The sequence below is a fragment of the Macaca fascicularis genome, chromosome 6 (assembly GCF_037993035.2).
Source record: "Macaca fascicularis isolate 582-1 chromosome 6, T2T-MFA8v1.1".
Lineage (NCBI taxonomy): Eukaryota > Metazoa > Chordata > Mammalia > Primates > Cercopithecidae > Macaca > Macaca fascicularis.
Genome location: NC_088380.1, coordinates 101,848,639 through 102,133,172, shown reverse-complemented (window position 1 = coordinate 102,133,172; position 284,534 = coordinate 101,848,639). Strand labels below are relative to the sequence as shown.

The 284,534-nt window shown below is 49.7% G+C and overlaps 3 protein-coding genes, 3 long non-coding RNA genes and 1 pseudogene across 20 annotated transcripts; 4 read left to right on the top strand and 3 right to left on the bottom strand.

The window, feature by feature from the left end:
• Positions 1–18,765: 18,765 nt before the first annotated feature.
• Positions 18,766–20,204, bottom strand: LOC135971351 (uncharacterized; annotated as a pseudogene).
• Positions 19,425–71,656, top strand: LOC135971352 (SH3 domain and tetratricopeptide repeat-containing protein 1-like). 14 transcript variants are annotated; one of them, XM_073993927.1, is made up of 8 exons: positions 19,425–19,573; positions 22,590–22,706; positions 60,671–60,851; positions 62,028–62,178; positions 66,301–66,423; positions 67,129–67,285; positions 68,247–68,443; positions 71,257–71,656. In XM_073993927.1, the coding sequence occupies exons 6-7, from the start codon at positions 67,150–67,152 to the stop codon at positions 68,348–68,350; spliced, it is 240 nt and encodes a 79-aa protein (XP_073850028.1). In that variant the 5' UTR covers positions 19,425–19,573; positions 22,590–22,706; positions 60,671–60,851; positions 62,028–62,178; positions 66,301–66,423; positions 67,129–67,149; the 3' UTR covers positions 68,351–68,443; positions 71,257–71,656. The 14 variants fall into 14 exon arrangements, with proteins under 14 accessions (XP_073850028.1, XP_073850029.1, XP_073850027.1 ...); XM_073993928.1 differs by having other exon boundaries at positions 19,425–20,143; XM_073993926.1 differs by lacking the exon at positions 22,590–22,706.
• A 31,725-nt stretch (positions 71,657–103,381) lies between these two features.
• LOC135971519 (uncharacterized) lies at positions 103,382–209,654 on the top strand. The gene is made up of 9 exons (XM_073993193.1): positions 103,382–103,592; positions 103,695–103,822; positions 104,024–104,218; positions 104,291–104,585; positions 203,713–203,873; positions 205,583–205,644; positions 207,353–207,452; positions 208,553–208,694; positions 209,282–209,654. Exons 1-8 carry the CDS (start codon positions 103,382–103,384, stop codon positions 208,562–208,564), a joined length of 1,164 nt encoding a protein of 387 aa, XP_073849294.1. The 3' UTR covers positions 208,565–208,694; positions 209,282–209,654.
• On the top strand, positions 104,951–121,392 carry LOC141407032 (uncharacterized). 2 transcript variants are annotated; one of them, XR_012413960.1, is made up of 4 exons: positions 104,951–105,015; positions 118,781–118,967; positions 119,703–119,896; positions 120,310–121,392. It is a non-coding gene; the product is annotated as an uncharacterized lncRNA (long non-coding RNA). The 2 variants fall into 2 exon arrangements; XR_012413961.1 differs by lacking the exon at positions 104,951–105,015 and adding an exon at positions 106,580–106,702.
• Positions 124,279–125,930, bottom strand: LOC141407033 (uncharacterized). The gene is made up of 2 exons (XR_012413962.1): positions 125,664–125,930; positions 124,279–125,311 (listed from the first exon to the last, which is right to left on the bottom strand). It is a non-coding gene; the product is annotated as an uncharacterized lncRNA (long non-coding RNA).
• Positions 134,974–138,830, top strand: LOC135971126 (uncharacterized). Its single transcript, XR_010587205.2, has 3 exons — positions 134,974–135,162; positions 135,268–135,366; positions 138,246–138,830. It is a non-coding gene; the product is annotated as an uncharacterized lncRNA (long non-coding RNA).
• A 40,452-nt stretch (positions 209,655–250,106) lies between the features above and the next one.
• On the bottom strand, positions 250,107–268,121 carry LOC141406968 (uncharacterized). Its single transcript, XM_073993192.1, has 7 exons — positions 267,911–268,121; positions 267,628–267,808; positions 267,353–267,479; positions 266,918–267,212; positions 264,806–265,886; positions 252,509–252,696; positions 250,107–251,141 (listed from the first exon to the last, which is right to left on the bottom strand). The coding sequence occupies exons 1-5, from the start codon at positions 268,119–268,121 to the stop codon at positions 265,690–265,692; spliced, it is 1,011 nt and encodes a 336-aa protein (XP_073849293.1). The 3' UTR covers positions 250,107–251,141; positions 252,509–252,696; positions 264,806–265,689.
• Positions 268,122–284,534: the final 16,413 nt, after the last annotated feature.

Here is a 284,534-nt window from a genome sequence, read left to right as displayed (position 1 = left end):
GCTCCAGCTCTGAACAGCTCACTGGGTGACTCTGACAGCTTCCTTCCCAAAGCTTGGGTCCTCATCTGTGGGAATGGGGTGTCCAAGGCCCCCTGCAGGCAGGAACCCACCCCCAGCTCCTCTGGTGGGCCCTCCTGGGCTTTCTTACCTACTGGCTTGTGAGACCCGGTTGGCCAAACTTTGTGTCCTATTTTTATTTTGGCATTTTTCTTAGTGTGTGTTTTCTGTAACTACTGCTGTGTAGATCTTCTATTTGAGTTTTTGGTAGAGAATCTTGCCCACCGAGAGGCCCCCCACCCCAGAGAGCCTCCACTTCGTGCCCCCACCCCCCGGGCTGGTCCTGCCTGTGCTCCGCTTGGTGTGAATGTTAAGTGTGATGGATCCACACGGCTGCTTGACCCTGCATCTCCTTCCTTCTTGTTGCTGAGGCCGGTTCTGCTCTCTCTTTCTCCACCTGAACTGCGCTTGAAGCCAAGATGAAGAATGAGAAGTGGTTGCTACGAAGGACCCTCCTGCAGCGAATCTGCTGTGAGGAGGCTGCGCTGGCCCAGCCTGTCATTTCCTTCTCTAAGCTCATTCCAGAGGTTTTCAAGGGGCGGCCTGTCCCCGCCTACTCTTGTGGCTCATGAATCAAGAATGGATTTTACATTTCCAAATGGTTGAACAAATAAAAAAATAACACTTCATGACACTGAGAAGTTTCCATCCATAAGTAGAGTTTTATGGGGGTGCAGTCATGCCCATCTCTTCACAGGCCACCTGCAGAAGGTTGCGCTGGTGTAGCCATTGGCAGAGTTGCATCCTTGAGACAAAGATCAGTTGGCAAAGCTGAGAATACTGACTCCTGGCTCTTTAGGGAAACGGTTTCCAGTCCCTGGTTTAAGGGCTGCATGGCAGAACCCCAGGATCTTGGTCAGCTTGTTCCTCACTCAGGGCCTGCTGTGGCCTTCGCTAGTATGTCTGCAAAGTCTGCGTGCTATGGTGTCTCTCATGGGGACGTTGAGCTCTGTCGTGCTAGATTTCAGGGTATCTGCCTCATGGTCATCTGTCTCACCAACAGAGACCCTGTGGCCAGATTCAATCTAGCAGGAACAGTTGGTCTTTGGCAGCAGGGATATCTTCAAGCTGAGCTGCCACCCACCCTGAGGTGGTCCCAGGACACCCACTGTCTCGGTCAAGGTTGGGGCAGGGCTGGTGTCCTGAACCGCCCTGCGATGTGGATCGTAATAGCCAGGGGGGAGAGGGGGTTGCTATTACTCCCCATATCATGGGGAGTGCCTCACCCCCTGCGATGTGGATCGTAATAGCCAATTACTCCCCCCTGCAATATGTGTCCATTATTAGCAGTCTCTTTTGTTCAGGATATTAGGAACAATTTCACAGGTTGTGTGTAAACAGCCTGCGACAGGAGAACGAATACCATCCTCTGCACCTCCGGATATTAGCAACCATATCACACAATGGGTGTACACTTTTTGGGAGATTTGGGATAATGTCATCCTGTGTTTCCCTGAATATTCGAAGGAATATCACAGGGTGGCTGTACACCCACTACTCTCTTGGCAGGAACATCATACTTTACCTACTGGAAATTAGGAGCAATATCACAGACTGGGTGTCAAGCCACTGTCATACTGGAAGTAATATCATGCTCTCCCCCACAAGTTATGAGGAACAATATCACAGGGGTGTGTGTACCTTCTCCGGTACTGGGAGTAGTATCATCATCTCTTCCTTTAGATGACAGGAACAATATCACAGGGTGGGTGTACAACCCGTGTGTTTTTGGAAGCAATTTCATTCTCTTCTTCTAGGTTTTATGATTCATATCACAGGTGGGGTGTACATCCCTTGTTATATTGGATGGAATCTCATCCTCTTTCAACCTGTATCTTTAGAACAATATCACATGGGGGCTGTCCATCCCTTCAATATTGGTACTAATACCATCTTCTCCTTTCATGGATATGAGAAACCATATCACAGGAGGATGTACGCTCCTTGCAATATTGGTAGTAATATCACCTCTCCCCTGTGGTTATTAAGGACAAAATCCCAGGGTGGCTGTACGGTTCCTACTTTATTGGGAGTAATATCATCCACTCACCCTCTGGATATCAGGAACCATATCAGAGAAGAGGTGTCCACCACCTTCGAAATTGTCAGCCATATCATCTTCTTCCCGCCTGGGTATTAGGAATGATACCCCGGGGTTGCGGGCGGTGTACACCCACTGTGATATCGAAAGTAAAATCAGCCTCTTTCCCGCTAGATATTAGGAACTATATCACAGGTGTGTGTGCACCTTCTGGGATATTGGTAGTACTCTCAGCCTCCACCTCGCTGCATATTAGGAACAATATACGGGAGGCAGGGTGGTTACACCCCCTGCAATATTGAGAGCAATATTCTTCTCTTTCCCCTGTACATTAGGAACCACATCACAGGTCTGTATGCCTTGTGCAATATTGGGATTAATGTTATCCTGTCCCTCACTGAATGTCAAAAACAATATCACAAAAGGGTGTACACCCCCTGCGATATGGCCAGTAACATCATCGTATCTACCTTTGGATACTAGGAACAACATCACAGAGGGTGTGTACACTCCCCTGTGATATTGGGCATAATGTTATCGTCTCTTCCCCTGGATATTAGGAACGATATCCCTGGTGGTGGGAGGTGGAGCATATTAAGAACAACATCACTGGGTGGGTGTACACCCCCTGCGATATTGGGTGTAGCATCATCCTCTCTTCCCTAGGATATTAAGAACAATAACACAGGAGGGGTGTACAGCCCCAGCGCCTGCATTATTGGGAGTAATAGCATCTTCTCCCCCTCTCGATATAAGGAACAAAATCCCAAGGTGGGTGTACATCCCCTGGGATATTGGGCGTAATGTCATTGTCTCCCAACGTGGATATTGGGCATAGTGTCACAGGGGGGTGTACGCATTCTTCGATATTGGGAGTAATATCATCCTCTCCCCTCAGGATCATAGGCAAAATATTGAAGGGGTTTTACAACTCGTGTGATATGGGCAGCAATATCATCCTCTCCCCACCTAGATGTTAGGAACTATATTACAGGCGGTTGTACACTTCTTGCGATATTGGGAGTCATATCATCCTCTCCCACTCAGGATATAAGGAACAAGATGACCGAAGGGATGGACACCCACTGTGATAGTTTCAATAATGTCATCCTCTACCCCTTGGCTATTAGGAATAACATCATAGAGGGGTGTTCACTTTCTTCGATATTGGGAGTAATATCATTCTCTCTCAGCTGGATATCAGGAATAAGTCTATTAATTATTAATATTAATACATATAGTAAAAATTAATAGCAATCATTGATATTAATAATCACAATAAAGATAGTATAAATTAATACTGGTAAAAAATGTTAACGATTAGTATAACAATTAATCATAATATCATTATTAACAATAAAATAATGATATTAGCAATTAATGTTACTTAAATCAATACTAAGCAATGTTGGTAATAAAATAATTAATATTAAGAACTAATAATATTGTTAAATGACATTAATATTACTAATTATTTTCAAGTGTGCATAATCATATATTTAAAATGAGTATCCATAATTAATAATGGTATCCTATTAATTAATAGTACCATTGATAATTATTGAAATCGACATAGATGTTTAGTAATTAATCATATTATTACTCCTAATACCGCAGGGGCTGTACACCTACCTGGGATGTTGTTCCTAATATCCAGGGACGGAGAGCATGATTTTAGTTTTAATATCACAGTAGGTGTGCACTCACCCTGTGCCACTGATGCTAATATCTAGGTGGTAGAGTATGACATGACTCACAACATAGCAATGAATGGAAAGCCACCCGGTGATATTGCTCTTAATATTCACAGAAGAAGCATATGATATTACTCCCAATATCGCAGGGAGGGTACAGCTCTTCTGTGATATGTTTCCTAGTATCCAGAGGGGGAGAGGATGATAATAATTCCAGTATCACAGGCTGTGTTCACCCGCCCTGTGATATTGTTATTAATATCCTGGAAGGGAGAGGATGATATGACTCCCCATAGAGCAGGAGGCGTACACACAGCCTGGGATATTGTTTCTAATATCCATGGAGAGGAGAGGCTGATATTACTTCCAATATGGCAGGGGGTGTACATCCACCCTGTGATATTCTTCTTAATATTCCAAGGCCGAGAGATTGATATTACTCCCAGTATCGCAGACACTGTACACCCCCATGTGATACTCTTCCTGATATCTGGAAGGGGAGAAGATGGCATTCATCACCATATCGCAGGAGGTGAACACCCACTCTGTGATATCTTTCCTAATATGCAGGGGGAGAGAGGATAATATTATTCCCAATATTGTAGAAGATGTACACATGTCCCTCCATGATATTGTCCTTAATAATCCAAGGCACAGAAGATGATGTTACTTCCAATATCACAGAAAGTGTACACCCCCCAGTGATGTTGTTCCCGTGATCCAGGAGGGAAGAGGATGATATTACATTCAATATCACAGGGGGTGTACACGCCCCCGGAGATACTGTTCCTAATTTCCACCCGGGAGAAGATGATACTACTCCCAATATCACAGGGATTAAAAACATGGGGGTGTACAGTGTCTGTGATACTAGGAGTAATATCAACCTCTCGGCCTTGGAATATAAAGAAGAATATCCCAGGGTGGATGTACACCCCCTGCCATGTTGGGAGTAATATCCTCTCCCTTCCAAGACATTAATAACAATGTCACAGGGCCGGTGAACACAGCCTGTGACACTGGAATTATTATCATCCTCTCCCCCTCTGGATATTAGGAATCATAACACAGAAGAGCTCTACCCTCCCTGTGATATTGGGATTAATATCATATGCACCTTCCGTGAATTTTAGAAACTATATCACTGGGTAGCTACCTATTAATTGCTATATTGGGAGACATGTCATACTCTACTACACTGGATATTAGGATCTGTGTCACAGGATGAGTGTACACTTATTGTGATATTAAAACTAAAACCATCCTCTCCCTCCCTGGATATTAGGAACGACATCACAGGTAGCTGTACACACACTGCAGAATTAGGAATAATAATATGATTAATTATTACACATCAATGACTGATTTTAACAATTATCGATGACACTAATATTTAATAGGATACCATTATTAATTATGGATAATTATTTTAAATATATTTTTATGCATGCTTAAAATTAATTATTAATATTCATGTCATTTAGCAATGCTAGTCATAATATTAATCATTATTTTATTACCAACATCACTTAGTATTGACTTAAGTAACATTAATTGCTGATATGATTATTTAATTACTAATAGTGATATTGCTATTATTAATACTAATCGTTAACATTTTTAACCAGTATTAATTTTTATTATCTTTATTGTGACTATTATTATCGATGATTACTATTAATTTATATTATATTTAATAATAATAATAAACAACAGACTTGTTCCTGATATTAAGCTGGGGGAGGACGATGTCAGGTGGTGAAGCTTCGTGCAGGTTCCCCATGACAGGGGGAATAGCGACGGAATCCAAATGCTGGTCCTTACTTGGGAAGCCTAGAAGGCCACTGGGAGGATGGGAAGATTGGCACATGAGGGAAGGTGCAGAGGTGGAAAGGGCACAAGAGTTCCGTTTATTTACCACAAAACAGAGAACAGGACTGGGCCAGAGACTGGATTCTTCCTGTCTCCTGGGGAAAACTGGGTGCATGGCCTGAACTTTTTCTCTTCTGTAGGCAACAAGACCCGCAGAGGAAGGCTCTCTTCCAGACCTTTTCTGGGAAACCTCAGAAAAAAAATGGAGTTTTAGAGAGATAACAGATAAACCTCCGGAGATAACAGTGACAACTACTGTGCTGTGACTTCACACATAACTCCTAATGTCTTGAACATACTTATTTTTCGGAGAAGCCGTTGCCAAATCGAAAAGAATCCATGGAATCTTGGATTTATCTGAGTCTAACCACTAGAGAAATGCAAATAAAAACTACAATGAGATACTTCTCACATCCGTCAGAATGGTGATTATTAGAACAACTCTTTCTTCCCATTTTCTTTACTCATCCGTGACTGAACCATGAGGCACCATAGATGTACACCTCATCAGGAGGGTGTAGGGGACAGTGGCAAGGGGAGCAGCAGCACAAGAAACAGACAAGGCCACTACTTCTGCCTACATAATAACTATTGTCTTGGAGTGTACAATAATTAATAATGTTCACATGGCTGCCCTGAGCATACAGAGATGGTGACCAGAGTAGATGCAGGGACTACAGAGATACAGCCTGATCCTTGCTAATTAGGACTTAAGTGTCGGCTTATGTGCTGCCCTTTTGTGCATTAATAAGCCAGGGCCTCAAAACTGCCTGCTAAGCACAGGCCAAATGTCATGCGGGGGTGCAAGTAAATATTCATGTGTAGGAGATGAGAGCAGTTTAGTGTGGGAGAAGATGACAACACCTGAAGACCACAAAACGTTGTGTAGACCAAAGGGAAGGCCCATCGTCAGCTCACGGTTCTGACTCAGGCGGCTGCTAATGTGTTACGGAACCGTCAGCCGACAGCAGGTAGGTCAAGTTGAGCAGGTGTCCTTCATGAGGGTTGGTCCATTCCACTTGTGTTGCCAATTGTTTCAATAGCGTCTCATGCAGCCCACTGGTAAGGAAGGAATGAGCACCCTACGTTTACTGGCACCGTGAAACACATAACATCTATTACTAAACAGATAAGCCAGACATCAGTTATTAATTACATATAGGAGGATGGTGTAAGCTCCCACAGGCCCAAACAGGGATTAATTTAGGAGCAGAGAGTGGTATAGCATTAAAAAGGTGAGGATGTTCCTTTTTTTTTTTTTTTTTTTTTTTTGAGACAGAATCTCGCTCTGTCACCCTTCCTGGAGTGCAGTGGTGTGATTTTGGCTCACTGCAGGCTCCATCTCCCGGGTTCACACCATTCTCCTGCCTCAGCCTCTCTAGAAGCTGGGACTACTGGCACCCACCACCACGCGTGGCTAATTTTTTGTATTTTTAGTAGAGATGGGGTTTCACGGTGTTAGCCAGGATGGTCTCGATCTCCCGACCTCATGATTCACCGGCCTCGGCCACCCTAAGTGCTGGGATTACAGGCGTGATCCACTGCACCCGGCCCAGGATGTTCCTTTATTCCTACAGGAGTATGTGATTGGTTTGTCTATTGGCTGGTAGGGAACTGAATCATGTGACACTGAGTGGTAAGACTGTAATACTCTAAAATACAATATATAAGCTATCATATCATAATGGTGCAATACTATCTACTACAATAAGAAAGGCATCGATGAAAAGCCCAACGCTATCATACGTGACTGAGAGATTGAATGCTTCCTCCCTCAGATTAGTTACAACATATTGTCCTATCACAGTCCTCTCTCTTTCATTCAAAGTGAATGATCCAAATAATAGACAGAAATAATAAAGAATAAAGGCAACAAATGCAAAGAACTCACGAGATGATACTCTATGGTAAAATTTATGTACTTAGGAATTAATACCAACTCATTATTAGCAAAAAGTAAACATCTTTATATCAAGAGTAGTTTTTCCTTTAATAAAGAAAGGTGGAATGTGTATAATGAACAAGGGATAATCAAAATTTGCCAAATGAGGCTAGTAAGACAATCCCAACAATTCACAATCATTATTCACTGGTCAGTTAATCACAGGACAATACATACAAATGAAACTTACTGACCGCGTGCAGTGGCTCATGTCTGTAATCCCAGCACGTTGGGAGGCTGAGGTGGGCAAATCATGAGGCCAGGAGTTCAAGACCAGCCTAGCCAACATGGCGAAACCTGTCTCTACTAAAAATACAAAGAATTAGCTGGACGTAGTGGTGGGCACCTGTAGTCCCAGCTACACGGGAGGCTCAGGCAGGAGGATCACTTAAACCCAGGAGGCGGAGGTTGCAGTGAGCCGAGATTGCACCACTGCACTCCAGCCTGGGCAACAGAGTGAGATTCCATCTCAAAAAAAAAAATAATAATAATGAAATAAAAAAAATTAAACTTACCTACATTTTAGAAAAACATTAAAATTCAACCATGAATCCAGCACATTATCAAATGAATAGACAAAAATTCTACCAACAAACTTAGTATCATTATCTATGAAACTCAAGTACTACTGCTTAAAGAGCATTTACAGAACTCTCACCTCAAGGTTTCCCTGCAAAACAAGGTGAAATGCATACTCAAGACTCTTTAAGAATGAGCCACTGATAAAAACAATATACTTGTAACTTGTGTAACATTTCATACATTTTTTTCAAGCACTGCACCATAATTAATTTGCATCAGGCTTTTCAAATTAGAAAAGCTTCACTTACAGAACTTCTTTCCTGTGGGAATTTTAACATGACTTTTCAAATAAATGTTAAAACTGAAAATATTCTTGCAGTTTCTAAACTATTAGAGTTTTAATCCTGTGTACGTTCTTGTATTTACAAGGTCCAGGGAGCTACAGTGTGCATTTTCATATGTCCTTGAGTGGGTATGAGAGCAATGAAACATTCCCACATTCTGGACATTCATAGGGTTTTTCTCAGGAATGAGCTGATGTCTTCAAATGGAACTAACACAACTGAAGGCCTTACTACAAATTTAGATTCAAAAGGCTTTTCTCCACTCTGAGTCCTCCCAAATCTTCAAAAACAGGAAAATCTGAAGGCTTGACCACATTTCCTAACATTCTTATGGTTTCTATGCAGTGTGAGCCTTTTCATGTTTATGAGGGAATGGGAAAGAGTAAATGTTTTACCACATTTCTTACATTCAAGGGGCTTTATTTATTTGTTTGTTTATTTTCTTTAATTTTGAGAGGGAGTCTCACTCTGTCACCAGGCTGGAGTGTAGTGGCACAATCTCGGCTCACTGCAACTTCCACGTCCTGGGTTCAAGCGATTCTCCTGCCTCAGTCTCCTGAGTAGCTAGGATTACAACCATATGCTACCACACCCAGCTAATTTTTGTATTTTTAGTAGAGACGAAGTTTCACCATGTTGGCCAGGATGGTCTCGATCTCCTGACTTTGTGATCCGCATGCACAGGGCTTTCCCCCAATCCCCCGTGGCTTTTTATGTCCTTGAAAAAGAACTAAGACAACTGAAATGTGCCACCATGCCCAGTTAATTATTTTCTTTTTTTTTTTTTTTTTTTTTTTTGAGATGGAGTCTCGCTCTGTCGCCCAGGCTGGCATGCAGTGGGGCTATCTCAGCTCACTGCAAGCTCCGCCTCCCAGGTTCACACCCTTCTCCTGCCTCAGCCTCCCGAGTAGCTGGCGTAAGCCAACGTGCCCGGCATTATTTTATTTTTCTAGAGACAGGGTTTCACCATGTTGCCCAGGTTGTTTCACATTGTTTTAATCCGGGCTAGTTATGAACTCCTGGGCTCAAGCAATACACACACTTTTGCCTCCCAAAGTGCTGGGATTATAGGCTGAGTCACTACACCCAGCCTCTATATCATGACTTCTTTCATGGTGAGTAAGGTGACTGGAACGAGTGTAGCCTTTACCGCATCTCTTACATTCATAGGGTTTTTCTCCAGTATGAATTCTTTCGTGGAGGTGAAGGGAACTGAGACGACTGAAGGCTTGGTCACATTGTTTACATTCATAGGGTTTCTCTCCAGTATGGTTACAAAGGGAACTCAAAGGACTAAAGACTTTGCCACAATGTTTACATTCATAGGGTTTCTCTCCAGTATGAATGCTTCCATGACAACGAAGGGAAGTGGAACAGCCAAAGGCTTTATCACATTTGGTACCTTTATAGGGTCTTTCTCCAGTGTGAGTCCTTTCACGCGTCTTAAAATAACAAGAAAATCTGAATGTTTTCCCACATTCCTTACATTCCTAGGATTTCTCTCCAGTGTGAGTTCGTTCATGTATTACACAACAACTGGAAACAGTGAACGCTTCACCACATTCTTTACATTTACAGGGTTTGTCTCCTGTGTGAGTTCTCTGATGTCTTTCAAATGAATTGAGAAAATAAAACGCTTTCTCACATATCGTACATTTATAACTGGATTTCCACTGTGCATTATCATGTGTCTTCTAACACCTGGAACAGAAACGAAGAATTTCCCACATTGTTCACATTTATATTGCTTCTCTCCATATGGTTTGTATCCTGAGTGAGCTAGGATGTGCCTATTAAGGAGGGAATGATATATAAAGACTTTTCCACAAACACTGCATTCACGTTGTTTTAATCCAGTAGAAACGTTCTCATTCAGATCAAGATTTGGAATTTGGCTGACAACTTGTCCATACTGTCTACCTTTTTTGCTTTCACACAGTCTCTGTAACACATGATTTCTGTAAAAAAAAAATGACAAGCACATTATTATTGGTTGGTTTAATAACTTTATACTTATTAATAGGTCTTGGACTTACGCTGCTACCAATACCAAGGAAAATGCATTATTATTATTTTTTTTTGGCCATGATTGAATTATTTGAAAGTAAATGGGTTACCACTGAAAACACAGCTACCACCTACGTGACTATGACGAAATTAGTAACATTCATATACACAATTTTGTAGTGCTATTTTCAAGTAAACTGTTTTCCAAACACTGACTGCTACACTGAAGTACGTTACATTTGGGTGAAATTTTTCTAAAACAAAATAAATTTCAAGTGACTCTTATTTGTTTTGATTACTTGTTTTTAAGTTCATATGACTTGCTAAGATTCCTTCAAAGGACTTTATTTCCTCTTCTCAGTGCAAGTTATCTTATATCTTTCCCAGGTTTTTCAAAGTGATCTTCAATATTCTGGTCTTTCCATTAGTTTCCTAAAATGCAGACCCACAAAATTATCACGAATTATTAAAAACTATAGAAACGTTACTAGATTTATGTTCATTGTACACAGTGCCCATGCCTGATTTCTTCACCAAATCATTCCCTTGCCACATTCCAAATCACAAATAGCACTGATGATAGGGAAATACTTCTGTAATTAAGTGAAATGTGTTGTCATTCTTACCTACAGAAGCCAGGTTCCTGCAGGTTTCCTGCATCACTTCTCTCTAGAGATTCTTCTGAGAAGAATTTAAGAAAGCCCATTCCTCCTGGGTAAAGTTTACAGCCACATCCTCAAAAGCCATGGAGTCCTAGAACATTCCACACATGTGGATAGAAGGACGGGTGAGACTGACAGCACTGGGAATTTATACTCAATCCATAAGCTCTTTACATGATTCTAAAATTTTCAAGCATTTCTTCTATGACGTGATTGTCACAACTCTTACTCTGTTCACACATACTCCCTCCCACACAGCAGTATTAATGCTGGAATTGAACTATTCAAAAAGGTAACAGCAAAGTAGAAACACCCATCTCATTAGAGAATCCAGGGAGTAAGATGTGCTGCTAGGAGTTACCTTTTAACTTCACTTTGTACATTTCTAGTATCTGTCATAATAAAGTCCTACCTGATGTGCATAAGGGAGTTAATATTATCAGTCCTGAGACTACTGATTCTTAAAAACACCTGCTGGCAAAGTTCCATCTTTGTATTAGTAACTTACATTTTGAAAGGGATTCCACCAACCCAAGTAATAAGAATGACCCACTGCATCTAAATGGCTTATGCAATATATTTGCCAAAACTTTTTCTGCTGAAGGTCTATTATTTTGTGTCACTGCAGTGGTGCTTAGGGAACCAGACACCAAAACACAGTCTGAACACTAAGTGTTCAATGAGTTTCCCTGGTAGACAATATTTTACATGTGCTGTCACTTGTTAACTGGGGAGTTGAGCCCATTCCATGTGATTACACCAAGACAGAGTATGCTTATTAAATTTAATTGAGTAATAAATAAAACCAATAATTGGTATTTAACAACATTAATACAACAATTTTTAAAATTTCTATTGCACAATGTCAAGGCAGAAAGGAATAAGAGGAAATATGACACATGGTTTTTAAAATGACATTAATGTCACCACTTCCAGATGCTATTCCTATGAAATCACATAAATTCCCAAATCAGGTTGTTTTAGGCAAGAAAAACTACTTTTTCATACGTAGTAAAAATGACAAATATCTAATGCTTTTTTGTCACTTAAAAAAAGAGTGATAGCTTGTCTAACATACTTCTAAGATTTTCAAATGAAAATACTCAGGACAGCACAGTATTAGCAGAGAGATGAGCAAGCAGACCAAGGGGAAGAAAAGTCTTAATGACCCAGCATTTATATGGAAAGTTGATGAATGATAGACTAGGCACTGTAGAATAGAAAAAGAAATCACATGCACTTTAAAATATGAGGCAAACCAGGCTGGCATCTACTTGGGAAAATGCATTGCATTCTTCTCTATTCCATGAACCATAATCAACTTATTATATATTCAAATATGAAAGACAAAACCAGAACACTTTCAGAAGTCACAGGAAGATTTTTTTTTTTTACGAAGGATTAGGCAGAATTTCTTTTGTGTAAGAAAACAGTGATAAAGGAACAGACAAACTCAAACATGTTAAAATTTAGGGACTAAAAAGAAAATAGAGTGGGCCAGGCGTGGTGGCTCAGGCCTGTAATCCCAGCACCTTGGGAGGCTGAGACGGGTGATCACCTGAGGTCCGGAGGTTGAGACCAGCCTGGCCAACATGGCAAAACCCCGCCTTTTTGCTGTTGTTTGTTTTTTGAGATGAAGTCTTCCATTGTCGTTTGGGCTGGGGTGCAGTGGCAAGATCTTGGCTCACTGCAAACTTCACCTCCCTGGTTCAAGCAATTCTCTTGCCTCAGCCTCCCGAGTAGCTGGGATTACAGGTGCCTGCCACCAGGCTCAGCTAATTTTTTTGTATTTGTGGTAGAGACAGTTTTTCACCGTGTTGGCCAGGCAGCTCTGGAACTCCTGACCTTGTGATCCACCCACCTTGGCCTCCCAAAGTGCTGGGATTACAGGAATGAGCCACCGTGCCAGGCCTAAAACCCCGTGTTTACTAAAAATACAAAAATTAGCTGGGTGTGGTGGTGGGCCTATAATCCCAGTAACTCTGAGGCTGACACAGGAGAATCACTTGAACCCGGGAGGCAGAGGTTGCAGTAAGCAGAGATGGCGCCACTGCACTCCAGCCGGGCTACAGAGCAAGACAGTGTCTCCAAAAAAACAAACAAACAAACGAAAACCCCAGATATCCAGATAAAGGATGCAGATGTGTCCACTTTCATAAATTCTTCACCATGCTACAAGAGGGGAACTGACATTTTGGTGAATCTTTGTAAATCATCAATTTGTCTATCACACTTTTATTTCACCAGTAGCATTGACAAAGCTAAGTCCTACAATTCCGTTTGAAATTACCCTTAAAAAGAACAGACCTTTAAAACCTACTACACTCACTCTGAGGAAGAAATAAATATGAATTTTTAGCAAATAAAATGCTAAATCATTTTAGCTTGCCTCTTTGGAAATAGTATTTTTATCTTTCAAGCTGTACTGACAAAATGTATCTTACAGTCAATGAAAAACTGAAACTCAAATAAGCGGACAAGCCTTTTCAAGATAACAAACTCAGGGAGAGGCAGTGCTGACCCCAACACAGACCTTTCTAAGTGTCACGGCATTCCATTCTATCCCTCGGGACACCCATCCTGTTCAGTAAAGCACTCAGTCACCACCTAGGAGGCACTGGCACTGCTCTTTGTCCTCCTGTGTGCCTTAAAAGCATCTTCATGTTCAGGTTCTTGCACATCCTCTCTGGGGTGGGTTTTCCTTGTTCTTTGGGACAGTTTTTCTCTCTTCACAAGTCTGAGACAATCTAGAGAGCTGAAATCATTTCTGCCTTTTCCTCTCAATATCAGTATTCCATTGGCAGACCGTCAATGTGTCTCCGAGGAATAAAAGCTCCGGCTGGAGGAACAGTTTTAATGACCTAGCTTTAATGACATTACGTTGTATTGTCCATTCATTTTAATGTCCTAAAATTTTAATAACCCTAAGGGGTCACCATTTTAGATGAAACTATACCAGGAGATTCCTCTAAGGCCAAGAGCATCCAGCTGCTCTCCTGAGAGACACTACCCCCTACCTCAGGCTGTCCTTGGGGATGAGATGATCCCGGGGCTGATACTCACTAGACCCTCCAATAGACATGGCCACAATGCGTATCCTGGGTCATCCCCAGACAGTTCTAAAATGCCAGGACTAGGAAAAGACAGGAGGGTGGCTGAGGACACAACACCCTGTAGAGTTTTCACGGGGGGACCTCAACCTAAAGACATTTTGGTAATATGTACACTTAGGAAAGATGAAAAGAAGAGAGGCACAAAGATTTTTTTTACAGTAGAGTGTTAGATGATTTATTCTCTGCTTTCCTCTCATGTAAAATGTTTGGAAACAGAAAAATAGTTTGGCCACGGTGGCTCACGCCTGTATTCCCAGAGCTTTAGGTGGCTGAGGTGGGCGATCAGTTAAGATCAGGAGTTCGAAACCAACCTAACCAACATGGCAAAACCGTGTCTCTACTAAAAATACAAAAATTAGCTGGACGTGGTGGTGGGCGCTTATAAGCCCAGCTACTTGGGAGGCTGAAGCAGGAGAATCGCTTGAACTTGGGAGTCAGAGGTTGTAGTGAACTGAGACTGTGCCATTGCACTCCAGCCTGGCGACAGGGCGAGACTCCGTCTCAACAACAACAACAACAACAACAAAATTATAAATATATATAAAATATACATTTAAAATTATTACATGTAGATAGTATTTGAAGTCATGGGACTGACTGTAGATAGAAACAAGAGAAGGCAAGGAAAGTTTTCATATTTATATTTGTATATATTATATAAAATTAATATACATAATTATAATATATAAATATATCATATAGGCTGTGCACAGTGGCTTACACCTGTAATCCCAGCAATTTGGGAGGCTGAGGTGGCAGATCACCTGAGGTCAGGAGTTCGAGACTAGACTGACCAACTTGGAGAAATCCCATCTCTACTATAGATACAAAAATTAGCCAGGCGTGGTGGTGCGTGCCTGTAATCCCAGCTACTCAGGAGATTGAAGCAGGAAAATCACTTGAACCCAGGAGGTGGAGGTTGCGGTGAGCCCAGATTGTGTCATTGCACTCCAGCCTGGGTGACAAGGGTTAAACTCCATCTCAAAATAAATAAATAAATAAATAAAACAAGAAATAGATATTTATGTCAAAATATATAATTATAATACATAAATGTGTATATATATACATTTATTATAAATTTATTAATATATGAAATATATTTATTTCTGAGACAGGGTCTGGCTCTGTCACCCAGGCTGGAGTGCAGTGACACTATCATAGCTCATTGGAGCCTTGAACAGATGGCTCAAGCGATCCTCCCACCTCAGCCTCCTGAGTGGCTAGGATTGCATGCACACACCACCATGCCTAGCTAATTTTAAAATTTTTTGTAGAGACAGGGTCTTCCTTTTTTGCCTAAGCTGGTCTTGAACTCCTGGGCTCAAGTGATCTCCCTGCTTCAGGCTTCCCATGTGTTAGACGTGGGCCACTGCATCTGGTCTAATGCATTTTTTAATTTGCAAGTTTATATTATTTAATATTTTGAAGTACCGAATGTGTTGAACAACCAACTTGCAGAATTCCCGAACAATGGACGGTCAGCTGTCATGTCCTGGTTCAAATTGTCCCAGCACACCAAGGCTAGAAACCTTTCGGCCAACTTCCACTTATGTCTCCCGGGGCAGGACAATGTCACTTGGCCAATCCCCACTAAGAGGGACTCTGGAAAGGCAAGAAACTATTCTGTTCTCTATAATGGAATGTGACCAGAGAGAAGGCAGTTGGGAGGGCCAGCAGGGCCCTCCAACCAGCAGCGTCCACCATCGACTAACTGCCCTAGAGCTACACCGTGCTGGGCATTTGGGGCACTGTTATGAGCAAGAGTTTCCATTTTTCTTCTCATGGGACCTTCATGCTAGTGGCAAGAGACAATTCTTTTTTTTTTTTTTTTGAGACAGTTTTGTTCTTGTCACTCAGGCTGTAGTGCAATGGTGTAATCTCGGCTCACTGCAACCTCTGCCTCCTGGATTCAAGCAATTCTCCTGCCTCAGCCTTCTGAGTAGCTGGGATTACAGGATTGCACCACCACATCTAGCTAATTTTTGTATTTTTAGTAGAGATGGGGATTCACCATGTTGGCCAGGCTGGTCTGGAAATCCTGAGCCACTGCACCCAGTCAAAAGGGAGATTTTAAATCAATAAGTATAATTGTGATGAATGCCAGAAAGAAGAATGTGTGTGATGGGGAGGGGACCTAAGTTATTGTCTCATATTTTACCACTTTCATAGGCAATAACTAAACACTTAGAAGCTTAAAACAACACACACCTTTAAGCCAATTTTGGCAAGCTAGGAGTTGAGCTCATTTTAGCGGGTCCTGTGCTTGGGATCTCACGCTAAGCAGCTGGGCTGCATCCTCATCTGAGGCTCCACCAGGGCAGAATCCATTTCCAGGTCCGCCGAGGTTACTGGCATAATTCATTTCCTCGGACCCGCTTGGCAAGGACCCAGTTTTTTGCTTCCTTGCCTACAGGGCCCCTCCGAAGGTCCTTTCTCAGCACAGCATCTCCCTCCTGTAGCGCCTGCAGGCGGAACCTTTCTCTCTAGTGTGCGAAGGTGATGCACTGTGACAATGACATCCCATTGCTTTTGCCAGGCTCTATGGGTTAGAAGCCAGTCACCGGTTTTGCTCGTACCCAAGGTCAGGAAGACTATGCAACGGCATAGGTCATTGGGGGGTCAGTCACTTTAGGGTGTGGCTGCCACCACTGAACTTGGTGAGACTTTAAGGGTTGGTAGGAGCTGGCCAGGTACAGGGGTGAGGGTGTGTCAGGCAGGGGTGAGGGCATGGAGGGGGATGCAGAGGCCTGCACCCTGGCATGTCCTTTCACTCCCTGAGGTTTTGTTCTCCTGATCCCTGAGTACATCCCAGAACACGGTGGGGCCCTAGCAGGGGAGAGGTAGGGAAGCATGTGTTGTTCATCCAGGGACCTTGTTAGGCAAATCAGATTAGGGGCCAGGCTTTCAGTGGTGGGTGTGAGCGTGGGAGTGATGAGTGTGCAGGTGTGTGTGCGAAGAGCGATGGGGATGGGGTCAGCCCCAGCCACCATGAAGACCTGAACTGTGCATCCACCCATCCCAGCAGCCTTCCTGAGTGAGTGCCTTCAGGGCGCAGGTCCTGTTTTACACATGGAAGTGAATCAGAGTGGGACACTGCCTTGCCTTAGAGAGGTCACACTTCTTCTCCTTCTTCTTCTTCTCCTCCTTCTTCTTTTTTAAAATTTGTGACAGAGTCCCGCTCTGTTGCCCAGGCTGGAGTGCTGTGGTGTGACCTTGGCTCACTGCAACCTCTGCCTCCCAGGTTCAAGCAATTTTCCTGCCTCAGCCTCCTGGGTAGGGTAGCTGGGATGATAGGCATACATTACCATGCCTGGCTAATTGTTGTATTTTAGTTTCACCATATTGGCCCGGCTGGTCCCAGTCTCCTGGCCTCAAGCGATCTGCCCACATCAGCCTCCCAAAGTGCTGTGACTACAGGCATAAGCCACCACACCGGGCGAGAGGTCACACTTCATGCCAAGTGGGTGGCAGCCACTCAGACAGCACCCCAGCTGGCACTGGGAGTGAGGCGTGCTCAGTGTCCTAGGAAGGCAGAGGGCTGCATGAGAGGTTCCAGGAGGAAGGACTGGAGGAGGATTTGAGATTTTCACCTGAGCAGCTGGGTGGATGGAGGGGCTGTTCACTGAGAATCACAAGAATGTGGATGAGCAGGTTAGGGCACTAATAAAGCACTCTGTTTGGCCCGCGGAAAATTTGAGATGTTTCCCTGTGTCCAGCTGGGCCTTTGGGAAAGGTCAGGGCTGGGCATCTGACTGGGATGGATGTCTCTGGCAGGCAGCAGAGCATGTGGATGGTTTGTGAAGCCTGGAAAGGCATGAGATTTCTTGTGGCAGTGCCCACTGCAAATGGAAGGGCATTTGGCCTGAGTCCAGACATATACAAGTTGGGCAGAGAAGGGGGTGGGTCCCCAGGACCCACCGAGGAGCAGCTATGGAAGTACAGGGAAACCAAGGGTGTGGGGTCACATGGAGCAGGAAACTCAAATAAGATGAGGAAAGACGTTTTAAAGACGATCAGGGCTGGGACAGTGGTTCATGCCTGCAATCCCAATACTTTGGGAGGCTGAGACGAGAGGATAGCTTGAGGCCAGGAGTTTGAGACCAGCCTGGGCAACATAGGGAGACCTCATTTCTATAAATAAATAAATAAATAAATACCATTGGTACTTGGCATTTCAGGCTGGGAACAGCAAACACATGAAAGTTCTGAGGTAGGAAAGGGAAGTGATTAGCGCTTGCTCCTGGTTCCTTTATCAGACCTTAAAGAGATGCAGAGACATTTCAGGTACTCCTTGGCCGAGCTCCTTCAGGGAAGGCCTAAGTTCGTTTTTACTTCCCCTCTATTAATTTTTTTTTTTTTTTTTTTTTGGAGACAGAGTCTCATTCTGTCGCCCAGGCTGGAGCGCATGCAGTGGCACCATCTCAGCTCACTGCAACCTCCACCTCCCGGGCTCAAACGATTCTCCTGCCTCAGTCTTCCCAGTAACTGGGACCATAGGGACGCGTCACCACGATCGGCTAAGTTTTTTTATTTTTAGCAGAGATGGGGTTTCATCTTGTTGGCCAGGCTGGTTTCGAACTCCTGGCCTCAAGTGATCCACCTGCCTCCGTCCCACAAACTGCTGGGATTACAGGAGCGAGCCACCGCGCCTGGCCCTACTTCACTCCTAACGCCCACCATACGTGCTTCCAAATGTTTGCTGAATGACAAGGTGAACGAGTGAATGGGACTACGTGACTTCGGGCAGCAGGCAATCCTATTCCTTGAACCTCAGTTTCCTTTTTTGTAAAGCAAGCCTGTCTCTCGCTCTCTGCCCTAAAAGCCTGAGTTCTGGGCTTGAGATGAGCGCGTCCTGTAGGGCAGACTGCAGGTGGACGTTGAGCTGGGTCTTCTAGGAGGCCAGGATCCGGCCAGCTCTTGGGTCCGGTCCTCCCGCGGGACACCGCACGCCCAGTCCCAGCGCCGCCCCGCCCAACCTGCCTTTGTTCCCCCAGGCCCCGCCCTCTCCGCGCAGCTCGCTCCCCATTGCCCGGGGGGCGGGCCCTGGGCGCCCGGCTCCGCTGGGGGCGGGGCTGCGGGCGGCGGGCTGGGCCGTGTGCACCTGCGCGGTGTGTTTCCCGGCCGCAACCCCGCGCCAGCTGCAGCTCGTTGATCCGAGCCGGATCCTGAGCGGGGAACACGGGCTGAAGCGGCGGCGGCGGCCCCGCCCCGGGGCTCCATTGTTGAGGCTGCCGCGGCTCTGTCGGCTGCTCAGCTGCGCTCCAGTCGGCCCAGGCGCCGCGGCGAGGAGCGAGCGCTGCGAGGCGGCAGCCTGAGGTGAGAGGGCGCGACGGGCGACGGGGTCTCCGGACCGGGCGGGGGTCTCTGCCCCGCGCCTGGCGGCTCCGAGCTGGGCTCCGCAGGGTCTGAGGTTGGGATCCGGGGTCCTTGCTCCAGGGCTTTGTCTCGGCCTTGGGCGGCACCGGGGGCTTAGCGCCTGCTGCGGTACCTCGTGGGCCCGCGGGGTGTCCTGGTCGCCCTGCGGGTGAGGGCCGGTCCCTACTGCTCCCCGGCTCCCCGCGTCTGCCGCGGAGGGGACTGCATGGACCCAGGCGCTGGCTTCTGCCCGGTTCCCCGCAGCGTGGCTGGTCCCCGCGTGCAGCAGAGGGGGCCCTGCGAGGGCCCACTCGTGGGGCGGGGTCCGGGCCACCGCGAGAGGGAGACTCCGCCGCCCTCCTCGCCCTCCCTCGCAGCGAGACTGCTTCCCTAGACTCACCGAGGGGACTGCGCGGACCTTCGGACGAGGGAGTCCGTGACTCTGCGTGGGGGCTCTTTCCCGGCCCCGCATGAGGGCTTCCTGAGTGTTTTGTCACCTATATAGGTGGCTGCGTGGACCCGCGCGCGTGGGTAAATGCGAGGTCCTTTTTCAATACCGTGAATCCAAGTATTCGTGCTATTTTAAATCTGCAATTCCTTGACTCTCCAGAGGGTTTTTAGATTAATTTTTTTTCTATTACTTCCTAGCGTTTGTTGCATAGTTCAGAGTACTTGATTAAAACTTAACAGGTCTGCCTGGTACGGTGGCTCACGCCTGTAATCCGAGGACTTTGGGAGGTCTAGGCAGGCGGATCACTTGAGGTCAGGAGTTGGAGACCAACCTGGCCAACATGGTGAAACCCTGTCTCTACTAAAAATACAAAAATTAGTTGGGTGTGGTGGTGGGCGCCTGTAATCGCAGCTCCTCAGGAGGCTGAGGCAGGAGAATAGCTTGAACCCAGGAGGCGGAGGTGGCAGTGAGTGAAATGGCTGCACTGCACTCCAGCCTGGGCCATAGAGTGAGACTTCCTCTCAAAACAAAAACAAAAACAATGTACTGGGTCTACCTCTGGCTCTGGAATTTTCCTGGAAGGCCTTCTCTTCTGGGCTTCATTTTTCTCACTTTTGAGGATCGTAAACTACATAATTTCCAAGAATTTTTGCCCTACACCTTTAATTCTTTCAAGCAAATATAGCAGAGAAAAATTCTCTTCCCCGCAATGGTGTAAGGAAGTCTCTCACAGAAGGGGACACATGGGTATGGAGAAGACAGAGGGTATATATATATATATATATATGTTTTTTTTTTTTTTTTTTTTTTTTTTTTGGTGACGGAGTTTTGCTCTGTTGCCCATGCTGGAGTGCAGTGGCAGGATCTTGGCCCACTGCAAGCTCCGCCTCCTGGCTTCACTCCATTCTCCTACCTCAGCCTCCCAAGCAGCTGGGACTATAGGCGCCTGCCACCATGCCCGGCTAATTTTTTGTATTTTTAGTAGAAACAGGATTTCACTGTGCTAGGCAGGATGGTCTCCATCTCCTGACTTCGTGATCTGCCCGCCTCGGCCTTCCAGAGTGCTGGGGATTACAGGTGTGAGCCACTGCGCCTGGCCGACAGAGGATGTATTTTTGAGCTCTACATTTCAGAGTTCTTTTCTCTAGCCCTGGCCTGGGTCCCAAACAGGGAACTTAATTCACTCTATCCCGAAGTATACTCTTGCTTTGATGCCATTGGTATGTTGTCCTAGAGATTTGCTGTGGCTGCTAGGAGTGTTTCAGAGTTAAGAACTGATGCAACCTCTCTTTTGTCAGTTTATGAGTCTATAAACCATCTTGTTTCCTTAGCGTTATCTCCCTGGAACTGGAAGGTCAGAGATGAAGTTTTCTTAGATTATAAGTCTCAGTCTTTGCTATCTACCTTCGTCTGTCTCCCATGTCACCTGCTGTTTTTTTTTCCCCCTGTTTTTCGTTTTAATGTTTTTATTGGATAGGTGTCTATTATTGCAGGCTACCTCAAAACATTTTTGGATATTGACAGGATATAAGTATGAATAATATGTAAAAGATAACTTATTCTAGTTCTTTTGAGCAGAGGATTTGGTTTTGATATGTGGCCCTATTAAAGCTTTTGTTAAGCCCAAGTACTTGCTGAACTTCAGTTCCCTTACCTGTAAAATGGAGTTAGTTGTTAATAATACCTGTTCTGCCTAACTCAGGAGATTGTTTTGAGGATCAAATGAAATAATGAATGTAATGGAATTTTGTAAATTTTAAATGAAATATTGTATTACCTAAGATTTTTTTTTTTAACGCCATATTAAGAATGGAATGAATCTGGGTTTTCCTTTGAAATCCGAAATATTTAATGTATAGAGAAGTTTTAATGTGTCTGTTGGGGAGCTGCATTAGGATTGTTTTCTATCTTTAATTGGCCAGTATTTTTTTATATTTTAGCATTTTTGGGGAACATCAAAATTTGTGTTTCAGTTATCATTAATATTTTACAAAGTTATTGAATGTGCATGATTTAATCTTTAACAATCTCTTCAATTATTTACATTCCCATGTAAAAAATTCAGTAATGAACGTCCATGTAAATAACATTCCCATGCTTTAATGAAGCATAATTTCTTGACATTGCAGTTTCTAAGTGCCCTGTGTTGAGGTTGGGAAAGCTAAAGGGCAGTCAGAGGTCAAGGTCAGCAAAGCGTCACCTTTGACATTTGAAATCCAGCAGCAGATATCACAGTGAACCCCATTCCAGCATCCAGGAAGTTTCTCTGCCCTGCCTCTCCTCCGGCCACCTCAGAATCTGTGTCTGCGGTGTTGGTCCTGCTTTCCTGTCTCTCCTCTGCCTTTTCTTTCTCTTCACCAACTTCTACCGAGTGCCTCTGATGTCTCAGACAGTGGCAGTGGGATTACAAAGGCTAATAAACCCAGCCCTGGTCCTCAAAGAATTTATGTTTTCTGTGCAGATATTAAGTGACACTGTCATATATAGTGTTGACAAACATTGATACAGATTTCCTGTGAAGTGCAGAAGCACCATCCTAGAAGCAGAGATGCAGAGGCAGCACTGGTGACTCACACGTGGAGAGCTGGAGTTCTTGGTCTAGTGGGATAAACTGACCTGGACATCATTTCAGTGCAGCGGAGAGTGAGTGCTGGGATGGGCTCCCTTGGGGCATCTGGGGCTGGGTTTGTCTGGTGTTTAGTCTCCTGCCTGGTACTTAGAGTTTATCAGTAAGATGAGCATTGGGAGGCTTCTAAGTGAAAAGAAAGGCAATCACTTACCTGAAACCTAAAATTTGTAGGTGTTCTGGGCCATTTATAATTCACTGAATCTGTTTTGTCAGAACAAGTCTATCATTTATTGTTTTGGATGGAGTGTGGCCAGCCCTGCCTTGCGATGTAAGGAAATCAGGAAACGCTTGTCAGGTGTCAACACTGTGCCAGGAACTCTTCTAGGGGTTTCCACGTGAATCACTGTATTCATTTCTGTTGCTGCTTTACCACATTTCCACAAATTTAGTGGCTTAAAACAATTGAAATTGTATCATCTCACAGTTCTATGGGGCAGAAGACTGACGTGGATGTGACTGGGCAAAAATCACCATGTGGGCTGGGCTGCATTCCTCACTGGAGAATTGTTTCCAAGTGCTTTTGGCCAAATATAGTTCCTTGTGGTTGCAGGACTGAGGTGTCTGTTCCCTTGCTCTCCATCTGTTGGGAGCTGCCCTCAGCTCCTGAGGCCTCTATCTGGTCTTTGTACGTGGTCCCATCAGCTCAGGACTAGGTAGGCCAGGGACCTGGTCAGGCTCTCCCGTTCCCCTTTGTGCATTTCTCTTCTTGCACTCGGAGAAAGTTCTATTCCCTATTTTAAAATATTTTTTTGAGATGGAATCTCGCACTGTTGCCCAGGCTGGAGTGCAGTAGCATGATCTCAGCTCACTGCAACCTCTACCTCCTGGGTTCAAGTGATTCCCCTGCTTCAGCCTCCTGAGTAGCTGGGACTACAGTTGCCCGCGATGACACCCAACTAATTTTTGTATTTTTAGTAGAGATGGGTTTCACCATTTTAGCCAGGATGGTCTCCATCTCTTGATCTCGTGATCTGCCTGCCTTAGCCTTCCAAAGTGTGGAGATTACGGGTGTGAGCCACCGCGCCTGGCCAGTTCTATGCTCTTAGAGGCTCATGGGATTAGATTGGACCTCCCTGGATAGCCCAGGATACTCTTCCTAAGGCCTGTGGCCAAGCCCTTTTGCTGCACGACATAGTCACAGGTCTCGGGGGTTGGAATCTCCCACCACAGTTACGGATCCACTTACTACAGCAGCCTGGGAGGTGCTTTTTGTCACCTCTGGTTAACAGATATCAATTATTTATTTATTTATTTATTTAATTTTTTTGCAAGTTGGCAGGAACATGAAGGTCCCTTTTTTTTTTTTTTTTTTTTTTCTTTTGAGACGGAGTCTCATTCTCTTGCCCGGGCTGAAGTGCAGTGGTGCAGTCTTGGCTCACCACAACTTCCACCTCCCAGGTTCAAGCAGTTCTCCTGCCTCAGCCTCCTAAGTAGCTGGGACCACAGGCACGTGCCACCAAGCCTGGCTAATTTTTGTATTTTTAGTACAGACGGGGTTTCAGTATGTTGGCCAGGCTGGTCACAAAATCCTGACCTCGTGATCCACCCAACTTGGCCTCCCAAAGTGCTGGGATTACAGGCGTGAGCGACCACACCCAGCCATGAAGATCCTTCTTAAATGAAAAAACCGTTCCTCTGACTTGATGTGAGGCTGTTGGTGAGACTGATAGCAGTGGAGACAGGTCCATCAGAAATGGAGCTAAACTTTGTTTTCTGGAGTATTTTGATGGCCTGCCCTGATCATGTAAGTTTTGCTAAGAAGTCATTAGAGTAATTCCTCTACTGGAAGAAATACCATATGGGGAATTTGGGACCTTCCCTTTTCAAGTTTTGCACAAAGGACTCTTCATGGGCGAAAAGTACATGATTCCAGGTCCATTTCTAGAATGGAAACAGCTGCATCAACCCAACAGCGATTCACATTCCTGAGTTTGAGAGAATCTGATTGTTTCAAGGCTGAAGCCAAAAGCCCAATAAACAATGTTTGTACCTTTATTCATAGTTAGGAATTAGGTGCATCCTGTGGTCAAGCAAACAACTGATGGTGGTCACCAAGTAGTTTAAAACCAAGTAGGACCTCATTTTATCATGTGGGTGTTTTTGATTTTCTTAACTAAGTTTTTATTTTCCTGTGCAATAAATGACAAACTCTGACTTGAAATGCATTTCCTTTAATAAACCAGAATCTAGGGCCGGGCGCGGTGGTTCACGCCTGTAATCCCAGACTTTGGGAGACCGAGGAGGGTGGATCACGAGGTCAGGAGATTGAGACCATCCTGGCTATGGTGAAACCCTGCCTCTACTAAAAATACAAAAAATTAGCCGGGCATGGTGGCGGGCGCCTGTAGTCCCAGGTACTCGGGAGGCTGAGGCAGGAGAATGGCGTGAACCTGGGAGGCAGACCTTGCAGTGAGCGGAGATCACGCCACTGCACTCCAGCCTGAATGACAAAGCAAGACTGTCTCAAAAAAAAAAAAAAAAGAAAAAAAAAGAAACCAGAATGTATAGTCCTAAGGTTTTTAACCTGGCTTTCAGGACTTTATGAAGTCCCCAAAATCCTGTGCAACAATTTTGTGTATCTGCATCCATGTGTGTTTATGGGGAGATGATTTATAGCTCTCCATACTTTTTCAAAGTGGTTGGATTCCAAAAAATTTTATTATACACCACTTTGGCCTGGTGTGGTGGCTCACACCTGTAATCCCAGAACTTAGGGAGGCTGAGGCAGTAGGATCCACTGAGGTCAGCAATTTAAGACCAGCAACATAGCAAGACCTCCACCTCTACCAAAAAAAAAAAAAAAAGAGAGAAAGAATGCTGGGCATGGTGGTGCACACCTGTGGTTCTAGCTGCTCGAGAGGTTGATCACCTGATCCCAATAATTTGAGGCTGTAGTAAGTTAGAATTATACCACCGCACTCCAGCCCAGGCAACAGAGCAAGACCCTCTCTCAAACAAAAACAAAAAACCATATCACTTAATATACTATTGTTGTTGGTCAAATATCAGATTTTGTTTAAAAACTAAATACTCTTTTTTTTTTTTTTTTGAGATGGAGTCTCGCTCTGTCGCCCAGGCTGGAGTGCAGTGGCATAGTCTCAGCTCACTGCAAGCTCCGCCTCCTGGGTTCACACCATTCTCCTGCCTCAACCTCCTGAGTAGCTGGGACTACAGGCGCCTGCCAGCACGCCTGGCTAGTATTTTGTATTTTTAGTAGAGACGGGGTTTCACCGTGTTAGCCAGGATGGTCTCGATCTCCTGACCTCGTGATCCGCCCACGTTGGCTTCCCAAAGTGCTGGGATTACAGGTAAATACTCATTTTTAGCAAAGTTGTACAGGCCTACAGTTCTAAGAGTCAGAAATTAACAAGGCTTAGGACAAAACCCAGCAATCCCCCACCTTACCCTTCTCCACTCTGATCCCTGCTCCTTGGAGGTTACTGTGTTTATGTTTTAGCTCGTTCTTCTAGATTGTGTGAAAGACAGGGAGGTGTCCTACTATGGAAGACAAGGATTCAGGCTGCTTACCTTCCCCGCTCCTCCTGTTGCCCACGTTTTTCTCCCCCATCCTCTCAGTATAATTATTGTGCTAGTGAGGCCAGGCACGGTGGCTCGTGACTTATCCCAGATTTTTGGGAGGCCGAGGTGGGCAGATCACTTGAGGCCAGGAGTTGAAGGCCAGCCTGGCCAACACAGTGAAACCCCGTCTCTACTAAAAAATACAAAAATTAGTCAGTTGTAGTGTTGCACACCTGTAGTTCCAGCTACTCAGGAGGATAAGGCACAAGAATTGCTTGAACCTGAGAGGTGGAGGTTGCAGTGAGCTGAGATCGCACCATAAGCTGAGATTGCACCACTGCACTCCAACCTGGGCAACAGAGGTAGACTCTGTCTCAAAAAAAATTATTGTGATAGTGGGATACATAGTATAATAGTGTATATATTTAGTATTCTTCCTGGTTTTTGGCCCACAGCTTCTAAAACCCTTGTAATTTCCTGAGTGATAGGAACATCATTGGTTATAATATTTGGTCTTAGGTTTCAATACCTGACACAAGAGCTTCTAAGACTTTGGGAATCTCTGGGGCGATAGGAGTGTCTTTTGTATGATAATGAGATGACAGGGGGCTTCGGCCCCTAGACAGGTTCAGGATCAGGGCTGGTTGCCAGAAAGATGAGTCATGATTATAGAGTTGGACATGTCAGCCCCACACCTACCTCTGGGAGGGGAGATGAGACAGGCTGGAGATTGAGCTAGTCACGGGTAGCCAGTGACTTAATCATGTTGATGTTATTAAAACTCCATAAAACCCTCTAAATACTGGGTTTGGGGAGCTTCTGGTTTGGTGAACTCATTTGGTGCTGGGGAGGTGGCACTTCCAGGCATGGGAGCCTCGACCTCTCTGCCCCGTGGTGTGCCCTGTGCCTCTCTTGCATTTGGCTGTTCCCGTGTTCTCTTCTTTGTAATAAACCAATAAGAGTAAGTAAGTGCCAAGCACTTTGCGTCTGTCACCTCTCTTACTTTTTCAGCAACACTGTGTGGCAGATAATGTCCTCATTTTGCCGGTGACAAAATGAGACTGATGCATTGAGTAACTTGCTCAAGGTCACATAATAAGCGGAATTCAAGCTCTGACTCCGAAGCCTGTGCTTTTAACGAGCATGCTGCATACGCGGCCTCTTTATTTGTTAGGAGTTTCGGTGTCTCTAGGGCCTGACACCAAGTTGACCGTCGTGTCCTAGAGCTGTTATAAGGGAGCTTTTAGCGGCCCTGCTGAGAACAGAGCCAGCACCTCCGGATTGGCAGGGCAGGGGCTGTTCCTGCTGGGAGCTGCAGGTCACTCCCTGTAGCCCTTGGCTGATCTTGCTCATCCACTCCCTCCCTCATTCAGTAGTTCCTGAGTGCCGCCTCTGTGCGGAGGAGAAGGAGGCAGCCTTCCAGCCCAGGTGGGGCCTGCAGGTACACAAAGGGAGAGGCAGCTGTGCGCTGAGCTGGCTGTAGGCTGGGACAGTGTGGCTCCAGAGGTGGCGATAGAATGCTCTGGGACTGCAGAGAGAACACATGCTTGTGAAAGGGAGGAAGGGGCAGTCACCGCAGAGGAGGTGTACTTGAGTTGGACTTTGAGGGAGGAGTTGGATTTCCACAGTGGAACCGAGCAGCTGAGGCTTTCTCAGCAGCTGAAGATTACAGCCAGCCAGCCTCAAATGTTCAGTTTTTCCTGAATTCCCTTTTTTAAGAGAGTGCAGTAAGTTTTCAACAGAGATAAAGCAGTCACCTCCATGTCATTCATGTTCTGCAAATCCTATGTGTAGTTGTTGATGCTTAGCAGATGGGGGCAGCCTGGGCCATAAGAGAAGAGCCTGTGTGTCCACTTGTTTGGACATCAGTCAGGTGTGGCACAGGGCAGTGATCACTGCCTTCCCCTGAGGACCTCAGTTGTACTTTTATGTGGAGAGGACAAAGAAAGCTGTTGTACAGGGGGCAGGAGACATTTCAACTGCAAAGCAAGGCACAAAATACACATAGTCTGTGCCCTGCATGAGAAACCTAGCAGAACTGTGTGCTGATTCCACCCCTGCCTCCCCTTCTGAGAGCGAACCGTCCATTGTACCATGGTGGAAGGCATTTCTGAAGCCTCTGCAATCGGAGTGATCTGTTACTTGCCCATTGAGCCTTGGGGCAGCAACCAGATGGTGTGGCTGAAACACAGGCCTTGGCCAGACGTGGTTGGTCATGTTGGTTCTGCCACTGATTGTGAATTACAAAACCTTGGAGAAGTCATTGTCTTTGTGTGTGCCTCTCATGTAAGATGGGGAACACTGTGGCCATTGCAGAAAAGCAGATAGGTGGAGCGAGTATGGAGTGCTTTGTGTGTGTGTGTCATACGGTGAATGAAATGGCACTGATTGACGTTATTGATAGTAATAACAGGTTTAATTCAGGAATAAAACTGGTAAAGTAGGCCAGGTGCGGTGACTTACGCCTGTATTCCCAGCACTTTGGGAGGCCAAGGCGGACGGATCATGAGGTCAGGAGTTTGAGACCAGCCTGGCCAATATGGTGAAACCCCATCTTTGCTAAAAATACAAAAATTAGCTGGGTGTGGTGGTAGTCCTGGGTGTGCCTGTAGTCCCAGCTACTTGAGAGGCTGAAGCAGGAGAATCGTTTGAACCCGGGAGGTGGAGGTTACAGTGAGCCGAGATGGTGTCACTGCACTCCAGCCTGGGCTAGAGAGTGAAACTCCATCTCAAAAAAAAAAAAACCTGGTAAAGTATTTTACCCAGCCTAGGTACATGTGGTAGAGCCGAATGAAAGCTTAGAAAAAGATGACTTGAGAACTAGCCCAGCAGAGGAATCAGGTGGGATGTGTTGTTACTGAGTAAGTGAAATTTGCACCTGCTTTCTCCCAGGCCTCGCTGAGTTGTGTACAACAGAGAGCTCAGGTGTTGGGGGCAGTTGACCGGTTGAAGAATGCATTGCTATTATGTGAGGAACATTGGGCTTTGAAAAAGCAGAACTGGATCCACGTTCTTGCCTGGTAACTCTAACTATCATCTAGTTTGTAAAGGGGAATACAGTTCACTGAAAAATTCTTATGACCGTGGGGAAAGGATTGGGGCGTCTGCATTGGTGTGTGTAATATAGGTCATATGAAAGAGCATTTAGGCTGGAGGGAGACTTTTCATCTCTATAACTTTACTTTCACAGGACAATTCCATCATGATTTGAAGATTTTTGAGTCAAAACTACATTGTTCTGCTATGTGTTTTGGGGCAAATTTATACATACAATTTGCTTAAATATTTCAGATGATACAAGAATATATGTGTAGCATAAAAAGCTGAAATTTGCATTTCCCCTTCTCTAGAAGTAACCATTGTGAATAGTTAAGTCTGTATTCCGCTATTTTGTGTATTATAAATACACTGTGAATATATGAGTCTATATAGACATATATGTTACAGAAACACATTTTTAGAGATGGAATATTGCTGTGTTGCCCATGCTAGTCTCAAACTCCTGGGCTCAAGTGATCCTCTCGCCTCAGCCTCCCAAAGTTTTGGAATTACAGGCGTGAGCCACCGCGCCTGTCCTGGATGAGTATATTTACTAATTGCTAAGTTACTCTGTTCATTACGTGTCTATTGAACTCCCCCATGTGCCAAGCATTGTTCTGAATACCTTATATGCACCAATTCACTTAATTTTTAGAGAAGCTCTATTGTTGCGTCCCTTTTACAGTGAGGAAACTGAACCACAGAGAGGCTGGGGACGTTGTCTAACATCACACAGCCAGTGCTGTTGGAATTGAGGTTGGAACCCAGACAGCTGGCTTCAGATCTCTTAGCTGTGATCATAGATGGCACACCCAAACCTTAGGGCCACCTCCCAAGCCTTGCCTGAGCTCTGCCTGAGCTCTGCGAGAGCCGTGTATGTGAGGTTTCTTTCCTCTTTAAGAACACAAGTCTTGGAATTGTCCCAGACCCTGGTAGGAGCTCTTGAGGACCAAAAAACAGGGGTTCTTCAAGCCTGCCCCAAGGCCAGATCTCTGATTTAGCTACTTGGAAGGCAGACGTGGAAGAGAGTAATTTTGCCAGAACAAAAAGTCAAGATTTCTGGGCTGACTCGGCCAGATGCGGTGGCTCATGCCTGTAATCCCAGCACTTTGGGAGGCCGAGGCAGGTGGATCACCTGAGGTCGGGAGTTCGAGAGCAGCCTGGCCAACAAGTTGAAACTCCATCTGTACTAAAAATATAAAAATTAACTGGGCGTGGTGCTGGGCGCCTGTAACTCCAGCTACCAGGGAGGCTGAGGCAGAATTGTTTGAACCCGGGAGGCAGAGGTGGCAGTGAGCTAAGATTGCACCACTGCAGTGCAGATTGGGTGACAGAGTGAGACTCCATCTCAAAAAAAAAAAAAAAAAAAAAAAAAGAGGGAAGGGGAATGGCTGGGCTGTCTCATCCTGGGGAAGAGGCCCTACAGCAGCCGTAGGACCTTGGCCACTTGGTTGGAAAAGAAGGAAGGAAAAGCTTCACCCATGGCGGTGACCTGGACTGCAGAAACCACACTAAACAGTCCACGTCCTGGAGCCTGGCCACCCCATTTGCTTCTCTTCTCCTTGGGTAGAGGGTGTGGGGAGCTTTCTACCCTGGAGGCTGAGCAGTGCAGCTTCTAACCAGGGTAGGCGTTTGTCTGTTCCTGGGAATACAGACAGCATTCTCATAAGCAGCCCAAATACTCCTGAACAGCTTTTTGTAGGGTGGGGTGGAGCGGGGCAGAGGGTCATTTTGACTCATAGGTACCTTTTCCACTTTCACGGCTGATAACTGTGTTACAGATTAAAGTTTTGTTTTTGATACTGAAGAGGGCTTAAGAGAGTGAGCTATTATGGCACATCTAAGTCTGCTAAAATAGAACCGCGGGGTAGTGTAGGAAAATCTCTTCTAAATTATGGATCATATATGGTGAACATTAGAAGCCATGTGTACCTAAGTTGACAAATCAAAACATGGCTTGTCTTTGGGTGACCCAGGTAAGTCTGGATGCCACTGCGCCTTGTGTGAACACAGGATGCTGAGGTGTAGGGATCAACAGGCTTTTTCTGGACATCTTGCACTTCTCCCTTGGGGTAAAGTGGGGCAGCAGTAGGAGCACACAGCTGTTGGGTCCCTAATATTTGTCAGCTGTTTTACATGTGGGATTCCATTTAATGCAATCTTAGAGGTAAAATTATTTTATTGAAGATGAAGATAGAAGCTTAGAGAAGTTAAGAAAATTGTTCAAGGTCACGTCATTTGTTTTTTTTTTTTTTTTTTTTTTTTTTGAGACAGAGTTTTGCTCTTCTTGTCTAGGCTGGAGTGCAATGGCGTGATCTTGGCTCACCACAACCTCTGCTTCCCAAGTTCAAGTGATTCTCCTGCCTCAGCCTCCCGAGTAGCTGGGATGACAGGCATGAGCCACCACACCAGGCTGATTTCATATTTTTAGTAGGGACGGGGTTTTTCCATGTTGGTTAGGCTGGTCTTGAACTCCCAACCTTGGGTGATCCGCCCAACTCGGCCTCCCAAAGTGCTGGGATTACAGGTGTGAGCCACCACGCCTGGGCAGGGCCATGTAATTTAAGTGGAAAGATGAAGTACTTGATGAACTCAGAAGTTTGACTTCAAAGCCCTTGATCTTTCCATAACACATGGTTCCTTCCCCGGTTAGTGGGGAGTGACTGAAGAACTCAAGGAAGTTGTGTTTTGTGGAAAGAAGACCTGAGGGGTGTATGGTCTTTCCAGGCTTGGAATTGCCATGCTGGGCTTCTGAATTGTGTAGCTGGGCCATAGAGAGAGAAGCCCCTCATTTAAGACTTATTCTTTGGGGGAAATAAAGGAAGGCCGCCCACATGAGACAGGCAGAGATGACTTTCTCAGAGCTGCTGTGGCAAGGGAGTCGGCACCATCACTTGCGTGTGGCAGAGACTGACATGCAAGTGAGTGGCAGATGAGGAGTGGGGAAGCTTCAGGATGGAAAAGAATGGCTCTCAGTGGAGGCTGTTGTGGGGGCTGGAGGCGGCTGTGCAGAAGTGGGGTGTCCTATGTGATTCGTTAGGGGTGTATTTGGCTTTCTTTGAATTATCCTAAATGGAAATAGGGGCCAAAATTAGGGTGGCTGTCAGTTTTGAGTCAAGTCCTGGCCACGGACAGAATCGTGGTTTAGTTTCTGGGTTGTGGAGAGAGAGCAGTCTGGCTTCCTGTCTCATGTGCTAGCCTGGCTGGCCTCCTAGCTGTTTACTGTAGATAGGGGATTGGTTTCCTGGGTGGGCAGCTACAGGTTGTGGTCTGAGTTCTGTCTTTATACATATGATCAGGCATGTTCTGTTTGTATATTCAGTCCCTCATTTTTCTTGTCAGTAAAAATATCAAATGACAAATTGGATACATTGGGAACTTTTTAGATGTCTGTGTCCCCTGGAGGAAGTTTTCACGTTCACATTTAATCAGAATGAATATAAACAATTGGGCCATTTATCTTGAAGTTGTAAAATAGGAAATCTTCAACAATACTACCTCAGCGCCATTTCCTGTCTGTCCATCGTTAGGGAATGTGTTTTTATCCCCCGCCGGCTCATCGTCCACCAGTTTGTGGTTGATCCACTTCTCTATACGTCTTGTCTTGTGTGCATCTCATTGTTTGCTAGTGTTAGCTTTCCCCTTCGTCAGTGTAGTTTATTTGTGTAGCCTCTGTTGGTAGGAAGTTATTTGTGGAATTTGTGAATGGAAGGGACCTTGGAGGTCTGCTAGGTCAGCCCAGTGATTTTCAAGATAAACAGAAATACAGGGAAATGTTCCAGCTTCTTTGGTGGCAAAACCAGGAATAGAAAGCAGTGTTCTTTGTGCCACAATGTCATTGGAAGACAACTCAAGGTGGGCCTAAAATGCAGAGTAACTAACTTTCATTTATCTCTGCTTCTGACTCTTGTTATCAGACATTTTAAATTGACCTTAATGTGTTCGCAGAAATATGAAAAGTTCTGACTTGTTTACATATAAGGTACTTCTTTGCCTACTCATTTGGTTGTTTTTTTCAACAGGATTGAAAAGACATTGTTATAAACTGAATGTTAATGTCCCCTCCAGATTCTTGTACTGGAACCCTAACTGCCAGTGTGATGGTATTAGGGGATAGGACCTTTGAGAGGTGATTAGGGTTAGATGAGGTCATGAGCGTGGGCCCTGGTCTGACAGGATTAGTGCCCTTAGAAGTAGAGAAACCAGGCCGGGTGTGGTGGCTCACACCTGTAATCCCAGCACTGCCTAGCTAATTTTTAAATTTTTTGTAAGGTCAGAGTCTTGCTGTGTTGTCCAGAGTGGTTTCAAACTCCTGGCCTCAAGCAGTCCTCTCACCTCAGCCTCTCAAAGCACTGGATTACAGGCGTGAGCCACACGCCCAGCCCAGTGATTTTTTGTTGTTAAGATCAAGGACGGGTTCCCTGGCTTGGCATTCAAGGCTCATGATCTGGGCGTGATATGCAAGTTGGGTTGCAGTGTTTCCATTCCCGCCATCAGCCTTGCATTCCAACTTGTTGCCTAAGCGCTGTTCTGAAGCCCAGCCTGAGAGCTGCATTTAGAATTTATACCTTCTCATCTCTTCATCTTCTTTGCCTATGTTCTTATCTCCATCTGGGACATCGTCTTCACCTGTGTTCTTATTTCCGTCTGGGACATCGTCTTTGCCTATGTACTTATCTCCATCTGGGACATCGTCTTCACCTGTGTTCTTATTTCCGTCTGGGACATCGTCTTTGCCTATGTACTTATCTCCATCTGGGACATCGTCTTCACCTGTGTTCTTATTTCCGTCTGGGACATCGTCTTCGCCTATGTTCTTATCTCCATCTGGGACATCATCTCCACACTTCTGCCTCTTTAAATCTTCTCCATCCTTCAAGACTTGAAATACTCACTTCCTTTACATGATCCCCGCTCTGACATCCAAGCTAGAATTAATCTTTCTTCCTTTGAACTCTGATAGTGATTAATGTTTTTCATCCTTTAATTATGCAGCAGTCCTGTGTGTTAGATATTATTATTTCCCCAGTTTTTCATAGTTACTCTGAAAATATTTACTGTAGTCATATATTTTGAGTATGTAATATGAGCGACATTCAAAAGGTCCTGGAGAGTGAAAGGCAGTCCTACTCCCATCACTGCTCTGTGACCACTGTTGCCAGTTTTGTTTGTTTGTTTGCTTGTTTGTTTTTCCAAGATGGAGTCTTGCTCTGTCACCAGGCTGGCGTGATCTCAGCTCACTGCAACCTCCATCTCCTGGGTTCAAGCGATTCTCCTGCCTCAACCTCCTGAGTGGCTGGGACTACAGGCGCGCGCCACTATGCCCAGATTATTTTTGTATTTTTAGTAGAGACGGGGTTTCACCGTGTTGGCCAGGATGGTCTGGATATCTTGGCTTCTTGATCCACCTGCCTCAGCCTCTCAAGGTGCTGGGATTACATGTGTGAGCGACTGCACCCAGCCTATGTATCTTCTTTTTAAAACACAGATGTTGGCATAAGATAAACAGTGTTCTCCATCAGTTCCCCACTGGTAAATATTTAGGTTATTCCCAACCGTTTGGATTAATCAATGCTGAGTTGTACGTAATTCTTCCATATTTGCATCAATATGTTCATAGGATGCATTGCTAGAAATGGAATTGTGGGATTCAGGGTTCTGCACATTTTAAATGTTGATGGGTGTTGCTCGATTCCCTTCTGTTAGGGCCATACTGTTATCTCACTGTCAATGTGTAAGGGCGCCTATTTCTATTTCCTTGCCAACAGTTTGTTCTGACATCACACACACACATAAAAATAGCCCTTTGTTCCAAAAACATGGACATTTTACCTTTCTACTTAAAGTGTGAGCACACTGACTGAAGCTCTGTGTTGCAGTGATATGTGCTGCTAGGATTGTGGCTCTGTTTTGAATTTGCTAGCCAGGCTATGGCTTTCCAGTCAGTTATTTTTTGTTTTCTTCATGTTGTTCCTGCCGTTGGGCTGGGGTAACCTGTGTGAATTTCCTTCTACTGCCCAGCCAGATTTCCTTTCCAGTGGATGGGCTTAGTGTCTCATATGGCAGTCCTGTTTCCTGGTGATCTGGGCTTAGTGTGTCATCCGGCAGCCCTGTTTCCTGGTGATCTGGGCTGAGTGGCTCCATGAGAAGTTGCACCCATCTTCTCCAGTAGTGCGTCTTTTCACAGCAAGCAAAACATTTTCACCACTTTTCTAGCGGTACAGGCACTAGCTCTTTTCTGGGCATCAGGAGACCTGGCTTTGTTCTGGTTCAAGCAACAGCTGGTGAGTTACCAAAGACAAGTCGCATCTGGCCCCTGGTCCTTTGCTTTATAAGTGAATCGCAGTCCGAGTGGGCATCACTGCCCTGGTCTCTATGCGGTGCTGAGTGTTGTGGGGATGATGGCTAAGTGTCAGGATGCATTTCCACTGCTAGGGGATTACAGGCCAGCCAAAGACACAGGAGGAAAGCTAACAGCCCTGGGCAGGTACACACAACGAGAGGAGTTTGAAAGGGTGGTTCCAAGTTCCTTGGTGTGATTGATGTGATCACAATAAACATTTTATCTCTAAGTCTTGGGCCATTGGACCAAGAGAAGAGAGAGCTGGTGTTGAGTTGTAGTGAGAGGTGTGTGGTTCGTGTGCCTGCTGAGCCTGGCTGGGACTCAATTCCATTGAGTCCCATTCCATTTTACCTTCTGTTTCCACCTTTTTCGTGCTCCTGCTTGTTTCTCCAGAAAAAAATGCAATAAATTGCTTTCAAAAACTTTACAAAAGCCATAGATGCTTATTGAAAATAGTTCAAATGATATGGAAGACAGAAAGATAGTGAGTGTTTTTCTGTTGTGTGTTTGGATGAATGTGTCTTTGGGGTAGTCACTATTAACACTGGGTGTATTTCCTTCCAGATCTTTTCCAGTGTACCTACAAATACATATGTACACTTTGTAAAAAACAAAATAGTACCTGATAAACATTGAGTTCCCCTACTCCCACTGCACAGTCTACATGGACATCCTTTCATGGTGATACGATGAGACCTGATCGACTCCTTTTGTTCGCTGGAGGGGCAGGTAATAATAGCTACAGATAACTCACCTTCAGTGGGCATTTACCATGTGACAGGGTCTGTGCTCCGGGCAGGCTACATGAAGTGGGTCTTAAGGCTTTTTACAACAATGCTATGGGTGAACACAGTAATTGTTAACATTTTGCAAATGATAGAATTGCAGTAGAGAGAAGCAAAGCTGCTTGCTCAAACTCATGGCATGATTCCTGAGAGAGAGAGAACACTTTTAAAACAATTGTTGCTATAATCAGGTGATTTATGATCATTTCAAGAAATAGTGCATTCAGCGAATACATTTCAGGGTCTGGTACAGTCTGGGAGCTGGTCCTGAAAATGCACTGGGCTAGAGGTAAGGGAGCGGTCCATTGGCCCTGGACCGCTAGTGCAAGGAGGGAGGTCCCGGGGAGAGGGGGTATGGAGAGGAGGTCTCTGAACAAACCTTGCAACATCCATTTCTGCTGAGTCTGGTCCGAGGTCTGGGTCTTGACATGCACACTTTTCAGAGATACTTGGTTTTGATTTTTATCATGGCTCACCTGAGCAGCCATGGTTTCAAACTGCCTGGAGATGTGGTCTGGAAGGCCAGTGCTATGCCCATCCTTCCCGCTCCTGCAGGAGGGGAGTCATCCTGGACTAGAGGGCTTTGCCTGTAATCAGCTATCTCATAATAAGTGGATTTGATGCTGGTTTCGCTAGGTCAGGAAATTTCCCATTTGGAAGGAAAACTGATACTTGTTTTTGGGTTTTGCTGAGGAGTCACAGGGTTTAGAGCAGGGACTGGAGGTTTGTTGAGACACACGTGAGTGCACTCAAACATCTTCCATGAAACGTGGAAATAAAGACAGTGTTCCAGAGAGGTCCCTGGCTTTGGGATATACATATTTCAGTAACAGAATGGCACTGGATGTCTGCTGAATTTTTTTCATGCTATTTTGGCAAATTTTATTTGGGTGTGTGTCTCCTTTACAGACGGTATGACATCAGTTTTTGCCACCAAGTATTTACAGCCATTGGTCCCTCCTATGTGGGTCACTTTTGTGCCGTGGTTTCTTTGGGTAAATTGTAGGTCTCCTACCCAAAGCACATTGCCCATTTCAAGGTGCTCCTGGTTTCTGAACACCTGTGGCAGTGCCTTCCCTGTAGGTGAATCCAGCGGAGAAAGTACCCCTCCCCAGGAGGTGGGGACTGGTGATTGCCTGAGTGAGGAGGCCGGGGATGAGCCCTGGACTAGAATTTGGGACTGGCTGCTTTTTCCTTCCCCTCCTCTCCCTCCTATTTTGCCACCACCCCCACTTTTTAAAAATTTCTTATTAAAAATTAAGCAATTATTTTGGTTTCCTTTATTCGCTATTCCTTTCTAATCGCATGCAGAGTGAGCCTAGGACAGTGGAAAGGAAAGTTGTACTTAGCTTCAGATGATCCTACCAGTCCCGCATTGAGGGGCTTCCGCCAGGCAGCATCGTCAAGTGGCGTTGAGGTTCTCCTTTCAGTCCTCAGCGTTAACCAGCAGAGGCAGGTGGTACTTATTCCTGGTTAATGTTGAGGAAGTTGAGCTCAAAGTGGCTAAGGGAACTTCCCAAAGTCACATAGGAAGTAGCAGAGTAGAACCAAACACAGATTGTCTCTGAATCAGGCAGGTCGTCCGATTCCAAAATGGGCTCTTAATTTTTGGAGGTCAAAAAGCTGAACAGACACAGATATTTCTTTTTTTTTTTTTTTTTTTTTTTCTTTTTGAGCTAGGGTTTTGCTCTGCTGCCTAGGCTGGTCTAGGCTCAAGCTGTCCTCCTGCCTTAGCGTTCTGAGTGCTGGGCTTACAGGTTTGTGTCACCACACCCAACCGAACAGACATTTCTTGAAAGAAGACATACAAATGGCCAAAAAATATGTGAAAAAAATGTTCAGTATCACTTACAATCAGAGAAATGCAAATCAAAACCGCAGTGAGGTATCATCTCACCGATTAGGATGGGTATTATCAAAAAGACAAAAAATAACAAGTGCTGGCAAGGATATGGAGACAAGGGAGCTCTTACAGGGTGTAGGGGGGTGTAAACTAGAGCAGCTGGCTGGGCGCGGGGTGCACGCGGACATCCCAGCACTTTGGGAGGCCGAGATGGGCAGATCACCTGATGTCAGGAGTTTGAAACCAGCTTGGCCAACATGGTGAAACCCCGTCTCTACTAAAAACACAAAAATTATCTGGGCATGGTGGATCACACCTGTAATCCCAGCACTGTTGGGCGACTGAGGTGGGCGGATCACTTGAGGCCAGGAGTTCAAGACCAGCCTGGCCAACGTGGTGAAACCGCATCTCTACTAAAAAATACAAAAATTTGCCAGGTGCAGTGGCAGGCGCCTGTAATCCCCGCTACTCAGGAGGCCGAGGCATGAGAACCACTGGAACCCGGGAGGCGGATGCTACAGTGAGCGAGCCGAGATTGCACCACTATACTCCAGCTTGGGCAACAGTGAGACTCTGTCTCAAAGAGAAAAATGAAAAAGAGTAAGAGTAAGCTAGGGCACCCACTATGGCAAACAGTATGGAAGTCCCTCAGAAAACTGCAAATGAAATTACAGTGTGATCCAGCAGTCCCACTACAGTGTAGATACCCAAAGAAAAGGAAATCAGTGTTGGAGGGGCATCCACACCTCTGTGTTTCCTGCAGCACTGTTCACCATAGCCAAGGTATGGAATCAGCCTCGGTGTCCAACAGCAGATGATGGATAGAGAAAATGTGGTCTTTATACACAGTGGAGTACTAGTCAGCCATAACACAGGATGAAGTCCTGTTATTCTCAACAATGTGGATGGAACTGGAAGATATTATGTGAAATAAGCCAGGGACAGAAAGTTACACAGCATATATTCTCTTATGTGGAAGGCAAAAGGAGTGGATCTCATGGAAGTTGAAAGTAGACAGAGGATCCTAGAGCGTTGGAAGGGTGGGGGAAGAGGGAGATAGGGAGAAATTTGTTAAAGGATGCAAAATTAGAGCTGGATAGGAGTAAGTTCTAGTGTTTTATAACATAGGACGACTATAGTTAACAAGAATATATAGTTTCAGGCTGGGCACCATGGCTCATGTATGTAATCCTAGCACTTTGGGAGGCTGAGATGGGTGGATCACCTGAAGTCAGGAGTTTGAGAGCAGCCTGGCCAATGTGGTGAAACCCCATCTCTACTAAAAATACAAAAATTAGCCGGGCATAGTGGTGGGTGCCTGTAACCCCAGCTACCAGGGAGGCCGAGGCAGGAGAATAGCTTGAACCTGGGAAGCAGATGTTGCAGTAAGCTGAGATCACACCACTGCACTCCAGCCTGGGCAACAGAGCAAGACTTTGTCTCACAAAAAAAAAAAAAAAAAAAAAAAGAATATATAGTTCCAGATAATTGGAGGAAGGGTATTGAACGTTACCAACACAAAGAAATGATAAATGTTTGAGATGGTGGATATGCTAATTACGCTGATCACATAAATTACATGTAATATAACATCACTATGTGTACTCCATACATATGTAGAGTGCACAATTATGTGTCAATTTAAAAAGAAAAAGCTGAACTTAGATTGCAATGGCTAAGTAGTTAGCTTTTTCATATTTTTGATATAGACCCGGGGCATTTATTTTAAGTAAACTACCCTTGGCTTCAGGAAATGTTTAGTATTTGAATTTTAGCCTTGCATTTTATTATACAGAGAAGTAAAACTGTAGGCTTGCTTTAGATACAGTCACAGGGGTTTGCCGTGATGACTTTTTGTGTAATGAGGGGGAAATATACCTTAATTAATAGGCATACATGCTCATTTTTCTCCCTCGTACACATTTTTAGTTGTTGTCCAGGCATTGTGATACTTATGTAAACAGTATGTGATATCTTAGGTAGGAATCAGAATTTTAAGGTAAGAATACTTAGAGTTATATATTTTTCAAGCTTTCAAAGTGGACATTTTACATGTCTATTATATAACTGTAATTAAATTTTCAGAAAGACAATACCTGTCTCATATGGGTGATGCTCTAGCATGTTTTGTTTGTTTGTTTCTTTCTTTTCTTTTGTTTTGTTTTGTTTTTTTTTTTTTTTGGAGACAGTGTCTCACTTTCTCCCAGACTGGAATGTAGTGGTGCAATCATGGCTCACTACAGCCTCAGCCTCATAGGCTCGAGAGATCCTCCCACCTCAGCCTCTCAAGTAGCTGGGACCACAGGTGTACAACACCATGCCCAGCTAATGTTTAAAATTTTTTGCAGAGACAGGGCCTCCCTCTGTTGCTCAGGCTGGTCTGGAATTCCTGGGTTCAAGTGATTCTCCTGCTTCATTCTCCCAAAGTGTTGTGATTACAGTCATGTGCCACTGCCTGGCCGCATATAAGTGGGATGATGACTTTAGCCTAGGAGTTCCACACCAGCCTGGGAACATGGCTCAAGACCCTGTCTCTACAAGAACTAAAAAAATTAACTGGTCGTGGTGGTACCTGCCTGTGGTCCCAGCTACTCCAGGAGGCTGAGGCAGGAGGATAACTTGAGCCCAGGAGTCAAAGCTGCAGTGAGCTCTGTTCTTGTCATTGCATTCCAGCCTGGGTGACAGAGTGAGACCTTGTCTCTTAAAAAAAGTTAATGGCTACCTGATTATTCATAGGAAAAAAACCTGAACTCTGATCTAAACCTTATACCTCGTACAAAAATTAACTCAAAATGGATCATGGACTAAAATGTACAGTGCAAAATAAAGATGAAAAGAGGAGCTAGAGACTGGGAGAAACTATTTGCAAACCAGATGTCTGATAAAGGACTCATATCTATAATATATAAAGAACTATCAAAATTCAGCAGTGAAACCAAATCATCTACTTTGAAAATGAATAAAAGACCTGAAGAGGCATTTCAGATAACATATAAGCACAGGAAAAGATGTTCAACATCATGAGCCATCAGAAAAATGCACACTAAAGCCACATCACTATACACCTATCAGAATGCCTAAAATAAAAGGTAGTAACAAGACCAATGCTGGTGAGGATGCAAGGAAATGGGATCACTCACACTTGGCTGGTGGGAATGGAAGATGGTACAGCCATTCTGGAAAACAGCTGACAGTTTCTGAAAAAACTAAATGTGCAATTGCCATAGGATGCAGCAGTCACATTCATGGGCAGTTATCCCAGAGAAATGAAGACTTATGTTCACACAAAAGCCTTTATGTATCTGTTCATAGCAGCATTATTTATAAAGGCTAGAAACTGGAAACAGCCTGGAAACTGCTCAGCAGGTGAATGGTTAAACAAACTGGTGCACCCAGGCCCCAGATACCACTCTGCAGTAGTTAATGACATCGTTGTTCATCAGTCTTTCAAACTAGAAACCACTATCATGCTTAATCCCCTTTTTTCCATCCTGGGTCTGAGTGGACTTCATTTTGCATTTCTTTCCAATGCATTTTCCCTCTGTCCTTTCTGGTTGCGCCTCATGCCTCATTTGAACTATTGTAAGAGCCACTGAATTGTTTCTCTGCCTCATCATGGAATCCTTTCTACACTTGATGCCCCGCATTGTCATTGGAACAATCTTTCCAAAACATGAACAAACTAACTTAAAGGAATATCCCACGTAGCCTTCCAAATAAGTATAAGCTTTCTGTTAGAAGTTTTACTTCTTGTCTATAGGGAACCCCAGAACTCTAGAGAGACGGATTTGCTGTCTGCATTTTAAGATCAGGCAGAAATCCCTGGAGGGGCCCATGTGGAATATTGGCACAAATACTGGTTGTAGAATCAGAAGCCCTCATATCCTGGTTCTAACACCAGCTGGATGTTCTTGGGAAAGTTTTGGTTTCATAACCTCAGAAACTCCATTTCTTAAGAAATGGAGATGAGGAAGCTTACTGAAGGGATCACACAAGGCTGCTGGGAGGAGCGGATGAGGGGCTTGGTGAAAATGCTGTGTAATCCATGAAGCCCGTTATATGTGTGAGAAGTGGAGCTGTGTGAATAGCGGTTCTGGAATCACTGTATGAAAACGATGGAAAGCACATTCATATTTCTGCCTGATGATACCACTGGGCACCTGTGTTGTACATGCCTGCAACATGAGTGAGGCCCGGGTCAGTACGGCTCACAGTTTGGTTTTCATGCAGTTAGAAAGGCCCGAGAGGACCCTTCCCCCCTCCAGCTGTAGGAAGGAGGTGGCTGTCTCCTGCCTATATTTGGTGGAATTGTCTGTGGTTCCTTAGGGACAGGAATGCAGGGAGTGGGGGGGGAGAAAGCCGGCCTGACTGCTCGCTAGTCAGCCTTCCCCCACGGAGGAGTGGAGGGGTCATTTCGTGGTAACCTGCCACGTCTTTCTTAACCCATCTGCTCTTAGAAATGACCAGCATGACAAGTAAAAGACCCGTTAGAGACAGATGGGCTGTGTGTCCCCTGCGTTTATGGCTTTGTGGCCTCAGAGCTGTCAGGACTCGATAGCTTTCTGGGGAATGCTGGGTCAGCCAAGGGGCTGAAAATAGTGAGAGGAAGAAAATTCCCCCTCGCTGCTCTGCTCTGGGAGTGGTTACTGAGGAGAGCAGCATGGAGAGCCCAGCCGTGGGGTCCCTCTCAAGCACGCCCTCACCGCAGTGGGAATGCAGGTCTCAACCTCCCTAGGCCTCCGTGATTTTCGTCTGTCACATACTCACCTCCAGCAGGGATGTCTATGGTGATGAGATGAGGGAGCATCATAGCAGATGTGGCACTTAGTAGGCTTGCGATGAGTGGACGCTGGCGTCAGTGGAACAGGAGACTGGGCGCTGCGTGTGGACGCACTCACGTGCTGGTGGCATGGGTGGACAGAGGAGAGAGGGACGCTCTGCCATTCTCCTTTTGGCCTGTCACCCCCGCTGTTTTGAACAGAATCCCTGAGTGTATTCTGTTGCCCCAGTCAACTTGGTAGGCTGATTGCTCAGTTTTCTGCTTCCACATTTGATTTCTTATGAATGGGAAAAGGAATACTTCAGTTACTTTTCTGGTTGATGGCATATATTCCTTGATATCACCTTAATGCTTTTTAATTTCTATGTATTTTGGATTCTGGAGCTTGCCTGACATCTGTGGTTTTATGCCTCACCCTCTCGCGTAACTGTTGGCCACACCAGGACCAGAGAGAAGTGACCAGACCGATTGGTAGCAGGGCTAGGACTGGAATTCCCCAGCCTTTTGGCACCCAGCAGGCTCTGTTTTCTGTATTGCACTGCTCTTCCCTATTTCGACCCCTGTTAGGACAGTGGATGTGAAATGTAGCTGGGCGCTTTTGGGGGTGTGTTAGGAGTGTGGCAGATGCCTCAGACTGGCATTTCCCCCTGATTCTGAATTCTCATGGCTCAGAGTCAGTCTCTAGGCTACGGACCGGGAAGATACAGGAAGTTGTTTTGTGTGGCAAACTTTGCCTGGGCATTTTTTTCACCCGGCAATTTATTTGGTTTGGACTGGAATAAATCTCTGATATTGGTTTCTTTGCCAATATTATTAGGGAGTCGAGCCTGACTTGTTAACTTAGCCCGATTCGTAGTGCTTAGAATCTCAGTGAGTGTGTGTTGAACTGAGCGGAAGTGTGAGAACATCTTGGATAGTGGTTTGCAAACCTAGCTGCATCTGGGGGGCTGTGAAAAAAGCATGCGTGCTTACTCCAGACCAGTTGAAATAGAATCTGCAGGAATGGAGCCTGGGCAGCTATAGTGCTGTTAAAAACCGATATACCATAAAGGTTGAGATCCACTGATCCACAGTGAATTGGAGTCCTGGATCATAGACATGCCTTATGCTTTCACCAGCTTAGAATGGTTCTTGTGCTTTAGAACTGTGAAAAAAAGTGTTATGCAAACAAATGTGGAAATAGCCTAAATGCCACCTCCTGTTACTACCTGCCATGAAGTATATTTACCAGTTATTCACTCTATTCTGATCTCTACCCGTTCCACCTTTTCTTCATGGAACAATGATTTGACAGTTGGTTATGCAGAACCAGAGTAAGTGTAGTTTGATTGGCGGGAAACAATTTTGGGTATGAAGTACTCTTTAGGCATTTATTGAACTCTTGTTTGTACCACTGCTGTGCTGGACAGTTTATAAATATTCCTTCTTTAAACAAGGCCTATGGAGTCAGGCTGCCTGCGTCTTGCTAACTAGCTGTGTCATCTGGGGCAAGTTTTTAAGCTTATATAAACCTGACTTTCAGCTATGAAATGGGATGACAAGGAGTCATTATCATCTCACAGGATTGTGCAAATGTGTGTGTAAAGTGCTTAGTTTGGTGCCTAACACATAGTAACTACTCAGTAAAGTTATTATTACACCATCATCATCATATTTAAATGTAAATATTAAGAGCTAATAAATTTGTAAAGGTAGTATATACCCTTACGCCTTGAACCAAAGACTAGTTTAGTTTTAAGTGGTTGGGTTAATTTATCACTTAAATATTAGCCTCTTGAATACCTTGAATTTCAATTGAACGTAGCCAGAGGATTTCATAATTGGACTGTTGCCTCTGGAAGTTGGAGCTTTGTTTGGTTGGTTGGTTTCACTTCCTACACTAAGCATGTGGCTGTGTGCATCTTTATGGTGACTTCCGGTACTGGGGAATCAAAGCTTCATTCGCTTCTTTGGAGGAGATGATCTTATGCCATATGAAGCACTCAGACTTCGTTAACTATGTACCATCCAGACAAGACCAGGTGCTTCCCATGGCAGCCTGTCCTTTTCTTAGCTCTCTCATCAATCTAGCCTGTTCCTTCTATTCCTCTTTCTATTAGAACTCCTCTTCGAACAAGGAATGTTGTTTTGTCACTGCTAGGTCCCCAGCAATTAGTAATGCCTAGCACATACTAGGTGCCTCCTGAATGTTAATAGGTGATAATCTAGCAGAACACAAGATAAATCCGCAGGTTGAGATTTAAGCTGTGTGGTATGAACGCTGCATTGGCAAACTTATTGAATTAATTTTGTTAATACAAGTTTAACATGTCTTAGTAACTGACTTAGTTCAGTAATCATTTACTGAGTGTCTTCTAGGCCAGACATTTTTGTTAATACAAGTTTAACATGTCTCAGTAACTGACTCAGTTCAGTAATCATTTACTGAGTGTCTTCTAGGCCAGACATTTTTGTTAATACAAGTTTAACATGTCTTAGTAACTGACTTAGTTCAGTAATCATTTACTGAGTGTCTTCTAGGCCAGACATTGGGGACAGAAAGGTAATAATATATGATCCCTGCCTCATGCACAGGAAGTCTAGTGTGATGGACAGACATGTGCCAATGGCTGCCATGGAATATGGTGAGTATTAAGATAAAGGGGCACCCTGTGTGCCCTTGGAGCACAGAGCAGGGCTTGTGTTATGGGAACATGGGCTGCATGTGAAAACACAATTTAAATTAATTTTCTTTTTTCTTTTTTTTTTTTTTTGAGACAGAGTCTTGCTTTGTCATCCAGGCTGGAGTACAGTGGTGTGATCTTGGCTCACTGCAACGTGCTCCCCCCAGGTTCAAGCGATTCTCGTGCTTCAGCCCCCCGAGTAGCTGGGATAACAGGTGTGCACCACCATGCCTGGTTAATTTTTGCATTTTTAGTAGAGATGGAGTTTCACCATGCTAGCCGTGCTGGTCTTGAACTCCTGACATCAGGTGATCCTCCCATCTCGGCCTTCCAAAGTTCTGGGATTATAGGCATGTATGTGTTCATCCTTTTAAATATCTGCGGGTAGCACTTAACTTTAAATGGGTACTAATTAAACTATTGAATGACTTTAGTATGGATTGAATGACTTTGCTCGGTCCTCATTTTTAATTTCCTTCATTAGAGGAAAAAAAAAAATGCAGGTTGAATATCCCTCATCCAAACTGCTTGGAATCAGAAGTGTCTCAGATTTTTTTGCATTTTTGGATTTTTGAATATTTGTATTGCACTTGCTGGTTGAGCATCCTGAATTCAAAAATCCAGAATCTGAGCTGCTCCAATCAACATTTCTTTGAGCGTCACGTCGGCACTCAAAAAGTTGTGGATTTCGGAGTTTCTGGTTAGGGAGACTCATCCTATATGGGTGCTGGATTGTCACAGGATTTCTGGACCAGAGGTTAAGTGACTAGGCTTTGGTTTCCGCTTTGTTCCTAAGCAGGCTGTTTTCTTCCATAATCTCAGCTTTAGATCCCCTGGTTGTCAAAGAAGGGGATGGGCCATTGATGTTTACGGCCTCTGTTAGTTCTGACTTGGAGACACCTGGCTTCAGTTCACCTTCCTTAGGAGTGGACAAAGAATATGGGAATTTTGAAATTGTTAGTCAACATCTACAGGGTCATTGCAGCCTGGTTTTAGGTAAAGGCAATCTTTAGTGAGCCCAGGGAGAAGCACTGGTTTAGCTGTCAGCTGAGAGGGGTAAGCGGTCCTATTAAATTTTCTCTGTGTTAGTGAAAGCATTGTTAAGGGTCACAGCATTAGTGGAGCTCGCTGGAAAGAGGAGGGGAACTCACTGTTACAGGTTATATTGAATGTCTTTTCAGTCACTAAATGCTTTTTATGATATGTTTTTCAGGATTTCAGTGTTGTATGATTTCTCTGTATTAAGCACAGGAAATTAAACATCAGCAAAAAAGAATGCTCTTTCTTTATTTTTTTTTTCTTAGAGATGGAGTTTCGCTCTTGTCCCTCAGGCTGGAGTGCAGTGGCGTGATCTCAGCTCACTGCAACCTCGGCCTCCTGAGTTCAAGCGATTTTCCTGCCTCAGCCTCCCGAGTAGCTGGGATTACAGGTGCCCGCCAGCATGCCCGGCTAATTTTTGTATTTTTAGTACAGACGGGGCTTCGCCATATTGGCCAGGCTGTTCTTGATCTTCTGACCTCAGGTGATCCTCTTGCCTCGGCTTCCCAAATTGCTGGGATTACAGGCATGAGCCACCACGCCTGGCCTTGAATGTTCTTTCTATGGGAATCTACAAAAGCCAGCTTTTGAGCCTAGTAGCAGAAAACCTCTTCTTCATTGTTTAGCTGTGCTGTGAGCTTGGAGGAGGGCTTCAAGCCCAGCTGAAAAAGCTGTAGTATTTTATGTCAGTGGCTGTCTTGGAGAACTTAATGAGCACTGGGCTGGAGTGATACTGTCAGAGTTCCTGAGCTGTTTGAGGCTCTCAAAGCCTAGATACTGGGGTTGCCCAAATACATCAGCTGGACTCACTATTTCTCTCGGGAGTCGGGGGGTGGAAAATGCTGTTGTCTTAACTCTGCTCTTAATTTTACAGTGCTGTTATTAATGGTAAGAATGATTTCATACGTTTGTATTTTGCTTCGTAATTCACAGAGAATTTAAAAATCCATTATCTGATTTTATTCCCTCAGCAGTTCTGTGAAAAAGGCAGAGCAGTTTTCATATCTTCTGTTTTCCCGTGATTCTCTTGTGGCTCACAGAAGCTAAGAGCCTTCACCAAGGTCATAGGGTGAATGAGTTGCAGAGCTGGGAGTAGAGGCTCAGGCTTCTAGTGACCCTGTTTCTTCCTTGATAGCTCGCTCTGGTGGCGCTATGCTCAGGTAACTGCGCATGCTCGGTTTGGTCTTTCGTAAATCCCTGCCCCATTTTGGGGGAGGTTCTTGGGATGCTTCTATTCATTTTGGAGCATTTAAGTATCTTGTCCTCTCTCCCTCCTCCCAGATGCATGGGCATTTCTGCAGGCCCCCAGGCTGGCCCTTGTGAGTGGGAGTGTCTCCTGCCTGCACGTTGCTTGCATGCCCCCTTCTGAAGGTGCTCTTCCCCGCATGGAGCCCCCTCGTGCCTGCCTTCACACTGCAGGCTGTTCGGTAAATGTTACTGACTCAGCATCGTTGTTTTCTAGAAATGAGACGGGGTATGGAGGCCAAGTTCTTTTCTGTTTGAAGGCTGCCATGGTATCATCTTGCCTTCCCCGTGTGTGCTCCTTGAGGGTGTCGCTGTGCTGCCGTCATCTGTGTTCCCTAGGGTGCCTCCCTTGGAGTCCCAGCCGTAGCAGACATGCAGTCAGTGCTCATGGCCTAAATAAGAGGAAGGCCAACGGAGCCATTAAATCTGGAAAATGACAAGTGAGGGAAAGGAATTTTTATTGAAGGCTTGTGAAAAAGAATCTTTTTAGAAAAGTTGACCTGTTTCTTAGCTGGAGCTGAATTTCAGCTCAGAAAAGCAGCTGTGTGCCCAGAGGGCTTTGGGATTTCAGTTTGGACAGATGAATTTAATTTGTTGTTGAATTATCCTTTTGTAGTTTTATTAGACCTTTCTCCCAAATGGAATCGATTTTTCTATAAAAGTCTCACTTCCTTTTTGAGAAGTGTAACACTAATTGTATGGGATGGTCTCCCAAAAGATTACCTGCCAGGAACCAAACACACTGCCTCAGACTCAGGCCCCTGGTTTCTGCCTGTGCAGCTGCAGGGGAGAGACGCACGCTCGAACTGAAATCAAGACGCATGTCTGCATCTTCTCTTTCTTTACTGCTGTTTCGGCTCTGAGCTGGCCTGCCTTCAACATCTAGGAGCTTGGTGGGTGTAGACACATTACGGTATGGAGGAGGGATATGGTGTTGCAACAGCCAGGAGACTCACTGAAGTCTCTGTTCTCTTCCTGCTCACTGCTCTGACTTTGTACAAGTCGCATTTGTAGGGCTGTGCACAGTGGTTTACACCTGTAATCCCAGCACTTTGGGAGGCCGACCTGGGAGGATCTCTTGAGCCCAGAGTTCGGAACCAGTCTGGGCAACATGGTGAAACCCCATCCCTACAAAAAATAAAAATTAAAAAATTAGCCAGGTGTGGTGGCTCATGCCTGTAATCCCAGCTACTGGAGAGGCTGAGGTGCGAGAATCACTTGAGCCCGGGAAGTCGAGGCTGCAGTGAAACATCATTACGCCACTGCACTCCAGTCTGGTCAGAGCAAGACCCTGTCTCAAAAAAAAAAAAAAGAAAAACAAACAAACAGAAACCCATTAGTAATAGTGGCAGTAGTTAACTTTTGAAAGTTTGGAGAAAAGTTCCTAAATAACCTGTGACCATGGACAACTTACTTAGCCTTTCTATGACTCAGTTTCCTCATCTATGAAAAATGAGAGAATATGGTACTGATCTTACCGGATTTCAATGAGAACTAAACGAGATCAAACTCAGAGCCTGGCACCTCGTGAGTGCACACTCAATGTTATTATTTCAACATTTTAGAGGAAAAAGAATGCTAATGGGTCATTATGGCTAAACATAGTCTATCACTGGTGTTACTCATGGTATTGGAAGGAACTTGAATTCCATATAGATAGTGTGATGGAGAAAGTATTTTGGGCATTGGCAGCATTTATTCAAAGAACAAAGGACGTGTCTGTCCTGTGTGGAGAGCTGTTTCCGCTTGTTTCTTTAAATGCTATGGGAAAAGCAGTCGGCCCTGTGCTCTCTGCCGGACAGCTTCAGTCTCCATGTATTGATTTGGCCAATTGTCGCTCGCTGTCATCATGGCAGCAGCAGTTGAAGGGACAGCTTGTCTTGATTTGCATTTTTGTGTGTTCGTGCTATTTATAGACAATTAAGACATGGAAGCCTGTTTATGGCAAGCTGGCAAATTCAGCAAAACATGGAAAAACCTGTTAGCACAGTTTGCACGTGTGCGGGCACAGAGCAGCCAAATAAACACACACGTTTTCCTGTACTTTAAAAATCCTCTGGGGAAAAAAAAAAAAAAAAGACATTAAACCATTGCCCAGATGGCTTACAGAGCTAGAGCTTTCTCCTTGAAGTACATGAGTATGGCTGTCAGATATCTGAAACCCAAAGCCATCTTAAAACATCACCATAATTTTGATGCTACCCCTACCCACCGTTTTTTTCCATTTGTAAGGTAAAAGGATCCAGGAAGGAAAGTATCAGCTTACAAAGGCTTTTGTTACAATTAATCGTTCACGTTCTTTCTTTTGGTATCTTATTCTCTGTTTACATTTTATTTTTATTTTTACTTTTTTTGAGACAGAGTCTTGCTCTGTCACCCAGGCTGGAGTGCAGTGGCACGACCTCGGCTCACTCCAACCTCTGCCTCCCAGGTTCAAGTGATTCTTGTGCCTCATCTTCCTGAGTAACTGGGATTACAGGTGTGTGCCACCACGTCCAGCTAATTTTTATGTTTTTAGTAGAGACAGAGTTTCGCCGTATTGGTCAGGCTGATCTTGAACTCCTGAACTCAGATGATCTGCCTGCCTCAGTCTCCCAAAGAGCTGAGATTACAGGTGTGAGCCACCGTGCCCGGCCGCTGTTTCCATTTTGTAACGCTAGCATCACCCCAGTGTAGGGTGGCTAGGGGTATTCTTCTTTCCTGTTTCCTGGTGTATTTTCCTCTACAGCATTGATCACTCTTTAACATACTTTTTGGTTGTCTGTCTCTACCTACAAAAATATGTATGTTCCTTGTTATATCACCAGTGCCTGGCACGTAGTTAGTCAGTCAATATTTGTTGAATGAATGAATGAATGAATGAATGGGCTAAAAGAACCTTCTTCTTCTTTCTTCTGGCACTTCACACCAAATGCTTTTGGAAAATGCTATGTGAACAGGGATCATAAGCAGGAGAGGTTACACACATTGCTGGGGGATCGCCCATCATCCTCAGATACTTGTCTGGAAGGAGGTGGAGTACTTGAGTAGAAATGATACAAGATAACTTCTTCAGGAAATCAGCCAAGTGTCACAGCTTTTCACATAGGCGTGTGATATTTGCGTATGTGTGTATGAAGAGCTGTCGTGGCCTAGAATCACGGGCCTTTAGATCCCTTGTACAGATAGAAAAGTAAAGGCCGAGGCCCAGGAATGCTGCAGGCCACCGAGGTAGAGTCCCTGTCTGCCCTTCTCAGTGCCCGGTCACTTCTCACTGCACTCCCCTCTTTACTGCTAAAGCCACTTTCCCTGACTCTGAATGTGTAACCACGAGGGAGAAAAATGTACTCCAGGCTCACAGTTTGTGGAGAAAAAGCCCAGCAGCTGAAAATCATGTTGACGAAGTTTGTACCTAGAAAAAGTGGCCATTTCTATAGTGTCTTTAAATTTCCCTGTTTCTCATACATTTTATAAACAAGACAGTAGAAGGAGATTTGGGGACAGCAACTTTAGAACAAGGGGGAAAAAAATCAAACCTAGAACATTCCAGTTTCTGTTTTCTTCTCAGTTTAGGGCTGAGGCACTTTAGCTTCCTGTCTAAGGGACCACTCAAATCTGATTAGAAGCCATTGTGGGCTGGTAATTATCCGTAATTTTAGGAAGACAGATGCAGCACCAACTCTGTTCTCTAATAGCAGGCTTATTAATTTTATATTTGCATGGCAGGAGAAGCAGATGGCAAGGTGGGATAAGCGTCCAGATGCTTGGTCATTGATAGCTTTTTACTTCCACGTATCACATGGGGATTTGGGACCCAGGAGGCCTGCTGAGAACTGATGATTATCTGTCCCTTAACCAGCTAGGTTCTTTTTAATCCTGAGCTCAGAAAGATTGCTCCTACTGCAGCCAGGGAAGACAGGTGGTTGACTGGTTAGAAATCATGGCAGGTTATTTTCTCCAGTTGGCAAGCAGAGCTATCAAAAAGTTGTCTTCTCTATTGTATTTCAAATCTGGGTGTTTAAAAAATTGTGTAAGCAAATTAAGCATTTATTTAATGGTAGTTGTGTGTGTTCTTGATGCGAATGAGAGGTGCATTCCCTTGTAAAATCCCTGGGACACTGTAGGAGGACGTGAGCCTTAGAACCGAAGTTGGTTTTCTAGATAATCATGTAGACATGATGATGCTGAGCACCAGACAAAGATGTTGATTGAAGTGATTTAAAAAAATTTTCTGAGTTCAGAGTTTACACCAATATTTAGAAAATCAGCAAAGGAACTTGGAGGAATGTTCTCAGGCATCCAGTTCAGCCCCCTACCCACATTGTCATAAACTCCGAGTGTGTGTACAGGGAGGCGCATTCCTTTCTGTTCTCATCACAGATCCTTCCCTGGCTCTGCACCTGCCTGTCATGTACGTCCGTGTGAAGAGACCACCAAACAGGCTTTGTGTGAGCAATAAAGCTTTTTAATCACCTGGGTGCAGGCGGGCTGAGTCCTAAAAGAGAGTCAGTGGAGGGAGATAAGGGTGGGGCCATTTTATAGGATTTGGGTAGGTAAAGGAAAATTACAGTCAAAGGGGGGTTGTTCTCTGGTGGGCAGGAGTGGGGGTCACAAGGTGCTCAGTGTGGGAGCTTTTTGAGCCAGGATGAGCCAGGAAAAGGAATTTCACAAGATAATATCATCACTTAAGGCAAGAACCGGCCATTTTCACTTCTTTTGTGGTGGAATGTCATCAGTTAAGGCCGGACAGGGCATTTGCACTTCTTTTGTGATTCTTCAGTTACTTCAGGCCATCTGGGCATATATGTGCAAGTCACAGGGGATGCGATGGCTTGGCTTGGGCTCAGAAGCCTGACATTGCCCTCTTCCCTACCTTCCCTACCTTTTCCCTCCTGTGCGGTTCTCTCACAAAGTGAATGGCCTCAGCCACAGCTTCTCTGCAGCTGCATCAGACTGTGGCAACTGGAGTGGTGGCTGCTGCAGGGCCTGCTGTCCCCACGGAGCCCAGTCTTGCTTGCCACTACAACCTGGTCACCATTTTGCCCTGAAAGTATGTAATTCTACAGAATGTGAGCCCACATGCTGGGGATGGAGGCGTCTTTATCACGGTGTGCTCTGCATATTTTAATCTTGGGTGGAAAGTATGGAAAAGTATGTGATACCTGTGGTTTGATGTCAGAAGGACGTTGTGAACTTGATGTGGACTGAGGATGTTAAGGTGCAACAGGCACCCCGGCTTCATTAAATGAGACTTCCCCGTCTCCCTGCCAGGCACACACAGGTGTATGGCCATGCCTTATGTGTTATCCTTATCTAGAGTGTGCCTTGTTGTCATGCTTAAAATTACATGATGATATTCTGCCTCATAGAGTAGGTCCCAAACCGCATTCAACACAGAAATGTACTCTTGCTATTGTACATAGAAAGTGCTTTCATATACCAAGTGGGAGAGCAGTCCTAAAATCTGGGCTGGAATCGCAGAAGGAAGGCATTGGAAAGCAACAGATTCCCTAATCCGAAGCTGATTTTTGATGAACCTAGAAACAGGACCAAGAGAAGTGAATTTGCCTAAGGCCCTGACAGTGTCTCACGGTAGCATCTGAACCTAGCAGTTTCTTGACCTATTTCTTTAAATGATTAGTCATGCTTCCTCTGATTCCTATATAAACATTCATTTATATAATGTTCATTCTTCATTCATTCTTTTATATTCATTTATATAATGTTCCTCATTCATTCTTTTGTTTCAGTGAATTATTGCAGTGCTACCACGAAACAGTATTTGAGTCAAAATGTGGCAGTGTTGATCCCTTTCCAAGGATTTTAGTTGCACAGTTTTTCAAAGCTGTGCTAGCAGTTTCTTGTTGGTTGCAAGGTGTCCTTTCAGAAGCCAATTGTGTGGTGTATTTATGTTGATTGTTGGAGGTAGTTTGGTTAGAACCTACTTCGAGTGGCTGGCGTGGGCCTGGGGGACAGTGACAGCTGCCTGCTTCATGGGCAGAGATGAAGTAATTGCTTCCTGGGAAGTACCATCCTCCTGGCCACACTCTCCAGCCCATTTCGTTTGTGTTGGTTTCCTTGGCATCTGCACGTTTCTGGCTTCATGTGAGTCTCATTTATTTTAGCGTATGACTTCAGGCTGTGGGGAAGAATGGCCATTTTAGCAAAGAGATGCACACAAAGGAACAACTGGCTAAATGTGAGTGAAGACATTCTTAGGGGGGGTTTCATTTCTTTTATTCTGTGACAGGCAGTCTGGCAAGCCGTCTGGACACGTGGCCTGCGCTGTCACAGTTCCTCCTTGCAGGATTGCAGATGTTTGGAGATTGTAGTGATAACTGTTATTGAGAATGTCATTCTCGCAGGCTCTAGTAAGTCAGGATTTATTCAGTGTTAATTTGTTAAAGACAACTGTATTTCTAGCCAAATCCATGTTAGACGTTTCTCCTGGCATTGTTGCTGGGGGTATTCCCGTGGCTTAGTCTTAGGGAAGCACACGCCTTTGAATACTGCTGAAGCTGTGAGTACCCAAAGCGCACCGGAGTACTTTTGCCATATGAGGTGTTAGTCACTGATACACATCTCAGTCAGACCTGATGGATTCTTGACCCCTTCCTTTTTTAATTTTTTAATTTTTAATTTTTATTTTTGTTTTTTAAGAGCACAACCCCTCAGGTGGCCACCATGAATCTCTGGTGTTTTCAGTTGGCTGCAGCCTATTTGCCATCTCTGGTTCAAACATATTCAAAGCCTGATGATGCTTCCCTCTGTTGTTCTTCTGCTGTGTGACCTCCGCACCCGCAGGGTTCAAGACTGTCAGAGCTGGGAGCCACCTTCACAACTACCAGGGTTTCCAGAACCTCCTTCTTCTAGCCCTGGGGATGGAAGAGATGTCATCAGAGGTGAAGGCTTATTAGGTTTCCATGCCATTGATAACGAATGAGGAGGTTTTCTTTTATATAAGGGGAGCGTCTTATAACGTGCTTTAGTAGGGTAAAGAAGCTTTTGAGGTTTGCTTTCTCTGGAAAGATAATTTGTGATCCTGCCCTTGCTTTCAACAAAAATATAGTTTGCATACCAGTGCATTTTGTATTACTGAGCACTGGCTGACAAATGGTTCTTAACTCGTCATTCACTCAGCCACTGTTTCTTGAATGGCATATGTGTGCCAGCTGTAGTAGGAACTTGCTAGGCTCTAGGACTAACCCTTATGAAACGGGGGTCCTGGGGGAAGCAAATGCATATAAATATAAACGTTTGAGGGGATATCAGAGGGGGTGCCTATAGGTGCAAAACTTCGTTCATTCTTTGCCCCATCTAGGAGGTTTTGTGTCTTAGCAGCATGTTCCATAGCAACACATCCCTCTATCAAAATATTCATCTTATTATTTTGAAATTCTCTGCTTAGGTATGTGTTTTTCCGACTAAGTTTAGAACTGGTTAAGGACAGCCTATGGGGTATGTATTATATATATCTAAACACACACATATATTTATATATATACACATTACCAGTATAAATTTACAATATATTTATATATATACACACATATATATTTCTCCCTTTCTGTATATACACACACACACCACACACATATATGTACACACACACATATATGAAATTCTACTGCCAAGCACAGAAAGTCAAAACTAGGCAAGGATTCTTTTAGTGTTCATGAAAAAATAGATGTGCTTAGTTGAGAGCATCCTTCAGTTGCCAGGGGAAAGACAGGATGGATTCACAAATGGAGATAGTGTTTTGTTTTTGTTTTGGTTTTTGTTTTTTCTTTGTTTAACTCTTGAATTCAAAATAATCCAGACTTATGGAAAAGTTGCAAAAATAGTACAGAGAATTCCCATATACTCTTCCCTCAGATTCCCCAAACATTTCACCCCATTTGTACTTTCTCTTTCTCTCTCTGTGGATATAATTTTTTTTTTTTCTGAAATGTTTGAGAGTGGAAGGTAGAATGCAGGGTAGGGTGAAAGGTGGAAGGAGAGAGGTAGGTTGGGAGGCTTTTTTTTTTTTTTTTTAAACCTTCTGAGATGGAGTTTCGCTCTTGTCACCCAGGCTGGAGTGCAATGGCACGATCTCGGCTCACTGTAACCTCTGCCTTCTGTGTTCAAGTGATTCTCCTGCTTCAGCCTCCCGAATAGCTGGGATTACAGGCACCCACCACCATGCTTGGCTAATTTTTTGTATTTTTAGTAGAGGGGTTTCACCATGTTGGCCAGGCTGGTCTTGAACTCCTGACCTCTGATGATCCACCTGCCTTGGCCTACCAAAGTACTGGGATTACAAGCATGAGCCACTGTGCCTGGCGATTGGGAGGCTTTTGCAGTAACCCAGAGCGCTGTGATGAGGGCTGGACCTGGTTGGAAATGATGAGAAAGGTGAGAAGTGGTTAGGTCTGGCATATAGTTTGAAAGGAGAGTTTAAATGGGTTAGATGACAAGAGAGAGACGTGGCTCTGAAGGCATAGTAGCCCTTGCCCTGCTGGGCCGGATGAGACAGGCAGCCTAGGGCTACTACCGCACCCTGCGGGCGGCTCAGGACCTGGGCCAGCGGAGGAACCAGGCAGTGGTGCTGGCCAACTTCGGGACCCTGTGCCTGCACGCGGGTGCCAGCAGGCTGGCCCAGCACCACCTCCTGGAGGCCGTGCGGCTGTTCTCAAGGCTGCCCTGCAGGGAGTGTGGCCGGGACTTCACCCACGTGCTCCTGCAGCTGGGCCACCTCTGCACCCACCAGGGTCCGGCCCAGCAGGGCAAGGGCTACTATGAGTGGGCCCTTCCAGTCGCTGTGGAGATGGGCCATGTGGAGAGTGAGTGCCCCGGTTCCTCCTGTTCACCTTCCGGGGCCACTCGCATCAGGGCACACCTGGGGTTTGTGATTCAGAAACAAGTGGTGGTTTTTCCACCATCGAAAGTGCTGAGTCATGGCCAGCAGCAGATGTTGGCAAGCGCCCTGGAGACAGGCGGTTCCCATGCAAGGCCAGGCCCTCTGCCCTACTGGGGCAGCCAGCTCTTCCCAGTTTGCCCAGGGACCATGCTGCCTTGAGCACGGAAAGTCCTGCGTGCTGGGAATCCCTAGCCATAACCCTGGGATCAAGACAGGCTCTGCTGAGCTGGGACTTGGGGCCCCTCCATGAGCCAGGCCCTGAACGCCGGTTCTTGTGCCCGTCTTATCTGCTTGGTGTGTTGGCAGGCTGCGCACCTGTCATCCCACTTCACAAAGGACACGGGGCGGGTGATTGCCCGAAGCCGCAGAGCAGTTCATGCAAAAGCAGCTCGTTGTGCAGTGTGTGCCAGCCCCACGCATAAATAGGGCTTGTGGGGTCCTCGGGTGGCAGGGACTGAGCATGGGAATGTGAGTTTTAGGCCAGAGAAGCCACAAAAGGGTGAGTGGCGTGATGGCGGGGCAGCACTTGGCCCCGGGTTAGGGAAGCCTCTTAGTCTGGGACCAGAGGGTTGAGAGGATTTAATCAAGTAATAGGTGGTGGTGGAGGGGCTGGTGGTGTAGCCTGTGTGAAGGACCAGGGATAAGCTAGTGGGGGTGAGTGGTGGTGAGTGAGTGGGGGTGAGTGAGCGGGGATGAGTGAGTGGGGGTGAGTGAGTGGAGGTGTGATGGGGGTGAGTGGGAGTGTGAGCGGGGATGAGTGGGGTGTGAGCAGGGGTGAGCGAGTGGGGGTGAGTGAGCGGGGACGAAGGGGGTGTGAGGGGCAGTGAGTGAGTGGGGGTGATTGAGTGGGGGTGAGTGAGCGGGGATGAGTGAGTGGTGGTGAGTGAGCGGAGGTGTGATGGTCAGTGAGCGGGGATGAGTGGGGGTGAGTGAGCAGAGGTGTGATGGGAGTGAGTGATCAGGAGTGTGAGCCGGGATGAGTGGGGTGCGGTGGTGAGTGAGTGGGGATGAGTGAGCGGGAGTGTGAGTGGAGATGAGTGAGTGGGGGTGAGTGAGCGGAGGTGTGATGGGGTGAGTGAGTGGGAGTGTGAGCGGGGATGACTGAGTGGGGGTGAGTGAGCGGAGGTGTGATTGGGGTGAGTGAGCGGAAGTGTGAGCGGGGATAAGTGGGGTGTGAGCGGGGGTGAGTGAGCAGGGCTTATGCAGGGAGGTGCAGAGTTAGGAGTGCGTGGGTTGGGTGCTGGATGGTGAGAAGCTCTTCTGGAGAGCTAAGCAGGGCCTGGGGCCTCAGGCTGTGGCTTGGCCTTTTCCCCAAGAGCACTGGGGAGCCATGGAGTGCTATCCAACAGTCACTGCAGACTGAGCAGTGAATGGACAGTAGGTGGGCAGGGCTGTCCGAAATCTAGGCCGCAGAGGATAGATGAGGAAGTTGAGTCCAGGGAAATGGCCGAGACAAGGGATACTGTTGTGGGTCCCCTCTGCCTTGCAGTGCTTTGTCATGGCATAGTGAGAGCACTCAGAGCTGCCTCCTGTGGCCTGGACCAGAGCCCCAGGGGCTGTGGCCAAATCTGCCCATTTCCCAGCACAGGCCTGGCACCCACTCCTGGCCCTAGGAGGGATGAGATTTTGGGAAGGACCATGTGAAGGGGCCCCGGTCCCACATATCTGCCCAAGGAGGGGTGGGGGGTTCAGACCCAGGCTTCTTCCCCAGGGGCATTCTCTGACTGGAAGGAGACCCTCCAGGAATCCAGCGCCCCAACCCCCACTGCAGCCTCCCGTGGCTCCTGGCACAATAGCCTGTGGCACCTCCTCCTACGAGGCCGTCCCCAGGGTGCTGGGGGATTCAGACTTGGAAATGCAGGCCAGGGAACGGGGATCATGCCTCCCTATCTCCCCACCCTGCCCTGAATGGTCAAGGAGACCGAGGGCGGCGCTGATACCCCACATGCTTACTTGGGGTCATTTTTGAGTCACTTTTGGTAGTTTGTGTCATTTTAGGAGTTTGGCTGTTGTGTCTAGATGGTCTGATTTGTTGGTGTAGAGTTGTTCGTAGTGTTTTCATGGAATCCTTTTATTTCTGTCAGGTTGGCAATAATGTTTCCTCTTTCATTTCTCATTTTAGAAACTTGGGTTTTTAATTTTTTATTTATTTCTTTTTATTAGAGATGGGGTCTCATCATGTTCCCCCAGGCTAGTCTTGAATGCTGGCCTCAGCGATCCTTCCACCTCGGCCTCACAAAGCGCTGGGATGACAGGCGTGAGCCATGGTGCTCAGTCTCTGATTTCCGTCATTTGTGTCCCTCTTTCTTTTCTTGGTCAGTCTGGTGAAAGATTTGTCAATTTTGTTATTATTTTCAAAAAACCCACTTTTGGTTCTGTTGATTATCTCTGTTTTTCCATTCTCTGTATTTTTACTTCCCATTTCCACTCTCATATTTATTATTTTCTTCCTTTTATTTGCTTTGGGTTTAGTTCATTCTTTTTCTAGTTTCTCAAGGTGGAAGGTTAGGTTTTTGAGATTTTTCTTCTGTCTTTGAATGTAGACATTTACAGTTATAAATTTCCCTTTCAGCACTGCCTTAGCTGCATGTTGGAATTTTTGATACACTGTGCTATTTTTTTTTTTTTTTAAAGACAGAGTTTTGCTCTATTGCCCAGGGTGGGGTGCAGTGGTGTAATCTTGGCTCACTGCAACTTCTACCCAGGTTCAAGCCATTCTCATGCCTCAGCCTCCCGAGTAGCTGGGATTACAGACATGCACCACCCTACCCGGCTAATTTTTATATTTTACTTTTTTATAGAGACGGGATTTCACCATGTTTCCCAGGCTGTTCTCAAACTCCTGTACTCAAGCGATCCTCCCGCCTCGGCCTCCCACAGTGCTGGGATGACAGGCGTGAGCCACCGCGCTGGCCCGGGCTGTGCATTTGTTTGCATTCTTCTCAAATTAGTTTTCAGTTTCCCTGATGGTCTCTTTGACTCACTGGTTGTTTAGGAGTGTGTAATTTCCACATATTTTTGAATTTCTCACATTTCCTTCACTGTTGATTTCCAGTTTCGTGCCAGTACAGCTGAAGAACACCTCTGCTTTGGTCTCAGACCTTCTCCATTCCCTGAGGCTCATTTTGTGGCCTGGCACATGGTCTGTCATGGGGAATGTCCCATGGGTGCTCGAGAGGACTGTGTATTCAGCTGTTGTTGGGTGGTGTGTGTAACAGCTGTCCATTTGGCGTACCTGGTTTCCTGTGTTAATCTCCGGAATGTTTCTGGCACTAGAAAATCAGAAGCTTTCCACCGTTCCCAGCGCCCTGGCTTTGGGAGAGGTCAGTGAGCCTGTGGCTTGGGAGCCTGGTTGCATGAGAGAAGCATGTGTGGGAACGCCAGGGCCCAGCTTTGAACCCCGTTCCCCCAACATGATGCCGTATGTGGCAGACATGACGCTTGGCTTTGCTCTCTCAGGGTTCCATCTGCGACAGGGGCTACTTGTGCCCCTGGCCTCATCAGCTCAGGCTGAAGGCGGCCCTGGTCCTGGCCAGAGAGGCTTTGTGAAGCAGAAATAGATGGCCTGGTGCAGGGGCCGAGCCTGGCCAGGACCTCAGCCCTGGGAGTTGTAAAGAAGGCCGGCCTCTACCATGAGCATCTGCACCAAAGTGTGCCCATGTGACTGTGTGTTCGGAATCTGTCCTGAAATGGGTGCATGGCCTGTCTGTGCTCAGTCTCCCCACCTATGGGGCCCAGGCTCACAGAGGTGTGAAAGAGGCAAGCATGGCTCAGGGGCCTCCGAGCCCAGCCAGCCTCGCTTCGATGCTGGGAGACTAATGTCTTCCATTTTGTCTTCTGCCCAGGCCAGCTGCGGTCCGTCCAGCGGCTGTGCTACTTCTACGGCACCGTCATGCCCAGTGAGGCCCAGCGTGTCATCTACCATGAGCTCCAGCTCTCCCTGGCCCGCAAGGTGGCCGACAAGGTGCTGGAGGGGCAGCTCCTGGAGACCATCAGTCAGCTCTACCTGTCCCTGGGTACCGAGCGGTAAGGGCTGGCTTTGCAGTGGTGGAGGTGGGGATGGGCAGGGCAAGGAGCGGGGCACAAGAAAGCTGGCCCAGGACCCCAGCAGCCCCTCTCCTTTTGATCATTTGGTTCCTTGGCATCAGATGCTTTGAGCTGGTGGGCCTGGGGTCGTTCCAGGGCTGCTGCTGGCCCGTGAGTCCCAGCTTGAGCCTCCCTTGTTGGGTCAAAGGTCATCTCCACCCCAGCAGAGGCAGTACGTGCTCTCTGGGCTGTTCTTCCTACTATGGTGGCTTTTGTCATCTGACCTCTGACTGCCCCGAATCTTCACTCCTGGCCTTCATCTGTCCCCTTAAATGTGACCACAGCAGCCACCTGTGGCTTCTCTCCCACAGAAGACAGAGCCAGTTGTGTCACCTGCTTCCCTGGGGCAGGGTTTCAAGGTCTCACATCCCATATGTGGCCTACTCGGCTTCCCCCAAGCATCCTGACCTGGTGGGGTAACCATGGCCCTGGCCACCCCACCCACAGGGCCCAGTGACATTGCTGCAGTCACACCCCCTGGAGTGTCAGACTTACTGAGAGAGCAGGGAAGGAGCCAGATTCCATGGGGACCTGGGAGACTGGCTCCAGTCTTGGCCTCAGGTTCACAAAAGGAAAATGGGCCAGTGTGCTAGAGCCATGCTTCTCAAAGTGTAGTCCCTGGACCAGCAGAGCAGCATCCATGTCACCTAGGAGCCTGTGGCAAGTGGGAGTTCTAGGGCCTGCCCCAGGCCTGTGGAGCCGGAAGCTCTGTGGGCAGGGCCAGCAAGCTATAGGGACAGGCCTCCGGGTGACTGTGATACCTGCACACCTTGAGAACCATCGGCCCAGATAGCCTCTGAACACTAACGGCTCCTGGTGCGTCTGGAGAAGACACAGGCCATGTCTGGGAGGCAGGGGAGATGGACTAGCACATTCCTCCTGCCACAGGGCAGCATGATGCCCAATTCCCTCAGAAGGATGTCCTTCATCTTTTCCATGCTGTGTGTGTTCACCCTGGCCCTCCCAGCACCCTGGGAAGGGCAGAACACTGCACACACAAGGGGGCCGTTCCCAGTCCGCACATTCCAGATTCATCTGTCACCAGACCCACAGGAGGAGGCAGACTGGTTCCAGGAGGATGAAAGCCCTTGTTCTGACACCTGTGTCTGATTCCAGGGCCTACAAATCCACTCTGGACTACACTAAATGAAGTCTGGGGATTTTCATTGATCTTCAGAAGAAAGAGAAGGAGGCGCGTGCCTGGCTGCAAGCAGGGAAGATCTATTACAGCCTGCAGCAGAGCGAGCTGGTGGACTTGTACATCCAGGTGAGTGGCAAGGGATGCAGGAGGACCCCTGTGCTGTTCACTTTCTGTCCATCCACCCATCCATTCATTCTTCCATCATCTATTTACCTGTTCATCCATCCATCCATCCATCCATCCATCCATCCATCCATCCATCCATCCATCCATCTGTGCATCCATCCATCCATCATTCATCCATCCTTTTCTCATCCATCTATTCACCCATCTATCCATCCATTCACCTGTCCATCCACCCATCCATTCATCCTTCCATCATCTATCTGTTTACCTGCTCATCCTTCCATCCATCCATCCATCATCCATCCATTCTTCCATCATCTTCCCATATACCTGTGGGTCCTTCCATCTATCCATCTATCATCCATCCTTCCATCCTTCCATCATCCATCCATTCACCTGTTTGTCTTTCCACGCATCCATCCATCCATCCATCCATCATCCATCCCTCTGTCCATCCATCCATCCCTCCGTCCATCCATCCATCTATCATCCATCCATCCTTTTATCATCCATCCATTCTCCTGTCCATCCATCCATTCACCTGTTCGTCCATCCATCCATCCTTCCATCTATCTTTCCATCATCCATCCAACTGTTCATCCTTCTATCCATCCATCCATCCATCATGTTTCTGTTCACCTCTTCGTCCATCCATTCACCTGTTCGTCCATCCTTCCATCCATCCTTCCATCCATCCTTCCATCCATCTTTCCATTATCCATCCAACCATCTTCCATCCATCCATGATGCTTTCATTCAGCTGTCCATCCATCCATCCATTCATTCATCATCCATCCTTTTATCATCCATCCATCCATTGACCTGTTCATCCATCTCTCTGTCCATTCTTCCATCCTTCCATCATCCATTCACCTGTTCATTCTTCCATCCATCCATCATCCATCCATCCTTCCATCATTCATCCACTCGCCTGCTCATCCTTCCTTCCATCCATCCATCCATCCATCCATCCATCCATCCATCCATCTATCATACATCTATTCACCTGTTCATCCTTCCATTCATCCATCTATCGTCCATCCATCCATCCATTCATCCATCCATCATTCATCCATTCTTTTATCATCCATTCTTTCAGCCACCATCCATCCACCTGTTCGTCCATTCATCCATCCATCCTTCCATCATCCATCCATTCACCTGTTCATCCTTCCATCCATCCATCATTCATCCATCCATCCATCCATTTTATCCATTCATCCATTTATCCATCCATCCATCTATCATCCATCTATCCTTCCATCATCCATCCACTCACCTCCTGTTCATCCTTCCATCCATCCATTTATCCATTCATCCATCCATCCATCCTTCCATCATCCACCCATCTTTCCATCATCTATCCTTCCATCATCCATCCATTCATCTGTTCATCCTTCCATCTATCCATCATCCATCCATCCATCCATTTATCCATCCAGCCATCATCCATCCATCTGTCCATTCATCCATCCATCCTTTTATCATCCATCCTTTTATCATACATCCATTTATCATCCATGCATTCACCCGTCTATCCATCCATTCACCTGTTCATCCATCCATCCGTCCATTCATCCTTCCATCAACCATCCATTCACCTGTTCATCCTTCCATCCTTCCATCCATCCACCTGTTCATCCTTCCATCCATCTACCATTCATCCATCCACCATTCATCCATCCATCATTCATCCATTCATCCATTCATCCATTCATCCATTTATCCATTCATCCATATATCCATCTGTCATCCATCCATCCTTCCATCAACCATCCACTCACCTCCTGTTCATCCATCTATCCATCATTCATCCATCTATCCATTTATCCATTCATCCATCCATCCTTCCATCATCCATCCATTCATCTGTTCATCCATCCATCCATCATCCATCCATCCATCCATCCATGCATCCATCCATCCATCCATCATCCATCTGTCCATTCATCCATCCATCTGTCCATTCATCCATCCATCCTTTTATCATCCATCCTTTTATCATACATCCATTTATCATCCATCCATTCACCCGTCTATCCATCCATTCACCTGTTCATCCATCCATCCGTCCATTCATCCTTCCATCAACCATCCATTCACCTGTTCATCCTTCCATCCTTCCATCCATCCACCTGTTCATCCTTCCATCCATCTACCATTCATCCATCCACCATTCATCCATCCATCATTCATCCATTCATCCATTTATCCATTCATCCATTTATCCATTCATCCATATATCCATCTGTCATCCATCCATCCTTCCATCAACCATCCACTCACCTCCTGTTCATCCATCCATCCATCATTCATCCATCTATCCATTTATCCATTCATCCATCCTTCCATTATCCATCCATTCATCTCTTCATCCATCCATCCATCATCCATCCATTATCCATCCATCCATCCATCCATCCATCCATCCATCATCCATATGTCCATTCATCCATCCATCTGTCCATTCATCCATCTGTCCATTCATCCATCCATCTGTCCATTCATCCATCTGTCCATTCACCCATCCATCATTCACCCATCCATCATTCACCCACCCTTTTATCCATCCATTCACCCGTCTATCCATCCATTCACCTGTTGTTCCATCCATCTGTCCGTTCATCCTTCCATCATCCATCCAATCACCAGTTTATCCTTCCATCCGTCCATCATCCATCCACATATCCTTTTATCCATTCATCCATCCATCCATCATCCATCCATGCTTCCATCATCCATCCATGCTTCCATCATCCATCCATCCACCTGTTCATCCTTCCATCCATCCATCATCCATTCACCCATCCATTCATCCATCCATCCATCCTTCCATCCATCCTTTCTCCCATCCATCCATTCACTGTTCGTCCATCCATCCATCATTCATCCATCCACCCACCAATCTACCTATTAATCCATCCCTCCATTCATCTATCTGTCAATTTGTTTATCCATACATTCATCCACCATCTATCCATCCATATGCACATACATCATCTACCCTCCACCCATCCATACATTATCTACCCACCCATACATACATACAGACATACACACATCATTCCACCCATCCATCCATCCATCCATCCATCCATCCATCCATCCATCCACCCACCCACCCACCCATCCACCCATCCACCCATCCACCCATCCACCCATCCACCCACCCATCCACCCATCCACCCATCCATCCACCCATCCACCCACCCGTCCGTCCGTCCGTCCGTCCGTCCATCCATCCATCCATCCATCCATCCATCCATCCATCCGTCCATCCATCCATCCCAGCATTAATCTATCCACACACTCATCCATCCATCCATGTGTCTACATCTCCTCATCCATTCATCCATCCATCCACTCATTCCTAAGCTACTGCTGAGCACCTGTTGTGTGCCTTTTTCCTCCCTCCAACTGGTTCCCTCATATCCTCCCCCAGTGGCCAGCATCTTCTCCCTGAGGGCAGAGGCGCAGCCCCTCACAGTGCCCAGCACCTGCTCAAATACAGCACATGCTCAAATAATGTGACCACTCAGTTAACACACAGAAGAACTTGCTCCAAGCAACACGTGGCACATCTCCTTACAAAATGAATCTATCATAGTGGCTGTTTTCAGAGGCTTTCCCAAACACAGTGTGGTCCGGAACAAATTGTGAAGCCCACGAGCCTGGTGAAGCTTTCATTACTGAGCACCTGCTGTATACCTCCTTGAGCTGAGGAGAGGGATCAAGAGCTCATGGCCAAGAGGGGACCAGGCCCACCCACAAACACTGTTGATGTGGCAGGGATGTGGCAACGCAGAAAGGAGCCAGGGGATGGGCTCCCAGCAATCTGGGGGCCACGGAGACTGGTGTGAGTGCAGGGGGAGTGGGCTAGGGCTAGCCCTGGTGGTAGGATTCACAGGTGTCGGGCTCCTGGGCTGCAGCTGCTCAGTTATCTCCTGGCACTCAGGTGCATCAGTTCATTGTCCTCATGCCAGTGGTGGGGGCAGCCCTAATGCACAGGGTCTGAAAAATGCTCAGGTGTACCTGTAGTGTGTGAGAGGAAGGAGGCTGGAAAAGGTGGGCATGGCCACCTCACCAGGTGTGGGTCTTGAGGGAACTTCTGTCTCCTTTCAGGTGGCACAGAATGTGGTCCTGTACACAGGCGACCCCAACCTGGGGCCGGAGCTGTTTGAGGCAGCTGGAGACATCTTCTTCAGTGGGGCCTGGGAGCGGGAGAAAGCTGTGTCCTTCTACCGGGTGAGCTGGCCTGTGGGCTGATGTGGGTGGGCCTCAGGGGGGCACCTGGAGGGCTGAGGCACAGGTGTGGCAGGGCAGAGGCCTCCCACCTGGAGGCAGGGCCACCCATGCACATGCTAGTTTCCAAGTGGTCTCACCGGGCATGATATTGACCGTGCCCCTGCCTGGGACAAACACTCGGGGCCTGGATGTGACAATGGCTCTACCCTTGTACCTGATGATCTCAAGCAACCATGAGCGGGAAGTTCTGTCCCCATCTTTCAGATGAGGAAACTGAGGCTCAGAGAGGCACAGGGACATGTCAGAGGACACACAGCATGTCACTGGGAGGCCCGGGTCTGCATGCACCCCGAAGTGGGACGGCTTCTCCCTTCCTCTGAGCTCACGGTGTGGCTCAGTCCTGGGCACAGATAAATGTGGTGTTTTTAGAGCAGAGAGGAGTGCTGGCTCCCCCGAGTCAGACCCCCGGTGGCCAGGTGGGAGAGACGGGTCTGAGGCTGCCGGGTGTAGCTGGATGGGCCTCAGGTGACTCTTCAGCCCCCAACTTGGGTGTCTGAACTGTGTGTTATCCCAGAGCACAGAGCTGTGTGGAGGTGCAGGTGTAGCTGGGGTGTGGGAAGCTCCAAGCACATGTTTGAGCTCTGAGGAGGGCGCTGGGCAAGGTGGGTGCTACGGGAAACCTGACCCCACCTGCCTGTGTGGTAGGACCGGGTCCTGGCCCTGGCAATGACTACAGGCAACCGCAAGGCGGAGCTGCAGCTACAGCTGTGCAACAAGCTGGTGGCACTGCTGGCCACACTGGAAAATCCCCAGGAGTGCTTGGAGTTTGCCTACGTGGCCCTAGCACTCAGCATCACTCTGGGTAAGTCCCCTGAGCCCCACCCTGCCAGGACCCACACTGTGCCAGAGCCCAGCCTCCAGGACTGCAGGGCAGGAGCTGAAACAGCTGCTGGATTTTCCTGGTCTCCTGTCCAGGCAGGCAGATCTGCCCAACTGGCTTCCCCGTCCGGCTGTGCGGCACAGCCCAAGGTCTCTCACGCAGTGCAGAGCTCCCTGCCTGACTGAGCTCTGTTTCCTCTGCCTGTTCCCGCTGCTGACCACAAGGGCCGCCCAGTGTGCCCTCTGCCTTCCAGACATGCCAGGCATCTCGTTGGTCCCTGTATGTGCCAGGCTGAGTGGCATATTCCCTTTCTCTTGTACCCTTCCCACCCTCATCAACCACCCAGCTCTCTGGCTGATAAAATCCCAATTCCCCTTCCAACAGTCTGCCCCTTAAGGCCGGGCATCCCCTGGTGCTGTGCCAGGGTCGTCTGTCCCCCTCCAGAGACAGGGAACCCTAGGCAGGCCGCATGCCCCAGCGCCTTGTGCCCTGTGGCCCAGTACACAGTAGGTGTGCAGCTGACTCCCCAAAGTAGGGGGCTCCGATTGTGACACACCCAGGAGGAGTCGGATGTTATGTCTGTGGGTTGCCTGGAGCCGGGGTGCCTGGGAGCACCTGGACTGCATGGCTTTTGGGCTCCCCTGGTTAAAACCAGTGAGCATAGGCAGGTGGCTATGTGTAGGCACAGAGCTGGGCCATCCAAGTCCGACTTTGCCAAAGCCTCACAGTAGACGGGGCAGGCCTTATTAATTCTGCTTTGCAGATGGGAAAGTGAGTCTGGGAACCCAGAAGGGACTGGCCAGAGCTGCCCAGGTGACCGCAGGTGCCTGGAGGCAAGCCAGGTGTGCTGCCTGGGGTCTGCATGCCTGCTCCAGAGGGGCCTGTGCCCTCCCTGCCCCAGGGAGCCACATCCTCACACCTGCCCCTTTGGCCTCCACCCCAGGGGACCAGCTGAATGAGCGCATGGCCTACCACCGGCTGGCCGCCCTGCACCATCAGCTGGGTCATGGCAAGCTGGCGGAGCACTTCTACCTCAAGGCCCTGTAGCTCTGCAACTCGCCGCTGGAGTTCGACGAGGAGACCCTCCACTACGTGAATGTGTACCTGGTGCTCGGTGACATCATCTTCTACGACCTGAAGGTGGGTGGGGAGGGGCAGGGCTTGGGGTGTTCCCGGCCCCCTTGGAGTGGGATCTCCACCCAGACCCCAGAGGCCTGGGTTCCAGCCTTCCTTAGGAATGGCCCAGTGGCCTCCCTGGAGCTCTGCACGTGGCTGGAGGAGCCGGCAAGGTCAGCAGATACAACCCAGCTCCCAAGCTGGCCAGGCCCCACCCTCAAGAACTCAGTCTCAGCCAGGGAGGCTGACACATGAGTGGGCAATGGTGTCCTCTGGATAAAGAAGGAGGATTGCAGTCGGGGGGCCCTCCTGGAGGAGATGACACCAAAGCTGATTCTTGACAGTCAAGTGTCAAGTTGCATTTAACAAAGAAAACAGGGTCGGGAGAAGGACATTTCGGAGGACGGCATCATCCTCGCATTGAATCAACGTTGCAAGATCCAACCCAAATCCTGGCGCCTCGTCTAGGAAGCCTGCCCAGGGTGCCAGCCTGCACTGAGCAACTCCTTCCTGGAGTTCCGAGACACCTTGAATTTTCACATCACCCAGGAAGGGTGGGGTGGGACCAGTGTCTTACCATTGGGTTCACAGACAGGGAAACCCCAGCTCAGGGCAGGTGCGGTGGGGCGGGGCCCCAGCCAGCCAGGCTGAGGCCTTGCTGGGTCGGGTCTGTCTCGAGGGGAGGTGCTGTGCTCCCTCTGCCCCCAGCCCTGCAGGGGTGGAGAGCTGGGACTGTCAGACTCAGACCTGGGGTGTCTCCACCCCTCTGCCCAGCAGGCACCGCCCCTCCTCAGCATCGCACCGGCACCGCGTCAGTGCTCCTTATGGGCTGAGGGGCCAGGGCACTCCAGTCCTGCGGCCGAGATCTTGGGGGCCTTAGAACAACATGAGGAGCTGGGGCAGCCCTAAGACCCCGCCCCGTATCCCCCACCGCAGGCCTGGGGCTGCCGGGAAGGCCCCCGCCCAGTGCTGACGACACCTGGTGGTCAGAAGTGGTCCCTGTGGCCTCCCAAGTCCCAGCCAGACAGGGAGGTGCCAAGTGTCAGACCTAGAGGGACGCTGCTCACCGCTCAGGGGCTCACCTGGGACCCAGGGGGACGGGCCTCCCAGAAGAGGCCTTTCTCTGTTTTGGTCAAGCCTGCCGCCCACTCCGCCTGCCCAGGAGGAAGGAAAGGGCCAAGTAGTACCTGAGAGGCCAAAGTCCATGGTTGGGGTTGAGGGGCAGAGGCCTCCTTCACCTCCTTCCCATGCACAGCCCTCCTTCCCATGCACAGTCTTCCTTCCCATGCACAGCCCTCTGGGCCTCATTGTGACTATGCTGTCAGCGCAGGCCAGCTTCCCACAGGGAGACCCCCTTGGAATTCCCCAAGGGCGGCTGTCTTTCCAAGGCTACACCCTCCTCCTTGTGTAGTAGGCTCTGGACCCAGGGCCCAGAGGAGTAGGAGAAAAAGCCGGGCTGCATGGGGCCTGGAAGGCTGGCAGAGAGGCAGGGGTAAATGGGCATCTTTGCCGATTGCCTCTAAAAAGGGGTCCCCTTTAGTCTACACGTGAGAGCGAGCCCTGGAATAGGTAGGATTAGGTGTGTCCTGGCTCAGCCTGCCACTCACTAGCTGCTGCACACACTACAGGCACATGGAAATGCACACGCAAATGCACACGGGCACAGGCACACGCACACACAGACACGCACACACACACAGGCATGCACACAGGCACACAAACACGCACAGACACACAGGCACCCAAATATGCACAGACACATGCACAGGCACACGCAGAGACATATGCATTGGCTGGCTCCTTCCTGTTTAGTTGGGATGCCCCCACCCCTTCAGGAAGCCTTTGCCTTCCACCCCCGGCTGAGTCTGGGGCCTCCTGGGCCCCCCACAGGCTCCTGGGCTTCCCTCTGCCACAGCCCGGGCCACCCTGTGTGGTCAGTGTTCACTCCCAGGTCCCTCAGACTGGGAGCAAGGACATTAGGCTCAGCCACGTACCCAGCACAGAGTCCAGTGTTCGGCTGGGCCGAGGGGCATTGGATGAGCAGTGGCGGTGACTCGGGGCCTTCTCACGCCCCTGCGCCGTGTGTGGGGCGGGGCAGTGGGGGAATGGACTGCTGCATCTTGGACTTTGTCCTTGGCCCTGGGAGTCATCTTGAGATGGTAAAGAGGGACAGGCTAGGCATGGGTCTTAGAGAGGTCCCTTGGGTGACCCCATGTGGAGGAGGCGCCTGGGGAGAAGCCGGGTGGGGGATGGGAGGGTCAAGGAGGAGGTCTGGGAGATGGCATCCCAACCCAGGGATGGTGAATTTGAGCCAAAGATGCATTGAAAATGGGAGTGGATGTCTGGGGAGTCACACTCCGTCAATATTTCAGGGAACATTGCCAGAGAGAACACCTGTGAGATGGTTTTGTACCTGGCCTGTCCCGTGGAGGGCCTGGAAATGGTCAGCATGGACAGGGGCCAGAGGGGAGCCTGGGTCACTCAACGCTGTGCCCCTGCTGTGGCTTGGAGCCACGGGCCCTGCATGGAACTCTCAGAGCAGGCAGGATCTGCCCTGACCTCAGCCCATGGGGAAAGCAGCCACTGCCTGCAGAGAGGGTGGCACTGGGGCAGGAGACTTGGGGTGAGTGGGGCGTAGGGGCAGTCAGGAAGGCTTCCAGGGGTGTCAGGGTCATCCCCACCTCCTGCAGCTGAGACCACAGCAGTGTCACAGGCTTCAGGGTTCATGGGGTGAGCCAGCATTGGCTGGACATGTGGAATGACCTGGAGACAGGAACGGCCTCTGGGAAGACGGGCTCCGAGTCCCCCTTTTGCTGAGCATGACCTGTCCCCTTCAGGACCCGTTTGATGCAGCCAGGTACTACCAGCTGGCACTGGCAGCCGCCGTGGACCTGGGCAACAAGAAGGCACAGCTGAAGATCTACACGCGGCCGGCCACCATCTCCCACAACTTCCTCCTGGACCGTGAGAAGTCGCTCTTCTTCTACCAGAAGGCCAGGACCTTCGCCACAGAGCTCAACGTCCACAGGGTCAACCTGCCTCCTCTGCCACTCTGCGGGTGGGCCCCCTGGTTGGCCCCCAGCCACCCTCGCTGAGGACAGCATCCGAGGGAGTGGGTTTTGTGCAAGGAGGATGGTCTCCTCCCTCTCCTGGTGTCTCCCGTGGCTCATTTTCTGGGAAATGGAGGCATGAAAGCAGGGTTCAAATAGCAATAAATGGTTTTTTTTTACAATAACATACCGAAGTCCCCAGGGCATCCTTCCCTGTGTGCTTCCTGGGCTGTGTCTGGGGGCCATCTCCTTCCCTGGTGGCAGCCCGCTGATCTTGGGGATGAGAACAACTGTGAGTCCAACAGACCTGGGCCAGGTCATCATGAGCCTCGGTTTCCTCGGCGGCCAGAGGGGAGATGGTGGTGGAACTCTGGGCAGCTCCTTGCTCTCCCTGCTCAGAGCTCTTGCTGTAGGTCTCGTGCCGCCCTTGCCTTTAACCTTCAGGCCACTGTGCCTGGATGTGGGGGCTGCTAGTGTCCCTGTTCGCCATTGAAGAAATAGAGGCACAGAGAGGTTAGGTGTCTGGCCCACCGTCACACAGCAGGTAGGGGCGGAGATGCAGAGCCCAGTACACTGACCACCACACCACCCTGCCAGCCTGCAGCCAGGAAGATGTCCCCCATTAGGACCCAAGGTCAGCTCCTGGACCTCTCTTGTGGTGTCAGGAGAGCCACAAGCCAGTGAGGGTGGCCCCAGGGATCCCTCACTCAGTGTCCTCTGCTCCTAGGCTTGGTTGGGCCGGGCCTGGCCAGTCCCACCTCTGACCACCGGTCAGCCCTGCGGGAAGTGAGATGCGGGGATCTCTGCCTGTGTAGATGCTGCTACCCAGTATTGAAAGCCTTATCTGGGCTGCCCCCCAGCCGTCCCCACATACCCCTCCCCTTCCAGCCTCCGGCCCTCATCCCAGTCCCTGGAAACCCAGGTTTTCCTTCTTGGAATCTCTGGGCCCAAGGAACACAGCTCACACGGTCTCTGCCAGTTTACGGCAAGGAAACCGAGGTTAGAGACTGTGGGTGTCCCACGTGATTCTCACATACACTGCACTCTCCCAGGCCGCTCTTTTAAACACTTTAAATGAGGTAACTTTCACATCGCATGCAATGAACTATTTCAACGCAAATAATGTGGCATTTGTGCATTCACAGTCCTGTGCAACCACTCACGCCATCAAGTTTCATAAATGTATTCATCTCCCCAGAAGAAACCTCCCATCCTCACTAAGCTGTTACCTCTCCTTTGTATCCCCCAAGCCCCTTGTTTAATGGAAGGGGAAACTGAGGCCCAGAGAGGGACTTGCCAGTGGGCGGAGCTCTGATAATAAGGAATCAGGCACCCATCTGCTGCTTCAGTCCTGGGTTGGTGTTCCACCGAGCAGAGGTGACAGAGCCAGGAGGTTCTGGGAGCGCCACAGGTGTCACTGGTTCAGTCCTGGGTTGGTTTGCCACCCAGCAGAGGTGACAGAGCCAGGAGGTTCTGGGACCCCATGCTTGCAACCAGAGCCCTGCCCCGAGCCTCCCCACCAGGGGACAGCAGAGAGCTTTCCAGAACGGGCCGCGGGGCTGGCGGGAAGCAGCAGCTCAGAGCTGCTGACAAACCTCACGTTGACCCCAGATCGCTGTCTCTGTGGGTTGGGCTTGGGAATTGGAGAGGAGGCCGCATGACTGGAAACGTGAAGACGGCACGGCCTGGCTGGAGGAGCGGGAAGCGCCGTCACGTTGACTGAGGACACAGACCTCCTGCCCGCTGGGCCGGGCCTGCAGCCATTCTTCTCGGGGTGGGGTCGCAGGTCCGGGTTGCTCTCGGCCCCCGAACTGCCTCAGAATCCGGGGGGCTTTGGAACTGTGCCTTCCCATCTCCACCCACCCTGGCTGGTGCCATGAGGGGCCTGGATCCTGGGATCCTGTTTCTCCTGGACAGCAGAGACTGGGGGACCAGAGGAGATGATGGGTCTTCAAGCCCCACATTCAAACCCCAGCCCACCACGCACAGTCTGGGGGTTCGGGGTGAGGGAGTTGATGTCTCTGAGCCCCAGTTTTGTCACCACTAAAATGAGACCGACATACTGGGGCAGAGTGCCAGCCCCAGGGCTAACCGAGGCCTGTTTCCTACTGACAATCCCGCTTACTCCTAGGAACAGCTCCAACAACCACACACTAGGGGACACTCAACCCAGGCCAGCTTGTCAGAGGCACGTGAACCAGAGCGACTCCATCTTGAATGGGGGCTGGGTAAAGGGAGGCTGAGACCTGCTGGGCCGCATTCCCAGTAGGCTAGGCATTCTTCGTCACAGGATGAGATAGGAGGTCCCCACAAGATACAGGTCATAAAGACCTTGCTGATAAAGCAGGTTGCAATAAAGAAGTTGGCCAAAGCCCCAAACCCAAGATGGCCACGAGAGTGACCTCTGATTGCCCTCACAGCTCATTATGTGCTAATTATAATGCCTTAACTGCTACAAGACACTCCCACCAGCGCCACGACAGTTTACAGATGCCATGGCAACATCTGGAGGTTACCCTACACGGTCTCAGAAGGGAAGGCAGAAACTCTCAGTTCTGGGAATTGCCCACCCCTTTCCTGGAACACTCATGAATCGTCCAACCCTTGTTTAGCGTATGATCAAGAAATAACCATGAAAATGGGCAACCAGCAGCTTTTGAGGCCACTCTGCCTGTGGAGCAGCCATTCTTTTTTTTTCTTTTTTTTTTTTTGAGATGGAGTCTTGCTCTGTTGGCCGAACTAGAATGCAATGGCATGATCTTGGCTCACTACAACCTCCGCCTCCTGGGTTAAGCGATTCTCCTGCCTCAGCCTTCCTAGTAGCTGGGATTACAGGCACCTGCCACCACACCGTTAATGTTTTGTATTTTAGTGGAGACAGGGTTTTGCCATGTTGGACCAGGCTGGTCTCGAACTTCTCACCTCAGGTGATCCACCTGCCTCGGCATCCCAAAGTTCTAGGATTACAGGAGTGAGCCGCTGCGCCCGGCCAGAGTAGCCATTCTTTTATTCCTTTTCTTTCCTCATAAAGTTGCTTTCACTTGATGGACTCGCCCCGAATTCTTTCTTCTGTGAGATCCAAGAAACCTCTCTTGGAGTCTGGATCGGGACCCCTTTCCAGTAACAAACTTGCTTAACCTCTCAGACCCCTCGTCTCTTCATCTGTAACCAGAGATAAAGCCTCCCCCGAGGTTCCAACAGTGAGGAGAGAACGCATGGAAAAGAGGGGCACAGAGTTGGTGTGCAGAACCAATATCACAGACTGGGTGTCAAGCCACTGTCATATTGGAAGTAATATCACGCTCTCCCCTAGAAGTTATGAGGAACAATATCACACCGGGGTGTGTACACCCCGTGTGTTTTTGGAAGCAATGTCATTCTCTCTTCTTCTAGGTTTTAGGATTCATATCACAGGCGGGGTGTACACATCATCCACTCACCCCCTGGATATCAGGAACCATATCACAGAAGAGTTGTCCACCCCCTTCGATATTGTCAGCAATGTCATCTTCTTCCCGCCTGGATATTAGGAACGATACCCCGGGGTTGGGGGCGGTGTACACCCACTGTGATATCGAAAGTAAAATCAGCCTCTTTCCCGCTGGATATTAGAAACTATATCACAGGTGTGTGTGCACCTTCTGGGATATTGGGAGTACTGTCAGCCTCCACCCCTCTGCATATTAGGGACAATATACAGGGGACAGGGTGGTTACACACCCTGCGATATTGAGAATAATATTCTTCTCTTTCCCCTGTACATTAGGAACCACATCACAGGGGTCTGTACACCTTCTGCGATATTGGGATTAATGTGATCGTCTCCCCCAACTGAATGTCAAAAACGATATCACAGAAGGGTGTACACCCCCTGCAATATGGCCAGTAATATCATCGTCTCTACCTTTGGATCCTAGGAACAACATCACAGAGGTTGTGTATACTCCCCAGCAATATTGGGCATAATGTTATCCTCTCTTCCCCTGGATATTAGGAACGATATCCCTGGTGGTGGGAGGTGGAGTACATTAAGAACAACATCACTGAGTGGGTGTACACCCCCTGCGGTATTGGGTGTAATATCATCCTCTTTTCCCTAGGATATAAAGAACAATATCACAGGAGGGGTGTACAGCCACAGCCCCTCCGTTATTGGGAGTAATAGCGTCTTCTCCCACACTCGATATAGGAACAATATCCTAGGGTGGGTGTACATCCCCTGCGATATTGGGCATATTGTCATCGTCTCCCAACGTGAATATTGGGTGCAGTGTCCCAGGGGGGTGTACACCTTCTTCGATTTTGGGAGTAATATCATCCTCTCCCCTCAGGATTGTAGGCAAAATATCGAAGGGGTTTTACACTTTGTACGATATGGGCAGTAACAACATCCTCTCCCTACCTGGATGTAAGGAACTATATCACGGCCGGCTGTACACTTCTTGCCATACTGGGAGTCTTATCATCCTCTCCTATCATGGATATGAAGAAAAATATTACAAAGGAGGTGTACACCCCCTGAGATATTGAGAGTAATATTATGCTCTCCCCTTCGGGATATTAGGAACAATATTGCAGGAGGTGTGTACAACCCCTGTGATATTGGGAGTCATATCATCCTCTCCCCCTGAATATAAGAAACAATATCACAGGAGGAGGTACCTCCCCCCTGTGATATTGGGAGTCATATCGTGTTATTCGGAACAATAGCACAGTGGGTGTGTACAACCCCTGCGACATTGCCACTAGTATCATCGTCTCTCTCCCAGGATATAAGGAACAATATCATAAGGGGGTGTACACCCCTGCGATATTGGCGGTAATATCTTCCTCTCCCTGGCTGGCTATTAGGAACAATGTCACAGAAGAGGTGTACACCCCCTGCTTTAATGGGAGTGATATCATCCTCTCCGTCCCTGGATATTAGGAACAATATCACCAAGGAGTGTACACCTCCTGCAATATTGAGACTGATATCATCCTCTCGCCAGCTGGATAGTAGGAATCATATAACAGGGGTGGTGTACAACCCAAGCGAAATCGGAAGAAACATCACCCTCTCCACATTTGGATGTCAGGGAAAATAACACGGTGGCGGTCCACGCCCACGGTGATATTGGGAGTCATATAAACCTCTCCCACCCTGGATAGAAGGAAAAAGCTGACCGACGGCATGTACACACACTGCGGTAGTTTCAATAATGTCATGCTTTACCCCCTGGCTACTAGGAATAACATCATAGAGGGGTTTACAATTTCTGCGACACTGGGAGTAATATAATCCTCTCCTGGCAGGATATCAGAAACAAGATTATTAATTATTAATATTAATAAATATAAAAATTAATATTAATCACAGATATTTAAAATCACAATTAAGATACTATAAACACTGGTGAAAAATGTTAACGATTAGTATTAATAATTAATAATATTAACACAATTAATAATAAAATAATGATATCAACAACTAATGTGACTTAAATCAATACTAAGGGATGTAGGCAAAAAATTAATAATTAATATTAAGAAATAATAATATTGATAAATGACATTAATATTAAACAATAATTCTTGGAGTAGATCATAATCTATTTCAAACAATTATCAGTAATTAATAGAAAATTATTAATTGATAGTATTACTGATAATTATTAAAATCGATCATTGATGCATAATAATTAATTATATTATTGCTCCTAGAGCAATACACTGAGGGTGTACACCCGTCTGTGAAACAGTACATTATTTCCAGAGAGGCAGATGATACTACTCAAAATATAGAAACCAGGCTGTGAGTCCACCATGGCTCCCAATAGCCAAAGGGGGGGAGAGGGGGTGGCTATTGGTCCCCACCTCGCGGGGGGTGGCTCACCCCCCTGCGAGGTGGCTCCCAATAGCCAAAGGGGGGGAGAGGGGGTGGCTATTGGTCCCCACCTCGCGGGGGGTGGCTCACCCCCCTGCGAGGTGGCTCCCAATAGCCAAAGGGGGGGAGAGGGGGTGGCTATTGGTCCCCACCTCGCGGGGGGTGGCTCACCCCCCTGCGAGGTGGCTCCCAATAGCCAAAGGGGGGGAGAGGGGGTGGCTATTGGTCCCCACCTCGCGGGGGGTGGCTCACCCCCCTGCGAGGTGGCTCCCAATAGCCAAAGGGGGGGAGAGGGGGTGGCTATTGGTCCCCACCTCGCGGGGGGTGGCTCACCCCCCTGCGAGGTGGCTCCCAATAGCCAAAGGGGGGGAGAGGGGGTGGCTATTGGTCCCCACCTCGCGGGGGGTGGCTCACCCCCCTGCGAGGTGGCTCCCAATAGCCAAAGGGGGGGAGAGGGGGTGGCTATTGGTCCCCACCTCGCGGGGGGTGGCTCACCCCCCTGCGAGGTGGCTCCCAATAGCCAAAGGGGGGGAGAGGGGGTGGCTATTGGTCCCCACCTCGCGGGGGGTGGCTCACCCCCCTGCGAGGTGGCTCCCAATAGCCAAAGGGGGGGAGAGGGGGTGGCTATTGGTCCCCACCTCGCGGGGGGTGGCTCACCCCCCTGCGAGGTGGCTCCCAATAGCCAAAGGGGGGGAGAGGGGGTGGCTATTGGTCCCCACCTCGCGGGGGGTGGCTCACCCCCCTGCGAGGTGGCTCCCAATAGCCAAAGGGGGGGAGAGGGGGTGGCTATTGGTCCCCACCTCGCGGGGGGTGGCTCACCCCCCTGCGAGGTGGCTCCCAATAGCCAAAGGGGGGGAGAGGGGGTGGCTATTGGTCCCCACCTCGCGGGGGGTGGCTCACCCCCCTGCGAGGTGGCTCCCAATAGCCAAAGGGGGGGAGAGGGGGTGGCTATTGGTCCCCACCTCGCGGGGGGTGGCTCACCCCCCTGCGAGGTGGCTCCCAATAGCCAAAGGGGGGGAGAGGGGGTGGCTATTGGTCCCCACCTCGCGGGGGGTGGCTCACCCCCCTGCGAGGTGGCTCCCAATAGCCAAAGGGGGGGAGAGGGGGTGGCTATTGGTCCCCACCTCGCGGGGGGTGGCTCACCCCCCTGCGAGGTGGCTCCCAATAGCCAAAGGGGGGGAGAGGGGGTGGCTATTGGTCCCCACCTCGCGGGGGGTGGCTCACCCCCCTGCGAGGTGGCTCCCAATAGCCAAAGGGGGGGAGAGGGGGTGGCTATTGGTCCCCACCTCGCGGGGGGTGGCTCACCCCCCTGCGAGGTGGCTCCCAATAGCCAAAGGGGGGGAGAGGGGGTGGCTATTGGTCCCCACCTCGCGGGGGGTGGCTCACCCCCCTGCGAGGTGGCTCCCAATAGCCAAAGGGGGGGAGAGGGGGTGGCTATTGGTCCCCACCTCGCGGGGGGTGGCTCACCCCCCTGCGAGGTGGCTCCCAATAGCCAAAGGGGGGGAGAGGGGGTGGCTATTGGTCCCCACCTCGCGGGGGGTGGCTCACCCCCCTGCGAGGTGGCTCCCAATAGCCAAAGGGGGGGAGAGGGGGTGGCTATTGGTCCCCACCTCGCGGGGGGTGGCTCACCCCCCTGCGAGGTGGCTCCCAATAGCCAAAGGGGGGGAGAGGGGGTGGCTATTGGTCCCCACCTCGCGGGGGGTGGCTCACCCCCCTGCGAGGTGGCTCCCAATAGCCAAAGGGGGGGAGAGGGGGTGGCTATTGGTCCCCACCTCGCGGGGGGTGGCTCACCCCCCTGCGAGGTGGCTCCCAATAGCCAAAGGGGGGGAGAGGGGGTGGCTATTGGTCCCCACCTCGCGGGGGGTGGCTCACCCCCCTGCGAGGTGGCTCCCAATAGCCAAAGGGGGGGAGAGGGGGTGGCTATTGGTCCCCACCTCGCGGGGGGTGGCTCACCCCCCTGCGAGGTGGCTCCCAATAGCCAAAGGGGGGGAGAGGGGGTGGCTATTGGTCCCCACCTCGCGGGGGGTGGCTCACCCCCCTGCGAGGTGGCTCCCAATAGCCAAAGGGGGGGAGAGGGGGTGGCTATTGGTCCCCACCTCGCGGGGGGTGGCTCACCCCCCTGCGAGGTGGCTCCCAATAGCCAAAGGGGGGGAGAGGGGGTGGCTATTGGTCCCCACCTCGCGGGGGGTGGCTCACCCCCCTGCGAGGTGGCTCCCAATAGCCAAAGGGGGGGAGAGGGGGTGGCTATTGGTCCCCACCTCGCGGGGGGTGGCTCACCCCCCTGCGAGGTGGCTCCCAATAGCCAAAGGGGGGGAGAGGGGGTGGCTATTGGTCCCCACCTCGCGGGGGGTGGCTCACCCCCCTGCGAGGTGGCTCCCAATAGCCAAAGGGGGGGAGAGGGGGTGGCTATTGGTCCCCACCTCGCGGGGGGTGGCTCACCCCCCTGCGAGGTGGCTCCCAATAGCCAAAGGGGGGGAGAGGGGGTGGCTATTGGTCCCCACCTCGCGGGGGGTGGCTCACCCCCCTGCGAGGTGGCTCCCAATAGCCAAAGGGGGGGAGAGGGGGTGGCTATTGGTCCCCACCTCGCGGGGGGTGGCTCACCCCCCTGCGAGGTGGCTCCCAATAGCCAAAGGGGGGGAGAGGGGGTGGCTATTGGTCCCCACCTCGCGGGGGGTGGCTCACCCCCCTGCGAGGTGGCTCCCAATAGCCAAAGGGGGGGAGAGGGGGTGGCTATTGGTCCCCACCTCGCGGGGGGTGGCTCACCCCCCTGCGAGGTGGCTCCCAATAGCCAAAGGGGGGGAGAGGGGGTGGCTATTGGTCCCCACCTCGCGGGGGGTGGCTCACCCCCCTGCGAGGTGGCTCCCAATAGCCAAAGGGGGGGAGAGGGGGTGGCTATTGGTCCCCACCTCGCGGGGGGTGGCTCACCCCCCTGCGAGGTGGCTCCCAATAGCCAAAGGGGGGGAGAGGGGGTGGCTATTGGTCCCCACCTCGCGGGGGGTGGCTCACCCCCCTGCGAGGTGGCTCCCAATAGCCAAAGGGGGGGAGAGGGGGTGGCTATTGGTCCCCACCTCGCGGGGGGTGGCTCACCCCCCTGCGAGGTGGCTCCCAATAGCCAAAGGGGGGGAGAGGGGGTGGCTATTGGTCCCCACCTCGCGGGGGGTGGCTCACCCCCCTGCGAGGTGGCTCCCAATAGCCAAAGGGGGGGAGAGGGGGTGGCTATTGGTCCCCACCTCGCGGGGGGTGGCTCACCCCCCTGCGAGGTGGCTCCCAATAGCCAAAGGGGGGGAGAGGGGGTGGCTATTGGTCCCCACCTCGCGGGGGGTGGCTCACCCCCCTGCGAGGTGGCTCCCAATAGCCAAAGGGGGGGAGAGGGGGTGGCTATTGGTCCCCACCTCGCGGGGGGTGGCTCACCCCCCTGCGAGGTGGCTCCCAATAGCCAAAGGGGGGGAGAGGGGGTGGCTATTGGTCCCCACCTCGCGGGGGGTGGCTCACCCCCCTGCGAGGTGGCTCCCAATAGCCAAAGGGGGGGAGAGGGGGTGGCTATTGGTCCCCACCTCGCGGGGGGTGGCTCACCCCCCTGCGAGGTGGCTCCCAATAGCCAAAGGGGGGGAGAGGGGGTGGCTATTGGTCCCCACCTCGCGGGGGGTGGCTCACCCCCCTGCGAGGTGGCTCCCAATAGCCAAAGGGGGGGAGAGGGGGTGGCTATTGGTCCCCACCTCGCGGGGGGTGGCTCACCCCCCTGCGAGGTGGCTCCCAATAGCCAAAGGGGGGGAGAGGGGGTGGCTATTGGTCCCCACCTCGCGGGGGGTGGCTCACCCCCCTGCGAGGTGGCTCCCAATAGCCAAAGGGGGGGAGAGGGGGTGGCTATTGGTCCCCACCTCGCGGGGGGTGGCTCACCCCCCTGCGAGGTGGCTCCCAATAGCCAAAGGGGGGGAGAGGGGGTGGCTATTGGTCCCCACCTCGCGGGGGGTGGCTCACCCCCCTGCGAGGTGGCTCCCAATAGCCAAAGGGGGGGAGAGGGGGTGGCTATTGGTCCCCACCTCGCGGGGGGTGGCTCACCCCCCTGCGAGGTGGCTCCCAATAGCCAAAGGGGGGGAGAGGGGGTGGCTATTGGTCCCCACCTCGCGGGGGGTGGCTCACCCCCCTGCGAGGTGGCTCCCAATAGCCAAAGGGGGGGAGAGGGGGTGGCTATTGGTCCCCACCTCGCGGGGGGTGGCTCACCCCCCTGCGAGGTGGCTCCCAATAGCCAAAGGGGGGGAGAGGGGGTGGCTATTGGTCCCCACCTCGCGGGGGGTGGCTCACCCCCCTGCGAGGTGGCTCCCAATAGCCAAAGGGGGGGAGAGGGGGTGGCTATTGGTCCCCACCTCGCGGGGGGTGGCTCACCCCCCTGCGAGGTGGCTCCCAATAGCCAAAGGGGGGGAGAGGGGGTGGCTATTGGTCCCCACCTCGCGGGGGGTGGCTCACCCCCCTGCGAGGTGGCTCCCAATAGCCAAAGGGGGGGAGAGGGGGTGGCTATTGGTCCCCACCTCGCGGGGGGTGGCTCACCCCCCTGCGAGGTGGCTCCCAATAGCCAAAGGGGGGGAGAGGGGGTGGCTATTGGTCCCCACCTCGCGGGGGGTGGCTCACCCCCCTGCGAGGTGGCTCCCAATAGCCAAAGGGGGGGAGAGGGGGTGGCTATTGGTCCCCACCTCGCGGGGGGTGGCTCACCCCCCTGCGAGGTGGCTCCCAATAGCCAAAGGGGGGGAGAGGGGGTGGCTATTGGTCCCCACCTCGCGGGGGGTGGCTCACCCCCCTGCGAGGTGGCTCCCAATAGCCAAAGGGGGGGAGAGGGGGTGGCTATTGGTCCCCACCTCGCGGGGGGTGGCTCACCCCCCTGCGAGGTGGCTCCCAATAGCCAAAGGGGGGGAGAGGGGGTGGCTATTGGTCCCCACCTCGCGGGGGGTGGCTCACCCCCCTGCGAGGTGGCTCCCAATAGCCAAAGGGGGGGAGAGGGGGTGGCTATTGGTCCCCACCTCGCGGGGGGTGGCTCACCCCCCTGCGAGGTGGCTCCCAATAGCCAAAGGGGGGGAGAGGGGGTGGCTATTGGTCCCCACCTCGCGGGGGGTGGCTCACCCCCCTGCGAGGTGGCTCCCAATAGCCAAAGGGGGGGAGAGGGGGTGGCTATTGGTCCCCACCTCGCGGGGGGTGGCTCACCCCCCTGCGAGGTGGCTCCCAATAGCCAAAGGGGGGGAGAGGGGGTGGCTATTGGTCCCCACCTCGCGGGGGGTGGCTCACCCCCCTGCGAGGTGGCTCCCAATAGCCAAAGGGGGGGAGAGGGGGTGGCTATTGGTCCCCACCTCGCGGGGGGTGGCTCACCCCCCTGCGAGGTGGCTCCCAATAGCCAAAGGGGGGGAGAGGGGGTGGCTATTGGTCCCCACCTCGCGGGGGGTGGCTCACCCCCCTGCGAGGTGGCTCCCAATAGCCAAAGGGGGGGAGAGGGGGTGGCTATTGGTCCCCACCTCGCGGGGGGTGGCTCACCCCCCTGCGAGGTGGCTCCCAATAGCCAAAGGGGGGGAGAGGGGGTGGCTATTGGTCCCCACCTCGCGGGGGGTGGCTCACCCCCCTGCGAGGTGGCTCCCAATAGCCAAAGGGGGGGAGAGGGGGTGGCTATTGGTCCCCACCTCGCGGGGGGTGGCTCACCCCCCTGCGAGGTGGCTCCCAATAGCCAAAGGGGGGGAGAGGGGGTGGCTATTGGTCCCCACCTCGCGGGGGGTGGCTCACCCCCCTGCGAGGTGGCTCCCAATAGCCAAAGGGGGGGAGAGGGGGTGGCTATTGGTCCCCACCTCGCGGGGGGTGGCTCACCCCCCTGCGAGGTGGCTCCCAATAGCCAAAGGGGGGGAGAGGGGGTGGCTATTGGTCCCCACCTCGCGGGGGGTGGCTCACCCCCCTGCGAGGTGGCTCCCAATAGCCAAAGGGGGGGAGAGGGGGTGGCTATTGGTCCCCACCTCGCGGGGGGTGGCTCACCCCCCTGCGAGGTGGCTCCCAATAGCCAAAGGGGGGGAGAGGGGGTGGCTATTGGTCCCCACCTCGCGGGGGGTGGCTCACCCCCCTGCGAGGTGGCTCCCAATAGCCAAAGGGGGGGAGAGGGGGTGGCTATTGGTCCCCACCTCGCGGGGGGTGGCTCACCCCCCTGCGAGGTGGCTCCCAATAGCCAAAGGGGGGGAGAGGGGGTGGCTATTGGTCCCCACCTCGCGGGGGGTGGCTCACCCCCCTGCGAGGTGGCTCCCAATAGCCAAAGGGGGGGAGAGGGGGTGGCTATTGGTCCCCACCTCGCGGGGGGTGGCTCACCCCCCTGCGAGGTGGCTCCCAATAGCCAAAGGGGGGGAGAGGGGGTGGCTATTGGTCCCCACCTCGCGGGGGGTGGCTCACCCCCCTGCGAGGTGGCTCCCAATAGCCAAAGGGGGGGAGAGGGGGTGGCTATTGGTCCCCACCTCGCGGGGGGTGGCTCACCCCCCTGCGAGGTGGCTCCCAATAGCCAAAGGGGGGGAGAGGGGGTGGCTATTGGTCCCCACCTCGCGGGGGGTGGCTCACCCCCCTGCGAGGTGGCTCCCAATAGCCAAAGGGGGGGAGAGGGGGTGGCTATTGGTCCCCACCTCGCGGGGGGTGGCTCACCCCCCTGCGAGGTGGCTCCCAATAGCCAAAGGGGGGGAGAGGGGGTGGCTATTGGTCCCCACCTCGCGGGGGGTGGCTCACCCCCCTGCGAGGTGGCTCCCAATAGCCAAAGGGGGGGAGAGGGGGTGGCTATTGGTCCCCACCTCGCGGGGGGTGGCTCACCCCCCTGCGAGGTGGCTCCCAATAGCCAAAGGGGGGGAGAGGGGGTGGCTATTGGTCCCCACCTCGCGGGGGGTGGCTCACCCCCCTGCGAGGTGGCTCCCAATAGCCAAAGGGGGGGAGAGGGGGTGGCTATTGGTCCCCACCTCGCGGGGGGTGGCTCACCCCCCTGCGAGGTGGCTCCCAATAGCCAAAGGGGGGGAGAGGGGGTGGCTATTGGTCCCCACCTCGCGGGGGGTGGCTCACCCCCCTGCGAGGTGGCTCCCAATAGCCAAAGGGGGGGAGAGGGGGTGGCTATTGGTCCCCACCTCGCGGGGGGTGGCTCACCCCCCTGCGAGGTGGCTCCCAATAGCCAAAGGGGGGGAGAGGGGGTGGCTATTGGTCCCCACCTCGCGGGGGGTGGCTCACCCCCCTGCGAGGTGGCTCCCAATAGCCAAAGGGGGGGAGAGGGGGTGGCTATTGGTCCCCACCTCGCGGGGGGTGGCTCACCCCCCTGCGAGGTGGCTCCCAATAGCCAAAGGGGGGGAGAGGGGGTGGCTATTGGTCCCCACCTCGCGGGGGGTGGCTCACCCCCCTGCGAGGTGGCTCCCAATAGCCAAAGGGGGGGAGAGGGGGTGGCTATTGGTCCCCACCTCGCGGGGGGTGGCTCACCCCCCTGCGAGGTGGCTCCCAATAGCCAAAGGGGGGGAGAGGGGGTGGCTATTGGTCCCCACCTCGCGGGGGGTGGCTCACCCCCCTGCGAGGTGGCTCCCAATAGCCAAAGGGGGGGAGAGGGGGTGGCTATTGGTCCCCACCTCGCGGGGGGTGGCTCACCCCCCTGCGAGGTGGCTCCCAATAGCCAAAGGGGGGGAGAGGGGGTGGCTATTGGTCCCCACCTCGCGGGGGGTGGCTCACCCCCCTGCGAGGTGGCTCCCAATAGCCAAAGGGGGGGAGAGGGGGTGGCTATTGGTCCCCACCTCGCGGGGGGTGGCTCACCCCCCTGCGAGGTGGCTCCCAATAGCCAAAGGGGGGGAGAGGGGGTGGCTATTGGTCCCCACCTCGCGGGGGGTGGCTCACCCCCCTGCGAGGTGGCTCCCAATAGCCAAAGGGGGGGAGAGGGGGTGGCTATTGGTCCCCACCTCGCGGGGGGTGGCTCACCCCCCTGCGAGGTGGCTCCCAATAGCCAAAGGGGGGGAGAGGGGGTGGCTATTGGTCCCCACCTCGCGGGGGGTGGCTCACCCCCCTGCGAGGTGGCTCCCAATAGCCAAAGGGGGGGAGAGGGGGTGGCTATTGGTCCCCACCTCGCGGGGGGTGGCTCACCCCCCTGCGAGGTGGCTCCCAATAGCCAAAGGGGGGGAGAGGGGGTGGCTATTGGTCCCCACCTCGCGGGGGGTGGCTCACCCCCCTGCGAGGTGGCTCCCAATAGCCAAAGGGGGGGAGAGGGGGTGGCTATTGGTCCCCACCTCGCGGGGGGTGGCTCACCCCCCTGCGAGGTGGCTCCCAATAGCCAAAGGGGGGGAGAGGGGGTGGCTATTGGTCCCCACCTCGCGGGGGGTGGCTCACCCCCCTGCGAGGTGGCTCCCAATAGCCAAAGGGGGGGAGAGGGGGTGGCTATTGGTCCCCACCTCGCGGGGGGTGGCTCACCCCCCTGCGAGGTGGCTCCCAATAGCCAAAGGGGGGGAGAGGGGGTGGCTATTGGTCCCCACCTCGCGGGGGGTGGCTCACCCCCCTGCGAGGTGGCTCCCAATAGCCAAAGGGGGGGGAGAGGGGGTGGCTATTGGTCCCCACCTCGCGGGGGGTGGCTCACCCCCCTGCGAGGTGGCTCCCAATAGCCAAAGGGGGGGAGAGGGGGTGGCTATTGGTCCCCACCTCGCGGGGGGTGGCTCACCCCCCTGCGAGGTGGCTCCCAATAGCCAAAGGGGGGGAGAGGGGGTGGCTATTGGTCCCCACCTCGCGGGGGGTGGCTCACCCCCCTGCGAGGTGGCTCCCAATAGCCAAAGGGGGGGAGAGGGGGTGGCTATTGGTCCCCACCTCGCGGGGGGTGGCTCACCCCCCTGCGAGGTGGCTCCCAATAGCCAAAGGGGGGGAGAGGGGGTGGCTATTGGTCCCCACCTCGCGGGGGGTGGCTCACCCCCCTGCGAGGTGGCTCCCAATAGCCAAAGGGGGGGAGAGGGGGTGGCTATTGGTCCCCACCTCGCGGGGGGTGGCTCACCCCCCTGCGAGGTGGCTCCCAATAGCCAAAGGGGGGGAGAGGGGGTGGCTATTGGTCCCCACCTCGCGGGGGGTGGCTCACCCCCCTGCGAGGTGGCTCCCAATAGCCAAAGGGGGGGAGAGGGGGTGGCTATTGGTCCCCACCTCGCGGGGGGTGGCTCACCCCCCTGCGAGGTGGCTCCCAATAGCCAAAGGGGGGGAGAGGGGGTGGCTATTGGTCCCCACCTCGCGGGGGGTGGCTCACCCCCCTGCGAGGTGGCTCCCAATAGCCAAAGGGGGGGAGAGGGGGTGGCTATTGGTCCCCACCTCGCGGGGGGTGGCTCACCCCCCTGCGAGGTGGCTCCCAATAGCCAAAGGGGGGGAGAGGGGGTGGCTATTGGTCCCCACCTCGCGGGGGGTGGCTCACCCCCCTGCGAGGTGGCTCCCAATAGCCAAAGGGGGGGAGAGGGGGTGGCTATTGGTCCCCACCTCGCGGGGGGTGGCTCACCCCCCTGCGAGGTGGCTCCCAATAGCCAAAGGGGGGGAGAGGGGGTGGCTATTGGTCCCCACCTCGCGGGGGGTGGCTCACCCCCCTGCGAGGTGGCTCCCAATAGCCAAAGGGGGGGAGAGGGGGTGGCTATTGGTCCCCACCTCGCGGGGGGTGGCTCACCCCCCTGCGAGGTGGCTCCCAATAGCCAAAGGGGGGGAGAGGGGGTGGCTATTGGTCCCCACCTCGCGGGGGGTGGCTCACCCCCCTGCGAGGTGGCTCCCAATAGCCAAAGGGGGGGAGAGGGGGTGGCTATTGGTCCCCACCTCGCGGGGGTGGCTCACCCCCCTGCGAGGTGGCTCCCAATAGCCAAAGGGGGGGAGAGGGGGTGGCTATTGGTCCCCACCTCGCGGGGGGTGGCTCACCCCCCTGCGAGGTGGCTCCCAATAGCCAAAGGGGGGGAGAGGGGGTGGCTATTGGTCCCCACCTCGCGGGGGGTGGCTCACCCCCCTGCGAGGTGGCTCCCAATAGCCAAAGGGGGGGAGAGGGGGTGGCTATTGGTCCCCACCTCGCGGGGGGTGGCTCACCCCCCTGCGAGGTGGCTCCCAATAGCCAAAGGGGGGGAGAGGGGGTGGCTATTGGTCCCCACCTCGCGGGGGTGGCTCACCCCCCTGCGAGGTGGCTCCCAATAGCCAAAGGGGGGGAGAGGGGGTGGCTATTGGTCCCCACCTCGCGGGGGGTGGCTCACCCCCCTGCGAGGTGGCTCCCAATAGCCAAAGGGGGGGAGAGGGGGTGGCTATTGGTCCCCACCTCGCGGGGGGTGGCTCACCCCCCTGCGAGGTGGCTCCCAATAGCCAAAGGGGGGGAGAGGGGGTGGCTATTGGTCCCCACCTCGCGGGGGGTGGCTCACCCCCCTGCGAGGTGGCTCCCAATAGCCAAAGGGGGGGAGAGGGGGTGGCTATTGGTCCCCACCTCGCGGGGGGTGGCTCACCCCCCTGCGAGGTGGCTCCCAATAGCCAAAGGGGGGGAGAGGGGGTGGCTATTGGTCCCCACCTCGCGGGGGGTGGCTCACCCCCCTGCGAGGTGGCTCCCAATAGCCAAAGGGGGGGAGAGGGGGTGGCTATTGGTCCCCACCTCGCGGGGGGTGGCTCACCCCCCTGCGAGGTGGCTCCCAATAGCCAAAGGGGGGGAGAGGGGGTGGCTATTGGTCCCCACCTCGCGGGGGGTGGCTCACCCCCCTGCGAGGTGGCTCCCAATAGCCAAAGGGGGGGAGAGGGGGTGGCTATTGGTCCCCACCTCGCGGGGGGTGGCTCACCCCCCTGCGAGGTGGCTCCCAATAGCCAAAGGGGGGGAGAGGGGGTGGCTATTGGTCCCCACCTCGCGGGGGGTGGCTCACCCCCCTGCGAGGTGGCTCCCAATAGCCAAAGGGGGGGGAGAGGGGGTGGCTATTGGTCCCCACCTCGCGGGGGGTGGCTCACCCCCCTGCGAGGTGGCTCCCAATAGCCAAAGGGGGGGAGAGGGGGTGGCTATTGGTCCCCACCTCGCGGGGGGTGGCTCACCCCCCTGCGAGGTGGCTCCCAATAGCCAAAGGGGGGGAGAGGGGGTGGCTATTGGTCCCCACCTCGCGGGGGGTGGCTCACCCCCCTGCGAGGTGGCTCCCAATAGCCAAAGGGGGGAGAGGGGGTGGCTATTGGTCCCCACCTCGCGGGGGGTGGCTCACCCCCCTGCGAGGTGGCTCCCAATAGCCAAAGGGGGGGAGAGGGGGTGGCTATTGGTCCCCACCTCGCGGGGGGTGGCTCACCCCCCTGCGAGGTGGCTCCCAATAGCCAAAGGGGGGGAGAGGGGGTGGCTATTGGTCCCCACCTCGCGGGGGGTGGCTCACCCCCCTGCGAGGTGGCTCCCAATAGCCAAAGGGGGGGAGAGGGGGTGGCTATTGGTCCCCACCTCGCGGGGGGTGGCTCACCCCCCTGCGAGGTGGCTCCCAATAGCCAAAGGGGGGGAGAGGGGGTGGCTATTGGTCCCCACCTCGCGGGGGGTGGCTCACCCCCCTGCGAGGTGGCTCCCAATAGCCAAAGGGGGGGAGAGGGGGTGGCTATTGGTCCCCACCTCGCGGGGGGTGGCTCACCCCCCTGCGAGGTGGCTCCCAATAGCCAAAGGGGGGGAGAGGGGGTGGCTATTGGTCCCCACCTCGCGGGGGGTGGCTCACCCCCCTGCGAGGTGGCTCCCAATAGCCAAAGGGGGGGAGAGGGGGTGGCTATTGGTCCCCACCTCGCGGGGGGTGGCTCACCCCCTGCGAGGTGGCTCCCAATAGCCAAAGGGGGGGAGAGGGGGTGGCTATTGGTCCCCACCTCGCGGGGGGTGGCTCACCCCCCTGCGAGGTGGCTCCCAATAGCCAAAGGGGGGGAGAGGGGGTGGCTATTGGTCCCCACCTCGCGGGGGGTGGCTCACCCCCCTGCGAGGTGGCTCCCAATAGCCAAAGGGGGGGAGAGGGGGTGGCTATTGGTCCCCACCTCGCGGGGGGTGGCTCACCCCCCTGCGAGGTGGCTCCCAATAGCCAAAGGGGGGGAGAGGGGGTGGCTATTGGTCCCCACCTCGCGGGGGGTGGCTCACCCCCCTGCGAGGTGGCTCCCAATAGCCAAAGGGGGGGAGAGGGGGTGGCTATTGGTCCCCACCTCGCGGGGGGTGGCTCACCCCCCTGCGAGGTGGCTCCCAATAGCCAAAGGGGGGGAGAGGGGGTGGCTATTGGTCCCCACCTCGCGGGGGGTGGCTCACCCCCCTGCGAGGTGGCTCCCAATAGCCAAAGGGGGGGAGAGGGGGTGGCTATTGGTCCCCACCTCGCGGGGGGTGGCTCACCCCCCTGCGAGGTGGCTCCCAATAGCCAAAGGGGGGGAGAGGGGGTGGCTATTGGTCCCCACCTCGCGGGGGGTGGCTCACCCCCCTGCGAGGTGGCTCCCAATAGCCAAAGGGGGGAGAGGGGGTGGCTATTGGTCCCCACCTCGCGGGGGGTGGCTCACCCCCCTGCGAGGTGGCTCCCAATAGCCAAAGGGGGGGAGAGGGGGTGGCTATTGGTCCCCACCTCGCGGGGGGTGGCTCACCCCCCTGCGAGGTGGCTCCCAATAGCCAAAGGGGGGGAGAGGGGGTGGCTATTGGTCCCCACCTCGCGGGGGGTGGCTCACCCCCCTGCGAGGTGGCTCCCAATAGCCAAAGGGGGGGAGAGGGGGTGGCTATTGGTCCCCACCTCGCGGGGGGTGGCTCACCCCCCTGCGAGGTGGCTCCCAATAGCCAAAGGGGGGGAGAGGGGGTGGCTATTGGTCCCCACCTCGCGGGGGGTGGCTCACCCCCCTGCGAGGTGGCTCCCAATAGCCAAAGGGGGGGAGAGGGGGTGGCTATTGGTCCCCACCTCGCGGGGGGTGGCTCACCCCCCTGCGAGGTGGCTCCCAATAGCCAAAGGGGGGGAGAGGGGGTGGCTATTGGTCCCCACCTCGCGGGGGGTGGCTCACCCCCCTGCGAGGTGGCTCCCAATAGCCAAAGGGGGGGAGAGGGGGTGGCTATTGGTCCCCACCTCGCGGGGGGTGGCTCACCCCCCTGCGAGGTGGCTCCCAATAGCCAAAGGGGGGGAGAGGGGGTGGCTATTGGTCCCCACCTCGCGGGGGGTGGCTCACCCCCCTGCGAGGTGGCTCCCAATAGCCAAAGGGGGGGAGAGGGGGTGGCTATTGGTCCCCACCTCGCGGGGGGTGGCTCACCCCCCTGCGAGGTGGCTCCCAATAGCCAAAGGGGGGGAGAGGGGGTGGCTATTGGTCCCCACCTCGCGGGGGGTGGCTCACCCCCCTGACAATGTCACTGTTTTTTTACACCCCCTGCAGTACAATGCATGTTATTATCTTCTCTCACTTTAGCTGTTGAGAACAATGTCACATGGCGGAAGATACACCCAGCACTATTGGGAGTATTATCATTCTCTCTTCTTCTGGATAGTAGAGAAAATATCTCAGGCGAGTTGGACAACCCCTTTCATATTGACAGTATTGTCATCCTCTGCCAACGTGGATATTAGGAACCATATCACAGGGGGCGTGTTAACTTCCTGGATATTGGTCGCCAAATCATCCTCTCCTCACTAGGTATAGGATACAATGTGACAGTCAGGGTAGACACTCCCCGCGACTTGAGGTGTTATATCTATTCCTGTGTATTAGGATCCACGATGGACACACAGCGTGTTTAAGATTTTGCGAGTAATGTCATCTCCCCCTGTAGACATTACGAGCAGTATCGTAGACGGGTGTTCACCCTCTCCAATGTAGGGAGGAATATCATCCACTTCCCGCCTGGATATTAGGAACCATATCAAAGGAGTGTTTATAACCCCTGAGATATCTGAGTAATATCATCCTCCCCCAGGTGGAAATTAGGAACAGTATCACCGGTGGCATTTACACCCTCGCGACATTGAAAGTAATATCATCCTCTTCCCTCCCGGATCATGGGAACAACATCACTGGGGGGTGTACACTTTCTGCGATATTTGGAGTAACATAATCTTCTGTGCCTTGGTATATTAATGACAATATCACGCGGTGAGCGTGTACATCTTTTGCAATATTGGGAATGAAATGATCCTCTCTCCCCCTGCAAATTAGGAAAGATATCACAAGTGGGTGTTCACCTCCTGCGATATGGGGATTAATACCATCTTCCCCTCTTCCTGATATCAGGAAGGGTATCACGCGGGAGTGTACAGTGTCTGCCATACTGGGAGTAATATGAACCTCTCGGCTTTGAGATATTAAGAAGAATGTCACAGGGTGGATGTACACCCCCTGCCACATTGGGAGTAATATCAGCCTCTCCCCTCCATGCATATTGGGAACAATATCCCAGGTTGGGTGTACGCTTCCTGCTCTATGGGGAGTCATATCATCCTCTCCCTTCCAGGATATTAATAACACTATCACAGGGCGGGTGAACACAGCCTGCGATACTGGAATTATTATCATCCTCTCCCCCTCCGGATACTAGGATCCATATCACAGAAGAGCTGTACCCTCCCTGCGATATGGGGAGTGATATCATACGCTTCTTCCGTGAATATTAGGAGCAATATCACCAGGTGGCTGTCCATTCGTTGCTATGTTGGGAGTCATGTCATATTCTATCCCCCTAGCAGTGCAATTATTAATCTATCGGATTATACATTCAATTTTGTTTGTTTGTTTGTTTTTGAGGCAGAGTTTTGCTCATGTAGCCCAGGCTAGAGTGTAATGGCATGATCTCGGCTCACTGCAACTTCTGTCTCCTGGGTTCAAACAACTCTCTCACCTCAGCCTCCCGAGTAGCTGGGATCACAGGTGCCTGCCATGATGCTCAGACAACTTTTTGTATTTTTTTAGTAGAGACGGTTTTCACCATGTTGGCCAGGCTGGTCTTGAACACCTGACCTCAAATGATCCACCTGCCTCAGCCTCCGAAAGTGCTGGGATTACAGGCATGAACCACCGTGCCCACCCAAATTTTGTAGACTCTTACGTGTCATATATTTCATAATTAAACATAAGAAATAAAATATTTACTGTAGTTTGTAAATGAAAGAGCAACAAAAAATGTTACAAACTTTTAAACATCAAACCTGTTGTATAGCTCATAGTGACCCTCGCATTAAGCTGTGGAAGTTCCAAGTTGTATTTCACTGTAATTTTCTAAAAGCTAGGTGAACAGATGAAAACCTGAATTCAGTTTTGAAACAAGATATTAAGATAATGTTACTGGTTAAAGGTGTCCAGCTTCTTGGTGCCTTGAACCAAGACTTGGACACAATGCAAAAATGGAGCAAGGAAAGAATGAAGCAGCAAAGCAGAGATTGACGGAAAATGAAAGCACACTCTACAGGGTGGGAACGCCTGAGCAGAGGGAGCCCGTTACTGAAGTTTCTGGGGTTTAAATCCCCTCTAGAGGTTTCCATTGGTTACTTGGTGTGCACCCTATGTAAATGAAGAGGAGGAAGTACAATTACAAAGTCATGTACTCAGTGTACGCCCTGTGTAAATGGAGAGGATATTTCCTGTCATAGCCCAAGAGTTTCCATTTGATTAGTTCTCCGAAGTCAGGGTGAATCGGCCTTATGTTCCTGCCTCCAGACCCCTTTCTCCTGCCTCCGTGGAATGGATGGCAGGACATGGAAAAGTGTTCTGTCCAAATGACATATCCCAGGGCACTGGCAGCTGAGGACAAGAGGGAAACAGTTGGTGCCACTGAGGAACGCTCACCCGTGTCTCCACACCGCACAGAACAAAGTGAGTGTCCTTGTCCTGAACCTTCTGAAGTGAGTATCTCGCCTCAGGGCTTTCATGAAACCCCTTTTTGGAGAAGTTCCTTCTCTCTCCTTCTGCAGCCACAAGGCAGCAGGGATAGCCCCTCTCACGCTGAAGTTCCTCTAAAAAAAACAAAGAGAATAAAATAATAGAATTAATGTAATGAATAATAGAATAATGAAAATGAAACTTTTTTACTGAAGCAGCTCTGGAATTTCATGTATTGGTGGCATTAAAAGCAGAAAATGAGCCTATAGGCCTGGTGGGGAGGCTCACGTCAGTAATCTCATCACTTTGGGAGGCCGAGGTGGGCAGATCACGGGGTCAGGAGATCGAGACCATCCTGGCTAACACGGTGAAACCCCGTCTCTACTAAAAATACAAAAAATTAGCCAGGCATAGTGAAGGGCGCCTGCAGTCCCAGGTATTCAGGAGGCTGAGGCAGGAGAATGGCGTGAACCTGGGATGCGGAGCTTGCAGTGAGCCGAGATTGTGTCACTGCACTCCAGCCTGGCAGCAGAGCAAGACTCTGTCTAAAAAAAGAAAAAAGAAAAAAAAGAAAAAAAAAAAAAAGAAAAAAGGAAATGGGCCTATAGTGCTCAATTTCATGACAAAAAATTAAGGAAAGAATAAAAAGACTCTACTAATAATGGTGACATGAGCTGCTCATATTGTCATTTTCTCTGGTACCTAATATTGGGGAGGAGGTGGGACCACCTGCCACCAGGCTCCAGGTGATTTTCAGGCTGTTCCCCCAAATCACTGCAGCTTCTTCCCTGCTGGTCCCTTGATCCTGCTGCTGTGCCGGGCGTCCTGTGTGGCAGGAGGCACCTCGGCAGCTTCCAGTGGGATAGGCCTGCGGCATTCTGAGGCTGAATGCCGTGATCACTAGGAAGTGAGGAGACACAAGCAGGAAGGGTTCAGGGATGGAGCGGTCGCTTCTCAGGGATCAGTCGCAGGCCGAAGCTGGGAAGAATCCCCTTTCAGGACAATGGCTCCAGGCTGAGGTCCATGCTGTTTCTGCGCATTATGATGACTGACCTGCATCCATAGGGAAGCATATCCGGGCTCCTTTTTCCTAGGTGATGTTGGGAACACCTTGAAATGGGCACTGGTGGATTTCAATTCCAGCCTTCCAGAAGCCACTCTAAATGGAAATTGAGCTAAGGGACGTAGCTGGAGTAAGTAAACAACTTTAGGTCCTGAACAACAATTTTCACATACAATATAGTGTGCAGGGAAAAATAAAGCCTCAGGACCCCAATTTACAGCCAAAAAGGAAAAAACATTAAACTGAAGCTGAATCATGCAAGAAACTGCCTTTCCTTTTGTTCCTAAGCAGATAGCTCAGATAAAGGGTTACATACCTCCACAGGAAGCTGGTCTATGTTCACCTTATCTTATGTAAAGGACTGATTTACCGCATGCGAGATGAAGACATAACTGATCATTCCCCATCTGCTCTCTTTCTCTTGCAACCTGAGGACCACCACAGATTCCCTCTTTCCCCTCCAGCCCACCCTTCCTCTCCAGCCCACCCTTCCCCTCCAGCCCACCCTTCCCTCCAGCCCACCCTTCCTCTTCAGCCCACCCTTCCCCTTTAACTACTGAAGCCCTCAAAATCATCTTGGGAGGAAGGCATAGACCACAGAGTGTTTCACGATCCTGTGTTTTTTCCTTCCAAGCACGTCCTTAACCTTGGCAGAATTAACTTTTAAATGGATTGAGATCGGTCTCAGGTACCTTTTGGTTTACAATCGCATGCCTCAGCCATCACACAGCTCTCTGGCCTTTGTCTTCTTTTACCAAAGGAGGAGGGTGAATTCCATGATCCTAAAACCCCTTCAGCTCTCCATAGGTTTCTGGGGGGACACAATTACCTAAGAGATTAGAGAGAGCATCATAAAATAGAAGTAGACGGTGTATGGCAGTTAGGGTTAAGTTTGGCTGCATAAAACAGAAGATTCAAGCTAACAGAGGCTCACACATATAAAGGTCTGTCTTTTCACATGAAAGGAATCTGAAGGCAGGCAATCCTCCCCTGTGCACTGGATCTGTGATCTTATCAGAGAGCCCAGCTTCTCTTATCATTGCCTCAGGCACTTTGACTGAAGGTGGTTGTATCTTCTAGATCACCTCATGCCCCAAGATAGCAGCTTTGTTCCTGCAATCACCGCTGCATTCAAAGCAGCAGGAAAAAGAAAAAATAAAACAACCCCATACTCAGTAGTTTGGCTCCTTTTAAGGAGTCCTTTTGGACGTCCTGCTCAACAATTCTACTTATATCACATAGGCCAGAATGGACCCACATGGCCACGTGGGTGCACAAAGACAGCTGGGGAATGAAGCATTTAGTGCAGAGCCTTGGTCAGAAGCGGAGGAGGAAATGGATGTTGAAGCAACTGTTTCTCTCACATGGCGTGTTAGTTGAGCTTGGAAGGATGAGTGGGTTATTTACAGACAGGCTTGGAGAGAGACACAAGCAAGGATCGTGTGTGGAAGAAGCATGCTGGGAATTCGCAGCATAAAGAGAGTCTCCCCCTCACTGCAGATTCTTCTGGCTAAAAACTCAAGGGCTTCTGAATTATTTCCATACTTTTTCTTTCTGAATTTAGAAGATTTACAATTCAATTATATGTAATGGTAAGACATCGTCTCCTTGGGGATTGTTTAAAAACAAGTCTGTTTGGGTTTGGAAAGAGAAACCTAAGACCCGCGTGCAGGGGTGGGAGTTTCAAGGTTCCTGGAACACAATGCTGGAAGGAATTCAGGCAAAATATTCCATGGTCTTCTGACTGCTCTCTGGTGCCTGTTGTGAAGTCTAAAAGCTGTGATGCTCCCCAGGAATGGCTGTGTTCTGAAAACTTTTCCAGGAGAGTGTCTTGAGCTGGACTACATTGTTACTCACTTTTGTAACAGACCAACTCTTGTGATAAGGAACCCACTCCCCCAATAACAACATTAGTCCACTCACCAGGGCGAAACCCTCATGACCTGATCACTCCTTAAAGATCCCTCCCCTCAGCACTACTGCATGGGGGATTCAGTTTCCAACACTTGAAATTTGGGGGACAATTTCAAACCATAGTAAGAAAACAATGGCAAAAATAAATTACTTATACAGTGTTTATCACTGATAATAAGGTATGCACAAAACATCATTTATAGTCTATATTCACTATAATATGTTGTGCTCTATTTTCATGTTAATTCATGCAAAGAAATAAAAAACAAAGAGAAAGATTTTCGAGAGAGGTATTAAGAAAGAGCACCATAACTTTTAGTGAAACTGAGAAACTGGTGGAAGTAATTGTTTTAAAAATCTTTTTTATTTGCTGGTTGTTTGGAAGTCAGTGGTGACATTTCAAGGAGGAGTTGTCATTGGGAAGGCAGATTTCAGGAGGCTTCAGTAAGAGTGCATGAGGAAGATGGGGAAGGAAGGAGGACAGGTGACTTAGAAAGATTCTTGGTGGCAACTGGAAGTGCAGAAATAGAATGGTGACTTCAGGGAGAAGCAATTCAAGGAATGTTGTGTTTTGCTTCTCTCTTTCTGTCCCTCTCCCCATCTCTCTTTCCATCTCTCTCTGCCTCTGACTTTGTCTGTCTCTGTTTCTCCCTCTCTGTGTCTCTCTCCTGGTTGCTCTGTCTCTCTCTGTCTCTTTTTAAGACTCTGTGTGTGTCTCTGTCTCTCTCTTCCCCTCATCTCTTTCTCCATCTTTCTATGTCTCTCTGTGTCTCTGCTTCTCTGACTTTTTCTGTCTCTCTCTCTGTCTCTCTCACTCTCCCTCTTTCTTTCTTTCTTTCTTTCTTTCTTTCTTTCTTTCTTTCTTTCTTTCTTTCTTTCTTTTTCTTTTTTTCTTTGTGTGTGTGTGTGTGTGTGTGTGTGTGTGTGTGTCCCACTTTCTTGGCATCTCACTCTCACTCTCCATCTCGCAGCTCTCTTTGGTTTCACTATGCAAGCTGACTCTCCCCACCTGATGATCCAGTGGGATTAGCAGGAACCGGGTGGACTACCCCCCCCACCCGCATCCTGTGCCCATCCATGAACTGGGGCAGAGGAGAGGACTGATCTCGCTACTTGGCCTGGCTGGACGTGCTGACCCTCAGGATCACAGGCAGTGGAAGGAGCAGCTCCTGGAAGGTCAGAGTGAGGCCTGTGATGGATGGAAGCCACAAGTATGTTGAGCACCAAAAATGATCAGCACTTGGTCTATGGCAGCAGGAGCTCAGAAGTGAGGAATCCTAGGGCCTTAAATGAGTCGCCCATTGTGGCAAAAAATTTTTAACAAAAAAATAGCCCCTTGGGCCGGGCGTGGTGGCTCAAGCCTCTAATCCCAGCACTTTGGGAGGACGAGACGGCCAGATCACGAGGTCAAAAGATCGAGACCATGCTGCCTAACACGGTCAAACCCCGTCTCTACTAAAAAAATTCAAAAAACTAGCTGGGTGAGGTGGCGGGCGACTGTAGTCGCAGCTACTCGGGAGGCTGAGCCAGGAGAATGGCGTAAACCCGGGAGGCGGAGCTTGCAGTGAGCTGAGATCCGGCCACTGCACTCCAACCTGGGCGACAGAGCGAGACTCCATCTCAAAAGAAAAAAAAAAAAAAAAAAGCCCCTAAGGAGTGTTCCAATGGCCACCTCTTAAGCAATACAATTGACCCATGAACAATGCAGATATTAGGGGCACCAACTCGCCACACAGTTGAAATTCGTACAATAACTTTTGACTACGCTAAAAAGAATTTACTAATAGCCTATTCTTGGGTGGAAGCCTCAGTGATCACGCAGAGAGTCGGTTAACGCACATTTTTTGTGTTATATGTGTTGTATAGTGTATATAGAGACTACAGGTGTGCCACCATGTCCTGCAAGTGTTTTATTTTTATTTTCTTATTTTTTGTAGAGACAGGATCTCGCTATGTGGCCAAAGCCGGTCTCAAACTCCTGGTCTCAAGCTGTCCTTGTGTCAGCCTCCTAAAGCACTGAGATTATACACATGAGCATGGCACACAGCTGATTTATTATTTTATTTTCTCAGAACTCTATGCAACCTGATTCTTAATACATAAGGAAAGAGAAGCCAGACAAAGGTGGAAGGAGTTACACACGATGTGAGTGTCATTTGGCACTTAGACAAGAGAGGCGGATGATAAAAATAAAAGATCCGCATGTCGCAATTGGCGGTGGGCTTGGATATGGACTCCAGCCCTTTTTATTTTTATTTTTTTAAGAGATAGTGTCTCACTCTCTTGCTCGAAATGGAGTGCAGTGATATAATCGTATCTCGCTGTAATCTCAAACTCCTGAGTTCAAGTGATCCTCCTGCCTCAGCCTCCCAAGTAGCTGGGACTACAGATGTGCCATCGCTCCAGGCTAATTTTTTTTTTGGAATTTTGTAGAGACGAGGTCTCCCCGTGTTGCTCAGGCTAGTCTCAAACATGTAACCTCAAGCAATCCTTCCGCCTTGGCCTCCAAAGCGCTGGGATTATAGGTGTGAGCCACTGTACCCGGCCAAGAAACCAACCCCACCTGTTTTCTATATAAAGTTTAGCATCTAGATACAAAGCAAAATAATTTTGAAAGATCAAGGAGTCTGAAGGGAAGCTGGTGGGAGGGGAATGGGCTGAAGGCAGCGTTTTCTGGTCTACGGTTTTGCTTATTCTTGGACTTTCCAAAGTCCCGAAAGAAGCAGAAGGAAAGTGAGAAGGGAGGAAGAGGCAGGAGGAAAGGGGGAGGGCTGCGCCTCTGAGGTTGCAGATTAGCCCAAGGCGGCTCAGTGGCTGGGAAGGAAGGAAGGAAACCCCCAAGGACGAAGGTGGAGTCAGAGTACTGGGTCCAGCAGAGACTGGAGGGGAGGAGGGTGCTGGGAGCCAAAGACCTTCCTGCTAGCACTGCAACCTCTTAAACTGCTTAGGTTTTTATCCAAATTTGATGCGTCCACATTTTGTAGACCTCTAAACAAAGTCACTCAGGGTAACCCAAGCAGGAAGGGGAGGATGATAGGAGAAGCTTCCCCACCTGATGATGCCCTTCTGGCTTTTATCCATTCCTGGGAATGACTCTTTCTCCAACTCGGGGGATGCCCCTATGGGATAATACAGTGGCGTGGACCAGCAGTGGAGAATTCCAAGTCAAAAAACGATTGGCGTTTTAAAGGAAAGTAAGAAATCATCCTGCATATGTGAAATATTGGAAAAAAAGGTTGTTACTAATAATTCTCAAGAGACCACTCTGGTGAGATTAGGTTTCTTTGGGGATGTGTCGAGCAGGGTATATGTACCGAGTGGGCACATCCCACCCTTCAGACTCCTCCCTCAGCTCCTGTCTACTGTAGCAGTCAGAGGGCAGCTCCGGTCCTCATCTCCTCTGAGAGACCCACTCAGTCATTCACTCACTCATTCACTCACTCGTTAACTCATTCACTCACTTACTCATTCACTCCGTCACTCGCTCACTCACTCATTCACTCAGTCGTTTACTCATTCACTCACCCTTTTACTCACTCACTCATTCATTTACTCATTCACTCACTCATTCACTAACACATTCACTCACTCACACACTCACTCATTCACTCACCCATTCACTCACTCACTCACTTACTCATTCACTCATTCACTAAGCCATTCACTCACTCATTCACTCACCCATTCACTCACTCATTCACTCCCTTATTCACTCACTCAGCCATTCACTCATTCACTCACTCATTCACTCACTCATTCACTCACTCATTCACTCACCCATTCACTCACTCACTCATTCATTCATTCACTCATTCCCTCACTCAGCAATTCACTCACTCACTAACCTTCTCTCATTCATTCATTTACCCACTCACTAACTCATTTACTCCTTCACTTATCCACTCACTCATTCACTGACTCACTCACTCACCCATTCAGTCTATTACTCACTCATTTACTCCTTTACTCACTCACTCACTCCTTCATTCATTCATTCAGCAGCACCCATGACAGGTTCACTCTGTCCTGGGCTCTGCTGTTGCCCTGGGCCTGCAGCAGGGAATAGTCAAAGAGCTCTGAATCCACGGCATTCAGAGTTCAGCAGGGGGACCTGTCGAGAAGCTCAGCAGATAGGTGAAATGCCCCATGTGTGACACTGAGGAGGATGTTTTAAGAGAAGCAGGGAGGGAACAGGAGTGTGCATGGAGCCCAAAATTTCTGCGAGGGTGATCGGGGGAGGCCTCACCATGCAGGAGACCTTTCAGGACAGACCTGAGGAAGGTGGGCAGAATGGGTAGGGAGAGGAGGGCGTGGCCTCAAGAAAGAGCAGGCTGGGCCTGAGGTTGTTGGGTACCCGCATGGGCCTCTGGGCAGCACCAGGATCTGATGGGACCAAAGGACAGGCCAGTGGGCCATGTGTGGGGCCTGTGACTCCGAGTCAGCAGAGAATATGCCTGAATTACATCCTGATAGGTGCACCCTGACTTTGAAGCTGAGGACACCCGAGGCATGGAAGTGGGGTGGATGTGGGGGCAGAGCAGGGCATGGGGAGGGAGCCTGTGCCAGTCCAGGTCAGAGGTGGTGGCTTGGCCCCTGTGGCTCCAGATGCAATGAAGAGCCAAGAGGGACTTTCCTGAGGGACTTAGATGCCGGGGTGGAGGAGCACTGCAAGGTTTCAGCCTGAGTCCCTGGGAGGATGGAGTCACCAGGAGCTGAGGTGAGGAAGACTGAGTGGTGGGGGGTTGTGCGGCGGTGCAGAGGCCTGAGCTCAGTTCGGTCCCTGCAGATTTGAGACGCCCACTCCATGCACAGGCAGAGACGGCAGGGAAGGGGAAGAGGTTGCAGCTCAGGTAGCCCTGGAATGTGCAGCCCCACATGCTGGGGCACTGGGTCATGGCGCCCTCATGGCTGGGAGGATGCTTCCCTCCTGGGATGCCACAACTCCTTTAGGGCACATCGGCAGCTCCTGCGCTCACCACAGAGGGGAAGTGGGAAGGGCATCTGTCCCTATGCATGTTCTCTTTCACTTTGTCCTAGGCAGGTCCCAGGCAGCACCTCCCCTCCCAAGTGGCTCCCCTTGGCCCCTGCCCCTAGTGTTCACAGCCAGACCCTCGAAGAGGGCTGGACTCAGTGGCTCACTTCTAATGAATAGAACCAGGCAAAAGAGGTGGCGGTCTCTCCTGAGATTGGATTGGGAGGGGCTGCAGGTTCCGTCCACTGGAACTCTCCCTCTGGCTCTTGATAGGTGCTAGTTCTGGCAAAGCCAGTCACCCGCCCAGGGCAGAGGGCGGCCTGAAGCTGATGCCACGGAGAGACTGGGGCCTTCAGTCCAAGTTTGTAAGCAACAGAATCCTGCCAGCAACACAGAAGCGAGCATGGAAGCATCTCCTCCGCTGATGAGCCTGAGCCTTCAGAAGACACGGCAGCCCTGGGCAGACACCTGCTGCAGCCGCGGAGAGCCCCTGGGGCAGAGGGCCCAGTGAAGCCTGCACTCCTGGCCCAAGGAGTAATCATACCTGTGGTTTAACTGTGTGCTGGTGTGGGCCAGAGTTTAGACTAACCTGTTAAGGGACAATAAAGAACAAACACACACCTCAGGTCCTACTGGGTGGAAGCTGTACGGTCAGCACGGCATGTAATATCTTCCTCTTGAATTAGAAGATTCATTGCTAAGGCTAACGATTAAAAAAAAAATACCTCTAGTTGTAGCACCATTAAAATACATGACGTGCAAAAAAAAAAAAAAAAAAAAAAAAAAAAAAAAAAAAAAAGAGCTATAGCTATTCTCTTCCATCTTAGCTACAGGCATATATTAATATATGCTAATTCCTTGACTGACTGAGCAATGGGCCAAACTCATGAGAACAGATGTGTGAGGACTGTCAGTGACCACCCTGACCCCAGCCCTTACATACAGACAAACTTTTCAACATAATCCGTAACCTTGGGGGTGTTGACACTCTAAATTTTATTGTTTTTAATTAACTATTTCTTTTCCCTAAACAATACCTGTTCATTGGAGAGAAAAATAGCATTACCTGTACTAAGCAAAAGAAAGGAAATAAAATGCTCAGAAACATTTACATATGTATGCAGACTCACACACACACACACACACACACACACGCACAGGCTCGCACTGTGTCTAGGACTGCCTTTTCACTTATTGGTATGTCCTGAACATATTTCCATGTCAGTAGACACTTATCCTCGTAGCGGTAACAGCAATTAAATATTATTGCAGCATCTATTTTTATCATCATTTATTTAACTCATCATGGTTGAACTGTTCGGTTGTATCTCTCGTTTTCTGTATTACAGGCAATTTGACGACAAATGACCCATCCCCTAATGTTCAATATACAAATATCTAGTGTATAAGGAGATAAGGGGTATTTGGCTAAAATACAATTCAGCGTGCCCCACCTTCTCCACATGTAATATGCTCTAAAAAGGCATGAATAATTAAATTAGCCCTTCTATTCTCCAGCACAGATCCTGAGCCCAGCGGTGGGTGCGGGTGCTTAGAGCCCCGGTCTGCTCTCCTACCCGCCAAAAGGCAAAGGCCACTCAACTGCCACCTTAAGACACCCAGGATTCTCCTCTTCTTTTTTATTAATAGAATAAAGCTCAGGCTCAGTGCATGAGAGCAGCGCTCTTCGACTTTGCATTCATCAGAGTAACCTAGATGGCTTGTTTAAAAATACACATTCCCTGGCTGCGCTCGAAGAAACTGGACTTCAGTGGTTTAGTGGGGGTGTGCATAGGCCAGGTGATTCTGAGGACCACGAGGGGTTAGGGACTGCCCCGTTAATTCCGGCCAATGGAGAGATCAGACCATCCAGCATTGTCTGCAGCATATTTCTTTTTCCTCTTTTGCAATGAATATTTGATGCTCAGCGGGATGAGCCCCAGGATGAGGCACACATGAAAGAAAAATCCATGCCTCTCCATCTTTTCCCCAGGATTGCCCTTTGGTGAGACTCTCTTTTGCGACTGCTTCACTTTCCCCGGTTCACAGAACAAACCTCTTCTTAGTCTCTTTAGTTGTCTCTTATCTGTTCAACAAACACCCACTGCGCAGGACCATCCTCCAGTAAGCCGTCCAGTGGGGCCGTTTGGGAGCCCTTCTTCGTGGGGTGAGCACTGAAGGAACCGGGGCCCCATAAGCCCGTGCTTTTGTCGGGGCTGCCCCCTCTCCCATCTCAGGGTACCTGGCACCAGGCTGTTAAGCTGTGGATAGGCAACCGCACATCCCATTGGGTGTGCGTATTTCAGCACGTGGAGTTGGCCAGTGAAGCCGGCCGATGTCGGCACAGCGTACAGCAGCGCGCCTGTCCGTGGGGAGGAAGGGTCGTCCCGCCTCCCCTCCAGGCCAGTCCTGTTGCGCCTCCTCCTGCCCCACTCTGACTTTCGCGCGCCCAGGGGTCTCTGAGGGTCGCGCCCGATACCCTCCTCTACCCCAAGGCTTCTTCTCCCCAAGGGCCGGGCTGGGGGCCCAGGAGCGTCACAGCCTCCGTAGGCCCCGGAAATCGCAACTTGGTCAAAGCTAAGCCTGCCGCGATCAGCTTTTCTCACCACCTTGGGGATCCACTCTCCGTCCGTCCTTCCCGACCTCAGGCTGCAGAGAAAACTTGGGGGCGGCGGTCGAGGAAGCCGCGCCCCGAGGCTCCCAGCACAGCCCCAAGAGGAATCCTGCCGGCAACAAAAAGCTGTGCGCGCGGCCGGGCGCGAGCCTCCGCGTCCAGGTGGGGTCTCCGCGCCCCAATTCCACCCCGCCCCGCATCGGCGCTCCCCGCAAGTGAGGGGTTTCCACACGCCCCGGCGTTCCCGCACACTCAGGGTCTCCCTCGACCCCCCGGGAGATGCTCCCCGCTTTCTATCCCGCCCCGCTCTGGCGCGCCCGGTAAACGATGTGACCCCGCCCCGCTGCGGTCTCCCCTCCCCAGGACACTGCCCCCGTCCCCACTTGTGGTGCTCGGGGCATCTCTAAAGCCCCCAACCAGAGTCCTCCAACCCACCCGCGAGGCTCGCGCACCAGCAACGCGGCCCCGCCCGCAGGGACCCCGCCCACCTGTGGCTCTACCCCCGCCTCTGCGGCCTCCCCCACCGCTAGCGCGGCCCCCACCTGGGACGACCCCCGCGTAGGTCCTCCTGCCCACACCCGCCCCCTCGCCAGCCCCTGCCCCAGCCCCTAGCCGTGACCCCGCCCCTAGCCGCCCCCCCGCCCCCGCCCCGCAGCCCCTCCCGTGCGCTCGGGCCCATCCCGTCACCGCCCATTGGCCCTGGGTCCGCTCAGGGGCGCCGGCCTGGCGGCGGTTCCGAGTCGGGCGCGCGCCGGCAGGGTTCCCATTGCCAGCGGCGCAGCCAGACTAGGGGCTGCCCTCCGCCTTCTCGCCATGGACGCGGACGACTCCCGGGCCCCCAAGGGCTCCTTGCGGAAGTTCCTGGAGCACCTCTTCGGGGCCCGCAAGGCCATCGGCGTGCTGACCAGCGGCGGGGATGCTCAAGGTGCGCGCCCCCCTCCCGGCGGCGAGGGAGTGACGGACGGAGGAGGGAGAACAGGGCGAAGTGGATGGGGCGACGGGGCAGAAGAGGGGGAAGCGATGGGAGGACCCGGGGAAAGGTGGGGAAGCGATGGGAAGAACAGGGGAGACGAGCGGGGAAGCGATGGGGAGAACTGGAGAGAAGCCCGTGACCCGGAGCGGCAGGGGTACCTGCGGGGCGGCGTGAGCCGGCAAGGCAGCCCCGGGGTCCTTGCCGGGTGGGGCGGAGGAGGAAGGGACACGGCGGTAGGAACCTCCGTCCGGAAGAGAGTGAGGTTTCCACCCCCTCCGGTTTATGTTTTAAATTGAGCCTGGCAGAGGGGGTCGCCTGGAGCGCCCTTGGGGGACGTTCTCCCTCAGAGCTGTAGGACAGGGCCGGGCTTCCCCTCCGAAGCGTGAGTACAGCGCGATCACTTGCTAAGTGGCCCCCCGCCCCCTAACTCCGCCCCACGTCACCCCCCAGCATGTCGCTTTTCCGTTGGAAGAGTTTAAAAAAGGGTTTCCTAAAAGGATTTAAAAAAAAAAAAAAAAAAAAAAAAAAAAAGGGTTTCCTGCACTAGTTGCTTTTCGGCTAGTGACGATACCGAAAACTAAAATGGGTCCCAGGCCCTCCCCGCCAGCCTCTGCGGACGGGAAGGACCAGGAAGCGGGGACTCGGGGACGTCAGCGGAGCCGGGGCGCGGGCTCTGGGCTTCCCCTTCCCTGCAATGTAGAAGCGGCTCTCCAGGAGGGGCCCGAGTCTGGGCCCACGACGCGGGCGCGCCGGGAGGACATTTAACAATGACGAGCCGGAGGTGGTGGAGACTGTGCGCCTCAGGCCCCGGGTGCACGTGGGGGCGCCAGTGCCCCGACGGTGGAGCGCCCCGATCCTTGCAGCCGCTGGATGGTAGATCCGCGCTTCCCAGGCGAACGCTACCTGGGAGCCTTAGCGATCGCGCGGGCTGGAGACGCGACGCGCCCGGAGCTGGGTTTTGATTTTTATTTTCCCGGTTCCTCCTGCAGCAGATGCGTGGAAAGGCCCGGATGGCGGATTTCCTCCCGTTTCGGGACCGCGCACTGAACAAGGATGGAGCCGGGATGGGCCCCCAGCCCACGGCCCCGGTGACCTTCCCTTCGCCCTTGAGCGCGCGGGGCGGGCGCGGGTGCTGCAGGTTGGGGCGCTGTGGGCCCCGCCCGGCCCGCCGCGGGCGCCTACGTGATGCCGGGCCCGTAGTCTCCTTGCGCCCAGGCCGGGACATCCGTCTGCCACGCACTCCCCGAGCCCGCAGCGTAGCCTCCCCAGGCCCAGCACCCCCCGCGGGAGACCCCAGTGGCAGCGCCAGACTCAGCCCTGCAGCCCGACCCCCAGCGCCCCTGGGAAGTGCTCTGGCGTTAGCGTTCTAGTAAAAGGACCCCCCAGCCTCAGCATTCCTCCTGTAGGGTTGGATTCTCAGAGAAAGAAAAGGTGATGCAGCAGACGCTGGGATTGGAGAAATTACCAGAGTGAAGTGGAAATAGTCTGGCCAGCGTGACTTAAACCGGCCCGGAGATGTGCAAGTACCAGTGGAACCGCCTGGGGTCGGGATAGGACCCAGAGTGGCTTCTCAGTCAAAGGCCTTCAGAAGCAGAGGGAACATCTTGAGTGACTTTACCCGGGCCGCGAAAGACAAGAAACCTTTGGCACGGGAAGAGGAACCGATCTCTGGAAGTCACCAGGGCGGGTGGAAGGTCAGGGGTTCAAGGTTATTTTGGAATTTAGGTGCTGTGGTTCCTGCACGGTGGCTCATGCTTGTCATTCCAGTGCATTGGGAGGCCAAGGCAGGAGGATCGCTTGAGCCCAGGAGTTCCAGAGCAGCCTGGACAACATAGTGAGACTCTGTGTCTACAAAAAAAAAAAAAAAAACACACGAAAGAAAAACACATTAAGATGCTCTATGTATTGGAAAATATTGATGGGTCATTCTTTTGAGCTTCATGTCCAAAAGCTTGCTAAAATGCTTGGGAGTTTGTGTACAGGCATGTGAGATTAGGATACATTGGCAGAATCGCGGTGTTCTCTGTCATCCTGGTTTTGCCACCCGGGAGGAGTTACACATATTGAAGGTTAGTAAGTCCACGCCTCTTCTCTTCTGGGGAAAAAGGTACTTTGGAAACCAATATTATGTGGGAACGTGGCTTGGTTGGTACAGCCTTGGCTTAATGGGAGACAGCTGCCCTCAGCTCTGCAGGTGGCATCAAATACGGTGGCCTCGAGCCCACATGGGTCACACCTGGGCTGTCCCTGGGGAAGCCCGCCACGGCGGGTCACCTGGGCATTCTTTCCCTGGCAGAGCCGAAGTCACAATTTTTTTGTAGACTCTAAAGAGCTTTACCCTTCCGAGATATGATCTTGAATCTTTTGGAGCATTTGGACGCATTTCTTTTAAGGAAGTTCACCTCCAGATGTGCTCAGACGGCCTGGTCTTAGCTGCCACAGATTTACAAATTCTTACAGTAAGTAGGTTATTCCTCGAGAATTTATCTGTTGTGCCCCCATTCTTTTTGCCATTTTATTCTGATTCTATATTAGTACTTGATTTTCCCTGACATAGAAGACTTGCCTGTAGCTAGAGATCAGAGAACATATTCACATTCAAGTATTAATTTCAGGGGAATTATCTGTCAGATGTGAAATTATGGTAAAATTCCATATATTAAAATGACCATAGCTACCATTTGTTGAAAATATTTTGTATACTAGGAGCTTTACAATTCTTATCTCCAAGCCTAGATACATGATCCCAAGAGAGGCATGCCCTCATTTTGGAAGTGGGGAGAAAGACTCACAAAGAAAAATAACTTAGGTAAGGGCATGAGGGGCATACGTGATTGTGGTAGGAGCAAAACAGATCCTAATTCCAAATATTGTAGTCTCCCTTAGACCATGAAGAGTGCTTATGTCTGGCTCTGTCACCCAGGCTGGAGTGTAGTGGTGCCATCATAGCTCACTGCAGCCTCAAACTCCTGGGCTCAAGTGATCCTCCTGCCTCAGCCTTCTGAGTAGCAAGGAAGACAGGAATGCACCATCATGACCAGCTAATTGTTATGATGATGATGATGATGATGATGATTTCTGTAGAGACAGGATCTCACTATGCTGCTGAGACTGGCCTTGAACTCCTGGCCTCCTCTAGTGAGCCTCCTGCCTTGGCCTCCCAAAGAGCTGGAATTACAGACATGAGCCATCATGTCAGGCCTCCACCATACTTTTCATGGGACTTTCTTGGCGAAGCTCCTTAATCTAGTTAATGCTCAAAAGTGAACAAAACCCAACTTGCTCAAAATTACACAGATATTCTTTGGGTGGTTTTGTGAGGGGAATGGAAAATAACTTTTTATAGCGATAGGAGTCAAGGTGGCAAAAAATCATATTAAGGCTTAATACCAACGCGATGGGCTGCTTTTCTTCCCCCAGTAGAGTTCATATTATTTAATTATAAGATAAAATTGAAAATCTCTTTCCTGTATTCCTGACTCCCCAGGCCTTGAATGAAGAAAGTATTTCTCAGGCTTGGTTTTTTTTTTTGTTGTTTTGTTTTGTTTTGTTTTTCCTACTTCTTTGGGTATCTTCTGTCTCAGGCTGTGGGATTTTTTGTTTTTTGTTTCCCCCTGCTTCTTTGGGTATCTTCTGTTGTCCCAAGACATGTCTGGAAACTTAAATTGATTTTCACTCAATCTAAAATAAGCTCCCCAGCTCTTGATCACGGACTGATCATGACTAAGTGCCCACGGCCACGTCACGCTGTGCCACACACCAAGAGTGACTCATTGTCTTAGTCACAGGTTGTGGCTTCTGCAGGGCCTGATGCCTGGTGGAGCTGAGTGTACTGGGAAGTCCAGGTGCATCCTTAGGGTGGGCTGGATGCGAAAGCAGCGTCCTTTTTGCCTGTGGTGACAGGAACATCAATACAGTATTTATAGAAAGTTCATATAAATTGAGTATCAACCTTTCCAATCCTAGTGAGAATAGCTAGCGTTTAGTGACTCTCTGTTATGTGGCAGGCCCTCAGTGATGCTGGGCACTGACTTATCCCCACTTTACACATGAGCAAGGGATGCCCGAGGTGTTCCAGCTTCCCTGAGTTCACAGAGCTCCGTGGTGTGGCCAGGCCCTGTGGCTGCAGCAGGGATGTTCAGTGCTGCGTGTAGCTGTGTCTTCGCTGTGACTTTCCCGTGCCCAGCACCACGCCTGGCGCTTGACAGGAACACAAATGTTTGCTGCCTGCCTCCCGCCTGGAATCTCCAGTGAGGAGCAGGAAACCAGGGCTTCTAGCTGTCTTCTTCATTCATGAAGTCCTTTAGAGGAATTCAACCCTCTCTAATCAAAAGTACCCAACATCCTCAGGTCAATATGTATACACTGTTAAGACTTCAAGATTAGTACCTTAAAACCGAAGTCAGAAGTGTGAGGTTTCAATTGACTGGACATGCATTAGGTCAATGACATACATATTTATTGGACACCAGGCTTGATCCCCACATGGGCACCTTTGGTGTCTGAAGCAATATTCCTTGGGTGGTTTTGTGAGGGCAACGGAAAATGACTTTTTATAGCGATAGGAGTCAAGATGGCAAAAATGATATCAAGGCTTAGTACCAATGTGATGGGCTGCTTTTCTTCCCCCAGTAGAGTTCATATTATTTAATTATAAGATAAAATGGAAATCTCTGAAGCAACGCTTCGGAGCGCAGTCGGATGGAAGGGGAAACTGAGAACAGTGCCGTTTCGCCTCACACAGCTCCGGCGCCCCTCACCATCCTGTACACACACATTCTTTGATGGGATCTTTTCAGTGTAAAGTGCAGTAATTGATTTTGCAGAAATTACTGGGTCTGGGAGGCAGACGATGAGTGATGGTGTCACCCCGTGGCACAGTGGAAGATTTATGTGATGGCATCATTTTCTATGAATGCAGACCGCTTTGTGTGCCATACTCGGAGGACCCTTCGAAGCTAGACATTTTGTCATCTTTCAAAAGAAGCATGTTTTCCTTCTTGGTTACAGAAAACTAAAAGCTTTTGATACAGGACTCCAACCTTTTATCAGGGAGAATCAGGGCTCTTTAAATAAGCTCTACCAATCGGATGGGCCATCAGAAACAATTAAAATTAGAAAGATGAAGATACGGTAACAACGTGGTCAGGGCAAACGTCACGATACCAGATTGCACGTTCACAGTTGCCTTTCTGCTAAGAACGTGCGGGTGAATAAGGAACAGAGGGCCATGTGTCAGTAGTTGGGTTGCGTTTTGTGTTTCTTTTCTACAAGCCCTTTCTGGTGTGTTTGTGTATATTACAGAGTAGCTGCCCAGAGGTTGCCATTTCCCTCCCCACTCCTCGGTTCTCTCCATCTTCACCCCCAATTCCCAGTCCTTTGTTTGGAATTACAGTCATTGTGCTTGTCAGGATGGAAGAGGGAGCCAGACACATGGCAGACCAGAGCACTGAGAGGCAGAGACTTACTTATAAGTCCCGCCCTGGCCCTGCAGTCTGGAGTGCTGAGATAGGGTCTCGGTGTTTTCCTCTCCATTCTGCAGTGCAGTGGCCTGATCTGGGCTCACTGCAACCTCTACCTCCCGGGTTCAAGCGATTTTCCTGTCCCAGCCTCCCAAGTAGTTGGGATTACAGACTTGCGCCGCCATGCCCACCTGGGTTTTTTCTTTGTGTGTGTGTGTGTGTGTGTGTGTGTGTGTATCTTCAGTAGAGATGGGGTTTCACCGTATTGGTCAGGCTGGTCTCGAACTCCTGACCTCAAGTGATCCACCCGCCTTGGCCTCCCAAAATGCTGGGATTACAGGCTTGAGGCGCCACACCTAACCTTATTTCTGTGTTTCTGTAATCATTTCGCACATTAACCGACCGACTTCGGTGAGTCAGGGCAGGCTTTAGGCAAAAGAACCAAGTCCTTTATGCCCCTGGAGCTCTCACTCCTGCGGTGAGGCGTGGGTACAATGTGCCTGTAGCTGGACCTGAGAAGAAAAGCTCCAGTCTTATGAAAGGGCCCAGGGGAGCCTCTGGTTGGGGCCCTTTGACCTGACCCTACGGTGAGGGAGGAGTCGGTAGAGGAGGGTGGCCCAGAGGAGGACTTTGGATTTGTCTTAGGGGAACTGGGAAGCAGGTGGAGGGAAGCCGACTGACTGGGAAGCAGACTGACTGTCTCCAATTAAAGGTGGCTCTGTGGAGAGGAGAGGACAGGAGGAGAAGTAGTGAGTTTAGGGTCGCACAAGAAGTGGCCATAGATGGAAGCTTATGGGGTGGGGCATGTGGCAGGGCAGCCCTGTGCCCACAGACACACCCTGCCGAGGAGACCCAGGGACTTGAGTGTGTCAGGGCATGGGGTAAATGGCCACTCAGCTATTACAGCCGAAAGGCAGAGCGTGTGAGCTGCGGCAGACACAGGCTGGTGGGGTAAAAGGAGAGTCTTCATAGCAGTGCTTAGAATAATAGAAAGTGGGAAAACCAGCAAAAAACTATCAACAGGAGATTAATGAATCCATTATGGCACCTGGAATGGAAGGAATTATTGTCAGCGTTTAATAAGGAGCTTTGTGCTGGTCGAAAGTCAAGAGGTGCACAGTACACTCAAGGGCAGTATTGAAGAGCCGAATCCAGAGCAGCTCTGCACAGTAGATCCCCCTGGGGCCAGAGGGGCCATTTGCAAATCCAAGCAGATCCCCTTCTTGGAGGTTTCTCCAACGGGAGCATCTCCCAGGATTGGGGCCTGCGTGGGTGGCTTGTGTTATATATGCAATTTTAAATGAACTAGTTGCCACATTAAAGAAAGGCGGGCCGGGACGGGGGGACACTGGGTGCCATGACTCACGCCTGTAATCCCAGCACTTCGGGAGCCCAAGGCAAGTGGATCACTTGAGCCCAGGAGTTTGAGGCCAGCCTGGGGAACATGGAGAGATCCAGTCTCTACAAAAAATACAAAACAATTAGTCAGATATGGCGTTGCACACCTACAGTCCCAGCCCCATGGGAGATTGAGGTGGGAGGATTGCCTGAGCCCAGGAGTTGGAGGCTGCAGTGAGCTGTGACTGCACAGGTTCACTCCAGCCTGGGCAATAGAGTGAAACCCTATCTAAAAAAAAAAAAAAGTAAAACAAAAAGAAAAACTTTTATATTCAGCCCATTATTTGATAACAATCAATTATTATGTTGATTATTAATATTTTACACTGTTTTCCATACTAAGTCTTTGAAATCCATTGTGTAAAGAATCTTAAAGTACATCTCCATGTGGACGGGATGCACGTGGCCAGCGGCTCCTCTGAGGGACAGTGTGGTCACGGCGATGGGTGGCGTGTCCTGCCTGTATGTAGAAGGTCCCCGTGTGGGTGTTTCTGCGAAGGCCCTGAGGGATGTGCAGGGGAGGGCCGACACCGTCCCAGCCACGCAGAGGACCCTGGAATGCAGCACGCTGCCACCGCGCCCACGCCCCAGACCCTCTGCTGCCTGAGCTCTTTCCCAGATGTCCATTTAGCTAACCTCCCTCCCCTTCTTCCCTTTCCTTCTTTCCCCAAACGTCACTCTCAGGCAAGTCTGCAGGCTCTCCGCTTGTCAATGGCAGCCCTTCCCCTCCCCACCCTCTTAACACCCCCACCCCACTTGTTATTTTTCTCCTTAGTGCTCATGGCCATCCACCCCTGGGCATCATGCTTTTGTTCACTGTGTTTCTTGCTTTCGGGTCTCTCCTGATCAGAACAAGCTCTGCCCAGACCAGAGACTTTCCATTTTGTCACCGACGCATCCACATAGCGCCCGGCAGCGATGGCGCTTGGAGCACCTGAGGTCGACAGTGGGCCGGTGGTTGAGTGAAGAGCCCTACAGATTTATCTCAAGCCCTCCCCTGACCCTACCAGAAGACACGGTGGTCTGCACAGTCCCGATAGTCAGATAGGCCCCCGGCTCGGTGACTTTGAACTGGTGGGGCTGGGGAGGGGGCAACAGCACGTTGACAGAATCCCCCCTTGGTATCCCACCTCCCCATGCCTACATAATCCCTATATTGTCAAAGGAGAGACCCCTAGAAGGAGCTTTGGCAGCAGGAGTGAGATCAGCGCAGTATAAGCTCATTTTCTGACAAACCAGTGGCAGCAGTCGGCAAACTGACTTTATTTCTCAAAAAGAATGTATGCATCGAAATTAACAAGTGAGTGATCAGCAGTGTGGGAAAATTCAGGAAAAGCAGTTCAGTGCTGTGAGAGAGGGCGAGGCAGGGAGCTTTATTACTCCAGACAACGGAGGAGGTAAAAGGATAGAACTGGATTATTTCATTAGATTTCATCTATTCGAACTTTTTTTTTTTTTTTTTTTTTTTTGAGACGGAATCTCGCTGTTACCCAGGCTGGAGTGCAGTGGTGGAATCTCGGCTCACTGTAACCTCCGCCTCCTGGGTTCAAGAGATTCTCTTGCCTAAGCCTCCCAAGTAGCTGGGACTACAGGTGCATGCCACCACGCCCGGCTCAATTTTCTTTGTATTTTTAGTAGAGATGAGTTTCACCCTGTTATCCAGGATGGTCTCAATCTCCTGACCTCGTGATCTGCCTGCCTTGGTCTCCCAAAGCCCTGGGATTACAGGCATGAGCCATCACGGCCAGCCTATTCCTTCCTTTTTTTTTTTTTTTTTTTAAATACAGTTTAGATTTTATCAGAGCAGAATCCCAGGAAACTGAAATTTGTAAACTGGGATATCCAGCTTCTCCAAGTAGCCGGGAAATAAGGGTGACCTCAGTCATTCTTGCTAGATCCTGGTGTGGGCCGTGAATGACTCTGACTCAAGGAAGAAGCGGTCTTGTGACTCTCTTACCTGCACTGTGGTTTAGTAAGAAGCTGTTAAAAAGTGTGTCATATGAAGAAAGTGATTTAATAATTGGTCAGAGTAATGACCACTTATTTCCTATGTAACCACTCCCTCGTTATCTCCAACTTTATCTTTGGTTCTTATGACAAGATTATCACTTCCCTGAAAACTGGGGTTTTTGCAAATGACGAAGAGATGTTTTTCCAAATGGTAAGGTTCTTCTTTGGTGGGAAGATGTTTTCTCCTGGAAATCCTTAGGAAATTTTTTGGTTCTTGGGTTGGTCTCCCAAAACCAAAATGAAAGGAGATGGATTATCCCCAGGATACCTGAGCTATAAGGACAATCTGTAGCTTGAGTGTGGAGTGAAAGACACTGAAACTGCCCTTTGTCCCAAATAGCTGTGTGCTGGGGCCCTAGGACAGCCCTAAGAAGATGGTGAAACAGGTGACGTTTACCTGTGAGGGTGAAAGCCCTCATTGCCAGGCTGTGAAAGCCCGCACTGCAGGTGTGCATGTCTTCCTCCCTGTCCTGCGGGTGACAGAGCCTGCCAGTAAATGCTGGTGCATTTCCTTCTTATTTTTCATCCAACCATGTTCTCCTCCCTCCTAACCCCTTACTGAATGTTCCTGGGGCTTCCTCAGGTTTCGCCCTGCAGGGCCCAGCAGGAGGCAGCTGATATGCACTCCTCACCATTCAGAAGTTCAGAGGGAGGGCTTAGAACCACACAGGCTCCACCCCCAGGCAATTAAGTGAGCATCTGGCCTCAGCAGGCATTATTTTCCTTCAAGTTCCCATTGGTGACTCTAAGGCACAGGCATTGTAATAGAGGAAATCAGGAAGTCTTGAAAGTTAAAATGAAATAAGACTAGGGTTTACACTGCAGCTTCACCACTTCACTAATGTCGTTACCTTCCAGTAATCAGTTTATCCCCCTCAGAGCCTCAGCTTTCTCATCCCTTCAGGGAGGTGTCAGGAGCTCTGCGGGCTTCCTGTGAGAATCATCCCCGTGAGGGCTCTGGCTGTGGGTGTGCAGTCAGCAAGGGATGCCCTACTAGGTCCCACCAAGTGCTGCCAGCCCCTGAGCTCAAGGATGACACGTGAAGAAAAGCCCTTCGCAATGTAGGGCTCCATCCCAACAATGTGCAAGTGAATAGAAGTCCTTTCAGGACCTAGTGTTGTGTATTTTTAAGTGTGGTGCCCTGTCACCTGGAAATTGTTAGAAATGCACGTTCCCAGGCTCCCTCTCCACCTGTGAAACCCTGGGGGTGGCCCAGCTACCCGGGGTGCGGCGGCCGCCGCTGGTGATCTCCTGCTGTGGGGTGATGTCACTGTTCTTTCTGGGCGGGTGCAGGTGGACACAGGGTTGGGTGGTGGGGAGAATGCTGCAGGGACTTCAGGGACTAGTTTAGTGCTGGGATTCATTTTTACTCTGCACAGGAGTCTCCTGGGGTCACCTTGTGTATCATGTCCAGCTTTTTTTTTTTTTTTTTTTGAGACAGTGTCTCGCTCTGTCACCCAGGCTGGAGTGCAGGTGGCGCAATCTCCGCTCACTGCAAGCTCCTCCTCCCGGGTTCACGCCATTCTCCTGCCTCAGCCTCCTGAGTAGCTGGGACTGCAGGTGCCTGCCACCATGCCCAGCTAATTTTGTATTTTTAGTAGAGATAGAGTTTCACCATGTTGATTAGGCTGGTCTTGAACTCCTGACCTCAGGTGATCTCCCCGCCTCAGCCTCCCAAAGTGCTGGAATTACAGGCATGAGCTACCACACCCACTGGGCTAATTTTTAAGTTTTAGAGATGGATTCTCACTGTTACCCATGCTGGTCTCAAACTCCTGGCCTCAAGCAATCCTCCCATCTTGGCCTCCCAAAGTACTTGGATTTGCAGGCATGTGCCACCACACCTAGCCAAACATTGATCTTTCATTTTAAACTTCATCTAGAGATGTGGCAAAAACCAAAAGAGGTATTTGTTAAAATACTTTATAACCCTAGTACAGTAATAGAGTAATCCAACTGACAATTTCACAAAACTCAATTTTTGGCAACAAGTTCAAGGTTATACATATTAATACAGATAACACATTTATTCAACCAGAGGAAAAAGGTCACAATGACAGAATTTATCTTTTTCTTTACTATGTTGCCTGAGCTACGGTTAAGATTTGGGGAACTAGTACCTTAAAGAACCTTCAGAAATGTCTTATTCTAGAATTTAGAAACAAAATTTATACTCTCAGGGTTGAGAGAATCCAGGAGCAATCACCACCCCTAGTGTCCACATGCTACTCTCCAAAGGCCCTTCCCCACTAGCCACAGAAATCAGAGCTCCCTGGGAAACAGACAGTTGAATCTCTGGAGCAGGGAGGGCCTGGCTGTGCATGCTTTAGGGAGGTGGGAGTAGGGGTGTAGAAACCAAAGAAGTGAGACCAAAATGGGCCAACAGCTGGAGAAAATGTGGGCATAAAAATAAATTCTACCTGATCACATAGTCTCAAATATGTACATATACAGAAATATTTCTGTGAGGTCACAGGGGTGCTAAAAAACAAAACAAATAAGACTGGGGGGAAAAAAGAAGAAAAGAAAGAACTCTCTTCTCCATGTTGGGCGCAATGACTCACGCCTGTAATCTCAGCACTTTGGGAGGTCAAGGTGGGCAGATTGTTTGAACTCAGAAGATCGACACCAGCCTGGGCACCACGGCAAGACTCTGTCTCTACAAAAAAAATATAAGCACTAGCTGGGCATGGTGGTGCACACCTGTAGTCCCAGCTACTCAGGAGGCTGAGGTGGCCCAGGAGGCTGAGGCTGCAGTAAGCTAAGACCATGCCACTGTACTCCAGCCTGGGGGACAGAACCAGACCCTGTCTTAAAAAAAAAAAAAAAAAAAAAAAAAAAAGACAGCCTCTTCTGTCATCATTAGAGGTAGTTCCTGCACCGCCCCTCCTCTTCAAACTGGAATTCCCAGGGAGAGCAGCCGCCCCTGCCTTTTCCACTGAACCATATTTCAAGATAACCCGAGAGCCCCAGCTGATGTGGAGCTCTTCTTTGAAGAAGTCCAGCAAACGAATGAAGAATTACAGAATTTGAAAACTTCACAAACTCTAATAAATGATTCAGACAATAATCCTCAATGAATATGAAAACCATTAATAGGTTGATGAGAAACTCATTATCACAGGACACCAGAAACTCAAGTGCACCAGCTGCTCCGTGGCTGAAGGGAGAAAGCAGATCTTCACAAGACAGTGGCCGACTCTCAGCATGCACCCCGCTGGCGTGAGACCCCCCAGTGGAGGCAAGCAGGCCTCACAGGATGGTAGAATGTGGCCATCTATGCAGAACTCCCCACGAGGGACTCTGCTTCAAAAGGCACAGCCTGACTCAAACTAAGTCTTCGGATCTAAGTTCCAGTTCTCAGGAAACACAGGAACATGGCACCCAACACCACACAGAAGCAGCCAGGTCACCTGGAAAGTGAGAGCGCCCGGAGGAAACCCGGCCTGCACACTCCGCTGCCGTCCGAGAGGGTGCCCAGGAGAGACCCGGGCTGACCAGCTGCGATCTGTGGGACCCTGTGCCACAAACACTTTGAGGCCAACTAGAAAATTTGAATATGGAATAAGAAATAGGCAGTTTTAAGAAAGTATGTTTTATTCTATCAAAACTGAAAATTGCATTAGCTCATGTAAGAAATAATCCTCATGTTTTAGAGTCATAAATTCAAATATTTAGGGGTAAATGATAACATTTATAATTTACTTCCGAAAACTTCACAAGGAAAAGGATATCTATTATGTGATAAGTGTTTAGGGGCTCATTATCCTAGTCTACTTTTCTGTATGCTTGAAAGTTTTCATAATTCTTTTTATGTAAAATAATCTTTCAAATATGTTTTTACGTTAGCATTTCTATGTAAATTATTAGTGTTTTATATAATATATAAAACTATATTATTATGATAATAACCTTATATTAGTGACATAAGAAACAAGCGATGTATTATAAATTATGCTGCTATAAAGACACATGCACACGTATGTTTATTGCAGCACTATTCACAATAGCAAAGACTTGGAATCAACCCAAATGTCCATCAGTGACAGACTGGATTAAGAAAATGTGGCACATATACACTATGGAATACTATGCAGCCATCAAAAAGGATGAGTTTGTGTCCTTTGTAGGGACATGGACGCAGCTGGAAACCATCATTCTTAGCAAACTATCACAAGAACAGAAAACCAAACACCGCATGTTCTCACTCATAGGTGGGAACTGAACAATGAGATCACTTGGACTCAGGAAGGGGAACATCACACACAGGGACCTATCATGGGGAGGGGGGAGGGGGGAGGGATTGCATTGGGAGTTATACCTGATGTAAATGAGGAGTTGATGGGTGCAGCACACCAACATGGCACAAGTATACATATGTAACAAACCGGCACGTTATGCACATGTACCCTACAACTTAAAGTATAATAATAATAAATAAATAAATAAATAAATAAAAGAAACAAGCGATGTGTCAGAACGTGAGGATGTAATTAAGGTTCTGTGACTGCATCCACTGTCGGAAGAGCACTTCTCCGTGCCAAGGACAGACTCGAAGCTTCACACACCCTGGGTCGGGGTGGGCACCATCCATGCACCCCCACTCTCCATGCAACAAAGCTGGAAGTGATGCAAGAAGCTGGGGGCCAGGACCCTCCTCTGGGGGTCTCTAAACACCGTGTTTGTAACCACCATTCTGAGCCCACCGAAGGCTATCGTTGTAAATGTCCAAAATCAATGTCCAAGTAAGATAGGCAAACTTAGGCCAAGAATCTTACCTACACTTAGACATTTCTTAAGCATCGCTAAATGTGAGAGAAGCCATGTCATGAAAATGTAAGAACACAAACAAGTCAACTTTTCACAATCCACCATCAAACTTTTCCAACAAAATATTACCTAGCATTGCTTGGGTGATAGTGAGTGGCATGAAATTGCTTAAGCTGCTCCCACGTAAGCTCCGGGATGCAGAGTGGGTCACCCCCAGAGACCACTGAGTACGTGTGGTGGGGAAGAAGTCTGTTTTGAAGGTGCTGGGAGAATATCCTCTCATTGTCTGTCTTGAAATGTGAAGTAAATAAATAAGAATATATATATATAAAATAATACACACACACTACATTCCTTTCAATATAGCCAATCGATCACATTCTGGTGCATATGCCTGTAATACTTTGCAAATAAAACTCTTCTAATGGTAAAAAAAAAAAAAAAAAAAAAGACACCCCTGCAGGCATTGTTTAACACTGTATTCAATCACTCATCACCCATGCACAGAACCCAAGGATTGAGAACAATGGACTTTTGATGTGTGTTGCAACAAACTCATAGCCGAGGGCTGTAAATCAGAGGGATCACCAGGTCTGCCTACCAGCCACCAGGCAAGTGGGGAGAAGCTGTCACCCCAACTTGAGTTTCAAGAAGACTCCTTGGAAGAAAAGACCACCAAATTGAGAATGAAAAGGTAAGAAATGGTTCACCAGCTGAGGGAGGCTATGGAAATCAGAGAGCAGGCCACCTATGAGCCTTAGGGACACCAGCACAGGCAGGTTGTCAAAGTCACAAGGGGACATGAAGACACAGACCCAGGACAGCAGCTCTTAATCCAAAATGGTCTCAAGACTCCTTTACACCCTGAAAAATTAACCCATTTATGCCTGAGGTGGCAATTTTTTTTTGTAAAAATCAGACCTTGGCAATGACCTTGAGCTGTAGGATATAAATAACTCCCACAAGCTTAGGATTCCAATAATGGAACACTAGGCACAAATGGGTTTTAATGAGGACCCAAACAGCTTTTGATTATGTAGGCTTTTTTTGCCTGTGTAGGTACCTGTGTGTGTTTATATAATTTTTCTATATTCTAAATTAAAGTTGATTAAAAAATTAAAGTATTAAAAAATAATTATACATTAAGGTAAGCCATCATTACATGTTAATATAAATATGTTTGAAAAATACTTCTCATAACAAAGTAAAACACTACTTAGAGTGATGCTGTGTTGCCTTTTTTGCAAATCTCTGTAGTGTCTGGCTCAGAGGTGAAGCTGGACTCCCTCATCTGCTCTGTATCCAGCTTGCTGTGTGTCACACACCTCGCCACGCAACCTCTAGAAAGTACACCATGTGCTTGGGCAAGAATGAGTGTAAAAGACAATGTGTTGATAGTGGTATGAAAACAGCTTTTCTCTCCCTGCAGATCATACACGGGGGTCGTCAGACATGGTCTGAGACCTGCTGGGAAGAACAGCAGCCTGGCGCTGCTACCCTCTGGCTTCTGTTCACAGCACTGACCCCAGCTAATCCAAGAACATGTCACCTATAATGCGAATATTGAAGAAAAATCAACCATCTTCCAGATGTGTCTATATCATGATACGGTACATGGGTAAGGTAAGCTGAACACAACATAAAAAAGAAAACTTACAAACGCTCCCTTCGTCTCATTAAAGATGACTCCTTTAAAGATGAAGGGCATCTGGGGGTCGCTGGGGTTCTCATATTCCAGCCGCCATCTTTCCTGCCTGAGGACAAATAATTATAAGCTGACAGTGACTCAAATACTAAAGTCTGTATCAACTAGTTAATCACTCATGACATACCAGAAATCCAGCTCACGTAAACCTGGGGAAAAGGTCTCATCCAAATACACTGAGAGGAGATTCTGAAAGTCCTTGGGATTTTGTGTGGAAAATGGATACAGAGTATAATCACTAGCTGGGTACAAATGAAAAGTGAAATTGTAAAATTAAACAGATTTCTACTAAAATTATTGAATCTCAAGCCTCATTTCCCCTTTGTCCTAGGATAGTAAGTTGTAGCTATTCTTGAGATCGGGCAGTGGCTCCATGCTCTGGCCCCCGACCTCAGCAGCCGTCCCAGCTCATCACCCTGAGTGCCAGCTTTCCCATCTCATCTCAGGATCTGCACTGGACGGGCACCAGGTCTTTCTTCAGCGAACATCTAAACTCTCTCAAGTGTCTCCAGAGACTTTCACACGTCTACAAAGATGACCTCATTCTGTAGCAGCATGGATTTAACTTGCTCTTCGATGTCACTCCTTCACAGAGTGCACTGTTCATTGTCACCCTATCCACTAGTGTCAGTCTTACTAAAAGTCAAACATCAACGTTAGTGGTAACTCTGGAGGCCTGGCATTGTAGCGATATCCCAAGAGAAAATTGTTTTGAACCTTTCTGGGAAAAGTTCACGTACGTTTTATTCAAACACTAGTTTTTATAACCTCGCTACCATGTGGCTTTCCTGAAGGATGAAATTTCTGACGTCCTTCAAGTAGAGAGAGATAAAAATTTTTCTAGAACATTAATTGCCCACTCCTCTCATCCCTTCTCAGAAACTAACTGAATTCCAGTGGGTGTGCCTGGCAAACCCAAACACGGTTTTCCGTTCAGGATGCTGGTCTTACCTGTGAAGGCGTTCATAAAGGTGGAGAGGGACTGGTTCAACATTTTGAAGAAAGGGTCTCTGCACGGATACTTCCGAGACCCACAAAGGATGGTATGCTCAAGAATGTGAGGAACACCGGTACTGTCCATGGGAGTGGTCCGGAACTGCACGCTAGGGAAGAAGGAACGGCACGCCAGGGAAGGGAGAGGAACAGAACGCTAGGGAAGGAGAATGGCTAGAATACAAAATGTTCATCTTAGTGCTGCGGACACAGTTCCCAGATGCATCATCACCTCAGGCTACTAGAAATCATCATTCTGACACCATAATCCTCCAACACGGGGTTTCCCAACTCTAATGTAAATCATTAATTCAGACTATAAAATTGTATTTTGATGAGATTGTAAGTCCGTGTAAGCTTTTCCTTATTTTTCAAGATGCTCTGTCAATAAAAATACTAGTGAGATGATATTTAAACCACATAACATACAGTCAGTGCTTTAAACCAAGCTTGTCTAACCCACAGCCTGCAGTCCGCATGCTCAGGATGGCTTGGAATGCATCCCAACACAATCCCTACACTTTCTTAAAATATTGAGGTCCTCTATTTTTTTTTAAGCTCATCAACTGTCCTTAGTGTTAGTGTATTTTGTGTGTGGCCTGAGACAGTTGTTCTTCTAATGTGGCACAGGGAAGCCAAAAGATTGGACATCCCCGATTTAAATAAAACGTTCAAGACCATGTTCTTACAATGCACCACGTACCTGAACAGATTATTCGTGTCTTCTCTGGCCAGGTGTAAATACCTGGCTCCTCTGTCATCGTGGCTGAGCTTCATGACCGTCAGGAACAGCTCGGGAACAGATGTCACTTGAGTTAACCAGAAAAACACGAGTAGTTAAACGTAGACAAAATAGCCTGTGAAATGGTGATCTTCGACACACTGAGAAAACTGGCTTTTCTGCCTGAAATTAGGTGATACCGGGAAGCCAGTATTTCAGAGCTGGAGAGAACAGAACTGTCCTGTCCAAGTCCCTTATCCTACAAACAAGGAAAGTAAGACCTAAAGAAGGCAAATGCGAATGTGTGCGTATTTATGTATATTTTTGAGTGCTTATTACTGGCTAGGTATTTTTCATTTTTTTATTTTTAAATTTTTTATTCTGTTTTGGCTAGGCATTTTCTAATCATGTCACATAGAATCTGTGAGGGAGGTATTCTCATCCTCATTTACAGATGAAAAAACTGAGGCTCAGGGTGATGAAACAAGCTGCCCGAATCAGAGCCAGGATTCAGGATTCACCCTGGTGTCTGCCCTTCCCACGGTACTGTGCTGCACCTAAATAACACAGCACCCTTTCCAACGCCTGCTGAGTGCCTCCTGCTTTTGTGTACTGCACCTCAGTAACACAGCACCCCTTCCAACATCAGCTGTGTGTCTCCTGTTTCTGTGCATATAATCTCCTGTAGTGTGAAGCACAGGCCTGCAGGAGGGGCAATGCTGGAGTGGGCTAGTCGGCGACAGTGGGGAGAGGGTCCGGGATCAGTCTTTGCTTCCCCTAGTTTGGGATGGATTCTCGATGGTAGCTGTAAGCACAAAGCTGGGGCTTCCAGAACAGCTGGAGGGGCTGGGAGGATAGAAATGCCCACCAAAAAGATGAAAGGCTCCCCACTCCTGGGGCAGGGTGGAAGGTCTTCTCCTACCTTAGGCAAGCCTCCTGGTAAGTGTCCATACTCCTCGGTATGAAAGAAACTGTCTTCTCTTCCAGTCATGCCAGCCGACCCAGCCCTCTCCCTCAATCACATACCACGTCCCTGTGATCACCACATCACTTGCCACCCCCTCCGTCCAGGTGCCATGAGTCACCTGGCCAAGCGCACACAGCAAATCGCTGGCAGATGTGAGACCTCGGGTCTCCTCAGCCCAATCTAGGGAGCCTGCCATCCAACAGTCATGCATAAAGCGGCCCACTACGACCTGCATCATCTACCGCTGTTAAATTACTTGTTTCCAAGCTTACCGTACTTTGTATCAGATGATCAATGCATTTAAAATCAGCAGATACAGTGAGATGTCTGCTTTCTAATAATATATAGCTTTAATAATAATAGCGTTCATGGTAGCTATTTCTCAAACAAGAAACATGACTTATCGTAAGTTTCTATGGCTGGACACAGTGGCTCACACCTTTAATCCCAGCACTTTGGAAGGCCAAGGTGATAAGGTTTGGCCTCGTCCCCACCCAAATCTCATCTTGAATTGTAGTTCCCATAATCCCCACATGTTGTGGGAGGGACCTGGTAGGAGGTAATTGAATCATGAGGGCGGTTCCCCCATGTTATTCTCGTGACAGTGAGTATGTTCTCACGAGATCTGATGGTTTTATAAGGGGCTTCCCCCTTCACTTGTCATTCTCTTCCATACCACCCTGTGAAGAGGTGCCTTCCACCATGATTGTAAGTTTCCTGAGGCTTCCCCAGCCATGTAGAACTGTGAGTCAATTAAACCTCTTTACTTTTTAGCTCATTCATTATAAATTACCCAGTCTTGGGTATTTCTTCATAGCAGTGTGAGATTAGACTAATATACAAGACAAGAGGATTGCTTGAACTCAGGAGTTTGAGACCAGCCTAGACACAAAGTTTCCACCTACACCTACACCTACACCTACACCTACACACACACACACACAAAATGAGCCAGGCGTGGTGGCACCTTGTCCCAGTTGCTTGAGAGACTGAGGTGAGAGGATCGCTTGAGCCCAGGAGTTCGAGGCTGCAGTGAGCCAAGATCACACCACTGCACTCCAGCCTGGGCGACAGGGTGAGTCCCAGTCTCAAAAATAAGTACATTTGTATAAAATTTGAAAAATAAAGGAGAAGAATCTACCACTCTGGGTGAGGCCCTTATTAATAGTAGCCAGTACTATAAACTCAGGTGTCTGTCTGCCCGACCTTTGCAGGATTTCACAAATGCACTAAGTCTGTTGTCAGGACATCCATGCCTGGACCTTGCCTGGAACCCCCTAGTCACTTGCCTGGCTCCCTTTCTGGAGCCCTGCCCAGAGGCAGCTGCTTTCTCACACCACCCTGTCCAGCTCTTCCCTCTCCCCCCAGCAGCAGCAGCTCCCACTCCTCCTCCCGCCCTTGTCCTTGGCCCTCTGCATGGCATCCACCATGTGCCTCCAGTCACAGCGACGTCAGTCTTTCTAGACAGTAAGCTGTTTGTCTTTTACATTTGCTACAACATCAAGCATAGCACAGAGCCAACAGCTGGCCAAATATGTGAAGTGTTGTCATTTTTAGTTACTATGCTAAAAAAAAAAAAAAAAAAATGGAAAAGGTTTAAGCAAATAACAAAACAAAAAACAAATGAATCCATTTTAATATAAACCCAAGTAAGTATAGGTCTACAATTTCTTCTTTATAATTTTGAAACCCAAATGGCTCAGAAAACTGAAAGATTCTGCAGAAGTTTAGAGCAAACTATTTGATGGCAAAACCTGACTGAACAGATCAGGGCACTGAGTCTTCGTGCTCACACTCGGCGAATCATCAGGTTTGGCTGCAGAAACCCTAGTGTGTCTAGGGTTTCTAGAAGGGCGTGCTATGTTGGGCGGGGCTGTGCAAGTGATGTGAGGAGCTTAGTGAGGAGTGGCTCTTTGCAGGTGAGGAGTGGAGCCTAGTAGGGTGGGGATGCAGGTGAGCTGGGCCTTGGGGATGGGGCTTGCAGGAGATGGGGTGGAGACAGTGGGGCGGGGCTGCAGGCAAGCTGGGCCTTGGGGGCGGGGCTTGCATGGGAGAAGCGTGGCCTTGTGGGGGCAGGGCTGGCAGAAGAGGGTGGGGCTTGGTGATGGACAGGGCTGTTCAGATGAGGGTAGTGGCCTCGTCAGGGGCTGTGGGAAGCTGGGCTAGGTGAACCTTGGTAATCCTCTCTGGCCTTGGTCATGTGGCTCAGGCTGTGCCCAGCAGGGAGGCCGGCCCCATCCAGCTGCGGTCTCCACCCTGAGAGCGAGGGCTCCTCTCCCCCAGCACGGGTTAAAGCAGGGAGGCCAGGCCCCATCGAGGGTGGGGTCTCCGCCCTTCCACGCTGAGAGCGAAGGCTCCCTCCTCCAGCGCGGGTTAAAACACCATGTGTCCACCTGTGCAGTGGCTGGTCCCCATGTGACCTGGAGGGCACAAACCCTGGGTCCTGCCGCTGGTCCGGGGCGTCTGCTTCCCCTTCCTGCAGTTCCTGGGAGGGTCTGTGTGTCCAGGGGGCTCTGATCCCTGCCTCAGGACCACGGGTGAGGGGTCAAGATCGCCCGCTGTGGAGCTGGCCCGGATCTTGGTTCTGTGGATCCTCGCTGTGTAGTTCTGGAGCAGTTCTGTCCTCAGGAGAGCGATCCTCGCAGCTGCTTCCTGGGGTCGTGAGAAGAATTAATAGGCCAACCCCCAGGTAGCTGCTCGTAGCCCTGTGCGGGGCCAGCCCTGTGTCTCCACCAGTTCCTTCCCTTCGTGCTCCACCACACTGTCACATCGCCAGCCTTTATTTCCTTTTCCTTGGACCCAGGCAGCGAGTGCCCCGCTGGCCTTGGCAGCCCCTTCTCTAATCTGTCATCAAATCACTTCCTGACGGACAGCACTGACCAGCCATTGGTGTCACCAAAGCACCAGAAAATAGAATCCAATTTTCCTATTAAGCTGTGCAGAGCTGTCCCAGCCCCACTTCCCACAGGCTGGCCTCATTCACCATGGGATCCGTGGTTCTCACCTGGGGCTGGGGGTGCCCCTGGCATCCGGTGGAGAGTGTCAGGGATGTCCCTCCAGGCCCAGTACAGTCCCCCAGCCAGTGGCCAGCAGACAGCAGCACCCAGCCTGATGTCCCTGTGGCTTCTGGTTCCCTGAGGCCAGTTGTGCTTTGCTGCCTCTTCATCCTCTCAGACGGGTGCCCTCTCTCCACCTTCACTGGTTAGCAGTGTTCCATCCACTAGAGCTCAATGCACTGCCTCCCGGCAGCACAGCCCCTTCTCTTGGCCTGCCGTCTGCGTGTGCCTCGCGGTCTGTGATATGTCCTCACTGGCCCATCAGAGCGAGGCTCCCAGGGACGGAGCTGTTCCTGTTTGCGTCTCTGTCCCACCTTCTCTGAACCTGGCACCGTGTCCTTTGCTGACAGAGGTCTTGGGTTGATTGTCAGCAAAACAGACAATCTATATGGATCTAAATGGCTGTAAACATGCTTGATTGGGGTATTTTAAAAATAATTGGATATGTAAACATTTGAGTGTGACACAGGTGGATTTTCAGGTGAATGGTCTTGTTCTTCAGGGAATAACCACAGGCCCATCCACAAGGACCATTTCTGGCTGATTTATGGAACACTGTTCTACCTGGTTAATTTTGAACGTTATCTCAGCCTGAGAGGTAGGTCAGCATGTGACGAAGATCACTGGTTTGAATCCTAACCTGCTCCTTCGGAGCTGCACCTTCCATGCCTCCGTTTCTTCCTTGGTTAGGTAGGAAAGGTATGAGCTACCTGAGAGTTGTGAGGCCTGCATTGAGTGACCACATTAAAGTGCCAAGAACTGCACCCAGAATGTTGGTATTTAAAGATCTTTAAACATTCTGATACTGCATTTTAGTACCCAGGTAAAACAGCAAAGTTATGACAGATGCAGACGCAGACCCTCGGTGAGGTGGGGGGCTGATGGCAGGAGGTGGATCACCGACCCTGGAATGAGGGCATGGTCTGTTTGAGGCTGAACGAAGTGCACATCATTGCATGTACCACAGAGGTCCCTCTGGTGAAGTCCTGGAAGGGTCCATGTGGCTGAGCCATGCAGTCTTTCCGTGATGTCCAGCAGGAGCAGTGCTTTGAGGTGCAGCCCTGCTCTTGTGTGCACAGCCCTCAACTGTCTCAAAAGTCTGAGGCTTAAAGCAGGCTTGGGGTTTCCTTACACCTCCCGGACATCTAATTTGCCTGGCAAACATGTTTTTCTTGGGTGTAAAGGTGAAGGAGTGGGTGACTCTGGTGAAAGTGTACTAATTACTGCACTTCTGGGTCAGTGGCGCTTGGTTGAAGACACTATCTGCCCTGGGTGGACATCTCTGGGGTGGTGAAAACCGGTGGCTGGATGTCGCGGGGTTGCCAAGAAGATGCCAGCTTTTTCCTCAGTAACAACACCCTACTTTGTTTAGGGAAGCAGCGCATCCAGCTAAAAAACTAATTCTCTTGCACGGCGGAGTGGCTGGTGACACAGGTCCAGATGCTGGGCTGCTGATGGGAGGTCCTGGAGAGGGAGGTGTCGGGAGGCTTTCCCGACCCACAGCAGCCCTGAGCCCTTGTCCGGCCTTCTTGCCCGGGGCATGATGCCTGGAGGGAAAGCAGCTTCAGGGGCCCAAGTGTCAGAAGACAGAGTCCTAGCATGTGGGACAGGCCTGGGCCAGGCTCCTTGGATGATGTCACAGAGCTGCTGCCCATGCGGGGACCACCCACCTCTGAGCCCCATGCAGATTTTCGTCTGTAGCCAAGTGAAATCCTGGTACGGCGAGTGAGGCAGTCAGAGGCACCTTTTGTGGAAGGAGGACAAAGCTGGAGAGAAAGAGGTTTTCCTAAAAGGCACAAGGCACTGATACTTCGTTAGGGATAGGTCCTAGGAGTGTGGTTGCTGATGGGTGAAAAACTGTAGCCAGAGAATAAGTGGGAATGGCCCTTGTTGGTATTTAACTGATTCATTCACGAATGGTCTGAACAGTTGTAGTGAAAAGAATATTTTGGACACAGATGTTTTCATCCTGCTTGACAAGCAGCGTGACTGTAGGCTGTTCCATCCTTCCTGGGTGACAGTGAGAGGGTCTCAGGCCCTTCCGGCCCTGTGCTGGCATTTCCTCAGGGTGTGTGTCCCGTCCCGAATAGGCTGGAATGCCTCTGGGTGCAGCTGAGCCTCTTGAAAAGGTAAGAGTCATGTGACATGCTCTGGGTGAACAGGAAAATGAGGGAGGAGACGGAGAGGGGCCTGGAGGTGAGGAGGATGGTGAGCAACACTGGGGACAGGGGATGGAGGGTAACGCCGGGGACAGGGGATGGAGGGTAACACCACTTCTCCAGGTGCCTTTGGGGGATGCTGCCACCTCTGGCACCCCAGAGTGAAGTCAACAGGATTCTGTCCCCAGGAGTCCCAGAGACTGGCAGCAGGGATTGGCCCAGTATGAACCACCGTTCACTGGCTCCACACCCTGGGACAGGCTCCCTGGTGTTTCCACCGTGGTTTCCCATCTGGACAGTGGGATCCTGAGTGTCCCCATCACAGCTGCGCCCAGAGTCCTGGACTCCAGTGTGTCATTGGCACTCGTTAGCGTTTCTTTTGTCGTGGTCGTGGATGAAGTGGCTCTTTCTTTGTGTGTTCACAGCCCTCCCGCTCACTTTACCTTCTGGGAACACTTTTTAACATAACTTCCTATGTGGGGAGGACTTGAGTGATTAATCGAATGTTTCATCAGGTGTGGTTCTTCTGTTTCCCAGTTTTGACACAACATTTGGTGAAATTTCCAGGGACTCCTGTGGTCAACCTCACAGTTTCACTCTGTCACTTTCTAATGCAGTATTCTTTGGGAGTCTTTTAAATTAAGTGCCGTCATTTAAAAATAAGTTTTATAATATGCAGTTTCAGGTTAATTCTTTACCTTTGTGTGTCAGGCAGTGGCTCCTCACCTGTGAGTAGTCAGAAAGGTTCAGGCAGTTTTCCAGGGCGGTCTTTGCATTTACTGGAACTATTAAGAGCTGATTCTTGCTTAGGCCGTGATTGACACGCAGTGCACGTGAGGCCGTGCCTGGCTTAGCGACTTCTGCAGGCTTAGAGGTCTCTTTCTGTTCTTCCCCAAGCCTGCTCTGCTGTGCTGAGTGTTCACTGCGGGCGACGGTCACACTGTCTGGCAGGGGCCACCGAGGCCACAGGGCGGACTCCACATAGCGGAGCCTGCAGAATGGCAGAGCCCAGCCTCCTCGCCGCCCTTCGTGGGGAGCAGAAAGCACAAGCCTGTGATCAGAGCTGTGCTAGCCCAGAAAGCCTCTCAACAGGTTTAATTTAGGAATCGGCTCCTACCAACTGCCCACGTTTAGGATGTGTTTGAGTTTTTGTGATTTTTCCTGCACTGAAGCTACTGGACTGGCTCTTGAGTCACTGTCATGGGACTTCACATTGCCCCGACGGGAAGCCGTGGGGGAGGAGGGCCGCACAGAGGCTTGCGGCGGTGATAATGAAGGGCTTGTTTCCTCTTGGGACAGCGAGTTCAAGCTCTTTGTAATTGTCAGCGTAAACAGTGACCCGCTGAGGACACGGCTGTAATTCAGGGTGGCATAGTTGATTGTCATCGTTGATATCAGGTACCTGCCTCTAAAATGACAGTACCCATAGTGCAGCTCCAGGAGGGCAGCTCCTGCCAAACACACGTGGTCCTGGGCCCCTGCAGCCAAGGTCGTGCTGCCAGCCAGGCCTGCATCTCTGGGTGCACTGGGATCTTCATGGCACTGAGCGACTCCCTCGTTTGCTTGTGGGGCCCAGCCCTCTGTCCCTCCCGGTCCCCAGTGCGGCTCCTCCCTGTGTTCTCCCAGCCCGGTGCACACCTCCGTCTTCACAGCTTCCGTAGTTTTCTCGTGGACGCCCCAGGTGGGCGCCTGGGCAGGGATCGTGTGTTAGTCGAGTTCTCTCCAGCCATCCCTGGCTCGTGGTTCAGCAGGTCCCTTCACATGAGTCAGCCAGCTGTGTGGCTGCACGTTCAGGATGCTTGTCAGGGGCCTTCCTCAGGTCAGAGCAAGACCAAGGCTCACCTCTGTGGGACTTTGGAGCCCGCCCTGGAGAGACTCCAGTCACGTCCAGAGGGGCTGCCTGGGTCCCCGCGGGCTGGTGGGAGTGACTTCTGAACCACTCGAGGCCCCACTTTCTGTTCCTACACCCCACAAAGCCATTTAAAGCACCATGTTCTGGTACCGTGTGCCTCTCGAGTGTGGCACACAAGCCTGGACGTGGATCTGAGCGGGCGCTGCCTTCCTCAGGCTGTGCTTGTGTTTTGGGGCCCCTGGAGCACTCGTGGCTGTGATTCCCGCCGCTGTCTGAGCTTCCCTAGACGGTCTCACCCGCAGCCTGAGGGCCACATCGGCAGCCACCGAGGAGCGAGGAGACTGCAGGTCCGGTGTTGGTCCCACTCAGTCCTTCTCGACTTTGGTGACAGAGGAGACAGCAAAACTTCAGCTGGGAACCCCAGGCCTTCTCTGCTTGGGGCCCTGGGACTGAGATAGCACAGATCCTGCCATCCACGTGCTGGGGGCCCCTCTGTGCAGCTCCCTCCTCTGGTCAGGGGCCACGCTCTTGAGCTGGGCAGCTCGGGGTCCTTGCACTCAGGGGCTCAGGGCGGGTCCTGGATGCAGAGAGGAGAAGGGTGGCGGTTTGAGCCCAACTGTGTTGGCTTCATTTTCTGCCTCTTGTCCCTAAATACATTTGCAAAGTTTTCCAGATGAAAACTCAGAAGGGATTTTTAATGACTGGAATCTGTGAATTCCATGGAAGCCAAGTCTGTCCACCTCTTTCACCCACCTCACTTCTTCCCATTGGGGCTGATTTTGGCAGCGTTCATAGGGACATGGATGCAAGGGGTGGTGGCCAGCCCTCAGCCCTGCGTCCCTCCCCTCCTCCCCTCAGCGCCACAGCATTTCAGTGTCATCCCCTTCCCTGCACGCGTCCTCATGAAAACCAAGTGCAGTTGGAGGGAGACACCTGAGCCCACTCCCGTGACCTTCCCGGCCAGCCCGGCTGCAGCGGCCCCTCGGCAGTCATCTGTCTGGTGCTGCCTCCGTGCCCCTCCTGTCACCTGACGCTCGTGCTCCTGAATCTTCACGCGTGTGCTCCGTGCAGCCACCTCACGGGCTTCCTGGGAACGGAGACTGTGTCTCACACTGGTCAGAATGCTGTTCTCTGTCCTGTCCACTGAATAGTCCAACACAGAATCATTCCTCTGTGATTATTTATGCTTTGTTATGTAGAGCTGGAATAAAGAAAAAGTGAATTTAGACATTATAGCCATCAAGTTGAAGCTAGGTAATTGCATTAGGGAATTAAATGAGAGCATTTGAGCTTCTCGAGTTCTAATTCCACATCTTCGTATCCCCATCACCCCAAACCCAGTGTCTAACACAGCTCTTGGTCTAGGATTTTCTTGATTAATGCTCTTTGAATTGAACTGGACTGAGCTTAACATTCCCACCCAGAGTCAGAAGCCAGTCCCTGAGCAAATTGCATTTAGAACGTGAGTTTGAACTTACTGTGGTAAGGGGTATCCTACACGCCATAATTCCTAGTCAATATTGGGTATTTAGTCAAATAGACTCAAGTATAGAGAGGCATTGGCCCAACTGGTGAAAGGGCAAGGTACAGTGCTTTAGGTCCAGGTCCCCAATATCAACTATGAAAATAAAACGTTGTCAACTCCAATTACAGCCCTGTCCTCAGCTGGTCACTGTTTATGCTAACAAATATAAACAGCATGAACTTGCTGTCCTGAGAGGCAACACACCCTCCATTCTCTCTGCAGTGCAGCTGCCTTGGTGGATGGAACATGCCCCTCCTCCCTCCCTCCCCCCTCCTCTCTCCCTCCCTCCCCCCTCCCTCCCCCTCCTCTCTCCCCCCTCCTCTCTCCCTCTCCCCCTCCTTCTTCCTGTCTTCTCTCACCTTTCTCCCCCAACCTTCTCTCCTGGGCGAGGGGCAGAAGAGAAGGGACCTCCGGAATCTTCTGCTTCATCCAAGCAGCTTGGGGGCAGCATCAACAGCTGCAATTTGGCTGCCCCAGCAGGTGCCTCAGGGCAGCCTTTCTAATGGGAATCCTGGAATCTTGTCTTTCCTTAATGTGTCCTAAAGGCTGGAGGACATGAAGTGAAACAATGCTCCATGCTCAGTCCTGTGATTTTGTGTATTTATTGGACTTACTTTGAAATTAAACTAAACGATACCCAAGATAGAGCATTAAAAAAAAGAAAAAAGGGCCGGGCGCGGTAGCTCAATCCTGTAATCCCAGCACTTTGGGAGGCTGAGACAGGCAGATCACGAGGTCAGGAGTGGGAGGCTGAGACAGGCAGATCACGAGGTCAGGAGATCGAGATCATCCTGGCTAACACGGTGAAACCCCGTCTCTACTAAAAAATACAAAAAAAAATTAGCCGGACAAGGTGGCGGGCGCCTGTAGTCCCAGCTACTCGGGAGGCTGAGGCAAGAGAATGGCGTAAACCCGGGAGGTGGAGCTTGCAGTGAGCTGAGATCCGACCACTGCACTCCAGCCCAGGCGACAGAGTGAGACTCCGTCTAAAAAAAAAGAAAAAAAGAAAAAAAAGAAAAAAACAGGCTGTGGTGTTTGAAAAACAAACAAAACCGTTTGGTTTGTTGGTTTGTTCTTAGACCTTCACAGGCTACTAGGTCACACGTTTCAGTGTCTCAGCGAGTGACTTTCTCTCTGGAAGCCGTGTCAGCCTCTTGTTTGATGATGTCAGCCACAGCAGAAAGAAGCACTCCGTAGGCCCCGTGCTCAGCACCTTGGCATGAGCTCCTGCCATCTTCTGTTCATGCTCATCACAGCTCTGTGCAGTGGGCGTCCTCCTGATCCATGTGGGAGGATGGAGGATGGAGGCGGAAGGGTGAGTGACGGCAGGAGCACATGAGGGGTCTTTCCTGAGATAGGGAGGGGAACCGGCCCAGGACCTCAGTGCCCATCGCGTCCTTCCTCCTCCTCCTCTGCCTCTGTGACTGTTTGACTCAGACTGCAGCGACAGACATGAGTATGTGCAGAGCGTGTGTGCTCCCTTGGGGGTGTGTGCTCATATTGGCAGGGAGGGATGTGATCGTGTACAGAGCGTGTGTGCACACCTTGGGGGTGTATGCTGGCATTGGCAGGGACAGATGTGAGCACGTACAGAATGTGTGTGCACACCTTGGGGATGTGTGCTGGCATTGGCAGGGACAGATGTGAGTGCGCACAGAATGTGTGCTGGCATTGGCAGGGACAGATGTGTACAGAGCATGTGTGCACACCTCGGGGGTGTGTGCTGTTGTTGGCATGGACAGACATGAGTGTGTACAGAGCGTATGTGTACCCCTGGGGGTGTGTGCTGGTGCTGGCTGGGACAGATGTGTACAGAGCGTGTGTGTACACCTCAGGGTTGTGTGTTGGTATTGGCACGGACAGACGTGAGCGTGTACAGAGCGTGTGTGCACACCTGAGGGTATGTGCTTATGTTGTTTTGTAAGTGGCAAATACGTGGCCCTTGCGTCGGGAGGCCCTGCGCCCATGCTGAGTCCATCAGTGGCCCTCAGGTTGGGGTCTCCATCTCCCCAGACAGCACTCGAGTGTCTTGAGGTTTCAGATTCTTCCTCTCCAGGTACTTGGGCCTCCTCAGGACCAAACACCCAGAACGAGCCAACTGCAAACTACGAGAACGTTCAAATCCATCTTCAGTAGGAAAAGCAAAAGCAATTGGAATAATTTTCCAACATGACCTCGTGGTTAAGCCGTTAGATACTCCAGCCAGCAGATTGAGTCACTTTAAAATTCACGCCGATTAAAATGGTTTTGAGGGTTGCAGAGCTTTACCACTAAACCTTGAAATAATTGAAGCATTCTGCTCTACTTGCTTACTAACTAGGGTTGGAGATAACTTTCAGTCCAAAGTAGCAACCTTCTAAATCCAGCTTAGATGTGAGGCTCCCACTGACACAGGAAGAGACAGTGGCCCTTGTTCACTCTCCTGTGTTCACATACTTTGTCATTTTTTTTGTATCCTGATCATCACTTCTGCTTTTCCAATTGAAACTAAAGGAATTTTAGTTCTGGTTTGGAGAAGCTGTGGTTAGTGGTTTCTTTTCATGGTTTGCTTAATCTCTTAAGTCTGGTGCTTACGTTTACACAAATGCACTTTTCTTTAGTACGACGGTGTTGTTGCCCAGGGCTTCTCCCTCCATATCTGCTCCCCAGGAGGCCCCCTAGGAATGGACGCTGGAGATCCAGCCCCTCCTTCTTTGAGTCCATTGTAGGTTTGGCTCAGAGAAGAAAACAGACCTCTGGGTTAGGTGCCCCTGACTGTTTGCTTGTGAAATGTTTAACAATAAGGTGCCTTCCAAACTAATTTTACACACTGATAGTTGTAGCTTGAAGTATCACTGCAGTCATAAGAACAAAAAACACTCCCATAAAGTAGATAGGCAGAAAAAAGCCATAAAAATTTAATAAAGTACAAATAAAATGGTGTTGTAAGAATGTACAGTGGGAAATGCTCTCAGTCCAGCCAGATCGGCTGTGGCGTCCTCCTGTAAATACATTCAGCCACCTATGGCCCTGATCTCAATCACTACTGTGAATTGTGATCCAGAATGTTCTTGGGGGGCCGATGCCTGGACTTTGCCAGCAGCTGAGTCTGGTTGGGCGTCACGGTGGTGATGAGCTTAGCGCGGCCAGCTGGGCTGAGGGGTGGCCACCCGTGCACTCGCCACGTGCAGTCGTTATTCTGGTGATGGAGTTGCACTCGACGCGGCTTGTCCACCTGGGCTACTTAAAGTACCGGGAATCCAACTGTGAGCGGGTGCCTCCCGACATGGGAGCTGTCTTTCTTATCCAGGGCCCTCTAGCACTGCAGACCCCAGCCGCCGGTCCCTGAGCCCACGGGGAGGCACCGGAGGGCTCTGCTGGGCCATGGAGGTCCCCGAGCAGGTGGTCACTCATTGCTTATGGGTGGTCCATGGCCTGTGAGTTTATTCCCGGGGTCTGTGTGGACAAGGTTAACCAGTTCACAGCTGGGGACTTACACAGGTGACACTAGTTAAAGTGGAATCTATATTAGCTCGCACGGGAGTAGGTGAGGAGCTGGAGGCGAGGGGAGGCGAGGGGAGGCGAGGGGAGGCGAGGGGAGGCGAGGGGAGGCGAGGGGAGGCGAGGGGAGGCGAGGGGAGGCGAGGGGAGGCGAGGGGAGGCGAGGGGAGGCGAGGGGAGGCGAGGGGAGGCTTGGCCCGGCCCGGCCCTAGCACTGAAGCCCGGGCTCCTGACATTTCTGCGTCTTCCTGTTGAGGGGCTGCCAGGGCCCCTGTGGGTCCTGAAGACAGTGGGTGCCCTATGGACCAGGGGATGCGGAAGCCTCTAGAGGCTGCGGGAGGCAAGGAGAGGGTCGCGTCCCCAGAGCCAGCTCTGCCGGCAGCTCGACGTTAGCTGGTGGGACCTGTTTTTGGACTGCAGCTTCCAGAAATGTGAGAAAATAAGTCAGTGTTTAGGGCGCTAAATTTGGGGTGATTTAGTGGAGAAACAGAAAACTAGCCCAGGAAGGTGCACGCATTGAAATGTGCTCTGTCCAGGTGTTCACAGTGGCGTGACGGGGATGGCATCAGGGTTCTGGGAACTGCAGTTTTAGTGAAGGAAGGGGGCTCACCACCCCTTTCCTCATGTGACTGAAGGTACGTATGCCTGCCACACTGCCCAGGACACGGGGACTAGAATTTTGACTTTATTATGGGAACCAAGCCACAGTCAGAACAAAGTGAGGACTGAAATGAGCTTCCTGCAGCCTGAACTGGGAAGAGGAATCGCAAGTAGTTTGTGTTTTTCTGCACAGACCTGTCCTTTCAGATTTTGTTGAGTTCTGGAAAAAGGGAGAAGCACACCTCGGCGAGGGACGGTGTTTCTGGAGGTGGGGCGGCTTCAGCCTGAACGTGGCCGTGTGGCTGGGAGGCTCGGAAACTGCCCTCCAAGGGCACCCATCTGTTCCTTTCTGCACTAATACCTCCTTTACAGAAATTCCAGAAATTCCAGAGCAGTGCGGGAGGCCTCTGGTCTGGATGGGTTTGTGGGGACCGAGGTCATGGGGTGTTGTCCCAAGTACTTATCCTGATGTTGCAGAGGCTCTGTTCCCAAATAATTATTCCACAGTTTCAGAGCCTATATCTGAGTGATAGTCTTAACTTTGTTGCATAAAAGCAAACAAAGTATGTCTTGAGCGTCTAAAAATCCATTTAGTAGTCATGACTGTAACCTCATACATGGGGCTTTGGGATGGAGTGAAAAATCACCGTCACCTGGCGTGGACGCTGCGTGGTATTTCTAGCGTGGTGGCCTGCTCGTGCCTTGAGCTCCATCTGCAGCGTGAGCAAGAGCTGTGCATTTGAGAAATGTGGGCAGGTCAGCTTGCTCCTCCAGGGGGGCTGTGAGGATGTGGGTGAGGGGCCTGGGATGAGGCCACGTCAATGGGAAGGAACTTGGTTGTGTCAGCAGATATGTCTGCCTCTACAGGCCCGCAAGCCAGCCAGAACCCAGTTTTCCTTTGGTCATCTAATGCCAGAAAAAAAACCTGTTTCTTAGAGATTCTCATAATTTATATTAATGAACCATTTGACCCTACATAAAATGTTATAAATGCATAAGGCTTTACAACTTGGCAGATGTGTAACTCACATGTTAGGATTGAATCAAACTGTTGAAGATACTTGTTTCACGTGAAGGTTTTTAGCATTTTATGTGCAAACCAAATGCCAATAGCATTTTGAAAGAGTATTTTGGAATTTTAAACACAGAGTGGGACAGTGCTGGGTCTCTGGGATGCTGGTGGGGTGTATGTGACCACAATCTCTTGGAGCTTGCAAGCAAGCAGGATTCCTAAATTGTCACACCTGCAGTGCTGGAAGTCAAAGTGGATTTCTGTAAACGAGGTATTAGTGGAATAAGGAACAGATGAGTGCCCTTGGAGGGCAGTTTCTGAGCCTCCCAGAGACCCCAGGAAGAAGCGGGGTAGGGGGGAAGTTACCCCCTGGATGGTGGAGCCAGGTTTGCTGGTGGCCCTGGGTGGCAGGTCATTACGTGCAATAAGGAACAGGTGAGCGCCCTTGAGGGCGATTTCTCGGCCCCCTTTGCAACCGCAAGTGGAAGACGCCCCAAAGTGGGGGGTGTTGGGGGTCGAATTTCCAGTGGGGCCGGGTTTGCTGGTGGCCGCTGTGTGGCAGGTCACTGAGTGGAGCGATGGGAGGTGAGTGGAGAGGGAATAGTGGACGTACCCTCCACAGCTACTGCTGGGAGTTGGCTCTGGTAGCAGAGGGGGCATAGAGGGATTCCCATCAGGGGCAACACGGCTGGGGTCCCATGTGCGCTGGACGCTGAGGTGTGGCCATATGTGATCTCAGTCTCCACAGCCACTCTGGGAAGTGGGTTCAGTTACCTTCCCATCTCACATTTGAGAAATCTCAGGGGCTGACATCACAGCTGGGTGGGGTGGAACTAATGTCTCAGGCAGGATGTTGGCCCCAGAGCCCAGCTCTTACCCGCCCTGCTGTTTTCAGTCCACCAAGCTTGTAGAGAGGCGGGTGTGGTGGTGGGGGGCAGAGGTCGTGCGTTTCAGGGGGCTGCTGAGAAACCAACACAGTAGAAGGGGAGCAGGAAATAAACCAGGCAGGAGACACAGGCAGTGCTTGGGAGATCTGCGCAGGGTCTGGGTATAGGGGGCACCTCTGGGCCTGTGAACCCCGTTCTGTGCTCCCGGCTTGCCCAACCTTGGCCCTCAGCCACATGTCTGCTTTAGATGAAATCTCAGTCCCTTGCGTGGTGCGGGCATCTTTTCTCCCTGGCTTTGCCTCTCCTTAAATCAGTCTCAGTGTGGGTGGTGGGGTGGGTGGTGGTCCACGGAATTTGCCCTCCACCTCCCCATCCTTGTCCTATCTGGCCTGTTACCTGAATATGTGTCTCTTCAGAGCCTGCAAATGAGTGGGGGCCACGGCAGCCTCTCGCTGGCCGGCCTCAAACTTTTATTCATCAGAATCATGTTAAATGCTGATTCCTAGGCACCCCATTAGACTCTCTACGCCTGCCTGGCATGGGTACTTTGAGGAAGGTACAGAGGGTTGCTGGGCTGTTCCAGGAGGGAATTTGCATTTGTGGAATGTCTACTGTGTTCCTCCCAGCACCCTACTTTCCACGCACACGTGGCATTAAACCTGGAAGACCTCTGGGTGCTGTGCTGGTGAGGAAGCCCCGCCTGGATGAGGGGCTGCTGGGGCTTGGACTTGATTACTGGGCTGGGGGCTGCTGATGGGATGCCCTGGGAAGTCCTGCTGTGCACTCGGGGGGGTGCAGAAACAGGCTCAGGAAATACAGACCATGGATCTAAAAAATCCTACTGGAAAATCTTTTATGAGCAAATTTGCATCTGACTGAAGATAATCATTGCTTGAGTAATTGGTTTGTTTATAAAACCGGTCCTATGAACTAATAGATTAGTTTTCATTCATGCCTTGTCTATAACGTAAATAGCTGTTACGGCAACCTAAATTAACTTTAAATTTTGTATCAGATTGCATTCCAGATTACAAACAGCTGCTTGATAATCTAATTGATAAAATGGAGGAATTTGGTACTTGGAACCCAGAGTGAAGAGAACAGAATTGCTTTGGTTTCTCAAAAGCGTGTGACGGGTGACCTGGGGTGAAGAGAAGTGGCTGGAGTCATTACACTCGAGGAGATGATCTGGCCCAGCTTTTCTCAGCTGTCTTCTGGATAAAACAAAAGGGCGATAAACGTGGAAAAATTCAGTACTTAGTTTGTCTATGCCCTGAGCTTCTCATACAATCATTAATGTGACCGGGCTGTATCTGAAGCCTCCATACAGGCACAAAGAAATTAGGCTAGATTAAGGCAGCCGGCATCCTCTGGTGCCTGGGCCACATGTCATCTCCTAAAGCCCTTTTGGGTGAAATGACAGTTGCAATGTCTGTTGTTTGGAGGAGTGTAATCTCACGTATGAGATGTAGATTTAAAACACCAAAGCCAGGAAGCTTGGTGGGAGTGGCTGTCTTCCAAGTGGTTTTCTGTGCTGCCATGGACGAGGTGTGGATGTGTCATCCGTTGGTGAGATCCACTGGTGAAGGGGCTAAGCAAACCCTTCGCGGGGGGCGGGGTTGTGAAACTACATCTCTTCTGGCATCCCAAGTAAATACATTTTGTAAAACTTGTGAATTTGACCCTGACCCTAACCCTGAGTGTTGAGTCTGCTGCAGTGTCTGGAGCCGTCTTCGACATTGAGGGTGACTGACTGTAAATGACCGATTCCTCAGTGGTGAAAGTTCAAATTTAGCTTCCCTGAGGAAGCCAGACCTCAGTCACACGTATCTCCATTGTAAACACTGTGGCTTCTACACGAGTGGCTGCAAGTTTCCAGGTTCTCCTTGGAGAAGCAGCCATGCGGTGCTTGGTGATTTGATAACATCAGCCACCTTCTGTCTTCTGTCTAATCATGGTACAAATGATTCTCCTACAAGGAAACGGATCTGGTTTCTTCCCCGATCATTGGAAGAAGCAGCCCACCTAGGGACTGCACCGTCCTCTGCATTTTCACAGCAAAGCCTGTGTCTGTCTGTGAGGAGTGTCATGTGTGTTATGGGAATCATGAGAATTGCCTTAATTCTTCCACTTTTTGAGGGCTCACGCAGCTCTGCCTGTTTTACCTGGGATGAGCAGCGGGTGGTCTCTGGCTGCTGTGCGACTAGGGCTTGGGGTGCATCATCACATCCTGTGGCCTGTCCAGGTGGACATCATTGTCTTTTGCCTGTTGGCTGAGGCAGCTGTGATGCCATGGGGGTCATACTTGTGTCGGGGCCAACCCAGTTCTTCCCGTGTACACCTCTCCTGCTGGAGTGCCTTTCCTTATGATGACGTGTTGAATTAGCGTGGAGAATGCAGAGAGGCTCTGGGCCTCTCCTTCCCATTCTTACTCCCTGGAGCTGTGATGCCCGACAAGGGAGCCCATAGCCAGAGGCTCCTTTAAATTTAATTAGAATAAAGGTTTGATTACATAGCTAAACACATTTGAAAAGAACTTCACAGATTAAATTCCAGATTCAGCCCTTCAGGCCCAGTGGCCACATTTTGGGGCTCAGCAGCTGTAGGTGGCCGTTGTCTTTCTGTGTTGGCTGAGCAGATTGGGACGCTTCCGGTTCAGCAGGCAGTTCTCTTGCATGGTTCTGCCTGTGGTGAGGACACCTTGGCTGGAGAGCCTCGTGGCGATGCCATAGGCCTCTGGCTGCAGCCAGGCTGCACGGTTCCTGTGCCCCGCGTCCTGTGCAGGGCCAGATGGATCCCACCACAGAGTGAGCACTGCTAGACTTGGGTACTGTGTGTAGACAGCAGAGGGGCATGTCTGTGCCTTGCTGACTGGCCTCCTTGGCCAGGCTCCCGTCTCCAAGTCTTCAGGGGAAATGCATCCACCATCCACACCGTGCACCAGAAGAAAACTGCAGGCTTCTCTGTGGGTGGTGAATTGAGATCATGCAGAGTGACTAGGCTTGGGCTCCTGGCCAGCGTGGAACCTGATGATAGCTTTAGGTGGAACCCGACATGCCTCCATGTGTACATGGCGAAGAGAATGCAGTGTTGGCAACTTGAATCCAAATGTGCTCCCGTTTTGAGGTGGAAGGTTCTGGGAGTATTGGCCGTTGCTGATTGTCCTGCTGTGGAGGACTTTGAATGCAGGCACTGGTTTAGGGTAACCCTGGTTTCCTGGTCCTGTATGTGGGCATCCCTGAGTGTGCTGGGCTGGAGGAAGGCAGGGCAGATGGGAGGGTGACAAGAAGTCAGGTGTTTCCAGCTGTGGGGAGTGATGCCATCAGATGGCCAAGATCAGGAGGGTGGTGGCCAGGGGACCAAAGCAGGGGTGGGTGGAAATGCCATGTTTCCCGGGGCATGGGGAGGACCTGTTGAGCTCTATTCCTGGGCAACAGTTCTTCCATTCTCAGGAATCTGTGCCATTGTAATTGAGTAGCAAATTCTGTAATTGCTCTAATTACTTTCTGTTAAGTCCCCATCCCAATTACCATGAATTAGCAACAGTGACAACAGTTTCCCTGATCAATCTTTGCCAAGAAAAACCAGTGGAACTAGTTTTAGTTACCTTGAGTTCCCTCCAAATCAGATTCCTTAGTGGCTTGTGTCCCCAGAGCTGCTGCAGTTCCTCCTGGGCCTAGCAGACACATTCCAGACATTCACATCTCAGCTCAGATGTAGGCGTGCACATTATTTACAGAAAATCGCACTGTGCTGTGATCGGCTTGAGCTGACGTTCTCTAGGTGGGAGGCAGAGGCCAAGGACCTGTGAGGGACTGTCCGAGTGTCCTCTCATTGACTTGGAGCAGGTGCACATCTGTTCTTCAAAAGTTCTAATGGGATGAAATTAGAAATATGAATTTTTAAAATTCATGTGTTATGAACACTGTTCCGTGATTTCCTCTGAAATGAGAGACTATTTGTGGACAAGGCAGTTGGCCTGCAGCTCTCCTTAGAACTGTCCTAGACCTCGATGCCATCCTATGGTCTCTTCCTGGGTGTGGGGTGCACTGCTTGAAGCAAAACCAAAGGAAAGAATGTGGTCAGTGTGCATCACTACTGCAGCCAGCTCAACGCGCCCACCCACTGGGAGGGGGGCCGGATCACTTAACATTTTAAATGCATTTAACACTAAACCAGCAAATCAGCCAGTACTTTCTGTAACTGAACTGCCTGGCTCATGGGAACCTGACACTTGACTTTTCAGAAGAGAATACTTGCTTCTGTGGAGTGTCAATATTTGTCTCATTTCTTGAGACTTTGTTCAAAGTGATGAACATGTGTAAATTAGGCCACAGAGCTCTCTAGGCACAGTCAGGGGAGTAAAAGGCTGTGAAAGATGCGGCCTGATGTGAGCTGTGGCCAGGCACTTTGGAACCTGGGATCCCATCTCCAGCCTTTCAAAGGACATAGAGGAATATAAAATGCAGATGGGAGAGTTCATATTTTAGGCTTCTCTGTTCTTTTGAAATCAAAGTGCAAAGAAAAAGTTTTGCCTTGAGGTCTTATCCCTTACTTGTTTTTCTCCTGAGGTTTTAAAATTTTCTTAACTGCTTTTTTCTCCCCCAATCCTTGGGGAACTTCTATCTTCTTATCTTCTTAAAAGATATAGTTAAATTGAACACTGAAATTTAAAAACATGCTTTCATATTATTTTTCTTTTAACGTATGTATCTGACATTGGTGAAGAACTAAGTGGGCGTGTTGCTTTACTTTTAGTTTAGTTTATTTATTTTTTTGAGACGGAGTCTCGCTCTGTAGCCCAGGCTGGAATGTAGTGGCACGATCTTGGCTCAGTGCAGCCTCACCTCCTGGTTCACGCCATTCTCCTGCCTCAGCCTCCTGAGTAGCTGGGATTATAAGTGCCTGCCACCATGGCTTGTTCATTTTTGTATTAGTAGAGACGGGGTTTCAACATGTTGGCCAGGCTGGTCTTGAACTCCTCACCTCAGGTGATTTGCTCACCTTGACCTCCCAATGTGCTGGGATTACAGGCATGAGCCACCACACTCAGCCTGAGATATTCTTGATTGTAACTGTAATAGATCCCTTTAATAAAAACAGAACAACAACAACAACAAAAAGCTCTCTGAAAAGTCCCAAAATTAAAGAGCTCACTTGGAAAGGGATTTGGACACCAGTTGAATGGCCCAGCACAAACCATAGTTACATGGGCCACTCGGTCTGTTAGATTCTTAGGGTATTTGAAGTGGTGGGGATATTTGCATTTCTGCCTCTGGATATCGTGTTAGTATGAATTCGGCTAGTGTTTGAGGGCCAGGCTCAGATCCGGGAAAACAAGAGCCCCTGACCTCACGGCACTTCTCTTCTATGTGTGTGTGTGTGAGGAAAATAGAAAACACAAGAATATTTTTTTTTCAATGAGCTGGGAAGATGGAAAAACAAGCTTAAGATGTTTACTTGTTCAGAAGAAAGGAAGTGCAGGGAACACTCAGCTTTGCTGCTGCTGAAGGAGGCCCCTGGCGGAGGCTGTTTCAGAGGTTGGGTTTCTCTGAGAAAGGTAAGAGGCAAATAGGATGCCCTATCTGGTTTGCCAGAGATGGGGAAAGTTAGTATCCCCAAAACAGCCTCAGCATTCTTTGAAAGGCTTCAGAAAACCAGCTAGGGTGTGGGACCCTTGTTGGCCGCTGGGTAGAAGGAAAACATTGCTGGTCCTGAGGACTGTATTGTTCTTCCACTGCTATAAAGAACTACCTGAGGCTGGGTAATAAAGGAAAAAAGGCTTAATCGGCATACAGTTCTGTGGGCTGTACAGGCTTCTACATCTGGGGAAACTTACAATCATGGTGGAAGGTGAAGGGGAGGCAGGCATGTCTTCACATGGCTGGAAGAGGAGAGAGAGTGAAGGGGAAGGTGCCGTGTACCTCCAAACAACCAGATCTCAGGAGAACTATCATGAGGACAACACTTGGGGGATTGTGCTAAACCATTAGAAACCACCCCCATGAGTCAATCACCTCCCACCAGGGCCCACCTCCAACACAGGGTTAGAGTTCAGCATGAGATTTGGGTGGGGACACACAGCCACACCACGTCAGGCTTCCCATTCTTCTCTTGCACGTGCTTCCCAAATGGTTCTGTCATTGGTTTTTGTTTTTGTTGATACATAATATATGTACATATTTTCTGAGTGCATGTGATATCTTGATTCATCCCTATATTAATCAATCTGGGTACTTGGGATATCTTTCACTTGAAATATTTTCTTTTCCTTGTGCTGGTAATGTTCAAGTTATTCTCTCCTAGCTGTTTTGATAATACACAGTAGATAACCCACTGCCATCCCCTTGCTGATTTACCAATAGTAGGTCTTGTGCTCCCATTAGGCTGTGTGTTTGTGCCCATTAGCAGCCTCTGCTTATGAGTGGGCTCTGCTGGGCCCTGTTGACCACCTACTCTTAGCCTCCATGAGATCTCTCAGCTCCTGCTTATGAGGAAGAACATGCACCGTTTCTTTGCTTGGCTCGTTTGCTTAATGTAAGGTCCTCCAGCTCCATCCATGCTGTTGCGGATGACAGGGCTCTCCGCTGTGTGGTGGAGTATTGCTCCTGTGTATGTTCAGGCCACGTTCCCTTCATCCCCTGTTGACGGGCACTCAGGTGATTCCGGACCTTGGCTGCTGTGGATGGTGCTGCATTGAAGCTGGGAGCTGTCACTGGCTTCATATTCAGGGGACATGAGCCACTTTGATGTTCTCAAGCAACCTATCCCCAAAGCCTTCTGTAGAATGCCGCATTCCCTTGTGCCCATGGCTTCCACTAGGAGGAACCATTGGGAAGGGGCTTTGAACCCTTGGGTTTCTGTCTTTAATTGGTACCCGGGTGCACTGACCAAGCAGGGGTCCCAGTGACCCTGGACACTACCTCACATAAGGTCCAAAGATGCAGTTAGGTTCTTTTTTAACTTTAGAAAAAAAACGCTTTGGACCTGATTAAGCTATAGCATTATCAGTTAGTGTTTTTCCTATTAGAAAGGTGTATATTTTATTTTCTAGGAAGAAAAGAAATCCTGTTAAATACTCTAACCACAGATTAAATCATGTCAAGGAAAGAGGTACTATTTTGGGGGGAAATTGTCCCTTCATGTCAAAGATCAAGGGGATGACTTCCATTGTTTAATTGAGTTAATTATGAAATCTTAAGTGGTTTGAGGGGCTGTGGTGAGGGTTATTACAGAGTCGTGTGTCTTAGCGAATGGCACAAACGGCCTTGTGGGCCTACTTTGGCTTTGTTTGAACCTGTAGATTGTTAAACTAATTTTAGTTTAACATTCTGAGGATTATAAATTGATTCTTGTCTAAGAAGAGGTTTCTGTTGTCTTTGAAGACAGGAGCCACAATACAGAAGGTCCCTGGCTCCCAATGGTTACATTTGTGTTTTTTTTCAACCTCGTGATGGTGCGAACTAGGCACACTCAGTGCATTGTTTGGCCCGAGATGGGCTGCCTCTGGATGAACTCCTTGTAAGTTGAAACTATTATATCAAATGCACTTTCTATTTAGGATATTTTCAGCTACGCTGGGTTTATTGGAACAGTTTCATCCCATGGTAAGTCAGGGAGCATATGTGCTCATAAAAGTAGAAACAATCTTATAGATACCATTAGGTATAAAGTCTGACGTTACAGAGATACGATGAAAACAATCAAGTGGGACTTGGAAGCCTTAGAGGGGCTCACATGGCGGCTCCTGGAATGCAAACGTGAGCGCCACTGGCTTCTGGATGTGACGTCTGTGCCTTCTGCTCAGCCCAGTGGGTTATCAGCTGCTCTCGAGGGCAGAGCGGTCCAGCGTTCCTGTGTTTAGGAGTTTGAGCTGCCTTAAGAGGCTAGGTCATTTCTCACTGGTGTTTCAGGGCTTTAGGCCTTCTGAACAAGCAGGAGGAAGGACGACTTTGTAGAGCTTTGGAAATCTCAACGGACTTCAGGGCCATCCCCCTTGGCAGGAGAGAGCCCCACTGGAGGTGAGCAGGGTGCCGTGCAGGCCTGTGCTGGGCCCAGGCATGTACGGACGTTGTGAGGGCCACAGGACACAGATCGGTCTTGGTTCACAACTGGTGTGGATGGCCACGCAGCATTTCTGGCAGGTACATGAGTGCGGGGAGGTGGGTTTTGGGGTGTGCTTCCTTGTTGCCTAGTTGCTTGGAAGACCCCTATTCAGACCCCATCCTGAGTCACCGTGACAGGCCTCCGGCTTCACACGCCACACAGAAGCCTTGGTGTCGGTCACTGACGCCCACCAGATGTCAGATATGCCTATGTATCTTCCCTGGTCTCGGGATGGGTCTTGTTTCGAGGTTATAGTAAACGTTCTTTAAGAGGGGTTTTGGATATTTTTTTTGTTTGCAAGGAGGCAGCAGGGAGTACTTGAGCAGTGAGATCCCCTTCCCAACCAATGAGAATTCAGATCACAGCAGGTAATTATGGCAGCGGGGCTGTGAGATCAGCTTCCCAACCAATCAGATCACAGCAGGTAATTAAGGCAGCGGGGCGGGTGGCCAATCCTGAACTGTGGCTATGGCTGGAGTCTTGCCCCGCGGACAGAGCGTGCTGGGGCCTCGGTGGTCCACTGTGGGGTGGGTGGAGCGCATGAGCTGTGTGCTGCTGGGCCGTGGCTGGCTCCCCAGCCTGGGGTTTAGGCAGGACTCGTTCTGAAGACAACTTGGAACCCAGGAAGCAGCACGAAAACAGGTTTGTGCGTTTCTAGATCCTTGGTGCTCCCCAGTCAGACAGTGTGCAGGCTCTGAGGGGTCTCGCCAGGAAGACTTGCACAGTCGGCCCCGGGGTGGATGCGGCTGCAGCGGGTCTTGCAGGAGCTGGAAGTGGGGGTGTCTCACAAGTGGGACCTTTCAAATGGGTCCAGCAGGATGCATCTGTGGAAATGCTGCCACCTAATGTAGGACTGCGGCCAGCAGGGCCTGAAAGGCTACAGCGGGCTCTGTTTCTGCTCTCTTGAGAAAGTCTCTGCACGGTTTTCCTTGGTTTTTGTCTGTCTGGAGGCTGCTTCCCCCTTTCTTGGGCTTACCTAGCCTTCTGAGCTTCCTTGTTGAGTATGACAAAGCCCTGAGAAGGCATTTTTATTGCATAATTGTGTTATCCTGGTGGCAGGATAAATGACCTGCAAATGTGGGTGACTCAGTAGCTCTGAGGGTGTTCAATATCCAAGACAGAGGTGGGAATGAAATGTTCAGACAGGTGTCAGAGGGTCTGTTCTCTGCTTCACACTGGGGCCCTGGTTTGCTGTGACAGTCTTCACACTCGATCCAAAATGGGGATAATGAAGTCTCACGGATTCGGCTTCAGCTGAGAGCTGCCTCCAGCACAGTCTTGTGTGAGTAACAGTTTATATGTTTGGTGCGAAGGGCGGGCCCCAGTTGATCTTATTTGTGGTGGTGCTTATGGTGGCTTTTCCATAAGGAATGTAAACTTTATTAGCTTTGGCAAGGAAATCTTGAGTAAATCTGAAGAATGTTTCAGGAAATTCTGGAACCTACAGTGAATCTGGAATCTGCATGAAATTGAGATTTGGATTCTCATGATTTCCTAATGCTACCCCGAAGCCCAGTAGTTGAGATAGTCGTAGAGCTTCAGTTGTGCTGCCCAGTTCCCCATTTTAAAAGGAACACGTTGATTTCATCTAGAATGTTCTGATCTCTGAGTGCTGCCAGCGGTGTGACCAGCCCTCTGCATCAGAGGGGAAGCCAGGGCTGCGCTCACGGCATCGCGGCAGCTGGGAGCTGACCCAGGACCTCAGGCACGTGTGATGCTGACCATTTTCTGTAAACTCCAAGGGTGCAGTGGTCTCCTTGGCGCTTTACAGTCTTCTGAAGCTTTTGATGTGTCTGCACTTTATAGATTTTTCAGAAGTAGATGGCCTTTTCCCACACCCTTGGGCTGAGTTTCGTCAGAGGCTGGTGTGTGGGAAGCACCACACCCACATTCTGACAGGGAAGACTCTGGTGCCCAACTGAGGTCAGAGGGGAAATTTGTTTTTCCTTCCCTCCAGTCTGGTCCAGCTGCTCCCTGGTTGGTCAGAAGAATATCATGCTTATCCAAGTCATAGGCAAACCCCCTAAGTCAAACATTTGTCTTTTTTCTTTAATATACCCGTTTCATTTATATGGGGCAAGAGATAGAGAAATGTCTTTTAGGGGAAAATTAATTTCTTTAATTACACAAAACTTTTTGGATAAAAACTGTAATCAAGAGGCTATTTTTGTAGAAAGATCTAGTTAAATACTATAGTTGGAAAGCTCCTTATATTTGATCTTAAACTTGGGCCCGGTGTGCATGTCAGCACGCTCGTGCTCATGACACCAGGCTCAGCTGTGAACTACAGGCACCGGTACATATAGCCACCCCATCGATTGCTTCCCCAGCCGTTCCTCCTGGCCTTGTTTCCCCTTCCCTGTGAAGGAGGGAGCAGTTCTGCCTGCTCTGAGATGCCGGCAGGCCTGCCGTTGGAGCAGTGGGCACCTCCCACCTTGAAATGGTTCTTCGTGGTGCAGTTGCACCACGGTAGGTGGACTTGTCTTTGTTGCCTTCCACAGAGGACGGTTAGGGTGGGCAGGAAAGAACTCTCTGCTACAAGTTTGCATTCCAGGCTGTTTCCAGAAGTGGGAATTCTTGTGCCCTGGAGTCTGGGAATGAATTTCTAGTTTCCCAGCTTCAGGTGGAATTGAAAATGAGTGAGGCAACCCACCACACCCATCTGGAGCCAGGAACTAGAGCCATTTTTAAAGTGGCAGTTTCTCCATAAGATTAGCAAAAAAAATGCACTCAGCACGTTTCTTTCTTTCTCATATGCATTTGTCCATCTAAAATGGGAATGGTGGTTTTTGAAGCATGGATGTAGTTTTAAATTTTGAGTATTATAAACCTTAATGTAGCTTGTTAAAATGTTGGCCTGATTATCTGGAGATTTACTAAACCTTTGGAGTGGTAATAATGAGTTGATCTATATGACTTTGCTTTCTAGGATGCAATGAAAGTACTATAATTAAAACCTCTGCAGTTAGGTGCAGCAGGCGATTGGCCAAAACAAATTTTGCCTTTTGGTTTTCTTTAACCAAACAAGGAAGTAGAGTGTAGGCTGAAGTGGCAAATTCATTTCAGAGCATGCCAGAGCCCTCAACGATTGAGCAGCCTTCTCAGGTGAACGTGTAACATGCCGTGAGTCTTGGCAAGCCTGGCTACTGATGTGTGCACGTGACACCACGGAGCCACACCTAGGAAGATGTGGTTTCTGTAGCAAGATTTGGAAAACCAAAGTGCAACTTAATTATCCAACTTTGTTACAGAAAGAGCTTTGACCAGATGGCCAAAGACCTGATTCTCTTACAATCGAGACTTGGTTATAAAATTGCCCTTACTTGGTGCCAATCAGTGTTGGTCCACAGTGGTACTCCTCCAACCTCACTGAATAGTTGGGAGACTGAAATGAGACTGTGAAAATCTCCTTAAGGTGAAAAGGGCTCTGGGGCACCCGGGAATATCCGCACACCCGTGGCCATTCCCCTTTAAGGTGGAAAGGACTGCTGGGTCACGCGGGAGCATCCGCACACCCGTGGCAGTCCTCTTTAAGGTGGAAAGCGCTGCTGGGGTGCCCAGCAATATCCGCACAACCGTGGCCATTGTGGCTGTCCCCCTTTCTGCTCAGTCACCTCTGTATTCCCGCATTCAGGCTTTGGGACACTCATGAGCAGCTCATCCCCTGGGCTGGTGAGGAAGGGGAGTGGGAGGTTGTTCTGAGGCTCTGTCACCATCTGCCCTGTCGTGAGCTGGGCAAGGCAGTGGCAGTGACCCCGGAGGAGTCTGGTCAGTGAGGGCTCCGGCAGGAAGTGCTGAGGCTTGAGGTGGCTGTGCCAGTCGTAACGAAATGTCTTCCCTCTTATTTCCATGATTCTTTCTAGTTCTGCGCCTTGCACTGCAGAGTCTCTGTGTGTCTATAAATACACATTAGTTATGATACAGGTGCCTCTTTCCCCTCTGGGGCTGGGCCCGGGGAGTAAAGTGCAAGACCCCCTCACTGCTGGATGCCCACCAGCACGAGGCACTGCCTGCCCTGCTAACTAATGCCTTCAGCGAGTCCTGGAAGCCCCCTCCTGAGCGCCTGGCCTGTTGACAGTGTACACGGGAGACAGATGAGCTCCCCTTGCCCCACACTGAGCAGAGACTGGGGAGGCGGCGGCAGCACTGTCCCCCATGGTGCATCCTGGGTGCATGGAGGAAAAGTCTGTTCATGCTTCAAACAGCCCATCCTCTCAAAAGCAGGGAGACAACCACATTTCCATCTGGAATCCTAAAAAAGGGCCCTTTTCTTTGAGGGAAGAACGTGGTATGTATGTGTGTACCTCTTTTTTTTTTTTTTTTTTTTTTGAGACGGTCTCCCTCTGTCCCCCAGGCTGGAGTGCGGTGGTGTGATCTCAGCTTACTGCAAGCTCCGCCTCCCGGGTTCACACCATTCTCCTGCCCCAGCCTCCCGAGTAGCTGGGACTACAGGCGCCCGCCACCACACCTGGCTAATTTTTTATATTTTTAGTAAAGATAGGGTTTCACCGTGTTAGCTAGGATGGTCTCAATCTCCTGACCTCGTGATCCGCCCACCTCGGCCTCCCAAAGTGCTGGGATTACAGGTGTGAGCTACCACGCCAGCCCGTATGTGTGTACCTCCTTTCAAGTCTTGCCTGACCTTTGCATTTAAATATTATTGAAAAACTTAAGCACGTAACTGACAAGAACTTTATAGGTTTCTCCAAGTAAAAATATGGAAAAGTTAAGTGAACCCATAATATGTTTATTAGTCCCACACTTGGATTTTAAAGGTGGGCAAAACATCTCCCAGTTCTTCAGCCTGATTTCCATGGAATCGTGAATGAAACGTGCTGAAGTTGCCGTGCGGATTTTGTTATGTGGCGGTGACAAGTGGGGCTGGTCACTAAACAACTGGAGGGATCTCTGTCCTTTCTGTGCTCCTGTTGGACACTAGGCACGTGCTTGGCTGTTTTCTGTGTGTTGTGTGGGCAAGATGAAGACAGAATTTCCAGATGATCCACACGGTGGTATCTTCTCCCTTTTCTGTTAAAACGTGTCTTCTGCTGCTTCTACATAGACCAAGTGTTTCTCTTGCCTGTCTACATAAATGCTGTTTAACAAAAACTGTATTGTAGACATGTGAAGTTGAATTCCACATTATAAAGCAGATAGAGATGACTGAGCATTGTTTTGTGGAAGAAAGGTTTAAAATGATTTTTAGCTTTTTCCCTGAAACAGGGAATAATTTTAACTTTTTCTCTGAAATATGGAATAATGAAATGGGAAAATAATTAAATTTTCCCGTGTAATTGTTAGATTATATTTAATTATTTGTTAGATTATTCATGTATTGCAAGGGAAAAGGAACTAGATCACCTCATGCACCCAAATGAAAATTTAAAGGGTATGGGCAAATTCATTTGAACTTCTTTAATTTTTTTTTTTTTTTTTTTTTTTGACAGTCTCACTGTGTTTCCCAGGCTGGGTGCAGCAGTGCAATGACAGCTCACTGCAACCCCAATCTTCCAGGCTCAAGTGATTCTCCTGCCTCAGCCTCTCCAACTGCTGGGATTTACAGGCATTAATCACCACACACAGCTTATCACCTCTTGGAGACTAGCTTTGAGTTTGGGCATTCAGTGAACTGTATTTTGGTTAATTCTCAAAGTTTCTCACTGTTTATCTTTAATTTGCTAGAAATCTAAATGTATTGTGAAATGCATTACATTTCCTTAGCATTCACGGATTCCCAGTTAATGGGGCAGAGACGCAGAAGGGCAGGAGGCGTTCGGACATCATCAGGGTTGCAGTTGAGTGCTTGCCCCGAACACACTGGAGCTCTGGGCTCTGTGGCCCCACGGGGGTCCTCTGTCCACTGAGGTGGCCGGGTTACCTGGAAGGTCCCTCCAGCCTCTGCGATTTTGCCCTTTTCAAGTTAACATCTTGTCATTGTCCTGGGCAGCGTTGCCTTTCGTTCACTGACCTATGACTGAACAGCTGGTCAGTGGCCAGTGCTGCCTCCTTCAGTTGGGAGGTGGTGACGTGATTACACTTCCGTGGAACTTGGTTCTTGGTGTATTAAGGGTTCAGTTGTGTCTTGATTTTTAATCTGCACCTCTGAATTGGTCTTTTGATTGCAAAGAGATTACTTGCTGGATTTGTTTCTGAATATTTCTTGGATAAGAGAAGAACCTCGCTTATCTGTGTGTTCCTTTAATGTGTTTTTGCAGGCATTTAAATGGGTATCTTAGCCCTTAGCCCATTTTCTGTGTGTGGTAGATTCATTCAAATCTTTTACGCGAAGTATCTCTTCCATTAAGGCCAGAGGACGTGGGGTGCTGTCTCCGTAAACTAGGGGGAAATGGCATTGTTCTGCCCTCCTCCCTGGGAACGCTGGGGTTTCCAGGTCTCTGGACTTGGCTCCCACACTGGGAGAGGGGCTGTGGCTTCTGGAGCCCATTTTGTGCGGGACTGACTCCTTCACTTGCTTTATTCCCCACGGTCTTTGCTGCTTTATGACGCAGGAATGAGGGAGTCGGGCCCGGGGGCTGCGCCTGTGCCTGAAAGGCTGGATGCAGAAACTCCTGGTGGGAAGGATGTTCCTTGAGGGCAGCTTGGAGTCTTTTCCTACTTTTAACAGAGAAGTAGCTCTTCACATGGTTCTATTCTGCTAGTGATGTTTCAAAATAATTGGTGTAGAGTTATGCAGATGTCCAAGACACCCATGATCCACTCCGGGCCAGTGCCAGGCATTGTGCTCAGATGCCTTCAGACCACATTCATATGCCAAAGATTCTTGCTTGGCTATTCTCAAACTTATGAGAATCTAAAACAGGAGCCACGGTGTGGATTTTCTCTTAAGCCCCCATGCCTTTGCTTTGTGTTTTGGGGATGAATGACTTCATCAAGGGGAAAGAATTGGAGGAAGGAGCCTCTGAAGCTAGGAGGGGGTGGGGAGGGCCGGGAGGCAGAGGGAAAAGGAGCTGTAGGGGGAGGAGCCAGGCTGGGGCTTCTCCCTATGATGTTCGCCCACCCCTGGGGTGATGCCCCAGGGATGGACTGACTTTCCCACAGGAAATGTGTATGAGGATTGCTTGTCTGTTTCGTGGGCTGGTCATTTGGATTGAGGGAATGTCCATGTTATGATTCCTTATTGATTCGAAGGTTGAAAAGCTTTGTGCTCAATACAGGGGTCTCTTGGTGTGATGGGAAATGTGATCGCAGCTGCCTTCGGTGTGGGAAGGGCCCTCGAGACCCTCAGTGGTGGCCGGCGCTGGCCTTAGCCTCCCTGGGTGAGCTGCCCTCAGGGCGGGAAGGGAGGTCTTCGGTGGTGGCCGCTGCCGGCCTTCGCCTCCCTGGGTGAGTGCAGCTCCATCCCCAGTGTCTCCGACTCCTTGCCTGGCACCTTCCTCGCTGAAGGCCGTGATCCATCAGCCGTGTCCATGCGTGTCCTCCAGACTAGTGCTGACTGCAGGTCCAGGGGTGGTCAGAGGAGGCCAGAGGAGGCCCTCATGATGTGAAGCTAAACGTTTAATGATGGCGCTGCTGAGTGCATGAGCCGCGTCAGCCCAAGAGTCCGGGTAGGAGGGAGCCGCGGGGTAGAGGGAAGGCTGGACAGATGGGTGCTTTCCTTAGCCCCTGGGGGCATGGCCAGGTCCATGCTCAGACCTGCTTTCTCCCATATTTCCATAAATAGCAAGGGAAGGACTCGGGGCACCCAGGAACCTCATGGGTATAAGCTGTGTCCTCGCGTGGCCCCAGCTGCGGCCGGTGACGTTATTCTCTTTAGCCTCAGGCTTATTTTGTATAAAAACACAAAGGCACAGAAGTAGTTCAAGGGCCTCTAAAGACTTATGTAATTGTTAATAGGCCTACTTTTATGATTTCTTATGTATTAAGAGCAAATCATGAAACAAACTCATTTCTGTTTGAAGAAATCTTTACCGTTCTCATTTTTGTGGCAAGCAACCTTGAGTCTTTGCTTAGAGCGTTAGTGCCCTCATGCCAAGCGCCGCTGCCTGGCGTCTCCTCGGCACACACCTCTGTCCATTGGTTTCCGTTCACCTTTCCGCCTAGAATTCTAGGAGGGGCGCTGGGATCTTAGGGCTAGAAAGAAACTCTGAAGACCACTTCTAGGGGCAACTTTTAATCAGGGCTCTCCAGAGAGACAGCCAGCTGGGTGTGCGTGTGTCTCCAGGGGGATGTTTGCTGCAGGGGCTACGGAGTCCAAGAAGCCCCAGGACCCACAGCCTGCAAGCTAGAGTCCTGGGAGGGCGTGGCTTGAAGACTTGAAAAGCGGAGGGTGCAGATCCCACCTGGGTCTGAGGAGCTGAGACCCAGGAGCACAGGCGGCAGAAGACAGATGTCCCTGGCCCATCAGCCAGACAGGTGGAGTGAGCCCAGTCTTCCCCACTTGCTGTTTTATTCAAGCCCTGGGTGGATAGGGTGGTGCCCCCCACACTGGTGAGGATGGGTCTCCACTCAGTCCAGAGGCAAACATGCATCTCACACAGAAATAATGCAGAACCAGCCATCTGGGCACCTGGGGCATGCTCAAGTCAATGCACAAAACAAATGCCACGCGTGGCCCTGATGTCTGCATGTTCGCATCACTCCACTCACATTGCTCAGTCATCTCCTCGGTGACTTTGTAAGCTCGTTGTGTGGTTCTGGGGGTCTTTGCCCCGGGTGGTGGTGGTGATGACAGGCTCCCCAGCACCCCAGCTCAGGTGCGGTAGGTGATGCCACCAACAGCTCCTTATTTCTCAGACACTTGAGCGGGTGCTCTGTGCAGCCAGTTCCACCTGCAGCAGCATCTGTTCCCTACGCCAATTCCATTGGGAGTGTGTGCCTGCCTTCTGTTGGGGTGCAGCCTTCTTTCAGGGAGGAACTGTGTCCTGTTTGCCTATGTCTCCCGTGGTGTATCTCATGGCTGAATAAGTACCTATAGGTTACCTCAGTGGCTGAATGATAGGTTCATTGGAAGGAAAACTTTATACTTTTTTTTCTTTTTGAGATGGAGTTCCACACTTGAACGCCCAGGCTGAAATGCAATGGCACGATATCAGCTCATTGCAACCTCTCCCTCCCAGATTCAAGTGATTCTCCTCCCTCAGCCTCCCAAGTAGCTGGGGTTATAGGCGTCTGCCACCATGCCTGGCTAATTTTTGTATTTTTGTTAGAGACGAGGTTTCACCATGTTGGCCAGGCTGGTCTCAAACTCTTGACCTCAAGTGATGTATCCACTTCAGCCACCCAAAGTGCTGGGATTACGCCATGAGCCATCACACCCAGCAACTTAATACCTTTTTTTTTTTTTTAATCATAATGGGCTTGTTAAATGCTTAAGTTAATGTTTATTTTAAAAAATGTTATCTGTGACGTTTCAGCTTTTCATAGCACTTCTCGTGTGAATATTCAAATAAAGGCCCTTTAGTCGTGGGGGAGAAGGGGTTATCCCTTTCAGCAGAGGGAGATGGAGGAACACGTCCTGGTGGGTCTGAGCACAGGCAGTCACCCCAGCCTTGGTGCTTGCTTAGGTCTGTTCTCCGTTCACCGTAGCAGCGTCCACTCTGATTGTCAGCTTAAAAATAAGCTTTTTCCTCTTTCTAATCAGAACAGTTAGTTTGTTAACCGTCACGTTAAGGTATCGAGAATGATGGCTTTCAGGCCTCAGATATGACACAAGTAGTAAATGCAGCTGACCCTGAACGGCATGGGTTTTGAGCTTTGAAGGATCACTTATGTTAATTTTTTTTTTCCAACCAAACCCTTACTGAAAAAACCTGGCTTTGTGGAGGGCCAACGTTTCCTACATGCGGTTCCATAGGGTGGCCGTGGGTCCTGTGGATATGTAGATTTGGGTAAACTCGGGGGGTGTTCTGGAATCCATGTCCCCGTGTATACAGAGGGACAACTGCAGCTTTTTAAAAGTTTGTGTCCTGCCTTGTCCTAAAAAGGCTCCAAGGTGGATGCAAAATTATTTCATTCTTTTGGTTTTCTTGGTGGAATACTGATGTTTATTCTTCAGGGTCTAAAATCCTGAGTGAACAGAGTTAGTGCTTCAGGAACAAAGCCTGTCTGGAAACACATATTGAGATATCCACCTTTTCTTCATGGTTTCACAAAAGGTCGTGATCATGTTTTATTCGTTTGAACCATAGGAAACTGCTAATATTTGCTGTTTTTGGCCTACAGAATGGCAAGTTCATACGATATTAAAAAGAAAGGTTTTCTGGATGGGGAAAATAGGAATCAGTAAGAACCTGAAGTTGTCTGTCATGGCCTGTGAGTCACAGGTAAATAAACCTGCATGAGGGGACGTTGGCTGTACAGTATTTTCCTTCTGTTTTAAGACTGTCAGAAAAAGGTCAGTTCTATTGTGTTGGGTCCCTGGACCTCACCTTTGCTGCAGAGGGGACTTGCCATTATGCCTCTTGTCCCAGTGCCCAGGAGGCTGACGCCACATAGAAGACCTGCAGGTCAGTGGACATGAACAGGCACCGGACATGCTGTGCACCTTGGGACACATCTGAGAAGTGTGTGCTTGCAGCAGGTCTGGGGTGAGGGCGTGTTCCATCTCCTCTCCCTTCTCTGGCTTTACAGGCCTTTGAAGTTAGTCCTGGAAAGTGAAATTAGTTAATGCTGATCAGCTCGAGGTCAAACCCGGAATCAGGCTCATCATTTCCTGCAGTGTTCACAGCAGCAGCTCGTAAACTCGACGTGACCTGAACCCAGAGAGTCGAGGTTCCGCCCTGCTTTGTGACTCGGTTGTGTGTGGTCTTGAGAAAGTGAACATGGGTTTTCTTGACGCTGAGGGGCCCGAAGAGACCCTCCCTTCACTAGGGGTCTGAAGCATTGGACCCTCCAGTCAGGAGGCAGCAGGGACTCAGGAAAGCCCCACATGCCCTCCAGTTCCCTTATGTTGAAATGGTTTGTACTCGGCCATGCCGGGTCATTTTGGGAGGTAAGTGGGGGGTTCACATGGGGGTATGCAGTATTCTTAGGTGTCAGGTGTGAGAGTTGAATTTGTAGAAGCTGTGCAGATAGGAAAGGACCTGGCAGGGAATGCTGTTTACACGGAGCCAATTTAATGCAAGGTCTGCACTCTCCCTGGATCCGCGTCTGACTGGTGTCTCCCAGTCTGCAATGGGACATTCACGTGACTTGGCGCCATCATCCCACTCTGTGTAGACGTCTGAGGATCTGTGCGTGGCTGCTCTGTTAGAGTGAGTTATGCTAATGAACTGAGAAACAGTGAACAAACCCTGAATTGGTCAGCACTGGTTCCACGGCGAGTTCTGCCGTGGTTGGAGTCATTCATCATAAAGTGTGCTGGACTCCTATGCAGAGCTCTGATTTTCAGAGGCCCTTTAACTTGGCAGCTAACCAGCGGCTTCCTTCAGAAGACATTTGAGTCCCCTTTACCTGCCAGGGTGACACTGGGAGTTTGAAGATGAGTGAGACAAGCCCTCCCTGTCTTGTGGATTTTACTGTCCAGAGGGGAGACAGATGTAGATGGTGAAGGAGGCCCTATCAGAGGTCAGCGCACGTCGATTTTATTTCTGTAGCACTTGCTGTGTTCAGGCTGTGCCCCGGGCCATGTGCAGAGCATCTGGGGACCCTGCCCATGGCATCCCAGGCACAGCTAGCATCTGCGTCATCTTAATATTTGGCCTGAGTATTGAGGAAGTACCGAGGATGGCTTCTGCCTTTGCTGGAGAGGGTTGGAAGTCAGGGAAGTCCTCCACACGGGAGATGATCGCCAGCTGATTCCTCAAGAAAGAGAGGTGGTCCCCACATGGGCAGAGCAGGGCAGCATGCAGAGACATGGGTGTGGGGTCTGGGGCAGGTGCATCTGAGGGGGGTCTGCTGGGAGACAGTGGGGGTGAGGTGTGAAGGCATTTCAAAATTTACAGGATAAATTATCACTAAGGTGATGCTGGGGAAACAGATAAAATCGGGACTCTCTGGGGGTAAACGTGGACCTAGGGTTACCCTGGGCGTGGGTGTTTTCAAGCTCTGAAGGCAGAGATTTAGGAAATAGGGCAGAGTTGAGCCCCAGATGAGGATGAAGGCTACCCTTGGGGGGGATGTTGAATGAGACAGGGATGGAAACCCAGTGAATGTCCTGGTGTCAGTCTGGCAGGAAGGCAACAGAGGAGACCGGTGCCTTCAAAGGCCCTGTGGGTCCTGCCTCTCAAAGTGCTGGGATTACAGGCATGAGCCACTGCTCCCTGCCATCACTGGTAAAATTTCTAAGCTACTGTCTCTCATACCCACTCCCTTTTTTTTTTTTTTTTAAACCAGGTTTATGGCTGTATTTTTTCCAAGGGAACCAAACAGTTACCTGTTTGAAGTACAAATAACACGATGTTTAAAAACCAAAAAAGGTCATTTTGCACAGAAGTTTCCAAATACCCAGTTGGTTTGAGCCTTGTATTGCAGTGCCACTACCTGCTCTTAAATTTCTACACGATGTAGAGATAGCGAGGCAGGGACCACTCATACATCTTCAAGTTTTGATTCTATTAACTTGGGTATATTTTCAATTATTTTGGCACACCTGTGGGTGTGGCAAGCAATGCTAGGGTATTTATTTTGAAGCTTGTCAAAGGAAGAGTTGGGAAGATTTTCACATTTTTAGAATTTTCATGGTAGTTATAATTTACAAAGAATGTAAAATTGTGTAGTCATTATTTTGCTTTTTTCTAGATGTGTCCCTAAACAGGGTTGCTAACTAATTCTACATCACAGGATTCAGAACTGTACCCTTTCGGAGCCAATGCCTGTAATCGAGGAATTCCGCCTCGTCAGTTTAAGCGTGTTTAAAAGGTTTTCTTCATCCTAGTTGGAACCTGTGGCTATAGTTTGTTTTCACTGCTGAGGAATATTCCATGATGGAAACCGTAATTCATCTGTTTGTCATATCGATGGACATTTGGATTATTTTGGGAGGGTGTGTATATCCAGCCTTCATTTTTTCAGGATTTTCTGTAGAAGATAATGTAATAGTGTAACATCCTCTGCTAGGGAGCCAACACGAACCCTGATTACAGCCACACAGACACTCACGCCTTGTTACCAATACACAGAACCATTTTCTTAAGTTGAAACACAGTAGCAGAACCTGAAGCCATGTGAATGGGTCCTCCGATCTTACACTCGGGAATTCACTTTTTATTACTATGTCTGCTAATTAGGAAGCATATCAATTATACAGAAATCTGAGAATGTATAATTATACGTTTATAACAGAAGAAAACTTATTTTTAATACCCCAGAACACATGGCTATGTTTTTCCCTCATGCCCTACCACAGTTTTTTTTTTTTTTTGCTTGAAATGTGAAATGACACTTGAATAAGGTTTTCTAGCGACTGTTAGACTGGCATAGTTCTTCAGAGACAGAGGATGTAAAGCACATGGAGAATTTCTGTTTGTGGAATGTGATTTCCCGGTGGCCTCATTCAGGCTGCCGCCGCCTTCCCCTCTGGCCGCCTGCACCGTGGGATGTCTGAGGAGGTCCCTGTTTCATCCTCTGGAAGTTCTGAAACGGAAGGAGAGGAGGGCGTGCAGGGTGTGGTACCTTTGTGTTGTCCTTCGAGCTTTTATTTGGAGTCTCGGCTGCCTTGGTGGTTGCTGCCTTTATGTCCCTAGCTCATGGCTTTGTCCTTGTGTCTAACAGGCAGACAGATGGAAAGGGAAGTTGTATTCAGCCAACAGCTTAATCTTATTCTCAAGGCTCAAATAGACTGGGTATTTGGAGATTTCTATGTAAATTGGAATTTTTGGTTTTTAAACATGGTGTCTTATTTGTACTTCAAATGGGTAATGGGTTCTCTTGGAAAAAATATAGCCATAAAGCTGATTTTAAAAAAAAAAGGGGGGGGGAGTGGGTGTGAGAGAGAGAAATTACACTAGTAATCACAGGCCGTCGTGGCTTACGCCTGTAATTCCAGCACTTTGAGAGGATGAGGCAGGTGGATCACCTGAGGTCAGGAGTTCGAAACCAGCCTGGACAACATGGTGAAACCCCGTCTGTACTGAAAATATGAAAATTAGCCGGGCATGGTGACACAGGCACCTGTAATCCCAGCTACTTGGGAGGCTGAGGCAGGATAATCACTTGTACCCGGGAGGCAGAGGTTGCAGTGAGCCCAGATCGCACCACTGCACTCCACCTTGGGTGACAGAGCAGAAACTCCTGTCAAAAAAAAAAAAAAAAAAAAAACCACCCCGGTGATGGAAACCTCACTGCATCATCTGTGATGGAGATGGCAGATAATTTCGTTTTTAGTGACAGGATGAATTGGATATATTTGCCTTACCGTCTGAAGCCCCCAGCACCTGGTCGGGGCACCCTCCACTCTGAAGCCCCAGCACCTGATCGGGGCACCCCTCCCTTCTGAAGTCCGCAGCACCTGGTTGGGGCCCCCCTCCCCTTCTGAAGCCCCCAACACCTGGTCGGGGGCGCCCCTCCCCTCTGAAGACCCCAGACCCTCCTGGCCTGTGGTGCTGCTTCTCCAAATGCTGCCCTTGGCTGTTTTTGAGGAGTCACTGGCACCCGAGCAGTCTGCATGTGTCACTTCTTCATGGATCCGGGGTGTCGGTGAAGTCGGTGAAGCTCATTTGTCTCGTCTTCCTCCTCATGTGCCACATCTCACCTGTTGTCTGTCCGAGTTCGTGTGTGTGTGTGTGTTGTGCATTCTCAGGCTGTACTCAGTGCTTAGGTGACAAGAACGTCTTAGAGCAACGGACTGTCTGCTCCTAAAGGACGCTGTGTGTTAATCGAGACACAGTTTACTTGTGGGGTTTAAATTTCCTGGGTGTGTTGGAGGCAATTAGAGGGAAACAAGGTCTAAATAAAGCCCCTGGGAATGAGGAAGGGAATAATGAAAACAATAACTTTATACACACTTAGCAGTTGATTTTTTTTTTTTTTTTTTTTTTTTTTTTTTTTTTTTTTTTTTTTTTTTTTTTGAGACGGAGTCTCGCTCTGTCACCCAGGCTGGAGTGCAGTGGCCGGATCTCAGCTCACTGCAAGCTCTGCCTCCCGGGTTCACGCCATTCTCCAGCCTCAGCCTCCCGAGTAGCTGGGACTACAGGCGCCCGCCGCCTCGCCCGGCTAGTTTTTTGTATTTCTTAATAGAGACGGGGTTTCACCATGTTAGCCAGGATGGTCTCCATCTCTTGACCTCGTGATCCGCCTGTCTCGGCCTCCCAAAGTGCTGGGATTACAGGCTTGAGCCACCGCGCCCGGCCAGTAGATTTAATTTGAAGGTGAATTTTGCATTTTGGGGACTCCTAAAGCTACTGTTCTTAGGGATTCCTTGATGAGCTGCTTATTTTCTGTCAAGTAGAAAGTAAAGTGGATCGGTTTTGCCTTTAATTCTGACTGACTAGAATCTACTTCCCTTTCCCCCCATTCACGTTAGGGTGGGGATTGGACTAGAAGAGCTGTAGGATCTCTTTATTTCTGATCTTAAATGAATTTTATCTTTACTCACTTTTTTTATTGGTGAGCTGCTATTTTTTCCTTCAATACACTGTTCTTCGGTTTGGGAAATGTGCTATATTTGTACCGTGCTTTAAATGTACACAATGGTTCTAAATTGCTACTTTAAAGTTAGATATAACATCTTAATCAAAATGTCATCCATAAATCAGGCACAGTCTGAGGCCTGGAGACCCCTCTTGTCACTTCCAGCCGTATCTCATTCCCTGGCCACGTTGCCTCTGGCCACATCTCCTCCCCCAACCACGCCGTGTCATCCCCCCACCACGTCACCTCTAGCCACATCACTCTGGCCTCCCTGCCTGCCTCCCTCCCTCCCTCCTGGTGGCCTCCGTGGCTCCTGCTGACTGCCCTCCCGAGGGTCTGTTTGAGGCTTCTTCCCCATTTTCTGCTCCTGAGTGGGTCTCGGGGATGTTTCACAGGATGCAAGGTTTTTCCCCTTCCAGCCGTGGGTCTCTGGGTGACAACTCCAGAGAGGGCACTAAGCTCTCCTTACCCACCTGGAGGCCCTGAGCCCTGACCGCCAGGGCTTTTCTGCAGGGTGTGGGGCAGACTCATGCATGAATTGGACTAAAAAGGTGCTTCCAGGAATCCTTGTTTTAAGTGCACTGGAGCAGAGATGGGGAGAGGGGACCACCTGGTTTGCTCAGAATTTGGTCCTGCTCACAACCAATAAGGCAACATAAGCACCTCCTAAATGAAGCATTCCACAGACTGATTTTACACATGACAGTTGTGATGGCTGGAAAAGGCTTCACACAATGAGTGAATTTGAGCTGCGTTTGAAGGAAGAACAGGTCCCTGCAGGTGGAAATGAAAGATAAGGGTGACCCAAGCCATCAGCAGCAGCGGGGGTGGGGTGAGGTGAGGTGGGGCGGACTCCCTATGGATGGTGGGCATGACTGAAATGCAGGAGAGGGCAGGGGTGTGAAGGAACAGCAGGGCGGCATTAAAATCCCCCTGCAGAGAGGGGAAGTGACTGAGATACTATCACATGTATACAACTGAGACATGATTTGAGGATTTCTGGGAGCCTGTGGGAAGAGCACGTGGTCATCACTAGTTCTCTGGATCTCTTTTTATGAAGTAGTGAAAACAGTCATGCCTCTGCTTATCTTGTTAGCTGTTGCGAAGGTCAAATCGGATAATCTTCAGCTAGCCTTGTAAATGCTAAAGCTTACGACAGACTGTTCCAGCCCCCTTGTCTCCACGTTCCTTTTCTGCTCGGTAACGTGAACCCTGCTGGGTACCTCACTATCTGCCTGACTTCCCCTCTGTAACGTGAGCCCTGAGCACTTGCTGGGTACCTCGCTGTCTACCTTCCTTCCTCAGTAACATGAGCCCTGAGTATTTGCTGGGTACCTCGCTGCCTGCTGTACAGCTGGGTGTAGCCTTGTCAAACACACTTGGCTGGCACATAAGCAGAAGTGCTCGCCGGGCCTTGGGAGTGCTTTCTGACATGTGGGTGCCTGCTTTTCCCTGTTAGGCTGGAGCTGCAGGAGCCCTCCTAGACCAGAGAGAGGACCAAGGCTTTGGCCTTGGGGTGGCGACTGGGGGAGCTCCCTGGGTTGATTGTGTGGGCGAGAGCAAACTTCAGTCCCGCTGCAGCACCGGGATTCAGGGTTCCTTCTGGAATGTTCTGAGTGAGAAACAGGAATGGTGCACAGGTGCATCTTCTGAGGATTTTATGGTTAATCTAGGGAGAGCCCTGGTGCCTCTGAGCTATGAACCTGCAGAACCACTTCTTCCACTGACAGCTTTCTTTATGTAAAGAAAGACTTACAAACAATGCCACTTCAGATGGAGATATTTGCAGGTGTGGCCGGCCTGAAAAATGAACAAAACGACTCTTTCATCTCAAGGAAAGCACCTTACATTATTCCCAGTGATAGACATTTGAGCTTTCCAGTGAATATTAAAGTATAAAAATCTTGTGTCCACCATTTTCTCATGTGATCAATGGTGATATTGATGTGGGTTTTTTTTTTTGGGGGGGGGGACACATAAATGTGGAAGCTGCTCATAACTCTGAACCAGTGTTTTCTAACCAATGTGATTACAAAATCGTTTGCTGGTAAAAGCCATTAAAGTGCAGGACGGGCCAGTCGACTTAGAAGGAATTGGGGCAGAAAAGCCCATTGACCAGAGCACAGACTCCGCATTGCAGACAGCCTGTACGGAAGTGCTGCTTGTTACATTTGGCAGCAGAGAATTCTAATTGTATATCAGCATGGGGTCAGACTTTCTTCATAAACTTCAGCCACGGCTCTGCAGTGCACTGAACGCAGATGCAGGCATGAGAACCCTGCTGTCTGAGGTGCAGAGATGTTAGGGGTTTTCACAGCAGCACAAACTATTGCCACGCTGCTGCTTATTTTGGAAAATGGTTTCTTCTTTAAAACTGTTAAGATGTAATGACTTTATCATTGTAAAATGAACTAAATTGTTTCTTTTTGTGACGGAGTCTTGCTCTGCCACCCAGGCTGGAGTGCAGTGGTGTGTGACCTCAGCTCACTTCAACCTCTGCCTCCTGAGTTCAAGCGATTCTTCTGCCTCAGCCTCCCTAGGTAGCTGGGACTGCAGGTGTCTGCCACCATGCCCGGCTACTTTTTGTATTTTAGTAGAGACGGGGTTTCACCATGGCCAGGCCAGTCTCGAACTCCTGACCTCAAGTGATCCACCTACCTCTGCCTCCCAAAGTGCTGGAATTACAGGCATGAGCCACCACTCCTGGCCTCATGAGAAGGCTTTTTGTGATCTTCAATAAAGTGCAAAGGGTTCCTGAGACCCCAAAGTTTGAAAACCACTGGCTTAAACCAACAAAATTGTCCACGATTCTTCAGTGTGTCTTCTGTTGATGGAGAAAGGACGTAAGGGTTGCTTTACTTTTTTCCTTTCACAACTCAATGGTGCTGGGACAACTGGGGTATCCACATGGAAAAGGATGGCCTGGGACCCTTCCTCACCCTACACATAAAGCTCAAAATGGATCCAACGTAAGGAGCCAATTGTGAGGGATCCGGGCCTACTTTTAAGATCTTGTGGGACCTAAATTGCCAAGATAAAGGCCTTGTATCTAAATACAGTGATATTTTGAGTTTCTGGGGTTGTGACTTTAACATGGGAATCTGGGGCATGAGGGGCAATTCAGCCTATGACACCTTTAGGGGGCGAATCCTGGTGAAACTGTTACGTTGGATTAGGCAATGTTTCCTTAGATGAGACATCTAAAGCATAACAAGCAACTGATGGGAAAAAGATGGTATCAAAATTAAAAATGTTCATTTCAGAGGATACTATTAAAGTAAAAAGACAACCCACAGAACAGGATACATTATCCCAATAAGGGCCTGATATCAAGAATATATTTAAAAACTCTTAAAATCCAATTTAAAAATGGACAAAGGATTTGAATACATTCTCCAAAGAAATAAATGCCTTAAAAAGCACATGAGATGTTTAACAGAATTCATCATCTTAGAAATGGAAATCAAAACCACCGTGAGATACGACTTCACAACCACCAAGATGGATAAAACCCCAGTATTGGACAGTGACATGGTGAATTTGGGAAAACTGAAATCTTTAGTGGGAGGGGAAGTAAAATGGTACAGTTGCTTTGGAAAAGTCTGGCAGTTCCTCAGAAAAGTTAAGCATAAAATCACTGCACGACCCAGCAATTTCACTCCTAGGCTTATGCCCAAGAAAATTGAAAACACTTTTACAAAAAAAATCTTATGCAAGAATCTTCATAGCAGCACTATTCGTAATAGTAGAAACAACCCAGGTGTCAACAGATGAATGGATGAAGAAAATATGTACACAATGGAATATCACTCAGCCGTAAAAAGGAACAAAAGAACATGTGCTCCAACCCGAACGAGCCTTGGACGTGAAAGATGCCGGTGCCAAAGGTTGTGCACTGTGAGATTCCACTCACCTTGGACGTGAAAGATGCCAGCACCAAAGATCATGCCAAAGGTCACACACTGTGTATGATTCTCCTCACAACAGGTGTCTAGAATGGGCAAATCCAGAGAAACGGAAGACAGCCGACGATTGCCAGGGGCTAGAGGAAGGAAGGAGCAGGTGCTGACTCTTAATGGGTTCAAGATTTCTTTGGCCGGTGGTGAAAAAGTCCCGGAACTACATACTAGTGGTTGGTTGTTGTGCAGCTTTGAGAATACACTAAAAACACTGAATTGTATCCTTTAATATTGGGGCTTTTATGGTTTGTAAATTGCATTTCAATTTAAAAAGGAACTCAAGAACTTCTTTGGTGTTGATATTTAGAATGTGAAAGAGACAGTATCCAAAACATGTTACTACGTAACTCACGTCCCCAGAGAGTTAAACTTCATTAAAGGGTGTGTTTGAGCCTAGGAGACACAACGATCCTATACTAGACGTTACAGCTCATCTCACTGATTTCTATCTCACATAACAAGCATATTCAGGGAAAACGGTCTTGTAAACATGAGCTGAATGCTATGCAGAGGCACATTCCTCTTACCGGGATGGTCTTTAGTGGTGCAGTAAGAGATGCGGTCATAGCAACGTTAGTTTAATTTCCATGGCAACAGGAATTTGGCACATTGATGAGTTAGATGTCCCTGCACAGCTCCTAACAGGGTTGCCCATTTCTGTGGTGTCTGTGTACATTCTTGCTGTGGAAATAAGTGATAGCACCTGCACAGACACTTGCTCGGAAACGCGCACGAAGCTGGTGAAAGCAGAGGACAGGCGAGAGGGAAGCATGGCTCAGTCCTGGCAAAGGAGACGGTTATTCCGAATGCGGAAGATTCAGGAACACGATCCTTGGGAAGACTGGTGATGTCCGTGGATCTCACCGCTGTCGGGTTGTATCTGCAGCCAGTTACCGGAGCTGTCAGAACCGCATGTGTTGCTATCGGTGTCATCACTCAACGCTTCTGACTTTTCCTGTTGCTGAGGATGATTGCATGTGGCGGAAGCAAAGTGCTGACTTAGCACAGATCATCAGATCCCAGTTCTTTTCTATCAAGGGGGGCAGGGTTAGAACCCCGCCCCCCCCTACTCCCCCATCCCATTGTTGAAAATAATAGTTGGCTTGGGAGGGTTTTTACTCCTAAGGTTGAAACCGTGCATTTCTAGAGCCTGGGCTGTCAGCTGTGTGTGGCTGGGGAATGCTGGGTCTGTGGTCGTCTGGCCGCTGGCAGCCCTGCTGGTGGGTCCTGCCTCTGACATCGTTCATTTCTGAAGCTTGCTTTCCCTGGTGTTGGAAGTAGCAGCACTGGAGGAACAGCCTCCTTCCTACAGCGAAGCTCTGCCAAGAGAGAAGACACGGAGCGTCTGTTGAGGGATGTGACGTTCGGGTCACCGCACCATGCGTTCTGCTTCTCAGTAGTGCCTCCTGGTTGATGTTACCATCACCTGGCATTACCCAGGAGGTAACTCGCAGATGCCACACTGATGGAAAGCTACGGCAGCGTGGTTCGAGTCCAGGGCCAGCTGGAGCATATCAGCAAGGTTGGGCTGGACGCATGTGCTCCACCCAGTGGGTGGGTCTGTGGAGCTGGGGTGTCGTGAGAGCCAGAGGGTCCTGGTAGAACCCTGCCAGATGACAGGAAAGAGGCCCATGAGTAGAGGAACCAGTGGAATCGAGGCAGGGAACTGAAGGAGCGAGCCGTCACAGGGCGGAAGGCTTAGGAGCCAGCAGGCGAGTGGGATGTGGCCTCAGGGTGCTGCTGGGTTAGTGAGAGGCCTTCTGTGACTTTTCTGAGAGTGTAGTCGGTTGTACGGGTGGGTGCCTGCTCCCGCAGATAGAAGAGCCAAGCGTCCTGCAGGAGACCAACGTGTGCACTGGGAGTTCCCAGGTGCGTGTCCTGGCACGCGGCCCAGAGGCCCCTGACAAGGTTCAGTGCACCAGGCACACAGTGGACTGTTGGTGCCTGACCCAACGAGGGAGTGAGGGAGGGCCGAGTTACATGTGCGGAGATGCACGGGACGGGGTGCAGTCAGGTGGATAGTCATGCTGTGGGGTCCAGGAGAGACGGGTTCGAGAATAAATGGGACGGGGGTAGAGTCAGGTGGAGAGTCATGCTGCTGGAGTCTGGGAAATGTGTTTTTGCTTCCATCAGAGAAGCTGGACCTGAGCATGTCTGTGCTTTGACATTTAATCTGTGCACTATCCTCGACAGGGTGTGTATCTCTGTGGCAGAGGACACCCTGGGCACAGTGGATGTCAGTGGCCGTGGCTGGACTCGGGATCCGTGAATGTTGCGTGATCGAACGTGTTTGGTACATTCTCAGCTCCTGCCCAGGTGCCTCCCAAACCTCGGGTGTTGTGGCCCCCCACACCTTTCCCATCTACGTGTAGTATGACCACCACCTTCCTACCATGTGTTTGTCCTACCACGGCTGCTGTGTCTAATGGATGCTTTGCTTTCCAGCTACTTTCCTATAATCAAAACCCTTGACTTTGCTTGTGTTTCAGAGACGACAGGGTATTAGTCTTTCATGATTGCTCTGAGGATTTCAAAAAGCAAATATACCTTACAGGATGCAAGATATTGGAGACAGTAATTATAGATGACTTTTCTCAGTCTTTTGATTGTGGTAAAATTACATAGCACTCGAACCATTTTTAAGTGTATGGTTTGGTGGTATTAACTCTGGTAAGCACTACAGATTGCTTGGAAAATAGGCTTTCTCAGTAAGAGAAGGGGCAAGGAGAAGAGCTCTCAAGACTATCTTGAGATTTGAGGAAGTGTTTTAGGTTTTGCTCACTGGTTCCCAGTGTAAAGGAACTATTGAAGACGTGGGATGGCGAAGGTAAGGTCTGTGATCTCAGGAAGTGCTGGGATGGGCAGCTTTCCTACTGTGATGGGGGCACTTGCCCTCAAACCCGCCTGAGATAATCACTTGAGGATGGTGCTGCATTGTGACGGCTCTGAACTTGGTCTCCTTGAACGTTGCCAAGTGCATAAGCTTTGGCGGTTACCATCTAGTGTCTGCAGGAGACCTAGAATTTGAACGTTGTTGACTTTAGAACACACTCATTCTTATAACACTCTACCTATTCTCATCAATAGGAAATATGCTGTGTCCTTTTTTTTTTTTTTTTTTTTTTTTTTGCTCTAATATTTGGTGTTGCAGTAGCAGTAGTTGCAGCGGACGCTACTTCTAGTTCATGGTTATTGCCAAACACAAGTTTCTGGAAACTGTGTGAAAAATGAAAGGGGAAAGTGGTTTTCTGCATAAGGCTTTTTTGAACATCTTGTTTTTTTCTGGAATATCTGTCATGGTGTAAAACATTTCCATATTTAGGGGTTTGTAATGTGTTTGATACTGGTTGGCTTTGAAACTCCATGTTTTTGCATGTCCTGGGGCTGCTTTATCCTGTTATTCTATGATATAGCTAGTTTTCAAAACTATTGGTTATTTCACTTTAAAAACCAAAGCAGCTTACATTATGAGTGTGATTCCTGTAAGAATGTAATTGTAAAATTGATTTGTGTTCAATAAACTTACTGGAATGACTAGTTAGATCAGTGGATGAAAAGATGATAAGAACATGTCAGGTCTCTGGGCCAGGAAGGACTTCCAAATAATACACGTGATACGCAGTAATTTCTTAACAAAAGATTAGATTTAGTACATGACTGTTTAAAACCTCTGTATTTTCTATTATAGCCATTCCACAGTGCCCACGGGGGTGGGCTGCAGGACTGCCTATGGATACCAAGGTCTGTGGGTGCTCAGGTCCCTGGTATAAAACGGCATCGTGTTTGCATATGACATACGCACATCCTCCTGCAGACTTTCAGTCATGTCAGGGTTGCTCGTAACACCTATACCATGGATATACCATGCGAGTAGTTGTTAAACGATATTGTTTAATGAATAATAAAGTCTGAATGCTTAGTACAAACACCTTAAAGTATTCTTAAACAATGGTTGGTTGAATCCACAGGCCTGGAACCCCGGGATAGAGTACAAACTCTAGAAGCAAAATGAACAAATAAAGAACTTGAGGTTAGCAGTGACGGGTGTGGGATCACACTGAATCTCGTGTGTTTTCCTGTGTCACTACAGAGTGTAAATGGAAACCATTTTTAGCTTAAGGTAAAATAGGTAACAGGAAACACTACAGAATGGGCACGAAGGCGCGTCCCTCATTACCACGTGTTACAGCCAAGCGTCTGCCTCCTGGGGAAGGATCTGTCTTGTGGGGAGACTAGACGTTGATGACTTCTGGACGTGTGAAAGGAAATGCCCTCCGAGAAGCGTGGTTTTGACCGGAGCACATCAGACGAGAGTTAGCGTGGCATGGAGTTGCCACAGTGCCCCTCATGTCTGCTGCTTCTCTCCTCCTCACCGCTGGCCCTGACTCTCACCAAGGGAGGAAAGTTCAGCTCCAGCTGAACCCCACACAGGGCTTGTCGGTCTCTAGGGTGGGTGCTGCCTTCTCCTGAACAGGCTGTGGCAGAGGAAGGTCTGGCCATACTTGAGCTGTGAGAGATGCTCTCAGAGATCCAGCATCCTGCAAACCCAGGTGCTGAAGGTTCCTCCTCCACCGTCCTGCAGGGAGAGGGGTCTGTTCCTGCTTCCCCTCAACCCGAGCTGACTTCTTGTCTGTTCTGTACACCTAGCTCTTAAGAGCAGTTATTGTTAAAAATAATCATTTAGCAGACAAACACCATAAGGTGACAGCCTGGGAGGGTAGATGGGGCTGGAGGGTGGTTTCCTGAGCAACAGGGTTCAGTTTTCTGTTTTGGCATCACTCGACCCAAGGCCCCCAGATAATTGAAATATTGTCAGCAAAACACCCATGTTGTATCTGAGGGTTTTTTTAAAGGAATGGGTGCAAACTTCTAACAGGGACCTGACAAAAGAGAAAGATTTTTTCTCTGCAAAGTGAAGGTCGAGGCTGGGTGGCATTTGCCATCTGTGACTAGCAGGGGCCCAGGCTGCTTCCCTCCTGCTGCCCAACTCCTGACCCTCCAACTCCTACACCTGTTCCCACCAGCAGGAAGAAGAGCGGGAAGGTGCCTTTTCCCCTTTAAGGGGATTAGGTGAGAGTTGCGCCTGCCATTTCTCTAGTCCCTGGGGTGATTCTCCAGCATGGATGGGAGTTGGGTTTGGCGGCCTGAGCCCTGTGAAGCTGGAGTTGCTGTTCCCTGAGCAGTAGGAAGCCTGGACTCCAGGAAGTGGGGTCAGAGGGTAGCCTTGCTGCATCCACAGGAGGGGGCCCCTCATTCCAGTTGACATCATCACTGCAGAGGGGGGTGTGGGCTTTCATGGTCCATTGATAAATAGAACGTTACTTTTTTTTTTTTTTTTTAAAGCACATCAAACCCTAATTCCTTCAGCCTTTACTAAAGTGGCATTTTGTAATTCCACATGATTTCATTATACCCGCAGGAGAGAATGTTTCCTGTAAACCAGAAGCGTCGCTGAGATAATTCTCAGCCCATTCAGAGAGTTCATTTTCCCAAGGTTAAAGACACAGCCTCGGGAGGGTTTGAGGACGCACCGTGACAGTCTCAGGAGGGGTTGAGGAAACACCCGGGACACAGCCTCAGGAGGTGTTGAGGACGCATCGTGACAGTCTCAGGTCCTGGACATGTGCCCAAGGTGTTTGGGGCACAACTTGGTCTTACACATTTTAGGGAGATGTGAGACATCAATATATGTGAGATGTACGTCGGTTTGGTCCAGGAAGGAGGGATGACTCGAAGCGGGGAGGGGTTTCCAGGTCACAGGTAGATCAGAGACAGATGCGTTTCCGGTGAGCCTTTCCGGAGAAAGCGGTAAGATCCGCATTTATCTCTGTGTGCAGATGGTGACTTTGAGTTCTTCCCTCTGTCCCTGAGGAATTTCCTTGTGGACCAACGGTTGTGAGGGAGGTACGTGGCTTTTTTTTTTTCTTCCAGTCTCTGTTAGGAGCCTGGGAGGCAGGTTTGCCCTATGCCATTCCCCACCTTGTCTTCTCTTTAGCTTAGTGATTTTGGGGTCCTGAGATGTGCTTTCACTTCACACTTCTGAGCACACTGGCACTCTAAACAGTGTTGTAGGAGGCCGTCTAACTGATTTAGAAGAAAAAACTATTTGGAAGGACTTGAACACCTTAGTCCTTTGTCTATTTGCCCCGAGGCTGTTACGCCGCCCCGGGGTGGGTGGCCTTAGAAAGCTGTGCCCCTCTGAGTGCCTGCCTGTGGAATCTGGTGAGTTTGAAGTTAATCCAGCAGCTACATGTTTTGGAAAGCAGATTGTTTCTTAAAGTGTTGGTGATTATGATTCTAACACTGGAATTTCAATATGTGTTTTCCACCCTTCTTTCTTTGTCTCCTCATACCCTGAGATGCTGCTGCATTTGCCCTTAGGCTTCATTGAGGGAAGGGTCAGTTCTGGCCCTTTCTTTAGATATTGACCTTGAATGGACAGAATGGAGATTCAGAAAAACCCTTGAGCTGTGAGAGTGTGCCGATATCTATGTAAGTGGAATTCATGTGTTAAACTCAGTAAGAGTTTAAGAAATATCAATTCTAGGCTGGGCATAGTTGCTCACACCTGTAATACCAGCACCTTGGGAGGCTGGGGTGGGCAGATTCAGTTTTGAGCCCAGGAGCTTGAGACCAGCCTGGGCAACATAGAAAGACCCTGACTCTACAAAAAAGTAAATAGTGGTGGTGTGCACCTGTGGTCCCAGCTAGTCGGGAGGCTGAGGCTGGAGGATCACCCAAGCCTGGGAGGTTGAGGCTGCAGTGAATCGTGATAGCACCACTCTACTTATGATGCACTGTGCCTGAGTGACAGAACAAGAACCCCTGCCACCACACACACACACACAATATCAATTCTAAATGGACAAAAATGAGACTTTTTAAGTGGAAAAACATCCTGTTTGGTTGCTCTACTTAGGTAACTGTTGACTCACTTGCCAATAGGAAAATGCAGTGACCAGTTCTGCTGGGACCACCTGTTAAGGTACTCTGGGCCTCATGGTTTGAGAAGGGTCTGTCCAGGGGAGAGTGGGAGTGGCTTAAGGGCCTAGAAGTCAGTTCTTGTAGTTCAGTGTGACTGTGGATGTGGAACTGGGGGCAGGGCTCTCCAGGGCATGAGTGGGTAAACGGATGGGCTTCCAGGATGAGCCCCTGTGACTTTGTCTGGTTCATATACGTCCAATACAAATCCACAGGCTCTTACTCTAGAAGCTTCTGCCAGGGCGGATGGACTGGCCTGGGGCCAGAGGGTGCCTTCTGGTTTAGGAAGAACACTTAGTCACCTAGATCTAGGATTTATGGCACTGCAGGGGACTCATCACACTCGGAGCAGCAGCCATCTGCTGCTAGAACCATCTAGACTTGGTTCTAGGCGAAGTATTTTGGAGCCTGTTGGTACCCTGTGTTCTGTTTATCTGTAAAACAAGATAGAGTTGTAACTAGTTAAAACCTATTTTTAAAATTTTGTCCCAGAATATGGCAGTTGTGGTGGAGCCTGTCCAGAGACCCCCACACTCGGACGCTGCTGCGTGCTGGGGTTGCAAGCTTTGCCTGTATCAGCTGCCCCTCCTGGCATGTCTGTGTTCCTGACACGGGAGCCCATCGAAGCTCGGCCTGTGGGACTCGTGCAGCCATTTGTCCGTGTTCCTCTGAGGTTCCGCAGACTTCACGGTCCTGTGGCAGAGCGTACGGTATCTACTTGCATCCTGATTTCCCCAAACCCCAGGACAGGCCAAGAATTCCTTAAACACAGCTGCAGAGGGCCCCGGGGCGTGGATTTGCTGGTGACACAGCCTTTCCCCAGCTTGGCCTTCATCTCCAGAGTTGGCTTTAGGGCGATAGAAGCTTCCATCAGACTGGGGGGCCCTGAAGCTTTGGTGGTAGGAATTGGGTGACCAGCATGGATGATACCCCATTACTTTACATTTGTAGCAATAGTTGTTAACATGACCACAAGATGCACAGAGAAAGGAAAAAAGGAGATTTTATTTTCAGAGTAACACACTGTGCTTTGGGAAACATGGTCTCAGGGGAGCTGTAAGCACGCGCCCCCCAGGAGGGGGGGAAGTCGCGGCGTTAAACGTTCCGGTTTTTGTTCGCTGTGTGTGTTCATCGGGCTCATGGAATGTCTGAACGTTTACAGGGAAAGTGGGGTTTCTTCATCCGGTTCATGGAATGTCTGAACACCTAAGGGGAAAGTCTAGCACACGCGCAGTGAGTTAACCTGTAACATCCATGTTCGCCTTGGGGGAAGCGTAACATTTGAAATGAGGTGGACTCAGCGTGTCATGTACAAAGCTGAGCGGTTGGGCGCAGACGTTTATGCGCAGCCTCAGTCACAGCCAGGACTGGCTCAGGGTCTGCGGCTTCTGGCGGGAAAGGACACTCACGAGGCCATTCTGTCCAGTCGGGGCTGCCCGAAGGGTCCCAGGGTGGGGTTCTCTGGTCGGCCCACATTGGAAGTCCACCCGGGTCCTGTGGGCAGCGTTCCTCTAAACCAGGCTTCTGTCTGATGGCGGAGGAGACTTCAGGCTGGTTAAACTGTACAGGAGTTAGTGTCATGGGGCTTCGGGGCTGACCTTCTTCCCTGTGATGCCGCTTACATTTCTCTCCGGGCCTCATTGTAGCCACAGAGAATCCACCTCATCTGACAGCAGGGGCTTCCATGTTGACATAGTAATTTATTGTATTAACCTTTTTATTAGTGTTTTAATAAAAGTCCTTTTTTCTTTTTAAAGAGATAGGGTCTTGCTGTGTTGCCCAGGCTAGTCTTGGACTCCTGGTCTCAAGCAATCCTCCCATCTCGGCCTCCCAAAGTGCTGGGCTTATGGTCATGAGCCACTGTGCCCAGCCTACAGCCATGTTTTTAAAACTCAGCAGTTTAAAAACACTAATCCTTTCACCCCCTCAAGTTGGCCTTGTACAAACTGGGGTGTCAGGACCTTGGTCCTCCTCCTATTTTTCCCTTTCTTTGGCCTCAAGTTCTGATGAGAACAGCAGTTACAAAATGGGCATTAGGTGATTTTTCCGTTACTAAAGCCAGAATTCTCACTAGTTAGACATGTTTGTCCCCAGGATCCCAGAAAGCTGTTTTGAATGAAGACCATAGCAAATAAGTAAGGAACTAAAGCCTTGGTCCTCTGCTTAGTATCTGGGGAATGTGTTATTGCTGGCACCCTTTGATCTGTGTTCACGTGCTGCATCTCGTCATGGGAAGCAGAGTCGCCCTGTGGAATAAAGCCTGGCTCACGGTGGCCCGTCGGGATGCTCCAAGCTGTCAATCCCTTAGACGGCGGCAGACATGGAGACTCAGCATCGCGTGAAGAGCCCAGGCAACCGGGGTGCATCCTCCTTAGAGACCACACAGCCGGTCGGCAAGGTGGGCGTCCAGGCAGATGGCCCTGACGGGCTCGCCACGCTGTGGTGAATTAGGAATTTGTTAGCAAAGAAATGAAACTCGCCTGTGGGTCCCAGCTACATGGAAGGCTGAGGCGGGAGGATTGCTTGAGCCAGAAGGTCAAGGCCGCGATGAACCATGATTGTAATACTGCACTCCGGCCTGGGCGACAGAGCGAGACTCTGACTCAAAAAATAAATCAAGCTAAACCTTACTTTCCCTAGCAGAAGGGAGAATTTATCAAAGTAACTGCAACAAAAATCTTAGATGATGATATAATTTCAGTGGCTAAGTGAGCTGTCCAGCCCACGTGGCTGGCTCACAACGCAGCAGACAATGGTGCTGCTGCAGCTGCCCTCCCAACCGATCGCTTGTGGACATTTTCTGTTTTCCCATATCTCTCTTTTTGGATACGTAGCTCGCTCCTTTATAGCTAAGCATCAGTAAAACAGGTTGTCTATTTTGAGATCTAACTATTGTGTCTTTTAAGGACAGAAAATGAAGCAGGTGACAGGAGCTTGGCAACGTGGTGAATGGAATTAGATGAATATTTAATACTTGGTACCACTCTGATCCCTTCTTCCTCTCTCATGCTTAATTACAGCTGCCGCCTCCTAGGACAGAACACTTTGAGCTCTGTGAGTAGGAATTAAACATGTTCTCAATCAGAAGTTTCAGTCAAGCAGTATTTTACATGAATGCCCAGTCCCTAAGTGCTCACTGTGCTGGTGTGTGCTGTAGAGGAAGGAATGGGCACTTGGGGCCGGGTCTATGGTGCAGTGTCCTGGTTCCCATATGTGAGATGAGGGCCATGAGATGGCCTTAGAAGGTTCAGAATGTGGGATTGAATGGATCTGCCCACTCCTGGGAAGCCACGAGTCTAACTCGACTTGGGCTGGTTTTAGGGAGATGCCGGCAGCGCTGTCCTCACAGGTCACTGGGAGGGGCTCTGGCACCGTCCCCGTCAGGTATCTCATGATCAGCCCAGCTTGCCCATCTCAGAAGCTGCTGGTCGTGTTCTCCTTCCTGTTGTTTCTTGCGTGTTACTTAGGTTCTGTTCATGTGGGGACCTAGGAAGTTCCACAGTGAGAGGAGAGCAGCTGAGCGGCCTTCCTGCCTGCACACCAGCCCCACGGAGGACTGTAACTGCTTGAGGTTGGCTTCTGCCCCTGGCCTCAGCTGTGGATGCATTGATACAGTGGTACTTTCTAAGCTCCTGGGGCACACAGCGCGGTTGTGTGGATCCACAGGACACTGTGGCGTCCAAGCACGTGCTCCCAGAGGAGAGGACCCTGTGGGCGCTGATGCTGGGAGCTGGCCGAGAGTCCAGCGTGTGAGACTCCCTGGGACGTGCACAGCTGCCATCTGCACAGCCCCTCCTGACGCCCAGATGGTCATGCGATAAATGCACAAAGCGCATCTCCAGCAGGCCGCCAAGTGTCCACACCCAGGATATCCACCACGGTGGCTTTTGGTGTTAATACGATGAATGTGAGCAGCAGGTGGTCTGCGTTCTGGGTGTGTGTGACTGTGCCACTGCAGTTTTGTTCTCATGTCTTAATGAGCATGAACAGTTCCTGACGAGGGTAGGTAAGGATGCTGTGATCAGAGATTCTGCAGTATTGTAGCTTGAGGAACCAAGGAGGTTCTCTCTCTTGCAAACCCTTCAAGGCGAGGAAGTTCCAGGCTGGTGACTACTCCATGAAGTATTCAGGGATCCAGGTTCCTTCCAGACCCCTGCTTTGCGTTCCCAAGGACACGGCTGTCCTTGCTGTGATTGGGACTGGGTGATTGCCACGCTGCTGGGGCAGGAGGTGGGGGAGGCTTGGCTTAGGGTGAAAGTGGCCATGATTTACCTAATCTACATAATGACAGGGAGCTGGGAGTAAAGTGTAGCCATATCCTGGAAGATGGATGATGGATGTTGGTGAACGACTGGCTGCACTCAGCACAGCTGGCCCAGGGATGGGAAGGATGGCTGATTATGTCGTTCAACAGTACCTGGTTCTTTCAGATTTGACTTCCTTATGGATTTTCTGCTATAAAGAGGAGAGAGCCTGTGGTTCTAGGCCAAGCATCTCACTCATCTCATAACATCTTGTATCCCTTAAGCCAACATTTATATCAAGTTTTAGAAGTCCTACAAACTGGCAAGCATTTCTCAATCTGGTTTAACCATTGGATTTTATATCTCTGTCTGCATCTCTATTTACATCTATGTGGTTATTTGACACTCTGTTGTACATTTGTAATAGGTTCTATTTGGTGGAAGTTACTTTCAACAAACCCTTGCTGCTTCTAGAATTTGCAAGGTTGCAAGTTAGAAAGGAGAGAATAAAAAACACATCTTCTCTAATTTTAAAATTTGTTCCTCAAATCACACCAGAAATACAAATACTACAAATTACAAAAGCAGCCAGAATCAAGGTTAGAGATTTCTGGGTGATTCTAGCTAATCAGCAGTATTTGCTGAGGTGTGTGCAGCAGAGCAACATGCCAAGAAGCCCGGGATGGAGGAGAGTTGGAAGGCCAGGCTGTGACTTCAGAGGTGCTGTTGCCTCAGGGAGAGGAGCTAGATGCAGAGAGGATAAGTGGCCGCAGGTGCGACCACCGCCATCCTTGCTGCGGTACAGTGTGCCTTAGTGAACTGAGTTATGAAGCAGGTGAAGTCCGTGCACGTGTCAGAGAATCCAGGCCAGACGCGACGGGTAGAGGCTTGGCAGAGGTGAGGAGCCAGACAGCCTCGCTAAATGTGTGGTGGCTCACTGCAGACAGCGTCCATCAGTCACCAGACAGACAGGATTGATGTTCAGTCCTTATGACAGCTGCCATTATCCTGTCTGCCTCCACCTTCTGAGGCCTATAGGCGTCGCAAATGTGTGTTTTTTAAACAGATTTGGATGACCTGCTTTCTGCACAACACACCTGGAAAGACGGAGGCTGGTTCTCCACAATGGCACCGGGGACTTGGCGGGGACTGGCGGGACAGAGCCTCAGGGGACAGCACCATCTCCCTGGGAGAAGACGGTGCCTGCGGGTTGGAGGAAAGAAGAGGCACACAGTGCTGAGGCGTGAACTCTAGGTTGCTCTTAGACATGACACACATGCCTTCCGGAAGTTTCCACGAAGCACCGTTAAAGCCACCAGTGTGGACAGGTCCTGAGATCACGAGACCCAGAACATACTTGTATTTGAAATCATTCAGGTGCTGCAATCTCTTCAAAGAGGATCACAAGTCCTCTCTAATAATGTTGCAAAATTATTTTTTTATTAAGTGCCATGGCTTTTTGTTGTTGTTGTTTTTTGGTTTTTTTTTTTTTGTTTTTTTTTTTGTGTGTGTGGGGGGTAGGGCTGGTGTGTGACAGTAAAACAGATGCAATGACACTGTGTTGTTGGTGTTGGTTCTCGGCCCCAGCTGGGCAGTTGTATGAAAAGAAACTGAAAAGTCTCCACAGTGGTATGAACCGAAACACCTGGATTACGTGTTTTCCTGTATTTAACATAAATGCACATGTTTGTATGCAAAACACACATTTTTCTATATGTAATAAAATTCACACCTTCAAGTATTTAGCATAGAAACAGCTGTGCAGCATCTTCTCCCTGCCTACAGCCACCCGGACGTTCTGAGTGGAAACTGCGCTGCTGTGGGCTTTGTGAGTGGTGAGCTGTGCACAGATATGTGCTGCGTTTGCTGTGTCCGCTGACATGAACCCTGGTCATTCCTGTTTCAGGTGGATGCTTTCCCTTGCAGTTCCCTTCTCTTGTTCTGTTGGTAAGTTCAGTAAACTCGGGACCAATGGTGAGAGTAGGCGTAGAGGAACGCGGTGTCGGCAATTGAGGAAAATCCATACCAGTCGTTGCAGAAGGAGGAGGCGTGCGGGGTTCTGCTGCCTGTGTGAGCCATGACTGGTGAGGGCCTCTGGGCAGTAGCTCAACTGGGCTACTTGGAAATGCAGATTCCTGGGCACAGACCTGAGAGGCCCTGGAGTGACCACCCTCCAGGGATTCCGCCCAAACTTGGCTATCTTGTCTCTTGGCAGGTCACCCGTGCCCAGCTGTCTCATTGACATGCCCGGCCATTGCAGAGTTAGCTAAGTCATCTGCACAGCTGGTGTGGGTGTGCCGATGGGTGTATGAGGCTGGCCCATCTTCCTTTCTCCCCCTATGAAGTGTTTGAAGGTCTGTTATCCTACCCTATTCTCTCCCTGTCCTCAGTGGGCAAGCAGGAGGTTCATTTTCACTTGCAGATGAGGAAAACTCTGAAGTCTCGTAAAGAAGCCAGGATCTTCTTCAGAATCTTCTTTGTTCCAATCAGCTCTGATATTTTCACTCGGAAAGACTTTTCCTCAAACACTTTGCCTTCGTTCTGTATGAGAAGTGCTGTATACTTTCCTGTTGTTTTAGTAATTAGTATCTGTCCTGTTGTCCATCAAAGTATATATTTTCATTCTGAGGCATGCTGAGTCAGCCTTTGTAGTCCAGAGGGATTCCATGTGCGTTCATAGAAGCTTCCATCAGAAACCACATTCCAAATAGCTGTGGACATACAACCTGCTTGTGACTTTGGGAATTGCCAAAGTCCAATTCTATCCCGATTTGAGGCTTTAGGACCTTTAGAAATTTTGAAATTATAAAAAGAAAATGACAAAATTAAGTGTATTTAAAACAAAAGAGATTTTATACTGTGGTTTTTAAGGGTTGTGATGCACTATTTTGTTATTTTTAAGGACGTCATGTTCCATTCAAATTACAAACACATTAAATAAAAGGTGATGCCTTCAGAACATCCTGGATTTCGTCTTGATCTTCTGCCCTTGAAAATGTGATTTTTTTTTTTTTGAAAATGTGATGGTTTTAAACTGTGGGTCTAGACCATCTCATCTGAATTGCTTTGGAAACATCTCCACGGGCATCTTTCTATTCTTGGGTACATATAGAGAGACATCATTACACTTTAAAATAGCGAAAGTCCCGTAGAGCAGTTTTTCTTGAACTAATGAGTTATGGTTGGAAATCAATGTGTGTAGCAAGTTATAGAATCTCTCAGCAAAAGTGATTATTTAAAATAGAAATTGAGAGAATGCAGTACATTCTTGGTTTTTAAAATAAAATGCCAATAAGAGAACGTTTTGTTCGCAAGAATGTAAAAATTACGTCTTTGTTTAGAATTTAAGAATAGTAATTTGCTTGTGAGATCTTTGTGACTGAGGTTTGAAATCTTAACTATGGCTTATCATCAATGTTTTATACATATGCACGTATACATATGTATGTAAGGTACATGAAAGGAAAATAAGCATGTGTATATTTACATTTATATACACTTCTATAATGTGTATACTTCTAGTCACACATAGGTCTAAGTGACTATGATTTGATGACCGTGAGGGTAATTAAATAATTTTCCTGCACTTAGCCTTGCTTTTGCATCTGAGCAGGGACCCTGCGAAGTGCACCTCCTGCGTTCCAGGCCTCACACAGCCTGTGCCAGGTTTTGGAAGCAGGAGTTTGTCTGCAGCCACTTCGGAAAGCAGGTGGTTACCAGGATTGCCTAGAGCTCCAGGCTGTCTCTAGTCCCAGCCTCCCTGGGGTAGAAGCTGCCCCACCAGGGGCCTGGACATGGACGTTAGGGCCTGGAGCCAGGAACTGCTCTGGAAGGAGGGCTCCTGTCACTGCTGGGCATGAGAACCGAGGACAGGAGGTGGAACCAGCCTTGGGCCACTGCACGGCCTCCCGGGAGTGCTTGCGGGAAGCCCCAGCCACCCTTTCCTGACCCCACAGCCAGCACCAAACTCTTTGAGATCCCCTTGGCCCACCCCTCAGGTTCCTAAAATGGTTAGGGTGTCCTGGGCTGTGAGTTTTTAAGTCTAGGCTAAAAAGACTCACAGGGTTCTTTATGTAGAAACGACGAGTGTGCTGTTAACTCAGAGCAGGCACTGCACCCTCACTCCAGGGTCCTTTGTGCCAGGTGGAAACGAGCATGTGGGTCAGGCAGAGTCCCTGCATCCTCACTCCAGGCATTGCTCTTTGATTTCTTAATTAAAAGCCTTCAGAACGAAAATGTGTTCTCCCCAGAGTAGAGTTTCTGGTTATGGAGGCTCACCTGTAAATGCCGTGCCAGGTCAAATATGCTGAGATCTAGGCCAGGTCCTGCTTCCTGCCCATGGCCAAGGCAGGTACTTCATTTGGGAGGTGACCTGGAGGGACATCTGAGAGGCCTGGCCTGTCCCCGAGGGATGAAGCTGCTGGCCTTCTCATGCTGCTCCAGCCTCCATCAGCTCCTTCCTACCTGCACACTGCCTGCTTTTATGTTGCCATCATTGGAGATATGTTAGGGACTTCATATGGAGCGACCCCCACAGGACCAGCAGACCGTGGAAAGGTGGGAACCAGGGCTGGGAGGGTGGTGACCACAGCCAAAATGAGAACAGTGGTGGGCTTAGAGGTCCATCTTCTGTCTAAAGTGTTCTTTAAAAATAAAACACTGTCTCAGGAGCATGAGAGGGCAGGCCACTGATGGGGAGAATGTATCTGTAAAAGACTCATCTGATAAAGGCTGTTATCCAAACCGTGCAAGACACTCTCAAAACTCAACAAGAAAATGAACAACCTGATTAAAAATGGACCAAAGACCTGGACAGATACCCCAACAAAGAAGATGCACAGATGGCAAATCTACACGTGGAAAGATGGTCCGCATCTTATGTCGTAGGGCGAGGCGTCACTGTGCACCCAGCAGCCTGGTCCAATACTGGAACTCTGACACCACAGCGTGCTGGCGGATGTGTGGGCATCAGGACCCTCAGTCATCACTGGGGGAAGTGGGGCAGCTGCGGCGGGAGGCAGCGTGGTGGCTTTCCGTGGAACTAAGCACTCCGACCACAGGAGCAATCACAGTCCTGGACTTTTACTCAGAGGAGTTGAAAGTTTACTTCCATGCGGAAATGTGCACACAGATGTTGACAGCAGCTTTATTTATAATTGCCAAAACTAGAAAGCAACCAAGATGCGCTTCAGTAGGTGAATGGATAAACTGTGGTATGTCAGAAACTGGGATATTATTCAGCGCTAAAAAGAACTGGACCACTAACCCATGGGTTGGGGAAGGGAGGGATGAATGGGAGGAGTGTAGGGTGGAGAAGCAACTCCGGGTAGGGCTTTCATGGGGGAATCCATGCCGTTCCACGTCTGTGAAACCCACAGAGTGAGCAGCAGCAGACTGAGCCCTCTTGTGTGCTGTGGACTCTGGGTGGTGGTGCCGTGATGATGCGGATCTGTCAGTCGTAAAGACTTGCTCGTCCCGTGGGGGCAGGAGAACGATGGAGGCTCTGCCTGTGCTGGGGAAGAAGATGTGTGAGGACTCCGTACTTTCCTCCTGATTTTGCTATGAACTGAAAACTGCTTTTAAAAACATCTACTGAAAAGGCAAAAAAAAAAAAGAGTGCTAGCCAGATAGCATCTGTGTGAGGGTGTGGCCTGTGTTCTACGTTCAGGATTTTCCTGTTAGGATACATGTATCTAAATTATTCAGAAGTTAAATTTTGCATTAAGTAACTCACTACAAAGTTAATTACAGTATCAGCTTGAGCACTGCCAGGATAGCCAGGATCCTGTATCCTGACCAGCTTCTCCCCTCACAGGTACAGTGACGCCCATGGCCTCACCCCAGTGAGCAGCAGGGCTGGGACAAGGAGTCAGACTTTGGGGGGCAGAGAGGAAGTGAGATCGAGGAGCCCGTGGCAGGGAGCCAGCAGGGATTTTTTTTTTAACCAGTTTTCTTTATCGCTGAGGCCTTCTTAGACTTGGGGAGTCGGGAATCCCCACTCTCAGGCACCTCCAAAAGCAAAGGCTGCTCCTAATCCTCATGTCCCAGATGCCTCAGGGGAGGTACCTGGGTTGTTGGGTGCAGTTCCGTTATTTGCTGTTCAGTGGAATTTGCCCGCAGCATTTCTGATTGTTTTTAAGAGCTGATGCTTGAGCTGCTTAAAATCACATATGGATATTCATTTACCTGTAAAAGTTAAGAATGGAATTTGAGTTCAAAGATTTGTGAAAATGCTCAAGTTTGTGTACTAATATATACATTACATTTGTGAAAATATCTAAAAGTCCAGGATTTTTATTGAACACTTATCTTGATTTTTGTAATGTCTACTTGTCATATTTCCATTTGATTAATAGATGTCAAAGGGCTTAAATTTTGAGTGCCTGAATTCACTGAATTTAAAACTTCTTACATCAAATGTAATTAAACTGACTGTAGCCAACAGCACATGCTTTTATAAGTATTGATTAAAATATATATAAAAACACATATCCATGAACATGCAGATGGGGGCAACATATTAAATCATGGAAGTAGAATTAGTGTTCTTTGTTTTCTGAAAAGACAAATTTTTAAAAAGCCAAGAGAGTCTTATAACTTTTTAGTTTCCAACTTATTTGCCCTAAAGCGAAAGTTTAGCAGCAGAAGATTGGCAGCAGCAGAAGAGGATATCCTGGGCCAGTGCAGGCTCTGGGAGCAGCCAGGTGAGTGCCGGAAGGAGCTGGCTAGAGGCAGAGCAGGGAAATGCTCAGGCAGGTCAGGATGGCCTCAGGGCACGCGGCTCAGCGAGTGAGAAAGGGTTCACATTTCCTGGAGAGCCCTCGTCTCTACCCACGGAAAACCCAGACTCCTTCCAACTGGGATGTGCATCTCATGTAAAAGTTGTTAAGCCCAGAAAGAAAGCCAGTGGATATAGAATTTTTTTGTATGCAGAAATTACTTTAAATTTGTTTCTAACCTTATCCTTTTCTTCCCCCATCTTAGCGTCTAGTAACTTTCTGCAGGTAACGCACACATCTTAGGAGAGCGCTGTATTTCAGTTGCTGTTGGCTCTGATGTGACTTTGTGGTGTCTGAGGTTCTGCCCAGAGTGTGGCACTCTCTGCTGAGCGTTGCTTGTTGAAGGCCCGTGTGGAAACTTTCCCTGTAAGGTTGTCGACCCCAGCAGTCTTGGTTCAGAAACCTTTGGACTTGCTGAGACTTCACACGGCCTTCTAAGCTTTCTTCCGTGACCTTTTCATTTTAGTGTTCCCCATAATTCAGATGTTTTCCAGAATGTAAGTAAGCTGCTGAATTCAGGGTAGGGGGTGCCCTCCATTGGCCCTGGGGAGAAGCATCGCTGTTTCTCCGGGTGGAGCTTCCTGCCCGCCATGGTGTGCTCCAAGATGGAGCAGAGTTCTTTGGCAGAAGTAACCGTCAAAGGCTCCTGTCTCAGCGGCAGGGTGGCTGTGGGTGTGCGGCCTCGCTGCCATACCGGCCCCTTCCCGTCAACGGCACCAAGGAGAGGAGCACGGGGGGAGGCCTGGGATCTGTGCTTCCAAGACTGCGTCGTCTGTTTGTAACTAGACATGCCCAAAAAGTGTTGGAGATAAGCAGGAGACCGTGTCTGTCCCTAATGAGCTCAAGTGTGCCCTTGAGAGGGTCAGGTTTCTGTGTGGTTGATCCGAATTCAGCCTGGCTGTGGCAGTGCAGGTGACTGCTGGGCTTTGGCAAGGCTGCACCCACTGTCCGTCTGAAATGGCCCCTTTCCCAGGCTCGTGGTGCCAGCTGGGAACCCAGGCCTGCCTTCCCGCCAGGACGGAGGCCCCGTGTATGTGCGGGGGGGAGGTGGGGGTCCTGCTTTATTGCCTTATCCAATGCCACGTGGGGTCAGCACTCAGGAAACATATGCTGTGTGGGTCAGCGATTGAGTTCAGAAACCTGGAAAACTCAGCAGTGCAGGCTTTGGGCATGACCCGTCCAGCCCTGGGGCTCTTTCTCTGAATTTCCTTCCATGGCATCCTCCTCATCTCAGGGACCCCTGTCCCCGCACAGCTGTTGGCAGCTTCACACTTCACAGCTTCCTCTGCCTCCCCTCCCAGGCCCTGGTGTGGCTGGGGCAGCTAGTGGCTGTGCAGACCCCACAGCCAGTAGATCGTTGGTGCCAACGGCTTGGGTCTGGGTTACCTGAGTCAAGGACTCCAGTGCATGGCTGAGCTCACCCTGAATGGCTGGATCGGAAGGCCTTGGGTTGCAGAGAGGGTGGCTGGATATTGAAGGAAAATATGCAAAGGAGAAGGGGAAATGGGTGTGCTGGATGGACAGCTGGAGAAGTCTGTGCAGAGCCTGGGACCCGGTGCAGATGCAGAGCTGGCATGGGGAATCCGGTGACACGGCCACCGTGGAAGTGGGCAAAGTCAAAGGCTTCAGACCGGTATGGAGGGGCTGGTCTAAAACGATCCTCCTTTTCCTTTAATCCTAGCAACTGCTGGCTTACGGGGTGGGGGAATGACATCTGTGGTGGTGGCAAGGAGAGACAGGGATTTTAATTAAACCCCTCTTTCTAGGAGAGGGGAGTAGCCGTCTCTGTAGGACAGTGAGCATTGTCATCTCAGGCAGCTCAGGCTGCTGTAATGAAACACCATTGACTGAGTGGCTTATGAACAACAGGAATTTGTTTCTCACAGTTCTAGAGGCTGGGAGGCGGGATCAGGGTGCCACATGGGGGGGTTCTGGTGTGGGCCCCTTCCTGGTTCACGCACGCCTTCTCACTGGCCCTGACACAGTGGGAGGGCAAAGAATTTGCTGGGCTCCTTTCTGAGGCACAAACCCCATTCACCAGGCTCCAGCCTCGGGACATCATCACCTCCCAAAGACCTCCTGACAGCATCACATTGAGGGTGAGGATTTCAACCTGTGTTTTGAGGGACAGGCGGGCAGTTCGTAACCGTCACCCTCTTTGTGTATTTCTGACTCAACATTGAGTCTGCATTCGGCTCTCCAGGGGACAGAACCTGTGTGGACACTGAGCGAGGTCAGAGCTGCAAGCATGTACACATCACGGGCAGGGGAGCTGTCAGGGGTGCGAGAACGAGGTTTCAACGTCAATCGGAGTTGCTTTCCTGGCAAATGCACTCATAAGCTATCCTGGCAACATTTGCTTTTCACGAAGAGTTGATCAGGCAGTGGGAGCAGCAGGCGGTATTGCCAGAAGCTTGGAACTGATGGGCAGCAGAGAAGGGGCAGAGGCCACGACCTTGGGGTGGGCAGCAGTGCCAGGTGTCTGCCCTCCAGGTCTCATGCCTGTGACTGTAGAGACCAAGCCGACCGGGGCTTGCCGGCCAGTGTGGCTCTCATGCAGGTGATTATTGGGGCTTTCTATATAATGTTCCCTCAGCCCCATTCCCACCCCACCAGTTTCTGTGCCTAGTAGAAATCATGCTGTGTCTCCTTGATGAAGCATTGAGTTTCCTATGAAGGTGTAGAAATAGCACGATTTGGCTCATGTCAAAATACTTTGCAGTGAAGCTGCACAGAAGAGGATTCTAGGCTTCCATTTGACGTTTTAGACAATGCCTGAGTATTACAGGACCCTTTTGCTTGTTAAAAAGCACCAGATGAGAAAGGCTACTGGTTAATAAAGGAGACTTTTTACATTAGCACAGAGAGGGTGGCTTGAGATAAATTCAGCGTAATGTAGGTGTGTTTGTAAGCCGTCTAAAGGACCATCTCTCTGCTGGCGACACATGTTTTCCGGTATTGGTTTTGTTCTGAAAAAGGATGACTGGCATTCGGTAGAATCATTCCAAAATTCACCTGGAAGTCATCTACATAGTGCCTTGTTTTCTTCTGACATTCTGGACACCACAAGGAATTATTCTTGTCTTCAGCACTAGCAGGAGACTTCTCCTGAACTCCTGCTCCTCTTTGGCATTGTGGATGTGAAGGGGTCAGAGTGACCCTGTCTTCATGGAGCTTTCAGATACCATGGGGACAGTGTGGCACGAGTGTCAGGCTCGGGTGGGACGGAGGCTTTCCCCAGAAAACAGCTGCCGATTCCAGGACAGCCCTCGACCACTCCTCCCTCTGTTCCTCCATGTCATGTCTGAATTAAGGCTGTTCTATCATAGCTGGGGTGTCATGTTAACTGGAAGTGTGCTTTTGTTCTGGGAAGTAAATAAACTAATGGTACATTTGCCAAGGACAGTGAGATTTGATTTGATGAATCCAGTGGGGAAAAGGAGAAGGGGCTTGGCTGGGTGGGGACGTGTGTGATGGGAGTAGAAAGGAGGAGCCATGCAGGCTGGTGGGATGTAGGGGCCACGCCCGCGTTTCCATGGGATCCGTCGATGTTTGTGCCCCTAGACCTGAACCTCTGTGTCCACTTCTAAAACCTGCATAATGAGGAAACCCCTGATGGGCCTGAGTTGTTACTTCCCACGGCCATTGCTGGGAAGTGCCCCAGACGCCTCTCCTGGCTGGTGACGGCCCCGGACCTGGACACTGGGTTCATCCTGAGCTCTGCGAGGGGTTTGGGCTCCACGCGCAGCAGGCACCTGTGCATCCCTTTGGATGTGAGATGTTGGCACTCGGCTTGGAGGCCACCGCGATCTGGGTGTGGTCAGGACTGGCTCATCCTTTGAGGAGAGAGCACCTGCCCGGGGGCCCCTCTGAGGTGCGTAGCCCTGCACTTACCTCACAGGATGCCCTGTCCTGCGGGGACTTCCTGCCATTCCCCTGGACCCTCAGGTGTGGGAGCCAAGTGTGGTGTGTGTGTCCCAGGCGGGGGTGCTGAGGACACCACGTGCCTGATCGTGCGAAGACCCGAGGCACCGCGTGGGTTCGTTTCCAGGGGGCCGTTGGCATCTGGGGGCCTGTGGGTGTCTTTCCACTGGCAGGAAATAATGGGTGGCCCATGTTACCTTTTTTGTCTATTTTTGCCAAAAAGCCCTAATGTCAATGTCACTGTCCCACTGTGGGAACCACTTGTCTCAGGCCCACTGGCCCTCCTGTTTCTGGGCTGTTGCAGGGTTGTGTTGGGGTAACTGTGTTAACTTCGTTTGAATTTTCTTCCTGTTCCTTTGGAATAAGTGTTGATAGCTTGTGCTGCTTGTTCACCCCAGAGGTGATGGTGTCCTTTAGGCCTGGCAAAGCACAGCGGTGCAGGGAGGTGCTGGGCCTCGGCCTCTCGTGTCGTCTGCAGCCCTCACCGCACGTCTGCTCTTTGCTCCTCGTGCACACAACCGGGATCACGGGCTGCTCGCTCTGCTGTTTGAGATCCTCAGAAAAGGTGGTGTTTACACTGAAGGGAGAATTGGCGGTGTGCGGCTGATTTTAAATAGGAGGAAATGACGGTAACAGAATGAGCAATGCCTAGCACTTAGTCTTAGGCTTGAGAAATTGTGTTTTAGAATCAAAGTATCCCCAACTCCGGTTTTCTTCAAATTAAATCTTTTAAAGTGTTCACAAATATAGCTAAAGCCTAAAACTATGCAACAGAGGGCCTAGAGCCCAAGCCACTGCCACCTCTGACTCCAAGACACCTCTGAAACTTGGTCCTCCTCCTCAGAGAACCCCCCATCTGCTCCTTCCTCCTCCTCCCTTCCCCCCCCCCCATTCCCTGGACAGTTTTCTTCTTCTTCCCCCCTCCCCCTCCCTGTCCTTGGGCAACCTCCTTGGACCTCTGCTTGAAAGTCACTGGTCTGTGGGGCCGCCCATTTGACAGACGAGCATGCTGAGGCCCAGGCACAAGTGACTGACTCAGACCCACGCAGAGGCTGACCCAGCGCGGATGCCGTCTCCGGCCTCCCGTACCACCGGGTTGTCCCTAATGGAAGAGAATCAATGATACTGCTTCACAGATCTCCAGGGAAAGTTGGTCCTTTACAGGTTATGAACATGGGAATGTTTTGGAAAAGCCGTCGTCCACTTGTCAGCTCCATCTCTCTTGCCTGGAAGATGTAGGGAGAACCTGCCTTCAGCCCACCCTCATCCCATAACAGAACAGAGGACAAAGGGACAGTAGACCCAAGTCCTGTCAGTGTCCTCAGGAAACCCCCGTTTCCTCCTCATGGTGGAAGTGGAAACCATCCCGCTGGATGATCTTCCCGGGGAGACCCTCCACCCTGAAAGCAAGGAATCTGGTTTGAGCACACACCCATTCTTGGTGCCATCACTTTCTGCAGCTGAACCCTGCATACGTGGCCCATTAATCTTGCTCGTCCGGTGTTACTGGGTCCTGGGAGTTTGTGTGGGCTGATGGCAAGTGTTTACCATTGTGTTTAGAGAGGAGAATAGAACTTTATTGTGTCAAAATCAGATGATAACCACTGCCATGTGATTCCTTGGGTTGGTTTGGGCAGGGGATGCTCAAGCTTCTTCTGAGGGCTAAGTGCTTGTTTGAGAGAGTCTCACTTTGTCGCCCAGGCTGGAGTGCAGTGGTGCGATCTTGGCTCACTGCAACCTCTGCCTCCTGGGTTCAAGCAGTTCTCCCTGCCTCAGCTTCCCGAGTAGCTGGGATTATAGGTGTGTGCCACCACGCTTGGCTAATTACAAAAATTTTTAATATAGGCAGGGTTTTGCCATATTGGCCAGGCTGGTCTCGAACTCCTTACCTCAAGTGATCGGCCCACCTTGGCCTCCTAAAATGCTGGGATTACAGGCTTGAGCCACCGTGCCCGGCCCGATCCTGACATCTTTTAAAGCTGCCTTCATGTACCAAAAACCAGTCTATGCTTGAAAATCAGGCTTGAAGAGCCTAGGAGGGAGGAGAGGGATATAGTTTAGCTAGGTAAATAACTATGCGTATGTTAAAAATAGGGGCCAAAATCTACCCCAAATGTTAACTCTTCCGCTTTGCCTTTGCGTTTTATATCCATTTATGGTTATCCATTCAGTATCAAGATTTCTGAAGATTCTTTTGATAATTATGGACAAATTACTGTTAAAACTCAGCTGCATTTGTAACACTTTAAAGAACTAATTGGATGGCATTATTTCTCTCGGAGGCATTTTGGATAGTTACATAATTAATGTTTATCTCTTTGCCAGATTTTTTTTTTTCCCCAGAACAGAAACCTGAAAAGAAACATTCCTTTGCATTAAGAGCTATTTCACTGTGTGACAACCAATTTTTGAATGTGAGAACAAGATCATCGTGTATTTTTGGGATAATTCTTGCTTAATAGTGATAATGCTAAGTGTTAAAATTATGGAACAATTTGATTCTTTGAAAATTACTATTTGCCTGCTCACCAGGTGAGAGCTGATGAGAACGTGGATGTAAAAATTAAATTGTTTTTAGCTTGTATAAAAAAAGTTAAAAAAAAAAAAAAAAAAAAAAGCTTTTTTGTTTTGTGCTACTACTGAAGTTGCTTAGCTGTGGAAATGAGGTTATTGCAGGCACTTAGAATTTTATCTCCTTCACTTCCACAATGGGAATAAATTCTCCAACAAGCACAGGAATCTGACTTTCTGATATTGAGACTCCTAGGCATCAAGCCCCATGGAAGGGGTGGTGATTACGTGAGCGTTGATGTTGATGTGGGCATCCTCTAAGCCGGACGCAGGGAGCAGGGAAGGGCAGAAAGAATAGGCCCCTCAGGAGCCATGAGAAAATAAAGTGTTGGCAGCAGTGGTGATGAGGGTTGGTGTCAGGGGCCAGGAAGAGGTGGTGAAGGGAGCATGTGCCTCAAGGCAGCCCTGGAACCCGCGGTCCCTGCAGTGAAGTCTTGTCTGCAGGGGACGTGGACTGCCATGCAGCGAGGCCCACAGACAGCCTGGACTTGGCTGGCTCAGAACTCTGGTAGACGTTGCAAATGGCCCCACAGCGTTGCAGTGCACATTCCTCGGACAGAAAGAAGACGCTTGGAACTGTTCCCAGCACAAAGCCAGCACCCTGTGAACAGTGGCTGCTGCTGTTGTGACTGAGTGCTGTCCAACTGGGGGCATTTGCTCTGCTCAGTTCACTTAATTGGGCCAGGAATGGGGTTGCTCTGCCTTCAACAAGTTTGACGGATTGAACGAGGACTCAGTCGATAATGTACTCTGTAAATACGCTCTCCCAGCTAGAGTGAGCAAAGCCCAGGGAGCGGGTGGTTTTTCAGTATTAGCCAGGTGTTTGTGGTGGGGCCAGCTGTGCGACTGCCAGAGCAAATGTGACCAGGAAGCCTCTGTCCCCCCAAGGTGGCCAGCGTTCCTATTATACGTGCCGTAGGCAGAAGGTGGGCACTGCTGGGGAACTTGCTCATGTTCCTGTTTTCTGATTGGAAATTCAAGACTTCTGAGCATCTTACATTAAATTTGGACATTGCTGAGACTGTACACATTTCAACACTTGTTTTTTTCTGCTTTTCGGATCTATACAACCTGGCATTTGGCCATGGCTTCCAGGACAGGCTGGATGCAGAGTGAAGCCCTCTCCTCACTGTCAATGTTTGCAGATGTCTTTTTGTATAAACTTTGTATTTCTTGAGACTTTCTATTAGGTTTTTACATAACTAGACTTTTAAAATTGCCATGCACATAACTCTGCCAGTTACAATCGTGAGCTAACATGGGTTTTTGGTTTTACTTTGATGAATGTTTAACATTTGCATCCTGGATGTGGGGGTGGAGATCATTTATCTGCTTTTCATTTCCTTCTTGGTTATACTTACCTGAAAGTCACTAAGGTGTGGAAGGCGTGGTACAGGGTAAACTGCAGGCTGCACTGTGGCGCGGTGGACAAGAGGCACAGGCTGCAGTGGTGTGCACAGTGCATGAGAGAAAAGAGGAGAGACTTCCATCCTCGAGGGAAACACACAACAATTTAAAAAACTGATCATCTAGCTTACATGAGGTCCAACAAATTCAGTTTGCAAAGTTTAACTTCCAAGTTAATTGAGTAATTTTTCCCCTAAGTCATTAATTTAGTAGCTTATGTTTAAATATATTTCTTTTGTCTAAAGCAAGTCATTAAATTCTAAAATGAATGACTAAACATGTAACAATTTAGGCATACAGCACCTGAAGGCAAAACCGCCAGTATGCTAAAACGTTGGATATAGATGCTTTAAAAATATAATGTAGCATTCTTGCAGTGCATGTGCTGTTAGCATATAACTTGGTGAGTAGTTTTGAGCTATGTTTGTAGGAATGTGTATCTTGAATACTTCAGGGCACCACTGCAGATGTGTGCGTAAGATGTATAAATACTGAATGTTCTTCTCCCTTCCCTTAAATGAAAAGCATTAGCTCCCTTTTATTTTTATTTTTAATTTTATTTTTTTTGAAGTGGACTCTTGCTCTTGTTGCCCAGGCTGGAGTGCAGTGGCGCAATCTTGGCCCACTGCAACTTCTGCTTCCCGGGTTGAAGTGATTCTCCTGTCTCAGCTGCCCGAGTAGCTGGGATTACAGGCACCTGCCACCACGCCCGGCTAATTCTTGTATTTTTATTAGAGATGGGGTTTTGCCATATTGGCCAGGCTGGTCTCAAACTCCTGACCTCAGGTGATCTGTCCACCCTGACCTCCCAAAGTACTGGGATTACAGGCGTGAGCCACTGTGCCCGGCCAGCTCCCTTCAGTAATGATTTATACAGTTGGTTTTTGCTTTTTGTTTTTTTGAGACGGGGTCTCACTCTGTCGCCCAAGCTGGAGTGCAGTGACGCAAATCTTGGCTGACTGCAGCCTTCACCTCCTGGGCTCAGGTGATCCTCCCACCTCAGCTTCCTGAGTAGCTGGGAATAGACACATGTCACCATGACCAGATAACTTTTTTTTTTTTTTTGTATTTTTAGTAGAGACAGGGTTTTGTCATGTTTTCCAGTCTGGTCTTGAGCTCCTGGGCTCAAGCAATCTGCCCGCCTCGGCCTCCCAAACTGCTAGGATTACAGGCGTGAACACCACATCTGGCCCATTTTTTTTTTTTTTTTTCCTTACAGGATTAGAAGTCGACTTTCAGAAAACCCTTCAACCTTGTAAACTTGATTTTCTACAATAATATGCCTCTAGGATAAAAACAAGATGGAAACAAAGAAGTATGTGTGGACTGCAGTTAAAAGTTTTCAACACAACATAGTTTAGGAGAGTTGACATTTACAAAGAGCAGGAGGCCCGTTCAGTGCCTTCTAGGCATTGGGAACGGCGGTCTGTGGGCCACCCTAACGTGTGCGGTGTCCTGAGACATGATCGTGGTGCTCATGCTTTTACCGAGGGCCTCCCGGGAGTACCAGAGGCTCTTCTCCTGCAGTCAGCCAGCCAGGCAGTAGCTGCTGGAGAAGGAACAAACAGTAAAAGACAGATGTACACGGTGTTATTGTGGCAGAGAGTTTAAAACTAGGCTCACTTTATTCTCTCACTTTGTTCTTACAGTTTTAAAAAAACTAATAACGAAGTCCTTAAATATGTATTGTATTTCAGGATTTTCAAGTAGTTGTGGGTGTGTCTGTCTCTCTCTCGCTCCCGTTCGGGTGCTCCCTGCGAAGAGAGCTCAGAGAGGCCACCTTTCCTTGTTGAAGTGACAGGGCCTGGAGAGGTGTGAACCCCGAGGTGGGGGGGTGACTGACTGGGGGGAGGCTGGGTCAGCGTGGGGATCCACCCCCACTCCACGTTCCTGTAGGGAATCCACAGTTCTAAGTCTTTATGATATGGGTAAAATGAACCTGGAAGAGGTGTTATTTTTTAAGAAGTAAGTGCCATGCTCTTTTTTCCTCATACTTCTCCGTGTTTAAGCAGCATTGAAAGATAAGGCACTAGTAGCATGTTGGTTTGGAAACAATCTTGTTGATTATTTTAAGTTGAATCTGATATTAAGGTTGTCTGGTAACAGAAGTTTTCCTTTAACAACATGGAACTCTGTTGAATCTGTTGCCCCATTGGCTGAGCCGTCTGAAGTCAGTGCGGTGGCACCTGAAGAGTCCGCTTCCCCTTGGAGGAAGCCGCTGGATTGGCAAGAGGCACTGTCCTTGATTGAGGGAGTGAGGCGCCTTTGCAGGGACCCCACGCGGCACCTGTGGCTCTCTCCTGCCCCCTGCGGCTCTCTCCTGCCCCCTGCTGGATGGCCAAGCAGACTCGCGACAGTGCTCAGCGTGAATGTTCACGGGGTAGGCCGAGGCTTTTGTTCCAGAAACACTGACTTCAGAAACGGCGGGCAGTGTGTGTTGAGCATGGCAAGAAAGACTTACTTGTGTCTTAAACCTCTTGAACAAAGCAAGTTGATGTTTCAAATGTATCTCGAAGGCTAATGACTTTGCTATGGTCAATATTCAGGAGAAAATAGGGTTTGATGAAATAGACAGGAGTGGCAAGTGACGTGCTTGTGCCCCGTATGACTAAGCGATGTCCTGGCCGTTCCACACCACGGCCTCTGAGCAGCCAGCGTGCAGATACTGGATCAATTTAGATGGGACTCCTGGAGCTGTCAGCTGCCCGGGAGAAGCACAAGGAGTTCTGTGTGCCCATGATCATGGTTCCCGCTACTGTGTCCAACAATGTGCCGGGTTCCGATTTCAGCATCGGGGCAGACACAGCCCTGAACACTATCACCGACGTAAGTCCGTGTGCGCCCCACCAGATGGGCGCTGGCTGACTCTAACCTGTGGGCCCCCGCCCTTTTTGTCTACCGAGCGCTAGAAACAGCCTTTTACAAATATCCTGAATGAGAGCTTCTCGTTATTTCGCCGCCCCTACCCCCGAAAAGTAGGCTTTTAGACTCTGAACATTTTTTATCTCACTCCCAAAAAGTTTTACCGCCTCTTCTGTGTGGCCACCGGCGGGGACGTAGTGTGGCCAAGACCCCGGGAGTGCCCGTGAGTACCTACAGCGCTGAGGAGGGCTGGGCCGCAGTCTCCTGTGATTGCACCAGCATTAAAATTTGCTTTTAAAAAATTATTATTAATGCTGAGCCTAAATTTTCTTTGAGCATCCAATACCCATTATGATGAACCCCTGCCTTGATGCTGAGGGTAGAAATTGAACTGAATATTTTGTAATTGTAGTCATTGTCCTGAATGCACCATTGCATTTGTTTTCTCTTTGGTCTTGGCTGTTGACCTCATTTTCCCCTTTGTAAAGTGGGGATGTTAAATTACATCTAAGGCAATATTGGGGCTAATTTTTTTGCCAAAAGACAATAATAAAACATAGAAATATATTCTTCTGTTTTTTGTTTTGTTTTGCTTTGTTTTCTTTGTTTTACTTTTCTTTGTGAGACAAGGTCTTACTCTGTCACCCAGGCTTGAGTGCAGTGGTGTGATCTCGGCTCACTGCAGCCTCGACCTCCTGGGCTCAGGTGATCCTCCCACCTCAGCCTCTCGAGTACCTGGGACCACAGACACGTGCCGCCATTTCCAACTAAAAGAAATATACGCCTACCCCACGTTTGTGTGTCACACTTGGTGATTCACATGAGAGTCTGAAGATCCGTATCTAATGCAGGAAGTATTTCATTTTTTAAAAATTTGATGTCTAAAATTTTTCACTAATTCTCAAGTTTTAATTTTTCTTGTGTGACTTAGTTCTCACGAATACTTTTCAAAGTTTTCTGTTTTGTTTTTGTTTTTTGTAAACCCTTGGCATGAAACTTATTTCTAGCGCTGGTAAATAAAAAAACAAGCTTTTAACATACAGCTCATATGGCAAGTAATGCTTAGCACTCGTTTCTTGGTTTTCTGAGCGTCTTAAACTTTCTTCACTTCCTTTGTGAAGGAAACCTGTCCAGGTTTTCCCGTGTTCACTGGCTTTGGGGGCAACGTTCACCTTATTTTTGGCAGTCACTAATCTCTGACCTAGATGTTGCTTCTGCTTTGCTGGTGACGGGCGTCACGGCTTTGCTGCTGCAGGGCTGGCCCGGCTCTGGGTTTACCTTCGTGCTGGGAATGTGAACCTGAGTGTGTTTCACAGAGAGGATTCCAGCATGGCTTTCACTGCTCTTTCACCTGCTTTAGCTGGATTTTTGGGTCTGTGAAAGTTGGGTGTGCAATGGGAGGTATTGAAGCTTCCTTTTTCCCTAATAGTTACCTAATTGGAACTTACCCAGAGGGAATGAGTGGAGAATTTGAGAGCAGTCACTGCAGTTAGATGGGCATCTGAAGATGTGGGACAAAGCTGGTGTTGATCTCCCTGTGACTTTTTTTATTTTCAAGTTTCCACACAAAGCATAGATCCTTGTGGTATGTGATGTACACTTTCGGGCATGAAGAAAATCTCTCTTTAATTCCAGGGTCCTCCGCTATAAATAACTTTTTTTTTTTTTGATTGTAAATATGTAACAAATGTGTAGGGTCAAAATTTGAAAACCAAAATACGTGAGGCAAACACTCCGCAAATGATCAGTTCCACCCGCTTTGACTTCCCTTGGAGGGACTGTGTGATTTATTATGCGATTGTTTTAAATTCAGTTTTTCATTCATTCCAGTTTCTTAAAGCTAGGTTAAACAATTTCATTTTCTTTTCTTTTTTTTTTTTTTTTTTTTTTTTTTTTGAGACGGAGTCTTGCTCTGTCACCCAGGCTGGAGTGCAGTGGCCGGATCTCAGCTCACTGCAAGCTCCGCCTCCCGGGTTTACGCCGTTCTCCTGCCTCAGCCTCCCGAGTAGCTGGGACTACAGGCGTCCGCCACCTCGCCCGGCTAGTTTTTTTGTATTTTTTAGTAGAGACGGGGTTTCACCGTGTTAGCCGGGATCGTCTCTCGATCTCCTGGCCTCATGATCCGCCCGTCTCGGCCTCCCAAAGTGCTGGGATTACAGGCTGGAGCCACCGCGCCCGGCCCATTTTCTTTTCTTTTTTTTTTTTTCTTTTTCTCTTTTTTTTTTTTTTTTTTTTTTTTTTTTTTTTTTTGACAGGGCCTCTGTTTCCCGGGCTGGAGTGCAGTGATGCAATCACGATTGACTGCAGCCTCGACCTCCCAGGCTTAGGCGATCCTCCCACCTCAGCCTCCTGAGTAGCTGGGACTACACGTGCTTGCCACCGTGCGTGGCTAATTTTTTGTATTTCTACAGAGACGAGGTCTCCCTGTGTTGCCCAGGCTGGTCTCAAACTTCTGGGCTCAGGCAGTCCCCCCGTCTTGGCCTCTCAAAGCCACTGGGGTTATAGGGATGAGCCACCACGCTGGGCCTTAAGTTAACTGATTACAATAGAGAAAGAACTGGAGTGTGTAGTTAGTTGAGCCTCCCGTTGGCCAGGCATAGCCACCTTGGTAAGTGTATGTGTGTGTCCTCATTGCCCTTCTGATCCTGAGCTCCGAAAATGAGGCTGTCTTGGGAGTGCTGTGGTTCTAGTCTCGTGATGGGTGAGTGATGTCGGCTGATTGAGGTCACCCTGGCGAATGCTGCAGCTGCTCGGGAGCTGGGGCAGGGACGAGAAAGCCGCTGAGGGTCCCTCTCTGCACCCCTGAAGGGAGAGGGACCGAGATGTGAACATGGCAGCTCTTTTCTCCAGAGCCCTGTTTACTGATGGCCAAACAGGGTGAATCCTGAGAAGGTTTGGATTTGGGTCTGAACTGGGCTCGCCTGGCTGTAGAACACAGGAGCTGGTGGCGAACTCAGGAAATGAGGGCGTGAGGCGACTTGACGTGGATGGCTCCAGGTCGCTCCAGCCACTGTCCTGAAGCCATTGGAGCCTGAGGATGTGTGGGAGTGAGCGTCTCTTTCCTGTCCGGCCAACACCCTCTGTGACCCGTGACTCATGGCCTGGCCTTGGGCAGCATTTATGTTTGAGGTCTGTGGATGACTCCAGTTGTTCAGTAAATTTGGTGATTCTTATTGGGGTGATTGTGCCCCAGGGGATGTTTGCACCATCCAGGGAGGTTTCTGGTTAGAACTGGGAGAAGGGATGCTCCCAGCGTCTGGGGCTGGAGACAAGGGACGCTGCGGAAAGTCCCTCCAAGCAAAGGACGGGCTCCATAGCAGGAGTCTGGCTCAGGACGTGGCCATGTTGTGCTTCAGAAGCCCTGGGCGGATCTGATGTGGTGAAGTCGTCATCCTCGTGATTTCCTTCTTGGCAGCATTGATGCTTAGCTGACGCCACAGCCCCTCAGAATCTATGAGGCACTGATGTGGTGAAGTCGTCATCCTCGTGATTTCCTTCTTGGCAGCATTGATGCTTAGCTGACGCCACAGCCCCTCAGAATCTATGAGGCACTGGTGAGTGGGTCTTTCTGGCAGAACAGAAGGAATGAAATACCTCAGAGCAGGTGTTACACATTCTCAGGATATGACTGCAGGGAGTTTCGGTTGGACTCCTTTCATTCCTTAGTGCTGGCTGGTGCATTATTCTGTCCTGTAAGCTTGATCAGGTCACATCAGAAACACAGTAGGTGGGTGTCACGCTGCTGTCAGGTTTCGCGAAGGTGGCGGTGACTACAGCCTTGTGAGTAATTCCTTGTCATAGTGGCCCCACTACGGACCCAGGGGCCCGGCTGTGTTTGGTCTTGAGAGCTTTATGCTTTTCTGGGCAGGGTCTCTCCCCATCTTGAAGTCTTCCCTCCCCTTTTTTGGAGACTGAAGGAAGGAAAAGAGGAGCGACAGGGAAGAGGGGAGAGAGGATTTGCAGCAATGTGGCCATTCTCACAGATTTCAAGGCGGAGTTAAGGAGCCGAGACACCCCCACCTGCCCACTTGTGTGCCTCAGGCCCCTCCTTGGCCCCAGGTCACCCACACCCTCTGGCTTCCAGTGAGGGCTTCTTGGAGAAGCAGCCAGCTTCCCGCAGCCAGTCTTGGTTAGTCCTGGGCTAGGGTATTCCACAATAAAGGAGTGACATCACCTGTCTGAAGAGCATAAGGAGCCCCCCACGTGGTAGTGCTGACAGGGCCACATCCTGGGCACCAGGCCAGCCAATATCCCCAGATGAGTGTTTCTGGCTGGGAAGCAGGCTGGCATTTGGATTGAAGTCCTGCAAAAACTGCCATGGCCAGAGCCTGCAAGGCAGAGCCTGTACAGAGCAGCCCAAGAGCTGGGCATGTGCTGGGTCTGGGTGGACGTGGAGGCCATGCCATGGGGGCACGGGAGCCCCTGCTCACAGCTCACCTCGTGGTCACTCAGCACTGACCCACCCACCTTACCCTGCTACCCACCATGCTGTGAACTCACCTGCCACGGATCTGCACCCGCTGTCTGAAGTCCTCGGCCCACACGGGCTACTGGCCTTGGGATGCTTTGGGTTGCACCAGGGCTGCAGAGCCTGGGTCGCTCACTGTCCAACTCTCCCGGGGAGATGTGGGACCTGCCTTGCATCCCAACAGTAGCATTTCTGCAGCAGATGTGGGGATATTCACAGTAAGAGGGACACGTCCAAGTCCATAAATAGTCGATTTTGCCACCAAGTGGATGACAAAAACACCTTGCTGTGTGGGGCCACTTGGAGCTGGGAACAGTGGGCATGTGGACCTGTCCTGCTGTTATCTTGGTTAACACCCTGAGGTGGAGCCTGAAAAAGCCCGGTGCACATGGGCTCAAGAACCGCTCCCCTTTCTGACACCAGAGCCCATTTCCCAGTGGAACCCCAGAGCAGCAACTCAGGTTCTTGCTCGCCTGTGTGGCTTTGTGTGTGACTTCCCGCCGGAGAGCAGAGATGTGGCGTGGGGCTGAGTGTGGCCCACTGGTAATCCAGCTGCCCGCCTCCTTCCCTGCCTGCGCGTGGAGGCTGCCTCTGCATGATGAAGGCGGTCACTTAGTGTGGTCCTTACAGCTGTGTGCCCCATACCACTGATTGTGACCTGCCTACAGAAAGCTACAGGACTGGCTTTGCCTTTAAACGTCCTGACCACCCTGGCCTCCCTTACCCACGATGAGATGCTGAGAGCTGAGCTGTCCCGCTCGTGACTAACTCGCCGCTGCCTGCAAGCTGCTCTGCTGCCGGCCTCACACCCACCCTGCTGTGCTGCCTGCAGGCCTCCCCTTTCATGAGGACCTGGGCTGTGCCCAGGGAGCCCCCTGTGTCGCTGAGGCCTGTCCTGCTCTCACATGGCCTCCAGAGCTCCCCTTGGTCCCCTGACCCACATGAACTGGCTTCCCCTGATGACTCAGGTCCCTCCTGTCCCTTCCTGGACCTCAGCGGAGGCCCTGGGGCTGGCAGGTGAGCACCCAGCACCCCCGCTAACCACTTGGCCCTGGTGCTTCAGGCTTACAAGAGCGCGTGCGACATGGCCGAGGCGCAAGGCCGCCACCGGGAGCTTTGCATCCCCCTGTGTGTGGTGCTGGCCACGATTAACAACAATGTCCCGGGCACAGAAATAAGCCTGGGCGCCGACACTGGCCTGACTGCTGTTGTCCAGGTAAGAGAACCCCGTTTCCTCGCCTTGCTTTCTTTATTTTATTTTAGCAATTTGTTTCTTCTGTGCTAAGAATGAGCCAGATTTATTATTACTCTTTCCCCCCCACCCTTTGTTAGCTTGGCTTTATGTCAGTCACACTGGCCAGAACAGGGTAAATTTTTTAGCTTCTCTGCCTTAGGGAGAACCTGTCTTTATTGATTAAAAGTGAGATGATATATCCAGTCCTTGGGGTCGTGTTTCTATCCCACCTAGACTAGGGGAGTTTTGAGCACCTTTTCTCTGGAGCCGGCCTCTCCTGCCTGCGTTGAGTAGCGAGGCTGCAGGGCCAGCTGTGGGAGCCTGCAGGAAGGGGTTTGAGTGCCTGGTACGTACGAGATATGGGACAGAGCTGTGACCACTGGGGGCCGCTGCCTGGAACCACAGCCTTCCTGTTGAGATGAGAGGTTCTTTAGAGAGCCCAGATCATGCCCTCCTGGGCAGGCAGTTTCACCAACATTTGCTTTGGGAGGAGTGAATTCTGCTGGTTATGGGCGTGGTGCTGACACCTGCAAGGTGGCCCCTCAGGTCCCTGATAAGCTGACCAACCTCTATGGTCATGAGCTGGACATGAGGACCTGTGGTAGTTCCACAGGCCTTTGCTGCAGAGAGGGTCCTCACTCGGCTGCAGACGGGATGGTGGCCACCTTGGAACGTGGGGTCATGTCAGTGGATTGGCCGCCGGGTGTCTCCTGGAGAGCAGCCGCTGGCCTTTAGCTTAGATGTTCACGTCCGAACCAGCTCCGGAGTTTGCGGTGAAAACTCCCAGCCCTGTTGGAGACTCCTTAGTTCAGCTTGGCACAGAACCCAGGAAAACAGTAGTTCTGTTCTGGCTTCTTCCTTCAGAACTGAGTTCCAGTGCAGGGAAGGGAGTGGAGGGGTCGTGAGGTCGACTGCAGCCTCCTGTGCCTCCCACTCGAGTTGAGGGCCATCTCTCTCCTGGGCTTCTCCCTGTTGCGTTCCCTGGTGCTGTACTGGCCTGGCAGAGGCTAGCCCTGGCTTGTTCCCTGGACTTCCTTGGGCCCCCGCGCTTGACCTCTGTTCACTGAATGCCATTAGGGTCCAGCCATCGCTGGCTTCACTCTCCTTTAGCACCTTGTAGATGTCCACACATGCTTCCACCCTCGCACCCCGCACTCAGCGCAGCACTACCCCGGCCAGCGGCTGTGCTTTGCTGCAGGTCCCTTGCTGTAGCAGGGATGGGAGCCCCACCCCCTGCCCCTTCTGGCCACCGACTTCAGCAGAGGCTCGGCTGCCATGAGGGATACCAGTCATGGGAAAACTGGCCTCCCTGCAGATTCACAGAACAAGGTGGTTCTCACAGAGAAGTCAGTGCCTTTTTTCTATCTTAACACTGTAGCAAACACCACCTTATCTTTCACCACCAATTTATGTTTCTTAACACCAATGGAGCAAAGTGCTGGTGATGTTTGAACTGTAGCCTGGGGCTCCTGCTCCCATGGGACTCCTTGGGGAATTTCCTAGCAGGATAGTGTGTGTGCCCTTACAAGGGGTTGTGTCTGCTGGGCACATCCCATTGTGAGGCAAGAATGGCTGAGGTCACAGGCTCTGCCTGACAAGTGCCACTTACAACTGCTGTCCACGCAGGGCCACGCTTGGGATTGGCCGCCTCCTTGTCAGTGCTACTTCGACTAATTGCCTGAGGCACGGCCAGAGTGACTTGCTATTTTTAGAAGCTAATTCAGGCTTCAGATGCGATCTAGGTAATGAGGAGAGAGTTCAGGAAAGCTGTATCTAAGCTCCAGCAAAGGCAGACACTTCCATCCCAGCTGTCACTGCGTTTACACTCAAAGGAGCACACGGTTGGGGGCATGGCTCAGCTGTCAGGGCTCCACTGTTCTACACACCCACAGCGGCAGCCTGGCGGGACCAGAACTCAGACACGCTCGGGCACAAATCAGCCTCTTGGGAGACCTGCTTTGCCTGCAGAATTCTTTTGCCATTAAGCAGTTGATATCATTCTTTGAACGAGTGACAGTAATTCCCCACCTCAGGGTGGGCTGCGGGGGAGATTCAGTTGGAGAAATAATCTATGAGGCTTTGTGCCTCTGGGGGTCCTGATGCCCCACCAACATTTTTCTTCCCGTGCCTGGGATTCTCTAAGACAAAGGGAAAGTCTGAAAGCCTTACAGCATCTTAAGTCTTAGATCACAATTAGAGACCCAATTACAGACAGGTGGAAGAGTGAAACCCTCAGAATTCTGCACTGGCCCTTCAAGAAGGCAGTTGTGGGCTCTTTGGACCCTTGATGGGTTTCTGTCCTCTGTCCTCCCTAAGCACAAAGACAGTAATTCTTCCCGTTGCCTGTTTCTCTCCCCATATGGGCTTTGACACAATGCAAAGTGGCCCTCTAACTAGAGCCCATGTTCAGTTTTGAATACGTCAACCAATTATTTTGGGAGGAAAAGAGTCTGCCAAAGAAATGAAGTATAGGTTGGAATGGTTTAATCAAGCCTGTGTTTATTCAACAAAATGTGCTTTTAAATTTCATCCGAAGTACTCAAGTGAAAATTTCCCAGTGGGTGTTAAACTTTGGTGCACAGACTCTCGTGTGGCTCCCAGTCTCAAGTCCACACTCCCACTTCGTGCTTTTACTCTTGGTTGAGTCCCATGGAGGCCTGTTAGGGAATCCTGCAGGATCAGCCCTTGACCCGGACGGACGGACGGACGGACGGCTGGCTGGCTGGCTGGGGAATACTGTGCTTGTGTCATTCAGAGACAATCATTTCTTGAGCGCCTGCTGTGGGGGCTTGGCCGGGTCCTGCTGATAGTGCAGTGGTGTAAGCCCAGCCCACAGTTCCTGCCCTCATGGAATGTGCAGCCTAGTGAGGACTGCAAGTCAAATAACCACGAGGTAACTACAGGGAGACACCGTGGTGATTTCTATGAAGAGAGGACATGGGGTGCCCCGAGGGCCCCTGACAGAGGGAACTTTGCGGTCCTAGAAACCAGGTGACGTTTTCCTGAGGAAATGACATTTCCCTCGGGGTCAGAGCTGAGGAAGGTGCCTGTGTGTGTCCCGTGGCCACTGTGACCCTGACCACACACCTGGGGCTGGAAAATACTACTCATTCTCGCACAGCTCTGGAGGGTGGGAGCCATGGGCTGAGGCCAGAGTGTTTGCTCCAGGAGAGTCCCTCGTGGCCCATTCAGGTGCCCAGAGCCCCGGGCATTGCACGCCTTGTTCCCTGGCACCTCCTCCTCCCATGTGGGTGTGCAGCATCCTGCTCCAGGGCCTCTGCACCTCTCATCTGCCGATGCAGGTGGTGGCACTTAGGGTCCACCTGGGTAGTCCTCAGGATTCACCTTTATCACCTCATGAGGGAACATCCCCAGGTTCCAGGGATTAGGACCGGGATTCCTTTGGGGGCTGCTCTCCTGCCCACCACTGTGCCTGAATGTGATGTACATAGCGGCCAGCATATGGAGAGGCCCGAGGAGGACCTGGGGTGGCTGGAGCTAGAGCCGGACCTGGTGTCAGAAGCAGGAGGGGCCAGGGATTCCAGAGAAAGGCTTGACGTGTACTTGAAGTGAGCAAAGGGTTTTGAATGAACCAAGAACTGATCAGATTTATGTTTTTTATAGATGGGTCTCCAGTCTGTGTGAACAGATTAGAGGGGGCCGGGGTGGGAGCTGAGGCCCAGGCAGAGGCTTTGCAGAGTGCCAGGAGAGGGTGCTGTAGCCCGGACTGGTGTGTGGGTGGGAAGGTGGCCGATGCATTTCTCTGCTGTCTTTCTCCCTGCTGAGCTTGGGTCCTTGTGGAGGGCGGATGGCAGACATTTCACTCTGGGACCTCATGCCTATGCTATCCGAAAGACCCCCAGGCGCCTGGGTGTAAGAACCACCATCTGACTTTGAGTAGAGTTTCTATTAATGTAACATTCACCAATGGATGGAAGACGGCCACAACTCTAAAATCACAGGGAGCTTTTCTGAAGAAAATAGAATAGCACAGCTGTTCCCATGGACAAAGCTGGCAGGTGACAGCCCCCTAACTTCTCAGCTCACACCTAACCGTGTCCGTGTCTGGTGAAAGCTGCTTCAGCAGGGACAGTCGGAGAGCAGCATGGAGTGAGCTGGCTTATGGGGTCGTCTTTTCAGTCTCCTCCTATGGGGCCTGGGAGAAGGGAGCGGCAGATGGCCAGGTCCCCACCACAGGTCATCGAGGTCACCTCCAGGTGGCTGGCGAGGGGGGGGGGGCATGTTCACACCCACTCCGAGGCACATCCTGGCTGCTGCACACCCTTCACCCCTGTGCGATGCTGGGACCGCATGCTCAGGCACGGTGTGGGGCCTTGCTGCACTCACTGGTAGGGGAGCTCTGGGATGGTGGGTGCACCCTGGCCCTAGGCTGGAGTGACTGATCTCTTCTCTGACCAGACCTGCGACCGCATCAACAGTTTGCCAGCGGAACCAAGTGGCGCGTGTTCATCAAGACCATGGGCGGCTACTGTGGCTACCTGGCCAACATGGGGGGGCTCACGGCCGGAGCCGATGCTGCATACAGTTTCGAAGAGCCCTTCGACATTGGGGATCTGCAGGTATGTGACGGGGCTGGCCTCAGGGGACCGTCCCCTTGGGATCCTCTCGGTGCTGCGGAGCGAATCATCGTGTCTAGGGTGGTTTGCTTTTCGAGGGGGCATGGAGACGGAGGTGCTACCGAACATGCCACGCTTGATGCCCTTCGCATCGCCCAGGTGCCTCTCCCAAGTGTCAGGTGATGGCGGACGTGCCTGGTTGAGGACACCTTCTAGTCTCTTGTGTGAAACACAAGCTTGTTTTTTTGATGTAGTCTGTTGTGTAATGTTTTCTCACTTCTGTCACAAACGATTTGAGTGCCTCCGCTGACAGTCACCACCCACGTCTGCGACTGGTTCTGGAGCTGGCTGCAGCATCTTTTAAATCTTGAGGCTTCTGATGCTGCGTCTGCCTCTAAACTGACACAGACACGGCCGTGGTTTCTTGGCATCTGTGGCTCTTTTAGGGAAGGGTGTCGCCGACCCCGGGGTCTGCCCCTGCTTCGACGGCACAGCAGAATCCCGGCCTGGACCCTGCAGTGTTCAAAGTTGCTAAACTCCATGCAGGAGGACAGGCCTTGGCAGATAAAATGCAACTGAACAATTGTCTTTAGTTAGTTATATAAATAAATATATGTTATATATTACTCTGTCAGCCAGGCTGGAGTGCAGTGGCATGATCTTGACTCACTGCAACCTCCGACTCCCAGGTTCAAGCCATTCTCCTGCCTCAGCCTCCCGAGTAGTTGGGATTACAGGCGCATGCCACCATGCCCACCTAATTTTTGTATTTTTAATAGAGATGGGGTTTCACCATGTTGGTCAGGCTGGTCTTGAACTCCTGACCTCGTGATCTGCCCACCTTGGCCTTCCAAAGTGCTGGGATTATAGGCGTGAGCCATCGTGCCCAGCACCGTTGTCTTTTAAAAAGTTAGGATGTTACTTGTTTCTGAGCCAAATAGATCAAGTAAAAAGGGCCTTGGTGTTGTCACTAATTATGTGACATGTGAATCATGAATTTCTTCACTGTGTCATAGTGACTGCTTGTGGAGTCGTTCACTACATTGTGATGTTGCTGTCAGCAGTGGGTCCCATAAGATGATAATGGAGCTGCCCCAAACAGGTGTACTTTTTTTTTAACTTTTATAAAATTATATATATATATATATATATATATATATATATTTTTTTTTTTTAGACGAAGTCTTGCTCTGTCGCCCAGGCTGGAGTGCAGTGGCCGGATCTCAGCTCACTGCAAGCTCTGCCTCCCGGGTTCACGCCATTCTCCTGCCTCAGCCTCCCAAGTAGCTGGGACTATAGGCGCCCACCATCTCGCCCGGCTAGTTTTTTGTATTTGTCAGTAGAGATGGGGTTTCGCTCTTTTCCGCTGAGAGCGCCGAGTAGAACATTGTCATGAAAATAAATAAGGGGCAATAGAGCCGTGAATGAGTGCTAGGAATTATCATCTTCAGAGGGACCCTGTTGATTCTGGAAGGCATTTCTAGTGGCCGCCATGAGGGCTGCTCACTGTGCCCTGCGCTCAGCATTCATCGCTGCAGACATGCTCTCCCCGACTGGGGGAGGCTCCCCGAGACCTGAGCCATGAGAGCTTGCAACCTCCTTGGCCACACTCACCGCCACGCTTGGTTGGCACTTCCCGCCCTGCAGGGCCTGGCACACAGTGGGTGCTTAGCGTAAGTTTATTGTCTGATTAACAAAATACTCTTTTCCAGTCCAATGTGGAGCACCTGACGGAGAAAATAAAGACCACCATCCAGAGGAGCCTTGTGCTCAGGTGAATGAGAGACCAGGGCTGATCTTACGGTCACTGTCACACCGCGGTTCTTAGGTTCTGGTGACTTTGGGCTGGATGAGTGGTAATTTCTTTGCTGCTGGAGTGCACTGCACACTGGGCATATGCAGAAGAGAGTTGTGGTGTGTTGCTCTAAAGACTTTCTTGCATTTAGACAACTAAAACTTTTGCTTTATAGTCTTACTCTATTAGATATCTCGCAATCATTTCTCTAACACCTGATGTTTATGAAGGAGGAAATACAGCCATCCCTCTTAGCCTCAGGGAATGTGTCCCAAGACTCCAGTGGGTGCCTGGACCTGGGGATAGTACCCACCCCCTGTATACATAAGGGGGTGGGGGCTGATAACCATCTGATAACCAAGGTGGCTACTGAGTGACTCAGGGGCAGGAGGCACAGACAGCATGGAGACTTTAGGGCACAGGGATGATTCACGTTCTGGGTGGGACAGAGCAAGACAGCACAAGATTTCATGACTCCCTGTTAGCTGGGCTTAGGTGAAATCGACATCCTGGGTCGGTTTGTTGTGTTGCATATGTTGTGACTATACAACAAAATGATCTGGAGTATACGCATACTCCCATTTAGCTGGGAGACATTTTTTTTTTTTTTTTTTGAGACAGTCTTGCTCTGTTGCCCAGGCTGGAGTGCAGTGGTGCAATCTTGGCTCACTGCAACCTCCACCTTCCAGGTTCAAGAGATTCTCCTGCCTCAGCCTTCCGAGTAGATGGGTGTACAGGCGCCCACTACAACGCCCAACCAATTTTTGTATGTTCAGTCGAGATGGAGTTTCACCACGTTGGCCAGGCTGATCTCAAACTCCTGACCTCAGGTGATTCGCCCACCTTAGCCTCCCAACATGCCAGAATTACAGGCGTGATCCCCACCGTGCCCAGCCAAAACATCTAACCTTTTAATTCATGCCAAACATCAGCAGCTTTAGGCTTCTAGTCGTTGGTGAGGTTTGAGTAATGGGGATTTTAAGGGAACTGTCAGCTTTCATGAAAACAGTGACACCCCCATTACTTGGAAATGCTTATTCAAACTAAACACGGCATCAGGTTAAAAACCAGAGCTTCCTAAGATTTAAACTGGATTATCAGACGTGTAAGATACTTGACACTCACCCTCAAATCAGAATGACCTGGAATGAGCTGCATGCAGGCACACGCGTGTTATGAGTTGAGCCTGGGACACAGCGGTCCAGGATTCCTAACTCCCACACACTCCTCCTTCACCACCTCGTATTCTTTATACTTTTAAACCAGAGCCCGTGGACTTATTTCAGAGAGCTCATGAATCCCCTGAAATGATGAAATAGTAGGCGTCTGTGTGACTTTGTCAAAGAATCCACAACGGTTATCAGATTCTTAAAGCTGTGACCCATCCCCACCCCAGATGAGTCTATGAAACCTTGATTTAAGATTTTAAAATATTGGAGATGGTTAGTTGACTCGTTCCATTTATTAAAATCCTTCTCTTACTGGGCAGGGGGGAACACTTGATACTTTTGCTTAGCAGGCTGAGTTCAGGCTACAGGAATCACAGATTTTGTTTTGTTCTGTTCCAGCTATCCCTAAAGACTTAGAAACAAAAACATAAATTCTGTGAAATAGAAATCGTCATTTCTATTTCACAGCAAAGTGTGACTGTATAACTGATATTTCATATGACTCTAACCCCCAACAGGGTGGGGCACCTTCTCCATTTGATAGAAACTTTGGAACCAAAATCTCTGCCAGAGCTACGGAGTGGATCACTGCGAAACTCAGGGAGGCCCAGGGCAGAGGTAAGGGGTCCGGGGAGGGAGGCCGTCTGCCTTGGTGAAAATGCTGTCCTATCGGGGAGAAGTAGGCTGCTGGTTCCTTGTTCAGTTCAGTACTGAGCTGCGAGTGATGTTCTAACTCCTGCTGGTTTCTGAGCATTGCTATTTAACCAACCTTGGATTCCTGGGTGTGCGTGACATGTTCTCTTTTATCACTGCTAGATTCAACCTGAAGTTCTTTTGTGTAGGCTTTTTGCTCTGGAGATCCTGAGCGTCAGCCCGCAGTTTCCCTCACAGTTGAAGTGGGGCCTTCTATTTTGGGGATGTTTGGTAGGACAACCTCCTTATGACTCCATCCATCAGAACTTCCAGTTTTGAGGAAGATTTGGCTGCTGAATGAATTCTTCGTGTTTGTAGAACTATGCATGTTTTTCCTTAAATCAGTTTTGTAAGTTACATATTCTAACAAATCTTTAGATAAGCTGAAAAGTTTTGGAAAACATGACACATTACTCTTGTTAATGGTTCCAACATGGCTGGTCCCTACTCATTCCTGAGTGGTTATTTGTGCCAGCATCTTTCTCACCCCCACCCCCCTCAGCTTTCTTCAGTCATACCAGATGTGTGCTTTTATTAGGGCAATCCATTATCACTGCCAATGTCCGACTTAGAAGAATGACAGTCTACAAAAAACAGTGATGTGAATAGTTTCAATCGGTTTGTCTTTTTGAAGAACTGACTGATTCTTTCTACATCCATTTTCTCTTGCTAATTTAGCTACGGATGCTTCTCGTGCCTCAGTGTGTGTATACGTGAGCATCAATTTCTTATTAGTGTTTTGCCATAATTTAAAGTAATTTCCCTATTCCACTATTTAGTGAAAAATTCTCTCCACTGAGAGAAAAAACAAAAGCTGCTTTCCAGGAAGCCATCAGGGTGATCCCACAAGAGCAGAGCTGTGCAAGCCCAGGCCAGGCGCTGGCCACACTACACAGCTGTTCTCAGCCTCCCCCAGGCCTCCAGGCCAGGTTCAGCATGGTTCCCAGGAATCTCACCCCGTGATTCTGCTCCCCCACCTGCCCATGGGACAGGGCAGTGTTAATCTGTTTTTAAACCTTTTATAGGAAAAACATTGACCACCGATGATTCCGTTTGTGTGCTGGGAATCAGCAAAAGAAACGTTATTTTTCAACCTGTGGCAGAGCTGAAGAACCAAATGGATTTTGAATAAGTCGGGGTCTTATTGCCTTAGCAAACCCAGCCAATGTGAGTACAGGACAGGGGAATGTCCATTGCTGTTGCATTCGGCAACTCATTCAGGGATTTGAGGAACTAGCTTTTCTGAAGCTCAGTTAAAAAATATTAGGTCTTGGCCAGGCACGGTGGCTCATGCCTAAGATCCCAGCACTATGGGAGGCCTAGATGGGTGGATCACTAGGTCAAGAGATCGAGACCAGCCTGGCCCACATGGTGAAACCCCGTCTCTACTAAAAATACAAAAAGTAGCCGGGCGTGGTGGCGCACACCTGGAGTCCCAGCTACTCAGGAAGCTGAGGCAGGAGAAACTGCTTGAATCTGGGAGGCAGAGGTTGCAGTGAGCTGAGATTGCACCACTGCTCTACAGCCTGGTGACAGAGCGACACTCTGTCTCAAAACAACAACAAACTACCACTAGGTCTTTGGGAAGAATTTTTAGAAATATAAAAACAATGGTTTTGTTTGATCTTGAAATTGGCTTTATCATCTAGTTGATTCAGCCGACCCTACAACCCCCGTGTTTCTGGCAAGACCGCTCGCTGTGCTGGCCGTGGCATCTCCCAGCCTCACTGCTGTCCCCCCCCTTCCCTCCACAGGCACAGGATTCCCAAAGAACGGTGGTGGCTCAAGCTGCGGTTCCTCATGAAGATCCTGGCCAAATACAAGGCCAGCTACAACATATCAGACTCAGGCCGGCTAGAGCACGTGCAGCCCTGGAGCCTCTGACCCAGTCCCACCTGCACGTGCCTGCAACCTGGACTCACCGTGGACCATCCATTTTTGTAACACTTAAGTTATTGATCAGCACTTTATGCAGGTATTATTGACATTAAAACCTAATCAGTGAGCACCTGTCACCGCCTGTGTGCCCCACCAACTCCAGTGCGTGCTGTCTGTGGACTGTGTCTCATGCTTTCAGATGTGCGTATTAAACATTTGCCTACAACTCCAAGTAGGGTGGCTACTAAAGGTTTTCTCTGCAGTTTTGTGGGCGAAGATTATCAAAATATTTTTATAGGGATCACTGAACTATGTGCAAGTCATAAAAGGAGAACAAAGCCAGTAGTTTACACAGGCCAAGGGGAATGCCATGTTTACTTACCGTTACATATTTGCTATGTGTCAGTTTCCATCCACAGCAGCAGGCCAGGACCCTGGGCCTGGACCCCAGGCTCCTGCTCTCCTTAGAAAGTAAAAGAGAACACAGGAATCTTATCTACTCGGCCTCTTGATTGCAATCCTAGCTGCATGTTAAGACCACCAAGGTGGGGGTTTGAAAAATCTGATAGCCAGCTTCTCATCCAGTCCAAGCCACCATCCTCACTGGGCCCTAATTTGGAACTCTCCGATGACTCTTGCCAGAGTAGACATGGGTGCTGGGGTGATAGCCCTGCCGCCCTCGTGGGACCCCTCCTGTAGGGACAGTGTTTCTGCCTCAGTTCTAGACTGCAAGAGACCACAGCTGTACCTCAGAAACGTGGGCGGAGAGCTGTGTGGAGGGAGAGGAGACACCAAAAACCAGCTGTTTGGGAAATCAGAGTCCAACGGCCAAGAGCTGGCGTGGAGCCTTTCCTTTCTGGCTCTGTAAAGACAAAGCGAGGGCTTACTCACCCCAGCCCATCTACTTCCATCTGGCCGCCCTGTTGAACTTCCGTCTGTTAGGAGGACGCTCCCACAGGGCCTAGGTGTGATCAGTCTCACGAGTCAGCACAGGCAGAGGTGGGACACCTTTGTGTACCTTTTCATTTTACTTCTGCTTTTTAATAAAGGCCCTAAATGCTACTTAAAATAATGACTCAAGCAGAGGTTAAGTCAGAGTTGCCCTTTATTTTTAGATTCTTAAATATTCTAGAACTAATGAGGTAAAACTAGCCTTTGTCAGTAGAAAGTAAATTCTATGTGGTGCATCTTTGGCACTTTGTGCATAACTATTTCAATGAACGTCTTCTTGGTTGCTCTTAAGACTGACTTGCCAGTCAGTGGCAAAACCTTAAGAATGACATAATGTTCCTGGAAAAAGCAGTAGCATTTCTGACTTTTCATATTCAGCTCTAGAGGCCGATTTTCTCAGGGGCTCCTGCACAGTCGGGCGTGCCAGGGCCACTCATCTGATGATCCAGGATGGGTCCTTGGCGATTTTGGGGTTCTCGGGTCCGAGTATGGCCAGGCCGTGCACGCTCTTCCCAGTGCCGAGGTACCCGAGGGGAAGGCAGGCGAGGTCAGCGAGGACTGGCTTCTGCGTCAGTGCCGTTAAGGCCTCCATTCCCAGACACCGTCTCCCCCGCTCCCCACTCACCTATAGCTGATGGTGAAGAGCTGCTCCCTGTGGGCCTGCTTCATCTCATCTGAGAGGCCATACAAGAAGAGGTCCATTCCTAGAAGACAAACTACAGGCACAGTGGGCTGTGCATTTGTGTCCCGGAGTGAGGCACCCCCTGCGAGGTGGGGAGTAATAGCCACCCCCTCTCCCCCACCTTGGCTATTGGGAGGCATGGTGGACTCACAGCCTGTTTAGGATATTGTGAGTAGTATCATCTGCCCCTCTGGAAATAATGAACTGGATGGGAAACATCCAGGCCCCGAGACCCACTCAGGAGCAGAAAACGGGGAAGGAGCCTTGAACAGACCCTCGGGAGGGCAGTCAGCAGGAGCCATGGAGGCCACCAGGAGGGAGGGAGGGAGAGAGGGAGGCAGGCAGGGAGGCCAGAGGTGACGTAGTGGGGAGAGGAGACGCGGCCAGAGGCAACGTGGCCAGGGAAGGAGATACGGCTGGAAGGAAGTGACAAGAGGGGTCTCCAGGCCTCAGACTGCGCCTGATTTATGGATGACATTTTAACTAAGATGTTATATCTAAAGTAGCAATTTAGAACCATTGTGTACATTTAAAGCACGGTACAAATATAGCACATTTCCCAAACCAAAGAACAGTGCATTCAAGGAAAAAATAGCAGCAGCTCACCAATAAAATAAAGGTGAGTCAAGAAAAAATTCATTTAAGATCAGAAATAGATCCTACAGCTCTTCTAGTCCAATCCCCACCCTAACATGAATGGGGGGAAAAGGGAAGTAGATTCTAGTCAGTCAGAATTAAAGGCAAATCCGATCCACTTTACTTTCTACTTGACAGAAAACAAGCAGCTCATCAAGGAATCCCTATGAACAGTAGCTTTAGGAGTCCCCAAAATGCAAAATTCACCTTGAAATTAAATCAACTGCTAAGTATGTATAAAGTTATTGTTTTCATTATTGCCCTCCTCATTCCCAGGGACTTTTTTAGAGCTTGTTTCCCCCTAATTGCCTCCAACACACCCAGGAAATTTAAACCCCACAAGTAAACCTTGTTTTGATTAACACACAGCATCCTTTAGGAGCAGACAATCCGTTTGCTCTAAGACGTTCTTGTGACCTAAGCACTGAGTACAGCCTGAGAACGCACAACACGCACACACACGAACTCGGACAGACAATAGGTGAGATGTGGCACATGAGGGGGAAGACGAGACAAATGAGCTTCACCGACTTCACTGACACCCCAGATCCGTGAAGAAGTGACACACGCAGCCTGCTCGGGTGCCAGTGACTCCTTGAAAACAGCCAAGGGCAGCATTTGGAGAAGCAGCACCGCAGGCCAGGAGGGTCTGGCGGCTTCAGAGGGGAGGGGTGCCCCCGACCAGGTGCTGGGGGCTTCAGGAGCGAGGGGCGCCCCAATCAGGTGCTGGGGCTTCAGAGGGGAGGGGTGTCCCAACCAGGAGCTGGGTGCTTCAGGGGAGGGCGCCCCGACAAGGTGCTGGGGGCTTCAGACGGGAAGGTGCCCTGACCAGGTCCTGGGGGTGGCAGGACAAGCCCTGGGTCCCCTTGTCACTTTTCACTCCCTACTCCCGAATCTCGCCCTGAAGTTGCAGCAAGTCCAGGTATTCATTTACCCATAAAATTAAGTATCTGTGAGTGACACAAGTCACTAATCCACAGAGATCTGAGTCCACAGATACCTCCCAGAGATGCCACCATCCATTCTGGTAGAAGAGCAGCCCAGGGGCCCATGCTGCTAGGAAGGGTGACTGTCTCCAGCCTGACGCTGCAGAATTCTCAACACAAAGTCTACCTTCTGGAACCATGCCATCTCCTACAGAAGCAACTAGCGGCATGTAGGGTTTTTTAAAATCTCTTTATTCTTAAGACATTCTCACTCTGTCACCCAGGCTGGAGTGCAGTGGCACAATCTCAGCTCGTTGCAACCTCTGCCTCTCAAGTTCAAGTGATTCTCCTGCCTCGGCCTCCCGAGTAGCTGCGATTACAGGCGCCTGTCACCAGGCCCGGCTCACTTTTTGTATTTTCAGTAGAGACGGGATTTCACCCTGTTGGCCAGGCTGGTCTCGAATGCCTGACCTCATGTGATCCACCCGCCTCGACCTCCCAAACTGCTGGGAATACAGGCATGAGCCACGGTGCCTGGCCCATATAGCTGTTTAAATTTGACTAAAACTAAATGCAATTAGAAGTTCAGTTTCTCATTTGCACTTCAAGCATTCAGTTACCCACAGGCGGCCACGGACCAGAGGCTGGTGGAGATGTCACACTCCACACTGCAGAAGGATCTACGGATGAAGTGGCTCTAAGATCATCTCGGCATCTTTATATCGAAGCTACTGAAGTTTTACTCTGCTTATTATAGACATCAGCATTCTCCCATTTTAAAATGTCAGTGCTATTGCAACGATCAGATCTGTGACTTCCCAGCACCTCTTCTCTTCCTGTACAGATAACTGCAGAGCATCTGCACTCTGCCTCCACACTAACAGACAGCGGAAGCCTCCGTGTAAAATCAGGGGGAGAAAAAAAATGAATCCCTAGTCCCTCTCCCTACAATTTTGTGAAACGCCTCTTAATATTCAGAATAACTGCCGGAGTTACAATAAACAAGCATCCCTTGACCAGGAAGCAACAGGGAAGCAAGAAAAGGGAGATGTGAGGACCCTCCATTCCCTCTGGGACCCCAGGCCCAGCCAGGACTGAGAAGGGCAGCACAGCCCGACAGACCTGCACACCTGATGCGAACCGTGCACATGGCTTCCCTGGGCCTCGGTCCCCCGCTCTGCCCTCACTGGCCGCTGTGGCTCTGGTAGAGGGAGCTCCCTGAGCCCCAACACCCACAGTCAGTTTCCTCCTTGCAGGTCTCAGCTCTGCTGTGACTGCCTCAAGTGCCTCCCTGATGCTTCTCATCATCATCCGGGTACGGTGCCCCCTCTACCCCACAGCCCTTGCTACCACCCACCCCACCAAGAAGCCTGGCACACAGCAGGTGCCTGAGATACCCCAACGGGCGGGCATGCCAGGGTAGGGCTTGGAGATCCAAGGGCCACGTCCCGCATACCACCACAAGTGCCACGGAGGCTGTGGAAGGGGTCCAGGCTTCAGGCCTGCACTCAGTTTCTCCCGCCCCCGAGGCCAAGAACCTAGCAAGGGAACACAGCCAGAAGCAGGATCCCAAACCCCTTCTTGCTCCTCAAGAGGAAAGGGGCCTCAGGGCAAAACCCCACAAGTGCCTTCCTCCTGCCAGGCTGCCTGTCATAGCCCCCACACCTTCACCGCAGGGAAACCCACTCCTGTGAGGAGAAAACCAAGTACCACAGGAGCCACGTCCACTGGCAGCGTCTGCTGAGCCCAATTAGTGACAACAGCAGCCGGGCCCCCACGTGGCATGCACCGACTCTGACCTGCCCCACACACCACAAGGTCCTGAGGCTCAGCTTCAACTCATCAGGGGCCTCTTCCAGGAGAGCTCGGCATGTCTATCTTTCCTGGGCTCACAGAAAGCTGAGGGACTCAGCCCTGTGTGAACAGAGTCAAGCTCCCACTAGCTGTGCAGACAACCTCCCCAGCCCTGGCCTGGGAAGGGGCCAAGCAGAAACAGGCATCTTTTGCCCGCACAGGTACAGAATTCAGCCAGCTCTCTCAATGGAGTCATGACAGGTCAACTCCAGGCTCCTCAGTGTTCTGGGGTTCACCTTGGGCCACTGCACCTTTGAAATGTGGCTGCAGACTCCTCTAGACTGCTCGGTGTCACGGCCCATTTCATTCAGACACTGCAGACCCCTACCCGTGGTGTCACTACCCAGGACACCCCTGCCGGCATCCTCTGATATGCTGCTGCAGCTGCTGTGATCTGAGAATAGCCACACGCAAGCATCAAAGGGAGGGCTTCTCAAGTCTCCTCCGAAAGCAGTGGCTACAGCTTTGGAAGACGTTGCACTGAATCCTCGGTGAGCCTGGCTCGGTCTGCAATCTAAGCCGGGTTGCTGGGGAGATGCACTCTGTTGTAACTGATGGAGGCTGTCGGTGGCAGCTCTACCAAGACCAAGGATGGCAACTAATCTGAGATTTACAATCCATACTTTCTATCTGATGTTTACAAGGAAAGCATCGTGCAAGTTCCAGTAGCAAGAAATTTTCTGTAATCTATCACATCAGGATACAGCAGAAATGTAGCTCAAAAGTTAATAGGGTCTATGCAGAAGAACAGATGGGTCTATTTCAGGAAAAGTGCTTGCTGGCTTTTTTAGAAATAGAGTGAAGTCCCTGCCAAGTACAAGGTTGTTTATACTTTTGCTTTGGAAACAGAGGGAAAGTTCTTCCTTATTATTCAAATACATTAACTACATTTAAGTGTTCTGGTAGACTAAGTATTCAATATTCAAAAATAAGTAATTGTTTGGTCTATTTCATTCCTTAAATGTAGCTTTCAAAAACTGACAAACACCTGACCGGGTATGGTGGCTCACGCCTGTAATCCCAGCACTTTGGGAGGCCGAGGTGGGCAGATCACGAGGTCAGGAGATTGAGACCATCCTGGCCAACATGGTGAAACCCCGTCTCTACTAAAAGCACAAAAAATTAGCTCGGCATAGTGGCGGGCACCTGTAGTCCCAGCTACTCAGGAGGCTGAGACAGGAGAGTGGAATGAACCCTGGAGGCGGAGGTTACATTGAGTGGAGACAGCGCTACTGCATTCCAGCCTGGGTGACAGAGCAACACTCCCATCTCAAAAAAAAAAAAAAAAAAAGTGACAAACACCCCATGTCTGCCCTGGCTCCTGCCATCTTCACGGAGTGGACAGAGCTTGGGAAAAGCTCACTGTGGAGGCCCAGAAGGCCGGGCCAGGCCTTTGCTCAGCAGATGAGCGAGAGGGTCAACCACCCTAGGGAAGAAGCCCATATTTGCTACGTTACTGACAATATCCACATAAGTTTCTATTTTGCCTCCCACACAGACCTAGGATCCATATTTGAGCAAGTGGCTCATGCCAATACACCCTCCATGCCATCGTTTTCCTGACCTCCCCAAGAAGAGCTAGGCCAGGCAGCATCCCCACACACAGGCGCTGGGGCCCAGGAAGAGTCGGGTCCTGCCCCCTTCTCCCTCGTCCCTGCCCCCTTCTCCCTCGTCCCTGCACTTGGCTTGCTGTGGAAGCCCAGCAGTGCTGACTGAACCCACGTTCACCTGGGATATTCAGGAGAAGCCTCTGCAGAAATCAGCTGGGAAGCAGGGCTGTGTGTGCTGGCAGGTCACTTGAATGGATTTGAGGAACTGAGTTTTCAACACAGGTGCTGCCAACCAAGTCCCTCAAGCCCTTCGTGAGCCTAGAGCCACAGAGCCATTTGCTGCACTCTATCTCTAACCACCCTGCACAGAAGCCCAGTTTATCCAAAGGACCATAAAATTGTGCGTGTAAACACTTGAAGTTTGGCATAATGAATTAAAAGTGAAATCACCACTTCTATTTTCCATTAGTCCATGCATTCAAACAAGTGTCTCTTGAGTATGTGCATTGAATACTGTGGAATTAGGATTTAGTCCATGCCGTCAAAAAATATACATCACAGAAGAAAAGGTATAGCTTGTAACTGTAACGGTGGTGAACAGGCAAGAAATAAACATCATAGAAGAAAAGGTATAGCTTGTAACTGTAACAGTGGCAAACAGGACAGAATTTCACAGGCTCATCAGGAGATGCCAAGGAGGAAGCGATGATTCATTTCCATCTGCAGTAGATAAATGTTTCCTGGAGAAAGTAACTTTTCTACAGTGACATCTGTTCCTTATTGTTTAGATCTTGCTTGATAGGGTATTAAAATTATCACTTTCTATGTGCTGCTTATATAAAATACATCATTGTCAAGGGAGGTTATAAGTTATAAAATAACTTAAATACTTCACATAAGCTTGGGCTGTAAATGGTGCAAGGGAGTGGGATGATGTGTTCCCGTATTCTTGAGACACAGAACGGGCAAGACCCTGGTTCCCTTCTCCTCTCCACTGCCCTGTTCCCACATAAGGGGCAGAGGCAAGACCGCCATGCAGCCCTAGAGCTGGCTCCAGGGCCAGGACACCACGCCCAGACTCTCTGCGCCCCATGAGAGAAATACAGAATGGGGGGAAATCATCGAGTTACCTGGCAGTGGGGAGAGTCCTTCATCAAAAGCCTGTGCTTCCAGGATCCAGGACTAAGAAGGAGCTCCCAGGAAAACTGTTCTAGGTGCTCCTGAAACCTGAGCACAGAGTCACAGCCTGGCAGGAAGCCCCAGTGATGCAGGTGTGCCCAAGACTGGGAGGATAGACAGATGCTTGGAGGCCAGACTGTCCTGAAGGAGATGACCACTTTTCTCTCCGGTTCATTAGAGACAGAGTCTGGGCTTCAATTTTGTATCTGGAGTCTCACAGTACAGAAATATCACAAAGGGATTAGACTTTGTATACTTACCCCAATTTTTTTTCCAGTTAAAAAAAAATCGTGTTTATTGTGACTAATTCTAAATCCAACAAAGAAAAATAATTAAGTGTAAAAACACATGCCTACAAAATGTAAACCACAATCTCTTTACCCATAGAGACCCAAAATTTAGTTTACGTTTTCTTCAGTATTATCTGATTTCTTTTTTTTTTTTTTTAAGCCATTACTGAGGTGTCTCCTCACTGCCCCATGAGGAGGTTCATGGGCTCTTCAGGGCTCTTTGCTGTTTTATCGTTTCTTAAGTTTAAGGGCAGGATCATTTTCCCACACTTCTTTGCTTCCTTGATCACCAATTTTTCACAAGGATGTCATTGTGCATCGGAAAACCTAGTAACTGAACTTCATTAAAAGTGAGAACAATAAGGACATGTTGGCTGCTATGACAGCATCCTCAGTCACCGAATCTCCCTGGGGAACCACACCCCCAATCTCCTTGTAACCCCAGCATGCAGGTATCGCTGCGGCTGACGGGACTGGCCCACCCTGGGGGAGGCATGAAAGCAAAGAGAAGGCAAGTGACTCATATTTAGGAAACTCGGGTGATCCTCTCGAGTCACGTTTCTCAGGGTGTCAGGGGACCAGCCACATGCGGGGAACCTCCTGGCCTGGCAGGTGGCAGACTCTGATCACACACGTTAATCAGAGAATCTAAAGGCGGGCGAACTCTGAAAAGTATCTGTAAAGGAAGGACTCAAGCTCTGCTGTGAGCCCACTACACACGGGGTCACGCAGGACGCAGCTCCCAAAAAGCCACCCAGCGTCCAGTCTTCACTCCACCCTCATGGGAGGAACACCTGTCAAGTCACAGAACACGGGCTTCAGCGAACGCCTTCCTGCGCCACCTCCACTGTCGCCCAGCCCTGCAGGAGTAGCCGCTGAGTAGGGGAAACAAGTCTGCTCCTGACCCTGCCCCCGACACACCTCACATTCTCACGGGAATCCCAGTAGAGTTCAGTCGCAGCGGCCTTTCCCTCACAGCACCCACCTCTTCCACAATCGAATCCCAGGCTTGTCCTAGGCCCTGCTGCACACGCCACCGTCTCTGGCACCCGGACCTCAGGCTGTCCTCACGCAGCCACCCGCACCTTCCCAAGAGGGGGATCCGCACGCCCCAGCAGCCGCTACCCGTCTGTACCAGGACATTTCGGAGATTCCTCAGCAAACTCGACGCCCTTAGACTGACGCCCTTAGACTGTGAGGCTCTTCCCTCACAGACCCTGTCACTCCAACACGTCACCATCTACCGGCCACATGCAACAAGCCTCTCTCCCTCCACACTGTTGCCCGTTGGCACCTGGCCCTCCGTCCTGTCCACACTTCCATTCCAGGACATTCCTCTGGGATCAGCAGCCCCAGACTCACCCCCTACACCTACCGCACTAAAAATAACCTTCTTCTTGATGCATCAAACAAAACACAGAAAACCACCCTCAACAAGCACGTACCTTGAGTCACAAAGGAACACCCTGTGAGCCCTGACCCTGAAAGGGATCTGTGAATGTGAGTACTTCTAGCCCTGTCCCGACCTTCAGGGCCTGGCAAACCCACACGCATGCTCTCCTCTCTCTCCAGCTCCCAGCCAGATTCTGCCATTTTCCTCAGCTTTAAGGCAACACCCAAGGCTTCTCACATGGCCCAGAAGCCAGCCCTCGATGGCCCCATGACCTCCCTCCTGGGGCTCATACGGCTGCATGCTCCCTCCTGCAGAGCTCAGGGCTGGTCAGTATGGCCCAGGGGACCGGCCACCTTGACGCTGGGCATAAGACCAGCACTCCCACGTCTCTGGGGAAAGGAGCAGCCCTGGGCAGGGATGCACCTGGCACCCCCAGGGAGGGGCCAGGTGTGGAGGACTAGGCCTCCGCCCGCAGACATGTCAGCACAGCATCCTGGAGCAGAACCTCCAGCCCAGCTGAGCCTACAGATGGCCGCAGTCCTGGATAGGGACAACATCTTCACAGTGACCCAAGGGGACTGGGCCAGAACCGCTCAGCAGGGCTGCCCTGAATTTGCAACCTGTAGAAGCTGTACAGTCATACGTGTATGTTGCCTTAAGCCACTAGGCTTTGGGGTCACTTGTCACACAGCGACGCACAGTGGATGCGCACGGGCTCCCAGGACACGACGGCCTCTGCCGGCCTCACCCGGGCTGTCTCATCTGTTCCCGCGACATCACGTTTCTCAGAGCCAAAGGCTGCCAGGGCCCCCTCTTTTCTTCATAAAGTCATTATAAGCTCACAATACAAAGTGAAAAGCAATCTGTAAAATACAATGTATGACGCAATACAGGGTGGTGAATGCACAGGCCTACACGTGCGAAACAGGCACATGCGTGAAACAGGTGAATGTACACACGAACAGGTGTACACATATGAAACAGGTGCATGCATGAAGCAGGTGTACACATGTCAAACAGGTGTGCATACATATGTGAAAACACCAGACATGAAGGGCTGTCTTTGGGAGCCTGGTTTTTAGGCATCTCCCTAACCCTTTTAGCATCTGGCACAATCACAAACACAGCACACCACAGTACTGAGGGGAAGCCCCAGCTTCTCAGGGGGGCACAAGAAGCTTTTTATGTATGCCACAGGTTGCATCACTACTTTCTAGAAATTCAAGGCCCCCCACTACCAGGACTGGGTCACCAACCCACACGGACCTGCCCCTCGGATGGCGCAGCTGCTTCTAAAACAGAGGCTGAGCCCCACCCAAAGACCTGCAATATCTGTTATTAAATCAAGACTTGGCCATGGATGAATGTGAAGATTTTTATTAAATGTGACTCTGGAACATTCAAAGGACCATAGCTGAATGCTTTCTGCAGCCCACGGCATGTCCAGATGCTCATGGAGAAGGCCAGGGAGTGAGAACCCACGGAGCCCCGACAAGGCAGACTCGGAGCTGTGTGGCGCAGTTAGCACCGATTTTGTTTTGACACTTGCCTTTTATATTCAGATTAAAATGAAAAACAAGACACAAAAGTAGCTCACATTCTATTTCAATTCTCTGGATTTCTGTAATAACTGGGCCCCTTTCCCTCTGGTTTCCCAGCCAAGAGTTAAATAGGCCCAGCTGGGATTTGTCAAAGTCTGGGCCTCTGTTGTAGAGTAAGTGAGGGGGGCAGGGAGGGGAGCGGGGGATAGGGAGTGACAGAGGGAAGGAGAGAGAGAGAGAGAGAGAAACCCCCGAGGGCTGGAGGCAGGAGGGATGCTCCCTGGCAGCCTCAGGCTCCCCCTTCCTAGGTATCTGAGAGCTGGCATCATGCGTGCGGTACCGTCATATGACTCGGCTGACAGACACCAGAATTACAATAAAATGCTTAAGGAGAAGAGTAAGCACCAGCATCTTCAGATTAGGATAGTGTCCGAGTTCCATGCTTGCCTTGTATGACATTCTATAAATTGTAAAGATAATGCATTTTCTTACCAGCCACGCTGTTCAGCAAATACTAACTATAATAAAGACCAGACAGCATCTGAGTACTGAGTGTGTGTCAAGCCTGGTGAGGTAGGAATTATTTACTTTGTTAGAGAAAGAAACAGGCTCTGAGAGAAACTTCCTGAGGCCAGGCAGCCATCTCCAAACCCACCTCACGTCTCCTGACCCTGAATATAGAGAACCCAAGTCATTCACGTGAATAATTTACCCACATGCATGTCAGATTGAGATTCAGCCCCCAGATCTAATCATCTCTATACAGAAATGTGTCAAGGAAGGTACAATTCTATGACCTCGAGCTGGGGGAACCAAGGCAGGCACCCTCGACACAGATGTGCGGCGGAGGCAGGCGCCCAGCGCAGGGGCAGGCAGGAGCACGTCCAGCCCTGCCCAGTCACACAGCCACCCTGCCATGCCAGTGCAGGGGCCGCCACCGCGTCTCGGGGTAAAACAGCTTCTCCTGCACAGGAATCTACCCCTGAAAGTGTGTTCCTGAGAAGGTGTGGACCAACATCTCGGAAATCAGACACTGTAACACGCTTATCTATACAAACTGCCTGTGTCCGGGAATCACCAATAATTCCCATCTCACCATCAATTATTTCTGGTAAATATTGATTCAGTTAACTGAGTGAACACAGGAACAAAATAATGGAAATGTCAGTGAATCTGCTCCACCTGCTGAAGAGCTGGGACTAATGATGAAACGGAAGGAATCCTGGAGAACGCAGCAGGACCCCAGACCCCGCGGACCACCCGGTCCTCCCCCACGGACCACCCCAGCCTCCTTCCACAGGAGAGTTAGTCGTGGGGCCAAGGAGTAGTTTCCAAGGAATCTCAGAGGTTCTCAAGGTCTTCAAAGTTTAACGGGAATTGAATATTTACATCTGAGTCCCAGGAGCACATTAAAAGTAAAATTTCTCCTTTACACTAGAATATTGAGCTTGGTTCGGTGGCACTGGCTGTATCTCATGCTCACGAGATGTTTAGAGGCAGTCATGCGTCTCAGGTGAATCATTTTAATAATGAAAGAAGTGCTTGGGCCCTCGATCCAGGATCACAGACCCCATCAGTGAGGGTCTAACCAGGACAAGCCTCAGCCTGGAACGGCTGGTGTTTGTGGGGGCAGGGAGGAGCACCAAGGAAACGCAGGGACAAGCCCCACACAAGTTCGGCATGTGCTACCCCATGCAGTGGACATCAGCCTCTTTTGTTTTTTGTTCAGGAAGGAACATATAAAAAAGCCTGGGGCCCAGGGCCTGGACTCCTCAAAGCTCCCCACAGAGCCGGGTTAATTGGCATCTTCCCTCATGTTAAAATCAACTATATATGGCCGCTGAGGGCATCTCAGAGCAGGTGCTTTCTTGCTGTCTGGGGAAAGCAGGAATTCTAGGCCTCTGCCTTCCTACCTCCCCAGAGGCTCTGGTCCAGGTGAGCTCAGCTTCTCCCAGGTAAGGAGCACAGACCAGCTTCTCACATGTCCCTCAGGTCACACAGGAGCTGTGCAGACCCTTGTACCTTGGCACGAGCCCTTGCAACCCACCCTAGAGGCAGAAGCCCAGCCCTGTGGCCCCGGCCTGGCAGGAGGCAGCTGCTGGGGCCCCTGCTCAGGGTTCAGCACAGCAAGGTCCAGCCACAACGGTGAGACATCTGTCACCCAGCCATTCGTCTTTAACCTAAAACAGACACAGGGATTCGGCAAGGGGTTTCTTCCCCTGACAAACCCATCCTCCCTGTTCTCATCTCTCCCTCCTGCCCTGTCATGGCCACCCAGCACTGCACACAAGGCCTGACTCCCAGTTTCACAGGGAATCCAAGATAATTATGATTTTGAGAAACTGGGAGCTACATAGAAAGTGAGTTGGGAAAGCCAGTGTCCACTGATCCCCCACTCCACACAACCGAAACCCCACAACCAGCCTCTGCCTCAGCCACACCCTCTGGAAACCCCACATCCACACCAGCCACACAGGATCAGGACAGGGAAGGAGCAGGACTGTGTCTTGAGAACTTAAACTCTGGAAGCTGAGTTAAATCAGTGCCGCTCAAATCTTGTCACCATCGATATTGTTAAATTGGGAGATTCCATCTCTGGGGATCTGGAGGGAACCTGAGGCTCTGCACTGAGTGAAGTGAGCACTCGTGCTGGAAGAAGACGTCAGGGAAAGCAACCAAATCTGGAGTCGCAGCTGTCTGAGGCTTGGGTCCCACAGGGAAAGTGGCACCAGGGCCCTCAGGACAGTGGCGGAGGTCCCAGGAGGCAAGTCCAGGCGCAGAGACTCTTGGATCCAAAGCTTGCTCCAGTGACAGGAGGGGCTGCTGCGCTGACAGCCACGAGGCAGGCAGCCTTCGAGCTCCTCCAGCTGCTGTCCTGCAGGCAGGGAGGACAGTGTGCCCAGACCACCCCGTGGGCTCCCCCAGCCTGCCAGGCTGGTACTCTTACTCCAGCCACAGACAACAGTCCCCATGTTCCAAGCTAGGTTGAAACAGTGCCCCAGGCTTCGGGACACATGCACCCCTGCAGGGCCACTCCTACCCAACACCGATGGCTATTCCCACACATCCCCAACTCACAGCAAAACTTAAAAATGAAAGTCGGAAGATACAGCCAGGAAACCAATGCTCAAGAAGCAACTCCAGGGTGACTATTCCTAGAGCTATCGCTACTGAACATCTTTACATTTCCAGGGACTTCCTAGAGCTATTGCTGTTGAAAATCTTTAAAATTCTTCATTTCAAAATTAGCTTTCATTACACTGTCTCCCTATTCTACCAAGACTCTAGAAAACAAAACCATTACAAATTCCAATTCTATCTTATAGCAAGTTAGAAATGCACATGTTTCCTCAAAGGATTCTATGTGTTTCCGTGGCGATATCCTTTCCATGCCCCATGCTACTGCCTGCAACAGGGAAGGCTTTTCCAACCCAACACAACCCAGCGGCCCTGAGACACGCCCCTAATGAATCGTCTGCAAACTCCATCTTCCATAAAAACAGTATTGAAAATGAGCTTACTCCAACCCAATCCGGGTACCGAGACAGGCTTGCCTTAACGAATTGTCTGCAAACTCCATCTTCCATTAAAAACAGTACTGAAAATGAGCATATTACCACTTTTTAAAAATTACTGTAAAGTGGACAGTGTTCAGTTCTGTGGATTTCGGCACAAATATTCCCATCATCATCATCATCACACAAGCAGAACAGTCCCACAGCCCCAGACCCACTCACGAGACCTCATAAGCACACCCGCCCATTCCCAGCAATCACCGTCTCCATGTTCTCCATTCCCACTGGTCTGTCTTTTGTGAGTATTGTCGGAGGGGCAGGTCACAGCACAGCAGGCTCAGCCTGTCTCTTTCCTGGGCATCGTGCCTGGAGGTGCACCCAGGGTGTCCTGTTATCAGCAGCCCCCGGCCTCGGGGCTGCTGGGTGTTTATTATTCCACGTATGGCTGCGGCACATTGTAACCTGTTTTGGGCAACTATAGACAGTGCTATTAACATCTGGGCACAGTTTTTCTTGAACATCAGCTTCTGTTTCTCGAGGGTAAATACCCAGGAGTGGGGTCACCAGGTCCCACGTTTATGTGAGATCAGTTTTGTAAGAAACCGCCAAGTTGTCTGCACCGTGCTGAACCCCAGCATCGCACAGGAGTCCCGACTGCCTGTCCTCACCAGCACCTGGGGCTTTCGGAAGACCTTAGTCAGGTGCTCCAGCAGGGGTGTGAACAAATTCACTGTGGCTTCGGTGCACATCTCGGTGCAACCAGTCATGCTGAAGGTCATTTCAGATGCTTTCGGGCCATCCTCCCATCCTTCTCAGTGAAGCATCTGTTCAGGTCTCTGCCCACTTTTAAGTCAGGTGGTTTGTTCTCTGTCATGAGCCATGGGAGTCCTGTGCATTCTGGATACAAGTCCTTTGCCGGCTGCATGGTTCGTAGACATCTTCTCCCCCTCTATAGAAAATGTGTCTCTTCAATACCCTAGGGGTGTCTTTTACATTAAAAGTTTAATTTTGATGAGTCTTACCCTACTTGTTTCTTCCTTGATTATGGATAATGGTATCATGGCTAAGAGCTCTAACCCTAGGTGTTGACAATTTCCGTTTCTTCTACAGGTTTTGTAGTTTGGCATTTTACATTCAGGGCTATGGTCTACCTTAATTTTCATACAGGAATTTCTCCTTGTTTTCACTCTTTTGCATATGGCTGTCCCATAATTCCAGCAAAATTTGTTGAAAAGACTCAAATTCCACTGAATTGCTTTTGCGTCTTTGGGTCTGTTCTGGACTCCACTCTGTCAGCTGACCCGTGTGTCTTCCTGAGCATAATTTACAACTTTAGTGGCCATCTCTGTGAAAAAAGTAATTCTGTCTGGAAGCAAAAACCACATCAGAAATGCTCTAAATAAGATTCTTCCTCTTGTCAGGAGAGCAAAGCCACTGCCCTAAGCAGAGGTGAGGCCTCAACAGCTCCCAGACAAAACCTTAACACACAATGGGGAACGCAATTCATTTCAAGATAGTTACCAAGGGCCACAACCTGAGACCAGCGTAGCCATGAAAACTGCAATAATTTCACAACAGAATGAAATTCATAAAGAACCGCTGAGAAGCGTGTGATAAGTTACATAAATCACCGTACCTTAAATTCTGACGGTTGACTAGAACAGAAGTAGCTTCACGGTACAGTTCAAACAGGAGAAAGGTAGGTAGGGGTGGTTTCCACACCACACAGGGCCTGCAGGAAAGGGACTCTCTTCCTCTAAACGGGAGATCCCGGGAGTGGTGTGATAAACCACGGTGACAGGCATGGAACTGTGCAAGCCGGAGTCGCGGCCTGGGCCCCACCACGGAGCCTGTGTCCATGAACGATGAGGCTCGACTGTGAGGCTGGAGGCAACTGAGGCAGTTATCAGGGGACAAGAAAATGAGCGCACGGTGTGAGGCAAAGGTCTGAAACTGGGCAGCAACTTCGAGTCAAGTTGGACAAACGGACTCAAAATACAGGTTCTAAAAACACCACAGCGAACTGTTCCTCGGCCCTGGAAAGGCTAAGTGACTAATGTCCAACACTGAGCATCTGCTACCAGAGACGACCCTGGTGATGCAAGGCCCAGCTCCTCCGAACCCGTGCAGAACCTCAGCGAGGAACTTTGCTGGTATCTTACGGCATATCGACATGTTCCTTTAAAATCTGGTATTTCATCAACAATGCAGGTGCCAGCTTTGACTCATTCACATTTCGATTAAACAAATGTGACCACGCCAGGTAAGAGTTTACTACAATCTTTAAACAGAGCCAGAAGCTACAGTTTGCTCCTACACAACACCACGTCTCTGCAAGTTCGATGGGTTTATTACTTTCCATGTCTTCACTTGCCTAGTGCTAGAAAGCAGATTAAAAACAGAATGAACCCAGAAACACTACTGAATGAGACTCAAATATCTTGCAATCATCCTGATGAGATGTTTATTAAACAGAAATGTTCTTACCTGTAGAAAGCAGCACACATATCAACACGCACCTAGAACTGTCGCCAGCATTCCAGATCATCTTCCCTTCCACGGCCACAGTGCAGGGCGATGGACCACGCACACCTGCAGACCCACGGAAAGCGGGGTGACACAGCCGATTCTTGTAGCGAGCAGGCCAGGGTGCACTCAAAGTGCATCTCTTTCCAGAGGGCCGCCACAGAAAGTTACACATTTATTCCACGGTTTAGCGGCGCTGCACCAAACATTTCTGTAAGATTCTCTAAGCAAGCCTTTCCTTCTGCCTAAAATGGCCCAACAAACTGAAAAAGCTCTTGGAGCTGGCAAAGACTTCAGTATCTCCTTAACTACTGTCATGCGCGTCCATGTGAAGAGAGCACCAAACAGGCTTTGTGAGCGCAACATGGCTGTTTATTTCACCTGGGTGCAGGCGGGCTGAGTCTGAAAAGAGTCAGCGAAGGGACGTAAGTGTGGGGCCGTTTTATAGGATTTGGATAGGTAAAGGAAAATTACAGTCAAAGGGGGGTTGTTCTCTGGCGGGCAGGAGTGGGGGTCACAAGGTGCTCAGTGGGGGAGCTTTTTGAGCCAGGATGAGCCAGGAAAAGGAATTTCACAAAATATCATCGCTTAAGGCAAGGACTGGCCATTTTCACTTCCTTTGTGGTGGAATGTCATCAGTTGAGTCGAGGCTGGGCATTTGCACTTCTTTTGTGATTCTTCAGTTACTTCAGGCCATCTGGGCACATATACGTGCAAGTCACAGGGGATGCGATGGCTTGGCTTGGGCTCAGAGGCCTGACAATTAGAGTCTTCAGTTTTAAGGTGTGGGGTAAGATCATATAATCCCCAACTAGGCTCCTGATGTTGTGTGTGGCATCCAGCAACAGCACGTTCCATTCCTGGATTAAATTTGAGTCAAGAGTCCACAGTGAGAACGATTTCTGGTGAATGAAACACCAGGAAGGAGGGCGATTCCGCTGGGCAGCTCTTCACACACAGCCCAGGAGCTGGGGGGAGACGAAGAGGCCGACTCGCGTCCACCGTGCTCATGCCCCCTTCGAATGACCCCAACTCCTAGAGGCCAGGACCCAAGGGAAATCTGACCTGAAAATGGGCAAACCCTCACTTTGGCAGAGGGACAGGGATTCGGGGCCACACCTTGACCTCAGAGCAACACAAGTGCAGACACAGCACCCCAGAACACCCTCCCCACCCAAATTCAAGGAAGAAAACCATCGCCCCGCCCCCTTGCGGAAACCCCCAGCTGCTTGAGCAGACGCCTGCCGCGCACCGTGTGCAGCCTCTCCCGTCCACGTTCCGGTCTCAGCACCTGTGCCTCAGCCCTGGCACTGCTCGCCACACCCACAGGTGTGTCAGGAGAGGCAGGTCCGAAGGTCTCCACTACACCAAAGCCTGCAAAGCCAGGGGACCGCTCCCTCCAGCAGGAGTCCAGAAGCAGTGACTGCAATAGCATCACGGCATGAGAATTCTCCCCTCGGTCTCCGAGTCTCCAGTCTGTTGCCCACCAGGGTCTTCTGCCAACGGCGAGGCCCAAGCTGGGCGTCACATTTGGTTCTGACCATTTCCCTTGTCAAGATCAATACTGCAAATATATCCAATTCATCCTGTCACTAAAAACGAAATAATCCGCTATCTCCATCACAGATGACACAGTCAGGTTTCCATCACTGGGGTGGTTTTTTTGTTTTTTGTTTTTTTTGACATGGAGTTTCTGCTCTGTCACCCAGGGTGGAGTGCAGTGGTGCGATCTGGGCTCACTGCAACCTCTGCCTCCCGGGTACAAGTGATTCTCCTGCCTCAGCCTCCCAAGTAGCTGGGATTATAGGTGCCTGTCACCATGCCCGGCTAATTTTCATATTTTCAGTACAGACGGGGTTTCACCATGTTGTCCAGGCTGGTCTCGAACTCCTGACCTCAGGTGATCCACCTGCCTCATCCTCTCAAAGTGCTGGAATTACAGGCCTAAGCCACCATGGCCTGCCGTTACTGGTGTAATTTCTAAGCCGCTCTCTCACACCCACTCCCTTTTTTTTTTTTTTTTAAACCAGCTCTATGGCTATATTTTTTCCAAGAGAACCCGTTACCCATTTGAAGTACAAATAAGACACCATGTTTAAAAACCAAAAATGCCAATTTACGTAGAAGTCTCCAAATACCCAGTCTATTTGAGCCTTGAGAATAAGATCAAGCTGTTGGCTGAATACAACTTCCCTTTCCATCTGTCTGCCTGTTAGACACAAGGACAAAGCCACGAGCTAGGGACATAAAGGCAGCAACCACCAAGGCAGCCGAGACTCCAAATAATAGCTCGAAGGACCAACACAAAGGTACCACACCCTGCACGCCCTCCTCTCCTTCCTTTTCAGAACTTCCAGAGGATGAAACAGGGACCTCCTCAGACGTCCCACGGTGCAGGCGGCCAGAGGGGAAGGCGGCGGCAGCCTGAATGAGGCCACCGGGAAATCACATTCCACAAACAGAAATTCTCCATGTGCTTTACATCCTCTGTCTCTGAAGAACTATGCCAGTCTAACAGTCGCTAGAAAACCTTATTCAAGTGTCATTTCACATTTCAAGCAAAGAAAACAGTGGTGGGGCATGAGGGAAAAACATAGCCATGTGTTCTGGGGTATTAAAAATAAGTTTTCTTCTGTTATAAATGTATAATTATACATTCTCAGATTTCTGTATAATTGATATGCTTCCTAATTAGCAGACATAGTAATAAAAAGTGAATTCCCGAGTGTAAGATCGGAGGACCCATTCACATGGCTTCAGGTTCTGCTACTGTGTTTCAACTTAAGAAAATGGTTCTGTGTATTGGTAACAAGGTGTGAGTGTCTGTGTGGCTGTAATCAGGGTTCATGTTGGCTCCCTAGCAGAGGATGTTATACTGTTACATTATCTTCTACAAAAAATCCTGAAAAAATGAAGGCTGAATAGACATACACACCCTCCCAAAATAATCCAAATGTCCATCGATATGACAAACAGATGAATTACAGTTTCCATCATGGAATATTCCTCAGCAGTCAAAACAAAGTATAGCCACAGGTTCCAACTAGGATAAAGAAAACCTTTTAAACACGTTTAAAGTGAACTGACGAGGCGGAATTCCTCGATTACAGACATCGGCTCCAAAAGGGTACAGTTCTGAATCCTGTGATGTAGAATTAGTTAGCAACCCTGTTTAGGGACACATCTAGAAAAAAGCAAAATAATGACTACACAATTTTACATTCTTTGTAAATTATAACTACCATGAAAATTCTAAAAATGTGAAAATCTTCCCAACTTTCCTTTGACAAGCTTCAAAATAAATACCCTGGCATTGCTTGCGACACTCACAGGTGTGCCAAAATAATTGAAAATATACCCAAGTTAATAGAATCAAAACTTGAAGATGTATGAGTGGTCCCTGCCTCGCTATCTCTACATCGTGTAGAAATTTAAGAGCAGGTAGTGGCACTGCAATGCAAGGCTCAAACCAACTGGGTATTTGGAAACTTCTGTGCAAAATGACCTTTTTTGGTTTTTAAACATCGTGTTATTTGTACTTCAAACAGGTAACTGTTTGGTTCCCTTGCAAAAAATACAGCCATAAACCTGGTTTAAAAAAAAAAATACGGGAGTGGGTATGAGAGACAGTAGCTTAGAAATTTTACCAGTAACGGTAGGGAGCAGTGGTTCATGCCTGTAATCCCAGCACTTTGAGAGGCAGGACCCACAGGGTCTTTGAGGGCACCAGTCTCCTCTGTTGCCTTCCTGCCCGACTGAGCCCAGGATATTCACTGGGTTTCCATCCCTGTCTCATTCAACATCCCCCCCAAGGGTAGCCTTCATCCTCATCTGGGGCTCAACTCTGCCCAATTTCCTAAATCTCTGCCTTCAGAGCCTGAAAACACCCACGCCCAAGGTAACCCTAGGTCCACTTTTACCCTAGAGAGTCCTGATTTTATCTGTTTCCCCAGCATCACTTTAGTGATAATTTATCCTGTAAATTCCAACTGCCTTCACACCTCACTCCCGCTGTCTCCCAGCAGACCCCACTCAGACGCACCTGCCCCAGACCCCACACCCACGTCTGTGCATGCTGCCCTGCTCTGCCCCTGTGGGAACCACCTCTCTTTCTTGAGGAATCAGCTGGCGATCATCTCCTTGTGGAGGACTTCCCTGACTCCAACCCTCTCCAGCAAAGGCAGAAGCCATCCTCAGTACTTCCCCCAAAATTCAGGTCAAGTACGAAGATGGTGCAGATGCTAGCTGCGCCTGGGATGCCATGGGCAGGGTCCCCAGATGCTCTGCACATGGACCGGGGCACAGCCTGAACACAGCAAGTGCTACAGAAATAAAACCGACATGCGCTGACCTCGATAGGGCCTCCTTCACCATCTACATCTGTCTCCCCTCTGGACAGTAAAATCCACAAGACAGGGAGGGCTTGTCTCACTCATCTTCAAACTCCCAGGGTCACCCTGGCAGGTAAAGGGGACTCAAATGTCTTCTGAAGGAAGCCGCTGGTTAGCTGCCAAGTTAAAGGGCCTCTGAAAATCAGAGCTCTGCATAGGAGTCCAGCACACTTTATGATGAATGACTCCAACCACGGCAGAACTCGCCGTGGAACCAGTGCTGACCAATTCAGGGTTTGTTCACTGTTTCTCAGTTCATTAGCATAACTCACTCTAACAGAGCAGCCACGCACAGATCCTCGGACATCTACACAGAGTGGGATGATGGAGCCGAGTCACGTGAACGTCCCGTTGTAGACTGGGAGACACCGGTCAGACACGGACCCAGGGAGAGCGCAGACCTCGCGTTAAATGGGCTCCGTGTAAACAGCACTCCCTGCCAGGTCCTTTCCTATCTGCACAGCTTCTACAAATTCAACTCTCGCACCTGACACCTAAGAATACTGCATACCCCCATGTGAACCCCCCACTTACCTCCCAAAATGACCCGGCATGGCCGAGTACAAACCATTTCAACATAAGGGAACTGGAGGGCATGTGGGGCTTTCCCGAGTCCCTGCTGCCTCCTGACTGGAGGGTCCAATGCTTCAGTGAAGGGGGGGTCTCTTCGGCCCCCTCAGCGTCAAGAAAACCCATGTTCACTTTCTCAAGACCACACACAACCGAGTCACAAAGCAGGGCGGAACCTCGACTATCCGGATTCAGGTCATGTCGAGTTTACGAGCTGCTGCTGTGAACACTGCAGGAAATGATGAGCCTGATTCCGGCTTTGACCTCGAGAAAGTGAAACTAATTTCACTTTCCGGGCCCAACTTCAAAGGCCCGCAAAGCCAGAGAAGGCAGAGGAGATGGAACACACTCTCACCCCAGACCTGCTGCAAGGACGCACTTCTCAGATGTGTTCCAAGGTGCACAGCGTGTCCGGTGCCTGTTCAACTCCACTGACCTGCAGGTCTTCTATGTGGCATCAGCCTCCTGGGCACTGGGGGCAAGAGGTATAATGGCAAGTCCCCTCTGCAGCAAAGATGAGGTCCAGGAACCCAACACAATAGAACTGACCTTTTTCTGACAGTCTTAAAACAGAAGGAAAATACTGTACAGCCAACGTCCCCTCAGGCAGGTTTATTTACCTGTGACTCACAGGCCATGACAGACAATTTCAGGTTCTTACCGATTCCTATTTTCCCCATCCAGGAAGCCTTTCTTTTTCAGCTGAGGCTTGTGGCTACGGACACTAACGACACCAAAATCAGAGTACGCAGGTGCAGTCAAGTCATATGAATTCTCCACTAGAATATGCACAAATGTTCATCAGCAAATCTGATCTTTGCTTTACCTCCTCCTCCCATGATCTAAAAAGGAGTTCACCACACACACCCCACTTCGAAAACATAATTCATACTCGCATTCAGTTCTGGGCATTCGGAATAGACCTAATGGGGAATTAAACCTCTCCTCCAACCCATTACTTAGTCTTCTTAGAGGATGAAGGATTTTGCATAACACAAGGCAGCATATAAAATATCTTGTATAGAAACATACTTTCAAGTGGTCCTCATTATAATAATTCAACTAATATACAAAGGACCCAACACACAGCACAATGTCTATTAGAAGAATGATTAATTTGTTTCCCTAAAAATCCTAATATCTACACAGAGAAAATGCCCTATACACATTTTATCATTCTTTACAAGTATAGTCATACAAACAAAGGAGTATCACAAAAGCAAAAGAACACATTTGGTTTGACTTGCAGTTCTAAATTTAATATAAAATTGCTAAAACCACCAAGACAAACATGACTATGAAATATTTAACGATCTTCACCTAAATTCAAGTCATCATTCAACCACCAATACCTCTGCTCTCCTTACAGGAACTTTCCAAAAGTAAATTCTGGAATTAACAGGACAAATTTTTCTGGTGATAGAAATTAGGAATAAATTGGTTGAAGGCTGTTTCCTTGGCTGTCAAACTTTTCCTCAATATTTTGTAAAATAAAAGCATCAAACCAATCTTTACTTTAACTTACAATCTATCAAGCAATACTGGAGCAAGCTTTAAATATTAGCCACATTCTGTCAGGGCTGACTAACGTTAAATCAGCATCAGTCTCATGTTTTGCAGCATCCGCAGCTCGTCTTCTCAAAACCACTTAAGATTTCATAATTAACTCAATTAAACAATGGAATTCATCCCCTTGATCTTTGACATGAAGGGACAATTTTCCCCCAAAATAGTACCTCTTTCCTTGACATGATTTAATCTGTGGTTAGAGTATTTAACAGGATTTCTTTCCTTCTTAGAAAATAAAATATACACCTTTCCAATAGGAAAAACACTAAATTATAATGCTATATCTTAATCAGGTCCATAGTTTTGTTTTTTTTTTTTTTTCTTTTTTTTTTTTTAAGTTAAAAAAAGAACCTAACAGCATCTTTGGACCTTATGTGAGGTAGTGTCCAGGGTCACTGGGACCCCTGCTTGGTCAGTGCAGCCGGGTACCAATTAAAGACAGAAACCAAGCGTTCAAATCCACTTTCCAACGGTTCATCCTAGTGGAAGCCAAGGGCACAAAGGAATGCGGCATTCCACAGAGGGCTTTGGGGATAGGCTGCTTGAGAACATCAAAGTGGCTCATGTCCCCTGAATATGAAGCCAGTGACTGCTCCCAGCTTCAATGCAGCACCATCCACAGAAGCCAAGGTCCGGAATCACCATGGATGGAGCTGGAGGACACTGCGTTAAGCAAACGAGCCAAGCAAAGAAACGGCGCATGTTCTCACTCATAAGCAGGAGTTGAGAGCAGATCTCATGGAGGCCAAGAGTAGGTGGTCAACAGGGCCCAGCAGAGCTCACTCATAAGCAGGATGGGCAGAGGCTGGCAACGGGCACAAACACACAGCCTAATGGGAGCACAAGACCTACTATTGGTAAATCAGCAGGGGGATGGCAGTGGGTCATCTACTGTGTATTATCAAAACAGCTAGGAGAGAATAACTTGAACATTACCAGCACAAGGAAAAGAAAATATTTCAAGTGAAAGACATCCCAAGTACCCAGATTTGATTAATATAGGGATGAATCAAGATATCACATACACTCAGAAAATACGTACATATATTATGTATCAACAAAAACAAAAACCAATGACAGAACCATTTGGGAAGCACATGCAGGAGAAGAATGGGAAGCCTGACGTGGTGTGGCTGTGTGTCCCCACCCAAATCTCATGCTGAACTCTAACCCTGTGTTGGAGGTGGGCCCTGGTGGGAGGTGATTGACTTATGGGGGTGGTTTCTTATGGTTGAACACAATCCCCCAAGTGTTGTCCTCATGATAGTTCTCCTGAGATCTGGTTGTTTGGAGGTGCATGGCACCTTCCCCTTCACTCTCTCTCCTCTTCCAGCCATGTGAAGACATGCCTGCCTCCCCTTCACCTTCCACCATGATTGTAAGTTTCCCCAGATGTAGAAGCCTGTACAGCCCACAGAACTGTATGCCGATTAAACCTTTTTTCCTTATTACCCAGCCTCAGGTAGTTCTTTATAGCAGTGGAAGAACGGTACAGTCCTCAGGACCAGCAATGTTTTCCTTCTACCCAGTGGCCAACAAGGGTCCCACACCCTAGCGGGTTTTCCAACGCCTTTGCCAGAATGCTGAGGCTGTTTTGGGGATACTAACTTTCCCCATCTCTGGCAAACCAGATGGGCCATCCTATTTGCCTCTTACCTTTCTCAGAGAAACCCCACCTCTGAAACAGCCTCCGCCAGGGGCCTCCTTCAGCAGCAGCAAAGCTGAGTATTCCTTGCACTTCCCTTCTTCTGAACAACTAAACATCTTAAGCTTGTTTTTCCATCTTTCCAGCTCATTGAAAAAAAAAATATTCTTGTGCTTTCTATTTTCCTCACACACACACACATAGAAGAGAAGAGGTGTGAAGTCAGGGGCTCTTGTTTTCCCGGATCTGAGCCTGGCCCTCAAACACTAGTCGAATTCATACTAACACGATAACCAGAGGCAGAAATGCAAATATCCCCACCACTTCAAATACCCTAAGGATCTAACAGGCCGAATGGCCCATGTAAATATGGTTTGTGCTGGGCCATTCAACTGGTGTCCAAATGCCTGTCCAAGCGGGCTCTTTAATTTCGGGACTTTTCAGACAGCTGTTTTGTTGTTGTTGTTGTTCTGTTTTGTTTTTATTAAAGGGATCTATTACAGTTACAATCAAGAATATCCCAGGCCGAGTGTGGCGGCTCATGCCTGTAATCCCAGCACATTGGGAGGCCAAGGTGAGCAAATCACCTGAGGTGAGGAGTTCAAGACCAGCCTGGTCAACATGTTGAAACCCTGTCTCTACTAATAGAAAAATGAACAAGCCATGGTGGCAGGCACTTATAATCCCAGCTACTCAGGAGGCTGAGGCAGGAGAATGGTGTGAACCAGGAGGTGAGGCTGTAGTGAGCCAAGATCGTGCCACTGCATTCCAGCCTGGACAACACAGCAAGACTGTCTCAAAAAAATAAAAGTAAACCAACACGCCCACTTAGTTCTTCACCAACGTCAGATACATCAGTTAAAAGAAAAATAGTATGAAAGCATGTTTTTAAATTTCAGTGTTCAATTTAACCATATCTTTTAAGAAGATATGAAGACAGAATTTCCCCAAGGATCTGTGGAGAAAAAAGGAGTTAAGAAAATTTTAAAACCTCAGGAGAAAAACAAGTATGGGGTAAGACCTCGAGGCAAAACTTTTTCTTTGCACTTTGATTTCAAAAGAACAGAGACACCCAAAATATGAACTCTCTCATCTGCATTTTATATTCCTCTATGTCCTCTGAAAGGCTGGAGATGGGATCCCAGGTTCCAAAGTGCCTGTCCACGGCTCACATCAGGCGGCATCTTTCACAGCCTTTTACCCCCCGACTGTGTCTGGAGAGCTCTGTGGCCCAATTTACACAAATAGGTCCTAATTTACACACGTTCATCACTTTGAACAAAGTCTCAAGAAATGAGACAAATATTGACACTCCACAGAAGCAAGTATTCTCTTCCAAAAAGTCAATTGTCAGGTTCCCATGAGCCAGAAAACTTGGTTACAGAAAGCACTGGCTGATTACTGGTTTAGTGTTAAATGCGTTTAAAATGTTAAGTGATCCGGCGCCCCTCCCAGTGGGTGGGCGCGTTGAGCTGGCTGCAGTAGTGATGCACACTGACCACGTTCTTTCCTTTGGTTTTACTTCAAGCAGCGCACCCTACACTCAGGAAGAAATCATAGGATGGCATCGAGGTCTAGGACAGTTCTAAGGAGAGCTGCAGGCCAACCTCCTTGTCTGCAAATAGTCTCTCATTTCAGAGGAAATCACTCAACAGAGTTCATAACACGTGAATTTCAAAAATTTGTGTTTCCAATTTCATCCCATTAGAACTTTTGAAGAACAGATGTACACCTGCTCCAAGTCAATGAGAGGACACTCGGACAGTCCCTCACAGGTCCCACGGCCTCCGCCTCCCACCTAGAAAACGTCAGCTCAAGCCGATCACAGCACAGTGCGATTTTCGGTAAATAATGTGCACGCCTGCATCTGAGCTGAGATGTGAATGTCTGGAATGTACCTGCCAGACCCAGGAGAAACTGCAGCAGCTGTGGGGACACAAGCCTCTAAGCATCCGATTTGGATGGAACTCAAGGCAACTAAAACTAGTTCCACTGGTTTTTCTTGGCAAGGCTTGACCAGGCAAACTGTTGTCACTGTTGCTAATTCATGGTAATTGGGATGGGGACTTAACAGGAAGTAATTAGAGCAATTACAGAATTTGCTACTCAATTACAATGGCACAGATTCCTGAGAATGGAAGAACTGTTGCCCAGGAATAGAGCTCAACAGGTCCTCCCCATGCCCCGGGAAACATGGCATTTCCACCCACCCCCGCTTTGGTCCCCTGGCCACCACCCTCCTGATCTTGGCCATCTGATGGCATCACTCCCCACAGCTGGAAACACCTGACTTCTTGTCACCCTCCCATCTGCCCTGCCTTCCTCCAGCCCAGCACACTCAGGGATGCCCACATACAGGACCAGGAAACCAGGGTTACCCTAAACCAGTGCCTGCATTCAAAGTCCTCCACAGCAGGACAATCAGCAACGGCCAATACTCCCAGAACCTTCCACCTCAAAACGGGAGCACATTTGGATTCAAGTTGACAACACTGCATTCTCTTTGCAATGTACACACGGAGGCATGTCGGGTTCCACCTAAAGCTATCATCAGGTTCCACGCTGGCCAGGAGCCCAAGCCTAGTCACTCTGCATGATCTCAATTCACCACCCACAGAGAAGCCTGCAGTTTTCTTCTGGTGCACGGTGTGGATGGTGGATGCATTTCCCCTGAAGACTTGGAGACGGGAGCCTGGCCAAGGAGGCCAGTCAGCAAGGCCCGGACGTGCCCCTCTGCTGTCTACACACAGTACCCAAGTCTAGCAGTACTGACTCTGTGGTGGGATCCATCTGGGCCTGCAGAGGACCCGGGGCACAGAAACCATGCAGCCTGGCTGCCACCAGAGGCCTAAGGCATCCCCACAAGGCTCTCCAGCCAAGGTGTCCTCACCACAGGCAGAACCATGCAAGAGAACTGCCTGCTGAACCGGAAACGTCCCAATCTGCTCAGCCAACACAGAAAGACAACAGCCACCTACAGCTGCTGAGCCCCAAAATGTGGCCACTGGGCCTGAAGGGCTGAATCTGGAATTCAATCTGTGATGTTCTTTTCAAATGTGTTTAGCTATGTAATCAAATCTTTATTCTAATTAAATTTAAAGGATCCACTGGCTATGGGCTCCCTTGTTGGGCATCACAGCTCCAGGGAGTAAGAATGGGAAGGAGAGGCCCAGAGCCTCTCTACATTCTCCACGCTAATTCAACACGTCATCATAAGGAAAGGCACTCCAGCAGGAGAGGTGTACACGGGAAGAACTGGGTTGGCCCCGACACAAGTATGACCCCCATGGCATCACAGCTGCCTCAGCCAACAGGCAAAAGGCAATGATGCCCACCTGGACAGGCCACCGGATGTGATGACGCACCCCAAGCCCTAGTCCCACAGCAGCCAGAGACCACCCGCTGCTCATCCCAGGTAAAACAGGCAGAGCTGCCCGAGCCCTCAAAATGTGGATTAAGGGAATTCCCGTGATTCCCATGACACACATGACACTCCTCGCAGACAGACACAGGCTTTGCTGTGAAAATGCAGAGGACGGTGCAGTCCCTAGGTAGGCTGCTTCTTCCAATGATCGGGGAAGAAACCAGATCCATTTCCTTGTAGGAGAATCATTTGTACCATGATTAGACAGAAGACAGAAGGTGGCTGATGTTATCAAATCACCAAGCACCACACGGCTGCTTCTTCAAGGAGGACCTGGAAACTTGCAGCCACCCGTGTAGAGGCCGCCGTGTTTATAATGGAGACACGGGTGACTGAGGTCTGGCTTCCTCAGGGAAGCTAAATTTGAACTTTCACCACTGAGGAATCGGTTATTTACAGTCATTCATCCTCAATGCAGAAGAGGGCTCAAGAAACTGTGCCACACTTCAACACTCAGGGTTAGGGTCAGGGTCAAATTCACAAGTTTTACAAAATGTATTTACTTGGGATGTCAGAAGAGATGTAGCTTCACAAACCCCCCCAACCAAGGGATTGCTTAGCCCCTTCACCAGTGGATCTCACCAACGGATGACACATCCACACCTCGTCCATGGCAGCACAGAAAACCACTTGGAAGACAGCCACTCCCACCAAGCTTCCTGGCTTTGGTGTTTTAAATCTACATCTCATACATGAGATTACACTCCTCCAAACAACAGACATTGCGACTGTCATTTCACCCAAAAGGGCTTCAGGAAATGACACGTGGCCCAGGCGCCAGAGGTCGCCGGCCGCCTTACTCTAGCCTAATTTCTTTGTGCCTGTATGGAGGCTTCACAGATACAGCCCAGTCACATTAATGAGCCTATGAGAAGCTCAGGGCATAGACGAACTCAGTGCTGAATTTTTCCACATTTATCACTCTTTTGTTTTATCCAGAAGACAGCTGAGAAAAGCTGGGGCAGATCATCTCCTCGAGTGTAATGACTCCAGCCACTTTTCTTCACCCCAGGTCACCTCTGTCACACGCTTTTGAGAAACCAAAGCAATTCTGTTCTCTTCACTCTGGGTTCCAAGAACCAAATTCCTCCGTTTTATCAATCAGATTATCAAGCAGCCATTTGTAATCTGGAATGCAATCTGATACAAAATTTAAAATTAATTTAGGTTGCCGTAATAGCTCCTATTTACGTTATAGACAAGGCATGAATGAAAACTAATCTGTTTGTTCATAGGACCAATTTTGTAAACAAACCAATTACTCAAGCAATGATTGTCTTCAGTCAGATGCAAATTTGCTCATAAAAGATTTTCCAGTAGGAATTTTTAAATCCATGGTCTGTATTTCCTGAGCGTGTCTCTGTACCTCCCTGAGTGCACAGCAGGACTTCCCAGGGCATCCCATCAGCAGGCCCATTGAACAGAGTAAGCCCGCAGCCCCCAGCCCAGGAATCAAGTCCGAGCCCCAGCAGCCCCTCATCCAGGCGGGGCTTCCTCACCCAGCACAGCACCCAGAGGTCTTCCAGGTTTAATGCCACATGTGCATGGAAAATAGAGTCCTGGAAGGAGCACAGTGGACATTCTACAAATGCAAATTCCCTCCTGGAACAGCCCAGCAACCCTCTGTACCTTCCTCAAAGTACCCACACCAGGCAGGCGTAGAGTCTAATGAAGTGCCTAGGAATCAGCTTTTAACATGATTCTGATGAATAAAAAAGTTTGAGAGGCCGGTCAGCTAGAGGCTGCCATGGCCTCCACTCATTTGCAGGCTCTGAAGAGACACAGATTCAGGTAACAGGCCAGACAGGACAAGGATGGGGGTGGAGGGCAAATTCCATGGACCACCAACCACCCCACCATCCCCACTGAAACTGATTTAAGGAGAGGCAAAGCCACGGAGAAAAGATGGCCGCACCACGCGAGGAACTGAGATTTCACCTAAAGCGCGCAGTATGTGGCTGAGGGTGAAGGTTGGACAAGCCAGGAGCACAGAACGGGGTTCACAGGCCCAGAGGCGCCCCCCACACACAGACCCCGCGCAGATCTCCCAAGCACTGCCTGTGTCTCCTGCCTGGTTTATTTCCTGCCCCCCTTCTACTGTGTTGGTTTCTCAGCCGTCCCCTGAAATGCACGACTTCCACCCCCCACCACCACACACCCCTCTCTACAAACTTGGTGGACTGAAAACAGCAGGGGTGGGTTAAGAGGTGGGCTCTGGGGCCAATGTCCTGCCTGAGACATTAGTTCCACCCCACCCAGCTGCGATGTGAGCCCCGGAGATTTCTCAAATGAGATGGGAAGGTAACTGAACCCACTTCCCAGGGCGGCTGTGGAGACTGAGATCACATATAGCCACACCTCAGCGTCCAGCACACGTGGGACCCCAGCCGTGTTGCTCCTGATGGGACTCCCTCTATGCCCCCTCTGCTACCAGAGCCAACTCCCAGCAGTAGCTGTGGAGGGTGCGTCCTCTATTCCCACTCCACTCACCTCCCATCGCTCCACGCAGTGACCTGTCACGCAGCGGCCACCAGCAAACCTGGCCCCACTGGAAAACCGACCCCCACCCCCCCACACTTTTGGAGTCTTCCACTTGCAGTTCCAAAGCAGGCAGAGAAACTGCCCTCAAGGGCGCTCACCTGTTCCTTATTGCACGTAATGACCTGCCACGCAGGACCACCAGCAAACCTAGCTCCACCATCCAGGCTCCAGTGGATAACCGAACCCCTACCCCCCACCTTGGGGTGTCTTCCACTTGCGGTTCTGAAGGGAGCTGAGAAACCGCCCTCAAGGGCAGTCACCTATTCCTTATTGCACGTAATGACCTGCCACCCAGGGCCACCAGCAATCCTGGCTCCACCATCCAGGTTCTGGTGGGTAACTGCCCCCCTCCCCCGCTTCTTCCTGCGATGTCTGGGAGGCTCAAACTGCCCTCCAAGGGCACTCATCTGTTCCTTATTGCACTAATACCTCGTTTACAGAAATCCACTTTGACTTCCAGCACTGCAGGTGTGACAATTTAGGAATCCTGCTTGCTTGCAAGCTCCAAGAACTTGAGGTCACGTCCACCCCACCAGCATCCCAGAGACCCAGCACTGTCCCACTGTGTTTAAAATTCCAAAATACTCCTTCAAAATGCTGTTGGCATTTGGTTTGCACATAAATTGCTAAAATCCATCAAGTGAAATATCTTCAACGGTTTGATTCAATCCTAACATGTGAGTTACACATCTGTCAAGTTGTAAAGCCTCGTGCATTTATAACATTTTACGTATGGTCAAATGGTTCATTAATATAAGTTATGAGAATCTCTAAGAAACAGGTTTTTTTTCTGGCATTAGATGACCAAAGGAAAACTGGGTTCTGGCTGGCTTGCGGGCCTGTAGGGGCAGACATATCTGCTGACACAACCAAGCTCCTTCCCACTGATGTGGCCTCATCCCAGGCCCCTGACCCACATCCCCACAGCCCCCTGGAGGAGCAAGCTGACCTGCCCACATTTCTCAAATGCACAGCTGTTGCTCACGCTGCAGATGGAGCTCAAGGCACGAGCAGGCCACCACGCTAAAAATACCACGCAGCGTCCACGCCAGGTGACGGTGGTTTTCACTCCATCCCAAAGCCCCATGTATGAGTTTACAGCCGTGACTACTAAATGGATTTTTAGAACCTTAACATACTTTGTTTGCTTTTATGCAACAAAGTTAAAAGACTATCACTCAGATATAAGCTCTGAAACTGTGGAATAATTATTTGGGAACAGAGCCTCTGCCACATCAGGATAAGTACTTGGGACAACACCCTGTGACCTTGGTCCACACAAACCCATCCAGACCAGAGGCCTCCCGCACTGCTCTGGAATTTCTGGAATTTCTGTAAAGGAGGTATTAGTGCAGAAAGGAACAGATGGGTGCCCTTGGAGGGCAGTTTCTGAGCCTCCCAGCCACACGGCCACATTAAGGCTGAAGCCGCCCCACCTCCAGAAACACTGTCACTCACTGAGGTGTGCCTGGCTTCTCCCTTTTTCCAGAACTCAACAAAATCTGAAAGGACAGGTCTGTGTAGAAAAACACAAACTACTTGCGATTCCTCTTCCCAGTTCAGGCTTCAGGAAGCTCATTTCAGCTCTCACCGTGTTCTGACTGTGGCTTGGTTGACATAATAAAGTCAGAATTCTAGTCCCCGTGTCCTGGGCGGTGTGGCAGGCATACATACCTTCAGTCACATGAGGAAAGGCGAGGTGAGCTCCCTTCCTTCAGTAAAACTGCACAGTTCCCCGAACCCTGATATCATCCCCCTCACGCCACTGTGAACACCTGGACAGAGCACATTTCAATGCGTGCACCTTCCTGGGCTAGTTTTCTATTTCTCCACTAAATCACCCCAAATTTAGCGCCCTAAACACTGACTTATTTTGTCCCATTTCTGGAAGCTGGAGTCCAAAACAGGTCCCACCAGCTAACTTCGAGGTGTCGACAGGGCTGGCTCTGGGGGAGCGACTGTCTCTTTGCCTCCCATAGCCTCTAGAGTCTTCTTCATCCCCTTGTCCATAGGGCATCCACTGTCTTCAGGACCCACAGGGGCCCTGGTGACCCCTCAACAGGAAGACGCAGAAATGTCAGGAGCCCGGGCTCCAGTGCTAGGGCCAAGCCTCCCCCACCCTCCCAGCTCCTCACGCACTCCCATGCGAGCTAATATAGATTCCACTTTAGTGTCACCAGTGTAAGTGCCCAGCTGTGAACTGGTTAACCTTGCCCACACAGACCCCGGGAATAAACTCACAGGCCATGGACCATTCCACAAGCAATGACTGACCACCTGCTCGGGGACAGCCATGGCCCAGCAGAGCCCTCTGGTGCCTCCCCGTGGGCTCAAGGACCGGCGGCCAGTGTCTGCAGCACCAGAGGGCCCTGGATAAAAAAGACAGCTCCCATGTCGGGAGGCACCCGCCCGCAGTTGGGTTCCCGGTACTTTAAGTAGGCCAGGTGGACAAGCCGCGCCGCGTGCAACTCCATCACCAGAATAACGACTGCACGTGGTGAGTGCACGGGTGGCCACCCTTCAGTCCAGCTGGCCGTTCTAAGCACATCACCGCCATGATGCCCAATCAGACTCAGCTGCTGGCACAGTCCAGGCATTGGCCCCCCAAGAACATTCTGGATCACAATTCACAGTAGTGATTGTGATCAGGGCCACACGTGGCTGAATGTATTTACAAGAGGACGCCATACCAATCTGGCTGGACTAAGAGCATTTCCCACTGTATATTCTTACAACACCATTTTATTTGTACTTTATTAAATTGTTGTGGTTTTTTCTGCCTATCTACTTTATGGGAGTGTTTCTTGTTCTTATGACTGCAGTGATACTTCAAGCTACAACTCTGAATGTGTAAAATTAGTTTGGAAGGCACCTTATCGTTAAACATTTCACAAGCAAGCAGTCAGGGGCACCTAACCCGGAGGTCTGTTTTCTTCTCTGAGCCAAACCTACATTGGACTCACAGAAAATGGCAAACAGAGAGCGGCTGGATCTCCAGTACCCATTCCTAGGGGGCCTCCTGGGGAGCAGATATGGAAGGAGAAGCCCTGGGCAATGGCATCGTCATACTAAAGAAAAGTGCCTTTGGGTAAACGTAAGCACCAGACTTAAGAGATTAAGCAAACCATGAAAAGAAACCACTAACCACAGCTTCTCCAAAACAGAACTAAACTCCCTTTAGTTTCAATTGGAAAAGCAGAAGTGATGATCAGGATACAAAAAAAATGACAAAGTATGTGAACACAGGAGAATGAACAAGGAAGGGCCACTGTCTCTTCCTGTGTCAGTGGGAGCATCGAATCTAAGCTGGATTTAGAAGGTTGTTACTTTGGACTGAAAGTTATCTCCAACCCTAGTTAGTAAGCAAGTGGAGCAGAACGCTTCAATTATTTCAAAGTTTAGCAGCAAAGCTCTGCAACTCTCAAAACCTTTTTAATCGGTGTGAATTTTAAAGTGACTCAATCTGTTGGCTGGAGTATCTAATGGCTTAGCCACGGGGTCATGTTGGAAAATTATTCCAATTGCTTTTGTTTTTCCTACTGAAGATGGATTTGAACGTTCTTGTAGTTTGCAGTTGGCTCGTTCTGATGTTTGGTCCTGAGGAGGCCCAAGTACCTGGAGAAGAAGAATCTGAAACCTCAAGACACTCGAGTGCTGTCTGGGGAGATGGAGACCCCAACCCGAGGTCCACTGACAGACTCAGCACGGGCGCAGGGCCACCCGACGCAAGGGCTACGTATTTGCCACTTACAAAACAACATAAGCACCCACCCTCAGGTGTGCACACACGTTCTGTACACGCTCACGTCTGTCCGTGCCAACACCAGCACACACCCCCAGGTGTGCACACACGCTCTGTACACGCTCACGTCTGTCCGTGCCAATACCAACACACAACCCCGAGGTGTACACACACGCTCTGTACACATCTGTCCCAGCCAACACCAGCACACATCCCCAGGGGTACATACATGCTCTGTACACGCTCACGTCTGTCCATGTCAACAACAGCACACACCCCCGATGTGTGCACACATGCTCTGTACACATCTGTCCCTGCCAATGCCAGCACACACTCTGTATGCACTCACATCTATCCCTACCAATGCCAGCATACACCACCGAGGTGTGCACACACGCTCTGTACACGCTCACATCCCTCCCTGCCAATATGAGCACACACCCCCAGGGGAGCACACACGCTCTGCACATACTCATGTCTGTCCCTGCAGCCTGAGTCAAATAGTCACAGAGAGGCAGAAGAGGAGGAAGAAGGATGCGATGCGCACTGAGGTCCTGGGCCGGTTCCCCTCCCTACCTCGGGAGACACCCCTCACGTGATCCTGCCATCACTCACCCTTCCGCCTCCATCATCCCACATGGATCAGGAGGACGCCCACTGCACAGAGCTGTGATGAGCATGAACAGAAGATGGCAAGAGCTCATGCCAAGGTGCTGAGCACGGGGCCTATGGAGTGCTTCTTTCTGCTGTGGCTGACATCATCAAACAAGAGGCTGATACGGCTTCCAGACAGAAAGACACTCGCTGAGACACTGAAACGTGTGACCTAGGAGCCTGTGAAGGTCGAAGAACAAACTAACAAACCAAACGGTTTTGTTTGTTTTTCAAACACCACAGCCTGTTTTTTCTTTTTTTTTCTTTTTCTTTTTTTTTTTTTTTAGACGGAGTCTCGCTCTGTGGCCCGGGCTGGAGTGCAGTGGTCGGATCTCAGCTCACTGCAAGCCCCGCCTCCTGGGTTTACGCCATTCTCTTGCCTCAGTCTCCAGAGTAGCTGGGACTACAGTCACCCGCCACTTGCCCGGCTAGTTTTTTTTGTATTTTTTAGTAAAGGCGTGGTTTCACCGTGTTAGCCAGGATGGTCTCGATCTCCTGACCTCATGATCCGCCTGTCACGGCCTCCCAAAGTGCTGGGATTACAGGATGTAGCCACCGTGCCCGGCCCTTTTTTCTTCCAAGAGGAGGGGCTGCGCTGCCGGGAGGCAGTGCTTTGAGCTCTAATGGATGGAACACTGCTAACCAGCGAAGGTGGAGAGAGGGCACCCGTCTGAGAGGATGAAGAGGCAGCAAAGCACAGCTGGCCTCGGGGAACCGGAAGCCACAGAGACATCAGGCTGGGTGCTGCTGTCTGCGGGCCACTGTCTGGGGGACTGTACTGGGCCTGGAGGGACATCCCTGACACTCTCCACCGGATGCCAGGGGCACCCCCAGCCCCAGGTGAGAACCACGGATCCCATGGTGAATGAGGCCAGCCTGTGGGAAGTGGGGCTGGGACAGCTCTGCACAGCTTAATAGAAAAGTTGGGTTCTATTTTGTGGGGCTTTGGTGACACCAATGGCTGGTCAGTGCTGTCCGTCAGGAAGTGATTTGATGACAGGCTAGAGAAGCGGCTGCCAAGGCCAGCGGGGCACTCGCTGCCTGGGTCCAAGGAAAAGGAAATAAAGGCTGGCGATGTGACAGAGTGGGGAACACAGAGGGAAGGAACTGGTGGAGACACAGGGCTGGCCCTGCACAGGGCTACGAGCAGTTACCCGGGGGTTGTCCTATTAATTCTTCTCACGGCACCACGAGGCAGCTGTGAGGATCCCTCTCCTGAGGACAGAACTGCTCCAGAACCACACAGAGAGGATCCACAGAACCAAGATCCGGGCCAGCTCCACAGCGGGCGATCTTGACCCCTCACCCGTGGTCCTGAGGCAGGGATCAGAGCCCCCTGGACACACAGACCCTCCCAGGAATTGCAGGAAGGGGAAGCAGAAGCCCTGGACCAGCGGCAGGACCCAGGGTTTCTGCCCTCCAGGTCACATGGGGACCAGCCACTGCACAGGTGGACACACGGTGCTTTAACCTGCGCTGGGGAAAGGAGCCCTCGCTCTCAGGGTGAAGACCGCAGCTCGATCGGGCCGCCCTCCCTGCTGGGCACAGCCTGAGCCACAGGACCAAGGCCAGAGAGGATTACCAAGGTTCACCTGGCCAGCTTCCAGCAGCCCCCGACGAGGCCACTACCCTCACCTGAACAGCCCTGTCCATCACCAAGCCCCACCCTCTTCTGCCAGCCCTGCCCCCACAAGGCCCGGCCTCTCGCATGCAAGCCCCGCCCCCAAGACCCAGCTTGCCTGCAGCACCACCCCACTGGCTCCACCCCATCTCCTGCAAGCCCCGTCCCCAAGCCCCAGCTCACCTGCATCCCCACCTACTAGGCTCCACTCCTCACCTGCAAAGAGCCACCCCTCACTAAGCTCCTCCCATCACTTGCACAGCCCCGCCCAACATAGCACGCCCTTCTAGAAACCCTAGACACACTAGGGTTTCTGCGGCCAAACCTGATGATTCGCTGAGTGTGAGCACGAAGACTCAGTGCCCTGATCTGTTCAGTCAGGTTTTGCCATCAAATAGTTTGCTGTAAACTTCTGCAGAATCATTCAGTTTTCTGAGCCACTTGGGTTTCAAAATTATAAAGAAGAAATTGTGGACCTATACTTACTTGGGTTTATATTAAAATGGATTCATTTGTTTTTTGTTTTGTTATTTGCTTAAACCTTTTCCTTTTTTTTTTTTTTTTTTTTTTTTTAGCATAGTAACTAAAATGACAACACTTCACATATTTGGCCAGCTGTTGGCTCTGTGCTATGCTTGATGTTGTAGCAAGTGTAAAAGACAAACAGCTTACTGTCTAGAAAGACTGACGTCGGTGTGACTGGAGGCACATGGTGGATGCCATGCGGAGGGCCAAGGACAAGGGCGGGAGGAGGAGTGGGAGCTGCTGCTGCTGGGGGGAGAGGGAAGAGCTGGACAGGGTGGTGTGAGAAAGCAGCTGCCTCTGGGCAGGGCTCCAGAAAGGGAGCCAGGCAAGTGACTAGGGGGTTCCAGGCAAGGTCCAGGCATGGGAGTCCTGACAACAGACTTAGTGCATTTGTGAAATCCTGCAAAGGTCAGGCAAACAGACACCTGAGTTTATAGTACTGGCTACTATTAATAAGGGCCTCACCCAGAGTGGTAGATTCTTCTCCTTTATTTTTCAAATTTTATAGAAATGTACTTATTTTTGAGACTGGGACTCACCCTGTCGCCCAGGCTGGAGTGCAGTGGTGTGATCTTGGCTCACTGCAGCCTCGAACTCCTGGGCTCAAGCGATCCTCTCACCTCAGTCTCCCAAGCAACTGGGACAAGGTGCCAGCACGCCTGGCTCATTTTGTGTGTGTGTGTGTGTGTGTGTGTGTGTGTGTAGGTGTAGGCGTAGGTGTAGGTGTAGGTGTAGGTGGAAACTTTGTTGTCTAGGCTGGTCTCAAACTCCTGAGTTCAAGCAATCCTCTTGTCTTGTGTATTAGTCTAATCTCACACTGCTATGAAGAAATACCTAAGACTGGGTAATTTATAATGAATGAGCCAAAAAGTAAGGAATTTTTATTGACTCACAGTTCTGCATGGCTGGGGAAGCCTCAGGAAACTTACAATCATGGTGGAAGGCAGCTCTTCACAGGGTGGTATGGAAGAGAATGACAAGTGAAGGGGGAAGCCCCTTATAAAACCATCAGATCTCGTGAGAACATATTCACTGTCATGAGAATAACATGGGGGAACTGCCCTCATGATTCAATTACCTCCTACCAAGTCCCTCCCACAACATGTGGGGATTATGGGAACTACAATTCAAGATGAGATTTGGGTGGGGACGAGGCCAAACCATATCACCTTGGCCTTCCAAAGTGCTGGGATTAAAGGTGTGAGCCACTGTGTCCAGCCATAGAAACTTACGATAAGTCATGTTTCTTGTTTGAGAAATAGCTACCATGAACGCTATTATTATTAAAGCTATATATTATTAGAAAGCAGACATCTCACTGTATCTGCTGATTTTAAATGCATTGATCATCTGATACAAAGTACGGTAAGCTTGGAAACAAGTAATTTAACAGCGGTAGATGATGCAGGTCGTAGTGGGCCGCTTTATGCATGACTGTTGGATGGCAGACTCCCTAGATTGGGCTGAGGAGACCCGAGGTCTCACCTCTGCCAGCGACTTGCTGTGTGCGCTTGGCCAGGTGACTCATGGTACCTGGACGGAGGGGGTGGCAAGTGATGTGGTGATCACAGGGACGTGGTATGTGATTGAGGGAGAGGGCTGGGTCGGCTGGCATGACTGGAAGAGAAGACAGTTTCTTTCATACCGAGGAGTATGGACACTTACCAGGAGGCTTGCCTAAGGTAGGAGAAGACCTTCCACCCTGCCCCAGGAGTGGGGAGCCTTTCATCTTTTTGGGGGGCATTTCTATCCTCCCAGCCCCTCCAGCTGTTCTGGAAGCCCCAGCTTTGTGCTTACAGCTACCATCGAGAATCCATCCCAAACTAGGAGAAGCAAAGACTGATCCCGGACCCTCTCCCCACTGTCGCCGACTAGCCCACTCCAGCATTGCCCCTCCTGCAGGCCTGTGCTTCGCACTACAGGAGATTATATGCACAGAAACAGGAGACACACAGCTGATGTTGGAAGGGGTGCTGTGTTACTGAGGTGCAGTACACAAAAGCAGGAGGCACTCAGCAGGCGTTGGAAAGGGTGCTGTGTTATTTAGGTGCAGCACAGTACCGTGGGAAGGGCAGACACCAGGGTGAATCCTGTCTCTGATTCGGGCAGCTTGTTTCATCACCCTGAGCCTCAGTTTTTTCATCTGTAAATGAGGATGAGAATACCTCCCTCACAGGATTCTATGTGACATGATTAGAAAATGCCTAGCCAAAACAGAATAAAAAATTTAAAAATAAAAAAATGGAAAATACCTAGTCAGTAATAAGCACTCAAAAATATACATAAATACGCACACATTCTCATTTGCCTTCTTTAGGTCTTACTTTCCTTGTTTGTAGGATAAGGGACTTGGGCAGGACAGTTCTGTTCTCTCCAGCTCTGAAATACTGGCTTCCCGGTATCATCTAACTTCAGGCAGAAAAGCCAGCTTTCTCAGTGTGTCGAAGATCACCATTTCACAGGCTATTTTGTCTGCATTTAACTGCTCGTGTTTTTCTGGTTAACTCAGGTGACATCTGTTCCCGAGCTGTTCCTGACGGCCATGAAGCTCAGCCACGATGATAGAGGAGACAGGTATTTACACCTGGCCAGAGAAGACACGAATAATCTGTTCAGGTACGTGGTGCATTGTAAGAACATGGTCTTGAATGTTTTATTTAAATCAAGGATGTCCAATCTTTCGGCTTCCCTGTGCCACATTAGAAGAACAACTGTCTTAGGCCACACACTAAATACACTAACACTAAGGACAGTTGACGAGCTAAAAAAAAATAAATAGAAGACCTCAATGTTTTAAGAAAGTGTAGGGATTGTGTTGGGATGCATTCCAAGCCATCCTGAGCATGCGGACTGCAGGCTGTGGGTTAGACAAGCTTGGTTTAAAGCACTGACTGTATGTTACGTGGTTTAAATATCATCTCACTAGTATTTTTATTGACAGAACATCTTGAAAAATAAGGAAAAGCTTACACGGACTTACAATCTCATCAAAATATAATTTTATATTCTGAATCAATGATTTACATTAAAGTTGGGAAACCCTGGGTTGGAGGATTGTGGTGTCAGAATGATTTCTAGTAGCCCGAGGTGATGATGCGTCTGGGAACTGTGTCCACAGCACTAAGATGAACGTTTTGTATTCTAGTCATTCTCCTTCCCTAGCGTTCTGTTTCTCCCCGTCGCTGGCCTTCTGTTCCTTGTTCCTCCCCCTTCCTGGCGTGCCGTTCCTTCTTCCCTAGCGTGCAGTTCCGGACCACTCCCATGGACAGTACCGATGTTCCTCACATTCTTGAGCATACCATCCTTTGTGGGTCTCGGAAGTATCCGTGCAGAGACCCTTTCTTCAAAATGTTGAACCGGTCCCTCTCCACGTTCATGAACGCCTTCACAGGTAAGACCAGCATCCTGAACGGAAAACCGTGTTTGGGTTTGCCAGGCACACACACTGGAATTCAGTTAGTTTCTGAGAAGGGATGAGAGGAGTGGGCAATTAATGTTCTAGAATACTTTTTACCTCTCTCTACCTGAAGGACATTAGAAATTTCATCCTTCAGGAAAGCCACACGGTAGCGAGATTATAAAAACTAGCGTTTGAATAAAAGGTACATGAACTTTTCCCAGAAAGGTTCAAAACAATTTTCTCTTGGGATATCGCTACAATGCCAGGCCTCCAGAGTTACCACTAACATTGATGTTTGACTTTTAGTAAGACTGACGCTAATGGATGGGGTGACGATGAACAGTGCACTCTGTGAAGGAGTGACATCGAAGAGCAAGTTAAATCCATGCTGCTACAGAATGAGGTCATCTTTGTAGACCTGTGAAAGTCTCTGGAGACACTTGAGAGAGTTTAGATGTTCACTGAAGAAAGACCTGGTGCCCGTCCAGTGCAGATCCTGAGATGAGATGGGAAAGCTGGCACTCAGGGTGATGAGCTGGGACAGCTGCTGAGGTCGGGGGCCAGAGCATGGAGCCACTGCCCCATCTCAAGAATAGCTACAACTTGCTGTCCTAGGACAAAGGGGAAATGAGCCTTGAGATTCAATAATTTTAGTAGAAATCTGTTAAATTTTACAATTTCACTTTTCATTTGTAACCCAGCTAGTGATTATACTCTGTATGCATTTTCCACACAAAATCCCAAGGACTTTCAGGATCTCCTCTCAGTGTATTTGGATGCCACTTTTTCCCAGGTTTAGGTGAGCTGGATTTCTGGTATGTCATAAGTGATTAACTAGTTGATACAGACTTTAGTGTTTGAGTCACTGTCAGCTTATAATTATTTGTCCTCAGGCAAGAAGGATGGCGGCTGGAACATGAGAATCCTAGCGACCCCCAGATGCCCCTTAATGGAGTCATCTTTAATGAGTCTTTAAAGGAGACATCTTTAATGAGATGAAGGGAGCGTTTGTAAGTTTTCTTTTTTATGTTGTGTTCAGTTTACCTTACCCATGTACCGTATCATGATATAGACACATCTGGAAGATGGTTGATTTTTCTTCAATATTCTCATTATAGGTGACATGTTCTTGGATTAGCTGGGGTCAGTGCTGTGAGCAGAAGCCAGGGGGTAGCAGGGCCAGGCTGCTGTCCTTCCCAGCAAGTCTCAGACCATGTCTGACGACCCCCGTGTATGATCTACAGTGAGAGAAAAGCTATTTTCACACCACTATCAACACATTGTCTTTTTCACTCATTCTTGCCCAAGTACATGGTGTACTTTCTAGAGGCTGCGTGGTGACGTGTGTGATACACAGCAAGCTGGATACAGAGCAGATGGGGGAGTCCAGCTTCACCTCTGAGCCAGACACTACAGAGATTCGCAAAAAAGGCAACACAGCATCACTCTAAGTAGTCAGTGTTTTACTTTGTTATGAGAAGTATTTTTCAAACATATTTATATTAACATGTAATGATGGCTTACCTTAATGCATAAGTATTTTTTAATACTTTAATTTTTTAATCAACTTTAATTTAGAATATAGAAAAATTATATAAACACACACAGGTACCTACACAGGCAAAAAAAAAGCCCACATAATCAAAAGCTATTTGGGTCCTCATTAAAACCCAACTGTGCCTAGTGTTCCATTATCGGAATCCTAAGCTTGTGGGAGTCATTTATATCCTACAGCTCAAGGTTATTGCCAAGGTCTGATTTTTACAAAAAAAATTGCAACCTCAGGCATAAATGGGTTAATTTTTCAGGGTGTAAAGGAGTCTTGAGACCATTTTGGATTAAGAGCTGCTGTCCTGCGTCTGTGTCTTCATGTCCCCTTGTGACTTTGACAACCTGCCTGTGCTGGTGTCCTTGAGGCTCATGGGTGGCCTGCTCTCTGAATTCCGTAGCCCCCCTCAGCTGGTGAACTATTTCTTACCTTTTCATTCTCAATTTGGTGGTCTTTTCTTCCAAGGAGTCTTCTTGAAACTCAAGTTGGGGTGACAGCTTCTCACCACTTCCCTCGTGGCTGGTAGGCAGACCTGGTGATCCCTCCGATTTACAGCCCTCGGCTATGAGTTTGTTGCAACACACATCAAAAAGTCCATTGTTCTCAATCCTTGCGTCCTGTGCATGGGTGATGGTGATTGAATACAGTGTTAAACAATGCCTGCAGGGTGTCTTTTTTTTAAATTTTAATACCATTAGAACAGTTTTATTTGCAAAGTATTACAGGCATATGCAACAGAATGTGATCAATTGGCTATATTGTAAGTAATGTAGCGTGTGTGTATTATTCTATATGTATATATTCTTATTTATTTACTTCACATTTCAAGACAAACAATGAGAGGATATTCTCCCAGCACCTTCAAAACAGACTTCTTCCCCTCCACACGTACTCAGTGGTCTCTGGGGATGACCCACTCTGCATCCCGGAGCTTACGTGGGAGCAGCTTAAGCAATTTCATGTCACTCATTATCACCCAAGCAATGCTAGGTAATATTTTGTTGGAAAAGTTTGATGGTGGATTGTGAAAAGTTGACTTGTTTGTGTTCTTACATTTTCATGACATGGCTTCTCTCACATTTAGCGATGCTTAAGAAATGTCTAAGTGTAGGTAAAATTCTTGGCCTAAGTTTGCCTATCTTACTTGGACATTGATTTTGGACATTTACAATGATAGTCTTCAGTGGGCTCAGCATGGTGGTTACAAACACGGTGTTTAGAGAACCCCAGAGAAGGGTCCTGGTCCCCAGCTTCTTGCCTCACTTCCAGCTTTGTTGCATGGAGAGTGGGGGTGCATGGATAGTGCCCACCCCGACCCAGGGTGTGTGAAGCTTCGAGTCTGTCCTTGGCACGGAGAAGTGCTCTTCCGATAGTGGATGCAGTCACAGAACCTTAATTACATCCTCACTTTCTGATACATCGCTTGTTTCTTATGTCACTAATATAAGGTCATTATCATAATAATATAGTAATATGTATTATATAAAATACTAATAATTTCCATATAAATGCTAATGTAAAAACATATTTGCAAGATTATTTTACGTAAAAAGAATTATGAAAACTTTCAAGCATACAGAAAATTAGACTAGGATAATGAGCCCCTAAACACTTATCACATAATAGATATCCTTTTCCTTGTGAAGTTTTTGGAAGTAAATTATAAACGTCATCATCTACCCCTAAATATTTGAATTTGTGACCCTAAAACATGAGGATTATTTCTTACATGAGCTAATGCCATTTTCAGTTTTAATAGAATAAAACATACTTTCTTAAAACTGCCTATTTCTTATTCCATATTCAAATCTTCTAGTTCGCCTCAAAGTGTTTGTGGCACAGGGTCCCACAGATCGCAGCTGGTCAGCCCGGGTCTCTCCTGGGCACCCTCTCGGACGGCAGCGGAGTGTGCAGGCCGGGTTTCCTCCGGGCGCTCTCACTTTCCAGGTGACCTGGCTGCTTCTGTGTGGTGTTGGGTGCCATGTTCCTGTGTTTCCTGAGAACTGGAACTTAGATCCAAAGACTTAGTTTGAGTCAGGCTGTGCCTTTTGAAGCAGAGTCCCTCGTGGGGAGTTCTGCATAGATGGCCACATTCTACCATCCTGTGAGGCCTGCTTGCCTCCACTGGGGGGGTCTCACGCCAGCGGGGTGCATGCTGAGAGTCGGCCACTGTCTTGTGAAGATCTGCTTTCTCCCTTCAGCCACGGAGCAGCTGGTGCACTTGAGTTTCTGGTGTCCTGTGATAATGAGTTTCTCATCAACCTATTAATGGTTTTCATATTCATTGAGGATTATTGTCTGAATCATTTATTAGAGTTTGTGAAGTTTTCAAATTCTGTAATTCTTCATTCGTTTGCTGGACTTCTTCAAAGAAGAGCTCCACATCAGCTGGGGCTGTCGGGTTATCTTGAAATATGGTTCTGTGGAAAAGGCAGGGGCGGCTGCTCTCCCTGGGAAGTCCAGTTTGAGGAGGAGGGGGGTGCAGGAACTACCTCTAATGATGACAGAAGAGGCTGTCTTTTTTTTTTTTTTTTTAAAGACAGGGTCTGGTTCTGTCCCCCAGGCTGGAGTACAGTGGCATGGTCTTAGCTTACTGCAGCCTCAGCCTCCTGGGCCACCTCAGCCTCCTGAGTAGCTGGGACTACAGGTGTGCACCACCATGCCCAGCTAGTGCTTATATTTTTTTTGTAGAGACAGAGTCTCGCCGTGGTGCCCAGGCTGGTGTCGATCTCCTGAGTTCAAACAATCTGCCCACCTTGACCTCCCAAAGTGCTGAGATTACAGGCGTGAGTCATTGCGCCCAACATGGAGAAGAGAGTTCTTTCTTTTCTTCTTTTCCCCCCCCCAGTCTTTGTTTTGTTTTTTAGTACCCCTGTGACCTCACAGAAATATTTCTGTATATGTACATATTTGAGACTATGCGATCAGATGGAATTTAGTTTTATTCCCACATTTGCCACAGCTGTTGGCCCATTTTGGTCTCACTTCTTTGGTTTCTAAGCCCCCACTCCCACCTCCCTAAAGCATGCACAGCCAGGCCCTCCCTGCTCCAGAGGCTCAACTGTCTGTTTCCCAGGGAGCTCTGATTTCTGTGGCTAGTGGGGAAGGGCCTTTGGAGAGTAGCATCTGGAAACTAGGGGTGGTGATTGCTTCTGGATTCTGTCAACCCCGAGAGTGTAAAGTTTGTTTCTAAATTCTAGAATGGGAAATTTCTGAAGGTTCTTTAAGATACCAGTTCCCCAAACCTTAACCATAGCTCAGGCAACATAGTAAAGAAAAAGATAAATTCTATCATTGTAACCTTTTTCCTCTGGTTGAATAAATGTTATCTTTATTAACATGTATAACCTTGAACTTGTTGCCAAAAATTGAGTTTTGTGAAATTGTCAGTTGGATTACTCTATTACTGTACAAGGGTTATAAAGTATTTCAACAAATACCCCATTTGGTTTTTGTCACATCTCTAGATGAAGTTTAAAATGAAAGATCAATTTTTGTCTAGGTGTGGTAGCTCATGCTTGCAAATCCAAGCACTTTGGGACACCAATATGGGAGGATTGCTTGAGGCCAGGAGTTTGAGACTAGCATGGGTAACAGTGAGAACCCATCTCTAAAACTTAAAAATTAGCCCAGTGGGCATGGTAGCTCATGCCTTTAATTTCAACACTTTCGGAGGCCGAGGTGGGGAGATCATCTGAGGTTAGGAGTTCAAGACCAGCTTAACCAACATGGTGAAACTCTACCTCTACTAAAAATACAAAATTAGCTGGGCATGGTGGCAGGCACCTGCAGTCCCAGCTACTCAGGAGGCTGAGGCAGGAGAATGGAGTGAACCCGGGAGGAGGAGCTTGCAGTGAGTGGAGATTGCACCACCCGCACTTCAGCCTGGGTGACAGAGCGAGACACTGTCTCAGAAAAAAAAAAAAAAAAAAAGGCTGGACATGATACACAAGGTGACCCCAGGAGACTCCTGTGCAGAGTAAAAATGAACCCCAGCACTAAACTCAGTCCCTGAAGTCCCTGTGGGATTCGCCCCACCTCCCACCCCTGGGTCCACCTGCACCCTCCCGGAAAGAACAGTGACATCACCCCACAGCAGGAGATCACCAGCAGTGGCCACCGCACCCTGGGTAGCTGGGCCACCCCCAGGGTTTCACAGGTGGAGAGGGAGCCTGGGAACTTGCATTTCTAGCAATTTCCAGGTGACAGGGCACCACACTTAAAAATACACAATACTGGGTCCTGAAAGGACTTCTATTCACTTGCACATTGGTGGGATGGAGCCCTACATTGCGAAGGGCTTTTCTTCACGTGTCATCCTTGAGCTCAGGGGCTGGCAGCACTTGGTGGGACCTAGTAGGGCGTCCCTTGCTGACTGCACACCCACAGCCAGAGCCCTCACCGGGATAATTCTCACAGGAAGCCCGCAGAGCTCCTGACACCTCGCTGGAGGGATGAGAAAGCTGAGGCTCTGAGGGGGATAAACTGATTACTGGAAGGTAACGACCTTAGTGAAGTGGTGAAGCTGCAGTGTAAACCATAGTCTTATTTCATTTTAACTTTCAAGACTTCCTGATTTCCTCTATTACAATGCCTGTGCCTTAGAGTCACCAATGGGAACTTGAAGGAAAATAATGCCTGCTGAGGCCAGATGCTCACTTAATTGCCTGGGGGTGGAGCCTGTGTGGTTCTAAGCCCTCCTTCTGAAATTCTGAATGGTGAGGACTGCAAATCAGCTGCCTCCTGCTGGGCCCTGCAGGGTGAAACCTGAGGAAGCCCCAGGAACATTCAGTGAGGGGTTAGGTTGGAGGAGAACATGGTTGGATGAAAAGTAAGAAGGAAATGCACCAACATTTACTGGCAGGCTCTGTCACCCACAGGACAGGGAGGAAGACATGCACACTTGCAGTGCGGGCTTTCACAGCCTGGCAATGAGTGCTTTCAGCCTCACAGGTAAACGTCACCTGTTTCACCATCTCCTTAGGGCTCTCTAGAGCCCCAGCACACAGCTATTTGGGACAAAGGGCAGTTTCAGTGTCTTTCACTCCACACTCAAGCTACAGATTGTCCTTATAGCTCAGGTATCCTGGGGATAATCCATCTCGTTTCGTTTTGGCCGAATAACTTTCCTAAGGATTTCCAGGAGAAAACATCTTCCCACCAAAGAAGAACCTTACCATTTGGAAAAACACCTCTTCGTCATTTGCAAAAACCCCAGTTTTCAGGGAAGTGATAATCTTGTCATGAGAACCAAAGATAAAGTTGGAGATAACGAGGGAGTGGTTACATAGGAAATACGTGGTCATTACTCTGACCAATTATTAAATCACTTTCTTCACATGACACACTTTTTAACAGCTTCTTACTAAACCACAGTGAGGGTAAGAGAGTCACAAGACCGCTTCTTCCTTGAGTCAGAGTCATTCACGGCCCACACCAGGGTCTAGCAAGAATGACTGACGTCACCCTTATTTCCTGGCTACTTGGAGGAGCTGGATATCCCAGTTTACAAATCTCAGTTTCCTGGGATTCGGCTCTGATAAAATCTAAACTGTATTTAAAAAAAAAAAAAAAAAAAGAAGAATAGGCTGGCTGCGATGGTTCATGCCTGTAATCCCAGGGCTTTGGGAGGCCAAGGCAGGCAGATCACGAGGTCAGGAGATTGAGACCATCCTGGATAACAGGGTGAAACTCATCTCTACTAAAAATACAAAGAAAATTGAGCCAGGCGTGGTGGCATGCGCCTGTAGTCCCAGCTACTTGGGAGGCTTAGGCAAGAGAATCGCTTGAACCCAGGAGGCGGAGGTTACAGTGAGCCGAGATTCCACCACTGCACTCCAGCTTGGGTAACACAGCGAGATTCCGTCTAAAAAAAAAAAAAAACCGAATAGATGAAATCTAATGAAATAATCCAGTTCTATCCTTTTACCTCCTCCGTTGTCTGGAGTAATAAAGCTCCGTGCCTCGCCCTCTCTCACAGCACTGAACTGCTTTTCCTGAATTTTCCCACACTGCTGATCACTCACTTGTTAATTTCGATGATACATTCTTTTTGAGAAATAAAGTCAGTTTGCCGACTGCTGCCACTGGTTTGTCAGAAAATTAGCTTACACTGCGCTGATCTCACTCCTGCTGCCAAAGCTCCTTCTAAGGGTCTCTCCTTTGACAATATAGGGATTATGTAGGCATGGGGAGGTGGGATACCAAGGGGGGATTCTGTCAACGTGCTCTTCCCCCCTCCCCAGCCCCACCGGTTCAAAGTTACCGAGCCGGGGGCCTCTCTGACTATCTGGACTGTGCAGACCACCGTGTCTTCCGGTAGGGTCAGGGGAAGGCTTGAGATAAATCTGTAGGGCTCTTCACTCAACCACCGGCCCACTGTCGACCTCAGGTGCTCCAAGTGCCATCGCTGCCGGGCGCTATGTGGATGCGTCGGTGACAAAATGGAAAGTTTCTGGTCTGGGCAGAGCTTGTTCTGATCAGGAGAGACCCGAAAGCAAGAAACACAGTGAACAAATGCATGATGCCCAGGGGTGGATGGCAATAAGCACTAAGGAGAAAAATAACAAGTGGGGTGGGGGTGTTAAGAGGGTGGGGAGGGGAAGGGCTGCCATTGACAAGCGGAGAGCCTGCAGACCTGCCTGAGAGTGACGTTTGGGGAAAGAAGGAAAGGGAAGAAGGGGAGGGAGGTTAGCTAAATGGACATCTGGGAAAGAGCTCAGGCAGCAGAGGGTCTGGGGCGTGGGCGCGGTGGCAGCGTGCTGCATTCCAGGGTCCTCTGCATGGCTGGGACGGAGTCGGCCCTCCCCTGCACATCCCTCAGGGCCTTCGCAGAAACACCCACACGGGGACCTTCTACATACAGGCAGGACACGCCACCCATCGCCGTGACCACACTGTCCCTCAGAGGAGCCGCTGGCCACGTGCATCCCGTCCACATGGAGATGTACTTTAAGATTCTTTACACAATGGATTTCAAAGACTTAGTATGGAAAACAGTGTAAAATATTAATAATCAACATAATAACTGATTGTTATCAAATAATGGGCTGAATATAAAAGTTTTTTTTGTTTTACTTTTTTTTTTTTTTTTAGATAGGGTCTCACTCTATTGCCCAGGCTGGAGTGAACCTGTGCAGTCACAGCTCACTGCAGCCTCCAACTCCTGGGCTCAGGCAATCCTCCCACCTCAATCTCCCATGGGGCTGGGACTGTAGGTGTGCAACGCCATATCTGACTAATTGTTTTGTATTTTTTGTAGAGACTGGATCTCTCCATGTTCCCCAGGCTGGCCTCAAACTCCTGGGCTCAAGTGATCCACTTGCCTTGGGCTCCCGAAGTGCTGGGATTACAGGCGTGAGTCATGGCACCCAGTGTCCCCCCGTCCCGGCCCGCCTTTCTTTAATGTGGCAACTAGTTCATTTAAAATTGCATATATAACACAAGCCACCCACGCAGGCCCCAATCCTGGGAGATGCTCCCGTTGGAGAAACCTCCAAGAAGGGGATCTGCTTGGATTTGCAAATGGCCCCTCTGGCCCCAGGGGGATCTACTGTGCAGAGCTGCTCTGGATTCGGCTCTTCAATACTGCCCTTGAGTGTACTGTGCACCTCTTGACTTTCGACCAGCACAAAGCTCCTTATTAAACGCTGACAATAATTCCTTCCATTCCAGGTGCCATAATGGATTCATTAATCTCCTGTTGATAGTTTTTTGCTGGTTTTCCCACTTTCTATTATTCTAAGCACTGCTATGAAGACTCTCCTTTTACCCCACCAGCCTGTGTCTGCCGCAGCTCACACGCTCTGCCTTCCGGCTGTAATAGCTGAGTGGCCATTTACCCCACGCCCTGACACACTCAAGTCCCTGGATCTCCTCGGCAGGGTGTGTCTGTGGGCACAGGGCTGCCCTGCCACATGCCCCACCCCATAAGCTTCCATCTATGGCCACTTCTTGTGCGACCCTAAACTCACTACCTCTCCTCCTGTCCTCTCCTCTCCACAGAGCCACCTTTAATCGGAGACAGTCAGTCTGCTTCCCAGTCAGTCGGCTTCCCTCCACCTGCTTCCCAGTTCCCCTAAGACAAATCCAAAGTCCTCCTCTGGGCCACCCTCCTCTACCGACTCCTCCCTCACCGTAGGGTCAGGTCAAAGGGCCCCAACCAGAGGCTCCCCTGGGCCCTTTCATAAGACTGGAGCTTTTCTTCTCAGGTCCAGCTACAGGCACATTGTACCCACGCCTCACCGCAGGAGTGAGAGCTCCAGGGGCATAAAGGACTTGGTTCTTTTGCCTAAAGCCTGCCCTGACTCACCGAAGTCGGTCGGTTAATGTGCGAAATGATTACAGAAACACAGAAATAAGGTTAGGTGTGGCGCCTCAAGCCTGTAATCCCAGCATTTTGGGAGGCCAAGGCGGGTGGATCACTTGAGGTCAGGAGTTCGAGACCAGCCTGACCAATACAGTGAAACCCCATCTCTACTGAAGATACACACACACACACACACACACACACACACACACACACAAAACCCAGGTGGGCATGGCGGCGCAAGTCTGTAATCCCAACTACTTGGGAGGCTGGGACAGGAAAATCGCTTGAACCCGGGAGGTAGAGGTTGCAGTGAGCCCAGACCAAGCCACTGCACTCCAGGCTGGGCAACAGAGGGAGACTCCATCTGAAAAAAACCCACACACACAGAAACAAAATCTTAATTGTAGTAAGACACAGCTGAAAAGATATGAAGGAAGTCCCCAAGTCTACTGCATGCCAACCTTTCAATCATTTTCCATTCAGAAAACTTCACATCAGATCATTTACATATGTACGTTAAGACAAGCGGTCCTATATTAATGAATCTTCTCCGTCAAAATCCTGGTCAAAGTCAGAAAACAATCCCACAGGACTCCTGGGAGCATCTCACGTTGGAGAAACCTGGAGAAGTGGAGAAGCTGATCTGCAGGATTTGCAAACCGCCTCACTGACCCCAGGGGGACCCGCAGCACCGGCGCCCTCCCCCTATCGGTGAGAGTCGGAGCCTCACTCAGACCCACACAGTCAGGATCTGAACCTCCGAAGGCTCCCCCAGGCAGCTCTGGGCACATGGAAGCTGGGAAGACAGCAAATGGGCCCTGGGGTTGGGGGACCCAGCACAGTCCAGCCTTTTCTCTTTTGCCTCCTGAAGACTTTCACTGTGGATGTGTGTTAGGGAAGAGGGGAGTGAAGAAAGAGACAGGGAGAGAAGACAGAGACCGAGTGATGCCTCCATTCTGCAGAGGAAAACACCGAGACCCTATCTCAGCACTCCAGACTGCAGGGCCAGGGCAGGACTTATAAGTCTCTGCCTCTCAGTGCTCTGGTCTGCCATGTGTCTGGCTCCCTCTTCCATCCTGACAAGCACAATGACTGTAATTCCAAACAAAGGACTGGGAATTGGGGGTGAAGATGGAGAGAACCGAGGAGTGGGGAGGGAAATGGCAGCCTCTGGGCAGCTACTCTCTAATATACACAAACACACCAGAAAGGGCTTGTAGAAAAGAAACACAAAACGCAACCCAACTACTGACACATGGCCCTCTGTTCCATATTCACCCGCACGTTCTTAGCAGAAAGGCAACTGTGAACGTGCAATCTGGTATCGTGACGTTTGCCCTGACCACGTTGTTACCGTATCTTCATCTTTCTAATTTTAATTGTTTCTGATGGCCCATCCGATTGGTAGAACTTATTTAAAGAGCCCTGATTCTCCCTGATAAAAGGTTGGAGTCCTGTATCAAAAGCTTTTAGTTTCTGTAACCAAGAAGGAAAACATGCTTCTTTTGAAAGATGACAAAATGTCTAGCTTCGAAGGGTCCTCCGAGTATGGCACACAAAGCGGTCTGCATTCATAGAAAATGATGCCATCACATAAATCTCCCACTGTGCCACGGGGTGACACCATCACTCATCGTCTGCCTCCCAGACCCAGTAATTTCTGCAAAATCAATTACTGCACTTTACACTGAAAAGATCCCATCAAAGAATGTGTGTGCACAGGATGGTGAGGGGCGCCGGAGCTGTGTGAGGCGAAACGGCACTGTTCTCAGTTTCCCCTTCCATCCGACTGCGCTCCGAAGCGTTGCTTCAGAGATTTCCATTTTATCTTATAATTAAATAATATGAACTCTACTGGGGGAAGAAAAGCAGCCCATCACATTGGTACTAAGCCTTGATATCATTTTTGCCATCTTGACTCCTATCGCTATAAAAAGTCATTTTCCGTTGCCCTCACAAAACCACCCAAGGAATATTGCTTCAGACACCAAAGGTGCCCATGTGGGGATCAAGCCTGGTGTCCAATAAATATGTATGTCATTGACCTAATGCATGTCCAGTCAATTGAAACCTCACACTTCTGACTTCGGTTTTAAGGTACTAATCTTGAAGTCTTAACAGTGTATATATATTGACCTGAGGATGTTGGGTACTTTTGATTAGAGAGGGTTGAATTCCTCTAAAGGACTTCATGAATGAAGAAGACAGCTAGAAGCCCTGGTTTCCTGCTCCTCACTGGAGATTCCAGGCGGGAGGCAGGCAGCAAACATTTGTGTTCCTGTCAAGCGCCAGGCGTGGTGCTGGGCACGGGAAAGTCACAGCGAAGACACAGCTACACGCAGCACTGAACATCCCTGCTGCAGCCACAGGGCCTGGCCACACCACGGAGCTCTGTGAACTCAGGGAAGCTGGAACACCTCGGGCATCCCTTGCTCATGTGTAAAGTGGGGATAAGTCAGTGCCCAGCATCACTGAGGGCCTGCCACATAACAGAGAGTCACTAAACGCTAGCTATTCTCACTAGGATTGGAAAGGTTGATACTCAATTTATATGAACTTTCTATAAATACTGTATTGATGTTCCTGTCACCACAGGCAAAAAGGACGCTGCTTTCGCATCCAGCCCACCCTAAGGATGCACCTGGACTTCCCAGTACACTCAGCTCCACCAGGCATCAGGCCCTGCAGAAGCCACAACCTGTGACTAAGACAGTGAGTCACTCTTGGTGTGTGGCACAGCGTGACGTGGCGGTGGGCACTTAGTCATGATCAGTCTGCGATCAAGAGCTGCGGAGCTTGTTTTAGGTTGAGTGAAAATCAATTTAATTTTCCAGACATGTCTTGGGACAACAGAAGATACCCAAAGAAGCAGGGGGAAACAAAAAACAAAAAATCCCACAGCCTGAGACAGAAGATACCCAAAGAAGTAGGGGGAAAAAAAAAAAAACAACAACAACAACAACCAAGCCTGAGAAATACTTTCTTCATTCAAGGCCTGGGGAGTCAGGAATACAGGAAAGAGATTTTCAATTTTATCTTATAATTAAATAATATGAACTCTACTGGGGGAAGGAAAGCAGCCCATCGCGTTGGTATTAAGCCTTAATATGATTTTTTGCCACCTTGACTCCTATCGCTATAAAAAGTTATTTTCCATTCCCCTCACAAAACCACCCAAAGAGTATCTGTGTAATTTTGAGCAAGTTGGGTTTTCTTCACTTTTGAGCATTAACTAGATTAAGGAGCTTCACCAAGAAAGTCCCATGAAAATTATGGTGGAGGCCTGACATGATGGCTCATGTCTGTAATTCCAGCTCTTTGGGAGGCCAAGGCAGGAGGCTCACTAGAGGAGGCCAGGAGTTCAAGGCCAGTCTCAGCAGCATAGTGAGATCCTGTCTCTACAGAAATCATCATCATCATCATCATCATCATAACAATTAGCTGGTCATGATGGTGCATTCCTGTCTTCCCTGCTACTCAGAAGGCTGAGGCAGGAGGATCACTTGAGCCCAGGAGTTTGAGGCTGCAGTGAGCTATGATGGCACCACTACACTCCAGCCTGGGTGACAGAGCCAGACATAAGCACTCTTCATGGTCTAAGAGAGAGTACAATATTTGGAATTAGGATCTGTTTTGCTCCTACCACAATCACGTATGCCCCTCATGCCCTTACCTAAGTTATTTTTCTTTGTGAGTCTTTCTCCCCACTTCCAAAATGAGGGCATGCCTCTCTTGGGATCATGTATCTAGGCTTGGAGATGAGAATTGTAAAGCTCCTAGTATACAAAATATTTTCAACAAATGGTAGCTATGGTCATTTTAATATATGGAATTTTACCATAATTTCACATCTGACAGATAATTCCCCTGAAATTAATACTTGAATGTGAATATGTTCTCTGATCTCTAGCTACAGGCAATAGTCTTCTATGTCAGGGAAAATCAAGTACTAATATAGAATCAGAATAAAATGGCAAAAAGAATGGGGGCACAACAGATAAATTCTCGAGGAATAACCTACTTACTGTAAGAATTTGTAAATCTGTGGCAGCTAAGACCAGGCCCTCTGAGCACATCTGGAGGTGAACTTCCTTAAAAGAAATGCGTCCAAATGCTCCAACAGGTTCAAGATCATATCTCGGAAGGGTAAAGCTCTTTAGAGTCTACAAAAAAATTGTGACTTCGGCTCTGCCAGGGAAAGAATGCCCAGGTGACCCGCCGTGGCGGGCTTCCCCAGGGACAGCCCAGGTGTGACCCATGTGGGCTCGAGGCCACCGTATTTGATGCCACCTGCAGAGCTGAGGGCAGCTGTCTCCCATTAAGCCAAGGCTGTACCAACCAAGCCACGTTCCCACATAATATTGGTTTCCAAAATACCTTTTTCCCCAGAAGAGAAGAGGCGTGGACTTACTAACCTTCAATATGTGTAACTCCTCCCGGGTGGCAAAACCAGGATGACAGAGAACACCGCGATTCTGCCAATGTATCCTAATCTCACATGCCTGTACACAAACTCCCAAGCATTTTAGCAAGCTTTTGGACATGAAGCTCAAAAGAATGACCCATCAATATTTTCCAATACATACAGCATCTTAATGTGTTTTTCTTTCGTGTTTTTTTTTTTTTTTTTTTTTGTAGACACAGAGTCTCACTATGTTGTCCAGGCTGCTCTGGAACTCCTGGGCTCAAGCGATCCTCCTGCCTTGGCCTCCCAATGCACTGGAATGACAAGCATGAGCCACCGTGCAGGAACCACAGCACCTAAATTCCAAAATAACCTTGAACCCCTGACCTTCCACCCGCCCTGGTGACTTCCAGAGATCGGTTCCTCTTCCCGTGCCAAAGGTTTCTTGTCTTTCGCGGCCCGGGTAAAGTCACTCAAGATGTTCCCTCTGCTTCTGAAGGCCTTTGACTGAGAAGCCACTCTGGGTCCTATCCCGACCCCAGGCGGTTCCACTGGTACTTGCACATCTCCGGGCCGGTTTAAGTCACGCTGGCCAGACTATTTCCACTTCACTCTGGTAATTTCTCCAATCCCAGCGTCTGCTGCATCACCTTTTCTTTCTCTGAGAATCCAACCCTACAGGAGGAATGCTGAGGCTGGGGGTCCTTTTACTAGAACGCTAACGCCAGAGCACTTCCCAGGGGCGCTGGGGGTCGGGCTGCAGGGCGGAGTCTGGCGCTGCCACTGGGGTCTCCCGCGGGGGGTGCTGGGCCTGGGGAGGCTACGCTGCGGGCTCGGGGAGTGCGTGGCAGACGGATGTCCCGGCCTGGGCGCAAGGAGACTACGGGCCCGGCATCACGTAGGCGCTCGCGGCGGGCGGGGCGGGGCCCACAGCGCCCCAACCTGCAGCACCCGCGCCCGCCCCGCGCGCTCAAGGGCGAAGGGAAGGTCACCGGGGCCGTGGGCTGGGGGCCCATCCCGGCTCCATCCTTGTTCAGTGCGCGGTCCCGAAACGGGAGGAAATCCGCCATCCGGGCCTTTCCACGCATCTGCTGCAGGAGGAACCGGGAAAATAAAAATCAAAACCCAGCTCCGGGCGCGTCGCGTCTCCAGCCCGCGCGATCGCTAAGGCTCCCAGGTAGCGTTCGCCTGGGAAGCGCGGATCTACCATCCAGCGGCTGCAAGGATCGGGACGCTCCACCGTCGGGGCACTGGCGCCCCCACGTGCACCCGGGGCCTGAGGCGCACAGTCTCCACCACCTCCGGCTCGTCAATGTTAAATGTCCTCCCGGCGCGCCCGCGTCGTGGGCCCAGACTCGGGCCCCTCCTGGAGAGCCGCTTCTACATTGCAGGGAAGGGGAAGCCCAGAGCCCGCGCCCCGGCTCCGCTGACGTCCCCGAGTCCCCGCTTCCTGGTCCTTCCCGTCCGCAGAGGCTGGCGGGGAGGGCCTGGGACCCATTTTAGTTTTCGGTATCGTCACTAGCCGAAAAGCAACTAGTGCAGGAAACCCTTTTTTTTTTTTTTTTTTTTTTTAAATCCTTTTAGGAAACCCTTTTTTAAACTCTTCCAACGGAAAAGCGACATGCTGGGGGGTGACGTGGGGCGGAGTTAGGGGGCGGGGGGCCACTTAGCAAGTGATCGCGCTGTACTCACGCTTCGGAGGGGAAGCCCGGCCCTGTCCTACAGCTCTGATGGAGAACGTCCCCCAAGGGCGCTCCAGGCGACCCCCTCTGCCAGGCTCAATTTAAAACATAAACCGGAGGGGGTGGAAACCTCACTCTCTTCCGGACGGAGGTTCCTACCGCCGTGTCCCTTCCTCCTCCGCCCCACCCGGCAAGGACCCCGGGGCTGCCTTGCCGGCTCACGCCGCCCCGCAGGTACCCCTGCCGCTCCGGGTCACGGGCTTCTCTCCAGTTCTCCCCATCGCTTCCCCGCTCGTCTCCCCGGTTCTTCCCATCGCTTCCCCACCTTTCCCCGGGTCCTCCCATCGCTTCCCTCTCTTCTGCCCCGTCGCCCCATCCACTTCGCCCTGTTCTCCCTCCTCCGTCCGTCACTCCCTCGCCGCCGGGAGGGGGGCGCGCACCTTGAGCATCCCCGCCGCTGGTCAGCACGCCGATGGCCTTGCGGGCCCCGAAGAGGTGCTCCAGGAACTTCCGCAAGGAGCCCTTGGGGGCCCGGGAGTCGTCCGCGTCCATGGCGAGAAGGCGGAGGGCAGCCCCTAGTCTGGCTGCGCCGCTGGCAATGGGAACCCTGCCGGCGCGCGCCCGACTCGGAACCGCCGCCAGGCCGGCGCCCCTGAGCGGACCCAGGGCCAATGGGCGGTGACGGGATGGACCCGAGCGCACGGGAGGGGCTGCGGGGCGGGGGCGGGGGCGCGGCTAGGGGCGGGGTCACGGCTAGGGGCTGGGGCAGGGGCTGGCGAGGGGGCGGGTGTGGGCAGGAGGACCTACGCGGGGGTCGTCCTAGGTGGGGGCCGCGCTAGCGGTGGGGGAGGCCGCAGAGGCGAGGGTAGAGCCACAGGTGGGCGGGGTCCCTGCGGGCGGGGCCGCGTTGCTGGTGCGCGAGCCTCGCGGGTGGGTTGGAGGACTCTGGTTGGGGGCTTTAGAGATGCCCCGAGCACCACAAGTGGGGACGGGGGCAGTGTCCTGGGGAGGGGAGACCGCAGCGGGGCGGGGTCACATCGTTTACCGGGCGCGCCAGAGCGGGGCGGGATAGAAAGCGGGGAGCATCTCCCGGGGGGTCGAGGGAGACCCTGAGTGTGCGGGAACGCCGGGGCGTGTGGAAACCCCTCACTTGCGGGGAGCGCCGATGCGGGGCGGGGTGGAATTGGGGCGCGGAGACCCCACCTGGACGCGGAGGCTCGCGCCCGGCCGCGCGCACAGCTTTTTGTTGCCGGCAGGATTCCTCTTGGGGCTGTGCTGGGAGCCTCGGGGCGCGGCTTCCTCGACCGCCGCCCCCAAGTTTTCTCTGCAGCCTGAGGTCGGGAAGGACGGACGGAGAGTGGATCCCCAAGGTGGTGAGAAAAGCTGATCGCGGCAGGCTTAGCTTTGACCAAGTTGCGATTTCCGGGGCCTACGGAGGCTGTGACGCTCCTGGGCCCCCAGCCCGGCCCTTGGGGAGAAGAAGCCTTGGGGTAGAGGAGGGTATCGGGCGCGACCCTCAGAGACCCCTGGGCGCGCGAAAGTCAGAGTGGGGCAGGAGGAGGCGCAACAGGACTGGCCTGGAGGGGAGGCGGGACGACCCTTCCTCCCCACGGACAGGCGCGCTGCTGTACGCTGTGCCGACATCGGCCGGCTTCACTGGCCAACTCCACGTGCTGAAATACGCACACCCAATGGGATGTGCGGTTGCCTATCCACAGCTTAACAGCCTGGTGCCAGGTACCCTGAGATGGGAGAGGGGGCAGCCCCGACAAAAGCACGGGCTTATGGGGCCCCGGTTCCTTCAGTGCTCACCCCACGAAGAAGGGCTCCCAAACGGCCCCACTGGACGGCTTACTGGAGGATGGTCCTGCGCAGTGGGTGTTTGTTGAACAGATAAGAGACAACAAAAGAGACTAAGAAGAGGTTTGTTCTGTGAACCGGGGAAAGTGAAGCAGTCGCAAAAGAGAGTCTCACCAAAGGGCAATCCTGGGGAAAAGATGGAGAGGCATGGATTTTTCTTTCATGTGTGCCTCATCCTGGGGCTCATCCCGCTGAGCATCAAATATTCATTGCAAAAGAGGAAAAAGAAATATGCTGCAGACAATGCTGAATGGTCTGATCTCTCCATTGGCCGGAATTAACGGGGCAGTCCCTAACCCCTCGTGGTCCTCAGAATCACCTGGCCTATGCACACCCCCACTAAACCACTGAAGTCCAGTTTCTTCGAGCGCAGCCAGGGAATGTGTATTTTTAAACAAGCCATCTAGGTTACTCTGATGAATGCAAAGTCGAAGAGCGCTGCTCTCATGCACTGAGCCTGAGCTTTATTCTATTAATAAAAAAGAAGAGGAGAATCCTGGGTGTCTTAAGGTGGCAGTTGAGTGGCCTTTGCCTTTTGGCGGGTAGGAGAGCAGACCGGGGCTCTAAGCACCCGCACCCACCGCTGGGCTCAGGATCTGTGCTGGAGAATAGAAGGGCTAATTTAATTATTCATGCCTTTTTAGAGCATATTACATGTGGAGAAGGTGGGGCACGCTGAATTGTATTTTAGCCAAATACCCCTTATCTCCTTATACACTAGATATTTGTATATTGAACATTAGGGGATGGGTCATTTGTCGTCAAATTGCCTGTAATACAGAAAACGAGAGATACAACCGAACAGTTCAACCATGACGAGTTAAATAAATGATGATAAAAATAGATGCTGCAATAATATTTAATTGCTGTTACCGCTACGAGGATAAGTGTCTACTGACATGGAAATATGTTCAGGACATACAAATAAGTGAAAAGGCAGTCCTAGACACAGTGCGACCCTGTGCGTGTGTGTGTGTGTGTGTGAGTGTGTGTGAGTCTGGATACATATGTAAATGTTTCTGAGCATTTTATTTCCTTTCTTTTGCTTAGTATAGGTAATGCTATTTTTTCCTCCAATGAACAGGTATTGTTTAGGGAAAAGAAATAGTTAATTAAAAACAATAAAATTTAGAGTGTCAACACCCCCAAGGTTACGGATTATGTTGAAAAGTTTGTCTGTATGTAAGGGCTGGGGTCAGGGTGGTCACTGACAGTCCTCACACATCTGTTTTCATGAGTTTGGCCCATTGCTCAGTCAGTCAAGGAATTAGCATATATTAATATATGCCTGTAGCTAAGATGGAAGAGAATAGCTATAGCTCTTTTTTTTTTTTCTTTTTTTTTTTTTTTTTTTTTTTTTTTTGCACGTCATGTATTTTAATGGTGCTACAACTAGAGGTATTTTTTTTTTAATCGTTAGCCTTAGCAATGAATCTTCTAATTCAAGAGGAAGATATTACATGCCGTGCTGACCGTACAGCTTCCACCCAGTAGGACCTGAGGTGTGTGTTTGTTCTTTATTGTCCCTTAACAGGTTAGTCCAAACTGTGGCCCACACCAGCACACAGTTAAACCACAGGTATGATTACTCCTTGGGCCAGGAGTGCAGGCTTCACTGGGCCCTCTGCCCCAGGGGATCTCCGCGGCTGCAGCAGGTGTCTGCCCAGGGCTGCCGTGTCTTCTGAAGGCTCAGGCTCATCAGGGGAGGAGCTGCTTCCATGCTCGCTTCTGTGTTGCTGGCAGGATTCTGTTGCTTACAAACTTGGACTGAAGGCCCCAGTCTCTCCGTGGCATCAGCTTCAGGCCGCCCTCTGCCCTGGGCAGGTGACTGGCTTTGCCAGAACTAGCACCTATCAAGAGCCAGGGGGAGAGTTCCAGTGGACGGAACCTGCAGCCCCTCCCAATCCAATCTCCGGAGAGACCGCCACCTCTTTTGCCTGGTTCTATTCATTAGAAGTGAGCCACTGAGTCCAGCCCTCTTCGAGGGTCTGGCTGTGAACACTAGGGGCAGGGGCCAAGGGGAGCCACTTGGGAGGGGAGGTGCTGCCTGGGACCTGCCTAGGACAAAGTGAAAGAGAACATGCATAGGGACAGATGCCCTTCCCACTTCCCCTCTGTGGTGAGCGCAGGAGCTGCCGATGTGCCCTAAAGGAGTTGTGGCATCCCAGGAGGGAAGCATCCTCCCAGCCATGAGGGCGCCATGACCCAGTGCCCCAGCATGTGGGGCTGCACATTCCAGGGCTACCTGAGCTGCAACCTCTTCCCCTTCCCTGCCGTCTCTGCCTGTGCATGGAGTGGGCGTCTCAAATCTGCAGGGACCGAACTGAGCTCAGGCCTCTGCACCCCCGCACAACCCCCCACCACTCAGTCTTCCTCACCTCAGCTCCTGGTGACTCCATCCTCCCAGGGACTCAGGCTGAAACCTTGCAGTGCTCCTCCACCCCGGCATCTAAGTCCCTCAGGAAAGTCCCTCTTGGCTCTTCATTGCATCTGGAGCCACAGGGGCCAAGCCACCACCTCTGACCTGGACTGGCACAGGCTCCCTCCCCATGCCCTGCTCTGCCCCCACATCCACCCCACTTCCATGCCTCGGGTGTCCTCAGCTTCAAAGTCAGGGTGCACCTATCAGGATGTAATTCAGGCATATTCTCTGCTGACTCGGAGTCACAGGCCCCACACATGGCCCACTGGCCTGTCCTTTGGTGCCATCAGATCCTGGTGCTGCCCAGAGGCCCATGCGGGTACCCAACAACCTCAGGCCCAGCCTGCTCTTTCTTGAGGCCACGCCCTCCTCTCCCTACCCATTCTGCCCACCTTCCTCAGGTCTGTCCTGAAAGGTCTCCTGCATGGTGAGGCCTCCCCCGATCACCCTCGCAGAAATTTTGGGCTCCATGCACACTCCTGTTCCCTCCCTGCTTCTCTTAAAACATCCTCCTCAGTGTCACACATGGGGCATTTCACCTATCTGCTGAGCTTCTCGACAGGTCCCCCTGCTGAACTCTGAATGCCGTGGATTCAGAGCTCTTTGACTATTCCCTGCTGCAGGCCCAGGGCAACAGCAGAGCCCAGGACAGAGTGAACCTGTCATGGGTGCTGCTGAATGAATGAATGAAGGAGTGAGTGAGTGAGTAAAGGAGTAAATGAGTGAGTAATAGACTGAATGGGTGAGTGAGTGAGTCAGTGAATGAGTGAGTGGATAAGTGAAGGAGTAAATGAGTTAGTGAGTGGGTAAATGAATGAATGAGAGAAGGTTAGTGAGTGAGTGAATTGCTGAGTGAGGGAATGAGTGAATGAATGAATGAGTGAGTGAGTGAATGGGTGAGTGAAAAAGTAAGTCAATGAATGAGCTACTTAGTGAATGAGTGAGTGAATAAGTGAGAGTGAACAAGTGAGTGAATGAGTGAGTGAGTGAATGAGTGAGTGACTGAGGGAATAAATGAGTGATGAGTCAGTGAGTGAATGAATGAGTGAGTGAGTGAGTGAATGACTTAGTGAATGAGTGAGTGGATGAATGAGTGAGTGAGCAAATGAGTGGGTGAGTGAGTGAATGGGTGAGGGAAAGAGTGAGTGAATGAGTCAGTGAGCGAACAAGTGAATGAGTGAGTGAGGAAGTGAGTGAATGAATGAACGAATGAGTGAATGAGTCAATAAATGAGTGAGTGTGTGAGTAAAGGGTGAGTGAATGAGTGAGTGAGCGAGTGAATGAGTGAGTGAAGAGGTGAATGAGTGAGTGAAAGAGTGAATGATGGAGTGAGTGAATGATTGAGTGAACGGGTGAAGAAATGAGTGAGTGAGTGAATGAGTGAGTGAATGAGTGAATGAATGAGTGAATGGCTGAGTGAGTGAATAAGGGAGTGAATGAGTGAGTGCAGGGGTGAGTGAATGTGTGAGTGAATGGCTTAGTGAATGAGTGAATGAGTAAGTGATTGAGTGAGTGAATGGGTGAATGAATGAGTGAGTGTGTGAGTGAGTGAATGTGTTAGTGAATGAGTGAGCGAATGAGTAAATGAATGAGTGAGTGAGTAAAAGGGTGAGTGAATGAGTAAACGACTGAGTGAATGAGTGAGTGAGCGAGTGACGGAGTGAATGAGTAAGTGAGTGAATGAGTTAACGAGTGAGTGAATGAGTGAGTGAATGACTGAGTGGGTCTCTCAGAGGAGATGAGGACCGGAGCTGCCCTCTGACTGCTACAGTAGACAGGAGCTGAGGGAGGAGTCTGAAGGGTGGGATGTGCCCACTCGGTACATATACCCTGCTCGACACATCCCCAAAGAAACCCAATCTCACCAGAGTGGTCTCTGGAGAATTATTAGTAACAACCTTTTTTAACAATATTTCACATATGCAGGATGATTTCTTACTTTCCTTTAAAATGCCAATCGTTTTTTGGACTTGGAATTCTCCACTGCTGGTCCACGCCACTGTATTCTCCCATAGGGGCATCCCCCGAGTTGGAGAAAGAGTCATTCCCAGGAATGGATAAAAGCAAGAAGGGCATCATCAGGTGGGGAAGCTTCTCCTATCATCCTCCCCTTCCTGCTTGGGTTAGCCTGAGTGACTTTGTTTGGAGGTCTACAAAATGCGGACGCATCAAATTTGGATAAAAACCTAAGCAGTTTAAGAGGTTGCAGTGCTAGCAGGAAGGTCTTTGGCTCCCAGCACCCTCCTCCCCTCCAGTCTCTGCTGGACCCAGTACTCTGACTCCACCTTCGTCCTTGGGGGTTTTCTTCCTTCCTTCCCAGTCACTGAGCCGCCTTGGGCTAATCTGCAACCTCAGAGGCGCAGCCCTCCCCCTTTCCTCCTGCCTCTTCCTCCCTTCTCACTTTCCTTCTGCTTCTTTCGGGACTTTGGAAAGTCCAAGAATAAGCAAAACCGTAGACCAGAAAACGCTGCCTTCAGCCCATTCCCCTCCCACCAGCTTTCCCTTCAGACTCCTTGATCTTTCAAAATTAGTTTGCTTTGTATCTAGATGCTAAACTTTATATAGAAAACAGGTGGGGTTGGTTTCTTGGCCGGGTACAGTGGCTCACACCTATAATCCCAGCGCTTTGGAGGCCAAGGCGGATGGATTGCTTGAGGTTACATGTTTGAGACTACCCTGGGCAACACGGGGAGACCTCGTCTCTACAAAATTCAAAAAAAAGAAATTAGCCTGGAGCGATGGCACATCTGTAGTCCCAGCTACTTGGGAGGCTGAGGCAGGAGGATCACTTGAACTCAGGAGTTTGAGATTACAGCGAGATACGATTATATCACTGCACTCCACTTTGAGCAAGAGAGTGAGACACTATCTCCTAAAAAAATAAAAATAAAAAGGGCTGGAGTCCATATCCAAGCCCACCGCCAATTGCGACATGCGGATCTTTTATTTTTATCATCCGCCTCTCTTGTCTAAGTGCCAAATGACACTCACATCGTGTGTAACTCCTTCCACCTTTGTCTGGCTTCTCTTTCCTTATGTATTAAGAATCAGGTTGCATAGAGTTCTGAGAAAATAAAATAATAAATCAGCTGTGTGCCATGCTCATGTGTATAATCTCAGTGCTTTAGGAGGCTGACACAAGGACAGCTTGAGACCAGGAGTTTGAGACCGGCTTTGGCCACATAGCGAGATCCTGTCTCTACAAAAAATAAGAAAATAAAAATAAAACATTTGCAGGACATGGTGGCACACCTGTAGTCTCTATATACACTACACAACACATATAACACAAAAAATGTGCGTTAACCGACTCTCTGCGTGATCACTGAGGCTTCCACCCAAGAATAGGCTATTAGTAAATTCTTTTTAGCGTAGTCAAAAGTTATTGTACGAATTTCAACTGTGTGGCGAGTTGGTGCCCCTAATATCTGCATTGTTCATGGGTCAATTGTATTGCTTAAGAGGTGGCCATTGGAACACTCCTTAGGGGCTTTTTTTTTTTTTTTTTTCTTTTGAGATGGAGTCTCGCTCTGTCGCCCAGGTTGGAGTGCAGTGGCCGGATCTCAGCTCACTGCAAGCTCCGCCTCCCGGGTTTACGCCATTCTCCTGGCTCAGCCTCCCGAGTAGCTGCGACTACAGTCGCCTGCCACCTCACCCGGCTAGTTTTTTGAATTTTTTTAGTAGAGACGGGGTTTCACCGTGTTAGGCAGCATGGTCTCGATCTTTTGACCTCGTGATCTGGCCGTCTCGGCCTCCCAAAGTGCTGGGATTAGAGGCTTGAGCCACCACGCCCGGCCCAAGGGGCTATTTTTTTGTTAAAAATTTTTTGCCACAATGGGCGACTCATTTAAGGCCCTAGGATTCCTCACTTCTGAGCTCCTGCTGCCATAGACCAAGTGCTGATCATTTTTGGTGCTCAACATACTTGTGGCTTCCATCCATCACAGGTCTCACTCTGACCTTCCAGGAGCTGCTCCTTCCACTGCCTGTGATCCTGAGGGTCAGCACGTCCAGCCAGGCCAAGTAGCGAGATCAGTCCTCTCCTCTGCCCCAGTTCATGGATGGGCACAGGATGCGGGTGGTGGGGGTAGTCCACCCGGTTCCTGCTAATCCCACTGGATCATCAGGTGGGGAGAGTCAGCTTGCATAGTGAAACCAAAGAGAGCTGCGAGATGGAGAGTGAGAGTGAGATGCCAAGAAAGTGGGACACACACACACACACACACACACACACAAAGAAAAAAAGAAAAAGAAAGAAAGAAAGAAAGAAAGAAAGAAAGAAAGAAAGAAAGAAAGAAAGAAAGAAAGAAAGAAAGAAAGAAAGAAAGAAAGAAAGAAAGAGGGAGAGTGAGAGAGACAGAGAGAGAGACAGAAAAAGTCAGAGAAGCAGAGACACAGAGAGACATAGAAAGATGGAGAAAGAGATGAGGGGAAGAGAGAGACAGAGACACACACAGAGTCTTAAAAAGAGACAGAGAGAGACAGAGCAACCAGTAGAGAGACACAGAGAGGGAGAAACAGAGACAGACAAAGTCAGAGGCAGAGAGAGATGGAAAGAGAGATGGGGAGAGGGACAGAAAGAGAGAAGCAAAACACAACATTCCTTGAATTGCTTCTCCCTGAAGTCACCATTCTATTTCTGCACTTCCAGTTGCCACCAAGAATCTTTCTAAGTCACCTGTCCTCCTTCCTTCCCCATCTTCCTCATGCACTCTTACTGAAGCCTCCTGAAATCTGCCTTCCCAATGACAACTCCTCCTTGAAATGTCACCACTGACTTCCAAACAACCAGCAAATAAAAAAGATTTTTAAAACAATTACTTCCACCAGTTTCTCAGTTTCACTAAAAGTTATGGTGCTCTTTCTTAATACCTCTCTCGAAAATCTTTCTCTTTGTTTTTTATTTCTTTGCATGAATTAACATGAAAATAGAGCACAACATATTATAGTGAATATAGACTATAAATGATGTTTTGTGCATACCTTATTATCAGTGATAAACACTGTATAAGTAATTTATTTTTGCCATTGTTTTCTTACTATGGTTTGAAATTGTCCCCCAAATTTCAAGTGTTGGAAACTGAATCCCCCATGCAGTAGTGCTGAGGGGAGGGATCTTTAAGGGGTGATCAGGTCATGAGGGTTTCGCCCTGGTGAGTGGACTAATGTTGTTATTGGGGGAGTGGGTTCCTTATCACAAGAGTTGGTCTGTTACAAAAGTGAGTATGACCCCTCTTACTCCTTCATGCTCTCTTGCCCTTCCACCTTCCTGTGGGATGACACAGCACAAAGGTCCTTGCCAGATGCCCACCACCCCTTAACCTCATACTTCCCACTTGCAGGACTGTGAGAAGTGAATCTCTGTTTTTGTAAATTACCCAGTCTCAGGCACTCTGCTAAGAGAAGCAGAAAACAGGCTAAGACAAAATGTTTTAGGATCCTCTTCCCTCACAGTTGCAGTGAGAAGTTTATAGCTTTGTTTTGCTTTGTGGAAGACAAAATGCTAAGTAATAGGCATAATTTCGAAGGTTTCTCCTTCCATCCAAATATTTGATTCATTTTAAAATTTCTATTACACTGAGTTGTTGACCCTTGCTTCTGATGCCTCAGAGATGTCTGGAAGAAAACCACGGAGGAAACCTTGGGTGCCATATAGTCTATCTTATCTAAGCGCCCTCTGGACTTCGAGAAGGCTTTCTGTGAAGCAGAGAGCTAACAATGTAGTCCAGCTCAAGACACTTTCCTGGAAAAGTTTTCAGAACACAGCCATTCCTGGGGAGCATCACAGCTTTTAGACTTCACAACAGGCACCAGAGAGCAGTCAGAAGACCATGGAATATTTTGCCTGAATTCCTTCCAGCATTGTGTTCCAGGAACCTTGAAACTCCCTCCCCCTGCATGCAGGTCTTAGGTTTCTCTTTCCAAACCCAAACAGACTTGTTTTTAAACAATCCCCAAGGAGACGATGTCTTACCATTACATATAATTGAATTGTAAATCTTCTAAATTCAGAAAGAAAAAGTATGGAAATAATTCAGAAGCCCTTGAGTTTTTAGCCAGAAGAATCTGCAGTGAGGGGGAGACTCTCTTTATCCTGCGAATTCCCAGCATGCTTCTTCCACACACGATCCTTGCTTGTGTCTCTCTCCAAGCCTGTCTGTAAATAACCCACTCATCCTTCCAAGCTCAACTAACACTCCATGTGAGAGAAACAGTTGGTTCAACATCCATTTCCTCCTCCGCTTCTGACCAAGGCTCTGCACTAAATGCTTCATTCCCCAGCTGTCTTTGTGCACCCACGTGGCCATGTGGGTCCATTCTGGCCTATGTGATATAAGTAGAATTGTTGAGCAGGACGTCCAAAAGGACTCCTTAAAAGGAGCCAAACTACTGAGTATGGGGTTGTTTTATTTTTTCTTTTTCCTGCTGCTTTGAATGCAGCGGTGATTGCAGGAACAAAGCTGCTATCTTGGGGCATGAGGTGATCTAGAAGATACAACCACCTTCAGTCAAAGTGCCTGAGGCAATGATAAGAGAAGCTGGGCTCTCTGATAAGATCACAGATCCAGTGCACAGGGGAGGATGGCCTGCCTTCAGATTCCTTTCATGTGAAAAGACAGACCTTTATATGTGTGAGCCTCTGTTAGCTTGAATCTTCTGTTTTATGAAGCCAAACTTAACCCTAACTGCCATACACCGTCTACTTCTATTTTATGATGCTCTCTCTAATCTCTTAGGTAATTGTGTCCCCCCAGAAACCTATGGAGAGCTGAAGGGGTTTTAGGATCATGGAATTCACCCTCCTCCTTTGGTAAAAGAAGACAAAGGCCAGAGAGCTGTGTGATGGCTGAGGCATGCGATTGTAAACCAAAAGGTACCTGAGACCGATCTCAATCCATTTAAAAGTTAATTCTGCCAAGGTTAAGGACGTGCTTGGAAGGAAAAAACACAGGATCGTGAAACACTCTGTGGTCTATGCCTTCCTCCAAGATGATTTTGAGGGCTTCAGTAGTTAAAGGGGAAGGGTGGGCTGAAGAGGAAGGGTGGGCTGGAGGGAAGGGTGGGCTGGAGGGGAAGGGTGGGCTGGAGAGGAAGGGTGGGCTGGAGGGGAAAGAGGGAATCTGTGGTGGTCCTCAGGTTGCAAGAGAAAGAGAGCAGATGGGGAATGATCAGTTATGTCTTCATCTCGCATGCGGTAAATCAGTCCTTTACATAAGATAAGGTGAACATAGACCAGCTTCCTGTGGAGGTATGTAACCCTTTATCTGAGCTATCTGCTTAGGAACAAAAGGAAAGGCAGTTTCTGCATGATTCAGCTTCAGTTTAATGTTTTTTCCTTTTTGGCTGTAAATTGGGGTCCTGAGGCTTTATTTTTCCCTGCACACTATATTGTATGTGAAAATTGTTGTTCAGGACCTAAAGTTGTTTACTTACTCCAGCTACGTCCCTTAGCTCAATTTCCATTTAGAGTGGCTTCTGGAAGGCTGGAATTGAAATCCACCAGTGCCCATTTCAAGGTGTTCCCAACATCACCTAGGAAAAAGGAGCCCGGATATGCTTCCCTATGGATGCAGGTCAGTCATCATAATGCGCAGAAACAGCATGGACCTCAGCTGGAGCCATTGTCCTGAAAGGGGATTCTTCCCAGCTTCGGCCTGCGACTGATCCTGAGAAGCGACCGCTCCATCCCTGAACCCTTCCTGCTTGTGTCTCCTCACTTCCTAGTGATCACGGCATTCAGCCTCAGAATGCCGCAGGCCTATTCCCCACTGGAAGCTGCCGAGGTGCCTCCTGCCACACAGGACGCCCGGCACAGCAGCAGGATCAAGGGACCAGCAGGGAAGAAGCTGCAGTGATTTGGGGGAACAGCCTGAAAATCACCTGGAGCCTGGTGGCAGGTGGTCCCACCTCCTCCCCAATATTAGGTACCAGAGAAAATGACAATATGAGCAGCTCATGTCACCATTATTAGTAGAGTCTTTTTATTCTTTCCTTAATTTTTTGCCATGAAATTGAGCTCTATAGGCCCATTTCCTTTTTTCTTTTTTTTTTTTCTTTTTTTTCTTTTTTCTTTTTTAGACAGAGTCTTGCTCTGCTGCCAGGCTGGAGTGCAGTGACGCAATCTCGGCTCACTGCAAGCTCCGCATCCCAGGTTCACGCCATTCTCCTGCCTCAGCCTCCTGAATACCTGGGACTGCAGGCGCCCTTCACTATGCCTGGCTAATTTTTTGTATTTTTAGTAGAGACGGGGTTTCACCGTGTTAGCCAGATGGTCTCGATCTCCTGACCCCGTGATCTGCCCGCCTCGGCCTCCCAAAGTGATGAGATTACTGGCGTGAGCCTCCCACCAGGCCTATAGGCTCATTTTCTGCTTTTATGCCACCAATACATGAAATTCCAGAGCTGCTTCAGTAAAAAAGTTTCATTTTCATTATTCTATTATTCATTACATTAATTCTATTATTTTATTCTCTTTGTTTTTTTTAGAGGAACTTCAGCATGAGAGGGGCTATCCCTGCTGCCTTGTGGCTGCAGAAGGAGAGAGAAGGAGCCTCTCCAAAAAGGGGTTTCATGAAAGCCCTGAGGTGAGATACTCACTTCAGAAGGTTCAGGACAAGGACACTCACTTTGTTCTGTGCGGTGTGGAGACACGGGTGAGCGTTCCTCAGTGGCACCAACTGTTTCCCTCTTGTCCTCAGCTGCCAGTGCCCTGGGATATGTCATTTGGACAGAACACTTTTCCATGTCCTGCCATCCATTCCACGGAGGCAGGAGAAAGGGGTCTGGAGGCAGGAACATAAGGCCGATTCACCTGACTTCGGAGAAACTAATCAAATGGAAACTCTTGGGCTATGACAGGAAATATCCTCTCCATTTACACAGGGCGTACACTGAGTACATGACTTTGTAATTGTACTTCCTCCTCTTCATTTACATAGGGTGCACACCAAGTAACCAATGGAAACCTCTAGAGGGGATTTAAACCCAGAAACTTCAGTAACGGGCTCCCTCTGCTCAGGCGTTCCCACCCTGTAGAGTGTGCTTTCATTTCCATCAATCTCTGCTTTGCTGCTTCATTCTTTCCTTGCTCCATTTTTGCATTGTGTCCAAGTCTTGGTTCAAGGCACCAAGAAGCTGGACACCTTTAACCAGTAACATTATCTTAATATCTTGTTTCAAAACTGAATTCAGTTTTTCATCTGTTCACCTAGCTTTTAGAAAATTAAAGTGAAATACAAATTGGAACTTCCACAGCTTAATACGAGGGTCACTATGAGCTATACAACAGGTTTGATGTTTAAAAGTTTGTAACATTTTTGTTGCTCTTTCATTTACAAACTACAGTAAATATTTTATTTCTTATGTTTAATTATGAAATATATGACACGTAAGAGTCTATAAAATTTGGGTGGGCACGGTGGTTCATGCCTGTAATCCCAGCACTTTCGGAGGCTGAGGCAGGTGGATCATTTGAGGTCAGGTGTTCAAGACCAGCCTGGCCAACATGGTGAAACCGTCTCTACGAAAAAAATACAAAAAGTTGTCTGAGCATCATGGCAGACACCTGTGATCCCAGCTACTCGGAGGCTGAGGTGAGAGAGTTGTTTGAACCCGGGAGACAGAAGTTGCAGTGAGCCGAGATCATGCCATTACACTCTAGCCTGGGCTACATGAGCAAAACTCTGCCTCAAAAACAAACAAACAAACAAAATTGAATGTATAATCCGATAGATTAATAATTGCACTGATGTCATCATCCATTAGCATCGAGTGTCTTGAAAGGCTACAATATGCCCTTCCTTGATCACCTGGGTCTCCCTTCTTCACCCAGACATAGGACTGATGTGTTAATGTTTGTCTTGCTTTTCATAAGGTTTATCATTTCTGTGTATATTATTAAGCAATGTCATACGTTATGGTTTGTGAACTGTATATGGAATAGCAGCGTATTTTTCAGTAATTTCCTTTGTTCACTGTAATTTTTCATTGTTGATACTTCTAACTGCAGTTCATTTTCACAGCTGTATCATATTCCACAATGTGACTGTGCCAGCTTTTTTCCTTGATAGAGGTGTGTTCGGATGGCTTTCAGGTGTTTTCTATTTCTTCAATCACTGCCTAAATATTCTTGCCCCGTATGTGTCTCTTGAAGACAGTGCAAGGGCATTTCTGGGGCAGACATGCCTGAGAAGGCAAGTGTGAGCCACAGAGGGGCGTGTCTAGCTTTTTGTGAAATACAGTCTCTTAACAGGAGCAACAGCAGTGCATACTTTGCCAGCAGTTGATCTTTTCCACCTTTTGGATTTTTGTGGCTCTACTGAATGTGTTTCTTGAATTATTGGATGTATCCGCAGTACTTTGTTTACTTAAGTTTTGTAACTTTTTGCACGTGGACTTATCTTCCTTGGAATTTTATGTGGGAGATATTTTGAGGACAGGGTTGCATTGTTTCAGCAAAGATGTTCACTCACATGGGGTAGAGGTGAAGTGAGCAGCCGCGTGGTGCCACGTCGATTTCACCCATGCTCTCAAGTCTTCCAGCACAAACTCCTGGAGGACTGTTTCTCATCGGTTCCCAGGGTCAGTGTTTTCCCTCCACCCAGCACCAATGCAGGGACAGCTGCTCTCCTTGCTGCTCCTGCTCTGAGGTGGCTTTTATTTTAAGTCTAAGATGTCAGATTTTTGGCCTCATTTTGGAGAGACACACAGTTTTGTTTCTGATGCCCATCCTCTGTGCACTGTCTAAACCGAAAAAAAATTCCACTTTTGTTCCCGCCAATTCTTTATTGACTGCTGTGGATTCCATCCTTCAATGCGAGCTCAGTAATGCACTTACAAAGATGCATTTTTGTAGGTTTTACCCAACATCTCAGTTTTTGTTGGGAAAGCTATTTAGTGTCCCTTATGTTGAAAGTTGGAAGTGCCTGGCTGACACCATAGGTGAGAGAGCGGCTCTTATCCCTTTTCATCATCTTCCTGCTGGGTCCAGGCCTTCTTTTCCTCTGTGATTAAGCTGCCACAATGGCCGGGTACGGTGGCTCATGCCTGTAATCTTAGCACTTTAGGAGGGCAAGGTGGGTGAATCATCCGAGGCCAGAGGTTCAGGACCAACCTTGCCATCATTGTGAAACTCCGTCTCTACTAAAAGTACAAAAAATTAGCCCAGCATGGTGGTGCATGCCTGTAATCTCAGCTATTCGGGAGGCTGAGGCAGGAGAATTTCTTGAACCAGGACCCGGCAGCTGGAGGTTGCAGTGAGCCGAGATCATGCCACTGTACTCCAGTGCGGGCTACAGAGTGAGACTTCGTCTCAAAAAAAATAAATAAAATTTATATATACATATATATATATGTATATGTATATGTATATTTGAAGTATTATCCAATGAGAGCAGGTGTTCCGGAAGACCTTATCTAAATACAGAATCTGAATGGGGGTCCATGTCACACCTGCCATTTTTTCATCTTCGCAGCTGGGCTTTTCTCCTCTTCTCTGCTGGACTGTGCTGTTTCCCACAAGGTGTTCAGAGAGTCTGCCCTGAATCGTACAACCAGGAGATGAGAAGCACAGAGTGACACCAGCAGGAGAACATAAAGATGCGGTGACAGTTATCCTCCTCCTGCAGAGTCCAGAGCAGGTGCACTCCTACCGCTGGTGCCCTAGCTAAGCCTGGGGGCCAGCATGCCCGATGATAGTCTGGGAGTGCTGCAGTCAGGGTCCCCACAATGGGCACCCAGCCTGTGCCCTTGCAGTCTGCATGAGCGTGGCCATTGTCACCTCAGAGCCCCTGGGTACAGATCAATGCATCCTACCAGAGCTGCATGTGAGGAAGGACCATGTGAGTCCCGGGAAAGAGCTGAGGCCCTGCAGGGGGAGGTGGCCATGACTGAGACCTGATGCCTGTCTGGAGAATTGTCTGTGGGTGTGAGTGGCACTGTGGGGTCAGTGCCCAGGTTCTGCTGCTCCCCCTTCTCAAAGATCAGGGCCTGAGCAGGGGCTGGGGTGTGTGTGGCACCCGGAACTGCAGGGCCACCACCCATGTGTGAGGCTGTCATGGGGACCTGAACACGGTGTCGTGTGCAGACCCCACCCATCGATTGGCCCCAATTCCTGGCCAGCTTCTGCCAAGGTGAGAGGGTGGAATTTGGAAGGTGGGTGTAAGCTGAAGCCTGTCCCCCAGTGGCTGACATACAGTGGTGACACTCTGTGTGGGGGAAAGAAAGAGAGATCAGACTGTTATTGTGTCTGTGGAGAAAGACGAAGACATAAGAAAGTCCATTTTGATCTCTGTACTAGGAAAAATTCTTCTGCCTTGAGATGCTGTTAATCTGTAACCCCAGCCCCAACCCTGTGCTCACAGAGCATGTGCTGTATTGCCTCAAGTTTTAATGGATTTAGGGCTGTGCAGGATGTGTCTTAGTAAAATGTGTTTGCACCTCCTGGGCTCCAGGCTGCCAGCTGCCTGCCCAGGGTCTGAATGTCCTATTGTGACCTGTTTCCTCACCTGGCCCAGAGGACAGATAGGGAAGGTTTGTTTTGAGGATTGGGCAGGGTAATCCCAGTCAGCCCTCATTAGCTTGCCTATCCTCCAGGTCTTTTTGATTTCTTTTTACTCTTCTTTGTTATGAAACTCTGGAGAACTGTCCTCCAGCATGTCTTCAGCTGGGGAGGTGGAAAGGCTGGACCATGCCCTTGGCTTCAGGGCCCCTTCTGGGTGCCCTCTCCTCCTAGGGTTTTAAAAGCATATACTTAGCAACATACCCTGTACCTTAGGGAGCTGCAGAGAATGTCCTGCGTGTCATAACCAGTTCCCTGACCCCAGGCCATCATCACACCCCAAAGCCAAATAATTTCAGGTGGCCAGCTTCAGACGAGAGTCTGAACTCAATGCTTGTTTTCTGGGGTCTACACAGCCCCGTAAGATGGGGCTACCTCCATTCTACCCCGTGGCTGCCCCAATCCATTAGGGGCCTCAACTCCAGTGATTCCTAACTGGGAGTAAGGTTCCCCAGGCAAGGAATGCAGCCCTCCCAGGATGCTGCCTGGCCATGTCCAATGGACATCAGTCCTGGAGCAAGAGGTCCAAGGCAGGGAGTTTCACCCACCATTTCAGCAGGTGTGGTGATCTTCCTGGGTTCCTAGCCTTCAAGATGGAATTTTTACACTGTGCCACAGTGGGGGTAACAGAGGCACAGGGCCGGTGAGCAGTAAAGAAAGAAAACCTCTGTGACTAGGAAACGTGTCCCTTGCCCAGCACAGCCACTCCAGGATAGCACCCTTTGGGATGTACCGCTGAGCTGTTCCTGGCACATGGCATGGCACTGGGGTGGAGGTCAGCAGCTTGTGGAGTTGGGGGAGGGGGTGCTGGCAGGAGCGGGTAATTTTGGTCCCACCATGGGGAGGAAGGGGACATTGCCCCTTTCCCCATACCTTGGGCACAGCAGCAATTTTCTTCTCTGATGTGTGTGGGCACCAATGCCTATGTGGGTGTGGGTGCGTCCTCCCGTTTTGTTGATGAAGAACCTTCTTGCAGCCATCGGTGTGGGTATGGGCACCACACGTGCCTGGCAGCAGGGTGGTGTCTGCGGAGGCTTGGCTACTATATGTCTCACTGCCACCTCCCCAGGGGAAGCAGACCCTGTGCCCTAGTGCCCCTCATAGCCAGTCCCTCACATTCTTCACTTGGCATCTCCCTGCCAGATTCTCCTAACTCAGCCCCTGCCAGGTTTCTCCAGGCACTGTGGGCCCTGGGATGGGCTCAAAGGAGGCATCA

Bases quoted from the DNA above. Each gene is read 5' to 3' on its own strand.
- LOC135971352 (XM_073993922.1), top strand. From the start codon at position 60,086: ATGTTTCTGGCACTAGAAAATCAGAAGCTTTCCACCGTTCCCAGCGCC. The intron at 62,179-66,300 runs GTGAGTGGCAAG...GTCTCCTTTCAG, and splicing joins TGGTGGACTTGTACATCCAG to GTGGCACAGAATGTGGTCCT. The intron at 66,424-67,128 runs GTGAGCTGGCCT...CCTGTGTGGTAG, and splicing joins AAGCTGTGTCCTTCTACCGG to GACCGGGTCCTGGCCCTGGC.
- LOC135971519 (XM_073993193.1), top strand. From the start codon at position 103,382: ATGTCGGCACAGCGTACAGCAGCGCGCCTGTCCGTGGGGAGGAAGGGT. The intron at 103,593-103,694 runs GTAGGCCCCGGA...TCCCGACCTCAG, and splicing joins CCAGGAGCGTCACAGCCTCC to GCTGCAGAGAAAACTTGGGG. The intron at 104,586-203,712 runs GTGCGCGCCCCC...TTCTCTGACCAG, and splicing joins CAGCGGCGGGGATGCTCAAG to ACCTGCGACCGCATCAACAG.
- LOC141406968 (XM_073993192.1), bottom strand. From the start codon at position 268,121: ATGTCGGCACAGCGTACAGCAGCGCGCCTGTCCGTGGGGAGGAAGGGT. The intron at 267,809-267,910 runs GTAGGCCCCGGA...TCCCGACCTCAG, and splicing joins CCAGGAGCGTCACAGCCTCC to GCTGCAGAGAAAACTTGGGG. The intron at 267,480-267,627 runs GTGAGGGGTTTC...TCCCCTCCCCAG, and splicing joins CGCATCGGCGCTCCCCGCAA to GACACTGCCCCCGTCCCCAC.